Consider the following 272415-nt stretch of genomic DNA (forward strand, 5'->3'; position numbering starts at 1 on the left):
CCAGGGCAAGCCTAGTATGATGGGAAAATGTGCTGCCTTGATCAAATCAAAAGGTAAGGATTTCCTTATGAGAAGCTATTAAACATGTTAAGGGTTTAGTTTGCTCCCAAATAGGGCCAGAGCTTAAAGGGCTCCCATCCACTCCTTGAATGGGCGTAATGCAAGTCTTAGCGATCCGGGCAATTCCTTTGCTTTCTGCCCATTTATCGTCAATGAAATTTCCTGCAGCTCCGCAATCCACTAAAGCCGGAACCTTCTGAATTACTTGGTCTTGGAACATCAGAGTCAGTGACACCACCACCATGGTAAGATCCTGTGATTGGGACGCATGTGATACGTCTATCTGGGTCGAGGAACCTCTTTCATTTTTCCCAGCCGTGGTTGCTCCTACGACTGGGATCTGGAGTTTCCCGAGGCTTGTGTTCCTGTTCTGCGGGGCGGTACAGTCGGACAATCTCGTAACACATGGGTGGAGGAACCGCAATACATGCATAGGCCTAGTGTTTTACGTCGTTCCTTTTCATTCAAAGATAGTGGACCTCGGGCTGTCCCAATCTGTAAAGGCTCTTCTGTCTGTGGGGTCTTGCTAGGTGTTTGGTAGTGCTCGGATCGCGGATGAAAACCCTTTCCTTTCTTGCTTTCAGCTAATCTCTCTTGGAGACGATAGTCCATCTGCATGGTGATGGTGATCATGTCAGCTAAGTTGGCTGGACAGGTGTCAGGAATCAGGGTTGGCACAGGCGTGGAGTGCTAAAATACGCCTATTGAGACATTATGTGCTGGAAGGATAAGGAAACTTCAGTTCCCAGCATCCTTTGTGTTATTTTGTAGTTTGGCCCGTGCGCGCCTTGCCAGCTGTACTGCATCAAGAATCAAGGCAGGCAACGGCGGTGGGCAGGTGTGGCTTATTGTTGATTGGGAGCAGGTGTCAGGCTGCCGCGTTCGGCAACAGGAGGAAGGCGTCCACGTGCGACGAAACGAGATGCAGAGGAGAAACGCTTGATCGCACGCGTTCACAGTGCGGTAGGAGCAGGAGGGGCGCTGAGTAGTCGGCAGAGACAACGCTTGCTGTTCTTCGTCTGGGAAGTCCCACGGGGCTCCCAGACTCAAGATAAGTACTCGTGAGGGCAATATATTTCCTGAACTGCTTGGAATGATTTACCGCTGTTTCATTATTTGTCTGGGAAGTCCCACGGGCTCCCCAGACCTGAGATAAGCAACGCCCTAATCACTTTGAATTCAATCCGTATGAGAAACGAAAGTGTGTTTGTTACTCGTATAGTTCAAGAACTTTGCCAATCTCGTATGGGTTAATGCAGGAAGTACTGCATATGGACAACGACATTTCACTAGTGCCAGGAACTAAAGGAAATGCATTTATGTTGTATGTTGCTAACGCTGCCCAAAGTGCCATGTGTATTGTCTAATCATTTTGGGAAGCTTTCCCTTATGTGTGGTCATAATGCTTGCTTATGTGTTGTATGGGAATGATATTTCAGAGTAGGATACAGTACACGTATTAAGGTGTGCTATTCAGGAATCAAGTATATGTTAATTGTGCAGGTGATTGTTCTGTTCATTCTATGTGAGTTAGAGTAGGGTTTTTTCCTGTGTTTCCCCAGTCCCATCCACCTTAGGAGTTTCCTTATCCTCTTTCCGGTGTTCCTAATTTCCCCTCCCTATCCACAACCTCTCCCTAACCCCTCTTCCCCCCATTGGCTGCCACGTGGCAACCTGTTTACTAACTCAGGCGCCTGTGCCAACCACGGTGGGAGGGTCGAGTTCATTCGGCTTCCGTGGTTCGGGGGAGAGTGTCGATCTCTCTTCCTTCCAGTTAGTGTGATTGTGACAACAGGGAACTCTGAACACTTCATCCTTTAGCTCTTTAGTGAGTCCTCTTCGGAATAACGTAAGAAGAGAGTCGTCCGTCCAATTAGTTTCAGAGGATAACTGTTTAAACAAGGTAATGTAAGCCAGGAGATCCTTTTTCCCTTGCCCAAGATCGAGGAGTTTCTCCTGGGAGGCCACTGATATCTCTTGTCTGTTAAACATGGACTTAAGGCTGTTAGTAAAGGCTGGATACGAATCCAGGATCGCATTTCCCGATGTAACTAATGGGGTTGCCCATGCTAATGCAGGGCCGGAAAGGTGGGAAATCAAAAAACCCACTTTGTCCTTATCAGTAGGTAAATAGCTTGGCTTGAATGTAAATTGTACTGTGCAACTATCCAATAACTCTTTTAATTTATGAGGGTTTCCATCAATTTTGCCCGAAGGCAGAGAGGACGGAGAGTTCTCAGGGGCTACTCGAGCTATTTGTAGACGGAGCTGCGCATTATCCTGCTTGACATTTTGCAGTTCCATAGACATGGACTGCATGGCAGCCATGAGTTGTTGCATTTGCTGTTCCATGGTTACTTGCCAGATGTACCGAAAAGAAATTTCTTTTGGGCGTCGCTATCTGTCATCTGAATAGCGATTAGCTCAGTTAGAGATATAAGAAATAACGCACTAACCTGTACATCCAGCCGTAACCGGGAAGGGCAAAGGTACCGACGACTGCGAAGGCTTCCCTATAAGCCCAATCACTCCCTTCCCGGATAGAACAACCAGGAGAAGAGAGGACTGTGCCCCCAGGGAAACCCTCTATGGGAAAAAAAACCTGTGCGGCACTGAAGACACTGGTTCTGGGCTGGATCCAATGTCCTGGAATCTTGCGGGAACTGTGATGCTGAAGTACGAGTTCGGTTGGGAAGAGTTCTGTAAAATGAGAAAGGTCTGATGAGAGAGGTGAAGGTCGGAAGAGGAGAGTCCCACAGAAACCCTGCACCTACCTATGTCTGCCTCGGATGTTCTCATGCAGACAAATTACGCTCCATGTATCAAGGAACTCGGAAGGCTGAAGGGATGGAAGGAACACTCCTGGAAGGTACGGAAGAGGAGGATGGTTAGTAGAATAGTAGCAAGTAGCAGAATGGAGGGTCTAGGAAGAGAAAAGAGGAAATGACCGGAAAGTAAGTACAATAGAATGAAAACAACTGCCGGGCACAAGTATTGGATTCGGACAGAAGTCCGGAGATACGCTGCAGGGGGTCTCGGCGGGTGGAGTCAAAGAATCACTGAAATCTGGAAGATTCAATGCTAAAGCACACAAGAGAGAAAAGGGTAAGCAATCGAAAACAAGTCAGAGAGTAAAGATCCCTAGGAGGCGATCACTTACGAAGCGGCTGGACTAAGGGAGTAGCAACGCGCGGAGGCAAAGCAATCGGTTCCTTATATCCGGTCACATGACCCGCTGGCAGCATCTGAGAAGTACGTGAAACAACTATGCCGGCCCTCAAGGAATAGCAAGAAAGATACGCCACCATGTTGGGGGGATTCACAAATGCGGAACGGCACGTCCTGCCGCGATGCCACAAGGACCAACGTTTATAGCAGGATGTAACACATCCTTGATTCAAGTTGTCGTAATTTGTGGACCCTACCTCCCCATCATTCTTGTAGATGTTCTATTGCAGAGAATGAAATGTTCCCCGGATCACCTGCTCGATAACTGATAACTTGTTATCAGCACTTCTTTTATTTTACTACTTTTGCCTTTTCTGCCACCCATTTTTGTAGTCCAATCTATTTCCTGTCCTTGGCCTCTCTAGCCACTCCCTGTCCTTAACTCCATCTTTTATTTTGTGGCTCTTCAGCAAGATAAGTGCATATCTTTATTGTAGAGTGCTAAGTAGAGCAAATTTGAACCGTTTATATCATGTACAGCATTTATAGTAAATGATGTATTTAAACTGCTCAGAACGCGCTCAGCAATGATTTCGGTCGGTTGCCATAACATACGTCACGTGCGTGCTTAGAGCTTTGGTGCAACATCAATCAGCTCAAATTCTGAGATTCTACATCACAATACATCACTTGTCTTAGCACTTCACTTCTTTGGGGAGATACTGGAAAAATGGGAGGACTGCAGAGAGCTGCACTGTATTGTGTGATGTCTTTTTGTTCCCTTTTCCCAGGTATTTTGTGGGATGTTTTTGTATGATGTTGTTCGGATCATGTTTTATGAGGTTTTAGGATGTATTATATGCATGTATAATTGGTTGTTTTTGCTGTGATCTTTTTTTTATTAACTTTCTTTGTGAAAGACTTGCTCTGTGCTTTATACAGAGACAAGTCGTAACACAATAAATAAATAAATAAAATTCAGAGCATTAGAGTTTCTGGTGTGTCTCCATACGGAAAGCGGTCCTTGACTTTGCCATTGACAGCTGCTCGCAGCTCCAAGCTGAGCGTGTCCCGTGCTTCACTTTAAGCACACCCAGACCTGCTCGACCTCAGGCACATGCGACGCAGCTTTATTATACACTGGCGAACGTGCCGAATGGCGGGCGAACGCGCCAGCGAAGGTGGCATGGCGGGCGCCACCCCTTAGTGGGGGTTGCCCAGCCTACCTCCTCCCCCCCACGACTCAAACAAATCAGGGGGCGGGGATGGTGGGGGGGGACACGTTAGCCCGCCCCCGGAAGAGGACGGGAGCGCGTGAAACGTGAGGGGCAGGGAACCGACAGAGAAGCAGGCCCCATAAAGACACGGTTTTTTCTAGACCCCATCACATTCTCCCTCGGTTTCCTGCCTCACCGATCGTGTTTTTGTTTTGTTGCAGGAGTGCAAGGAGGAAAGTTTCCAGTGGGTGGCCTATTCTTTTGCAGAGTGGATATCGTGGTGTGGCGTTTCCAAGGAGTCTGGAGGAGAGTTTCCGGTGTGCAGGGGCAGTTTCTTTGTTCCGGAAAGAGGGCCCCGTTCCAGCCGGAGGGTTTTGTGTCGCGGAACAGTGGAAGAAAAGGTACGGCCTTGGATGGAGATAGGAAGGTATGGGGGTTCGCGGGTGTTTGTTGTGCGGCTGGACGCCGGGTATTTAAAGAAGTCGGCGGTGGGTCGAGTAGTAGGGTCGGTGAGGGTACTGCCTTAGGGAACAGCCTTGCAGGCGGCAGTAATGAATATGGGGAATAGGTGCATGTGATGCAGAGGATATGTAGTTGATGCATGGGGGCGGACTTAGGCCTCGGGCTACTAACGTTGTGCCGGTAGATGCAGGTGGTGAGGTTAGCGAATGCAAGGTTAAAAAAAAACATGCAGGGGACAAGGCCAAGGGTGATTTGTGGTCTGGATTGTGGACGGTCGCGGGCGGAGTGGGGGGTTCCACTGCAGGAAGCTCTATTTACACGGTGCATGGGGGATGCCACTGCCGGGCGGTTATTTCAGCGTCGGTCGGGGGAGTAGATCACCACGGTGCCGGGGGGCAGTCTGACCCAATGGTTATGGGGGCGCAGAGTGGCTGGGAGCAGGGGCGGGTTGAGGGGTGGGGGGCACAGGGATTGCAGGATGGTGAGGTTGGGGGGCACAGGCAGGGGAGGCACCCCTCCCCCTTCTTGCCCCGTAGCACAGGTTCCGGCCGGATCCGGAGGAAGGTGACCAGTCGGTGCAAGGAAGGTTGCTCCAAGAGTTCCATGGCAGCTGTTGTCGGTTCCGGTCGGGGGTGATAAGGTAACGCATAGGAATTTTAGCTTCGCGTTAGCCCTGTCGGCCGTTAGGACGGACTGCAGCGCGTCGTGGGTGGCGGGGAGAGCTGGCTAATGTGCAAGGTAGTAAGGCGGCTGCGAAGCAAGGAGAGGGAGGGGTATCGGTGGGGGCATCACAGTGTAAAGGCGTGGACAAGGGGACAGTTTAACCCAGTGACCAGAGGGGCCAGTATGTGAAAGGGATTATGGCATTTGCAGTACAGTGGGTCGGATTGCATAAAGGCTGTGGGGGGATCAAATAGAAGGGTACTGGGTAGAACAGAGGGCGGCATTGGTAATACCAAGATAGGCGAGTGTGTGGGTAAGCATTAACGTGTTGTGGAGGGTACGGGTACCGCAGTCGCATCGGGCGTATCGGATGGCCGGAGGATCAAAGTCGGTCGTTGTACATGGAGGGCGGTATCGGCAGGGCAGGACATTCAGCGGTGAAGGCGGCTGCTTTGCTGCTTGCTATTGTGTAAGCATAAGTGACTGGACATACACGGGGGCTATGGGCAGACCAGGATAGTGGGGAGCTATTGTTTAGGCAGTCTTGTTCCATGGTCGCTCACCGGGGTAACAAAGTTGTGGCAACAATATGTTACGTGCGTCAGACTCACATGGCCTAGGCTATACTCGGCCACCCCCCCCCCCCGTCAGGAATATGTTTCATAGTCCGTGCGTACGGGCGGGCCCCCTTGTAGGCGGTAACTTTAACTATGCGTTGGAGGTATGTGATATGTTGTTGTTATTGCGAGGGCCGTCGTGCCACGTGCTACTAAGCCAAAGCATGGTGTTCCGGTGGTGGATGAATGCAGCAGGTTGTTTCCAATTTCTATGGCCACCGCGCCATGTGTTTAAAGCAAAGCCAGTATGTTCGTGCAGAGGTAGTGCAACACGTTCTTTTCAATGGCGATGGCTGGCCGCCGCGCCACGTGTTTTAATTGTGTGTTGGAGGGAAGTTACTGGGGGGATCTAGCATGTTGTTTTTTTCACGAGCCCAAACCAATGGCCGCCGCGCCACGGGTACTAAAGTCGAGTAGGGGCGGCATGTTTTCACGGTTTTAGGCTGCCGCGCCACGTTTTCGTAGGTTCGAATAAATGCAGCATTTAAGTATGATATTATGGGCGTACAATAGTTGTATTAAAGATTAGGATGCGCCATTCTTTAATTTAGGAATGTCAGGATACCAGTTATTCCCAATTTGAGTAGAGGTATAGGTCAAATGGCGGGTACAAGACGTTGATGCGGCGCTAGCAGAGGGCCCAAAGAAGGAATGGAGAATAGAGGGGCGGGCTTTATCGCATTTGGGGTGAAATGTGGGGGGGAAGGGGGATTGCAAAACATGGGGGGGGGAACCTTGTTGGAGTGGCTACAAGGATCTTGTGGCTTTGGACGCATAGGCTGAGGAAGGCGCGGGTAGTTGCATGCAAGGACAGAAGGGGGTCCTCAAGGCAGCATCAAGGCCCGGTTTAGCGGCCAGAGGGAGTACGAGAATTCAAATTTTCAAACTCGGCGCGGCGCAGGGCTTGTGGTGAATTACTTGTCATGGAGCTCATTCAGGGGGCGCGTGGCGTTGTAGGATAGGAAAATGTTATGTCATGGGGGAAGACGAGGGTAAGAGGTGGGGGGACAAAGAGCTTGCAATGCCTTGTGGGTAAGTGTTACGACTGAATTAGGTTGACCTCCAACCAAAGGAAATGTACAAAATAATATTTTAAAACAGCGCAATTTCTTTATATATGAATTCAACTTTAAACCACTTCCATGGCACTGATGACGAGTTACTTCACTGTGCGGCTAATAGTTTTGACCAGTGTTGGGAGTAAGACCACACGGAGCACCACACATTCGCTTCGAGCCCCCTCACCCCGTGCAGAGAGTGGCTGGGGATTGGGGTGCTCGGTCCGGCGAAACAGGGAGTAAGGGGGGCACAATATTAAGGGATACAGAACTGGACACTGCAAATTGGGGGGGGGGGGGCAAGGGTAGAGCACCAATAACACATCCAAGCATGATCTGTTGGGCAAGACAGTTCAAATAAACCAACAAGTAAGTATCACAAAGTAACGTGCCGCAGGGGCAAAGTGCGGATTAATGGAGAGGCATCGCCTGAAGATGACAGTAGAGAATTCACTGGAACTAATTTCCAATCAACTATAAATCCACATGGTAAGGAAGCTAATCAATGTGCAAACAAACTATATGCAAGGGCATCGCGTATTTATTTGTGGCATCTATGGTTAATAGATCTTTGATCATTCGCTAATGTAACTTCTATAAAGTCGTTCATCATGAAGAAATCGTACTTCAAAGGAAGGTCCCGCGCGAGCGCCTGCGACCCGGCAGTATCGTATTCTCCTCCTATTGGTCCTCTGGGACTAAGATACGTTTATTTAAGTAAATACTGGGGGGGGCGGCAGGGACCAGGGTGTTAGATTAGGTTTGCAAGGAGGTGCGGGGAACATCAAAATGCTAAGGCCCAATGCTGATGGTTACGTTATGGCAACAGTACGTTGCGGTGTGGGCCTCACATGGCCCCCCAGAGTCAGGAACACGCTGCACAGGCTGTACGTGCGGGCGGGCCTTTATATGCAGTTATATTAATTATGAGTGGAGGAATGCAGCATGTGGTTTCTATTGCGATGGCCGCCGCGCCACGTGTTGTTTAAGCAAAGGTGCCAAAGAAAGATTTGACAATGCGCCCAGTATTGGACTTATGGCCTGCCAACAAGTATGTCAAGCCCCAAAAATGTTGTATGACCACGCTACAAGAGGTAATCCCCTTCCTAAAAAAGGGGGACTCTTGGCACAGTATTTATTCTTCCTATTGCTAACATATTGATTTCGTGTCCGGCACGGGTGGTGTATGGAATGGCATTATAAACTGCGCCAACTAAAACTACTTGGCAGGCGGCACATCCAACAGGGGAAGACAAGACTGGGCAGCACTTGCTTACTGCAGCCTTTCCAAATCGGATTGAAAAGCTCACTTAACGGTATGAACGGTATAACGGTATAATCAACGGGACGGTTATTATTGTTCAATTAAGGGGTTCACGGTATGTTAGACGTCATACCGTTACATCCCTACGAGGGACCTGGGCAGCAGGCCCCGGATGGTAACACGAAGCATCACACATTCGCTTTGAGCCCCCACACCCTGAGCAGAGAGTTGCTGGGGAGTGGGGTGCTCGGTCCGGTGCAACGGGGAGCAAGGGAGGCAGTACCGGACACTGCGAATTGGGGGTTGCAAGGGTTAGAGCGCAGATGATGCACGTGAGGGGGTACTGATCGAAAGGGCGTGGGTGGGGGGTAGGGGGTAAAGGGGAGGCAATTCCTCCTCTTACCGCCCCCCATCTCCCAAACATCCACACGAATGAGCAGAGGTGGAGGCGCGGCGGCATGCTAAAGCAAAACGAATACTAGGAGGGGAGTGCCCTGTGCAGGCTGGGGGGGAACTCTCCGCCGCCGGCAGCCAGCAGAGAGTCTTGGAGGTGTCACAGGTCAATCCCTTTAACGAAGCACTGGCAGACCCATAGGGGAATGACCAGCCAACAGATTAGATTTACGGCGCCCCAAGAGTAATAGGCTCGGGGGAGGCCCTGGGAAAAAAGGGGAGGGATGTAGGGGACTTGGGAGCCAATTCCAAGCCCAAAATTGCGGGGGGGGGGGTGGGGGAACGAATAACAAACTCACAAACAAGGCCATCAAGGGAAGTCGGTCGGGGGGGGAACATGAGGAGACTACGGGGGGTCAGGTAACGGTGACAAAATAACAGCAAGGGGAAGTCTTCACGGAAGGAGGGGGGCATGAGGGGGAGGGAGGTGGGGGATCCAAGACAGGGCGGCAAGGCGAATAGAGGGAACAGAGGGGAGGAAGCCAGTCCCAAGGAAAGGAAGGAAAGGGGGGGGGGCAAGGACCAAAAGCTGGAGGGACAGGAGACGGGGTACGGAAGAACAGGGCTGGGAAGTCTGCCTCTGGGGGGGAAATGGAGCTAGGATATGGAGGGGCAGAAACGACAGGGAGGGGGGTTTGGCGGGACCCAAAAAACTGGAGACCTGGTGAGTCGAGGAGCAAGCTTGGGAAAGGAAGGAAGGAGAAGGGATAGGGTACCCGGAAGAGATATTACTATGGCAGGGGGGCACTGGGTCAGGCTTCACAGGGAGGCCTTGTGGGAGAGGGACTGGGAAGTTCTCAGGGGCTCGGCAAGACGGAAGGGAGACATGGGGGGCAGCATAGATAGGATTGGGCTTCCAGTACAAGCGGCAATCGGGGGACGAAGGGGGGGACAGAGTAGAGTAGAAACGACTCAAAATAGACGGGCATCGCAAAGCGATGACTATATAGGCAGGCAGAAAGGTGTGGGCCGGCACCGGAGGGCGGTGTCGGCCTTAACAACGGATGTGGGATATGTGTAACGTTGGGGCACTTGTGGTGGTGACGTTATAGGAACCTGAATACTAGCGAGGCACCGCGTGGCTGCCGGTTTTAATTAGACCCAGACCCAGGACACGGGGTAAGTGTCAGGGTAGGTGGGGGGGCAGGGCATTCCCAACAAAGACCTAGAGCAAAAGGGGGGGGCATATGGAAAAACTCGGCCGGGGGTAGAGAGAGGTTATTAGCAAGGGCCGGGCTCAACCTGAGGCGTCCACCGGACGAGGACGGTAAGGGAGAGGGGGGAGGGCAAGGGATACCTAGGTAGCCGCACACAGAGTAGTATACCTGTGGTGGTGAATTACGGATCGCCTGTAAGATAACTCCAAGACTTTATGCAAAATAAAGCTGCTGAGGCATTTTAATCTTCCAACTTTACAAAGTGTCTGAGTTGTTTTTTCCAACATGTGATGTATGACATATGCCGGGTTGCATGAGGGGAGGAGAGGTGGGGGGAGTGAGGGTGCCAGGCATGGAGGAGGGGGGAGGACAAGGCACTGGGATGCCCATGCTAAGCAGTGTGTGTGAGCGGTGGCCCGTCCACATGTCTCGAAAGAAAATAAGGTAAAGCCCTCACTTGCCAGCCACGCCAGAGTGCACACGGCAGATAATAAAGCAGCCGAGCTGCCCAACGAGACGCGGGCGCACGCTGAGAAAAAGAAAGTCAATTTCACAATTGGAATACTGTTTACCCAAGGAAGTGCAGGAGGCACACAAGTGGGGAGCGATTGGAATAAACAGATGAGCATATGAGCTCAGTGAAGAATGCCTGGAGATTCACTGAGTGGCTATAATAAGCATAATATTTTACTGGTATTTTCATATACTTCCAATAAAACAACCAGCCAAGTGTGGATGTTCATTTCAGCCTGCGCTGTTCAGGCACTGTCCCAAAGCCCCAATAAATAGACCCTCACTCAACATGTCGGACGATGAGTGGAGTGAAGAGGAGCTTTCAACAAGTGCTAGAGAGGCTAGCCACGCTGGAATCGATCCTGGGCCAGAAACATAAAAGCACCAAATTGAATGAAGAGAGCATGTCCACGAAAGCGGAGCGTGACTGCTTGCAGGGGAGTGACATGACCTGAAAGAGGAAACCCTCTATGAATCCCCTAGGTCCTGAGTATGGGATAGGACAACAAGCCCCAGAGCTAGCCGACGCCTTTGGCAAGCTAAAAAATTCTTTTCTCCAAAGGGCAGCAGTGCCATTCTTCCTGACCCCGACCTCCGCGGAAGAGAATATGGGAGATAACGATTCAGGCTCAGATAACGAATCGCAAGAAGCCCCAGCTTCCTCTCAAGGGGAGGAGAATAAGTCTAAAGAAGATTGGGCCAGACCCAAGAGAGGCAAGGGAACCCTAAAAAAGAAGCATCTGGTGGTGGCGGAGGTAGAGATGCCGGATACGACATCAGGAACCCCAGATCCTCCGACTGGCAGCCATCGCGTTGAGTGGCAAAGTATATGCATTAGAAAGAGACCAGGCTGCGTATGAGGGCAGAATGCCCGTGACCGGATCTAGCGAGCAAAGAGCCAAAGCATCTGAGCTTGATCCTAAAATGATCATATTTGATACAAAGACTTTGAAAGACTTCAGGAAAGGTATGGACAGGTCCTGGTAGAACTGCCAGTAGAAGGTGCTCGACCTCACCGGGCCCCTGGTGGCAATAATGGACGTGGCGGATGAAGACAGGGACACCGGGGAGCAAGTAGACCCCAGCACTTTAGCAAATTGGGCCCAGCGTGCCGTTTGTCTGCTAGGTAACACAAATTGTGTGATCTCCTCGGAGCGAGGAGATGTCTTCTTCTGAAGATCGATGCTAAACTAAGTGACCTCACTACATATGAGGCATGAGAGGCAGTACAAGGACTTCTCTTCTTGGAAGCCTTTGCTAAGCCCACACCTCCCTGGAGAAGGCTCAAGCTTCCATAAAGAAGATCTTCACAAGCAGAGTTTTTGCAGGGACCAGCCGCTACAGATGTCGAGCAGCTGGTCGTTTTGCATCTTCCCGTAGACCTCAAGGTGCCAGAGCCCATTACTGGGAATCAAGACAGCAAGATTACTTCTTCCCGCCAGAGGAAGAGGAGCAGGGAGAACGCAGACAGGCACAAGTGGCAGATATAAACTACCCTCCATTGGGGGGGGGAGAACATTGTGATTCGGGCAGAACTGGTGCACAATTTCCAGTGATGAATGGGTGCTGCAGACAACCCAAGAACTGCAGCTAGAATGTATGCAAGACCCACTCCAAGCAGCAAGCCCGCTATCTGAGAAGACTGTGAGAACCACCCACAATGAGCTTGGTGGTAACAGATTCAGTAGAATGCCACAAGTCGTAAAACTTCTAGACAATGCAACTTCCAAGAGAACAAAGAACTAATTGGAAGGGGAATCGCCTAGAGTATTCTATACTTCAGAACTTAGTAAACGTGATATTTGAAGATAAAGTAGATCCAAAACATGTACTCACGTAAAGCAAGCCAAGCAACGTGAAGGACCAGGAAAACCAGGAGAGCTGATTCGATGTTGATTCGATGTTGGACGGTTAAATGCTTTCTTAATAGAAGTCCGTCTGATGATGCCAGTTCCAGGGTAAGGACAATCCAACCTAAACCTATACCCGACGGCACGAGGACGCCTAATAGAGGTCCAAAAATAACAATCCCAATTCCTTATGGCAAGTTCCAAAGAAAAAGTTCTCCGAGTAGAAAGTCCAAAGCAAAGTTCAAAGTGCAGAAAGAATCCAATACGCCAAATCCAGAAATGTTAGACAAGAATCCAGGTCGTTCGTTCCGAGTTCAAGGGAATATTCAATAACAATCCGAGGGACAAAACAGGGTACAAGATAGGTAATACGAGGACAAGGTGGTGAGCTCCAAAAATCGTAAATTCAGAAGCCGCGTTCCGACTACCGGGTGGAGATTTAAAGCAATCACGTGACCCTGTGTGAAACGTAGTCACGCCGCAATCGTGCGCGAGCGTGCTCAGGCAACCAACGTCTCCACGGCAATCCCCAACGTTGTTTGATCCGCTGGAAGTGCTTCGGCTCCGTATGTTTTGGGATTGTGGAACGTGTAGTTCTGCCACAACGCTTGAGGGGACGTGAAGCAGAGGCTGATTTCTTGACAGTATCCTCCCCCAAAGATGTCTTCACCCCCTGAGAGGCCAGGAAACGAGCCAAGAGTATCGGAGCATGTACATTGGACTCAGGCTCCCAGGTACGATCCTCTGGACCATAACCCTTCCAGTCAATAAGGAAATACCGAACACCTCGGGAAACCTTAGAATCTAGAATCGCCTTCACCTCATACTCCTCTTCCCCCTGTACCTTGACCGGAGGTGGACGAACGGGGAGCCTGGTTCCCTCCGAACAGGGTTTCAGAAGAGAAACGTGAAAAACTGGATGGATCCTCCAATTATACGGCAGTTCGAGTCTTACAGCAGACTGATTGATTATATTCTTGATAGGATACGGACCAACGTATTTAGGTTTTAAACAACTCCTCATGGGAATACGGAGATGTTTGGTGGAAAGCCAGACCAACATACCAGTACGGTAATAGGGCGCTGGAGACCTATGCCGATCGGCGTATTCCTTAATACGGTCTTGAGCTTCCTTTAGTCGGGAATGCACCTGTTGATGTAGAGAAGCAATATCTCTGAGACTGTTTTGTACCGCAGGATTGTCTGAGAAGACTGGAGGATCCAATGGCAAAGAACGGGGATGATAACCATATAAGGCAAAGAAAGGAGAAACACCAGTAGAAGTGTGGACTGAATTGTTATACGCAAATTCAGCAGTAGCTAACGCCGACAACCATGATTCTTGAAGCTGCATGGTAATGCAACGTAAATACTGCTCCAATGTAGCATTCAAGCGTTCCGTCTGACCGTCCGTTTCCGGATGATAAGCAGAAGAATACCTTGCGTCAACACCCAGAGAAGTAGTAAGATGTTTCCAGAACCGCGAGGTAAACTGTGAGCCTCTGTCAGATATAACAATATCCGGAAGACCAAAACGACGGAAAACATGGCGAAGAAATAGATCCGCCAAAACCGGAGCCGTGGGCAAACCTTGACAAGGAACAAACACAGCCAGTTTGGAAAAGTAATCAATGACCACCCATATGGTGTCAAACCCCTGAACGGGCGGGAGTTCTGTGATGAAATCCATAGACACCATGGACCAAGGTTTGCTTGGAACCGGAAGAGGACACAATAAACCCACTGGTTTTGTGGTTGAGGACTTACACTGGGCACAATCGGCGCAGGTAGAGATATAATTCAAAACATCCTTCTGCATTGACGGCCACCAGCACCATCTCTTGAGTTGTTCCACAGTCTTGCGTACACCAGAATGAGCTGAAACCAATGAATCATGACTCCAATGTAAGGCAGTTTGTCTGGAATCAACATCTGGAAGATAAAGACGATCTTTGACATAAGGCAAAGAGTTGATTATTGTCATATTCAGTTTCTCAATCTCTGAAGGATTCTCCGAAACCCATTCTCTAATGGATTCCTGTAGTGATGGATTCAAGGTACAAGAACATATTACCTGATTAGGCAATAATAGACCACCAAATTCCCTGGAGGATGAGTCATTCCCATCCCTCCTTGAGAGAGCGTCTGCCTTAGAATGTAGAGCCCCAGGACAGAATGTGATCTGGAAATTGAATTGCGAAAAGAATTCGTGCCACCTGGCATGCCTGGCCGTGGTACATTTCACTGACTGCAAGGCCAGCAGATTACGATGATCAGTGTAGACCTGTACTGGAACAGCAGTACCCAGAAGATGATGTCGCCATACCTTAAAAGCGTCACGTATGGACAATAATTCACGCTCGGTGATGGTATAGTTAGCTTCATATTTGGTAAGTTTCCTGGAGTGAAACGCCACAGGATGAAGGAAACCTGTATCTTTGCAAAACTGAGACAAAACTGCCCCAACCGCTTGATCAGAAGCGTCGGCCTCCACATAGAATGGCAATGAAGGGTTAGGATGTTGGAGGACTGGTGCGGTGGTGAACGCTGTCTTGAGACTTTCAAAGGATACTTGTGCTTCAGCCGTCCACTTGAAACCCTTCTTAGGACTAGTAAGGGCAGTCAAAGGAGCCACTATAGCAGAAAATGAGCGTATAAAACGTCTGTAAAAGTTCGCAAACCCTAAAAAGGACTGCAAGGATTTAACAGACGTAGGAGCTGGCCAGTCCAATACAGCCCTTACTTTGATATCACTCATGCCGACTCCCTGATTCGTGATGTCGTATCCTAGGAATTCCACACGCTGGGCATGGAAAATGCACTTTTCTAGTTTAGCATAGAGATGATGGTCTCTGAGCCTTTGTAATACCGTAGAAACATGTTGTACATGAGTCTCATAGTCTGGAGAGTAGATCAGGATATCATCGAGATATACGATGACATATTGGTCGAGTAAATCACTGAAGACATCATTAATGAAAAACTGGAATGTAGCTGGTGCATTGCACAACCCAAAGGGCATAACTAAGTACTCATACAGGCCATATTTGGTTTTAAACGCCGTCTTCCACTCATCCCCCTTCCGTATTCTGACCAAATTATAAGCGCCCCGCAAATCCAGTTTGGTGAAGATGGTAGAAGAGCCCAACTGGTCCAGAAGAACCGAGATGAGTGGTATTGGATATTGATTACGGATGGTGACAGCGTTCAATGCACGGTAATCAATACATGGGCGCAACTCGCCTTCTTTCTTTGGAACAAAAAAAAGAGGCGATGCCGCTGGAGAACGTGATGGTCTGATGAAGCCTGAAGCCAGTGACTTGTCCAGATACTCCTTGAGCACTACATCCTCCTTGTGGGTCAATGAATAGATGCGACCAGATGGTATATCGGCATTTGGAACCAGATCAATAGGACAGTCATACTGACGATGTGGTGGGAGGGTCTCTGCACCTCGCTTGTCAAATACATCTTTGAAGTCTCGGTACTCCCCAGGTAACACTGTATTCATGACTGCTCCAATAACCAGAGCGGAATCCAAGAGATGAGTACTGGGTCCCGAAGACAGGGATCCTGCTGTCCCACAAGAATTAGCACAGTATTGAGACCAAAAAGAAACCGTCCCTTTAGCCCAATCCACTAACGGATTATGCCTTCTTAGCCAGGGTAGTCCAAGGATTAACTTGAACTGAGGTGCTGAAATAACGTCGAAGGCTATGGTCTCAGTATGCCCAGAAGAAGTAGTCATGATGAGATCTACCGTTTGTTCGGTGACCAGACCAGATAACAAGGTTGTGCCATCAACAGCATTGACCAGTTCCGGCGAAGACTTGGGAATAAGAGGAATACCAAGACTCTTAACAAACTGGCTGTCAGCATAATTCCCAGTAGCCCCTGAATCCAATATAGCATCCGCCATACAAGAAACCATGGAAGAGGCACAGACTTCAACAGATATGGGAAACAAAACCATGGTATTAGAGCCCGTATTTGTGGGACTCGACAACGGGGCTCTCTCTATTGCCGAGCTTTGGAGTTTCCCTGTTTTCGTGGTTTTTTAGAACACTGTCTCAGGAAATGTTCCGAGGAGCCGCAGTAATAACACAAATTGTTCTTTCTACGATGCTCTCTTTCTTCAGACGAGAGTGGAGCTCTAAGAGTACCTATCTGCATAGGCTCGGGCGAAGTATGACTCTGCTCCGTGGCTACTGGTGTAGGATAGGGAACCAGACTCTTTCCCCCTTTGCGTTCTGCCCTCCGTGCGTCTATTTGCAGGACTAGATCTACCAATTCTGAGAAAGCAGTAGGAATCACTGGGACAGAGGACAAAACATCCTTGAGAGAGTCTGAAAGCCCTTTGTAAAACAGAGCCCCTTTCTTTGCCTCAGGCCAATCCGTCTCTGCGACCAATTGGTTGAACTTGGCTAGATAGGACAGCAAGGGCAAATCCTTTTGTTGTAAAGAGAGCAGTTCCAAATCTGAAGCTTGGGATTTATACCGAGTGTCAAAGACACGAGACATAGCTGATATGAGAGCATCACAATCATACAAAAGATGACTCCCTTGTTCCAGTAATGGGTTAGCCCAGACCGCTGCGGTACCCCCAAGGTAGGACAAGACAAAAGCCGCCTTGGTAGTGGCATCAGGGAAAGATGTAGGACGGCACAAGAAATGCAGTCTACATTGATTGATGAAGGTGCGGAACGTCTTAGGATCCCCCACAAAACGTTCCGGAGGGGCCAATGGGAACTGGGCCGTCATGTACACGGGCGCATTCCCCTGTCGAGGAACGCCTGCTCCAAAGGCAGAACCAGAAGGAATAGCACCAGCACCATCACCCGCCTGCAATCCGGCCTGAAGGGCGTTGATCCGGCGCTGGGTGGCATCATGAGCCGCAGTCATGTCTGCGCGTAGACCGGCAACCAACTGAACCAAAGCTGCCAACGGATCATCGGCAGTTTCCATATTATGGATATAAGGCTTCTGAATATGTGAGAACCACCCACAATGAGCTTGGTGGTAACAGATTCAGTAGAATGCCACAAGTCGTAAAACTTCTAGACAATGCAACTTCCAAGAGAACAAAGAACTAATTGGAAGGGGAATCGCCTAGAGTATTCTATACTTCAGAACTTAGTAAACGTGATATTTGAAGATAAAGTAGATCCAAAACATGTACTCACGTAAAGCAAGCCAAGCAACGTGAAGGACCAGGAAAACCAGGAGAGCTGATTCGATGTTGATTCGATGTTGGACGGTTAAATGCTTTCTTAATAGAAGTCCGTCTGCTGATGCCAGTTCCAGGGTAAGGACAATCCAACCTAAACCTATACCCGACGGCACGAGGACGCCTAATAGAGGTCCAAAAATAACAATCCCAATTCCTTATGGCAAGTTCCAAAGAAAGAGTTCTCCGAGTAGAAAGTCCAAAGCAAAGTTCAAAGTGCAGAAAGAATCCAATACGCCAAATCCAGAAATGTTAGACAAGAATCCAGGTCGTTCGTTCCGAGTTCAAGGGAATATTCAATAACAATCCGAGGGACAAAACAGGGTACAAGATAGGTAATACGAGGACAAGGTGGTGAGCTCCAAAAATCGTAAATTCAGAAGCCGCATTCCGACTACCGGATGGAGATTTAAAGCAATCACGTGACCCTGCGTGAAACGTAGTCACGCCGCAATCGTGCGCGAGCGTGCTCAGGCAACCAACGTCTCCACGGCAATCCCCAACGTTGTTTGATCCGCTGGAAGTGCTTCGGCTCCGTATGTTTTGGGATTGTGGAACGTGTAGTTCTGCCACAACGCTTGAGGGGACGTGAAGCAGACGCTGATTTCTTGACAAAGACGCAGGTGCAATATTGAAGCCTTGAGAATGACCTCAGGTGGAAACACGTGTCAGCTTAGTGCTACTATTAAAGAAAACATTACTACACCAATTAGGAACCGACTTGCCCAATTTGTGTTTTGATATTCAATAATAATTTTTGGGAAAAGGGCAGAAGTGCTGCTGGGTGGCAACCTACATTATTCACTGTGACTCAGGGGACAGGGGCAGAATCCCCACCACCCATATACTGCAGCTATCCTACATCTATATTGTAGATTTTTTTTTTTCACTATAAACCGAGCGCACGCTGGTTTCAGGCGAGCCCCAGATTATGCACTATGCATTCCCGTCATTTATGATGATGAGCAGAGTACTAGCGACGGTACTCAGGGAGAGAACGACGGTAGTGGTCGTGGAACCTATATGGAAGTTGTGATGGAACTTTCCTCAGATTTCCTGCAGATTCTCCCATCAGGAGCGCACCTGCTCACAGACCCAGATGGGTCATTTCATCCTCAGAGTGAAGGGTACACTCCCGCTGATGGTGTGCAAGGTCAGGGGAAGATGGGCCTTGCCAGGCATTTCGGCCCACATTGCTCAGCTCATCTTCGATCCTTGGGTCCCCTCCACACGCAGGAGCTATGACGCTGCATGGAGCAAGTGGGAGAGCTGGTGCAAAGGACAAGGTATTCCTCCCATTTCAGCCCCTATAGTGGCGATCCTTATTTTTAGCATCCCTCCTGCAGAGGTAGATCCTTCAGGACAGTAGGAGTGCGCCGATCAGCGATATCAGCGGGATATGCGCCGGTAGAGGGAGCACAAGTAAGGGACCACCCAGCGGTGGTTAGGCTCATGAAAGGTGCCCGATTCCAAGCACCCCAGGTCCCAAATATACCTATCCATGACTCAATTGTCTGGGAAGCTGGCAGTGCTACTGTGCCTAGTGTCGTGCCTGCGGGTGTCAAACGTTAGGGCCTTGAAAACAGAAGGTCTATGGGCCGGAAGGAGTTACCTTCAAGCTCGCAAAGAGGACAAAAACAAACTCGTCCTCAATACCTGACAAATCAGCCACGGTTGTGTGTAGAGTTATGCATTCGGGACTCGGAGCACAGGACAGCAGAGCTCCGCCCAGCAGGAGTGTCACAACTGTTGATTGCGCACAGGAAGCAGTTTAAAGTGGTAGCAACAGCTACTGTCACCAGATGGGTGCGTGAGATTATGCAGCAGGCTGGTATCGACCTAGCGCAATTTGGGGCACACTCGACGAGAGGAGCCATGGCATCTAAGGCTTTTCACAGTAGGCGTAGCATTGGTAGCTATCCTGCCGCAGCGGACTGGTCCAGTGAGTTTGTTTGGTTCCATGTCATTTCGTCGTGGGATGTTTTTCCGTGGGGTTTTTTTACTCCAGATTTTTTTATGAAAAAACTAAAATTTTCTATTTTTTTCATTTTTGGGGGGTTCCCCCTCCAATCCCCACACCCCCTTTAATGTGTTATATATTCCCAAACATCCACACCCAATTTATATATTTTTCTAACCTCACCCCCGAAAAAATGTTATTTGTTTTTTCGGCAAAACATTTGCAGCAAAAACCGAGCAAAAACATATCCCGCGATGAAAGGACGTTGTACCATTTGTTTAAGGCATTTTACTTCAAGCTGGTAGCGTCAGTGGCAGACGCAGTAATGCAAAGCTTTGAACAAGCATACTGCACGCCTCTGGTCTTAGAATGAAGATTACCCCTGCTTACTCTGCAGGCTTGATTCATTAAAAACACAGAGGCGAGCATTACTATCCCGCCCGGCGCATGCACTGTGTGTGGATTCTGTACTAACATTGTGGTCCACAATGATACGTTTAGGGCAGTGCATTCTCCACCCTAACATTGTTTATTTAGTTATTTTATTAATTTACAATGCGCACTAAACCCAGAGGCATCAAGGCGCTGTTGTAACCAGTTACGCATATACAAGAGGAGGGGACAAAGCCAGGGGATGGGGGGCGCAGGTTCTTTCTGATTTAACAGGAGACGGCCAGAAGAAAAATTGACAGAATAGCTTTGCGGAGCAGAGCCGGGGAAGCGTTGATGAGTCCATGCAGGACTAGCCCGTAGAGAGAAGATTGTTGCCTCTAAGGATATCAGGGACGAAGTTGACTTTTACGTGTGATGTGGAGTTACAGTTTCAGTGGTTACAGAGACGTTCAGACCATCAGAACAGGTGGAGTTAAGGACAGAAAGTGGCTAGAGGCCAAGGAAAGGAAATAGAAATGGGACATTTTGTTTTTAAAAAACTTTAAAAAAAGAAAATGAAGTGTTGATAAAATGTTCAGTTTATTTGTTGAAACTGCTGAAGAGTAGATGAAGCATAATGCTCGTAAATGTGTCTGTAATAGAATCAAGACTCCCTGCGCAGTAAGCCGGGGTAATCTTCATTCTCAAAAATTCACCATTCCCCATTAGAGCTGCTATTTTTCAAAAAGGTAGGATGGTGGTTTTTTGCATGAAGAAAATACTTTGAACATGCAGATTTTCTATACAATGTGCTGTGTAGATTTTCATCTAGTATGTTTAATTGCACATTCAAGAAGTCTTTACATTTAGTGCTAGCTTTAAATGTAAAATGTAACTTCATTAGTATTTAATATATTAATATAATTCTGACTCAGAACCATTCCATATCATCAATGTATTGTGGCGGATCAGAAGAAGGGCGCAGACTCTGAGAACATTTGCAAGGTGTATTTATTAAATAATAATGTGTGTGGTTTGCAGTCAAGGACACTTCGTTTTTGTAAAAAATTGGACCTAAAGTGATTCCCAGCACCTCGAGTCACTCGGGACTCTTACCGCCCGCAGCTTCGTTCCCAGGAGGGGGCGGTGCTTGGCGAAGCATCACGTGACCAGATCAGCCATTAAAACCCACCTGCAATCACCCTCGCGGCGTTGAGCCCGGCAGGGGTAGAGGGCGTCGGCTGTTGTGTGGCTGTTTGGCGCTGACGGCGTGAACGGGACACTGCGGAGGTATCCCCTCTTTGATCCCGTTACTGAGACTAAGGTAAGCCTCAGCAACACTGTCTGCCCGAAGGTCTAGGGTAAGGTCTAGGGAAGAGTCCCGGTGAGTCCCGCTTTGTCGCTTCGCTGCGGGTCCCGTGGCTCTGGAGGTGCTCTATTTCACTGCTCTTATCATTATATGTTAACTCAATTGCTACAGCTTGAGTGACCAGCACACATTGTTTGTTTGGCTAGAACTAAGGAGAAATCCCTTCGCGTGACTTATGACTTCGAAGGGCATCTATCGTTTAACAACTGCGATGCCGGTAAACATTCGGCAGCAAATTATGTCGGAATCTCAACAAATATATGAAGAGTAGCCAGCAACTAAGGCAGGCACGAACGTCTGCTCAACTCCAATTTTGCGAACTCCCCGACGTAAAACAACAAACGATAAGAAAAAAGGGTGAGTGCAAGATAACATTGATATTCGCAAATATGGTTTTGGTAATGTTGCTGTGTCTCTGCCGTCCATGAAAGATGTTTCAACAGCTCCTTTACCAGTTCCAAATATTGGCTCAGGTGACACGAATTCCAACATGGGAATGTCTACCCAAGGTCCAGCAGGTTCCAAGGACAGTACACAGGTGGAAGTCCAGCCTAATTCTGATGGCACTAATACTTCCCTTACGGATAGCATGATCCTACGCAATGCACTGTGAGGAGCTACGGCTCAGGTCATTTTGAACTCATCCAACTCTAGCCAAGAAGCTGTGATTGAATTAGACTCTAAAAAATCCTGTTCTTTGGCTAGCTCAGAGGATGCAAATCTTTCTCAATCTCCTGATTTGTTCCGGAAATCTGGCTGCAACATATCAGGAATAGACGCATCCTATAGAGCACCTACACCTCGGAGATCCAATGGGGACTTGCCAATGTCGGCAAAAAATATTGAGCCCTCAAAGACCTCACATTTGACCTTAGAGATAATGAACATTGCCTTAATGGCACTTGCCAAATTATTTGAATCTGTGGATAACAACTTGAAAGATCTTTCTGAAAATGTCAACATTATGAGAGATGATCAGTTAATTATGACCACAGTGTTTGATCATTTACAGAATAGTCTAAATGAGAAACTAGACAAGGCAATTAAAGCATCCAAAGAGTGTTCTCAGATGCTGGTTGAGAAACAGAAAGGTCCTTTAAATGCTATGAAAGTTTATACTACTGGTGACACACAAACAACCAAAATTACTGAGTGCCATTCTGTTATAACTGTTTCGGATTCTATTGCTTGTGAAAATATCATGCCTTTGAAAACTGCGACATTGACAACATCATTGCCTTATGTTAAAGGAATAATTAGAGAAAAATGTGTAGCATCTGATTCTCCATCTATTCCACTTGACACACAACACTCGAGTCACCCTAATAATCCTATGAGTGGCTCGCATGATTTGAAATCCCCATACCCTGTTTTTGATGTAAGGACCTCCAACATCTCGCTCCCAAAGAATTTAAACCCCAAAAAAACCCAGGCGCAAAAGAAAACGAAAAATGTGAAAACTGCGAAACTAGTTGCGACCTCTGCCACAAAACAGTTTATTAACAACTTAACGCGTGCAAATAGCAGAACTCTTGCTGTATCCAATAATATAACAAAAAAATATACAGCGCTGGTCAATTTAAAGAAAAACAAGTTCATTGAATGAGGTGTTTTCCCCAGAAAAATTATTGACCATCCTCCATTAGATGAACTGATTACATTAGCAGTAACCCAGCAGACATCCCAATCAACAATCACTGAGAATCAATCGCGTCCTTCTGAAACTGTTCTTGCCAGTTGCACCTCTAAAATACAAAATGGGTCTCTCAAAAACCCTACTGATGCGAGAACAGCATTAAGGCGAGAAATTGATTTGTACTTAGAACAGCGCACATTTGGTCCCCCTGTCATTTCTATCATTACAAATGGACTTGCTAAATGCACTTCTGTTCTCCCAATTTCAACTGCACTGTCAATGATCCCTAATGAGAATAAGAGTCTCCTGTCTAAAAAAGTATCATTTGCAGAATTGGAGTCTCAGGCAACCGAGTGCACCTTGTCTAAGAACACAAACTATGCACATTCTTCCCCAAATGAACTTCAGGAGATAAGAGACTCAATTGCTCAGTTATGGCAATTGAATGAGAGACATGGCTCAATGTCCCAATCAGGTAATCCAGTAGAACGCAAAGGCCAAAAATCTCAAACAATGTATAGGCAGGATTCTAGCACTATGCCGGGGTCATCTCAAAAGCGTCCATTACCCCCTAGCAAAAAAACAAGTTCAATGCCAGAAACGAAATATTCTATGTTGTTATCATGTCGTCCTGAAGTCTCTTCTGTGTACATTTTGAATCGTCAGAGTATATTAAAAATGTTCTCTGATACTTTTGAGCTACAAGAAATTCGATCAGAGGACTTAGATCAGATTGAATTCCCCATCCAAAATAATTTGGGTTCAGCTCTAATATGGACTTGCTCCTTAATAATACATAATATCATTTGTGCTGCAGAGGTTGCCCTGTTTAACTTGGGATTCTTGGTTACATCCAATTATAATGGTAAAAGTCCTTTAAAATCTTGTCTTAAGAATCCGCGGAATCCTGTCTCTTACATTCCTAGACAAAATGTCCCAGAACACAAAGAATTTAATCACACCACCAGAGTGTAACTAGATTCCGTTACTGACAAAGTGAGCTTAACAGTAATCAGTTGGAATACCCGAGGTTTTAGCCATTGTATTAATAACCCTCGTTCTATCCTGGGAAATTACGATCTTATTCTCCTCCAAGAACCCTGGCTGACTAGTTCTCCGGTTTGGAACAACTATGATATTAATCTGGTACCTGCTATACGTGCAACCAAGGGTAGACCAATGTCAGGATTGCTAACTGCCTCTAAATCTACATCTAACTTGCATCTGCATTCCTTGCCCTCTGTTAATCCCTTTATACAATGCTCCTTTTTTGTTATTAATCACATCAAAATAGCATGTATTAACATATACTGGAACCCTGTGGGCATATCGACTAACCTGTTTTTTAAAAATCTGACATCCTCAATGGAGCATATCATGTTGGAAAGTGGCATCATTTATGTCATTATTGCAGGTGATCTGAACATCCATCTTGTAAATAAGCCCGTATCAGGAAACCAGGACCGAGTTAAATCATGGAACACTTTTGCCAAGGCTTGGAATCTGGTAATGTTGAATGGAACTAGTGTGGATGATTCTCCCCCAAAACCAACTTGGGCCAGCCGCAACCAGAGTGCGATTATTGATTACATTTTTGTCACCAGAAATCTGCTTGCTCACACTTTAGAATTTGAGGTAATATCATCTGAATATAGCGATCACAAACCGCTAACTTTCAAACTGGTTATATCATCCCCCATTTGTCCACAAAGACAATGGTTTCAAGGTGTGGTGAATACAAATAACTCCCAGAACCGATTAAAATGGTCAGAAAAATCCCTTGTTAAATATAGAGATCACCTGAAAAGATTTGATCAGACGGGTATGAGTGACACAGATGAGGACTATGTAGCGCCCTTTGATTTAATGCAGTTGTATGCTACATGTCAGAACGCAAAATAAAAAACACCTTGCCTTAATGATAACACTGTTCCCATTAGGAAACCATTATTAAGGAAGCAGAAACCCAAACCTTGTTTGGTACCTGCGGCTTTTAGAGATGCAGCCTTGAAATCCATTAAAACAGCTTATAAAAATTGGATGATTGAATACAGACGATTCTTACAACAAAAAGAGGGTGAGAGCATGATAATGCATATTCAAAATAAGAACACTGCTCAGATCTGGCAGTTGCTTTATGCAACCAACAAGGCCCCACCATTAACATCAGAGCTAAATGGAGTCAAGGAAAATGACTGGATAGACCACTTCTCGGCCATTTATGCTTCTCCTGTTCAACAGGATGTTGTAAGCCCTATGCCTACAGTTTTCGATCTACAATTTGACAAAGATGACATTCGTCTTTATATTAACAAGGCTAGCATGTCTAAAGTCCCGGGTCACGATGGACTTTCAAATGTAACATTGAAAAATAATGTTTACCTATGGGTACCAATTTTGCACACTTTATTCAAACTGATCATATGTAACCAAGAGCTGCCTAAATCCTGGACTCATTCAATTATTGTGCCATTATACGAAAAGGGCGATCGACAAAATCCTTTGAGCTATCGGCCTATTGCACTCTTAGATGTGCCAGGAAATTCTTTTTGAAGATTAATTCTACGTGATTTAAATGCTTGGTCGTTGGAGCATCAGTACAGGGACCCGTTTCAAACGGGTTTCGTTTCAGGTTTAGGTACCTCGATCAACCTCACATTACTTAACATTATCAAATCCTCATGCACCACACGGAAACAACCCATATACATGGCTTTTGTGGACTTTCGCATGGCATTCGATTCTGTTGACAGAAATCTTCTCATAAAAAAATTGATGAAATACAAATGCCCTGAGTCTTTGATAAAATTGGTGAATCTTTTGCACACAAAAACGTCCATACAAATAAAGCTGAATATGGAAGGCCTCTTATCTAGGACTATACCCACTGCCAGAGGCTTGAAGCAAGGCTGTATTCTTGCTTCAACATTGTTTAATCTTTTTCTGTTGGACATTGCAGTTGACTTGCCTCTAGCTGTTTCAGACTCTCCAAAGATAGAAAACCAAATTATATCTTGGCTGCTATACGCAGACGATTTGGTTTTAATCTCACAAACTCCAGCAGGTCTACACACTCTCCTTGATATACTGGAGCGCTATGTATGTGCCAATAATTTAACGGTGAATGAAGACAAAACACAAATAATGATATTGAACAAACCAAAATCCTCCTTCTCAAACAAGCATGAGTGGTCAATTTCTGGGTCAAAGCTACAGATAGTCTCAGAGTACAAATATTTGGGGATGATGTTTAACAACTGAAATTCGGATAAATCGATTGAAGTAATAATATCTTCAAAACTTACTATGTTAACATCACAAGCAAAAATAATCTTGGCGAAATATTGTAAGTTTACATGTAATCCAATTATGTCCTACTACCAACAAAAGGTCATACCCGTGATTACTCATGGAATGGAATCCATGCTGCCCAATACCCCACTATTTTGGAACCGAATAGAGGCTAAAATTTGGAAATCTGTGCTTAATCTTCCAAAAAGCACTCCTATTATGCTATTAAGGTTTGAACTAGGGCTTTCGTCTATACATTCGCAAATTACTTGGAAAATGTGCACACTGTTGAGAAAATGTATGCTGGGTATATCTAACAAAAATAGTCTAGCCATCTTAGCGAACCACTTATTGACTTCAAATCAGCTATTTCCATCCAAATGGCGAAATTATGTATTAAATGCACTTGCCAATGCAGAAATCTCAATTGAATTATTGCTCACAAATCCGTCTAGAGCTAAGAACAAATTATATCAGTTCGATTGGATACTCACTCAAGATCAATGCATGAATCTGAAAGATTTTGATAGGACTGTCTTTGGTCATAAGAGATTTCGCTTGATGGCTGATTATCTTGTGAAATGCCCGTCTGCTGTCCTCAGACAGAAAATTCTAAGATTTCGATTGAACCTATGGCCGGTAAATGAGATTTTGTTTAGAAGACGGTTAGTGGAAAAAGATCTAATCTATTGTCGATTCTGTAAGAATTTATCTCATATAGAAACTCTTTGTCATATTGTCACAGAATGTGAAGCTTTTGTGGAAAACTGAATCAAATTGGACAAATGCATGCAACATAAGCTTAATACAAGATCTGCAAATGAAATTTGGGCCGAATTTTCAGTACTAAAAAGATCTCTGTTAGAATTGCAACCATTAACATACTTGATGCTGCATTTCCATTTGATCAAAAGAAATAACACAATGGTCATGTGATAAGGAAAAATGTAACTGTGCTGATAACATTTGACGTCTTTGGAAGATAACTGCTTTATCTCTGTAACGCTCACCTGATTCCCGCAGAGGCGCCGGTCTTGACTGGGTGAATGCCGTATCTTCAAAGGTGATGTGTAACACACGGTTGGCTCTTTGGGTTGGACCTCTGTGCACTGTATGTCTGACTCGAAGAGTAAGATGTCTGCAGATAGAAAATATGGGATTAATGAACTGGGTTTATTGGGTGCCTCTCTCCTCTTCCCTTTCTCTTCTCCTGTAGAACCCCAAAGGTTAACGCCCTCACCTTAGGTAAGTGAACGCCGAGCTCTCCATCTGCCTCGGGGCAGGGTGCCGTAACCAGTTTCTTCACTGGATAAGGGTGCAGGCCTCTTGACCTCAGAGGACTGCTGTCCGTCGTTAACTGCACGAACGGTAAGTTCTGGGCACTTCAAATGTCTTAAAAGTCTTTTGTAATGATATCTCTTGTTTTGCAGGGTTCCGGCAATGGCGGATGGCGGGCTGATGAGAGTTGAGGATCGAACCCGCGTGAGGAATAGAAGCGCCTGGAAGCACGTAAGTAAGCGCTTGTAGCCTGCTTCACGATGCGCACTAACTGTCCCTTTTATCTTGCAGGTACAAGTTCGGAGCTTTATAGAAGCTGAAGGGTGCTGGAATACCCACTGGATTCGGCGTGGGAAGGAGTAATGGCACGTGAGTAATAAAGTTGCCCAATGTCTTTAAACGCACCTTCTTTTGTCTTTCAGATGCGGGATGCAGCGCCGAAGGCCTCCGTAGCTTGCGAAGAGCTGGTAAGCTTTTGTCTTTCAGATGCCGGAATGCAGTGCGAAGACCTCCGGAGCATGTGAAGAGTAGGTAAGCCTTTGTCTTTCAGATGCCAGAATGCAGCGCGAGGCGTTGGTGACAGCCGATGGACCAGGTAAGAGATGCGCTGCCACTGAAGACCGTAGTGCTAACCTGTTCTTTCTTTGTCTTTACAGGTGCTGCTGAAGACTGGATTCCAGGATGGTAAGCCTTTGTTCCCTTAGGTCCAGGATCAGAAGCAGAAGACACGATGAGCGTTCTGCTGCAGAGAATGCAGAATAACGCAAAGCAAGATTCATCCATCGGGTGTGGTTTAAATAGCCTCCTGTAGTGCTTAGGTGTCTCCTTCCACAGCCACGCCTAGGTAAGAAAAGAGTTCCTGCTTTCCAGAAGAGTTCCAGTGTTCTGAACCTAGGGAGTGGCTCCTGCCCCACCCAACAGGAAAAGTAGTCCCAAAGAGAAGAGGATCAGGGGTTCAACTGGCAGGTAAGTAAGCAGCATGGTCTGCTGCAGGTAAGTCCACCCAAGCATTATGAGCCCGGCGCTTCCAGCGCTGGAACTGGGCATCTTTATGAGCCTGGTGCCACTGGCGCCAGGACAGGGTCCAAAAGGTCCCAATTGGGACTGGCTGGCACTCGGAACCGGGGTTATGGGTCTGCTTCCAAGGGAGTCGGGCAAGTACTGATCTTTTGGAAGCAGAGATCATGACAGCACCCCCCCTCAAGGCCCCTCCCAAACCGGGCTTCTCCGGGGGTTTGGGCTTGTTAGGAAATGTTCGATGAAATCTTTTGATTAGACGAGGCGCGTGGACATATCCTGCAGGTTCCCAGGATCTTTCTTGGGGACCGTAGCCTTTCCAGTCAATCAGGTAAAATAGTTTAGATTTGGAGATCTTGGAATCCAGGATGCTTTTGACTTCAAACTCGAGTTCTCCATCAACTAGAATAGGTTTTGGAGATGTAGTTAGTCGGGTTTGAGGTTGCACGGGTTTTAATAGAGAGACGTGGAAGACCGGATGTATCTTCATGTGAGGGGGCAAGTCCAACTTGACCGCTACTGGATTTACTATGGTAGTGATGGAATAGGGACCAAGGTATCTTGGGTTGAATGTGCGTGGTCCTTTTAGAGGTAGATATTTGGTGGATAACCAGACTTCATCTCCTACTTGATATTGGGGGGCTTCCTTCCGATGTTGGTCTGCTCCTCTCTTGTATTGTTCTTTAGCCCTTTGAAGGTGAGAAACGGCTTCCTTAAAGGCTTGGGTGATTGTAGAATGCAGGTGGTCTACTGCTGGTGTTCCAAGATCTTGGAGTGGATCCAACTCCGAGGTTCGAGGGTGACTACCGTATAAAAGAAAAAACGGGGTCTTCACAGTTCCCGAGTGGACAGAGTTATTGTAGGCATATTCGGCTATCCAAAGGATATCTTTCCAAGTTTTTTTCAGTTTGTTGTAGCATGCAGCGCAAATACTGTTCCAGAGTTTGATTGGTCCTCTCGGTTTGTCCGTCGGTTTGAGGGTGGTGGCTGGTCGAAAGTCTCACATCAATTTGAGCCGACCGACAGCAACTTCGCCAAAAATGAGAAATAAATTGACTACCTTGATCCGAAATTAGAACTGAAGGAAAACCGTGCAGTCGGACGATGTTTTCGAGAAATTCTCGGGCCAGAGTTGCTGCTGTTGGTAAGCCTTTGAGTGGAATGAAATGCGCCATCTTGGAGAATAGGTCCACGATTACTAGGATCGTATTGTATGGAGGTAGATCGGTGATGAAGTCCATAGAAAGTGTATGCCAAGGGCGAGGCGGGATGTCAATAGGGCGTAAGAGGCCGGCTGGTTTTTCCTTTTGACTCTTGTTTTGGGCGATACTCCACAGGACATTATAAAGTCTCTGATATCTTTTTTCCAAGACGGCCACCAGAAGTAGCGCTTAATCTTTTCCGAGGTCTTGGTCATACCGGGATGTCCTTCCATTAAAGAATCGTGATAACAAGAGATTACCTTTTTCTGTAAATCTGTGCTGGGCAGGTATAACCGTTCTTGGAAATATAATAGGTTGTCCTTCACCGTAAAGTCCTTTCCCTGCAGATGCCAATTCTGTATGTCTGCTGGAGTTACCAGTAGCCTGGCTTTATCCTTAACTTCCTCTATGGATTGTGTGGTGATTACACCTAGAATTCTTTGTTCTGGAATGATAGGTACAGGTTTAGGATTGATCAAATGTTCTTCCAATCCCATCCGAGAAAGGGCATCAGCTTTACCATTTTTTGTACCAGGTCGATAGGTAATTATGAAGTCAAACTCGGCAAAGAATAGTGCCCAACGGAGTTGCCTAGAGGATTGAGCTTTTGCGGTTTTCAAATATTGCAGGTTTCGGTGATCTGTAATCACAGTAACGGTGTGTCGGGCCCCCAGAATATAATGCCGCCAAGCCTTAAAGGCGGACTTGATAGCTAGAAGTTCCTTTTCAGTAATAGTGTAATTGATTTCAGGAGGCGAGAATTTGCGGGACCAAAATGCCACGGGATGCAACTGATTGGTTACTGGGTCCTTTTGTGATAGAACTGCCCCCATGGCAAGGCTCGAAGCATCAGTTTCAACGATGTAGGGGAGTTCTGGGCGAGGATGTTTTAAGATTGGTGCAGAGATAAATCTAGTCTTCAAATTCTGGAAAGCTTAATCCGCCTCGGTAGACCATTCAAAACGTTTGTTTTTCTTTAACAAGGCGGTGATGGGCTGGACTATTCGAGAGAATTCGGGGATAAACCTGCGGTAAAAGTTAGCGAAGCCTAACATGCTTTGAACACCTTTTACGGAGGATGGCGATGGCCATTTGAGAATTGCATCGACCTTCTTTGAATCCATACGCACTCCGCTAGGTGATAATATGAATCCCAAGAATTCAACTTCAGTCACGTTGAAAACGTATTTTTCCAACTTAGCGAAAAGTTTGTGTTGACGCAATCTCTCGAGGACCATTTTCACGTGTTTCCGATGTTCAGTTTCCGATGAAGAATAAACGAGGATGTCGTCAATGTAAACAACAACACACACATCTATGAGCTCTCTGAGGACATCGTTCATAAAATATTGAAAGGCGGCCGGAGCATTGCAAAGTCCGAAGGGCATGACCTGATATTCAAATAGCCCATACTTGGTGCGGAAGGCCGTCTTCCATTCATCGCCCTCTTTTACTAGTACCAAGTGGTAGGCTCCTCTAAGATCCAGCTTTGTATATATGCATGCTTTTCTGACTTGGTCCAGGAGTTCAGGGATCAAAGGTAACGGATATCTATTCTTAACGGTGATCTGGTTCAGGGCGTGATAATCTATACAAGTCCTAAGGTCCCCTTCTTTTTTTGGAACGAAGAACAAAGCTGAGGAAGCAGGGGACTTGGAAGGACGAATAAACCCATTCGCTAGGTATTGATCCAGGTATTGTCGGAGGTGAAGATTCTCAGGCTCGGTGAGGGCATAAATTCTACTACAAGGAGGAGTAGATCCAGGTATCAGGTCTATCTGGCAGTCATAAGACCTATGAGGAGGTAGAGAGTTAGCCTGATCCTTCCGGAAAACATCTTGGAATTCTAGGTATTCAGGAGGTAACTGGGGAGCCTCCGAGGAAATTGCTGCCAGTGCAACACCAGGTCGAGGGTGACAAGTAGAGACACATTCTGGAAACTGAACCGTTCTTGCTCGCCAATCGATCTGAGGATTGTGCTTCTCTAACCAAGGAATTCCTAGAATAATCTGGAACTGAGGGGCCTTGATCATGTCGAACACGATCTTCTCATGGTGTCCATCTTGACTCACTAGCGTCACTTCTTGGGTGGTATGCGTTACTGGTCCGGAGGCTATCTCCGTACCATCCACCGTAGTAATGACGTCCTTTACAGCCTTTGGACAAAGAGTCAGATTCATCCTCAAAACCATTTCATGATCCACATAATTGCCGATGGCACCGCTGTCGACGTAAGCTTCAATCGCATGTAATCGATCCGGATGTTCAGGACTAATGAGGACCATAGGTATCACGAAATGCGAGGTCACGGAACTGGTTTTAACGCTCGGCAAGAGGACCTCTATTCTTGTCGGGCGAGGTTGTTTCCCTGCTCAGAGTTTGTGACCCTGGTAACTGCAGCTCCTACTGCCTTCTTGGCTGGTTTCACCGGACAGTCTCGAAGAAAGTGCCCCGAGTTTCCGCAATAGAGGCATAATTGCAGCTGTTTTCTCCTTTCCCGCTCCTTTTGTGTTAGTGGTCCTTTCAGGCCCCCTATTTGCATGGGTTCCCCGGAGTCTACTCCTTTGGTAGAAGTTGGTGGTTTGGAAAATACTCGATCAAACTTGGAACGATCGGCCTTCCTGTTCTGCAGTCTGTGGTCAATTTGAACGACTAAGTCAATATAGTCCGAACAGTCTTGCGGGGGATTCACTACTTGGGCTAACACATCTTTGAGCTCTCCACGTAGACCTCTATAAAACAGCGTAATCCTTTTGTCCTCAGGCCATCGAGTTTCCACTATCAGTCTGTTGAAAGACGCAATATAAGCCAAAAGGTCTTGATTACCCTGTCGCAATGAAAGGAGCTCATTGTCCAAGGCCTGCCCCTGTGAATGTCTTGCAAACAGTTTTTCCATACTGAGCTGAAAAGCTTGAAAATCATGGAGAACCGGATCATCTTGATTAACTAGAGGGATCGACCAGTCTGCCGCATTGCCACTAAGGTACGAAAGCACGAAAGCTACCTTAGCTTGATCAGTTGGAAAGGCTGCTGGCCAGCATAAGAAGTGCAAGCGGCACTGATTAATAAATACTGCAAACCTCTTTGGGTCACCAGAAAATCGTTCGGGCAGAGCCAGAGGTACATTCCCAGGTAGGTTGATCTGCACTGGGTTCGTAGAGGATGTTGAAGGAAGATTTGCCCCTGATGCGGGTAACAGAGTTTGTCCGGCTTGTGACTGTAGCAATTGTCTAGCAAGATCGTCTGTTCGCTCCTTGGAAATAATCAGTTCCCTTCTTAGAGCATTCGTTTCCTGACGGGCTGCATGCACTTCTGCTCTTAGTGCCCCAAGTAACTGGGCTAGCTGGTCGGTGTCCGAGGTTTCCATAGCGCCTGGGTGGGAGTTTTGCGGTAGGCTTTGCGTTCTGTAACGCTCACCTGATACCCGCAGAGGCGCCGGTCTTGACTGGGTGAATGCCGTATCATCAAAGGTGATGTGTAACACACGGTTGGCTCTTTGGGCTGGACCTCTGTGCACTGTATGTCTGACTCGAAGAGTAAGATGTCTGCAGATAGAAAATATGGGATTAATGAACTGGGTTTATTGGGTGCCTCTCTCCTCTTCCCTTTCTCTTCTCCTGTAGAACCCCAAAGGTTAACGCCCTCACCTTAGGTAAGTGAACGCCGAGCTCTCCATCTGCCTCGGGGCAGGGTGCCGTAACCAGTTTCCTCACTGGATAAGGGTGCAGGCCTCTTGACCTCAGAGGACTGCTGTCCGTCGTTAACTGCACGAACGGTAAGTTCTGGGCACTTCAAATGTCTTAAAAGTCTTTTGTAATGATATCTCTTGTTTTGCAGGGTTCCGGCGATGGCGGATGGCGGGCTGATGAGAGTTGAGGATCGAACCCGCGTGAGGAATAGAAGCGCCTGGAAGCACGTAAGTAAGCGCTTGTAGCCTGCTTCACGATGCGCACTAACTGTCCCTTTTATCTTGCAGGTACAAGTTTGGAGCTTTAGAGAAGCTGAAGGGTCCTGGAATACCCACTGGATTCGGCGTGGGAAGGAGTAATGGCACGTGAGTAATAAAGTTGCCCAATGTCTTTAAACGCACCTTCTTTTGTCTTTCAGATGCGGGATGCAGCGCCGAAGGCCTCCGGAGCGTGCGAAGAGCTGGTAAGCTTTTGTCTTTCAGATGCCGGAATGCAGTGCGAAGACCTCCGGAGCATGTGAAGAGTAGGTAAGCCTTTGTCTTTCAGCTGCCAGAATGCAGCGCGAGGCGTTGGTGACAGCTGATGGACCAGGTAAGAGATGCGCTGCCACTGAAGACCGTAGTGCTAACCTGTTCTTTCTTTGTCTTTACAGGTGCTGCTGAAGACTGGATTCCAGGATGGTAAGCCTTTGTTCCCTTAGGCCCAGGATCAGAAGCAGAAGACACGATGAGCGTTCTGCTGCAGAGAATGCGGAATAACGCAAAGCAAGATTCATCCATCGGGTGTGGTTTAAATAGCCTCCTGTAGTGCTTGGGTGTCTCCTTCCACAGCCACGCCTAGGTAAGAAAAGAGTTCCTGCTTTCCAGAAGAGTTCCTGTTTTCTGAACCTAGGGAGTGGCTCCTGCCCCACCCAACAGGAAAAGTAGTCCCAAACAGAAGAGGATCAGGGGTTCAACTGGCAGGTAAGTAAGCAGCATGGTCTGCTGCAGGTAAGTCCACCCAAGCATTATGAGCCCGGCGCTTCCAGCGCTGGGGCTGGGCATCTTTATGAGCCTGGTGCAACTGGCGCCAGGACAGGGTCCAAAAGGTCCCAATTGGGACTGGCTGGCACTCGGAACCGGGGTTATGGGTCTGCTTCCAAGGGAGTCGGGCAAGTCCTGATCTTTTGGAAGCAGAGATCATGACAATCTCTTAAGTTATATCCATTATGTGCTTTTCCTTTTTCCTTTTATTGTGTAACTTGAATGATGTAAATTAATTGATTATATTGTAACAATGATGAATATTTTATATATTTGTAAAGTTGATATTCAACTAAATCAAATAAAAAAATGTTTTAAAAAAATAATAATGTGAAGGCCTACCTATCACTATTGCTATGGGGTATTCCTTATCTATAGGAATAACTAAGGTGCTCATCAGTCGTCTGTGAATGTCCAAAAGGAACATGTCCGCTGTCCAAAAGCTGGGGCTAACTGACCCTACCACTAATTTAACAAACTAATGGCACGAGAATGACTCGCTTCTCCTGATGAATGCTTCACGCACTTCTGTTCCTAGTCTTTAGTCTTCTTGTAAATATACAATTTTTAAATAGTCTTTCGTGACTTTTCTTATCAGGTTGTGTAGCTCATTCATGAGATTATGGACTTTAGTTTCGCCTTTAGAAATGGCTTTCCTCGACTCTTGTCGAATCGTTGGATCAATCATAATGTGTTTTGCATAAACTGGTGCAGTCAGGTTTCCTGTATACACTTATAGTTCACCTTTTTCATGGTCTCTCTTGTGGTTTATTTTTCATAGAGGATTCTTTGGCCTTCAGTTGATCATATTTTTTCTTGGTTATATTCCACTCTTTTGATTCTTGACTCAGGGTTAACTTATTGATCTTCCCCTCAGGGATGTCTATTAAGCTCTTTCTTTCATTAAGACAGTTCATGTTTCTTAACTTTGGTTTCAAGCTTTTCTCACTTGTACTGGGATGAGTTTCTTGGAGTATATAATGAGTCCCATTTGGCCTCCTGTTCCTCCAGGGTTCCCTGTTACCTTTTGTACTGTTTGGGAATGTCTGCAGAATTCTTACAGACCTGGGATCTTCTCCTGTTCTCCATCTCACATTTAGCTCGTTCTCGCCAGCGTCCTCACAGTACGACTCTCGCTCTTTCTCTGCTTCTCGCTATCTCAACAGGGAGCTGTGGCTACCCCGGGGTGGTGGTGTTGTATGGGCAGCTTGCCCAACACGACAACCTCGTTGTCACACCATCACCGAATCTCAAACTGCAATCATCTCTGCTTTCTGTCTCTCGTGCATGTCTGACTTCCCCTGTTTCGGTATGTGTTCTTCACTCTTCTCCCTCTTAATTATCGAGCATTCCCTTTAACCTACTTGTCGAAGTGAATTGGTGATTTCAATTTAAAAGGGACAACTTTTCCTTCTTCCAGATGAACGCAAAATGTTACCTTTCTCTTCAGTCAAGTATCTTTATTTGGAAGTATTTGATATGTTAGATAGTCCCAAGTATGACATCAAGTGAATTGGTTAAGGGATTTCCTCACAGGAACGGGAGTCCTTGTCCCCTAAGGGGGAGTCACTCCTGGTGAGGACCCACTTGCCTCAACTCCTAGGGAGGGTGCTGCAGAGTGGACTCACCTCCATAACCTCACGGGGGGCAGCGACCCCCCCTTGGAGAGAAGGGACGAATTCCCTTAATTTTTCCTAGTATCTAAATCCATATACTTTACATTCAATATATTTCTTGTAGCACACTGCTCATGTTTTTTGTGTCTTCCCACCTCCCCATATAGAGGCTAGCCTATATAGGAGCATCTATCGACCCTGTCACTGTTCTGCCCAATTGTATGTAGTACACACCATAAAAGATAAATATATTGTAAAACAAAAGTGAAGCACAGATATAACCATCTCACTTTCTTGTACATCACTGAAAGATCTCACGTCCAAGAAAAATGTACAGGCCCCTGTCATTTTCTTTTGCATAACAATTGTGTAATAAGGGTCACGTCTAGTGACAGTAGGATATATTTTAGATCCCAAACAAATCCTTGTAGCTGTGTAATAAATCCTGTACATCTCTTCCATAGGCATATAATCCTAGAACAAATGGTTGAGGAAACTGGTCTCAAAATTGCAAAGCTGTTTTCCAAACAGACCAATCGAAGACAAAACTGGGGGTTTTGAGGTACTACTGACACGTTGTGAGGGGACTAGATTACTGGAATGCATGGATTCTCACATTTAAGAAATCAGAAGTCTTCATGATCCACCAGTACTTTGTTTATGCATATATTTAATAGTGTGTAATACTATTGTTTAATCTTTTCAATCGGATTCTCGGGTTCAATCACATAACTTGTGGTATCTTGCTGTTGCCGGGATGCTTGTTCCAGATAGAATAAGTAATCCCAAATAACCTGCTCCCCTTTATCAGCTGGACTGATGACAACCGTTTGTCCATTTGCAGATTATTCAATACATGTCTCTGTCATTTATTAGACTATGGACCTCATCACGAGTGAGCCAGTCTGGAATGAAGGCACCCTTTCCAGACCGGCTCACTCGGAGTCTGCCGGTAAGGGCTGTGAACAACAGGCAGGATAATCACAGAAGCACTGGCCACGTTAACAAATGGTGGCAGTGCTTCATTGTTTTCATTCCCACGGAGTTCCATGTGACTCCATGGGAATGGGAACTTACCGTTCCGTTATTACTGGGATATCGGGTGGCGGAAACTGTATGCTAATGTTTATTTGTAAAGCGCCTATACACAAGACACGTGTTTCAAAACGCTCAAGGCGAGAGGGAACAAGTGGAAAAAACAACAGTCATTCAGAGCTCTTGACTTTCTGAACGATACAAGTCTGCCCAGGCAGAGTAAGTGCATATAATACAATTAACCGTGTAGATAACAGCAAATAGGTCTGGCGATGATTCTTCAGTTTTTCCAAGAGCATACAGGCGCCACCATGCAACGAGGGGAGATAGGGAAGTAGAGACAAACCATCTTCAAGGCATGACACATTCAGATTGTGCAAGTGCACAGATGGTACGGGAGAGGAAGGGGATTGGAGGGGGGGCAGTGAGGATAAGTGCCAGGTGTTAGTAGGGGAATCTAAGTTTGCCCAGTTAGTCAGAAACTGAGTAAGTGCTGAGAGATGCCATTCTCAGGTGTCATTGACCAAGTGCGGTAGCAATGAGGCAAATGCTGAAGGACTGGCGAGCGTGCCTGGGACCTGTGAGACTCTGAGGTGCGCCCGGCGGCCAGTCGGCATGCTGTGTGGAAAAAGGCGGAAGAGAGGGATAGATCGGAGAGAGAGAGAGAGAGGTTAGCAGGGTAGAGGGAGAGAGAAGGAAGAGAAGAGGAAAGCCTTAAAGAGTTTCCGGAACTTATGGAGATCAGGCTCAAGACGGAGGGTGGCAGGGAGGCTATTCCAGAGGGAGGACACTGCTGAGGATAAGGATCTCCCTCCAAATATCTGTTAAGAGAACCGGCTCACTTGCAGAAGGTTGGAGGTAGATGAGTGGAGGGATCGGGAGGGACAGTATTTAGGAAGGCATTGAAGTAGATAGGTGGATCCCAGGCCCCAGAAAGCCTTTTGGACAATGCAGAGGGTTTTGAACTTGATCCTTGCAGCCACGGGGAGCCAGCGGATGGATTTCAGGCCAGAGATGCAGTCCCTGGGCTTGAGGCCAAGGATAAGTCTTACGGTTCTGTTCTAGATCAGTTGCAGAGGACACAAAGCAGAGGCAGGGAGGTTGAGAAAGAGGCTGTTGCTGTAGTCCAGCCTTGAGACAAACAGGGCTCTGGAGATAGTGAGCCTCTGGGGGAAGGTGAGGAAAGGAAGAGTACCTCTGAGGAGGTGCAGCTGGTAGTTGGACTTTTTAGAGATGTCCTAAATGTGAGTGGAGAAGGAGAGAGTGGAGTCGAAGATGACCCCATGGTTTTTTGCCTCACAGGTGGGTGCGGGCACAGGTCCAAGGGAGGTGGCCAGAGTGAGAGTGGGAAAGCAGGAACAGGAGTCCCAAGGCGAACAATTTCAGTCTTACTGGAATTGAGGCAGAGGTCGTTTGCAGCACACCATGACTGAATTGCGGACAGTGATGATTTGAGCAAGGTTAAGAAGGTGGCTGAGGGTAGCCTGAAGGAGAGTTGCATGTCATCACCATAACACTGGATGTCAGAGGAGAAACTGGCAATCACACGTGCCAGGGTAGCCATGTAGGTGTTGAAGAACCAGAGGGATAGGTTAGAACCCTGGAGGACGCTACAGGTTGAAAGAGTGATATTATAGAGAAAGGACTCAAGTTCCACCTGGGGTGGGCGGTGGGAAATGAAGAGATTAACCACGCCAGAGCCTGACGTGTGATCCCGAGGGAGTCACGGAGACGTTCAATGAGGATGTTGTGGGTTAGCGTGTCAAAGGCAGAGGAGAGGTCAAGAAGAATGAGGACAGAGGGAGTGTTAGTGTCATGATTTGATAGCAGGTCTTCATGGGTGTTCAGAAGAGCAGTTTCCGTGCCTCTGGATGCTCTAAAGCCAGACTGATGGTCGTGGAGGCAACCAGCAGATTCAGTGTGGAGGGGAAGCTGAGAGATAGCCAGAGAGATAGCCAGTTTCTCGAGGAGTTTGACCAGGAAAGGGGTGATAGAGATGGGGCGGTAGTTTGTCAGAATGGAGGGGTCAGCGGAGGGTTTCTTAAGCAGAGGATGCACAAGGGAGTGCTTAAGAGATGTTGGAAAACTCAAGTGGTAAAAGATTACAGAGATCAGCCAGGGCTGGAGCGAGAGAGTCAATGTTGTCCTTAATGGTTTTGGAGGGGTAGGGGCGCACCTGTTTGGATGAGGTCTTCATAGACCAGACTTGTCTGGTGACCTCATCAGGTGTGATGGGAGTGAGAGAAGAGAGGAAAAGTGACGGCGGGGTCAAGGGAGGCTCCAAATTTGTTGGTGTAAGATGTGGTGTGGAAGTGAGAGAGGAAAGGATGTCATGGGGTTTTGCAGTGAAGTGTGAAGCCAGGGCCGAGCAAAGGTGACAGAAGAGGAGGCTGCAGTTCCTTACAGACTTAAAAAGTGTGGCTGTGTTGTTTGATGCTGCAGAGATGTAGGCTTGAATAAAGACTCTTTTCTTGGTGTGGATGCAGAGTCGTTATTGCCTTTGAAGGAGGCGGCAGGCCAGTTTGTCAGAGGGTCCGCCTGACGCATTTAATTTCCGCTCAGCCACCCTACAAATTCGTTTAAGGGCAGCCAGATCAGAGTCGTACCAAGAGTTGCACTTTTTGGACGGCTTCAGTCGGACCCTCATGACAGGGGCAATAGATTCAAGGGTGTTGGAGATAGAGAGATTGAAGTTAGCAAGGGCTGAGTCAGGGTGGGAGTCAGCCACTGTCACTCTTTTCATGGGTCCGGTGACTTTGAATCCGAGTGGCCACCCTGGGTGTGCTGATGCAATAGGGGAGCTTCAAGTGTGAAGAGAGAAGAGTGGACCGTCCAAGAAAGGGAGGTGGTGAGAGGCATAGAGAGAGGGACGTCAGTAGAGATGAGAGCATCCAAGGTGTGGGCCGATGTGTCCGTGGAGCCAGAAGGTAAGATGGAGAGGGAGACGGAAACGCATAGGTTGCGGAAAGGTCCTGAGGAGTCAGGAGGAGGAGGAGAGCAGAGAGGAGGCCAGGTCAGTCTATTCCGAGAGGAAGAGAGTGGATTGTCCTGGTGGCCGATAGTAGGTGGCCATAAGGAGAGAAGATTTAAGAGAGAGCGAGAGCCTGCAGAATAGGCATTCAAAGGGGGATGATCGAAGGGGGATGATGGACACAGGTATCCATTCTGGGAAGCTCAATGCCACTCCCGCTCCTCACCCCTTGGGCCTTGGTACAGAGAGGATCATGTATCCTTCAGGGAGGAGTGTGTCAAAGCTTGTGACAGAGCTGTCATTGAACCATGTCACCGTGATGACAAGCACATCAAGAGTCATGCGTTCAAGGTGGTTGCAGATGTCGGATGAGTGTTTGATAGCAGAGCGAGTGTCAAGTGTGGCAATATGGAGCAGCTTGTCATCTTTGAAGGTCTTCCACAGGGGTGCGCACCCCCAAACCCTGCCCCCCCCCCCGAGGGTGGCAAGAGAGCCAGAGGCATAGTGGAGGATGGCGGAGGAGCCAAGGCTGCCAAGGGAGTTGGGACAGTAAGGCAAGGCCTGGGTGCCTGTGCGGAGGAAGGCACAGTAGGCAAGGGAGATTGTGCATGGGAGGAGGAAGGCACATCAGGGAAGGGAGCCTGTTCAGGGGGAGAGATAAAGTTTGAGAGGCGAGGTAGGAGCATGTCAAAGAGAAGAAGGTTGGGTTGAGGACCCTGAACCATGACTGTTGCGTTCAGATAGACATTAATCATGGCCCTGGAAATGGTGAAGAGGTCATGGAGGACCTCCCAGCGGGTGCCACCATTAATGGTAGAAGAGGCGATATGAGAGAGAAAGGCGACCATGTACTGGGTCCATAGGTCGGGTGAAGGATCGACAAAGAGGATGTCTGTGAGAGTCTCTCTTGCGGAAGCCGTGACATAGGTGTATGCAATAGGAAGGCCTTGGTTGGAGCCCAGTATGTCCTTCCTAAGTTTCTTCCGGATAGATTTAGCCATAGGAGAGGGATAGGAAATAGAGAAGCAGTTAGAGAAGATAGGAGAGATAGAAAGCGGGGCAAAACACAGGGTGTGGGGGACAGAGTACCGGGGGGGTTTCATACAAACAGGCACGGCAAAAAACGATTTTCAGGCAATCAGTCACTTTCTATGCAGCAAGGGGGCACAGCTAAGAAATATATTCAGGCAAACAGGCCCTTTCTATGCAGCAAGGCGGCACAGCTAAAAACGATTTTCAATCAAGCAAAAAACTTTGAAGGGTACAGGAAGGGCAGCACAGCAATCAGTAGATTGTGGAGTGAGTCACATGAGTGAAGGCAGACAACAGAGTCACCGCAGAGTATGGGGCATTTTCATTTGAAGACTTGGACGGCAGAGAACAAGAGGTTCTATGGGGATGAGGAAGCCACTGAACTCACTTGATGGCGCGGGTTGGGAAGAAACAGGTGGAGCGCTGAGTGTGAATATGCTTTTTAAAAGCATATTGACTGATGAGGCCGGGAAGTTGGGCCAGGGGCACGTCCAGGCAGTGACAGGGCCTTAGATGTGGTGGCCAGCTCCCGCCTACCAGTGCCACCAATTGGGTGAAGAGAGAAAGGAAGCCCAATGGGAGCATGGGGGTAGCAACCATGAAAGAAAGGCTCCACAGTGCTAGGGGCGGTTGGCTATCTTGGAGGGGTAGTCTCTAACATCATGAGACAAAGAGCCCCCAAAAAATATATTTTGCTTTCAAGAGAAAGTGCTCACAAACAGAAAGTTGTGAGTGGAAATAGCAGTTAAATCTGCGCTGGCCGCAAATTTCCTGCTTTTCGTTTTGTTTTCTTGTTGCAATTCCGAGTTCAGATGCTTCAAAAAAGATGGTAGTGCCCGCAGGGTAAGCTGAGGTTGCCGGTAGGCCGCCGGTACTACCGCCAGCCTACCGGCAAACCTTGTAATGAGGCCCAATCTTTTCTTTTTACACATCGACTCTCCAGCTCTTTTAGATATTTTATCATCAATTCTAGTATCCATTACTGCGGGACAAAATTAAAATGTGTTCTTTAGTGAACTCACACTAGTAAAGTTGGTAGGAATTTCAAATATGTCTGTGATTCCACTAGCAGCCATCTCCAATTTCACATTCCCTTCTTCTTCATATGTTAATTTATCTAAACAGTAATGATGGTTTATATCATTTTCCTTTGATCTTATTTGTTTTATCAATTGTTCCATCTTTAGTTGAGTGACATTTAGTCATTTTTCATTTGGGCTATTAGGTGTCGCTTGCGATGTGGTTTGGGTTGTTTATTATCATTTATTAAGCTTTCTTTTCAGTTTTGTCAATTTTCCTGAAATTTAGGGAATTACTACTGTGTCCTAGCAATCAAGTATTGCCAATGTTAAATTATACCATAGATCTCCCAGCCTCTGATCTTCACCAGCTTTATGTCACAGACCTTCCTTTTGGATACAAGCTCAGAATGGGGGAGGGGGAAGAGAGGGCATGTGCCACCCAAATCCAGAATGCAAAGAAATCAGAACAAGAGGGGATAGTTGGAGGCATTCAGAACCAAAAGTTTAGTGTGTTCTGGGAAGCCAACCTTGGTGGATCTGCAAAGCTTTACCAAGGACACACAATTAGGCCGGGACACGGACACACACAGGGACACACACATACTCCCTATAAGGCAACACTCAGTTCGAATCTTAATGATTCAAAGTCCTAGCCTAAGAACAAAGTTCACCAATGTTCACGGCAAGTAAGGGTTTGGCTACTTGGGGTAGTTTGTAAAGTTATTTCCAGTTCTCCGATAAGAAGTAATGAGGCTCAATGCTGCAGTAATACTTCAGTCAGTGTAATATGTTGTATGATTACCAAGACAGGATTCCTGTGGAGAGAAGCAGCTACGTATCCCCACCATCCAAGACAAACCCAGAATAGATGCCTATGCTAAGTTTCTGCCAACAAAAGCAAGGTAGAGGTAGCTGCAAGGAAGGACTTTATGCATTTTAGAAATAATGGGGAACAGGGAGGTGTCAAAACTGGTAAGCAACGAAGCTCCTCAAACCCCAATCAAAACAATCAACAACCCTAGGTATTTTAAGGCCATTAGGGACAACTGCTCTACCAGTGTTGGTAGTGCAGGGGTTGCAGGTGCAGACTGGATTTCGGATGATACGAGTGCCTGGTGATTCAGCCGTTTCCGGTCTTTGCTAGCCACCTTTCGGAAACGGATCCACTCCTGTCTGGACGTGAAACAAATTACAGGAAGTGCTCAGCAAGGACTCCCACGATGGTAGTGAACTCCCAGAACACTCCAGTCATGAGCTATGGAGGTGACCCAGCACAGGGTCTGCCAGCAAAGGTATGGAGGACCAAATGATACAGGCTTCACCAGGACAGGGCTCACCTTCTTGGTAAAGGGCAGAAGCAGAGCAGTTAGTTTCCAGGTTCACAAAGAGGGTATACTGCACTATTTACAGAAGCAGTCTTCACGAGATCTGAGAAACAGGAAAATTCCCTACTTCAGCACCTTTTCTCCATATACAGGACAAAGGATCCTCAGACCTCCAATCAGATGACCTCGGTGATGAAAGACTAGAAGTGTTTAGGCCCAATATTTCAAGGGAAGGAGTCACAGTGGAAGATCTCACCTGTCGACTGAAGAGAAGAGCTTCGCCTTGTGTGGGATAGCTTGGCCAATGGCGGTCGAAGCATCGGTTCTCTGGCATCTCTCTATAACCTCTTGATCTTACAATACTTGGTCGACTGAAGAGTGGCTTCAGATCCTCTTGTAATATGCAATATTTCTAGGTTATGGACGGGGACCACAGCCCAACTATCAGGGGCCTACTACCTTCAAAAGTCTTCACAGCTAAACAATCGGACAGCCAACTCATGAAAAGCCAGAACTCACACAACGTTTTGAACATGTATAGGGTAGTCTGGAGCTTCTACCCAATCAAAATCAGCTACATTCAAACAAAGCGTCAAATTCATGGGCTCTGTCCAGAGCTTGCGAAGTGGATGCCCATATATGGCACTCGCCAAATCCTACCCTTGCATGGGAATAGGGTGGCAAAAAGGAAAGCAGAGAACAAACAAAGCCAGGAAATCAAACCGTACGTTCCACCATGTTAGGCACTATAGCTCACAATATGTTGCCATGCAGTGATAATAAAGATGTGCAGAGTAGTGTATCCGTGAATATAAACAATAAAAAGGTACCAATGCCATCAGCCCTCCAGATAAGAGGCGTACTGGGGCCTTTTGCTAAATTAAATTCTGTACATAAGCAACATTAAATGTTTCCTTGCATATAATTTATGCATGCGGCACACAGCAGTTGCTTTTGAAGTTCTTCTCGTCCAGTAGGTGGCACTACGTTTGAACAAGAAACAGACATAATCCTTGTGTGCAAACAGAAGTTGAGTGATCTGGGAAGTTGGGGGACTAAACAGAAGGGGGCAGTATGTGACTACAGTATGCTATCTCACAAGTCTGCCTTCAAAAGGTAATAGGTTTTAGCAGGTGCCACTGTTACAACCCTCCTTTTTCCCCCCACTGCAGTCCCACCTAGCCCTGCACACAGTGATAATAGCATCAGCAGTGTTTTGGTCATTTCCCCCAGGTACATGAAAGCGCTTTTCGGTTCAGTGGCCTCCTGGGATCTGTTCTTGAGTTGTAAGTGGAAAGGCATGCCAGAGAGCAATGACACCAAATTGCTGCAGCTCCAACTGGCAGGAGAAGCTTTGCACGTGGCTTCTCAGTAGCCAGTGCCGTTTATAGGGCTGGGCAGAGGATATGCACGTTTGCCAGATACCAGAGCATTTGGAAAGTCCCTTTAGGCTCCATTGACTATCAGAAAAGGCATAGAAAACAATGCACTTCTTGTAGCTGCCAAGAGTCAAACCCATGTTGTAATGCCCCCCATGAGCACAGAAGGAAACACCATCATTTGGCATCCAACAAATCGCTAGCTGGTTAAATCATTAAAAACCAAGCAGGTTTTCTATGGATCAGAGTTCTGGGATCCAGAGTGGGTTTGAGGTAGATATGAAGGGGAGTGTCTGAGAATATCGGATCATAGTACTGCAGACAGGTGAAACAAATGTGCCATTTATGATAGAACCATGAATGTTGGCATGCTTTTAGACCACACGCTAATTAACATTTTTGGCTATGAGGACATCTCAGATTTTTAGTGTACCAAAGTTGGCAGCCCTTTTTAAAAAATATCGACTAGTTATTTAGGTATCTTAATATTTTTAGATATTCATTTTTCAAACATGTACGTGTGATCATGCAATGCCTATTGTACACTTTAGAAGTAAAAATGAAGCCTAATAGTAAATGTTTTTTTTCTTATAATTTATTGCAGAATATATAAATTCATTGATTTAGTCAAGGGAAGAAAAACAAACCATTAACAATTATTGATTAATGTTTATGTAATGCAAATACAGCGTCTTATATTACTGATGTTTAGGTTATTGTTCATTATTGAATGAATATTGATACTATTCCTGAAACAGATTATTGGTAATAACGTCCTCCCCCGCCCCCCATCATTTCAGTCAGTACAAAGAGCAGTACACTATATGTCAGCCTTCCTACACTAGCACAGTTGTGTGAAGCCTTTCTAGGCATGCACTGTAGGGCAGCCTTCCTACACTAGCATTGTAGTGTGCAGCCTTTCTTGCTGCCATGTCGGGAGTTGCCTGCAAGCTTGCGCTGCCTCTGGTAAGGCTGTCTAGGATATTTCCCATCCGTGCTCATCCTTCTTCTTCCACCCCCAATCACTTGGCGATGGAAGCTGTGGTGTTGCAACCATTGTTTGGGCCCAGCGGTAGCCAGCCTAGTAGACAGCATTTTTTTGTATGCTGAATGGGCACACTCTGCGTGGGAGGTGGATTGTCAATTTCTCTACCTTTTTGAGTCAATAGGTGTTTTCTTGACTCATTAACATGTTTGTCGCTGCTAGTATAGTCATATAGCAAAACTACAAATCTCTCCAACGGCTTCAGCATTTCTTCTACTGTCTAGGCCTGCCAGCCAATCCACAAAAAGCTGAGGTGACATCTGTATGCATTCCAGGTGTCCTATTCAGTCCTGTTGCCTATTCCTCCAAAAAAGGACACAATGTCACATCCAGTTATTGTGTCAAACATCGGTTAGGCAGTAGGACCCTAAGCTCTTGTTAATGTATGAGCGGCAAAGTACCTGAAGTTCTTCTCAACTCCTAATCGAACCCATAGTTCCTCAATGTACAGACTTTGTGTAGATGTGATGGCGAGAACTACAAAGTCTGTGTCCACAGAGCGTATTTCAGCTTTGTTATATCCTTGCTGCAAAGCATCATATAAATTGAATAGTGTGCAAGTGTCTGCTTCTTCGTGCGAGCATGGAGCCAGTCCCAATATATCTTGGCGATTTATAGAAAGAACATTGGTACTGTTTGTGGTAATTACTTGCTTGTTTGTGTCAATAGCTGTTAAGGTTTTTGACAAGAAACAGAGCAATTCGTTTTCATCAACCAGCAGAAAATCCTGCCAAATTACTAGGAAGTGCATTAGTTGGTTCAAGATTTTTCCGAAAATCTTTTCTCCTTTTACTCTGTGTGTCGCTCTTTAAGCTGTTGGGCCTGCACACATCCCAGATGATATCTAGCCTTGTAACATATTGAAACTGAGATTTGATGTAGGTAATGAACACAGTACTGGATTAATATTCTAATGTTTACGCAAATCCTGGTTGCAGCAGGTTGCCAATTTCAGGGCTGTCAACGATGGTTATTTGGACTGTTTGTTTGGAAGTAATGATTGTTTCATTGTAATATTGGTTGTATAAAACAACCTTATACACAATGAACGAAAAACATCACAGTGTAGAATATAATAAAATCCATTCATAAAATACACCTTTAATAACACACTTCATGTATTAACACATTTTCTAATTTCATCAAGACATGAAATACAATAATTCACAGTAATTCAAATTCATCAGAGCCAAAAATAACTAATAATTCTTTTTTAAAAGTATCACAGTCTAATATAGTCAGATGCACTACTTCTCCAGCATTGGATCTTTCTTAGATTCACATGCTTGAATATTCCCTGTCGTCCGTGACTCCTCAGTAATTTAAAATTAATTTACATAAAATCTTCCATCTGAAAATGACATACAGATAGCCCGATAGGCCTGCAAAGCCATTCAATAGTGTAGTCCCTCCACCTCCTTTGGTCCTTTTGGATCCTAACCAATGAGGTGGCAGGGCCTAAGCTCCACCCCAGGCAGCCATCTTCAGATTTTTCACTGTAGTGTTTTGACAGGGGAATCCTTTCAAGCTCACTGAACTAATTTCGAATTGTTGCCTTTTATAGTGTTCTTTTTAGAAAGGGTTTCGCTGCTGGAGTTTAAAGCCTGGAAGTTTTCCTGGGCTAAGAGCATCATTTCTTCATCTCAAAATCGTTGAGTTATTGTGCCCTCAAGGCACCTCATGCCAGATCAGCCAGGAGAACCAGCCGTGCAAACGTCAAAGGAGAAGACTTCCCTCTTCAGGGACTGCAATAAATGTGGGAAGGGGGTGATTTTCATCAGTGATCCACACAAGTACTGAAATTAATGTCTGTATCCCAATGATATTCAGGCTTGTAAGACTTGCCAGACCTTTTCCAAAAAAACACTAGTAGAGAGGCATAGGAGACTTCTGCTGCACCTAAGAAAAAGACTTATGTCTTCCGATGAAGAATCCTCTAAAATTGTGCCTTCATACAGAAGTCTTCATCATCTCGGGCAGCAGGACCCGACGGGCTAACTAATTCTATGCTAAAGGAACATCCTAAACAATGGGCCACTGTCCTAAATAACATCTTTCACTATATCTTACGAATACAACATTACCTGTCTCGTGGTGTTCATCTTTGATTGTCCCAATATTCAAAAAGGGTGATTGTGGTAACCTGAAAAAGTATCGCCCCATAGCGATGCTTGACGCTCCCAGAAAAATAATTCACAGCTTGTCCTTAGAAACTTCAATCTATGGGCTAAAACAGTTAAACAGTGTGATCCCAACCAAACTGGCTTTGTGGAAGGATTGGGTACATCAATAAATCTATTAACCTTGAATGCTCTCAAAGCTCAAGACCATGTCACTAAGACCCCTCTTTATTTTGCTTCTATTGATTTACATGCTGCGTTCGATTCAGTGTCAAGAGTAATCCTAATGCAGAAATTAATAAATGCCAACTGCCCGACATCTATATGTGATATAATATTTGCACTCCATTCCACTACATCAGTGAAGATAACACTCCCTTATGGGATTGTTGTCAAGGGCTGTGCAAACAGCAAGAGGGTTGAAGCAGGATGCATCCTTGCTTCAGCCATCTTTAATTTTTTCATTCATGAAGTCAGAGAGGTGTTTGTTAACATCTGTGCAAGTTGACCAAAGATGGATGTTATTGCAATCAAAGCACTTTGGTATGCAGATGATCTAGTGCTTATTTCTAGAACTCCAATAGGATTGCAGAAATTATTATTAGCACTCAATGTATACTTTGATAGCAATGAATTGATCATTAATTTAAAAAACATCACAGATAGTCATGTATGCGCCAAAGGTAACTCACAGAACCACAATGGAATGGGAAATCAAAACTGTAAAGCTGGACATTGTTCCAAATCATGTTTATTTGGGATTGGTGTTTGATGGTTCTCCCACTATGGAGTCACAATTGAACTTCATTAAAACTAAAGTGTCAACAGCCATATCGCAGACAAAGCTCTTCATTTATAAATTTGGCAAATTCACAATTAATCCAGCCATTAAGTTTTGGCAACAAAAAGCCACCCCAATAATATTATATGGCCTAGGAACAAAAGAAATCATTCCAACGCTCTTTTCTGAGAAATTAGAGGCCACATTTTGGAGGCAAATTTTAAATCTACCTCAATGTACCCCTGGAGCATTGCTGCGGTATGAACTGGGTCTCACTTCTTTAGTAGGCAAATACCATTGGCATTTATGTGCGCTATTACGGAAATGCCTACTGTATACAAAAGATGACACTGTCTTTACCATCCTGTCAAAATATATGCCAACCTCTAAACATGAGTTTGTACAAAAATGGACTAAATATATCTTTGAAATCTTAGCTACGGCGGATGTAACAGGTGACACCTTACTTTCAAATCCAGATAGAGCTAAACTCAAAATATATTTGCAGGATTGGATTGAGAGAAGAACATTATGTCTCAAATATAAACATTTTAATAACTTGTGTTTTGGGGAAGAAAAACGTGGAGTTGTTGAACCAGACCTGCTTAAAGCACCCTCGCCCCAGATAAGATGTGCCATATTGCGACTCTGGATGAATCTGTGGCTAACTCGGGATGTCTTGGGTCAGCGTAAACAGATAAAAGCTGGAGATAATTTTTGTCGGTTTTGTTTAAATGTGGCAATTAGGAAACCTTGGAACATTTAATTTTGGAGTGTTCAGAACTTATGGGCTTGAGAAAAAAACCTTTTCGTCATCTCAGTCCACGAGTTGGAAACATTTTGCCTGAACAAAGGTGGGCCTTTAGCTTGTCAACTCCAAATATGAGCATTCGTATTACCACACTAAATGCCTTAAACTTGTCTGAGATGGAGAAAGTGATGAACCGCGAAATAACGGGACTGAAATAGTAGTTAATGGTAAAATGATTAATTTGTGTTTTTAATTGTATAGGACAACCTTTGATATACCATAGTAGAATGATGATCATTAATTTGCTTTGCAGTTGTGTCGTTATCTTTTTTTTTTTAAATGTGTAAAAGATGTGAAGTATGTATTATGGTCAACACTGGTTGTAAAATTTGTTTTTTTCTTCTTGTGTGTTTTTTTTCCTCTTCTCTTGTGTTTTAAAATATTGAAAAGTTGAGTAAAATCAGCTAAATCAATTTAAAAAAAAAGCAAAAAAACCTGGCTTCAACTTCTCAAAGACACACTGAGAAGCAAGTGAGGAGAGCTTCCTCCGTAGAGAGAGCAGACTTCCCACCTCTAAATACGAAGAGGAGGAGTGACAGGGGTGCCTTCACATCTGAGAAGAGGTCCAAAGACCATCACAGAGATGACAAGATAAAAAACGGTAAAGCATCAATTTCTAAACCATTGTCGATGAAACGGTCGTCCACAGGAACACTGTCCACGAGAGCAGGTTATCCCCAGTCTACGAGCGGGCACATTCCTCCTAAGGCACCCAACCCATCGACACCCATTGCATCCATGTAGAGGCACTCGTCGACGAAGATATCAATGTCATCGAGGACCAAAACTCGTTGTCGAAGGACTCGTCGACGGCAGCATCGCAGTCGACGAAACACTTGTCCATGAAGCACCACAGCCCAGTTCCAGATCAACTTTAAAATTCTTCAGGCTCTTCCAGATAGGGTATCCTCGGTCTAGGCACAGTTGTCGGACCACACGGTCCACTCATTACAGGTCGCACAACTGATCAACCTAGGATTTCCTGCCCACCCATGTGTCTCTCTCACTACACCTGTGCTTTGCTTTACTTGCAATTTAATTCTCCTGGACAGCCTCTTTGACTTTGCCAAATTGTGTTCTTCCACACAACTCACTCTGTGGTACTCACTCTCTTCCATCTCCTTGTTTTCACAATCCTCATAAGTGCTCATCACTTGTTTTCACTTTATTCATAAAGCCTCTGCTTTTGGCTTTAAACATTCATTGCTTGTACGTCACACTTGCTTTCATTACTTTCGTTGGTTTTTCAAAGTTTTCCTTTAGTTCGGTATTCAATAATGCTTGCTTTATACTCAGTTTGTTTACTTATAGTTCACGGTTTGCTCAATGTTCAAAACCCCTCACTTTGGGTTCACCATAAATCATATATCTGGCTCAGTTCATCCGACATCGCCGTTTGCCCAATTGTAGCCCCATGAGCGCCCCGATACGCGTGTTCCTCGCCATACAATCACTGGTCCACGGCGGCTCCCCCGGGTGTCCTCTCTGTCCACACTTTCCCGGAAGCTCTGAGAGTACCACTCGCCTCCTGCGAACCTCACTGTGTTGATGTTCGCTCCGCTCTTCACACGCGGACGGCAGGGCTGGACTGGGAACTAAAAGAGGCCCTGGAAATAATTACTGGGGACCGAAAGAGGCCCTGGAAATAAAGTTCAAAGTGGCCCTATATGACACATTTTCAGCAAGCCCAATGCTTTTCCTATGAGAAAATTTGGAAATACCACAGAAAAGAGGCCCAGGGTGCAGAGGCCCACCGGGAAATCTCCAGAGTTCCCTAAAGGCCAGTCCACCCCTGGCGGACGGTACCAGTGGCCTGCAGCACTTGGGAGTCTCGTGCCCCACAGCTCTGGCTGTGGGTACATTGCAGAGAAGAATCTGGCTGCTTGGCTCCTCTCACGGCACGCTAAGCCCCAGCCTCTCGCTCTCACCTCTACAATTGCCGGTATCCTGCTTCCAGGCAGCCCTCTTCTGGGCAGGAATTCTCCCCTATTACGCCCGTCTCTCCCAGCCCGGCTTCTCTCCTGCTGGTTCTCCTTCCTTGCGGATGGCTCCACCTTCATGCACTTGTGACCTGAAGCGATGGCCTTTCTCCGACCAACTGAGAAGAGGATCCAAGGGAAGTAGGTGTGGAGATGCCCTCAGGTTTCTCACAGCAGGTGAGGTGATCCAGCTGTCACCGCCGGATAAGATTGTAGGAGTGCTACTCCGCAGTCCATTCCTTCTGGCGCACCACTCATTTCCTTGGAGTGTTTAAGATACGAGTGCAGAGCTTCAGTCCGTTCCTCGAGGTGCAGGGCTTCCATGTGTGAAGGTTTGTGTTCCAGCAGCAAGACAAGTTGAGTGGCTAAAGGTTATTTTACCCCCTTATGAAAGGCTGAGGTTCACCCCAGTCTCTAATCACACACCCAGCTACATTCAGCAATTCGATGAGCAGTGGATGGCTTGGTAATAACTCCCGAATCACCTAGGGAGCGGTACCACACAAAAGAGTTCATACATATTCTCCGTACATGACCATTTACATGACAGTCTGCACTAGTCCAAGCTCAGAGATAGGCATATACATCGTCTGCAGCCACAGCCACAGCCACAGCCACACACACACACACACACACACACACACACACACACACCCCCCCCCCCCCCCCCCTCAGGAATTTGATTAGAACAAAGACAACTTCCATTTTAGAAATCTGGAGGAACGGGTTGAAAAAGACACCCGCCTAGACAAAATGGTTTCAATGGTGGAAAACTTCCCCCAACCTAGCCACACAATGAACAGGGAGGATAAATCCATCCTTGGAGGCCCCTGCCTTAGAAGTCTTGTACTCTTAAAGCAGAGTATAAAGGTACAGAACCACTCTTCCACAGAGGCTTTAGATTAAGCTGGACCTGGAAGAAATAGGGAGTCCAACGAAGGAATCCAATAAAAAAGGTGAGAGATACCTCAAAGTTAAGTGAAAGAGCCCCACAAATTGAAACCTCCCCTTACGTGCCTAAAGGATCTTTTCCACATGCCTTTGATTTGTAAAGAACAATTAATCAAGTCAATTCATAGAAATCAGTGCATAAGTAGCGCACACGCCTGGCGCAGAGAGGGAGCGTGCACCACGCGTGCGCCAGACGCAGCGCAAAACAGCATTATGGCGCACCGTGTATTCATGGATTACCTGCGCCATTTGCAGCCGTGGTGCAGCGAAAATCCAGCAGCGCCAGTAACGGCCCCAAGAACGCCCCTTGTTCCAGAAAAAGCCATTGAAATCCCCAATGCGGCACAAAGGGACGCGCTAACCCTGGAACAGCATACAGCTCCCCTACACCGTATTTGTGTGAAAAACAGCGCTTACCCCGCTCGCGGCAGCCAAAATTGCGCGAAAGGCCTTGCGAAACCCAGCAAAATTTTGTTCCAGGTTTGCGCCAGCAAAATCGCGTGAAAATCACCTGCGCACCCCCTTGAATACGCATACCCCGTTCTCACCAGCCAAAACGCGTGAAAATGTACCCACGCACCCCCTTGATTACGCATACCCTGCTTGCGCAAGCCAAATCATGTGAAAAGGGCCTTCTGTAACCCCGCAAATACGTGTACCCCGCTCACGCCAGCCAAATCGCATGGAAAGGGCTGCGCATGCGGTGATAGGTGTTGGGGGGGGTGTCCCATGTGGTGTGGGCTGCCTGTGGGGCATGGCAGGTGTGGAGGGGGGTCCCCTGTGGTGTGGGCTGCTTGTGGGGCATGGTCAGGGGCGTAGGGTGCATGGTCAGGGGTGTAGGGCTGCCTGCGGGGCATGGTCAGGGGTGTTGGGCTGCCTGTCGGGCATGTTCAGGGGTGTAGGGCTGCCTGTTGGGCATGTTCAGGGGTGTAGGGGTGCCTGCTGGACATGGCAGGGGTGTAGGGGGTCCCCTGTGGTGTGGGCTGCCTGTGGGGCATGGTCAGGGGTATTGGGCTGCCTGCGGGGCAAGGCAGGGGTGTAGGGGGAGCCCCTGTGGTGTGGGCTGCCTGTGGGGCATGGCAGGGGTGTAGGGGGAGCCCCTGTGGTGTTGGCCTGCCTGCGGGGCATGGTCAGGGGGTCCCCTTTGGTGTGGGCTGCCTGCAGGGCGTGGTCAGGGGTGTAGTGGTGCCCCCTGTGGTGTGGGCTGTCTGCTGGGGGTGGGCGCGGCTGATGGCAGCACGCGAGGGCCTTACCAAGTGGGTATGTGATTTCTGGGTGTACGCGGGTGCGCTATACACACGATTTGGCCGGCACGAGCGGGGTACGTGATTGCGCTATACACGCGATTTGGCCGGCGTGAGCGGGGTATGTGTATTCTGGGGTACGCAAGTGCGCTTTACATGTGATTTGGCCAATGCGAGCGGGGTACATGTATTCAGGGGTACGCGAGTGTGCTTTACACGCGATTTGGCCGGCGTGAGCGGGATACATGTATTCAGGGGCATGCTAGTGCACTTTACACAGGATTTGGCTGGCGCGAGCGGGGTACGTGTATTCCGGTGTACACAAGTGCACTTTACACGCAATTTAGCCGGTGCAAGCGGGGTACGTGTATTCCGGGGTATGCGAGTGCGCTTAACACGATTTTTCTGTGGGGTGGCCCCTCCCCATGGCCCGCAGGTAGCCCACAACACAGGGGACCCCCCTACACCCCTGCCATACCCCACAGGCAGCCCTACACCCCGGACAATGCCCCGCAGCCCAACACCCCTGACCATGCCCCACAGGCAGCCCACATGGCAGCAAACACTACATGCAGGCCCTGACTCATGACCCCCCACCAGTGACGGTAACCTGCAAGCAGGCCCAGACTCATGACGCCCCACCCACACCACTGACGGCAACCTGCAGGCACGCCCGACTCATGACCCCCCCCCACCCCTACCAGTGACGGCAACCTGCAGGCAGGCCCGACTCATGACCCCCCCCACCAGTGACGGCAACCTGCAAGTAGGCCCGACTCATGACCCCCCCACCCACACCAGTAACGCAAAACCTGCAGGTAGGCCCAGACTCATGACCCCCCTCAACCCCACCAGTGACGGCAACATGCAGGCAGGCCCCGACTCATGACCCCCCCCCCCCCACCAGTAACGGCAACCTGCAGGCAGGCCCCGACTCATGACCCTCCACCCCTACCAGTGACGGCAACCTGCAGGTAGGCCCAGACTTATGACCCCCCCACCCACACCAGTGACGCAACCTGCAGGTAGGCCCAGACTCATGACCCCCCCCCCACCCACACCAGTAACGGCAACTTGCAGGCAGGCCCCGACTCATGACCCTCCACCCCCACCAGTAACGCAACCTGCAGGTAGCCCCAGACTCATGACCCCCCCCAACCCCACCAGTGACGGCAACCTGCAGGTAGGCCCAGACTTATGACACCCCCACACCCACCAGTGACGGCAACCTGCAAGCAGGCCCCGACTCATGGCGCCCCAACCAACACATTGTCATAACATACATTCATGTAGCAAATGTACACCCAAATGCCACCCCACGCTGCACCCCCACAGTGCAACTCCACACCCATCCATTGTCCCCACTTCCCAGCACAGGCCCCATGGCATGTCATTCACAGAAGCACACATGCATGCACTCAAAGACATGCCCAACATGGCCACACAGCAGTGACACATGACTGAGGCAATGACGACTGACACATACACCAAACAAATGAGAGCAGACAACACAAACATATGATTTCTTTGAAATGTATTAAAAAAATGAAATTGACCAAAGGAAAAGCAAACATGACAATGAAAAAGAAATGAATGTAAATTGAAATGAAATGCAAAATCCAAAGATACAAGAAATCCAAAAAAAATAAACTAATCCTTAAACTGGTCCTTGTCCTAAGTAAATAAAATACACATCCAAACGGTAAACCAAAAAAAAAAAAACATTCCTCCATGGGTAAAAAGAACTTTGACAAAATCCACAATACTCCAACTATGTACAAGGAAAGTTTGAAGGGTCCATGATCCCAAAACAAAGTGAAACTTTAAAAAAAAACTATAAAAATACAACTATATACAAAAAGTGGAGCAATGTCTATGGACTCCAAAGAAAAAAGAAAAAGAAAGGAAACCTAACCCTAAAGAACTATTTACAATGGCGGCGGGCTAGTTTTAGCCTGTGCATCATCAAACTATGAGTCCTTTGCCCGAAGGCGGGACTGTACTCTGTCAAGGGCTCACAGAGATGCCGCCATGCTCTCCATCAACTTCCTGCGAATCTCCTCGAGGAACTCTGCCCGCCTCAATGCTCGCCGCATTGAGTTTTCTGCCCTGACCATGGCGAGCCGTGCCCTCTCTGCCTGCTGCCGCTCTGCAACTATTTGCTGGCCCATCCGCTGCCACACAGAAGACACACGTTGTCCTGGGTCCTCCTGCCCTTTGGCCGATGGCTGCTCCTGTGATGTTGTTGGCCCCGAGTCCTGGCGCCTCCTACGTCGTGCCTGTTGCTGCCGCCGCCTTGATGCCATCTGCCTGTGCCACCACGACTGCCTCCAGGAAGATACCAACCACTGGGGCCGTCGTGCATGTGCCCTGCTTGGAGGTGCCTGCACAACCTCCGTTGCCAGGGGTCCTGTTGCTATGGTGACCACCTCTGCTGAACCTCCAACTCCCGACTGTGGCAGGGATTGGATCTCAACCAGCCTGGCCACGGTGGTTGGGGCAGGTCCACAGGGGGCCCTGGTGGCATCTGGTCCGGAAGACAGATCAGGGACAGGATCGGCCACAGGCCCCTCCGCAGTGACTTGTGCTGCCTCCTGGCCCAGGCCCTGGACTGCACCACTTGCACTAGTGGCATCACCACCTCCAGGCCCCATGTGCGGGTCTGATGCGGCCTCGTCCTCCTGATCAACCACCACCATCCTGGATGCCTCCGCACTGTCTTCTGCATTGTCCTGCCCCTGTGGGGGCTCACCTGCCCCTTCCGCTGGCGAGGAGCCCACGTCCAACCTTGCCTTCTTGGGCATCCGCTGAGCAGCTGCGGCTGTAGTGGCGGACGCGGCACCAGTCCCCTCGCTCTCTGAAGATGTCGTACCCTGGGAGGGTGACTGGGCCTTGCGTCTATGCCTGGTGGAGGCATCCCCGCTGCTAAGCTCCACAGCGCCGTTTCCGCCCTCTTCCTCCATCAGCGCTATAGAAAGGGAGACATTGAACACAAGCATCAGGGTACCGAACAAATGTCTGCCAGACACAAAGCAAATGCACATGAGTGGCACTGTGAAACGTCATAACCATCATCATCTACCAGAACACACGGGTCAGTGCAAGCAACACACATGCACAAACAAGCATGGCATTTTGTGGGCTACTTTGACCCATCAACAGAAAGCAAAATGGCTGCACTGGCTCCTGTGCGTAACACTGCCTCACATCAAAACTGAGTTTTGCAGCGACAAAAAGGGGGCTGCACCATCTTGCCAAGCACATATTGGGAAGGATGGAACCAGGGGGAACACTGAGGAAGCCTGTCAGTGTGTTCTTACATATACAAAAGAAAGAGTGCAAAAGCAGCACTGCTTTGCTGCCAGCTCAAAGTCCCCATTGAAAAGGAGGTATTTTACCTAAAAATGATGCCGCTCTGATGCCCTTTTTCCCCCCGATTCCTTATCACAATATTTTATTAATAAAGCCCTGCCATGCCCATTCATATCCCCATTGTGCTTCAGCAAGAACAAGCATGACCCCTGAATGACAGGCTCTGTCAAACCAGATCTGAGTAAAATCAACTAAGAAACTTCACTTTTACCCGCACGGGAAACACGTTCATTTTTTAGTTATGAAGTGTCAAAGATCAGCAGTTCAAAGAAACTCCAGCTACCTGGGCTATGTCAATTTCAGTGCCGCTGTATTTCAAATAAACGACTGCTTACAAGAAAATAACTGTGGCTGCAGAACAGTGTGGAAATCCAGATGGAAAGTCAAAACCGAATTTGAAAGCAAAGTGCTAGCAGCTTGCACTACATGTGTAAAAATGGGCTTTGCAAACTTAAGAAGGAAAATGCTTGTTTGAGTATTATGTTAAGCAAAACCTTCTTCTGGCCTAGCAATGTGAATGGGGATTGTGCTGTGAAAATACAATGTATGAAATGGTTCCATTTAGCAGGTTGTCTTCCAATTCTGAACCTAAATAAATACATAAATAAATAAATACATAAACCAAACTGTAGTGGCTGCATGGGGGGAGGTCAGCCCAAAAGCAGGTTCCTGCTGAGAGGATGACAGAACCCAAAGGGCACTCTCAGTAGATACTAATACTAACACTCCAGTGATAATTACTAGGTTGGACAGAATCTAGTCTGGGCTGAGCCCTCTACAATGGAATTTCCAGGACATGGTTGACCGAAGTGGAGAAGGAGCAATACACTTTCAATCAAACTGGGAAACCCCCACCTTCCTCTGGAGGAAATGACAGTTGGTAGCTGAAGAGGAAAAAAAAATGGTCCAGTGCAGGACAACGGATGCCCATTTGCTTCCAAAGACTATGTTATTAATAAAACTTTGAAGGCTTTTATCTCTGCAGCACGACTTTGCAAAAATGTGAAAATGTCACTGTTTAAATGTGATTTTGTGGGTTATAATTTAAGACATTGTAGCATCCTCTGACCCCTTGGGAATAGAAATGGCAGAGAATTGGGTATTGTAAGGAAAGTATCCATGATGCCATTGCGAATTGTAATACAAACATGCCTAATGATAATCCACACCCATGTATAAAGTTATAGAAATTTAAGTAATAGAATTCCCACTGAAAAGCGCGGAAAAACTGGTGGAAGTACAAAACAATGCCTCACAGATTGCAGAGTTGGACTGCAATGATCTGCATAAAATATGTTTATATAACTTGTTTAGATGTTTCCACTGTATAAATGTGCCATTTAGGGCGAAACTGGATTTTAGCTGGAGTAACTGTGGGAGGTTTTGGACATTGTAAAACTCACATCATAAATCTGACATAATTCTCTTGAAATCCAACCAGCTGAGAGCGAGGCGGGGACTAGCACCCCTGACCAATTCAGTGGGTTAGAGGTGTGTTTAGCTAAGCCTGCCCAGCCATAAACTTCTATGATGTCACTATGCATTATAAATAAGAGTCCCTAACAGGACTCTTGACACACACACCCGCTCCTGAATTCCTGTGCTGCGTTCCTGATCTTCTACCTTCACCTTACCGGACTCCAGATCCAACTTCAAGGCCAAAGCATTGCTGACCCTACTCCAGAACCCACTGTAAACCCAAGCATTGCTGATCCTATTCCAGCAAGGCCTCAATTCTGAAATCCCACTAAAATCCCAAATAACAAAAGTGAAAGAGCTGTGGTATTTTTTTTGGGCAGCATCCTGAACAAGCCTGGCTTTCTGCCCACTAACTTCATTCAGTGGGACCTGTGCCCTCCAGTGACCAGAATTGCTCCGCTGTTCGCTACCCGATGACCGGACCCAGCCCAGATGACTTGCCAGGCGCGCCGCTGTGTGGTGACCAGACCCTGTTGACTGTCCAAAAATCCCAAAACCAAAAAGTGGCCTGCAAGTATAACCCCCACCCCTACCCCTAGAAACACAGCCTATCTTGTCTTGCCTTTGTCCTTATCCCACTCTCTAAGTAGTCATATGTATACACTGGTAACTTGTTGTAATTGTTAGAATTATCCTCATATCCTGTCCTTAATGTTTAAGTGATAGTGCCATCTCTTTTGTCTGGTGTAAATTATAAGCCCATACTTATATTTGGAGTAATCAAACTAATTTCCATATATTTTATTATTAGGGGTTGAGCACTGGAGGGACAAGGTTGGCCTTGCGAATCAACCTTGGAGCTTACTGTGTTCCTCTTTAACAATATAGCCTAGATAATTTAGTGTAAGTAACATTTTCCTTTCTTGCAAAACCGAAGTTTTAACTGCTCTATTTTCCTAAAAACGAACCTCACTCTACCTTCCATATCTCTCTCAATTCAATATTGTCCCTGGGATATACATCTTTCCCCCAGCCCAAAAACCACACTCCAAATCAGAGTATTTCACCTGTTTTTATTAAAAACCGTTTGGGTAATTTAAAGCGGGAATTGAGTATTGAGAAAATTGCAACTTTTCAACGTGTCATTTGGCTGCAGCTTTTTTAACTTTCCACTCATTTTCGAATTGCATGCTCCTTGTTGACCCATTGCATTGTGGTTGCTAGTGTTTATGCATTCCTGTTGTGGTGAGAAATCATATTTGCCTCACACATTTAACCGCACATTAATTATTATTCGTCCATTTCGAGTGTCATTTCATAACATTGCAAAGGGTTCAAAATCCGTTTTCCCCTCTTCTTTTGTGAGGGAAGGTCGGATTCTGCCTCTTATTCCTGACTACCTGCTGCTTCTTTCTATCCACTCAGAATTGTATCAATTGTGGGTCGAGGGACCAGTGCAGGGGGAAACCTCAACTTGGGTGCTATCTTTCCTAAATCAAAAAGTGCTCCTATTCAATTGTTCGGTGTATATGTTCTAGGAGAAGGGTAACCAAGTGCATTGCTTACATTTCTATTGTAATTATCACCCCATTGGTGATTGCTGCCCCATATTAAAAATGGTAGGATTTCTTTTGAATTTTAAAAATAAATAAAATATTGTATTTTCACCAACCGGCCTAGTTCATGGTCCATTGTGACCCGGGGTATTTGAAAAAGGGGTGCGATATGAGTTGTGTACCATCTCAAATTGAATTTGCATAAAATAAGGAGAAAGGCATCTCAGTTGTGCGCTACCTACTAAGCTGAGACCAAGGTGTGTGCCGCCTGATTGAAATCCTTAACAAACTTGGGGGCTCGTTAGCCGGGATTTGAGTTTGTTTGCCACCCGTGGCAGTCTAACACAGCAGACTAACCTGCAGGGTAGTGATACTTTGTGTGGTTGGAATACTGGGTTACCTGTACAAGCGCCTCCCAAAAGCAAATACTCCAAGTACCAGGCCTGGATCTAAAAGTAAAACTAAAATCAACCCAAAAATAGACAGAAAAGCAACAGAATACAGGTTACCATTACATAAATAAATACATTAATAAAGAAATAACATTTCCAAAATGACTGTTTCAGTAGAAATCAATATGGCTAGGGAGCATCTTCTGTACAAGCTATTTGTCAGAGGTGAATGGCCAGAACAGGATGAAAAAGTCTGGCTACAAGAAATAACAACCCGTCACCGCCATGAACCTGGACACATGGCAGGATGGTGGCCTATTACATCAAGCTTTGAGAGAATTATATATGACCCCAAAAATTAAAGAGGAGCAAATTAAAATTGTCAGAATCGCGGCCTACATGTATCTCCACATGGGAGTGATGCAGGAAAAGCATGAGGAAAACACAGCTCTAGCGCAGAATCAATCTGAACTATTAAATCAAAAAAGCCACAAGTTGGAGGTAGAATCTGGAAATTACATAAAACAATTAAGAGGACTTGGTCCTCCAACAACAGAATAATGTAGACTAAGAGGCCCAATTAGACGCATTAAGACTAGAGCATCAGGAAAAGGTTGACTCCCTGGAAGAGAGTCAACAGAAGCTGACTCAACAATAGTTCTATAACAGTCTGTCAGGACAAATAACCATGTTGCAAGATCAGGTCGAAAGAGGAAAATAATAAATTAATTATGAGAGACCTCCACTCTCAAGCAGAATTTGATCAGGAGCGCCAAATATTAAATACCATCAAGCAACAAAGGGATGACCTGGCTGAACAGAGAGGCACCCTAAATTAGGAGAAAGACGCCCTATGCCAGGAAGTAAGCATGTTAAAAACAGAGTTACAGGGAAGTGAGTTAGGCTCCAAAAACTAAATGAACTCAAAATAGAATATGGGAATCTACTGGAGCACGCCAGACAGACGGGTAGAAGGTACTCTGGAAGAGAGCACCCAAACCAAAGATGCACAAACTCAGGAGGTGAGTCTCCTACAACAAAAATTGGCTCAGGGTGCCGTAACTCTACAGGCAGCACATAGAGATAACAAGGCACTCTGTGAAGAGAATGATGGGCTCCACAAACAAGTGGCAGCGCAAGAGCGGGTCATAGAGGCCAGTAGAACCCCGATTGCCGAACAAAGCAGATCTTTGCCTATTATCAAGAGATAGGGGCTGGAAAAGAAAAACTAGCGAGGTTGGAGAAAGATGGCGCTAGATTTAATACAAACTGGAGGGACCCGAACAGGTAGAGGGGGACAGGGCAACCCCTGATCATAGTATGATGACCTCTATACTAAGGGACTCACACACAATCCTGTACGCACTGCTGACTTCATGGCTACAGGTTCACATGAGCCGGAAACCATGAGGCTATCAGAATTTAACAGGAACAAAGTTATGGCAGAAAAAGTCACGAGTCCACAGCGCTTATACAGTGATTAAGAAAATAAACATCAAGGCTGCGGGTATCTGGGCGGTGTGGGTGTACTGCCAATACACATCCACAGGAATAGTTGAGGAAAAACAAAGATGTTCTCAGTCTCACTGCGCCAAGAAATTATAATTAGTTGTTTGTGCAAAGAAAAGCCTTTATTGTGCAATGGTAACACGAGTAGACTGAAACAAGCGGTCATTGAGCTTTCTGCAACTGCGAGGCATTTTGAGAACTGTATCTGGCATTGTCCTGCTCTAAATGTGGAGTTCTTATTGCTGCAACCTAAGCCTCTGATGAAAAGCTGTACACAGCTTGAAACACCTGTCAGGCTTCTCTTCGCACAAACAATAAAGGCTTTTCTTTGCACAAACAACTAATTATAATTTCTTGGCGCAGTGAGACTGGGAACATCTTTGTTTTTCCTCAGAATTTAACAGGCCAAGCATAATAGAGCGGATAGGTCAGGGCCCCCCAGAAATTGATAGGAAGGCATCCCTATGCAGGTACAAAAATATAAAGCCTGATGTCTCTGACCAGGAAACCTCCTAAGAGGAGAGAGTCAGAGAATCAGACATACAGGAGCACTACCTCCAAAGGGGCCAGTTGGTTCAATTTGCAAAAGAACAACAGGAAAAGAGGCTCCACAAGAGCATCCTGAAGATCACCACCTCATCAGGGCAGTGGGGGGGGGGATACTCTCCTGTGCACCGCAGGAGTGAAGAAACTATGCCCCACCATTCTGCGAGCCACTCTCAAGCGCACAAAATCAGGGAGCGCCTAGATGATCATGAGGGGACCTCAAGTAGCAGCGCCTCTGAGTCTAAGGGTGAGTGGACTTGGGTGACTAAGCAAAAGAAGGCAAATAAACTCAAGAGAGTTATGACAAAAGACCCCATTAGGAGTTTCATAACCCCATACCACAGAAACGCAAAATATTCTGTCTGGGAAAACCTGTAACTCTATGAGCAAATGATGGACACTTCATCTGAAAGACAACCAGAACTGCATAGAGTATGTTAAATGGACCTTCTCTCCCGAGTACTCCAGCTTCCTAGCTGGAATGGAAGACCAGAACCATTCAAGATGGTCCACCTACAGGACGGCCTTCTTGAAACACTTTCTGCCCACAGAAACCCCCAAGAGGCTCGCAAAGCGGCCTACAATCTGCAGTGCCGGGAAGATCAGGCCCCACCAGAATTTGTGCAGGAGCTAAAACGCGCCGTTGCACAAACCACTGGCAGGGCGCGCACGGATAGCAGGGAGTTTATAACCACCTTCTTTCATGCGCTCCCAAAGTATATTAGGACCCAGCTGGTGAGGGACTTCACGATAAAAGATCTCTGGACTGGGTCATAGAGCAGGCGACCCGTATTTATGAAGTCCAAAAACCTGGCGAAAATAAAAATCTGGCCAAAAACCCCAAACCAGCCAACACCCCTGCTGCTGCTAAGGCAGCAGAGGTGAAGCGGATGTGAAGGTTGCCCCCATTCTAGACCTAGAGATGGGGGAGTCTAAAAATGTACCTACACAAAATCAGCAAAATCAAAGACCCAGAAGGCCTTCGGGCCGATCATAAACAGGCGGTCAGGGAGGTAATCCCACCAAAGGGACCCCCCAACTCCACTGATTATATAACTCCCAGGTACAAGGGCAACCAGCCTATCTTGGGGTATGTATGGACTCCCCTAGCCCAAGGGGGGATCAAATCAGGTAAGTACTGCCCCAGGAAAGTTCCGTCCTAACTTCCCTCAGGGGGGCAGTAATCCCCCAAATGCTGGGTTAAGTTTCTTCCCACCATATTCACAAAACCCCAACCCGCAGGACAACCCTCCTTTCTTTGCCCGCTTTCAGGAAACCAGACAACCCAATCCTGGAGAGGGGAGGCCAAGGGTGGAGGGTTACCAAAATCCACAATATCCAGGGCACTACGGGAAAAGGGATAGTTACCCTTCCCGTGACTCACCTAGATTTTAACAGAGACCCCCGTACCAGCCGGAACGGGTGTCCCAACTGGAGCACCAGGTCCAGAACCTTACCCAGGATCTGGGTCGCATGTTGAGAGCTCAACAGAACCCTGAGACAAACATGGCAGCTCAGTACCCCACAAACCAAGGGTCTGGCACCCCAGAACAATAACGGGAAGAGGACCCTGATAACTCACTGGTTCCAGAGGAGGCGGCACGGGGGAAGGAGGGTGTAAAGCCCTAGAGGAAATTTCCTTCCCCACTCGTGAAAAGCCCCTCAACACCCAGGAACCGGAGAAAGAAAATCTCCTGCCCCTGAAAATCTGCAACACAGGGAACAGAGGGTGGGTAGGAGAAATAAACAGCTCAAAAAGGCCCATTTTGGGGAGGAAGTTGGTGTCCTCTAGTTTGAGGGGAAAGAATCCTTACAGGATTCTGGGGAAAAAATCTTCTCCTTCAGGGACGGGGGGAACTCCTCCCAAAGAAAAATGGGTCCCAAGAGATCTAAATGAATACTGGGTGGACGTGGGAACCGATTCAGAGTCGCCCATCCTGGAACCCCAGAATGAGCATCCAGGGAATCAAGCATTAAAAGAGGGTTCCCAAACTTCCCGAATCAATTCTGGTGACGGCCTCCAAAAAAGGGGGAGGGGGCAGCCCAGAATCAGAAAAAGGGGAGCCTAAAACTCCCCAAATATCAGAATATCAAGTTTTCTTTCAGATTCCCAAACTCCAACACAGGATTATGCCCAAACTACCCCTGTGTCGGAGTCTAAAATAAAGAAATTGACCACCCAGCTTGCCCGGAATGCACATTACCTTTGCCCATTGGAGGAGAAAGAGGGTAGATGTTATGCCCCGGTCCAAGTGCAATGTACATTTGCAGCGCTGGTGGACACTGGATCCCAAACTACTCTTCTGTCAAAAAGGGCCATTGATCAGCTAAATTCCTGGACGACTCCAAAACTTCGACGGGAATTAAATTCCTGTCGAGGGGAGAGCGGATTTGGAAATAGAAATTGGGCGACAGAAAGTGAAACACCCCGTCATAGTCGTGATTCCAGAGGGCACACCCTGTCTACTAGGGAATGACATCCTGCGCAGGCTGTCCCCCCTAATACACTGTGTGAATAAGGTCCTCTGGACTAACAGGCCAATAAAATTGAAACAGTGTCAACCATGTTAGTTTAAATGGCACATGCAACATGGTTGAAAAAGCAGAGTATCACGTCGGAAGGCGGCCAGTAATGTGTGCGTGAGATTCTCACTTCCACTTTCTCTGGTGCGGTTTGACGTGCTAATGTCCTTTTTTCGAATTTCCCTTCGGGAGTGTGCGAGCGAGCGAATCACTGGAGCCAGTGCTGGGAGCCGGGAGCTGAGAGCCGGAAAGTTTGGACATCCCCAGCACTACCAAGGCTGCAACCGTCCATTTGGCTGAACGCCTTACTGAGCCCTTGCTGCCAGTAGTGAGGAGGTGAGAGCGGGCGGCTGTTGCTTGCAGCCGTCGGCCGATATCTTTGCAGTCGATAAAAGCGGCAGGTTCCTCTGGCGGCGCCGGTGCAGGTTTGATAGGTGAATGCATGGAGGGAAGAGTGGCGAGCAGTGAAGGAATAAGATAGGGAGAGGGGGGGTGAGCTGCACTACGAGTGTGATCAGCTATCAGCTGTCTTTTTGACTTCACCCCCATTGATCGATGGCTTCATAACGGCCGTTTCCTTTTTGTGAACCTTCTCCCAGACTTGATAACGCTATTCGACCACTATCTCGGATTGGAGACTGGGAGCAGGAGCGCTTTGGGGGTGACACTTGGAGATAGTAAGGGTGCAGCATTGGGATCCATCTGACCGATCATTCAATACTGGATTTGGGCGGTGGCTGCTGTAAATTGGTCTATAACCAAGAGCACAAGCAACGTGAACAGGAGACTGCAGACCTTTGATCCTGTACAGGCAGGTGAAATCCACCTAAGACTAATTGCTGCTGCCGTATAAGTAAATTGTAATTTGTGTGCGGAGCAAAACAAGTAGGTGGCCTGCAGGAGACCGTGGGGTATTTTTCTCTGAGAGCCTGCACTAAATCGGATCATTAGCCTTGTTTTTCAGTAGCTGCTGAGCTAGTCACAACAATAACAGGTGGAAAGTATTATACTAAAGAATAGAAGAGGATTAGCTGGATACGGCATCTATTGCTCATACTGAAATGCCCCACGGGAAAAGGGCTACACAATCTAAATACAACTTGCGTAAAACAAAGAAACAACCCAGCAAGGATAACGCGGAGATGCAAACGATGGAGAATAAATCTAAATCCAAAAAGAAAGCTAAGAACTCCATTTCTGCTGAACAAGGTGTAATTACTGGGTTTTTTCCTGTGAATCCACACCCTGAAATTAACTCAACAACAATTGAGGAAACAGTAGTCCCAGCCCCCAGTGGCAGTACTCTAATGAATTCAACTAATTTCGATGATATTGACAATAACTCCCTATTAGAATTGTGTTTAAACATTCAGAGAGGGAGGTCATCGCAAATACCGTTGACGGTGGGAAGCGACACCCTGCCTCATAATGAAAGTAATACAAGTGTTCCGCCTGGTCTACTTAACCCTATTGGGAGCAATAGACAAATGTCAGCCACCCCTAACTTAGAAATGACTTCCATGGAGGATGTATATGATAAAGAGGCAGAAGAGCCTGACTGTCTGTACCCTGGGGCAAATGAGATTGCCGAGTTACAGTCCTCTGTTGCTTAGCTACAATTTGCACTTAAGGTCCTCCTGCAAATGTCTGGACGTATCTTGGCAAATACTAATACTCTTACCATGGCCCAGGAACAGAAGGGCTTAGAACGAGAGGAGGCCGAAGTTAATCCCTCCGAAGCAATTCACATTGTGGGAGGAAGCGAAGATCAGCAAGACATTGAGGAGGCCGAAGTTAATCCCTCTGAAACTACCCATATTGTGGAAGGAAGCGATGATCAACAAGGCAACGAGATCAACTCAGATCTAGAACAAAGTCCTCAAGTATTCTTCTCACGGAAGCAGCGTAGATTGGCGAGGAAGGTATTAACGAGTAAAAAAACTAAGCACTCCGCCCTCCCCAGCGGGAGCCTTGACAACATTTGATACATGCTCTAAAAAAGCATGTCTATATCTCCTAAATTGGGAGAAGATCGTAAGGATCCGTCAGATAATCGTGTTTGCCTGATAAACAATCTATACCAGAGTGGCAAAAACAGCTGGCTAGGGCGATCTGAATTATTAATCAGATTCAACTCTGTGCCACAACTTCGAGTTTTGAAATCTGATAACTTATTTGTTGAGCCGCTGAAAGCCCGCAACCCCAATGTCTCTGCTCAACATTGTACTTTTTTATCCACAGCGCAGTTGATCAGAAAGTATAAAGATGAATTGATGGCAGTAGACGTTGACATTGATGTGGACTTAAACAAGATTGACCCTAGCTCTTCACAAGAGGATATGGCAACCCCAGTTTTGGAATCAGTATGCCTTAAATCGACTGAAGGAAAGAATTTGGAACTTGCTGAAGTACAAGTGTTGGAATCTCTTCCGGGGTTTTAGCTAATCATTGAGCTCTTAAGTTTCTTACATGGAATTGCAGAGGCTTCGCCCATTTGTTGAGAAGAGGGCTCTGTTGATTTCTTAGCAAAACAGGTGCATTTGTTTACAAGAGACTTGGGCAATGGACTCTTTGATACTAGATGGTTTTGTTGTGTAGCAATCATATGCAAAAAGGGGAGAAAGAGGTTGTCCCTATGGGGGATTACTTATGGGGGTGGCAAGCACATTGGTCTCCAGAAGGGTAAACTAATCAAGAAGACAATCCTATTGCAGTTGAGGTGGACTGTGGAGAGGAATGTAGTTTCCAAAGATTCCTCCTGGTAAGTCTGTATAATCCTTCAGGAGCAGTATTAAGGGAACAAATACAAGATGCGCTCCATGACTTATTGATATCTTGGATGATAAAATCTGGCAACACAGCGGTAGTAGTAATGGAGGATTTCAATTGTCATATGACAGGCGAGGGGGGATCCTCTCAGAACCCTGAGCTAAATGAGATTGGATGTGGAGGGCCTAGGATAGATCCAACTGTTTGATTCCTGGGAACTAGAAATGATTAATGGCCGCACCCTTAGTGACTGTCCTGGGAAACATACTTGGAACAACGCGGCAGTTTCTTGTACCTTAGACTATATATTTATGTGCCCCATAATACAGCTTCAAGTCGCAGACATGGAAGTGATTTTTAATAATTGGAGCGACCATGCGATACTCCGGTGTTCCCTCAACATTCCTAGGGGAGCCCCTGTACAAACAAATATTGGTAGAATAAATGTTAATAATGCAGGGACTAGAATTAGCTGGTCGGAAAAGAATATAAGGTCGGCAATTGAAGCCTTAGACACCAAGGATACATCTAGTTCCCCTGTTTTCAATGCCATGTCCATTAATGCAATCGAAGAGTGGATTTTGACATTTTCTAGTAAACATGCAGTTGCCAATATGGGATTAATGGTAAGAACAGAAGGAAACATGCTGCCCTTCAACAAAGAGATAAGAGATGCTATGAGGGGTCTTAGAACTGAACTATGCAGAGTCAAGTACTTACTAGTGTCACAGTATTGTGATATGGTGAGGAAAATTAAAAAACAGATATAGAGCTACCATAAAGAACATAAAAAGGTTGAAAGAAATTGCGCATACCAAAGGGTAGTGCAGATTATCTGCTCTAAAAATGTGCGCAGTATTTGGTCACTCCTGAGTGAGGCAAGGGGTAACGTTAAAGGTCAATTAGTTAATCTGATTAGCGGGGCGGAAAGGGTAAAATTTCTTGAAGGACATAATTCAGGGGACGATGTAGTTGAGAGCATGTAATTGAGAAAAGCTCTGATACGTCCTCCCTTTGATGTTTCTTATGGGGCAATCCTAAATAAAATAAAAGAACTGAAGTCCTCAAGACCTCCGGGACAAAATGGGTTGGCTAATGTTGTAATTAAGAACTACCCAGAATTATGGGCCAGTTTACTAACCATACAGTTTGAGATGATTTTGGCTCAGGGAAGGGTACACTGTTCTTGGCAAACAGCAATCCTCATCCCAATTTTTAAAAAGGGAAACCGATTAGATCCTAACAATTATAGACTATTATCTATGTTGGATACAAAAGGAAAGCTGTTTGCCTCACTATGGCTAAGTGAAATATAGAAATGGGTGGACGAAGCGAACATCCTATGTAAATTCCAGAGTGGGTTCCGGCGGGACTACTCTGCCACTCACAATCTCATGGCGCTGGACATCTTACGCACTAGATCGATTAGTAGGGGGCAGCCTCCGCTTTATGCTCTTTACATCGATTTTAAGGCTGCGCTTGATTCCATTCCTAGAGATTGGTTGTGGCTAAAACTAGAAGCCATGGGTTGCCCGGGGGGACTCCTGTATTAACTCAGACTTTTGCACCAGAACACTACGGTCAGACTTAAATTAGATCAGGAGGGCAATATGACTGAAATGGTGCTACAAAATAGGGGGGTATAAAGCAGAGGTGTGTCACGGCACCACTTATCAATAACTTGTATGTGTATGACATACCAGCGGCAATAGCAGTAGTTCATAACTGTCCACCTAAAATCAGTGAGGCCCCCTGCGCTGTGCTAGCGTACGCTGATGATCTGGTAATATTGGTTAACACCATAAGTGGGCTCTGACGATCACACTATGGGAATATGCTAGCACAAATGGCTTGACCATAAATTTAGAGAAGACAAAAAAGGGTTGAGATTCACTGGTAAAATAGTTTCCCGTGTTAACCTTATGGTGGGTAAAATAAACATATCATATGCACCTTCTTTTCGCTATCTGGGAGTTGAGAATGAGCCCAACGGGGACTATTGCGCATGCAGACAATCACGCATAATTAGAGCAGCGCAAGTCACTGCCCTGATTTCCAGCTTTACGAGCAAGCAGGGTGGTTTTACACTTCTGGGGGACAAGGCACCTCTACATTCAAGTCCTTATCCCAATGATTACATATGGCCTTGAGGCCCTTTTTTCTTTCGCCCTAGCTTGGCTTCAGATGATTGAAGGGAAATTCTGGCGCCGGATTTTGGGTTTACCTCCAGGGGTCCCGAGGGCCCTAATAAGGCTAGAATTAGGACTTCCATCTCTAAAAGCGACAGTATTAAAAAAGAGGGCTGGGTTCTTTTTGAGGATGATCAGCGGAAGTACTAACCCGCTATTGATGGTGGTCCATCAGGAATTGGTCAAAAATCATACCACCTGTCCATTATATGAATCGATGACAAAGTACTTAGCAGATATAGGCTGGATTCAGAGGAGTCAGCTACTCGAAGGAAGTCCAAAACGCGCTTGGGAAACTTTATGGGACTGGTTAGAGAACTTCGCCCATTTGGGTATGCTAAAGAGCTACCAGTTTGTCAAATACAGACAATCCACCTTCATGAAGCCACAGGCGTATTTGAACATCTGCCCTGCTAAAAGGCTCAGACGCTTTATCATCCTATTCAGAATGGAACAATTACCAACTAGGATGATTTTGGGGAGCAGAGAAAACATTCCCATTAAAGAGCGAGTGTGTCGCCTGTGCAATTTAGCCGAAACATTGGAGACAGCCAAACATCTACTAACTGAATGTCAAACAATGACCAGTACAATCCAGTTGTGTATAGGTAAATATGTACACAACTTAGAAACCATTAGAGAATTGTCCTTTTGGCTATATTGTACGAATACCTGGAATATGCGTTTGTTTATTGCTCTTTACAATATATGGTTAAAAATTGAATCCACGTTGGGCCCCATGATATGAGAAACAGGAAAGAAGCTGATCTCACGTGCAATGCTAACCTGACAAGACCTTGCTTCGGGGGAAATAATTATCATAGTCAACACCTGCAACTATTTTATGAACCTTGGGAGGAAAGCTCGATAATGAATGTATTGTATGAAGTACATAATGGGATTAATGATCCTTATATCAAGAGTCAAGGAGGAAAGAGATCTTGAGAAGGTACTATCGTATGTTTTAGGTACGTTTGATTTTATTTATTTTATTATTGTAATTTTATATGCAACAATGGTGAAGGTTTTATGAATGTTATATCATTGTATTTTCTTTTCTTCTTATATTTGATTGTATGATATGTGTAAAGTTTGAGTTTCTTAAACTAAGTCACATTAAAGAATAAATAAAATAAAAAGCAGATCATATTGAGTTTCATTTCCAGAACAATCAAATACCTGACGTGACAGTAATTGCTGTAGGACAACAAACTGGTGACGGGATTCCTCTCCATTCCTGAAAATCAACCTTCCTTCCAGTCTCAAGTGGCATTCCACACTGGAAATGTTATACTGATTCACAATCTGAAAACCCCACTTCTATAGTCAGAAGTGATGAGAAACCAGCTCAAAGTTTAGCTGATATTCAGAAAATTAGAGAACAGTTGTTCCTCCCTATTCAGTTAAATGAGGGGAAGGAGTTTGTTCTCGCCCGAGTATGCGTGAACAATGGTAAGAGCTTCTTCAGCGAAGCCACGTTCAGACAGCTCTCAAAAGATCCAGCCATTCCCACATTTAAATTGATCGACAAGTGGGAAATGGGCCTGGAAACTCCCAATTCCAAACATCTCCTGCCTAGCAGGTGTATGCTCAAAATTTCTATAGGAAACAAAAGCATAGAACAGAATTGTTGGGTTGTGTGAGATGTCCATGCTGCATTCCATTTAGGCAGTGACATTCTCAATCGTTTTGCCATTAATTTGGACCTGATAAACTATGTCTGGTCCCGACTACGGGGTAATCCTATGGACTTTGATGATTCAGAAAAAGAATTTTGGTCTGCCCAATTGCTGCTGTATGCAGTTGAAGTTCAAATTGGAGAGATTGTCGCCATCCCAGGACCGACCCGACTATTCCCACTTGAATTAAAATTAAAAGAGGACAGAAACTGCAAAATCCTGACGCATATGTACACCTCAACACCCATCTCCAACAGCAGGGGTTGGGGTTAAGCCCAACAAATTTAGTCAATGTAGAACACAACACCATTCCAATATTGATGGATAACAGCGACCCTAGGACTATCACTCTGGGCGCAGGCACCATTATTGCAATGGCGGTTGATGACCGACATTTTTCCATGGATCTAGGAAATGAACTGATAGGACCAATCCCCAATGACTGTTTTGACGATGATAGTGACAATGTCCTACCACCAGACAGGATCTTCACCCGGCAAGGGGGGAATTTCCTGGTGTACTCTTTCTACCCTTACGGTGAGAAGAGGTGACCTGTGACATAAGGCAGGATGAGGTGATCTTCCAGGTCCACAATGACAGCCCCTCCTACCCGAAACCCTCTGTCCAGGTCAATACTCTAACTAGGGACCTCCCCACCCAGATAGAGGAAGCCGCTGAGATAGCAAAACCGGAAGTCTTTCCAGGCTTCAGGCAAATGGTTGCAGAGCGAGTCAACCTAGCTGATGCCTGTGAGACTCTGGAGCAAAAGCAAAACTTGAAACAAGTGTTCTTAGATTTTCAAGATATCTTTGCGGTGGACTCGTATGACTGTGGTTGCACCGAAATCCACACTACAATTCCCACAGACCCTGGAATTACTCCAGTGTTTGTAAAGCAATACTGCTTGCCTCTCGCATCCATGGAGTCCCTGACGGAAATCATCAAAAACCTCCCGTGGGATAATTTGTCCAGTCCACAACACCTTTAATAATCTGGTGCTGGAGATTTTAAAACCGAATGGCCAGTGGAGAGTCTGTGCCGACCTTAGGGAGCTAAATAAACGGGTCCACATGTTCCAATGGCCCCTCCCCTACATTGACCAGTGGCTGGCCCATATCCAGGGGTCAAAAGGGTGTACACTGCATTGACCTGATCAATGGGTACTTGACCGTGCCCGTCAGTAGGGAGGACCAATACAAGCTGGCCTTTACCTTTGGGGGGCAGCAGTACACCTGGACCCGGACTCCCTTCTGATACATCAACTCTGGCAACAACAAATTCAACATCTTCCTACATAAGGCCATGCCCGACTTGGGTGAAAGGGGTAACCTGACCTATGAGGACGATGTCCTGATAAAAAGCGCAACTGTGGAGGAACACACAGCGGAAATCCATTATGTTGTGACACAGTTGAGGGTTGCCAGAACAAAACTATCCTTCCAAAAGGCACAGTGGTGCAGAACCTGTGTCAACTTCTTGGGACATGAAATAACTCCTGAGGGTCTCTGTCCCCAGGAGAAGAAAGTGGAAGCACTCCTAAAACTTAAAGAAGTTCATTGAGGATTATGCAGAGATCACAAGACCCCTGATCCATCTGTTGAAGCGGGGGTCAAGTGGGAGTGGGGTCCAGAACAAGCCGAGGCAGTAAAGCAACTCAAAAGAAGCCTCTCACAAGCGCCTTGTCTAGTTTACCCTGTCAAAAACAAGGAGTTCTTCTTGGAGATAGGGTTCTCGAATACATGCTTGACAGCAGTATTATATCAAAAGCATGACACAGTAAATAATGTCATCTCCTATGCAAGCACGACTTTAACCTCTGTGGAGGAACAATTCAACGATTGTGAGAAGGCACTCCTGGCAACGGTGTGGGCGTTGAAGAATTACCGCCCGTTTATCCAGGGGGAACACATCATAGTGGAGACTCCACACCAGCCTTTGGAATACCTCCAAAGTAACAGAATTCGGGCCGGAAATGTGAGTAATTCCAGAATTAGTTCCTGGATTCTGTCAATGCAAGGCTTTCCTGTGGAGGTCAGATATGGCCAAAACAAGAAGAGTTGCTTCGCGCAATGTCTGGCTGACTTGCATGATTGTGCCAGAGAAAACTGTCTGGAGGATGAAAGTCTTAAAACCCAGGACAACATGGAGGCGTGCCTGAATTCTCTGCACAAAGTCTATGAAGAAGACAAGTGCCAGGGAATGCCCACAGTTTATGTGGACGGGTGCTCCTACCATGTTGACAACAACAGGGAGAAGGAACTGGTGGCCGGCATTGGGAACGCCTGGGTGAATGATGCCCCTGAACCCTCTGCTGGGTACAAAATCGGTCCCCGTAGTAGTCAGGTGGCAGAGTTGATGGCGGTTCATCAGGCCATCCTCACTGCCATCCAACACCAACTTCACAAACTGGTCATAATCACCAATTCAGTTTATGTCCGGAACGGGTTCGTGGAGCACCAGGTTAATTGGAAAACCAGAGGCATGCTATGTGCTAATAACAAACCACTGAAACATGGCAAGCTAATCCAAAATATTGGGATGACCATCAATTGGAAGAAGATTATGGGTCATTGCCGAATAGAGGGGCCAGACAAAACTGGAAACAACCTAGTTGATCAGCTGGCCAAAACCAGAGCCATCCAGGGAGGGGGGGGGGATCTCCTCGAGATCGAGTCCCTGTTGGGGGAAATCGAGGTCACTGAGATCACTAGGTCCCAGACAAATGCTCACAATGAACTCTCAAATGCCCAGTGGAGTAAGGAGACCCCAGATGCTGATTTAATCACAGCACAAAAAGGGTATCCGATTATTGGTAAAGTTTATCAACACATTGAGGACCCTGAGAACTTTCCCCTGACGGATACCGATTACATTGAGAAAGAGGACCTCAGAGTGTTGATGAAATGTCCAAAAATTTTCCGAATCCAAGACGGTTTGTTTGTAAGGAGATCCATATCTGGCTGTGACCAGTGGGTGGTCCCTACCTCATTCTGAAGCCTGGTGCCAAGTCACACCCATGATGCGCCACAGCGGTCATCAGGGGTTTCACACTACTTTAGAAATCTTGCGAGAGGTTGCATACTGGTCACACATGGGGCAGGACCTTGACCAATACTTGAAGGGGTGTCTGGTGTGTGCACAATTTCAGCCAACTTCACTCACTCACCGAGCTCCCCGCCAGAATAGGGGGATGACACTGCCATGGTCAGCTTTACAAGTAGATTTCATCGGGCCCGTGTTTCGCTCCTCTAGGGGGAACAAGTACATGTTAACAGTAACATGCTTTTTTTACCAAATGGGTGGAATGTCTCCCGGCCCCAAATTGCAAGGCAGAAACAGCAGCTGCCCTGATGATCAACCACATCTTTTCGCGTTTTGGCCTACCCCAAAGGATTGAGTCAGACCGAGGTAGTCACTTCACCAGCAAAGTGATGACAAAGATGTGGGAGATACTTGGGGTAAAAAGGAAACTTCACATTGCATACCACAGTCCTCTAGTGGTTGAGTTGAGAGGTACAATAAAACCATTGTAAGCATTCTAAAAAAGTTTGTGGCAGATTCTGGGCCAAGTTGGGACATCTGATTACAGCTTGTCCTGATGGCCATCAGATCTACACCTTCTTCTGCAACTAAGATGTCTCCATTTGAGCTGATGACTGGACAAAGGATGGTGCTACCTCAGCACCTGCTCTATAATACACAAGAGCAGACACTGATAAACTCCTCCACAACTCACGAGTATGTTGAGAATCTAAGAAAACACCTTCAACATGCTTTTGCGTACGCTGAGCGGAATCTGGAAAGATCTGCAGAGGGTATGAACACTCAATATGATTTAAAAACAATCAAAAAGGAATACCAAGTAGGAGACAGGGTCTACTTGTACAATTTCCAAAGGAACCAGACCAAAGAGCCAAGCTGGCAAGGTCCTTTTGAAATTGTAGATACATTTTCACCTGTCGCCTACAGAATCCGCACCCCCAAAGGAGAACTGACGGAAGAGAAATGGGTCCATATTAATCAGCTAAAGAGTTGTCACCCTATGCACATTTTCTAACAAATTCAGGAGCCCAGAGAAAATCAAAGAGGAGATATCTGAAGCATGAAAATAAGAAAAAGAAGAACCAGAAGGGAACCGTTTAGATTTATAGGTATAATTATGTAACAGGGAGTATTTTTCTTCATTGTCAAGCATTATTATTGAGTGCATGCCTGTCCCGCTGCTGTCAACCCTATTGGAAGGCAGCTAGGGTAACCAGTTCTTATATATTTAATAGATTCACACTGGTTGTGCCTCACTACCAAGGAGGACCTCCTTGGGGACCGGGAAAGGAAATATCTAAGAAAATCTGGGGGCAATATTCTTTTTTATTTCTAGTTAGGGTGGACGGGCGGTTGGTATCATGGTGGGGAGAGGTCTGATTTTATTAAGCGCCAAGGACACCAATGAGTGGTCTGTCCAGGTTAGTGGGGAGATCAAGGTGATGTTGGCATGGCAGTTAAAGTCTGCCACCTAGTCTAGTATTCTTCTTTTATTATGAGTGGGTGAGAAGACTTTTTGGATTAGGCCACGTTCGGTCAGGATAGTGGCAATATTAATAGCTGGTTTGTCAAGCAGGTCATTGAAACCTAAATTGAGATCACCTAGGAGTAGGACTTGCGATGTATCTTTAAGATTATTTGAGAGTATAGTAGATATATGCTCTTCAAATGTTCCGATGGGACCTGGTGGTCTGTAGATCAAATGAAGGGTTAAAGTGTTTGAGTTGACCAATGGGAGTTTGACTGTGAGCATTTCACATGACTTGATGCTTTGGGATGGGTCAAGTATTATGACAGAAGTCGAAGGTTCGAAAGAGAGGTGGACGAAGGAGATGATTTTATACTAAACAGATATAGTGTGGTCAGACCAGCCCTACAGAGAAGGTGTTTATCGGCCACTTTTACTCTTAAAAAAAAATTGGCATATACAACCAAAAAATACAAATAGAGAGTAAAAATACTCACAACAAAAAACAGGAAAAAGACCTGTAGAATCTTGCGCCCCTGCTTTCACCCTCACAGCTTCATGGATATGTTTGGACCAGTAATGCACGTAGTACCACAGGAAGAAACTATTTTAACTGCCCGACTGGAAGAAAGAAACATGTATCTTTTAATGTGCATGAATAACTTGGTATAAATAAATATTACAAAAACATTTCCTTTTCTCAGTTAAAATATTTGACTCCCTTATAAAATACTTTCATTGGGAATTGCACTTACATTTTTACTCTCTAAAAAATAATTTTACTCCCAACTTTAAAAAAACAGGGAGTAAAATACTCTCACTTCCAAATCTTATCTGGAGTACTGGGTCAGACTGTCACTGCATCCCTCAACTAAGCCAAATGAACACAGAAGACTTAACTTTGCCATAAGTGAATTTAGACAGGCGAATAGGGCGGATCTGGTCCATTTCCATCTTCGATCCATAGTGGTGAAAACTCTAATGCTCTCCTGTGCGTCAAGCTTCTTAATGCTGGGCTTTGACCTCACAGATCTAGCGACAAGGCTGGTGGAGAAATGCTGTGGAGAAGGAGCACTCATACCCCAAAAATCAGTGGAGAGCCTAGGAGAACGCAAGATACCATCTAGCGGAGGAATAAGGGCAGAGACAATCGACCTAGAACACGATCATAAAAACTCTACAGAGGGAAGGAAGAATCTTGAATACGAAGTGGTCTGGCCATCAGGTGAGCAGATACGGAACTTAACTGACTATCAATTGTGAATAAGGAAAAGTGCAGACAAGGAAAAGGGAATATAAACAAGTACATAAAGACTCCTAGGCGTGGCTTCCAGCTGCTTTGGTGACCAAACATACCAAATAGCAGGGACCTCGCCCAGACAACCCAAAAAACACGTACGACTCGCCTCCTGGAACACCAGAGGTTTTTCACATTTACTGCGGGCTGGAGATCTACACTGGGGCTATTTTGATTTTGTATGCCTCCAAGGAACATGGTTAAGATCGTAGCCTTCCTTAGAATGATTCACTACCTTGGGCAACCTGGCAATCATAGGGGAGGCTGGTAGACCTAGGGCAGGCCTCCTGACTATGATTAATACTGAAGATGGCTACAAAATAATTAACTATACGAACAGGAGGACCATACATACAACAGACCACTTTGCGAAACAAAAACAAGAGTCTCAAACAAGGAGAGCCCTTGGAACATCATTTGACATTAATCAATATCTACTGGAGTCTGCCCATTACAAACAACAAAAACTTACTGGACCCAATGGCTGAAACAATTGATGAAGCTTATTCCATGGAGAAGCCATCTATTATTGTATGTAGAGACTTCAATTTACCATATCCGCCTTGGATCAGACACATGGAGAAAGGGAATTTGAAATTAAGAAATCAGCATGAACAAAAAGGTCTTGAGTGGGAAGAACTGATGAAAAGCTGTGACATCCATGTTATGAATGGTTATTTTGAAAAGACTAATGTCAGCCATCAAACCTGGCAAAGAGTTCTCAGTAATAGACTATTGGGCCTCATTACAAGTCCGGCGGTAACTGAGCCGAAAAAAACATCAGGTTACTGCCGGACTCGTATTACCATTCTGCCTCCGTGATTCCCGGAATTACCATTGCATTACAACCCCGGTGACCCAGGAATTCCGGAGGCGGAATTCTGTAAGTCCCCATCCCCCATGGAGTCCCACAGGACTCCATGGAGATGGGGACCATGGAAACACTGGCTCCGTCTATGACAGAGCCCGTGTTTCCATGTCCGCCCGCAGGCGGGTGGTGTTAAACCCGCCAGATCAGACCTGACGGGAGTGACACTTCCCACGTGCAGAACCCAAGATCAGCCGGTCCGGAAACAACGGTGGCGGCGGGTTTACCGCCACCATTATTTTCGGGCCGGCTGACTCGTAATGAGGCCCTATGTCTTTGTGACCAGGAATTTAATAGAAGACAGTCTCCCTCGAGGTATTCAACTGGTTAAAACTGACATGGACTCAAGATTTAAAGTGACATATTCTGAGACAGCTGTTGGAGGGTGAAGTGACAAACAATGGAGGTAGGCTGAGGATGAATAAATCAGCAATAGAACAAACTATTGCAATTTATTCTGGGAGTCTGTAAAAGGAAAAAATAGGTGGGCCCTCTGAAATGGTGGACTACACTCCTATCATTGCCCTTTTCTGCACTCAACCCTAATCAAAAAACCCATGAACATATAAGACAAAATGCTGGTTAAAAAAAGAATGGCGATGAGGCAAACAATCCGAGCCTTAAAGAAACTCCTTCAAGGAAGTATAAGGAATATGATCAAACGAGCTAAAAACAAATACAGACATTGGCTCACTAATCAATCACAAACATGCTCTTATTCAACAAGACACGGAAAGGATGCCAAGAGCATTGTCCAAGAAATCAACAACGGACATTTGGGCTAGGATTAGATCACTGAACCAGCGCCAACAGTGCCATCAATTAACAGGGTGACTAAGGCGAGCTGGGGCTCCTTCTTTGGATCATTATTTAAAGACCTGGCCCCATTTGGAAGCCTCCCAAAAGAATCAATACAAATTGGGTATTGCCATATGACCGGGAAGACTTATTGAACAAGATTAAACGCTAAAGCCATCGCGTGCTCTGGGTTCCTGATGATCCAATGTGTCTTTGAAGGAAAATCCAGAGTAATGGGCGAGTCTGCTGGACATGGTATTAAAGAATGTGTTGGCATCTAAATCAATACCACCGTCGTGGAAAACATAACACATAATTCCAATTTTTAAAAACTGAAATAGGAGTGATCCTAAAGACTACCGCCTAAATGCCCTGATGGACGTGATGGGAAATCTATATGCATCATTGCTTCTTAAAAGATTGAATGAATGGTCTGTATCGAATGGCCAAACAGACCTATTTCAGGCAGGTTTTGTAAAGGGGCCTTGGCAAATACATGGATAATATCAGAAGCTTTCCACCAAAAGTTGGTAAAACTAAGAACACTCACTTGCTACATGCAGATGATTTGGTCTTAATGGACTTTACTGCAATCGATCTACAACGGCAACTGAACAATTTGGCGGAATACGCAGCAGAGAAAATCTGGAAATCATTACCAATAAAACAAAGATACTTACCCTAAAAAGGGGCCTGATGCCAAGAAAGAGAAATTTAAATGGCGATTAAACCAAACGGAAATCGAACCAGTTGATTCATTTAAATACCTTTCCTTGGCCATTTTGACAGCATGATCAGGAGAAGTTTGTCAATTAATAAGAAGTACTTTCTGTACTTCCATTGCTCAAATAATGCTAGAAAATGTCTCTCTGAATCAGGCTATTACAGTGCTTTATTATCTACAGAAACGTCTATCTGCAGAAGAAGGTACCACCAGACACTGGTTTGCTGGATGGTCTCTGAACTTGCCTGAATGGGCTTTCTCACTACTGAAAATACTTTTGCCATTCATTGTTGTTATTTTGCTTTTTTATATTTTTGTATATGTTTTAATGAAGTGTATTAGGAAATTCTCCTCCTTTGCCGTTTCAATGCTTCCTACCTGTGATGAGGTCTTAGTTAATGGCTCTTAAAGTAATTATAAAAATCTGGAAACAAGTGCCTTAGTACCATGAATCCCTTAGTATCATGCTGTGTTTATGTTTACAAAACAAGAAGAAGCTCATGAGGTGCTTTTTTTTTTAATATGTGGGCTGCTTGGTCTTGGTTGCTAGGTGACCACCAAGGAACAAGAAGAAACGCAGAGTGACGGTTACGTGTGGGCGTATTGAAGAGGGAGAGAGAAAAAAATGTTAATGTCATGTTGCTGAACTCGTTGCGCTATGAAAAAGTTTAGATCCAGTTGATATGGCGAATGTTCGTCGCCGTATGAGGTGTTAATTGAAGAATTCGATGCTCGGCGAGATACGAGCTCCGCTGTTGGAGAAGTTACGGCAGCAGTGGCGTGTCTATCGTTTCCAGTCCTAAGAAGGGAACCTCCTTTTATAATCAGCTGACTCCCAGCTGAAGCCTCGTCGAGACGAGGTCGCATACGAGGTGAAGAGCAGGAGTTCAAGGAGGTGGAGTCAACGAGACATTGGTTAAAGGAATACAGCTGATCCGAAGATCAGGAAAAGATACGGTGAGCGCGTCGAAGGTCAGTAAGCAAGGTAGCTGAAAAGGGGTGTCACAAAAAAGGTACGTGAATCCAGTGCGGTTAAAGCGAATGAGAGGCCATAGTTTTGGGTTGCCAGCAGCAGATGAAAGGCTGATTAGTGGAAAAGGAATCTGCACTACAATTACCGAGCGACTCTCTGCAGTCATTTGCAACCGTTGTTAGTACAATGGACGATCCCTCATAAAAACAAGACAGGATTTGTTATTGTCAGAACGTTATTTTTTAAAATTACAGTCTCCAGAAAGAACAAGGAGTAGAGTAAAGGGGAAAGAGACATTGTAGAATGGAAAGAAAAGAAAGCAACTAAATCAAAGCCTGTACTAAAGAAACAGAAACAGAGAAGTAAAAGAGAAAGAGAAAAGAGACAAAGTAACAATGTGAAAGGAAAGAAAGCAACTTAATAGAACTTGTTGTAAAGAGACAAACAGAGAAGTAAAATGAAAGAGTAGCGGGACAGTGAGAATCTTCAAGCTCACTTACCTAAATATCTTCTCTGGGAAAGAAGTCCTTGGAAGATAAATTTTGAAGAAATCGAAACAAAGATGTATCCTTTTCCTAAAAGAAAGAAAGAGAAAAGTTAATGTTAATAAAAGTGTTGGGTAACAAACATCTCCCATAAAACTACTCTCTGACTCAGTGTCTTTACTCTAATATACAAGAGATATTGTTACACTACCCGAGTCTAGATCATTGGCTCCTATTCTGCCCTCACATCCGCCTTTACCTTTGTGTCCGTGTGCAGAGATGGCGCATGACCATTAAGGGTATGGTGATTGGTATCACCAAAAGGGGGAATGAAGGTTAAAAAACGAAATAAGGAAATTAAGTTTCTGTTTGCGACAATGGATTTTAGCAGTCATCTTGGTTAAATGGGTTCCATTTTTACTTCGTCTAGTGTCTGTTCTAATATGGAAGGTAGAGGATCGGGTTAATGTTTGTGGTTTGGGGAAGAGCGACATATGGTCTAGGTTTCGTGGCTCCCCTGTGTTTGGTTTAGTTACTAATTCAAGGGAAGTCCTTCCTGACAAGGACATGTACACGGAAAAGTGTACACAAGATGGCTCTGTTAGATTTTACTGATCATAAACCACTGTAAAGTATGTGCACTCCTATGTAATGAAGTACTAACCAGTCCTCTTTTTCTGTATATATGTGCTGCTGCCTTTGACAGCAACTTTCATTTGTGTTAACCATAATTAAACAAATCCTCCCCGAGTAAATGCAATAAAAAGGGAACTTCCTTTGACGCAAAGGCGTCTGTCTCTGGGACACATAAGGATGGGCTTATTAGGGAAGTTTGTTAATGTAGAATTAACAAAAGGGGGGAATGTTGGGAAAGGGACACAATCTTCCCACACCCCCAAGGTTAAGGCAAAGGCTGCTGCAGGTACTGTGAGAGATCGAGGGCACAAGGGGGTGCCCTTAAGGTTTCTGCACGATTACATTATTGCATGCTTTATAGGTGCCACAAAAATGTGAGAATAGCAGCCATCTTAGATATTAGCAGCCATAGCGCGACAGTCAGCACCCCAGGCCTAGGCCGCGAACATAAGTAAAGGAATAGGTTGCATCCCAGGCCCTGATGAGAAAGGCCGGAGCTACAAAAATCCATAAACCTTTCATTCACATAAAATGTTGCAAACGTTCAGCCCCTGGGAAGAATGTGCCCTGCAAGGCCACTGGAAGGGGGCTGAGTGTCTGTGAACAATGGGATCCCATGAGAAGGATGGCAAGACCTCTCTAACAGGCTAAAGACCAGAGGATATCCAGTATCTACACTCAAACAAGCAGCCAAACAAGCTCTACACACCAACAGAGACACACTATTGGAACATGATAACACAACACGACAAACCGCAGGAGTAGAAGACCGGCTGACATGTGTGATCACACATGGACTTCACACAACGCAAATGAAGAAAAGCATAAGGAAACACTGGCATTTAGCCAAATTAAATCTACCAGAGGATCCACCACCGCGTTTTACCTCCAAAAGAGGGAAGAACCTCAAGGAGTCCCTGGTCCACTCTCTGTTCCAGCCTGACCTGAGACATCAATCTCAAAGGGTTTTACGACCACTACAAGGTCATTACCCATGTGGAAACTGTGCTGCATGCAGATTCACGGGTAAAATGAAATCATTCCAAATAGGGCAACGTGAATGGCATCTCCGAGACCACACAAACTGTAAAAGCGAGTGTGTGGTATACTGCATTCAGTGCCCGTGTGGCATGAAGTATGTGGGCCAGACCATGAGAGCAGTCAACCTACGCATCTCAGAACATCGCTCAAGGATACAGTGCAAGAATATAACCGCCCCTCTGGTGACTCATTTCATCGCAGCCAAACACACACCCAACGATCTTCTCTGGTGGGTGCTGGAGAAAGTGAAGGGAGGCCCCAACCCCTCGAAAAGCCTTCTACATCGGGAGTCCAGATGGATACATCGACTGGACACATATCACCACAGGCTTAATGAGTCATTTCAACCAAGCATATTCTGAACATAGATGCTTGCAGCAACATACGTAGTTTCGCTACCAACTAGAGGGACAGACAACACATTCACGTCCTGCAGATTTGTCTACCCCCCTTTTCCACGCAGATTAGGTCCACCATGCACACTACCGGCCACTAAAAGGGATTTTTGGTGGCACACTCCCTCTAAGACAGACCCTAAACCTCGTACTTACATGCCAGACGGGACATAGTGGTAATAGACACCATCCTCTGGCCATTTTAATCTAGGAAATGTATTTACTTACCCTATCGCTGCAGGCATGCAGCCCATACTAGTTACTCACCACTCTGTGGCGCAGCCCCGAGATAGACTCCTACGCCCTCACCGACAGGAGCACAACACACACTGAGGTACGCCCACACTCGCGCTACACCCAGATGCTCTCCATTGCCAGTGACACATGTAGCAGCCTATCAGAAGCCACGCCATGCAACAAGCCCATAACCCACCGGCGGGAGCTCAACACTCGGAGGGACGTCCCTCCTTTTCGCGTCACCCCTAGGAGTTCTCCAATCCCAGTGGAGCACGCAACCACCAATCAGGAGGCACGCCACGCTACGACTCGTAACGTGGCACCGATGTAATTCCTCCCTGCTCCGCACGGTCACCATAACGACCCGGCGGCATCCGAGCGCACAGAACCCTTGTGCAGTGCTCGGATAGACACAGACAGCAGATGCGAGCGAAGCAGCAGGAAGCAGATGCCCAGGTGCTCTCTCCACTTCGGTAAGACGAGGCAACCTCTGACACATTCCACGCCTCTGCGCACGTCCTGAACCGGGAGAATATGGGAGACACGCACATGTTCTCTCACCCTTTCACCACTGTATGCATAGCAGTAATAGGCTTTTCCTTTGATCCCAGATATTTTCGGCACACACTGAAGAAAGTAGACCAGGGGCACGGCCACAATTCGTCAATTAAACAGAAACCGCTGAAACTTGGGGCACACCTGACACGCAGACAGTTACCAAGACACCAGGACCAGGTAATCTGTCAATATTGCCCGGCTCTCTACCATCACACGCTCTACCTTAAGGGGCTATGGCAAGAATTGACTTATGTTTTTGCTCTCTTCCCTCCCCTGTCGCCCCCCTTTTTCTACCTCTACAGACCGTGAGGAATAATCCTGGAAGTCCCACACTGCCCACCAGCAAAAGCCATTTGCCATAGGTCCTATGTGAATGCATGACCCTACCTGGAATCCCCAGGACACTTGGGATTGTGATACCGACAACGCCATGAGCATAGCCAGTACAAAGAGCGTATCTAATTAATTTATATAAGCTGCACTAACAGCTACCCAAACCTGAGGTAACCCCACCTTTCTCTGCTCCCCCACACAGGGTCTACCAACTGGACGCCCTGAAGAAGGTGCCTTGTACTGGACAAGTACTTTCAAGCACCGAAACGTGCACCCCTTTAAAAACATGCAGATGGAGATTAAGGACAGACTGTGTACCCCTTTTTTCTAACTCCTAGTGTGCTAAATGAATGTTTAAAGAGCATGTTGGCCTGAACACAGAGATATCCTTCAAGTCCAAAAAATCCAGACCCTAGAAAGTCAACCCTGAGCACTGAAGTTGTGTGAACTATTATGAACACTTTGCTCAATGTACCAACCTTTGAGGCAACTGAGCCTTAGTTTCTTGTGATAACTCATACATGTCCAGTAATTGTTCTGTTTGATGATATGTCACATAAAACATACTGCAAGAAGAATCTAGGCCGGATTTAGGCTTAGCGTTTTACTGCACACTAAATGTTTAGCACTGAGGATTTAAAGTGCAACATGGTTATATGTCATTTTACTTTTGTTTTACCCTTGTATATATGTCACTGTGAACTGTTCAACACACATTTGTATTATATAATTTGGTTTTTGTTACATAAATTAATCTTGTTTCATCAGAACTGTTCGCATATGGTCTTTCATCCTTCCGGCATATATAGAGCCCCCCCCCTTTTTTTTTGGAATAATGACCTCTAAAGGGAATACAGGTTAAGATACTGACCACCACAACGTGCAGAGCTATGTGATGAGTTCCTCAGTAGTCCCCTTGTCTGATAACTAATGGTTACTTAACACGTGACAAGGTAGGAACAAGTTTATGCCCCCTTTAGAACAGGAGGGCTTCTAATAATCGGCTACATGGGAGAGGGGAGAACCTTTTCTTGTTGACTACAGCCTCCTACCCCACCGTTGTTGTTTAGTTTGCAAATAAATTGCTAATTGCACAGCTTGTGACCGATGATGACACGTGGAAGACGATGGAAGGACGGGGGTTGGGACCAAAGGCCTGGCATCCCCTACGGCGCAGGCGGCCTATGTATAGGGTCTCACCAACCAGCCGCGCAGGTTTCTACTGCATGTAATGATGTCACTGATGACACTATGTACCTTTATAATGTGCTTCCCATGCAGAACGTTCAGCCGCATAAGTGTTCTTTCTCTGCGCTTTTCCCTTTTGTACGGGAATAAACCTTGTTGTCCTTGCAAGAGGTGTAGTGGGCCTTTTCCCCATTGGGTTGTAGTTCTTCTGGTGTGACCATGTGGGGGGCTTTCCAACATCATATTATTGTGTTTTCTTTAACATTCCAGTGCGGGACCCGTAGTGTAAAAGATAAAAATGTAAAAGAAGTGGATGTTCTCTCTGCCCGCCCCCTTTTCTGCTTCCCCATACCCACCATCACTCCCCCAAGTCAAACCCCATTCCCGGGTTCTTCCTTTCCTCCACTACACCCCATAGTTGTAGCAAAACAGTCAAAGAACATGTATTTAAATAGCCACCATTAGTGGGTCATTGTGCTCCTCGGTTTGCAGGTTTATGCAGCCTGCCCTTGCAATCTCCCACCATTCACACCATTTAAGGGCCATGCCCATGTTTATAGCCACACACAGGCCTCCCATCACCTGCAAACACTGCTCCGCTTACAGCAATTTCCAGATCACTGCAGAGCTGGGCTTTTTGACTGCTTGGGAATGGGCTTTGTCCCAAGATGACTATTGAAATAAAAAAGGCCACTCCAGCACCTGTGAAATAGCGCAATTAGATGCATAGCTCTCAACCATTTGTGTCACAAAGGCGGGTGTAATCTCCAGATTTTGTTTTTGGCGGGTGAGGCGCCCATTGGAATGTATGGGCTTGCAGGAGGCTTGGCGGATGAGTCAGCCCTTCACAAGGCAGGTGACTGTTAAGAAGCCTGATGGAATACATATATCTCGATACTGTGTAGTTATAATTTCATGGAGTTTTTTGGGAGAAGCCCCCAGGGGGCCAACCTTTCTCAATCAGACATCTTCGTGTACGATTCCCTATGACATTCAGGAATCATACACGAAGGTGTATTCAAGGTTACAGAACGCATATGCATGAGCATGTATGACTATGTACAAGATACATGTTGTATACACATCACAACAGTGACACCCGCCAAAAGCGTGTGAGCTGAGAGCTATGCAGATGTGACACTGGATTGTTAGCAGTGGGCCCAGATTTGAATCCCCAGCAGGGGAGAAGCTACAAAATATTTTAAAAAAAGGATGCTTTGACTTTAAAAAAAATAATTAAAATATAGGTGGTCCTTTCTAACGCCCTGAAACGGTACTCCATGTCACATAAAGGAAACCTCGTACCCTTTAGTTCCAGCCCACTGCAAGTACAGGTAACGGAGTGTGGTGTTGACGCTTGTGCCTGCTCTGCTTGTGGGTATGATGGTTATTACCGTTTGTCGTGGAACAAAGGGAAGCGTTGGGGTGCTGCCAAGAAGTGGCGACTCACCTCGGCACTAGGCGGCACTTGCGTTCCTCGAGCAGTGACGTCACACCACACTTCAACACTAAAGACCGAACAGGAAGTGACGAAAAGGAAGTAATGCATCAAGCATATCCGCCGCACAAGAGGCAGCGATGAGTTTCTACTCCTCTTCCAGGTCACCAAAGGCAGCGTCAACACAGGACCTGGAACAAAACATAACCAACCGGCCCGGGGATCTGAGTCGACTTGCAGAGAAACCCAGAGCGGATCAGCGAGAGGACATGGCCGGGCAGGGTTCAGATGAGGCGAGTTGTCTCGGGTGTTATTTTTATGAGCAGAGCTCACGTTGTGAGGCCGCTTCAGCTTCGTGTTCCCAGCGCTCATTTCTGGAGGTAGTCGCTTGAAACGGTTGCATTTACTCTGGGGCGGGAAGGTGCGCCATTCCCAACATATTCAGTGCCGTTGACATATATATATATATATATATATATATATAATATATATTTTTTACAACAGCACTGTCTGAAGATGACCTAGAAGACGGGAGTGACGTCGTGACACTTGATATTGTATCTATGCCTTACATAGGCCCCAAGTGCTGCTGTCAATAGAACCTCTTTGGTCAGCGGGGAAGGGCCAGCTCGCGCGCCTAAGTGATCTGTATTACACCCCCCTTGGTCTGCGTCCAGACTAGCGTCGCAAAGTTACATGAGCTGAACGTCCCTTCAAAACAAGCCCAAAACTACTGACCACCATCCACAAAACAAGCACGCGCCTGAAACACTGTGGATATGTTACACAAGTAAGAAACTTAACGTAATAACAAACTTCCATTGAGGAAGCACAGGTTTTTTGTGTTTAGAAAAAGAAAAAACGAGTGTCTCGTTTAATGTCTTGTATTGGTTGAATTTTGAAAAGCACGTTGTTGGCTTTTCCATTCTTTTGGCTATTCTGGTGCCGTCAGGACTTTTTTTGTTCTTCTGATTAGATGCCGGGGTATACAAATACCAGCATGCAAAGTGAAAACCCAAGGCTGGCTCATGGTGCCACCCATAACATGGGCCCACTTAGCAACTATAACCATGTGAATTGCTCCTCTGTTCTGTCGCTCCTTGGCTCCCTGGTGTTTCATGCTCCCCTGGTCAGTCAACTTCTGGTCTTTGGCTCCCTGATGAATCCCTCAGCTCATCTGGTCCATCAATAAGGTCATTGGCTCATTTGTCAGTTGCTCCTCTGGTATCTCATGTCTCTGGCGCTTGGCATGCAGTGTCTGGTTGGCTTTGTCAATAATTGATTGTGCATGTACGGCTGCATTGTACTGTAATCCCACAGAAGAGTGAGCACTGCTTCAGTTGGAGTGTCTTCAAGGAGTCGCGAGGGCGGTGGGTGACAGTCATGAGGGAGATCCTGGTAAATTGACTAGAAGCCATGGGCCCTATATTTTTGTAATGACATAGTGTCACCTCATGTAGCAACGCTGAGCCTAACATTACAGAATATCAGCGTTCGAAATTGCTGGGAACTATTTTCTTTCGATCCGCTGCAGTGGGAGAGCAGGAGCACTTCCGCACCACGGCAGCTGCAGAAGAAGTTCGTCGTTCTGCAACGCCTTGCCGACGGAGCATAGGGTAAGCCCAGAGCCTGTCTGCATATCAGCACTGCTGGTGCATCAACAGATCGTGGCATTAGTCCCTCCGCCTGACTTAAAGCCTATAGGCGCAAGCCGGCACCTCCCTCAGAACCTCAAAAGGCCGGCGCCTGTCTGTGAAAGTCTGTGCCGTGGCCACCGCTCTAACATATTTTATCGAGAGAGAAGTGCCCCCCGCCAGGATTGCCTCACATTTCATTACCAACTCTATTCCCTTCTGGAGACGAGAGCCGACTGAGGCGTACATTCCATAACAAATGTCCGCCATTTGCTAAACTTGCACACCCTCACCCAATTCATGCCTATGGGACTACCGCTACTCCTCAAAGAATCTAAGGTATGTTTGTTTATTATTTGATAATGCGCACAAAACCCAGGGGTAGCCGGGCGCAGCAGGTACAAGGTTACTTAAGCTTAGGTTGCATACAGAGTATATAAAAAAACATAGCAATGCAGTACATACATGTCAAAGCAAGCAGTTGGAATGAAAAGCTAACATGCTACAGTATTGAGAGAAAGTACTACAAGGTAAAGGTGTGAGAGCAGAATCATCTTAGATTAGGTTGCAAGGGTATCGTGGCCGTTGGGAGCCATGAGAGTTAGTTGTCGTTGGACCAGAGCCAGTTTTTTACCTTGCATCTGAAGTTAGAATAGGGTATGTTAGCTCTCAGTGCAATGGGCAATGCGTTCCAGGCCTGGGCAGCTCTGACAGGGAAGCTTGCTCCGCCCGCTTTAGATCGTCTGAATCTAGGAGTTTCGAGCAGGTCATGGTTGGAAGCCCTAGTGTGGTGACTGGATGATTTTCTGGTCAGTCTGGCCTAGATGTAAGCGGGTGCTGTGTTGTTGAGCCCTTTGTGGGTTAGCGATAATGTCTTCAGCAGGACTCTATCGCTGATTTTAAGCCAGTGGTGGTCTTACCTAATGTTAGAAATATGTGCCCTGCGTGGTATGTCAAGGGCTGCTCTAAGAGCGTTATTTTGGAGGATTTGCAATTTCTTTATAATGGTTTTGTTGGCACCTGCATAGAGGGCATTGCAATAGTCCAATGTGGACATTACTAATGCGTTAGCTACCATGATGCAGTTCGTTTTAGAAAGGTAAGGTCTACAGGTCCTGATTAATTTACAGGTGTACGCTGTAGATGATGCCAGGGTGTTAACTTGTTTTTTAAGAGATAAAGTGGAATCAAGGTAAAAGCCTAGGGTTTTTACCTCAGTAGCCACCTTGATAGTGTTACCAGCTATATTGAAATCGCGATAGTTGGGACTCAATTTTTTTAGATTGGAGTCGGAACCCAAGATCAATATCTCAGTTTTGTCGTCATTTAGGCAGAGGCCATGGGAGGCCATCCAAGCCTGAATGAGGAGGTACATTTTGTTTACTAGAGCGGTGTCTTCGACAAAGTTGCCTGATAGAGGTATAAGAATCTGCATATCGTCCGCATAGTTGGTATAGGTTACCACTAGTTTGTCGAAGAGAGGCTTAGTAAAGATGTTATACATTGTAGGGGAGACACATGAGCCTTGTGGGACACCACAAGTGATCTGGATTGGGTCCGCTGCTGCTACAGGGGAGAATACTCTCATCGTACGGTTAGCTAGGAAGGATTGTTCCCATGCTATAGCTTCGCTTGAGAAATGAGCGGCGGACGCTAGGTGGTTGCATAATACTGCATGATCCACTAGATCAAAGGCCGCTGATGGGTCAAGGAGGAGGAGCATAGCTGTGGTGCCATTATCCTTCAACTCGTTGATTTGTGTTTTGAGGTCAATGAGGGCCGTTTCAGTACCGTGCAGTGGTCTGAAGCCCGATTGCAGTGAACCTAATAGTTGGTGTGTCTCCAAATAATTTTGGATTTGGAGGTAGGCTACTCTATCGATAATTTTAAGGAGAAATGGGACCGTAGTAATAGGCCTGTCATTAGTGGGGATTGCTGGGTCGAGTGTCTGTTTTTTGAGTAGGGGCAGAACCCAGGATTCTTTAAGGTTAATGGGTACAGTACTCGTGTTAAAGGAGGCATTGATGAGTTTCGAGATGAAGGGTGCTAGATCTCTGGCTGCATCCTTGATGATTTGCGCAGGGCAGCTGTCACCTTGGCAGTTCGATGGTTTGAGGGATAGAATGACCTTTTCAGTTTCCAATATGGAAATATTGGTAAACTTGAAGGGTTTGCAGTTATTTTGGGTGGATGTGCTGGATATCTCCTTCAGTGGGGTGGTGTGAGTTCCATTAGGGGTCAGGGAGGCTTTTTTCTTAGCAATTTTAGATTGAAGGGTGGCGATTTTATTTGCTAGGGCATTTTGGTTGCTGGTGCACCAAGATTTGTCCTTAGGGACATTGTCTGTAGGGGCAATGGGATTTTCCAATTCACGGAGAATGGTGAAGAGCTCTTTTGAATTTGAGTTCGCTTTACTGATTCTATCATTGGAAGAATCTTTTTTAGTTTGAATTATTTCCTTTTTGTATTTTTTGGCGAACTTGGCAAGTGTGGTTTTATTGTCAATAGAAGGAGTATGCCTCCAAATAGCTTGGAGTTTGCGTTTTTGAATGCACATTTCTTTGAGATGGGGGGTGAACCAGGAGTTAAGGTGAGTTTCACGTTTACTTTTATGGAGTTTGATAGGGGCGATCAAGTCTAGAGCTTTGGTCATGGAGTTGTTAAATGACTCAACTAGCTCACTAGGGTTGGATTCATTGGAGCTAGCTGTGAGAGTAGGTAGGAGAAGTGGAAGGAGTTTTTCAGCTGTGATTTCTTTTTTACTTCTTGTAGGCAGGGGGGGTGATATTTTATTCTTGTTAGGTTTGGGGGGCTCGATGTTGGCTGTGAAGCATATAAGATAATGGTCCGTCCATATTTGAGGTAGGATACTAGAGATGGTAATGTTGCAGTTGTGGTTGGCTATCCCGTCTAATGTGCGTCCTTTTGTGTGTGTAGGAGCTAGGACATTTTTGGTAATGCCGTGATTATCTAGAATGGATTGGATAGGTTGGGCTTGTTTGTCTTCAGCGTCATTAAAGCCAAGGTTAAAGTCACCTAGTAGAAGGAGCTGAGTGGAGTCTTTGATGCTGTTAGTGAGGAGGCTAGATGGGTCTTCCTCGAAGTTGCCTAGTGGGCCTGGTGGTCTGTACACTAGAAGTACCGTTAGTGTGCTGTTATTTGAGATGGGTATTTTAGCTGAGAGAAGTTTGCACGATGTGATTGCTAGGTGTGGGGTGAGTCTGGCAGCTAGCTGCGTTTTGGTTATGATGCCCAGACTGCCTCCTTCGGTATTAGGCCGGTCGACTCTTAGGATATTGTAATTATCCGGTATGGCAGTCATGAGAGCAGGACCGGCTGCATCATGGAGCCAGGTTTCCGTGACAGCAAGGAAATCTAAATTGTCCAAAGCCAGTATGTCAGCTATTTCAGTGTTGTGTGCTATAAGGGACCTAGCATTGATAAGGGCTCCTGATAATGTCGGAGTAGTAGTGTTCTCTTTGGCAGATCTGGGATTAGGGTGGATGGGACTCCTCTGTTTGTATTGTAGGTCCTTAAGTGGTTCAGGACGATTTATCGTCGCTAAGTCTAGGAGGTTAGGATTATTGGCTGTAGAGGTGTGTGTGGGTACTGGTGGGCTGGTTCTTTTATTTTTGATGTCATAGAGTCATGGCAGCCTAGCTCTAAGTCGCAAGTTTCTCTCTTGCAGGTTGCACAGTGTAGGATAGTGTAAGGGCCATTGTTATGGCGATGGTTAGGAGAGTCCAGGCTAGGGACCCGTGCGTGTGTGAGAAGCAGGTCTTAGTATCGTGCATGTTGTGAGAATGGCAGGATAACACCTGTATTTGGGAAATCCGGTAGGGATTGGGGTGCAGATGTACTATCACAGAGGCACCTAGATTGGGCAAACCTGTTAGTGTCTAATGGGTAGGTGTGCTGCAGCAGGGCTTCTGACTTGGAAAGTCCTAATCATGGCTAAAAATGCATACATATTGCAGCATAGCTTCTAGTATTGACATAAGACATCAGGCACAACACAGTTTAAAGTGGTCTGAAGCGACCATAAGGCACCATGGACAACAGACATTAACTTGAAACTATATATTTGCGATTCATTTAATTATTTGTTTATCCCTCCTGGGACGCAGGTAAGCCTGTGGACCAATACAGAGGCATTTGCTGCCAAAATTCTGCGAGTTACGATCCCTCTCTCTTTAATTTGCATCTGCGTTGCATGATTTGCATGATTTGCCACAACCTATCTGCCCGTCTATCTAGCTTTGTAGTCATTGAACTTTTTGAATCTCGGGATCACCCCGCACTTGCAAACAATGAAGTTTGCATCTGTAAGATGGCCGCCGCTATGAACACCAAGATTCTAAAGTGAGGAAGCTGCTGTCGCTCCGGATCGGTCAGCTGTTCCCCACTTAGTCTATCACAGGAGACCGGCAGACATACCGAGCCGCGGTGCGTCTGCAAGGACCCGTCAACTCGCCTCTCCTTCCTATGAGCACTGCTCTCCCAACCCTTGGATTGCATCTACGCTACCTCTAACATGGTAAGCTCCTCTGACAATTTTGAAAAGTACACTGCTGCTCCGTATAATCAACAAAACCCCATTTGTGGGGTCACGCTATATATCACTATGGCATTGCCCCATGACGCCTAGCATATTATTGTCTTTAGTTTGAAAAACTTTTACAACATACAAAGAAATTAATATAAACAATGTAGCTTCAATTCACAGGTAATAGTGCCATACAATTAAAATTGAAAACAAATTCTAGATGTTAATTTCTATGCATCGATATCTCCATAAAGATAACCCACACATAAAATCAAGCTCTTACATATGAAACAGTTCATTTGTACACATTAATAGATAACCACCAATAATATATAATTCAATCGATCAGGAACATAAACACATGTTAAAACTAAAATAAATCAACCATTACTTTGTTCCAATTCATACATATCAGCTCTGACCAGGTCGAAATACATCCCAGACAGTGCAAAAAAAAAAAAGCAATGGATTACAATAATTAAGATACACCGAACTATATTCTTACAGGGTCATCCAAAAACATCTTTGCTAGATGGACATTGAATTCAAATAGTTCCAATACATCCCAAGTGTCGAGATTAAGCTGCTTAAAGAGGGTAACCTATAAACAGGACATCATCAAGATTACATGAGAGGATGTCACTAACAAACCATTTCTTTTGCCCTCATTAGGGCTTCGATTTTATTTAGCATTCTCGTTAAGGTCACAATGAAACTGATGCTATTCCCCCGAAAGGCATCTTTCCCAAAAGGTAATTCTTGCAAGATCCATTTCCTGTGGGTAGTAGATGCCTAGGCATTTACGTCTGTCAGATTCAAAATGGGGACAGTATACAACTAGGTGTTTTAAGGTTTCCCACTGAACAGTATTTGTGCAAAATCGACAATTCATTTTCCAAATGCCCAGGGAGGATTGACTATCTACTAGTACGTTTCAATGTGTGATATTAATTCAGCTTGAATCTGAGATACGTTAATCTTGCCTTTTCACAGGGAAATTTTATGATGTAAGACGATAGTAAAGTTCTCTTTCTGGGGAACAGTGCATACTCCGAATATGTTGTATAGAAGTTATTGGTTTCAATGGTTCGTATCCAATTGTACTCATGTCATTTGCTTTTGATGTTTGCTAGGCACCTGGCCAGATCATGCATAGAAGAATTGATTTCAGCCAAGTTTTATTTATACAGGCAATGAATGTTACCATCGATGGCAACTTTCCCTCTCTCATGATCTCATTGAGGTCCTGAAAGGGTTAGTTGCGAGGTGGAACCAGTATTTCAGCGCATCCAGCTAGTTTACGCCAAGACCATCTAGATGCAAGCGAAGAGAGACCCAAATCATGCAAAATTATTGTGTTAGGTTCCACTTCTGGGCCTGGATGGTGTTTAAAATATCATCCACCTGTAGTAGGTAAGAATCCATCCCATACAATAATATAGGTTCTACCTTTTAGCATATAGAACTCAATGACTGGAAGCATTGAGAACTTGCAGTGTTTCCTAAATATTATTCTCATCATAGACGTCAGAGGACAAGCTTTTGCTTTTAAGCCAATGGCCCATTATCTTTTTGAATTGGCGTCAGATAATATAGAGCCAAGATATCACAGGCTATTTAGACGTTCGATTCTTGCGCCCACAATATGCTAGTTATCAGATTTGATTTTTTTTTTTTATGAGTCCTAAATACAGTATCTTTGATTTCGCAGAGTTAGCTTTCAAATTGTGAATGGTAGCACATTCATAAAATGTATTCAACCTATTTTGAAGGCCGTAGGGTGTTCTGTCCAGCAATATGATGTCATCAGCGAAACATAGCCAATGAAGCATGGCACTTCCAAGTCTCACAGGATACATAAAAAGCTCATTCCAATGTTTATCCATATCGCAGATGTAAAGATTAAACATCGGTTGCGGCAAGGTTACACCCTTGTTTTACTCCAGTGCTGGTCGAGATGGGAGGAGTCAACGGAACTTCTTGGGGGACCCTGACTTGTAACGTTGTTTTGTGGCAAACAATTGCACAAGCCTTTGTGAAAAACACATAGACGGTAATTTTGAACAAAGTAGTTCACATATTATGGAGTCGAAAGCGCAAGGGAGATCTAAGGCCGCTAAATGTATCTGGCCATAATTGGATTGTTCGGATTTAGCGAGTATGTGGGCGACCATGGTGACATTTAAGGAGGTCCCAATGTGTTTACAAAATCCTACTTGATGCCTGGAGTAGAGGTTCTGTTCGAGAATAAAAGAATAAAGATGTTTCAGCAGCAAGATGGCGAATACCTTGGCAGAGGTGTCCATTGAGGCAATGGGCCGAAGTTTTGAAGGATTTTGAGTCCCCTTTTAAAAAAAAAATGGGAATAATGATTGCGTTCCAAGAGCCTGGGATCGTGTTAGAACATAATAGGTTCTCAAATTTCGTAATCTCCTCTAACGAAAACGAGAATTGCTCAGAAAATCTCTGAAACCGAATCCCAGAGTCGTGCGTCAAAAAGGTGGTAGATTGAATTTAGCACTGATGTACTGTTGCCAACATGAGGATAAAATGGAGGCTGCTAGATTTCCTTGGGCGGAGACATTTTTCCCATGTGGCCCAGATGTTACGGGTATCATGCTTTGCGAGAAGGCACACCATATTTTTGTATACATTTGTGTACTCCGCTGTTGTAATGAATGTACCTCGTTTTATGATTGTATGTAACTAAGCTTCACAAGTTCTTGTAACTGTTACACCCTAATACCTTTGGGTCTGGTGTGCCTTATAAATAATAAAACCAACAAACATCTGTTGATTTGCCTTCAGGTGGATATGATGTTTGTGCTTTGATTTGAGTCCGATATTTTAGGCAGATCTTGTGTTTGGCTTCACGATATGTCTGTTCACCTAATTTCTTTTGGGTAAGGGATCTCAATCTGCATTTTATTTTCTCTTTTGAGACTCGCAATTAAATTCAAGGGGAACCGATGAAACTTCGGTAAGGCTTGGCTGCGATGCATTATTTTGTGGATATGCTTTTGAATCACCATGGAATTCCATTCCTCCCTCAGTGAAGGATTACAAGACATAATATTTGCTTTATACACTCTCCAAGCATCCCTGTTTACTGTGTAGGTCAATTACCTACACAGGCGAGGATGCCATTTCACCGAGGTGCGAATACGATCAGATTGGACTAAACCCAAAGTGGGGTCGCAAACCAAAGGATTGCTCTTCAGGTACACCTCAAGGAGAATCGGTGCGTGAGATCACTGAGGGAGGATTTCAAGATGGTTATCGAGTGCACCATTTTTAGGAGTCCTATCGAAACAAAAAAATAGTCGATAAAAGAAGCCGTACCCAAGTGGCCGTACCCAAGTGGTGGGCAATCTTAAACTTCACATAATGAATATTCCATTCCAACAAATAGCAAAGCCAATGTGCGCCCCTCTTTACAGATGGTGTATGATAGTTGTGATTCAAACTACCCATAAGACTTGAAATGGCACTTGAACACACAGAGTTCAGGTCACCGCCAATAATTATGTGGAGAGCAGGGTTATTAATATACACATCTTCAAGGACCACATCTAGAAGATTAAAGAAGGCCTCCAAGGTTAGATTTGCTGGGTTGTAATAAATGCAAACCAATAGAAAAGCGCATGCAGGCTCGTCTGTGGGATTACATTCAATCACTAAGATCTGGTGGGAGTATGAGATCACCCGGGACTGATGATTAAAAGAATTAAGATGGAAACTCCTTTTGAAGGAAGACCAGCTGGACCCTGCACAGCTGGGGTGCAAAAGGTAGTAAATCCATCAGCAACAAAGTGCTTCGAGCACATGGTTTCCTGCAGAAAAGACATTAATCATCATGAGGAGTTAAGCCTAGCCAAGTCGTAAAGTTTTTGAGGCCACAACAATTCCAAGAAATAATATTAAATTGCGATGGGCTAGGGTTGTTTTGTCACTTTAGCCATTTCTATAATAGAAGATAAGAATGGGGCTTAACATGTAATATTGGATGTAGCTCCTTCTAATGAGGAAATCTGTGTTATTAGGTCAATATTCTGAGAAGGGACATTTAGACTGTTGGTGTCTCCATATAGGCGTAATAGATGGCAATTGTTCTTCTAGAAATTCCGTACCCTCTTCAACTGTACGAAATGGCTCAAGCAATAGCCCACCCATTTCAAAATCTTTTCTATGTTCCCACAACAGTTTTTAAATGATCACAGATTGCGACGCACAAATCGTGCGGTAGTCGTTATGGTTGGTGTTATGGAGAATTCTCATAAATGTGCTTATTCCCTTCACCTTAGAGACCCAGATCAACTTTGCTGGATTTTGAGGACTTGATTTTTTTTCCTGGAGAGAGTGCGAGTCTTTTTTCCCCACTCTCTCATGTATTTTGATGTGTGTTTTACTCTTGTGTTCTTTGATTATGGAGTTTTAGATAACTCCATAGGCATCATCTTTGCATTTTTGTGTCACACAGCACCTTCAGTGCAGTGGCACAGGGATGTCCCTTGGACTTCCCAAGGTTTAAATACCTTCTCTGGGATGAACTACTGTTCCCAGGAGAATGTAAAGTTAAATTGACTGACTTTACTAGTCTTTTTAAATTCATAGACCCAGCGCATACTATCTTCCTATAGAGTGCTGGAGGGGTTACTTAGTATCACCTGTGTCTAAACTCTCATGTAGCAGTCAAATGCTACCCTTTCCTATTGAAATGGCCGGTGGCAGTGGTTTTATAACAAACTACCATGATTTTTCCAGACCGTGAACACCGGTAGCTGAAAATCGGGGCCGCCATGTTTTTCAATATGGCGCCTGGGACCCCTCTGTAAAAAGTCTGGTCATTTCTTTGTGGAAAGGTCCTTCCAGTATTTCTCTCTGCGTGCCAAACTAGGTTTGGCCCCTTTGTTCGGGAGCCTTTGGCGAACTTCAGGACTGAAGTCCGCCCTTGGCGAGTGTCTGGGGTGGGCAGGAAGTGAGGGAGGTGGCCGGAACTCCCTGTGCTTGGTCTCCTAGGAGACCCAAATGCACTCTGGTGTGATTGGCTGGCTGACTCTCCGGCAAGGACTGCCACCCTGCTGGGTGAGTGACAGCCAGGCTGGAATCAAAGGGAGAGAACTGTTTAAAAGGCGAGTCTCCAGGATTGGAAGGCAGTCGACCACTGGAATGAAAGAACCGAAGACGAGCTGGAAGAGAACGGCTGCTACAACCACTGGACCTTTGGTTTGCCTGGTGAAGCCCTGCTGCAAGTCCGAATTGCCAGAACTCCATTCGACAGAAAAGCTCCTTCAAGGACAGCTTCTCCCTTTTGAGTTGGTGGGACCAATCAACTCGTACCATTCTCAAGGCTGGTTAAGGTTTAACTGGGAGAAGGACACCAGCTTGTGTTCTTGAATCTACAGCTACTCGAACTGTAGTGACTCAATTTTGTTTGCTTTGACGATGATTCTATGCAGTGCAGGAGTCCCCTGACGTCCTCCCTCTTGTCCCCACGACTGAGGCTCAGGAACAGTGAGATCTGCAGGAACTGCCAGGAACCAACGTCTTCAGCTGCATCTTTTTGCTTCACATTAAGGTACTGTGCCATCCGGTCGAGTGATCCTAACTCTCGTGGTGAACGTTCGTGGAACTTTCCCAACTTGCAGGCCTAATCAGCTTGTGACCAAGCATATCGTTCTTTTTTGGTCTAAACTACGTCTGAGAAGAATTTTTCATTTGCTGCCAGAACTGCTCTTTCCTATACAAGAACACTAGACTATTGACTTTGGTCTGGCCTATTGAACTGACTCTTCTGGTACCCTGAACCTTTGCATTGCTTAACAGCAGTGTTTTCTAATCCATTGTACAAACCTATGCCTTTTTATTCCCATTGAAAGTAACTGAAGTGCCATTTTGCTCCTTGTTCGGGAAGCTTAAATTGTCCCTACAGCTTAGTTTAGTACTGTAGTATATTGGTGTTTAATATTAAGTTGATTTCTACTAGTGAATGTTTTCTAAATGATTAAGTGTTTTACCAAGAAACCCTGAGTGTAAGTGTCTACTTGAACCACTGTGATTGTGATGCCTCTGTGTAACTTAATCTACTGCTCACATTCCCTCTTCGGGTAAGCCTGGCAGCTCAGCTCGCTACCAAAAAGTGTGTGGTACAGACTTCTACCAAAGTTGTTTTTTGCGTACACCTGTAGTCCTAATTGTGTGTGGTGTTCCCAGAGGGTACTGCATGCAATTCTGCCTAACAGTTGGCCAACCTGATCCACTCGATGCCATCTAATTGGATTGTTCGTAATTGCGGGCTACCTTTTTAAATAAAGAACGATTCATTCAATCTCTGCTGCGCATTTTGCTTTGGGTCACTAAGCCACCCTAAAATTTACGGAGTATCCCAAGCAAAACCATTGGCCTCAATCCCAGTCTTGACATTATTGGGTGAACTCTCTTCCGGCTCTATGCTCACTAAGTTGGAGTTAGGTTTCTTATCAGGTTGTGGTTCTGGAACTGCCCTCATAGGTACCTTATTCTCATTGCAGTTTGTAGAATTCAAAGGCATGTGTACATGTGCCTTCACTTTGGATTGGGTATTGGGATCAATTTCCACAGAGGGCAATGGCGTGAGGGAGCACGATGGATGTGGTAAATTAGATGACCACCCTGCTGGAGCTGGTGTACCCTTTAAAGGGATTTCTATGGGGAGAGCCATGTTACAACTGTCAAAACTACCCAAATCCTTCCTCCCTTCCTCCTCACCTTTGCTTTCGTGGGCGTCTTCCTGTAGAGTAGCCCTTCTTCTCCTGCGTGTTTCCTTAGGCTCTTTAGTTTTCTTTTTCTCGTGTAAATAAGGTCGGTCTCCACTGGAAGCCACGCTGTTGGGGAGAGAATCCCCCAGAGAGCGAGGCTCCGCAGGGAGACCGTCCTCCAACAGGGAAAAAAGCCTCCCGGCAAAAACCCTGTGCTGAATTGCTGGATTTCTGGATTGCTGGCTTGCTGGCTTGCTGGTTTGCGGGATTGCTGGTTTGCGGGATTGCTGGATTGCGGGATTTGGAAGGAGACCTACTTCCCTCTTTGTGTAGTGCCTGGGTTCCGGACGAGAAGCCTCGAGGAATCAGACGCACTCCTTTGCCGACAACGAGGTAGCAGCCCGGGGATGTAACCAACGGAGTAGTCAGGGGAGGCAAGAAGGTAAGAAGCGAGGAAGCTGGAGCTGAAGAGGAAGTTCCGATACACGGGGTGTACGGACGAAGGAGAGCGGAACAGGAGAAAAACAGGTAAGAACAAGGTAGTAGAAAGTAATGAAGACAGAGCAGCAACCGAAGGAACGGTCGCGGGAGAGAAAGTCAGAAGCAAATAACGCGGAGCGTTAGCTCACAGAATGAAAATACACTAGCGTTGGCAGCACGGAGAAAGAACCGAAGGTGCAACGCGAAGAACGCCAGCACTGTCTCCAGTACAAGGAGTGGGCGGCCATCTTGAAAAAGCACTAGACCGCGCACTGCGGAACGTTGCAAGAACGTAACGACCCATTCAATGGCGTCTCCATGAATGCCACAATTTCCATTGGGGAAGCATGACAACAACATGCAGAAGAATTTGTAGTAATTTTATTCGAGGTCATGGAATAATAGTTGGAAAGTTGCCCTTGTTTGAGAGAAGATGATACTGGATGAGGTGATATTTTCTCACCACTGTCATGTATGTGGGGTGTATCCACTACTGCAGTGTTATTCGGCTGTTCCTTTTCTTTCCTGCATATCTAAGCAGTGCTCTAGATAAGATTTTGAGATGGGAGTATTTTAAGCATGAGTATTCAAATTAGAGAGTAAATGCAATTTCAAGAGTAAAAATGAGTTTTCTCCTCTGCAAGAGAGTAAAACCTATCCAACACATACACCCAATGCATATGTAAAAACAGACCCGTCGACCGTCGTAGATCAAAGTTCTCTGGCTTGCGCAGAGCCCTTCACTCCACATGCAAATGGCACATCCCGTCTGAGCACTTAGTAACAGCACATCTTGATAATGGCATGTATCCTCCCTGAACATGCTAGCTACACATCTCCTCTTGACACATACTAACGAGTACGACACATACTCTGTGCACGTGCTAAAGGCACATCTACTTTCAGCATTTTCAGAGATGTGCTATTAGCATTTGAAGAGCAAATTTGTGTCATTTACATGTGTAAATTGCACCGTTACACTGTGCGCATGCTAACAGCACATCTCTATGCCTATGCTAATGGCAGACATTGTTTTCACGTATTGATAGAACACGTTCTGTTTAGCAAGCCTGATATTTGCACACGCTGACAGGACATATCTCTACCCATAGTGACCTCAGATCTCTACTCTGCGCGTGCTATTGGCACACCTCTTCTCGTCTGCTATTGGCGCATCTTCTCTGCGCACATACTAGTGGGACATCTCTCTGTACATGCGTTCTAACTGCGTGCATGTGCACAGAGGAGATGTGCATGCTAACGGCACACCTTCTCAACGTACCTTCTTATGGGACATACCCTCTCTGCACATGCTAATTGCACATCCCGTCCCTGCACAAACTAACTGCACATTATGTGCAGCGACGGGATGTGCAGTTATTATGTGCAAACTCCACATTGTGTCTCTGCACGTGCTAACGGCACACCTCGGCTCTGCATGCCAATTGCACTTCTGTTCATACTAATGGCGCATCTCTTCTTGGCACGTGCAAATGACACATCTTTACTAAGTACGTACTATGGGGATATTTCTTCTCTGCGAGTGCTAACATAGCATCTCCTCTGCCCATGCTATAATGGCACATTTCCTCTCTGCCAGTCTTAACGGCAGGGCTCCCTTCTGCACAGGCTAATGTTGCATCCAAAGAAAGGGTGGAAAGCTACCGGGCAGGAGGGCGGCTTGCACTTCCCAAGTTCCAATTACGCAGAGGGCTGACTCAGCCTTATGGGTGTGGCACAGAGGGAAGACCGCAGAAGAGTCGCTTCTTTCTTACAAGAAATGCAATAATGAAGAATGACCGTTCACACAAGTTGTCAAATGTCCCCCTCCCCTTTCCTTATTCATCATGACTCAAACACGTCCTCGCCAGCCCCCACCACAATGCCCAACAGTGCTCCCCTGGCATCATGTTCAGTTTGTTGTAATAAATAAGTACCATTCGAAATGGGATAATAACTGTTACCACGCTGCTTAAACGATGAAGGAATTTGGCTAAAAGCACTATGTAATAAAAAAATCACTTTCCACATGTTATTGGCATAGCCTCCGCACACATGCAGCAGCACATCTCCTCTCTGCACATACTAACTGAGCATCTCTTTCCTGCGTGTGCCAGTGGCACATGGCCTCCCTGCATGTGCTAATGGCAAATATATTCAGTTTACGGGGTGACCTATATCTCTTGTGCAGGCTAATGGAACCATTCATCCCTGCATGGGGTAACGGCCCATCCCTCGTGGTATAGCCCAACATCAAGCGCATGTCTTACTACAGCCAGCATAACTTTATAAATTCTACATTACAGAGCAGGTTTGCAAAGGGCCATGGTGCAGCAAGTAAAGGAATAATTGCAGATGTGCTGGCTCCTGCCCCTTTATTGCAGCACTGTGAGGGGAGAGGTTGGGGTGTGCTGGTGGTTTGTGAGAGTGACCCGACCTACCTGACCCCGCCTCCCATGCAGGGGGACAAAAAAACCTACATTTCAGGGAGGGCGGGGGAGGAATTAAGTTGTGATGGGATGGGCCACTTCAGAAAATAGGCAGTGCAAACTTGGAGGCTCTGCCCCCACTGTTCTACTCACCTCCCCTCAACTCTCTGCCTAACAAAATACAAGTGCACACATCCAGGGGTGCACCTATGGGCTAAATTTTAGGCAGGGGCTAACTCTTCAAATGTTGGGAGAGGCACTAACTTCAGAGACGGCAGGAGTGGCCAACCTACTTGTGTAGGGGCATCTAACTTCATTACTCATTGTAATTGGACTATTCTAGTGCAGCTTCAATGTTACAATCAGTTAACTGCTCTCTCGTTTGAATCTGAAATACCCACATCTTGCAGATCCTTAAGGTCCTAGAAAGTGTGAAAATGGCAGATGGTGTGCAATGAAAGATTCGCTATGGTAGCATAACATGACATTGCAGAGTGTGGGACAGTACTCTGGACAGCCCAAGCAACCTCAGTGGCTGGGAGCAACAGGGGAGAAAAAGTAATGTTGGTTCTACCACAGTCCGCTATACTAGAATCTCTGGTGCACTGACTGGCTGGTGAGGCTATGTCTGCCTGTCAAATCCAGTGTTTCAAGACTGAGGGAATGCCAGTGCAGCAATAATGCAGTTCTATGCCCAAGTATTGGAGCCACTAGCAGGGGAGCACCATGGTACACCAATGTGTCCCTACACTTATTAAAACTGTCCTATTGTAAGGGGGTAAATGTAATCATTTACAAGCACTCCAATGTTTGCAATTGAAGTCTGGGTAAGATTAAATTATTTGCCTAGGATCACACACGTAAGCTAAACAGTGAAGCTGGGATTTTAAACCACTCTTTCAAATTGGGCACAGCCACCCTCTTCGTGCTTTCTTGGAACAGAAATGTAAGTTTTGGGTGTCAAGACCTATATACTGTCCTATACAGTTTACTTGAAAAATAAACAAATTGCATAGTAAAGCATCATGACAACATGTAAATCCTTACAGCCCTTTGTTGGGCCAAAATAATATCACTGTACTTTTATTCTCCACATCCTGAATGGAAAACTATTATGCAAAAGGCCAAACATCCTGATTTACCCACTTTTTATTTTCAGCGCTTTTAAAAACACACACAAAAATAAAGTTGTGCCATAAACGCACTTAGGTTTGGAGATTCATCACAAACCTCCAGCGTGTTATGTATGGTTAAAGAACATTCAACTAAGGACATCAAAGCAAACTTTACTTTTTAGCATATCAAGCTATTAGACATAATGGGTATTAAAGGGTGCATGCTTTATTGTGTTGCTCGCTTTAACTGTCAGATTTGCAAGGGGACTTGTGGTCTTTCAGTTGGAAATTCACCATCATGCATAAGAAAGGCTATGTTGCTGATGACAAAAGAAGTGTTTTTTTAAAATGAATAAATACAGCGTACATGGTGCACAGTAAAAATGAAAATATCCGTATTGGCTTTAATTACATGCGTAAAAAGTCACTATACGCACCTTATCTGGAGGGCTGTATCTAAGTTAAGAACTTTTTTCGATTTGTCCAATTGATTTAGCTTTATGATTGCATTGTTACTAAATCTATTTGCAAGATTTGTCGCAGTGGAATTGGGGGCACGACTTTTCCCAGATGATTTTATTTTTTATTAATATCTTGAGAAGCAGATCTTTTTTCATGTTGTTGTTTCTTTTAAGCGCTTTTGCATGGGCACGTCTCATTTTGCGTGAATATAGTTGCGTAGTTGCGAATTAGTTATTGGATCGCTTGCCAGTACATGGTTCATTTAGTTCCATGACATTTCATTCGGTGACCGCCAACTGGTCACATGAATCAACAGATAAAGCGACTTTCTGGGTGGCCACTTGCTCAATAACTTGAATTAATGGAGTAGGACTGTTGGGAAAGTCCTCATAAGTGCCGCTGTCAGAATCCCCTAAGGCAACTAAAGGAAAGCGGGCTTCTCTAACATTTTGAGAGCTCGAGCGTTGAGTAATTACATAGTCTAGTTTTATGGAATTTAGCTGAATAGCTTTCAATAATATGGCAGAGCCTGCTTCAGGAATTGGGGTGATAGGTACGATAATAATAATAATTTGGCATTTATATAGCGCTACGAACGAACCCTCAGGTATCTGAGTGCTGCTTATTATTACCCACGGTGTGTGGTGCTCATTTTATCGACCTTGGAAGGATGAAAGGCTGAGTTTGGCCCTGCCAGGATTCGAACCTGCATTAGCAAGCTCTGCACAGATGTCAAAGCGAGCGCTCTACTCGCTGTGCCACTTGACCGGCTTACAACGTCAGCTGAAAACATTTGCATAAGACCGCCCAGTGTGCACATCAGGAACACTGTTACCCAAAGTTTGGGTACATTTCAGGATACCTTGGGTACAACAGGAGCGAGATGTTTTGTAATGAGGGAGTCAAGAATGTCCATTTTCTCAGAGGGATTCGAAGTATGGGCTAACGTGAGACCCTCTAATTTATGAAATTTGCAAGATAACTCTGCAATCATAGATCCAAGATTGTCAAGGTGGACATGTGTCAAATAGTGTCCTTTGTCAAGCAAGTTAAGGATGCTAGTTATGACTGGATATGAGAAGGCATCTACTTCGGGTGGAATGCAGGGAACAGATTTGTTAGAATGCGGAAGAGATCCATGACTATCGTTTCGTTTGTCTTAGTGATCCATGCCATCACTCTGAGGAGTCATATAGTTGTTTGGGCACAATGGAGGCAGGACATGGGTGAGTCATTTGCTTATGGGATGTTGGTAAACTCATAGAGGGCCATCTTGATAAAGAAATGTAATGGCTTCGAAGACCATGGATGGGGTTCAAGGTGTTATCCGCCTGAAGGTTATGTAGACCAATGCTTTTGACCTCCGAAGGTAAGAACACCATTGGCGAGGCAGGATCTAAATCGATTCTGCACAGTTTGCCCCATTCTTTTTGAAGGGTGGGTACCAAAATTGAAACATAAGATATGCCATTATTAAAGGTTTGTCCCGGGCTTAAGTTAGCATGATCAACAGTTATGCCAGTCCTCGGCATACTACTCGCGTATGTCAGTTGCTGATTGGCACTAATCTCAGTGGTAGTTCTCAGAGCATATCTGCATGAGGAGGAAATATAATTGCGCGCATTCAGGCTGTCGTTGGGTTCAACAGCCAGTGATTGCTGGCTGTATGGGACAGTGTTTGTGTCCATAGCGTGATCGTTAAATAGTACATCAGGTGAGACTTGCATAACACACTCTTGGCTAGAATCATGAGATCGAATTGGAGCGGTAAGGTTTAAGCTTGAAAGCGACTTTACTATAGAAAGCGGCTTTCCGCTTTGTAAGCTTCCAACCATGGTCACACAACCACCTTCACAATACCATATGTCTACTTAGCAAATGGAAGGACGCTTGTAGACACAAAGGTAGCCAGCAAGCGGTAACCAGACTAAAAGGATGTTGCGATCACATCATTACAAAAAACATGTCACTTAAGGTGCAATGAAACAAATATGTCAGCGTTGGTGCAACTACAGAAACGTGGCAACGTTGAGCGTTTCGGTACGTTGTTCAAATACTGTGGGAAAGTACAAAAGAATGACACAATTGCACATAGATGCAACACCCCCCCATCACCTCACAGCCCAACAGCCAGGCACTTCCCAGGCACTTCGGATGCGTGTGCAAAATGCGCATGCACCAGATGTTTTATGGGTTGGCTGACAGTTGGCTGGGAAACAGTGGGCGGAGCAAAGAGGAATTTTCAGTCGAAGTAGATACTCGTGTCAGTATTTCCACAAAGCGCAGGGTTCATCTTGAGGACTGCCAGGGCACAACACAGCAAAAGTTGAATAGGAGTCAGGAGTGCAGCGTTGCACAGCCAGGCACTTCCCAGGCACTTCCGGATGCGCTATTACTATTGTTTACTGCTCATTGCCTACTGTCCTGTATGATGCTCATCGCCAGCTCGCAAACCATGCTCTGCCGTCCTGTCATTTTCCAACACAAATAAACATTGTGTGTGCACTAGCGTGCGTTGCATTTATGCCTTGGCACCCCACGGCTCATATCCTCCAGTCTCGTACTAGTAATTTGTTTCTGCTCCTCCTAGTACATCCGCTATTATCAGTTACTCTGCTTGCATACAGGTCACCAATACTGCTTGCCTGTACGATATGATACGCATGATGGAATGATGATGTCACTATTGCGCCCACTACCGTCTACCATATCCTGCTTTACTCCGTCCGCGCCCCCTACATGCCTATCACAAACTTGAGCTTGCACTGCTATAGTCCATGCCATAAATCCCAGAGGGGACGACCTGCCGCTTGTAAAGAGCTGCAGCCTGTATTGCTTTATACTGTGCTAATCTATGCTAGTGACCTAGCTTGTTGTATAGACCCTGCTAGTTTGTACTGCCATAGACCGCGCTTAACAATGCTACAAACCTTGCGTATTGTATAGACACTTAGCCTGTACCGCTAGAAAACACTTATTCAGCACCCAGACATGTTCCAATACTGGCCCAACCACCTCTGCTATACTATCAAACTTGTTTTGGCTCACGCTTCTCAGCATGGCAGACCTGTCCTACAGCACTACTACAATGTTGCCACGAAAAGCCCCACCATGGCACACTCAAACCCTATTTAACAAAAGGGAGCCGCTCCCTTTCTATGGCTACAGTATTGCCTTGCTCAGACAGCATGAAACCTACCTCCTTCCAACCTGACTTTGCTCAACAAACTACCATCTTGACGACACCTACGACACTTGGACCCATCCCAGACCTTCCTCTACTCTCTGACCTATGGTTAAAACCCTACTACACCAAACCCACACCTAACTTACCGTGCCTAATTGCAACCAAAAACCACAAACCTGGCCATGGACTCCCTCAAGAACTTTGCACACCAACCAACAGCCTTCATTTAACCACTCTCAAACCTATACCCAAATTACCTTGCCCCACTACAACCACAAATCGTAGACGTGACCACAAATTCCCTAAGGGCTGTCATACAGTAACTAATAGCCCTCATAAAACTATCACTAACCCAGTATCTGACCAGAAAAACGCAACGAGCAAGTCACCTCTCAAAACGAATAATATCAGAGATATTAAACTGGCCTCGGAAAATATCACCACCACTATCGAAGGAGGACTTATTGATGCTAGGTCTCCAACAGCCCACGCTATCCATGACCTCATACTAATAAACGACTATGACCTCCTAGCTATCACAGAGACTTGGCTCCAACCCACATGTGGCCCACTGCTCTCACTAGCCGTCCCAGACCAGTACACAATAATCGGGCAAGATGGAAACCTAGCCAAAGGCAGTGGCGTTGCCATCATTGCAAAAATCTCCTTAGGCAGGTCCTGGTCCATCTTTCCTTCAGGAGAACTCCTCTCAAACTACCTTTATCTCCAACACAAACCATAATAACGCACTTGATCTATAGACCTCCCGGCCCTCTTTCCTCATTCGAGGAAGACCTATTGTTACTGCTAACATCCAACTCTAATCCTGGGTCTCAAATCTTGCTCCTAGGAGACTTTAACCTAGGACTCTGTTGGGCAGAATTGCATGCAGTACCATATGGGACCACCACACACAATTAAGAGTACAGGTGTAAGCAAGACCAACTTTTGGTGTAAGTCTGTACCGCACAGTTGTTGGTAGCGAGCTGAGCAGCCAGGCTCATTTTAAGAGGGAATGTGAGCAGTAAAATGGTGTTACACAGAGGACTTACAATCACAGTAGTTCAAATAGACACTTACTTTCAAGTTTTCTTGGTACACTTTTAGATTTATTACACAGTCCTTTAGAAAACGTTCACTAGAAGGAGGCAACTTAATAATATATACCAATACACTACAATACAAAACTATATGTTTCTGATACGGTTTGGGTTTCCTTGAAGTGGAAGCAAAATGGCAGTTCAGTACTTTAAAGTGAGCATAAAGGCATAAGACAAAGAGGAATAGACCACAAATACTTGTTCAATGTTAATGTTAAAGGACATTTGTACTGCGCACTGTCACCACCGGAGTGGTCCCCTGGCGCTCTGGCTGCTCTGAAAGAGGGAGGTGTTGGTGGTTGAGTTAGTGGGAATAGGTTGGGAAAGTGCAAGAGAGCAGTGATTTGCTGTTGGCAGCCTCAGCCCGGTGGGTCTGTTGGCTGGGCTTGGGGTGTTTTATGATCGGTAGTCGTTGTGAGTGTATGTGCGGTTTGTTTTGTTGTTGCAGTGTAGTAAAGTTTGTGCGGATTGTTGCGTTTTAGGCTTGTGGTTGTGTTTGGTTAGAGTTTGAGCTGTGTAAGCAGAGGGGTGAAATTGTTAGTGGATGGTTAGTTGGCCTTTCTCTCCTTGCAGTTATGCCTAGGTGTGATGCTTGCTATCATTTATTATTCCACCTGGGTGTGTGGTGCTTGTTAATTCAAAATTCTGTCTATACGTGAGGAGGCTAGTGATCATGATTCCATCCGGGTGTTGCCCTTGTCATCATTACGGTTTCATCTAAGTGTGGCATGTGCTAACATTCACAAACCTGTATAGATGTGGCACAGGCTAAATTGAGAATTCCGTCTAAGTGTGGTATATGCTAGCATTCATAATCCTGTCCAGATGTGACGCATGCCAAAATTGTGAATTCAATCCAAGTGTGGTACATGCCAACGTTCATATTTCTATCTAGATGCGGCGCAGGCTAAATTGAGAGTTCCAGCTGATAGTGGTACATGCTCATGCTAACATTCACATTTCTAACTAGATGTGGCGCAGGCTAAATTGAGAATTCCAGCTGAGTGTGGTACATGCTCATGCTAACATTCACATTTCTATCTAGATCAGGCGCAGGCTAAATTGAAAATTCCAGCAAAGTGTGGTACATGCTAGCATTCATAATCCTGTCCAGATGTGACGCATGCCAAAATTGTGAATTCAATCCAAGTGTGGTACATGCCAACATTCACATTTCTATCTAGATCAGGCGCAGGCTAAATTGAGAATTCCAGCAAAGTGTGGTACCTGCTAACATTCATAATCCTGTCTAGATGTGACGCAAGCCAAAATTGCGAATTCAATCCAAGTGTGGTACATGCTAACATTCAGATTTCTATCTAGATGCGGCGCAGGCTAAATTGAGAACTCCAGCTAAGTGTGGTACTTGCTAACATTATTACACCTGTCTAAAAGTGATGCAGGCTAATCATGACATTTCTCTACCGATATGATGCTAATTAACATTGGCTAGTGTGTTAGTGCGTAATGCATTACAACATTTACAGTCAGGCCAATAATGGAGTTAGGCTGGAGATGACAAATCTCTCTAGGTATGCATGGTGTGATTCTATGGCAGTATGCGTTCAGGAGAGGTAAGGTAGACTGATGAGGGCTTTCTGGATTTGAGTAATTGCTCTACTCTCCACCAGTGCCACACTTACAGTTTAGTTGGTGTCAGTTTGCTTCTTTTGCTCCCCCTGCGGATACCTGCAGACACATTGTGTATCTGTCCTTCGCCTCAGGGTCCTTAGCTGTAGGGACTGCCGGGCAGGGGCTGCCCTGGGAAGGTGGTTTAAGAGCCTTGATGGACCAATAGGGGTGAGTGGGGTGGACAGGGAGGAGGGAGGGAAGGGGAGCCACAGGAGAGGGACGCTTTGGGGCATGGCGTGGGCTTGCCGGGGCCACTGCTGGCCAAAATGGAGGCAGCCCATGCCCAGCCTTATCTGGAGTGCCGCGCTCGCCTGCAACGCCGAGATGGATAGGTGTGTTGGGTCTAAGAATTTAAAAAGTCTAGCAAAGTCAATTTAACTTTACATTCACCGGGGAACAGTAGTTCACCCCAGAGAAGGCATTTAGACCTTGGGAAGTCCAAGGAACATCCCTGTGTCACTGCACTGAAGGTGCTGTGTGACACAAAAAAGAAAAGATGATGCCTATGGAGTTATCTAAAACGCCATAATCAAAGAACACAAGGGTAAAACACACATCAAAATACATGAGAGAGTGGGGGGAAAAAAAGGCTCACACTCTTTCCAGGTAAAGAAATCAAGTCCTCAAAATCCAGCAAAGTTGCTGGGGGTCTCTAAGGTGGAGGGAATTAACGCACCGAGAATTCTCCCTAACAGACTCCACAACACTAAAGACCTAAATGCATTAGCCATTAGCAATAGCATCACCAAATTAGGCTTCATAAAACGGGTCTCACAACCTACCAATAGCAAAGGCAGACAATTAGACAGGATCGCAGACACTAACTGCAATATCAACATATTGTCTAACCGGCTTTGCCCATGGACCGATCACCATGCTATTCTCTTCACCTTTACAAAAGAGCATAAACCCCAACCCTTGATAAACCATTGGCACCGCCAAAAATAGCCAGAAACATGCGCAAGGTAACATCGCTCAAACTACTCCCGCTTCTTCAACCCATCACAAACTCCTCCATTGCCAACGATCCCATTGATGACCCCACTCATCTTGTAGACCTTTACAATGTGACTATAATTGAGGCCATTAATAAGATTGCACCACAAAAACTGCGCAAAGCCAAATATTACACCCAAATGAACACTTGATTCACCCCTCACCCAAGAACCTTGAGAAAAAATAAAAGCCGAAACAATTTGGAAAAACCTCCCCTCTACGGCTAGCAAAGAAAACTTCACAACAGCTTGCTCCACCTATAAAACTGCTATTTTCCTAGCAAAAAGTGATTCCTACGATGAAAGGATTTATAATGCGACATCCAATACCAAAGAATTATTTAATATACTTGGAGAGCTAGAAACTCCCACAGCACCTCCTGCATCTTGTGCCAAAGACGCTACCTGGTGTCACAACATTAAAAAAGCGCTGACAAAATCGAGCTACTTCAAAAGAAAATTGAAACTAAAAAAGATAGCCTAGCCAACAACCTACTACCCAAACTCCTCCACCAGAGCAATCTGACTCATTCAAATTCTCTCCCCTTAGCACTAGAGAAGTCGAGGAGATCATCCTAAGCCTAAAACCTTGCAGATGTATGGGCGACATCTGGCCTGCACCTATTATAAAAGAAACTGCAAATGAACTTGCACCTTTTATTACCTTGTTGATAAATGTCTCATTTACAACTAACAGTACCTACCAACCTTAAGGACACCTGCGTTATGCCTCTTCTCAAGAAACCCTCCCAGGACCCCAATACGCAGACTAACTACAGACCGATCACAACAGTACCATTCCTTCTCAAGGTTAACAGAGCGGCCTACTTACAGATCCAGCATCACCTAGAAAGTAAAAACGTACTGGGGCTACGACAATCAGGCTTCCATCCCCGGCATGGCACTGAAACTGCACTGATGGATCTAGTAACCCAAATAGAAGCAATAAAAGATTAAGGCAACCTTGCCCATCTTCTACTACTAGACCTATCAGCTGCCTTCGACTTAGTGGACCACAAAACCCTCTGCAGCTATCTTTCCTCTGCAGCCCACTACTCCATGACGCCACTACCTGGATCCAATTGTTCCTCAGCAATTGAACTACCAGAGTGAATGCCCCGACTGCAACTGCCCCACCTGCTGCCGTCACATGCGGGGTCCCTCAACGCTCGTGTGTCTCCCCTACGCTTTATAATTTACGAAGCCCCTATTTGACGACTTAGAGTAAATGGGTATCTCATATACAAACTATGCTGACGACACCCACATTCATATCCCCATCACAGGCAACTACATAACAGACTCCAAATGACTTAACGACATATACCTTGTCATCCAAGCATGGATGGCGACACATGGACTCTGCCTAAATGACGGCAAGACAGAGCTACTCCCGATAGGCACCCAAGCCAGACTGAACAAACTGGACAACCAGTTTAACACCTTTGAATATTTATGGCAATGACATCAAGGTCTCGAAGGACGTCAAAACCTTAGGCAGGTACATCGGCTCAACCCTCTCTCTGGCTAGACAAATCAAAGCCACTGCCTCCACCACTGCTTACACCTGCAAGCTCATCAATGCTTGCAGACCTTTTCTAACCGCTGACAATTGCCTTACCTTAGCCAGAGCATTAGTACTAACAAAAAGAGACTATTGCAATGCCTTATACTTGGGCACTAACTGACACAACCTAAATAAACTGCAAACAAAACAATGCGCTTAGAGCAGCAACAAACCTCCCTAGAACACTCCATATCTCAGAGTTTAGAGTGTTTGATGGCTCTCAATAAACAAAAGAATCAAATTCAAGACCCTTTCACTTACCTACAAATGTTATAATAATTAAGCACCTATATACCTGTGCGATAAATTCAAACTCTTCACAACAGACAGACGGATTTTGGAATGCCCTACTCTCCAGTATCAGATTGGAACATTCTTGCAACAAATTCCAAAAGAGCCTCAAACACTGGCTTATCATGAACGAAGCCTAGCTGCCCACACATTACTAAACACGTCTATGTATATATGTCCTGCTGTGTAAATACCTACCTTTTGTATCTGTAAAATGTATCTTGCAACCTTTGTATATGTATATAATGTCTATGTAACTGTATAATTCCTGTAACCATAAGAAATGTGCCCAGATGGCCAAGGGCTTGGCACACTAGCGCCTGCTTTTAGCCTAGGAGAGCGTAGTTAGCTCGAAACCAGCAGCTACCAGGGGCTACTTTGGCTCCCCATGTCAACTGGGGCCTTATACACCTGCATATGTCACATTAACTTTGAGTAGTTGAGAATATTATTAACGAAGAATTAGGCACATTGGAAAATGATGGATTTTACATAATAGGCATCAAGTTAGTGTAACTCTCCTGTGGGTGTTAGATTTGCGGTGCGTTGAATACTCGCTCCTCGCTCTCTAGTCGTAGCTCCTACTTACTGGGTGATGCCTGACACCCAGAAGCTGGTTTTGGCTCCTGCTCATAGATTTTAATTTCAGAAATTGCAATATGGCATAACGAGGCATGGAAGATGGAGAATGGTTTCCCTTAATATATGCAAATAAATGTGACCACTATGATGTTTCCAAAGTAAAAAATGTTTCTCCCAGTTTTTCATATGGTCTGTTGAACAATATAATATAACACTAACTCTCTGAAAATCATTCTCTGCCTCTAACAAGCAACACATCTTCACACACAACTCCCCACTGAATCAATACGGATTACTACCACGTGAAGAAATGTCTACGCTAAACCACCCTAAATGGGATGCTGGCCCACCACAAATATATCAGTACAGCTCCCCACACCACAGCGACAGACGCCAAAATCACAATTTACGTTACCAACCTGGAGCGCACATTTTATAATTTATTGTTGATTATTTAACCACTGCTCCAGGCAACTCAAAAAATACTTAAACTCTACACATCACATAGAACCCTACGTTTTCAGATCATGCACACATCAATATTGCAACAAAGCAACCTTACCCATGCTTCTACATTATTCTCATACCCTACCTCTTGAAGGTCCTGAAAACCAAGAAACCTTGAAAATGGTAGACTCTCTGCTGTACAGGACTCAATAAATACACCTGTGGGGTCATGCTATGGATGTCCCATGCCACCTTAGTGACTGGCACGAACAGAGGGGCAAATTATTGTTGGCTCTGCTGAGGTCCGTCCTCTATACCTGAAGAGATTACATTGTGATAGCCTTATTTAACCCCATCTACAGTTTATACACTTTAACACAACTTCCATGCTCAACCTGGTACAAATATGTAAATGTTGGATTTCAAAGCCTCTAATAATACTACCTTTAAATAGGAGAGTGCTCAGATTTCCAGTGGCCATGAGTGAGAACACGAACCAGTCCTTTCTTTTTATGCTTTTAACTCTGGGACTTGTATTTTCCTTACTTTCAAATGGAAAATAAAAAATAAAAGTCCCAAAATACAAAAAGGCGAGAGAACCAGCCTGGGTGGGCTTATCACACCTGGCCAAGTGAATCTACATTCTGAAGTTTACTTGCATAGTGCATATATTGCAATTCTAGGCAACCAAGTAACTCCTTAGTGAAACCTGTTAAGACGGAAGACTATTGTAGTTTTATTTTCCACTTCCTGAAATGGAAAGTGAAGCTGCAGAATGTAAAATATTTCAAGCCTGAAAAATGTCTACCTTTTACACCACTGTACTTGATCACTTTAGGAATCACTACGAAAGTGTTGTAGTAAAGGCACTAGAATAAATATTACATCTAAACATTCCAGCTTGTTGTTGTTCATCCTGTTAAGAACATTTGACTATCTGTCATGCGCCCAGGGTATTGGCACATGTGGCACCGGTGGCTGGTGCATGTGGCACTGGTTGCTGTTATACCGCCATTAATAGTTCCACTTTGCTTTCTGTTCCGGTTGTGGCAGTCTAGCGTTTTCCAACATGGCTACCTATGGGAGGTACTTATTCTCTGTACTCCCAATTGACAATGCGTTCCAACTGCTATGTTAGTTTCTCTCCTTTTTGGTTTACGTGCTACCAGTTATTTCCACTTTGAGTTCTGGTTCGGAACGCCTATGCTTTGACACTTTGACTTCTTTCCGGTTCTCCTTCCTCCGCAGGGGCTCGCTCCCTTTTCTCTCCCTCCTCTCATTACGGCCTCGGAAGTTGCCCCTTAGGAAAGAAGAAATAGAAGTGGGAGGTTCCAATCAGCCTGTATTTACTTGCTGGCTCCACGGTCCTTCTCTCTTCCTCGTTTTTTCACCGCCCTGCAGTGCTCTCCCTGTGTGGCGAGTTCTGTCACGAGCCGCTTTCTTTGTGTTATTCTTCCTACAACCGGGGTCGGGGTTTCCCTGCCTGCACCTTGCCTGCACCTGCTGTCTGCTGTGGTTTGCATCCTCTTGCCTGCTATTGCCCTTGCTTCCGGACGGTATTCTATTGGGCTCCTACTGTGACACAGGATGTGGTGGAAGCATTATCTTGTTCAGAGGCACGACCGACACGGCGACTAGAAGGACTCCTCCATACCCTTGTTTGTCTGGGCATTGTTTTTTTTCTGCCTCTCAGGCTTTTCCCCCCATTTCTCTCCTTCCCCGGGTGAGGGGTCCCCGGGCTGCAAATTACAGGCGGCCACTGTGACTTCCTTTCCAAGGCAGGTCTGTTCCTCATAAAAAAGAGAAGTACTACCTTTCCCGGCAACGCCTGCCTCAGAATACTTCAGAGTCAAGTAAATAAGGTGAGGAAGAAGTGGAAGACCATGGGTTGGGAGAAGACAAACAGGAAATTGACAGTTTGCAACGCCTGGAAATTAGAATGGTTTCTGCCAAGCGGGTCCAAGAGCTCTTAGCAGCCGTTCAGGGGTTATCCCAAGAAGTACAAACACTGAAGACCGAAAATGCTATGCTGCACCAGCTTGTTACAGCATGTGGGCATAGCCCTGCAGAACTCCCCCTCCCCATCCCCCCCAACAACATTGTGAAAATGAATTTAGTCGAAGTGTCCTGTAGATATACATATTGGCCTAACAACATGTGCATCGCATTACAAACCTATTGCCACACTAATGGTGGCCACGCTGCCATTTTTGTTTTATTCGACCTCTTGGATGCAATGTTCAGTTCCTTGCTCATTTTGCTTTTCTCGCTCCGAACACGGTGTAAGACCGCAGCATGAACCTTTAGCTAATTACTAGGCAGGAATGCACATTCTGCTGAGCGTTTTTTTGTCGTACACTGTAGAACCTTGAAGTGTCTGCAGAAGCATTCCTAAACTTTGAGTTGGGTGCCTGCCTGTCTCAATCATGTTTTCTACATTGAACCATCTATTGTAATAAACGTGCAGCTGCTACGTACTCCTCTAGAGAAAACCCTATTCCCAAGCTTTAGAGCAGACTGACCTTATGCTCCAAGAGCAATACAGATTAATGTTACCTTCTACCAGGGAACACAATATGCCCCCACGCACTGTTTGGCCCTGCTCCCAGGCAGTAAATTGTCAATAGGCGGACAGGGAAAAATGCATTCTCGTTGCTTTAGTAACACTACCTACATGGAAAGGTCATGAACTGTAAGGACCATATTGCATGAGGGGGCTGGACAAGAGTATTGTATGCTATTTCTGTATTGTATATCTGCAAGAGACTTTGATTGTTTGGAGCTCTCTCCCGCCACAGTGCATGTACGCATGCATCGTGGGGCGCTGAGACCCCAGTCCGGGGTGTGAATAAATGCATATTTGAACCTCGTGACTGGCTATTTCCATTTCTTTATAGAAGCCTCATTTTGTGGTCTTTCAGCATTACCATCTGGCAAATTGGATGGCAGACCTAAAAAGGTAATGGAATATCTGGATGCATGCATGGTGTATTTTACTTTTAGATCGCATGCATTCACAACTGACACGGGTCGGGTTTTTGATATCCAACATGACAAGCAATGCCTTGGCCTGGGCCACGCCTCTAGTTACTAGCACTAACCCAATACTAAACGATTTTGGGGACTTCCAGACCCTTCTCAAAAAGACATTAGAACGCCCTGAGATCACATACACTGCTGTTGAGGATCTACTCTATATCCGCCAAGGCTCGTCAGATCTACTCTCCTACATTACTACATTTAAAACACTGGCGACAGAGGCCGGTTGGCCAGAACGGGCCCAGTACGCCATATTCAGACACAGATTAAAAGAAGAAATAAGACGAGCTTGCTCACTCACCCAGGCTGACTTCCTTTGCAGACTTGTCATCCGTTTTTCAGATTGAGTATCGGTTCCAAGAGAGAAGAACAGAAAGGAGAAGACACAGGGATGGTTTCCTCTTCGGCGAGTCTCATCCCGCTCCCACTTCCATTCCTTCAACTTCCCGAGACGAACCTATGCAAATAGGAGCAACAATAGCACCCCCTACTCCGGAGGAAAGAAGACGTCACAGGTAGAAGGAGCTTTGCGCTTACTCTGAATCCGAAAAACATCTTCTCAAAGATTGCCCCGAAGTCTCACCTTTTTTTGCCATTTCTTTGTGGAAAGGTCCTTCTTGAGATTTACTCTGCGCGCCAAACCAGGTTTGGTCCCTTTGTTCGCTTTGCCTTTGGCGGGATTCACAAATGAAACCCGCCTCTGGCTCCAGGATGTCTGGTGGGGGCAGGAAGTGAGGGAGGTGCCCGAAACTCCCTGTGCTTAGTCTCGTAGGAAACCCAAATGCACCTCTGTCCGGCAAGGACAGTCACTGTGCTGGGTGATGACAGCTAGGCTGCAATGAATGGGAGAGAATTGAATGAAAGGCGAGGCTTTTGGCTTGGAAGGCAGAGTCGACCACTGGATGAAGGAACCAAAGAAGAGCTTGAAGAGGACGCCTGCTGCAACTCCTGGACCATTGTTTTGCCCGGGGAAGCCCTGCTGCTGTGCTGAAACTCCAAATTCGTATCGACGGAGAAGCCCTGCAAGGACGACGTCTCCCTTACCAATCAACTCCAAAGTAAGCAACCTGGACATTCCCTCTGAGCTGGTTGCATTTCCACAGAGTTGCTGCTGGAAACCGATTAGCCAGGGAGAGGAACACCAGATTGTTTGCGTTGCTTTAAAGTTGGCCTCTGGGCTCCCAGGAAGCAGGACTGACCGAGCCTGAGCCCCCTCAACAGAGTGCAGGCCCAGGAACAGTTAGAGCTGCACAGGAACAGGAGTCAACTGCTGCACTTTTTCTTCAATCCAAAGGTACTGTAAAGTCTGACAGAACTTGCCTCTTATTGTAGAGTTCTTGCATCTTCTACTACTCGCAAGTCTAAACATCTTGTGGTCCGGCATTGATTCTTCTTTTCTTCAAAGACTTCTAAAATATTGTGCAAAGACCTTTCTATTCTACTTGCCTACCAGAAGTGCTTCAGCCCATATAAGACTTTTGCCCTTTGACTTTGGCTTAACCTGTTATACTGAATGACTCTGCTTAGGGGAATCCAAAAGTGTTTGCCTGCTTAAGAATATTTGTGGTCTCTTGTTTGTTCTAATAACCTTTTCCTTTGACCAAGCTCTAAGAGTATTCTCAATATAAACAGTAAGATATTAATGTCCCCAGCACCCTAGTTATTGAAGTCACCCGAGGGTGTAGATTGTGACTGTGGGCTGTCCCAAAAGGGTCTTTACTGATTTGGAAACTGAGAGTGTGTTGTTTTGAAGTGCATTTGTGTGTTGCTTTTATATTGCTCCCTTCTGAAGAAGGCTTATTCTAATTGACTGATAAATTAATAATTGTTTATTGAAGGAACTTTGTGTGTAAGTGTTTATTTGAATACTAGTCACTGTGAATCGCTGTGTAACTCCCCTACAGCTCACATTGACCCCTCTTGAGATGAGCCTAGCTGCTCAACACGCTACCAACCTGTGTTGTACAGGTTTGGTTCCTATTGCCAGGAGGTCAGGGTTGTTGTAGTGCACCCAAAGGGTACTGCATACAATCCTGCCTAACAGGGGTGGGTTTGAGAACAACCAGCACCCCTCCTAGTCGTCACCGGTAAGATCTGCCTTTGACACGGTCAACATGCCATCCTGCTCAACCGTCTCTGTGATAACCTGGGTCTCAACGGTCAGGCCCTGGAGTGGCTGACTTCTTTCCTCTCTGATCGACCCTCCGAGGCCCAACTTGGGTCCTTCCTCTCCTCTATCTGTGGTGTTCCCTAGGCGTCCAACCCCTCTCCCTGGCTGTTCAACCAATACCTGGCATTCTTGCCCACCGCATTGCTGCTCTGCCCCAACTTCCAGTGCTATGCGGATGACGCTCGGCTCATTTTCAGGCTACCTTCAGCCACCTCTTCTCCTTCACTCATCTCTGACTGTCTGTCTGCTATCCAGGAGTGGTGTGCTGCCAATGATCTCTGCCTTGACGCCAGTAAGACTGAGATTCTCCTCATCGGCACACCCGCTCCCTCCTTTCCTGTCACTCTAGCCGGCCTCTCTTGGCCCTCTTCCTGCTCCCGCCTGCGAGGCTAAAAACCTCAGGGTCATCTTCGACTCCACATACTCCTTCTCTCCTCACATCTCTGACATCTCTAAGAAGTCAACTACCAGCTGCACCACCTCAGAGGTATTCTTCCTTTCCTCTCCTCCCCCCAGACGCTCACTGTCTCCAGAGCTCTGGTTCTCTCTAGGCTGGACTATTGCAACAGCCTCTTTCTAAATCTGCCTGCTTCTACTCTCTGCAACTCATCCAGAACAGGACTGCGAGACTTGTCCTTGGCCTCAAGCCCAGGGATCGTATCTCTCCAGGACTGAAATATCTGCACTGGCTCCCTGTGGCTGCAAGGATTAAGTTTGAAACCCTCTGCATTGTCCACAAGGCCTTCTGGGGTCTCTATACCCTCAACTCTCTCTCCTTAAATATCTTCCTTCTCAAGCTCTTCGCTCAGCCGCCTCCAACTCTCTCAGGGTCAGTCGCTTCTCCAAGCAACGAGTTGGTGGTAGATCTTTCTTCGGCTGGGGCCTCCCTCTGGAACAGTCTCCCTGCCTCCCTGAAACTTGAGGAGAAACATCTCCAGTTCCGGAAGCACCTCAAAACCTTCCTCTTAGCCTCTGCCTTCTCTCTCCCTCCAGGGGAATTCCTGGCTGAAACTGCACTGGTTACCTGGCCATCCTCTGATCTTGGGCCCAGGTCACCTCCCCTGCCAGTTGCACACCTGCACTGCCTCCCTGGCAACCCCTGCACTTGGGGAGTGTTTTCTGTATCCCTACAGTCCCCTACCAGCACTTACACCTGATGTCTGTACAGGCAGCTGGTGGCAAGTGCATTTTTTATTTATTGTTTTATTTATTCTATGTATCCCATGTACTGCACTGTCCCTAGCCCCTCACCCCCGCACTTTTCCCCTTCCCCCTTCCCATGCACTTGCGTGATCTGAATGACACATGGCCTAATAAGATCATAAGTCTGTCTCCCGCTGCTCCCCCTCGCCTCTTTGCGCCTTGAAACACTTGTGTATAGGCGCGTTATAAATGCCATATCATATATCATATCCCACAGTATAAACGACCCCTTTCCAGCGCTGTATACAGGTGACGATTGGTCCACATCTAGCTTTACAATTAACAAAATTCCAATGCAGTGATAGCCTATTAGCAGACGTCCAGTTTATCTTGCAGCCAGTCACTTATCATTTTATAGGAAACCAGACGTGATTGCTTGAAAATTATGGGGTTCAGTTATCAAAAATGAGGGATGAAAGACGGTACAAACTGGACATTTCCTCTATTTTATATAGACAATTCTGATATACTTTATTTCACTGACCAGAATCAGTAAATATTTGGTATTGCATCTTCTGTTCCAGGTGCAGGTTGCCTTCCTTGATGCTCCTGCCTGTTTCCCTGAAGAGGAGTGGAAGATTTTGAAGGAATGGCAGAAGGATCTTTACAGGAATTTGATGCAGGAAGTTCACCAAGCTCTGCTCGCTCTAGGTAAAGATCCACCACTGATCTCTAAGAATAGGTTTAGAACCCAGGATATGTATTTGTGGATTTATATAGTGGCAACTGTGAACATAGTTGGTACGTAGTGCTCCAATGGATGCATCAATGGTAGGGATTAAGGGGTCCGATATTCACATCCTTGGTAACTTCAAACTCCTTTAAGTGCAAAGGCAAAGAGAAGAAGTGCCGCAGGTAGCCACGACATGGAATGCAACAACAAATGCATGTACACGGTCCATGAGTAAGTGCTAAAGAATACAGGGAAACATTCTCTGACAGCTTCTGGAAAAAGAGCAGGTTAGGGGTGGTAGAACTTCCTGAGCAGGTGGGTTCAACCCGAGGCGTTCTTCATTTCTCAGTGCGCTAGGTAAATTGTTCCATAGCTCAGCACATGTAGTGTTCAGCATTCTACCCCAAATATCTTCTGGACCTTCCTATGATAATTGTAGAGCTCAAGGAACTTAGCATCCTAGTTGAGCAGTATTCCCTGCTTTTGTGTTGTCTTGTCAGACACAAAGGGACCACGTTGCAGTATTCCAACTGGATGAAGCACAGCGTCTACAGATTGTGAAAGATTGTGAAAGTTTCCACTGGCAACCAGTCAACCATTTTTAGCGCTGGTGTAATGTGAAACAGGATCGGTCTAGCTCCCTTGTTTTGAATGAAGCATTAAGGCGACCTAAATGGAGACGGTTGGTTGCGTGTGGTACTCTAAACTTGACAAGACTAAGGCCCTTGTGACTTCTACTTTGTGCACAGTGGTAAGTAGGGTGAGGATGCACTGGAGGGTGTGCCAATGAAAATTGGATGTATTAGTTGGGTCTAGGATTGGAGGGCAGAAACAGAGAAGGCTTTGGAAGCAAACTTCCATGTTTTTGACTTGTGTGACCTGTGCTCCTGGGGCAGGGAAAGGGACGCTGAGTAGGTTCAGTGGCTCCTAGTGACTGGAGTGGGAGTGTGACCTGTACTCCTGGGCCAGGGAAAGGGACGCTGAGTAGGTTCAGTGGCTCCTAGTGACTGGAGTGGGAGTGTGACCTGTACTCCTGGGCCAGGGAAAGGGACGCTGAGTAGGTGCAGTGGCTCCTAGTGACTAGAGCCGGAGTGGGACCTGTGCTCCTGGGCCAGGGAAAGGGATGCAGAGTAGGTGCAGTGGTTCCTAGTGAAATCTGAATGTTTTCAGCATTGAGGCAGAAACTGTTGTTGATCATCCACCCCTGAATGCGAGTGAGGCAGGCACACATTGGCAGTTATCTGGACCAGAGCCATCCAAACTGAAGGCAATTTGATGATCTGCATCCATTTGAAAGGCGAGAAATGTAAGATGTCAGCTATCGGTACACGTTATGTATGGAGAAGCCCAGGAGAGAGGACAGAGCATTGCAGGATTCCACAGTTGTAAGTGCAAGTATTGGGGAGGTAAGAACCAGGCCTCATCTGTGCTTCAGTCATGCAGGAAGAATACACGCAAGTGCACTTTTTTATTATTAGTTTATATGGTTTACAATTAAACCCCTGTAGTACCATTCATTAAAATCCATTCATCACAACATATTATGAAATAGCCAAAATTTTTATATTAAGTGCACTTCTTTGATACTCCCAAGATCTTTCCAACCCACCCAAGAGAGCAGTGAAGTTGTTGTTATCCAAAAAATTAGAGCAGTCCAGTTGGGAAACAACAAAGTGGATTCAGTCGCTCTGGTTAAGTGGAACCCAGATTTGTCGCCATGAAGATAACTAGAGTCACAAAAGTATGCAAGGGTGTGTGGCTCTTTATTTCATTTTCGAGACTGGCCAGCTAAAGGTGTTCTTGCAGTCAGTTGGTAGTTGACCAGATTTACACTATCATCTGAGAGTTTCTTTGATAGCAGAGGGGTCCACTTCCTTTTTTTAATATATATTTTTAAATATATATATAGTGAAAGAGGAAAACTGGCATGTTGAGTAGGAGCTATTTGCCATGTCTGCAAGTGAAGGAGCCGGCACTGATGTTGGTTTTAGTTGTTGAAGCAGGGCGGAGAGGGCCTGCTCTGAAGATGGACTCATTTTGGAGACTTAACAATTTCTTCAGGTGTAATGTCTCTGAAAGCTGAGAAGCGACTGAAGGATACAGGCTCGGTGGGCCGAAGTGCTAAGGGCCTAGCCTGGGCTGCGGTTATAGTTTTTACGGCTTTAAGTTTCTCAATAGAGAAGGCAGCCAGATTGTTAGCCATGACTTGGGAGCCTATGGAAGCAACTTAGTATCAGCTGGGGGCTTTCAGCTCCTTGCAATGCTGGAGCACTCAGTGGACGTGTTTCTGTCAAGAATGAAGGCTTTTGAGTGCATCCAACGGTTGCATGGCATCTACATTAGTTTCTTGTGCACATTCATTTGACCATTAGGGCTCAAACTCTTTATTTAGAGAACCGCAAGTTCTGAAGCAATTGTGCTTGTGAGGCCAGATGGCATAATGTTCTTACTAGTTTATTTTCTAGGGTGGCCAGTCAGGAGAACCATGCTAGGTGGGGCATCGGGTGAGCTATTTCAGTGGCCTGCTGTTACTCTGCATGCTAGGTGGGAATTGGTGAGCCGTTTCAGTGAAGCACTCAGCTGTTACTCTCCATGCTAGGTGTGGACAGGTGAAGCACTTAGCCGTTACTCTCTACATGGAACAGCCTTGAATATAATTTTCTGTTGGTTTAGGGTGCTGGTTTCTGATGTCTTTGATCCATCGGACCTATAGATGGTGGTAGTCAAGAGTCTACAGGGATAACCAGGATGTTCAAGAGAGATTGGTGGAGAGCAGAACGTTAAGAATGCATCTAAATGGGGGGAGAGATGGATAGAAATAGAAAGTTGCAGTAGCTGAGGAAAAGGTAGGTAGGTTGGATGGATGGCTTTCAAAATGGGTTTGGCTCCTTTGCCTTTGATATGTGTAAAGTATTGAAGACCTTATGATTCATATACAATCTCACCATTTTCTCCACTCCGCTCTTCTTCTCCTCCTAGTTCCCCCTCCAACCTACCTCCCTCAGCATCTCGCCCTGGCCACCTCTGTTGCCCCCTGTGCAATCCATAATGTATAGACTTCTATTACTTTATAGGTAGGTGTGAGCTCTATAAATCACATGCATACATACGAGATAGTCCCATACTCCTGATGTGATATGTGCAGGTGAGTTGAGGAGTGTCACGTAATAGCAGCAATGGGGGGCATAAGGAGCAAACGCCTGAATGTCTCACAGCTGTAGCAAGCAGGCAAAAGAGAAACTTTCTGGAAAAAAGGACAACCCCATCAGGATTGTGCCTGAGAGAGCAGTGAGCATGCCTTGGGACAGGTGGACGGAAGCGAGAAGCAAACTGCAAGGAATCCCCCTGCCACTCCCCATGATTATGATGCCCATCAAACTGCACTGGGTAAAATCTGCAGTGCTTATGTGTTGGATATAATTGGCATTGCTGCCCAGTCTGCTTCTTGTAGGACCAGAGGTGGTTTGGTGTGGATATGGCTGTTCCTCTCTTGTAATAGTGAAGCAAAGCTAAACAAGTATTTAACTTGTGGCCCTGTGTATATCGCATATTGCTAGCAAAGTTGTAAGTATCCCTATCACATGTCATAGCACAGTGAGTAGAGTGCTTGCTTTGTCATCCGTGCAGAGCCTGCTGACGCAGGTTCGTATCCTGGCAGGGCCAAACTCAGCCTTTCACCACACACCTTGGTTAATAATAAGCAGCGCTCAGCTACCTTAGGGTTTGTAGCGCTATATTCTCTTCTCAACCGAAGCAGCAATTTCATCAACTTATATCCGCACTATATATATCTTCAACACCTTCCCAAAATGCGGTGGATGTAGCTGCAGCCAATCTTTTCACTCCTAGGTGTCCCCTTGCAATTCAACAGAGTCGATGTCTGCCTGTGCCTGCCATGTCCACAGGGGCACTGACCTCGAGCACGTATGTCAGAGCACTGGTGGACTTGAGGTTGCAGATGGAAGTGAGCAGCGATGGATTAAAGCGGCATCACTGATGCTTTTCTTTATTTTAGCCCTTTGAGGGGTTACAACATAAGGACTTGTTGGAATGACCTACCTAAGAATATACGGAATACAACAAACCACCTAGCATTCAGGAAACTCCTCAAATCATGGCTCTTCAAAGCATAACCACACCGGAGACGCACTAGAATGCCCAGACATTAAAACAATGACGCAAATAACTCCAACCTCGACCACTCTCAAATTGGACAAACACTCAAACCAAAGAACCAACCACTCGACAGAGCATAAGACATCATGGAAAATAGCCACAAAGGAAGGCTGCAGAGACTGACCACGTACCTAGACCCACACGAAAGCCCAATTTACTCTCCGACTCGCACGTACCGGATGAACATATCCAGACCGGCAGACGCATCTAGATAGACGCTGGCCTGCCTTGCATCTGGATAGGATCGATTGAAGGACAACATGCCCGCACCTAGAAAAACTTGAATGCTAACATGGGCCACACCTAGAGTTGTGAACACCAGCCTCTGTGGCGCTCAGATGGAGTTGTGAATGTTAGCATGCCCACACCTGGACGGGTCTCCAGACACTAGCCTGCGCCGCATCTGGGTGTGAGTGTTGGCATGACCACACCTGGATGGAGTCCTCAGCGTTGGCCTGCGCCGCGTCTGGATGGGAATGTGAGGGCCGGCAAGTGCCACACTCGGACAGAACTGTGAATGTTAGCATGGTAAAGGTCAGGTAACCCACTAACCAATATAAGCTCAAACTCTGCATACTTATCTCACTCAAAAAACTCACACAACCATCTCTCGCACAACAAGCCGCATGCACTTCACAACACTACAACAACACATAATCCGGAACAACAGCACACGCGGACTGACTCCGATCTGATACCCGCACCAAAGCTCAGCACCCGGTGTATACCGAGTTGAAGCTGCCAACAGAACACCACTCCTCTCACTATCCTACTCCCTTCTTCACCTTACTAACCCATCCCACCTTTATCGTTTACAGATCTGCATGGGGACCAATTCCGTTGGTGACGGTGCGCGGTACAAATACCTTTTAACATTTAACAGCAAAGCACTATACGCTAGATACTTATTTTGAGTATAAATTGACTCCCTGAACAGTGTTCATTGTAGTTCATGTCTGCACCAACTGCACATCTGTAGCAATATGGATCAATTAGCATTAGCTCGTGTGAATGCATTACGGTACTTAGCAGGGCTCAGACTCCCCTTTTGTACCACAATCTGTCCTCTGGTGACTCGCGGTTCGGCTTGACCCATTGCAGGACCACTTTGATTTGACAGTTTACACTCTCAGGTGGATACCTAGCAGAGACCTTTCAAATGAGCACCCATGTGGCGCCGGACCACTCTGTATATGGCATTCACTTTGCTTTCAAAATTTCAGTCACTCCTTGGATATTCAATTATATTCACGTCTCACATTACATACGCCTTAAACTCTGTTCTTTGCAGATTTCGTCATACAATGTTGCTGCTTGCAACCTTGGTTCTAACACAGAACGGTCTGCTATCTGTATCCCTAACTCACCGCCTGTGCTGACTTTACTGGAGGGGCTTTGTTGTTGGAGCCAAGGACAGTACCACAGCGGCAATCGCTCCTCCCCGGCCGTTGATGCGGGAAACCCCAGAGACACAATGCACCTTCCTTCAGCGTTTGTTCTCGGTCTTCTGTTTTCTTCCTCTGAAAAGGCAAAGGGCAATTACCTCTTTGCAGCCCTTTTATGGTCTTTCTGTTTTTCTCCTCGTATTAAACTTCCATCTCGGAACTACTGCTTACTCGTGTGTTTTACCTCACTCAGAATGTGCTTTCATGCTCTGCATTTTATCCATGAGGGAAGTGTGGTGGAAATCAGGTGTGTGTAATTATCAGTAATTGCCTGACCCTTGTGTTGGGACATGCAAAGAGAAATGTGAACAGTAGAAGCACACCCTATTGTCAGAGATTTGCAGTACTGGAAAGTGTTTGGCTAATAGGTTACTAATTGCAGAATAGATTTGAGGTCCAGAGGAGAGAGATGCAACCTTGACACCTAGGTTTAACTAAATACAGAAAAGAAACAAGTTCCCAAGCCGGGAACTCGCGTCCCCTGCACACTTTTTAGTTCTGTAGAGACGAATCCTCCACCCAAATTACTTGGTCATTTGATGGCTAGAACGGCTGAAAAAAGTATATCAGGAGGAGGAGCCTAATTGGTGACTATGTTGTGGATAGTGTGTCCATGTCGGATTAGAAAGTAGAAAACCAGTAGCAATTAAGGTAGTCTTACCTTGTGCCTTTTTCCTAAAATATTGTTCAGGGTGCTTCTGTATTCAGACTGCTGTGTAGTCATAATATACTGTAACATTGCCACCATGAGATTATGACAATCTGTTGTCTCGGAATTGATTATTTGTAGAATGTTTCTTTAATCTATGACGTTAGAATATAAAGTTTGATTTGTAAATTCTTATCTTTTGATACTGAATGTAATTACTGTACATAATCCTTTTCTAGAAATTGAATTGCCCCTGAAGAAGTGTGTGATACACTCGAAACGCGTTGGGCCCTCATCGACTACATCATCATGAATAAAATGAAGATTGGTTTTTGTGACCTAATTTGACTGAAAGATCATTATTTCTAAACTGTTTCCTTTCCAAACATATGTGATATAACTATTTACCTGAAATATCGTGAATTTAAAAGATTAATTATTGCTCTGGTATTCCAGACATACGATAGTGTGCAGGGGACGTGAGTTCCCGACTTTGGAACTTGTTTGTCTTTCCTCCCTTGTGTTGGGACATGCCAGGTATACGGCTCAGGTATTAGTCCGTTGTCGCTCACAGTGAGCCGTCTGTGAAAGTGTTTGTTGCGAAAGTGGGTAGAGGGGCTGAGTTCCATAAGGGTATATCGCGTCACATCTCCGGTGACCCACTTCCACTCCCTAAGGACCCCTCATCCAGGTGATCCTCCCGCACTGGGCCACCCCCAGGAACTGGATCCAAAAGCGATGGCCATGCCCTTGCCACCTGGTTGACAGATCCCTGGGTACTGGCGGGTGAGACTGTTAATTCTGTAGACCCACTGTTTTAGGCCTGAGAAAGTAATTGTTAATTTAAATGTGAACGGTTAGACCACCCTAGACTACCAATGCTGTCTTCCTTTTTTTATGGTATACAGTATTTTCACGGGTCGAATATAGGCTCCAACAATGCTCTTAAAATCATTTTTCCGTGGTCATTATTAATTATCTTAATATACAGCCATTCCACATGTTCTTTCCTGAGATGATCTCACTTAAATATTCATCTGCCCAACTGCCTTGTTCAGCCTGATAAAGTAATTTATCCGTAAATATGTACTATTCAGGGGATACTTGAAACCTTGTGCACATATATGGACTGTGCACTTTCCCTAAATAGTATTGGCTCTTGTGCAACTGGGCCACACACTCTCCTTAAGTAGAAGCATTTTTTTTACTTCAACTCTGCTCAATAGTACTAATATTCTTCATGCGTAAAGTTTAATAAAAAAAATGACGATATTGGTCCAGTTAATGGCGGGCAAATAGTTCTCATGCAGTTTAGTTTCATTTTTTTAATTGTTTTTTCTCGTTTAAACGCGATAGTTTGTCAGCATGAGTACTACACTTTTCCACATGTCATCCAACATCTAGGATTAAGTTACACAAATAAATTCAACTAAAATGTGTCCTAAAATCTTTTTGCCTCTCCTAAGGCTTCAGAGTTATCTTCAACTAAAACCTTTCTCTAATTATCTTCATTAGCTGGTGGCATGTTAACCGGTCTTTCTTTTTCCACCCGTAGAGTGTCCTTTTTATTTCCCAATTTCTGCTGCAGACTATCCAAAAAAATGAAAGTGCAAATATCAATTTGTTGCTTTCGCCCTCTTGCATTTTGGCCCACCAATCTTCTACTGATACAGTTGAGCATTTAGCTGTCTCTTGTATAAAGCAACGCATTCTTTGGTCTCTCATCATGGGGCACATTAGCACCAGGTGTTTCGAATCATTACATAGTCTGCATACTTGCTCTTGCTTTTCATTAATATTTTTGTTATGGCTGTTTTCTTTTGTTTCCCAAACATTTAATCTGAATTTGAGGAAACTTGCTCTTCCCTTTTTGCAAGGGAATTTCAACATTTATTTAGGCATTTCATTAAGTTTTTTAGCCTCAACTAGCACGTTCTTCATTCTGTTATGTTGCATCCTTTTGTCATATGTTTCGATCCAATCTTGCTCTAGTAATAATCTTTTTTACTGCATTCGGATTGGTCTTTAGCACAATCACGTCTGTGTTCAATTGCCTTTAAAATACTTTCACAAGATTAGCGCCAGTTTCCCAGCACATCTTCTATTTTTACTGCTCTAGATTGATTCATAATATTAAATTGTACTATATTATCAACCCTAATTACTTTCCCATATAGGGTTAGTGTGTTCCAGAGCACAATTGCATTGATGGATATCAGGTTCATGTCATACCTTATACATGCTGTTGGATAACCTTTGGGGAGTTGAAGAATCCTCTTGCAGATCAGATGTTTGCAGCGTGGCCATACGCATCCAAACAGGGCTTCAGTGCCATAGGTAAGTACAGGGATAATTTTATTTCTATAGCAATGCACCACTGGCAAAAGGAATATTTCTGATATTTTGTGTGCACCCTGTCTGCTTGGGACACCAGTTGTTTACATTTGGCCGCAATCTTTTTTACCATTGGCAGGTCATTAATTCTAGAGTTCATAGTGATTCCCAAGTATTTTGCTTCAGTAACAACTTTCAGGATATTCTTTCCCCGGTCTCCATTGGAATTTTTTGCGTCTTGTTTGCCTGCTGCAACCTTTTAGGTTCTTGAGTATCAAAATTTCAGTTTACTCTCCGTTGATCTGAAGACCGTTTTTTTTCTATATATTTCTCCAAAGCTATGATTTTTCCTCTGCAGACCTCTAGGCGTCGTATCTAAGATTGCTATATCGTCCGCATATGAAATCATATTAATGATTTTCGCTAATCTTCTGTGGGAAAGACTGGACGCTTTCTAGGGCCCCGCCTACATCAGAGATAAAAAAAAAGTAAACAAAGTTTCACCCAAGGGGCAGCCCTGCTTAACCCCACATGTTGTTTTTATAGGCGCTGTTAAATGACCAGTCGGGTCCAAGCGTATTTGAATTGATGTTTCTGAGTATAGTTCTATAATCGCTGTAATAAGACTTGTCGGACAGCCCTTTGGAGCCATTTTTGCCCATAGCAGCTCTCAATCGACTCCATCGAATGCATGAGCTAAATCGAAGAAAGCTATGCAAACGGGCATCTTCTTCCTGATTGCTTCCATTTTCAGAATGTTTAAGATTAACAAGTTTAGACTACAGCCAACACCCTTGAGGAAGCCTGTTTGTTTCACATCCGCCACTCCAGCTTCTTTGATCCAGCTTGTTAGCTGAGTCAAGAGTTGGGTGGCAAAGATGTTTCCCAATACGTCTGATAGTGCAATAGGTCTGTAGTTTGTCGGGGCCAATCTTGATTCTTTTTTGAAAATGTGTACCATTACATCCTTTTTCCAAGTACTCGGTATTCTTCGTTCTAATATGATAATTTCCGAAAGTTTGTGGCAAGTCAGCCCATTCCTCTGGGTTCTTTAACATAAAATTTGTCAAGACCATCCGGTCACGGTGCTCGCGATGCCCTCAAGTTCTTAATGTTGTCACATATCTCTTCTCGTGATAATTCTATCCCATGGTGTTCTTTCAAGGTCTTCATTAAATCTAAAAAATAAATTGTTTGCTGAATAGTTCACTATAATGGTTTATCCATTTTTCTTCGCTAATTACGTTACATAAACTAGCGTTCTGAGGATTTTCATTTATTGTTGCCCAGAAGTCTCTAGAGTTTCTTTGTGCAAGACAGAGCAGCATGTGCTCAGCATCATTTTGTTCCTTTGTGGATTTATACCACTTTAACCACTTTAACCTTTCCTTTTCTCTTGCCCTGTTCTTGCAAATTCAGGGATTACTTGTCTAGATCTCTGAGAGCCTTCCTTACTTCTCTTTTCCTAGCAACCACCTTACTAGCATAGACATGTCTCGTTGGCATGGCCCTTGAATTTTTGTAAGGCTGAGTTTTGTAAATTTGCAAAAGGTTTTGATATTCTATATTCCATACACCATGTGGGGAAGCTTGATCACCCAGTGCTGCAGTCAGATTGTCTATTTTGGAACAGTTCAAGCGCAATCGATTCCTGCCAGGCTCCACAGTGATTATTTGCTTCCACATATCTTTTCGAAACAGATTTTTACTAAATTATGATCGCTTTGATCATTTTTATTGACCTTAATTTTCAAGATCTTATTAGTCATGTTTTTCGAGGTCTCAAAGTTGTCCAGTATAGAGCTTTCTATTCCTCTTTCCCATGTAATGCCAGGAGGTGTATCACCTGCCATGTTTCCATTCAGAATGTCCATACTTCTGACATCCAATTCCTCGAACACAATTTTTCAGAATTCATCTTCGTCTCTTGTTTTGCTTTTTGGTTTGTAAAGATGAAATCCATGTTAAAATCTCCACATTAATGCATCACCTTTGCTGCCTCTTATCTTGTCAGATTCATGACTTGATCTATGAAATCCATGGTCCCTGCAGCTTTGTGTTGCCAATATATATTTATTTATGATGTACAATTTCAAGGGAGCTCTTACTTCTAATTCATTCTTTACGACTGTAGTCAGTTGAATATATGCTGATATATTGGTAGCACACCCGATTCTAAAGTCGCTATTTTGTTTAACCATCATGATCAGGCCTGACATTGGACATCCTTTCACTTGCAATATGGCTGGATTGAAGGCTAACTCGTAGCCTTCCACCACCGGTGGCGTCCTCAGCCAGGTCTTCTGAAGACATATTATATGTAGAGATTTTAGCAGCTTGTATGATATCTGTATTAAGTGTTGGAAGCCTTGTGTGTTCCATGAGCACATATCAAGGACTTCATTTAGCTTTGGTTTCTCATGTTAACTCTCGTTCCTAGGATTTATCACTCCTGGTAGCCAACTCCAGGCCACTTCTCTTTTCTTCTGTTTTACGTGCTTGAATATCTCCTTTCTTTATCTTATTCTCACACTCTAATGTAAAATGTTTTTCCTGTTTTGTCAGATCTATCGTCTCCTCCAACTCTTCTTCACAGCCTTCGTTTTCCAATTGGCTTATATTGCAATCTTTTCTTTGGCCAATCGCTTCTCTAATGGGCAAACTAGCAGTTTTCTTTATATAATTTCTTTTATGCGTTGGCTTTTCTAATAGCCTTTCCGAGGAGTCTGCTGTTTCGATCTCCTTCACCATGAAGCCTAACTTCCATAAAGCACCAGCATTGTCCATTATCAGATCCCGGACAATTCTTGAGTGGATATGTAGCAAGACTCTATCCAAACTTATTTCTGAGATAAATTCCACCGTCTTAATATCAGTGGTAGGAATCTATTTCATTGCAGGTGCATGATTCAATAGTTATAGCACATTATTTCGATTTAAAGTCAAATTGTCTTCTTCAGGAGTATTCCTTTCCAGTAATACTGGCATTACAATATAATTTTGACAACCTTTCTTTCCAGCTTTTCCCTCATATATAACTCTCATACTGTTGTCAATTTGCCAAGGTTCTTGTTCTTCTTCCCACGACACAGATTTTTTGCCTGTGGTCATTAGGTTCTGAGCCTTCCAGTCAAGCAACTTTTCCATAGTCACAAATTTATGTGAGGTTTTTTTTCCTGGCCTTTATGCCTGTGCCCTTACTTAAAAATGTCTAATTTTAATGAGGGCCATTTTTCTCCTCTTTAATTGTAACAAATTCTTCCCCATCCTGATTCTCTTCCTTGTCTGACTCATTGGCTTGCGATTTTTCTTTTTCAGGTGAGGGATTATGAACGACTTTTTCAAACCTCCACTCCTGGCTGGCAGTTCAGGCTCCTCTTCTGCCTCAGATAGTGATATTGCACTCTCATTTAGATCTCCCACGGGGGCCACTCCCTCCTGTTGAATCTTCCATGGTCACCTTATCTCCACATTTTTCTTCTGGTTTTCTGGCTTCTCTGCTGTGCTGTTACCATCACTAAGAGGATTTTCATCCAAAATTTCTGTCATCTTATCTTAATCTTTGATACTTTTCGGACTCACAGACCTTGTTTGAATCATCACTTTCAATGCCTTAAGATTTCGCAAGAATTTGCACGAATTTCTAGTGTTTGTGTTTCTTGCTTTAGCCATGTTTTTGGGTTTTTTCAGCATTTGAGAGCATTATTAGTGTTTTTTATTTTATTTTTTCCCAGTTACAGGTTTTATTATTTTCTCAGGTATCCTTTTATCTTTTTCAAAGATTGCATAGCTATGTTTGGTCAGCTTTTTATTTGTTTCCTTTTCTGCGGGACCTGCTTTTTTTGGTGAGTCTGGCGCCACATTTTCTTCAGAGCTATGGGGACGAATAACCTCTTCGCTATTGAACTCCTGTAGACGGAGGACCATCAACACCCTTTGGCATCAGTACCTTTGAGGGGTCGAAAGGAAGGCCCCCTGCCGCTTTAGATGTGGAAGGTAGGTAAACCTCCATATAAATCAACCCTTAACCTCCACTGCAGTTCCTGTTGGTCGTCTTCTGGTTTATCCAGTTGAGTCTTATCTAGAACAGACATTGTTCCACTTTTTGTTTCCGAATTCCATCTTTACTGGCAGCTGCAATGCCCGGTCTCATTGTTCTCTTCTTGCCATAAGGCACTGTTGCATGGCATTGCTGCACTTCTGTGTGTTGTAGGCCTAATCTCTTGACTATATGACGCAACGATAGCCAATCTCTTCACCTGCCCTCCATGGACCTTGGCATTCTGAATGCTCGCTGGGGGAAAGCAAGAATAACATCTAATTAAATTAACAAACAGGAAGCTCCAAGATGCGCCCAAATGTTCTAGCTAACAGAATCTGTATTCTATAACGGGGCCTAATCCAAAATGGCAACACAGCCGATAGCCCTTATGTTACTGAACATCAAAATCTATCCTACTAAATGCTTATACTATGTGACACTCCAGTCACCCTTTTACCAACCAGCAAAAGCTTTCCCTAATACAATAGCAACATTTTGTATGTTCTCCTAAATGCAATAAAAACACAATTTGACTCACTAATCGTTGGATACAAAAAGACCTTAAAATATCCTGGGCCTAAACTCTAAATATATTGAGCAATATTGTTGCTGCCCCTCTTTTCGTCGTATAATGCTCTTTAAAGAGTGTTAAATCTGGCTACAAATATGTGGGCAAAAATGCTAAACTAAATGATAAACACTACTGACACTAAATTACTGGCTCTCCTTGCTAATAGAATCTGAACCTCCTTCCACAGTTGGGACGTTGCACTTGCATCCCAACATGGATGATATCCAGTACCCGGGGGCACCTTAAATGTCTTGCTCATCACATTTTTATTTTGGTCCCGCTTCTTCTATTGGAAAATGCTGTAATAATGTTTGGAAGCCCCCGCATGCCAGCTCTATCCTAGACACATTATCCTTGGGATCGCCAATAGGAAAGGCGATAGACTAACCAGAGGCAAAGCTAAGATGACATTGTAAGTAGTACACCCGACTCATTCTGGCTGTCCGTACCAGTTAAGCTACCATGGTGCCATGATCAGATTGGCATTTTGGGTGTTAGCAATCAATACCAATGCTGGAACAATTCTGACTAGAGACTTGCGTGACCCTTGGGTATGGAAGTTGTTTCAGGAATTGAATCTATTCCAAGAGGGCTGCCATGTAGACTTTTCCCTTCTTTCAAACAACTGTTACATGTTCTTGGAGCATTTTAGGAGGTGTGCCACAGTGCATCAAGCATCTGAGGTTGCTGCCGGACTCATCGCTTGACTGCTTGTTTGCTAGTCTTTGAAGCTCAAGTCCGCTATAGTCTGCAGTTTTGGGAATGTATGCTTCTCGCCAAGTGGAAGTCTGTGCAGGTAAGCTTTCTACCTACTTCCTTTCTACCACAGGTTCAGTAGGTTGCAGCAAGGACATTTCTTTCCTCGAAGGATAAAGTGAGGCCAGCGAGTGGCATTCATTACACCTCCTGAGATATCTCGAGAGGGTATTGGACACCTTGCAGAAATCTCTGTGCAATTCATCATCATAGGTATATATACTAGTAAAATAGCCTCTAGGGTTAATGTGCCCACTGCCGTGTCCTGTGACTAGCCTGAAGCTTAGATTCCGTTGGCAGTAATATCTCAGTGGGTCATTATCTAGACAGTCTCTATAGCCCCATCTCTCCCATGCTGCGGCTAACCTCTCTGCATGGCCTTTTCCTTCAGCCTGCCCTTGTTGCTCCACTCAGCTACAGTACTGCCCTCTTTCTACCCACCTTGCAGTTGCCCACTTCAGACCAAGCTCAAGCTTCCTATGGTGTGCCCTCCCTGGCCCTCTGCCAACAGCTGCAAGGGCCTTGCTGTCACTTCTCTTAGCAGCAGGGTCACCCTCGGCAGCAACAGTGTCCCTTTTCCAGCAGCGGAAGAGTTTATAGGAAGATTATTTTCCCTCATAATCGGGTCCATAAGATACTTTGTAAATGAACTCACTTCTGTCTGCAGCAAACCCCACATGATAAATCAAACTATTGTCTTAATTATAGAGGGGCAAGTAGAAGAATTAATAACCAGTGTGTTTGCTTTCTTTCTTTTATTTTCCAGGTCCACTTATTGTCAAGACTGTCTTTTCATTAAGAACCAAAGAAAAGCAAGAGCTGCGTCTCGCAGACAGTCACGAGGCGGAGAGAATTCAAGGTATGCATTGTTGGCTAGCTGTGAATGGACAGTGCAATGAATGCGTATCTCCCAAAACGAAGACCTGTTAGTGGGGACATCTTTCCACCCTGCATCATCATCATCATCATCTCCAACCACCCTAAAGGGAGAGAATGGAAAGGGGAATATGGGCGATGTATGAGAGGCATGGTATCACAAGTATGACACTGACACAAAAGGTGCATTTTGTAAAGCTTTTAATGACTTCTCTGGGTTTGGAAAAGTGATACTTTGCCCTATAGCTAAGATGGTAGTCTCTACCATCAAATAATAAAGAAAAAACAGTCCTAGTCTGTCGAATCAAAATGGCATATACTACAAAACCTAATGCCTGCCCTACCTCTTACACAAAAAGTCTGTAAAGGGGAATATGTATGCAAAGAAAATCTGTGGAAAAATACGAAGAATCAAAGTGGCTGAGTCAGCTCTTCTCCCCACGTTGGACAGCACAGACAAAGGCGGTCCCCTTAGACAGGATGACACACTCTGCCTCCAGTTTCTCAAAACAAAGCAGTTTATGTCCTTCCACGGGGAGTAGATTATGAGAATGCGGTACCTTGTGTGAGACTGCACCAGCCTTTTCCTCTTGGCAATAGTTAACCCAACCATAGGTATAAGCATGTACTACACACGTTGGTAGAGTGACTGAGCAGCCAGGCTTATCTCAAGAGGGGCCAATGTGAGCTGTAGGGTTATTACACAGATTCACAGTGACAAGTATCCAAATGAACACTTACACTGAAGGTATCTTGATTAAACAATTATTTTATAAATTTAACAGTCAGTTGAATAAGCCTTTTTTAGAAGGCAGCAAAATATGTAACACAATAATATACTTCAAAACTACACACTCCCATTTGGGATGGCACACAGACACTTCCTACACCCTGAGGTGACTTAAATAACTAGGACACTGATATATCGCTGGCACATTTATAGCAATACTGAGATTAGTGTCAAAAGGAAAAGATGAGGGAATAAAACAATGGTTAACAAATCTTCTTCAGCCGGTAAGTGCTTTTTTAACCCTCCAATGCAAAGTACATTTTCATAAAGTCCTTAAAAGCCTTTGGATTAATCAGTCTCATCTCCTCTGCATTAATGCAAATACATGGTGCCTCTTTTCCAGCCTTTCTATATTTACTTATTATTCTGAGGGCTACTTCACCTGGACCTTTGCTCTATTGGCTTCTCTTTTTACTGTTGATTTAATGTAATTTCTCTTTTTATCATTGGCCTTTATGCCACAGTCGCCACACACCCTGGCCCTGCACTCTGTGTTATTGCATGTTCAAAAAGAAAGTACAGACCAGGAGACCATAGGAAACAGAAGAAAAAGAAGGCAAAAGGGACTGTGCAGGGTAAGTGGGGAGGGTCAGAGAAGTAGCAAGAGAGACTGGGGCGGCGAGATGAGGGAACCTGCAGACTTCCTAGGAGAGAGTGAAATGGGGTGGTTCTCTAGGGACAGTGACATACCTTATTTTTCTGTCTAGCCCCAAGGTTGAAACGACAACTTTTAATTTTCAGTATAATAGGGGCACATATATTGGTCTGCAGTGCAGTCTTAGCATTTTGCCAACACAATATCATTGGCGATTCAGTCAGAATGACAGCTGTTAAAACACCAAAAGGTAGTTGACTGAGAGCTGAAATGCTGTATGGTCTCTAATCTGAGAAATGTATTCATTTGCTGAGGGTGGATATTTTTCTTTATTCAACAGATGACCTAGTTTCTGATCCCGAAGACCTCTTTAGCGTAAAGCGAGAGGACCCCCTACCCATCATCCACCCTCTGGACACAGAAGCAGGCATCTCCGGGGAAGGTATGGGATCTGTGCTATTGAAACTCGGAATATGCCACTAGTCCCCCCTGCTCTCCCTTGTCTTTGCCTATCAACTGCCCACGCAAGATTTTGCATAAGAAATATTGCACATAAACCGTGCAGTTGAAACACTGCAAACTAGAAAGTCAATGCGTTGTCTTCTATTACCAGTGGTTCTCTGACCTGTTAACTCACGGGAAGGGATTGCAATACTTTGATCTCAAACTTTGATGCACTTATTTCTGTACATTTTTGTTTTTTTAATACAATTGTATTGTTTCATTCAGTAATTGTAATTGGTTATTTATAACGCTCTTAATACCTAGAGGCTTCTAATCGCTGACCTGGGGATTGAACCTGTGTTGCTCCACGTCATCTTGCTTCCAAGGCGAGCACGTTGCTCCTGAGCTATCCTCCAAAGACAAGTTCAGCACACCTAAACGTACACTAAACCGCATGCCCCATAACCCTCTGCTGGATACAGCCACCCCCCCCCTCCCCCCCTTTCATCAGTCATCAGTCATCAGTCTCATCTTAATTCACTTTTGCCTCTCAATCATGTCCAGCTATCCAACGGTTTAGTCTCTGAAAGCTGTCTCAGTCCAGTCCTATCAATTTTCCCCATATCGTTTGGTGTTTTGTCAGACCCCATTATTGCACATAGATGCAAATTTACAATACATAACTCCATTTATATAAAATTATTAAATAACTCCATTTGTACAAAAACATTCTAAAAAGTTATAGTTAAAATCTGTTAATAGCGACAATTTTCAATTCGCACCATTACCAATAGACTCATAAAACTTAAAAAGAGTAAAAACGTAAGCCCAAAACTAATAATTACCATCTAATCTCATTGGATTTTACTTGAGCCATACTCTACACACCTATAAATTACATTAATTTGATCTAATTAATTGCATGTAATCTCTTCACTGCTATTGTTAAAGAAACTTCATTTCCTGTGAGTATTCTATTCCAAAAATACTCTGTATCCACCCAATCTGAAGAATACACATACTTTGCAAATAACCTGGAACTAATTACACCCAAATCAGTGCAGACTACCATCAAGTGTTTCCTTCTTGCCCACAGACTTCCAGAAACAATTCCTCCAAACATTCTGATCAGAACAATTTCTTCTTAGTTGCCATTGGGTTAACTAGCACGTTTTCGAGTCGATCTGTTCCAATAACAAGTTGCAATCGTTTTTAAAATGGGAAAGGGGACCCCTTGTGTCTTTATTCAGAATTTTTTTTAAATCCTCATAGGGGTTCCTTTCCCGAATTAATATTTCTGTACAGTTGTCATTTCTTCCAACTATACCATATTTTTAGGGAAACCAGTACCAGTTTGTATCTTACAACACTGATTGGGATACTAATTGGAAGTGTTTTCTTTGTTAAAATACTCCTAAAAAATGGGAGATCCCTTCAATGCAGTGTTACCTAGGCCTTTTGGTCCAGGTGCTCTGCCCGGTTGACCTATATAGCCGCTCTTACAGCGCACAACAATGTTCCATTACTTCCCTCCATATTGAAATACACGGGTACCCAACCCCCTCCACCCTTTCCCCCCTACTCCTTGGCTTATACGTCTCTTTTAGCCACCATCAATGCCGTTGAGAGCAACTTATTATCTCATGTTGTAATGTCACACTTGGCCCATTTGTGTGGTAAAGCCAATCTCTTGCACCTTTGGTTTGGGGATCCAATTGCCCTTGACACAGTGGCTAGAACTTTTGTAAGATTTGTTTCTTCAGGCAGTCCTAAATCGTATGTAGGAATATCCATAGTTCTGTTTTGAAATTAAGACATTTTGGCTCTCCCCATGCGGTGTAGTCTATTCTATGCAGCATCTTGTACTGCACTAAGTGCAGCTTACTGGATATGTTCGCTTCTCTCGTTGCCAGCTGGGCCTCTATCCAATCTTCCTACTCCACAGTGCCCAGATCTGCCTCCCATTTACCTTTCAGCTTGGTCAGTGGCGGGGAGTTGAAGTTATTTATGACTTGATAAAGTATGGGGATTGCTTTCTGGTTGAATTCTTCTAAGAGTAGCGATTGTTCGGGGATGCTTCTCTACATTGGTATGATCTTCTTATCATGAAGTTTACTGCCATTCGAGATGCATTCATAGATTATACTGGAAGTGTGTCTGCTGGCAACGAAAGCTGATGTTCCGAGGTGTGGTTACAGGCGGTTGCCAGTTTCGAACTACACAGATGCTGTGCTCCTGGCAACAATTCCAAAATCACTTCAAGTACTGGCAATGTCAGCTATAGGTCTTAAGTTCAACCACAATACATGCTTTACCATGTGTTTGACAGGACAATAAAGGATTCATGTGAAAGTCTGCTTGGATGGGCATTGACTCTAGCACTGTGACCACTTTGACTACTTGGGTCTCAGATTTAATAACAAATTTACATGCAGCACACAAGTAGGCAAAATCAGCTTTAAGGCTGCAACAGGTCTCCGGTGGTATCTTCAGATTTGCTAAAAATATACAGCATCATTCGGTCAATCATATGCTGTCTGTATATAGAGGAAAAGCAGTTCCAGCAGGGATGCATGGGAGCAAGATCTGGGGATATGGGAATGTGGACAGTCTACAGACAGCTGAGAAGCAATTTCTAACCTGTTACTGTCGGTTCCTCAGTCAACCACGGTTTATATGACCCACTTTGAGATGGATTCAATTTACACTCCAGACCAATCTTCTTCTGGTATGCCCTATGGACAGAAGATGGACAGAGGATGGACAGAACCTGATCAACCTGTTGGAGTAAAGTTGGATGGCTTGCTTTCATTCGATCTTATTTGCATAAGCTGGGCATGGGAGCCTGTTTCGAAGATACTTAGTTGCTGTCCAAACAGACTTATGAAAATCCCTAGCGTGGTAGCATGGTGGGTGTGTGGGGTCAGCATTTGTGTCCAAGTGTGGAGCCTCATGGCAGGAGTCTGGGTTTTCTGATCTGTGTTGTCCTCTCCCTTTTCATAGTTCAGCTGCGACCACGATCATGTTTCACCGGCTGAAGAAGTGTTTTCACTCGATATCTGAAGCTGGCCACCTATGACTAACACGACTTAATGCTTGAAGTCTGGGTCTGCGATTTTGTTACCCTGCAGCAGTCTTTACGGAGCACACCTATTATGACACCTGTTTTGTTCAAGCTCCCAAGCCATATTTCAGGATGTCTCCTATAGAGTGGAAAGTGTCTGTGAAATGTTTGAGCAAAGAAGTCGCTTACACAGGAATGCATTTTGTAGGCCAAATCGAACTTCAGCGGCAGCCTGAATGGTGGAGTTGGTCTATCGACTCTCTGATGAAAAGCACAGTGGGGGGTCTAAATAAGGATTTGTTGAGCAGGAGCTAAAAGCTCATCCTGGCATCACCCAGTATGCAGAGGTTACTGCTGAGGAACAAGGAGTTGGGACCCAGCAAATTACAAATCTAGCTTCCACTTGAGAGGCACACTATATAATCTTTTGGGCAGTATATGTGACCAATACAATTTAAATGGCATCTAGAAGTCCTAATGTTCTTTTATATGCATTCAGAAAGAGAGAGATAACGTAATTGTTAGGGAGAATTCTCAGAAATGTGCCAATTCCCTTCTACCTTCGAGACCCCCAGCTTTTTTGCTGGACTTTAGGACTTTTGATCTCTCATGTAATTTTAATGTGATTTAATTTGTGTTCTTTTTAAATTTGGAGTCTGACAAACTCCATATGCATCATCTTTACATTGTGTCACACAGCACTTTCAGTGCAGTGGCACAGGGAAGTCTTAGATTTCCCAAAGGTTTAAATACCTTCTCTTGGTGAAAAAACTACTGTTTCCAAGAGCAGTGAAGTGAAATTGACTTTACTTACATTTTGTGACTTTCTAGACCCAGCGCACACTATCTTACCATACGGTGCTGGAGGGGTTACTTAGTATCCCCTTTGTCTAGTTTCTCATGTAACATTGTTACCTTTCCTACAATTAAAGGCTGATGGCAGTGGTTTACTTTTTACTAGTATTGTGTGTTTTTACCGCAGACTACGTTCGCGCATTATCAAAATGACCCTGTTCGTAATTTTTTTCACCATTTCTTGTCGGGAAGGTTCTTCTTGAGATTTACTCTGCGGGCAAACCAGTTTTGTTCTCTTTGTTTGTATTGTCTATTCGGCCGGATTCACAAGTGAAGCCCACCTCTGGCTCCAGGGTGTCTGGCAGGGGCAGGAAGTGAGGGAGGTGTCTGAAACTCCCTGTGCTTAATCCTCTTGGTTACAGGAATGCACCGAAAGGTCATTGGCCGGGTGGCTGTCCAGCAAGGACAGCCACACCTGCTGTGTGATTGACAGCTAGGCTGGAATGAATGGGAGAAACCAGCATAAAAGGCAAGCCTTTTTGGCTTGAAAGGCAGAGTCCACCACTGGACGAAAGAATCCAAAGAATAACTTGGAAGAGACGCCTGATGCAACTCCTGGACCGTTGGTTTGCCCGTGCTGCTGTGTTGAAGCTCCGAATTTGCCTCGACTAGAGAAGCCCTGCAAGGACGACTTCTCCCTTTTGAGTTTGTGGGACCAATCAACTCCAAAGTAAGCCCGTCTGGACATCCTCTCGAAGCTAGTTGCATTTCCACTGCAGTTGCTGCTGGAACCGAAGAGCCAGGGAGAAAAACACCAGATTGTGTGCGTTGCTTTTAAGTCAGACACGAGAGCTAGGAAGATTCTGATGCAGGACTGACCAAGCCTGAGCCACCTCAACAGAGTGCTGGACCCTTGAAGCAAGGAAAGTCTGAAGTGGTATCCGAGAACTGCGGTGTTACTTTTTGCTGTCAGACGCGAAGAGCTGAAACACTGAAGAACCACTGAACTGAAGTTTGCCCATTGCTGCCGCTGACCTTCCCATTGCAGAGCAGGAGTCCCCAGACGTCCCCATGACTGAGGCTCACAAACAGGATCTGCAGAGCTGCACAGGAACGGAAGCCAGCTGGAACCATTTCTTCTAACCAGAGGTACTGTGATGTCTAAGAACTTGCCTCTTGTGTAGCCTTGCTCTCAGTTGAGACCTGTCTTCGTCACCTTACAGAGTTGCTAAAGCTTTGCCCCTCACAGGCCTCTCAGCTTGTGGCCCTTCAAGTGTTCTGTTTTCTACAAACATTGTGCAAGACTTTTTCATACCTGCAAAGAAGATCTTTAGCTCCCCATGACATTAGCATGGGCTGTCCTGGCACCCTGAGAGACTCCTCTCTACCTCTGACTTTGTGCTTTGGAAGGTGTACTTGCCTGTTTACAAGTTATTTGTTAACCTTATTTTATTCCTCTAGTCGATCTTTATCACCTAACTCAGTATTGCTCTAAATGTACCAGTGATAAATCAATGTCCACAGTGTCCTAGCTATTTAAGTCACCCGAGGGTGTAGGAAGTGTCCCTGTCATCCCCAATGGGTGTCATCTGATTTAGAGAAATTGAGTGTGTTTTGAAGTATATTTAAGTGTTACATGTTTGGCCCCCTTTTTGAAGAAGGGTTATATAACTGACTGTGAAGAACAAGTTGCTTACCAACTGGTAACGTTCTTTCGACTGGATGTTCCTCCAACGTATTCCATCCAGCTTCAGCTGCTTCAGAAATGATTTTCCCCTCGACAGAGGGCGCCATATGTCTGTCATCGAGTCAAGGTCCCTCTGAGGCCTCCATCGAGGGTGACATCATCGGGTATACAAGTAGCACACGCAGCGCCTGTTGGCCTCAGTTCTGTTTTTTCCTCCTCTTGCTTTGTTTTATGGATAGTGTAGGTCATAATGAGAGCCATGCGAGAGTTGAAGTGACAATAACCCAGAAAATCTACAGAGGGGTAGGATGGGAGGGTGATGAGGAATACGTTGGAGGAACATCCAGTCGAAAGAACGTTACCAGTTGGTGAGTAACTTGTTCTTCGAATGGATTGTGTCCTCCAACGTATTCCTCATCTTAGATAGACTCCCAAAGCAGTGTAGAAAGCTCTCTGGAGGAGGGAGTAGATTTTTGATATTATTATTATATGGCCGAATATAGCACTGCTTTACCGAAAGCAAGCTCTTTAGACTGGGAAGCATCCAGACTATAGAATTTAGAAAAAGTGTGCAGCGATGACCAAGTTGCTGCTTCACAAATAGATTTTATGGGAACACCTCTTTGAAGGGCTGTGGAAGAGGCAATGCCTCTGGTGGAATGGTCCCTTAAGCCTTCTGATGGGTCTTGGCCCGCCAATCTGTAGCATTCTGAAATGCAAAGCACAATCCAACGTGATATGGTTTGTTTTGATACCGATTGACCCAATTTCCTTCCGTGTAGTCAATGAAAAGTTGCTTATCCACACTAAGTTTGGAGAGCCTAGAAATGTAAAAGCTTAGAGCTCTTCTCGGATCCAGTCTATGTAATCTTTCCTCCTTACTAGGATGAGGTGGAGGGTAGAATGCGGGCAGCATAATTTTCTGATTTAAAATGGAAATCAGACGCAACTTTAGGCAAAAATGAGGGTTTAACCCTCAATACCACTCTGTCCCTGTGGAACACAGTATAGGGTGGCCCAGAAGACAGTGCCTGCAATTCGCTCACTCTTCTTGCAGATGTTAAAGCAACCAGGAAAGCTTTTTCAATGTTAACAACCTTAATGGACAATTGTGCAAGGGTTCAAAAGGGGCACACGTTAAAAACATTAAAACCAGGTTAAGGTACCAAACCTGGACTTGGAAAGGGTAAGGAGGGAACACATTACTGAGTCCCTTTTTAAGAATTGTGTTATCAAAGGAATTTAAAATAGTAACATTCTTCTGAAGAGCGCTTGAAAATGGAAAGCGCTGCAAGATAACCTTTAATGGTCCCAACATTTAGGCTACTATGTACCAGGGACAAGAGAAAGGACAAGACTTCCGGGATAGAACATAGAAAATATCAACATTCTTTTCTTCTTTTTTTTTTTTTATTTTTTTTTATTTGTTTTGGCTTAAGCCTTTACAAAAAGAAAAACATTACAAAACAGTTTGCATTAAGTATAAACAGGACCAACTTGTGTTGAAATTTCTTATAGTCCACCAACCCTGCCAAATTTTCTAGTCCTATGAATACCATGTTTAGGTACATTTATCCTTTTGGATCGTTGTGTTAGATTGTCACACCACTTTCTATTAGCACCTGGATTGCTGCAAACGTAAGTGCAGCATTCTTTCCTGAGATAATTCTGTCCCAGAGGAAGTCTGTTGCTATGTCTTCCTCCCTCCGTACCAGATCTCTAAAGAATCTTAATCGCTGTGGCCAGGTGCCTTCGCAATCCATTAGAATATGCTTTAACGTTTGTTTGGCAGGGTTTGAGCAGATTGAGCATAATTTTATTGCCATGTGACCTTGATTACGTTTTACCAGAACAGCCCCACAGTGGACGAGATTCAGTCTCATTCTGAGGAAGACTGAACGCAACTTTCTATTTGGAGATTTCAGTAGATAGCATGAGAGAGATCCTAGTTTCTTATCTACCCTCAAAAATGTGTTTTGATTTGGGTCCTCTTTTACTTTCTCCACTGTTTCAATCCAGTCCCATTCTTCTAGTCTGCATTTTACTTTAAGTGGATTTAGAGCCAGAGTCTCTTCATTTAAATCCAGTTTCTTTAGCATTTCCAACGTTTTCCTTTCCAGTGAAATGAGAATAGCAGATTTTTTCAATAATGCTTCGTGTTTAAGGTCTCCATACAACGTCGAGTCCTTGCTTAATGTTATTTCCCTGAACAGTGAAATGAGCTTCCAGTCGGCCATACAATTTAGAGATTTTAGGCCTAGTTCGAATCTTAGGCTTTTTAAGGTTGCACAATTTGGGAGACCCAGAACTCTTTTCCAGAGGCGACCCTCATAGTTGTCCCAGTTTATGAACCAAAGATCCGGTTTTGCTTCCAGTCCGTATAGAACAACTGGAACCACTTTGGCGAGATAGAGCTTTACCAAGGGCAAAATGGAGAACTTACAAAATTTATAATTTAACTTAATCATCTGTGATGTAAATTGTGTTATTTTAGCTGACACTTCATTTTCTACTTTGTATGTTGCTGGATGGGCATAGATGTTATATCCCAGATATTTTATGGTTTCTACTGTTTTAATCCGTTCTCCTCCCATATTCCAGTTTATATATTTTGCTTTTGACAATGGGTGTTTGAAAATCAAAATGTTCGATTTAGATGGATTAACTGTCAATTTATTTAATCCTACGTATTCATCCAGTTTGTCAAGTAGGTGTTGTAGCCCAATTTGTGTTCTGTCGAGGAGAACTATGTCATCTGCATACGCCAACCAGCAGATTTCCCTCCCATTTAGTATTGGGCTTATCAAAGCAGACGTTTCTAAAAAATGGCCCATATCCGCCAGGAACAAGTTGAAGAACAGAGGCGCCCCCAAACACCCTTGTCTTACACCTCTATTAACTTCAACTAGTCTGGACAGATGACCCATCGCGTCGAGCCGTATTCTTAGATTGGTGTTTTTATGAAGTTCCACTAAAATTGATAGAAGAGATTCTGGCATTCCCCAGTTCCGGAGTTTGTCCCACAGTAGGACTCGTTCAACCTGATCGAAAGCTTTAGATAGATCTATCCAGGCTCCGTACAGCATTTGTTTTTTCCCCCCTCTTTTTTGCTCATTCAAGATGTTTAAAATCAGGCCATTAATAGATGTTGAGTGGCCTTTGCGGAATCCTGTTTGAAAGCGTGATAGAATGTTAGTCTTCGACCCATTTCGAGACATGAGTTAGTAATAGTCTCATGAAGACTTTGCTTTCAATGTCCAGCAATGCTATCGGTCTGTAGTTCATTGGGATACGACGATCCCCAGATTTAAAGAAGGGTATTATAAGGGCCGTTTTCCAGGAAGCTGGAAAGGTTTGTTGCTTTAGTATTTCTTTAAAGAGAGCGGATAGTAATTTTGACCACAATGTTGGTTCACTTTTCAGTGCCTGATAGGTCAAGCCGTTTAGACCCGAGGCTTTTGATGTTGAGGAGTTGGCTATAATTTCCCGTATGTCTTCTTCACAGAAATTGAGTTGCCAATGGGTATCTGGTTTGGGTATAAATTCACGGGTCTCGTCGCTCTTAAATGTCTCTGTCAGGTAGCTCACCCAGCCATCTTCTGAAACTAAGTTACATAATGATTGTGCATGATCCCCTTCAAACTGGTTCATTACTTCCCAGAAGTTCTTGCTATTTTTTTCTCTGAGTGTTTTAAGTATGTGCTTGCCATCTGTTTGCATCCGAAGAGCATTATGAGAGATCGACCATGATTTGTAGTTTGCTTTTTTGGGTTCTTATTTCAGTTTTCATACCCTCCGCTGAAAGTCCTGCCTTTTTGATGACTCTTAACGTTTTCCTGTACTCTCTTTTTCTTCTTTGTATGGATTCGTCAAAGGCATGCAGATGTTTCTGTTTGGCTTCTCCCGCTAAATATTTGGGTGCTAAGGTTGCCCATAGGAAGTTGGTAAATCGGTGTGGATCACAATGTGATTTCCATATGTGATCAGGGATCGTTTTGAGTTTTCCATTTAGATTGGTTCCCCCATCTTTATATTTTACGACTCTAGGTTTTCCTTTCTTCCCCTCAAGCAACTGTAGTTCTCGTTCAGCTTCTGTCATTAAAATATTTTCGAGTGACAACTCCAATCTACTGTGGTCACTGCCAGGCTCCTGTTTTATTTTTAATGTGTATGGCAAGGCATGCAGAGTTTTTGAAACAAGGATATAGTCTAAAGCTGAAGATGAGTTCCCTCTTCTCCAGGTTATGTATGGTTCTTTTACACCCTCCTGTGAACCCACTACCATGTGGAGGTCCCATTGTTCCATAAAATCCTGCCATTGTTTTCCCAGAGTAGTTTTCCTATGGGTTTCTCGGTCTCCTTTTAGGGGATATAGGCAATTCGTGTTGAAGTCTCCAGCTACCACGATCTTACTAGAAACTAGGGTTGTTTTTAATAGTTCGAATAGAGATGCTAAGTTCTCTAGAAAACAGTCTAGTTTCGATGTTGCAGGGTTCCAGTAAATGTTTACAAAGACCCAAGTTGTCGTAGTTTCTTGTGTAGATACTTCGGCTCTGCATGCCTGAATGCCCTGTGGATTTTTCCATAATTCCTTTACATTTTTAAAGACTTGGTTTTTTAGTGCTATTAGTAAGCCTCCTGAGGGGCGGCCCAACGGTTTTTGTACGGCTGACAGACAGTGAACTATATACCCTTCAATGTTTAGCGGATTGACCAACCAGGTTTCTTGTAAAAGAATCGCATCCCCCTGATTGAATAAGTGTGACCTTGTTTCTTTATCTCTGACACTAGAGCCTCTTGTGTTCCAACTAAAGACGTTGACATGGTTCTTTCTAAAGTCGTTGTGTGCCCAGGCCCGACTTCTTCAGAACTTCTGAAAATATGTCTGATAGGAACATGAGGGTGTTTTCTTTTGTTTTGAGGTCTTTTTCTAAATTTCCTTGCTTTGTAAGGATTGCATCATTTTGATATATTGTTTCTTTGTTTGGGCGTGGGAGAAAGCAGTGTTTGGCCATAGTGTTGTTTTTCTTATCATTGCATGAAACTTCCAGTCCATAGGATTCCAACTCAATTGAGTTTCGCAAGACATCCTTTTTTGCGTTTGCTGAGGTCATAATGAGTTCAACCAGGAATGGATCACTTGATAGCGGGAATTTCACGCTTTCGATGTCATTGGATTTAAAAGAGTGGAGGTCTCCTATTTTTTGTATTATATTCAGAATCACTCCCCGATTTAAGGATTTATAGTGGCCGTGGTTTGAGCGCAGTCTCAACCAAATCCTTTCATTGGCATTTCCCACTGATGTATTTTCTGTTGGTTTGTCGCATATTTCGGAGAGTAAATGGATACCTGCAGCATTCTCCTCACAATGCATCTGGGTATCAAGTTTGACGAATTTCCCTTCTCCGTTTTTGGTTTGGTTGTCATTTATTTCAGGTGTGTTTTTCCCCAGCATGTTTGCTGGAGCAGTTACACCTGGAAGGGTTGTGCTTGGGTCCTTGAAAGCCAACGGCTTCTTTGTTAGAAAAATGGGGGCAATTTTCCAATTTTCCTGTTGGTTTATGGCAGTGACATTCCCATAAGGTCTTTTTGCTGCTGACTGCCTTCTTTTCTGTGTCCCATTTGACTACTTTGGCTATATTCTCTTTTTGAGGTTGAGCTTGTTTCCTCTAGATTTATCTGTTTTTTCAGATCCTTTCCGATCTCTGTGCTTTTCTTTTTTAGATTGTTTTTTTGTCCTATCAACTCCTCTGTTTGTAAGCCAATGCTTGCTTTTGTTATTGGAACTATATCGTCCAATTGTTTGTCTTTAGTAAAATTGGCCTTTGTCGGGATGTCAATTTTGACCTTCTGGATTCCTTTTCCTATTTTGGATTTATTTTCTTTTATGCCAATACGAGGGTTTTTAGAGTCGCCCACAATAGTGTCCTGCTCCTCACTAATCCCAACGGATTGTTTTTTTTCTTGGATCTTACCTTTTTCTTTTTCAATTTTGTTTTGCTTCAACCCTTTGTTATGTTTACTTTTGTTTTTAGACTGTAAAGATTTAGAACTCTTTCTCTTTGCCAAACGATTTCTCCTTTTTCTTCTGCCTCTTGATGTTTGTTCCCCTTGCTCTTGCCATTCCTGAGGTTTTTCCGCCTGACTGGCTTTTGGGTTATCAGATTTAGTATCTTTTATATTTTTTCCGGTATCTGCCTCTTCCTCTAGTACTGTAGCTAGTCTTAAGAATTCTTCCATTATTGAATCTGAAAGTGGGGTGTCCTCCAGTGAGTATTCCTGAATTTTTTCTGGGGTTTCTTCTGTTTGAGCTGGGGGCAGTTGTCCCTTTAAGGCTGAAAAAATCTCTTTCAAAAGTGTGTTGTTTTGGTTTTCAATTTGATTTTTTTCTTTCAGTGATTGCTGAATCGAGGAGATGTCGAGTCCTTGTTTTACAATCTCAATATTCAGTGCCTGAATTGGGGTGCTCAGTTTTGTATTCATGGCATTTGCCAGGCCCACTAGAGTAGAGTCACAAAGAGAAATTTCTTTAGTCATTTCTAGCAATGTCCCGTTTTGCGATTGGACCTCTCCTTTTAGCATCTCAAAAACTGAAACCAATGAACTAAGAACAAAGTTCAGTGCTTTCAATGTGTCTGTATTTGGATTCGTTGTTGTTTCTTCGTCATCTTTTCTTTCTAAGTCCCTTTGTTCCAGCATTAGCTGTGCAACAGTTGATGAGGATTGTAGATTTTGTGGGGTTGGGATGAATACATTATCTTCCTCAGGTGAGGTACATATTTCTTTTTCCAGATGTGCTGCAACAATATGTATTTCTGTACTAGAGGTCGGGGATTGGGAGTGTCTTGGGTCTTCCCAGAGAATAAAAGATTCGCCTTCGATGTCACTGTGGCTTTTATGTCGTTTATTCCCGAAGTGGTTTTCTATTTTACTTTGTATTTTTCTTGTTGAAATAGTGTATTCTAACCCTTTTTTCCAGTTATTCATTATAGCGATATTTGGATTTTTCTTTGTCTGACTTTTTGTTGGAGTACTATGTTTTTCACCAGCATGTACCAGAGCTTGAGTTTTTTTGTCCATTCATCAGATTAGCGTTCTCCTGAGCGAGTTGAGCAGTTGGTATGATCATTTCACTGCTTTGGTTTAAATACGATCCATTCCCTGCCCCTTCCATGTCTTTAGTGCTGCGAAGTTTCATCAAGTTTGGTTTAATCAACAATCTGTGATGTCTACACCGTTTGTTGGTAGAAAGTTGGTAGAAAGTGATAAGCGATGTGTCTACAAATTAAAATAAGTCTGGGGGTAGTTAGTCACTTTGCCTCAGAAGTGCTTACTACCGAGGATGAGGATGTGGTGCTAGGTAGTCGCTTTAGATATTTCAGGTCTGAGGGAAAAAGGCTTTTATCAAGTCGTACTTAGAGAAAACAGCGTGATCAAAGGATATAATTTCCCGCAGTCTCACGTTGCGTGAACAAGTATTGTAACGATGTAGACCTTACCTCAGGTTCACCTCGGCTATTAATGGCTGCTGTTGATTCTCATGCAGGTCACATGTAGTTTTTTGTGCCAAACAGCCGCACAACAGCCAGAGGGCTTGTCTCCTACGGGCTTAACGCCGCGAGGGTGGATGGCTCGGCGTTTTGTTGGTAACAAGGTCACGTGATACGTCACGTGACTCGCAGAAGCCCGCCTCCTCCAGGAAGCACAGGCACCGGCAAGAGCCTCCTCACGGCTCGCAGTGCTGGGTTCTCAAAAAGCAAAAACGTTTGTCCTGCAAAGCACAACTGAGTTCACCAAGTGCTGCAGTATTCGCCCCTCGGGCGGATGGCTCGGCGTTTTGTGGTTAACAAGGTCACGTGATACGTCACCTGACTCGCAGAAGCCCACCTCCTCCAGGAAGCACAGGCACCGGCAAGAGCCTCCTCACGGCTCGCAGTGCTGGGTTCTCAAAAAGCAAAAACGTTTGTCCTGCAAAGCACAACTGAGTTCACCAAGTGCTGCAGTATTCGCCCCTCGGGCGGATGGCTCGGCGTTTTGTTGGTAACAAGGTCACGTGATACGTCACGTGACTCGCAGAAGCCCGCCTCCTCCAGGAAGCACAGGCACCGGCAAGAGCCTCCTCACGGCTCGCAGTGCTGGGTTCTCAAAAAGCAAAAACGTTTGTCCTGCAAAGCACAACTGAGTTCACCAAGTGCTGCAGTATTCTTTTCTCTACACCAGTTGCAAAACGTTTTCCAACGTTATAGAGATTTTGTTGCTGGCCTTCTTGCCGAAATAACACCTCCATGACGTCATCTGGAAGGTCCCAATCCTTGTTTCGAGGGGATTGGGTCCTCCGACGTATTCCATATCTGACAGTAATCACCGCAGCTGTGGAAAATCTTTGTGTCGATACTGTCCTTGAGGGCCTCCGTTGAGCCGATGTCACCGGATGTTATAAGTAGGACGCACGATGCCCGTAGCCTCAGTTCCGTTTTTTTCTTCGAACGTGTTCGCTTCGGAGATCTCGGCGCGCCTCGGTTCTTCTGAGTTCTGTTCTTTCGGTTCCTCGAAACTGTTAGTTTGTGAAGATCCATGATGTCTTCGTCTTCTACCCCGCGGCCGGGTTTTAAGAAGTGTCGGGACTGCGGGTCCAAGATGTCGTTGACTGACTCGCACAATGCCTTCCTCTGGTGCCTCGGTGAGGACCACGACACAGATGATTGTGTAGACTGCCAGTTGCTTACGTCCAAGGCTTGCGGGAGCGTAAATAGAAGCTTTCTGTTGGTAAGGTGGTCAAGACTCGGAAGTCTAGATCCACTGGGCTTTCAACTGACGATTCGAGGGGCGACTCTGCATTGTCGTCGGTCCGGAGGGGGTCTCGGAGTAGGTCCCGCCATTCCTCTGCCTCTTCAAGGCACTTGCGGAAGCGCCGTCACTGGTCGCCTTCCCCGAGGACTCCGCCCATCGGCGGGTTGCTTGTCCCAACAAGCATTCCACTCCTGCAGAATGGGATTAATTTCGGCAGGAGATGGAGATTTTTGCAGGGCTCCTGTCCGTCCATGCCGTCCAAAGACGCCGGCCGTGACCGTTTTAGAGACTCACTCGTACGCCTTTGGGCTTGAGCGGTCGTCGCGATCCCCGGTCGCCTTAGAGGTCCCGGTGGGACAAGGATGGTCGCTCTAGACATGCCCGTTCCAGGTCCCGGTCCTCGACGCTCTCGAGACCGTCAGAGCCTGTGAGGTCTTTGAAGAAGACATCGACGCCTTTGGCGCCGAGGTCGTTGAGGGACTCTCTCGAGGCTCCGCCTCTGAGGAAGCCGTCGATGCCATCAGCACCCAGGCTGTCAAAGGACACGCTCGGGGCTCCACCCTCGGACTTTCGTCGGCGCCACGCCCGACATCGTCGCCGATTCCATCGACGCCTTTAGGATGTTTTGTCGGAGGTACCCCGTGGCACTGTGGAACCCCCTAGAAAGGCTCTGGCCAAGGCTAAAAATGTCTTTGTCCCTTTTTCTGTGCCCTCATTCCAGCCTCTGGATTATATTTCTCAGGTGGATGAAGGATCTGAGGAAGGGATGGTTCCTGATGCGGTTCCAGACGAGATTGTCTGGTCATAGCCAGATTGAAGACCTGCATCAGTCGTTGCACGACGCCAGTGGTCTGGACACCTCTCCGGAGGTGGAGTTCTATAGGCCTGAGCCTGGCACTCATGCCGAGTCCTCGTACCGGAACCTTATGTCGAGGGTAACGGAATACTTGGGGTGGTCTGCGCCACCAGTGGATTTTCTGCAGGATGACCTGATGGATATCCTCGACCAAGGTCCACCAACTGACCCGGTACTGCCATTCCATATGGCCTTGCAAGGAACGGTGGCAGCGGCTTGGACTGCTCCGAAGAGTCTCCCGGCAGTGAGCAAGTCTTTGCTGCGAAAATACTGCCCAGCCAGTAGCGACCCCTGCTACTTGACCGCGCACCTCATTCAGGAGAGTTTGGTGGTGCAGGCAGCTACGGCCCCAGCAAAGCAGGTGCCGTACCCTACCATCCCTCCTGATGGGGACGACAAGTGTTTTGATGGCTGGGCGAAGAAAGTGTTTTCTTCAGGGGGGTATGGCTTTTCAGGCAGCCAACTCCGTGTGTGCCTTGTCACATTTCACGCACACTCTGGAACTGTATTTCGTTAGCGGCTGATCATATTCCCAAAGGGGAGGAACGGGATGGTTTTCTTGCTATTGTGCAAGATGGCAAGGATGCCATGTGAGACTCCGTTCAGTCGGGTCTGGACATGGCAGATTATGTCAGCGGGTCCATGGCGGCGAGCACCGTAATAAGCAGGTTTGCGTGGTTGCGGAAGTCGGGGTTTGCTCCTGATGTGCAAGCCCGGCTCCTCAACATGCCCTTTCATGGTGAACATCTTTTTGGAAGCAAGGCTGACGAGAGCCTTGAGAGGTTGCAGACCTCCAAAGCTGCAGCAAAGTCGTTGAGCGCTGCAGTTCGCCAACCTCTGCCTTTTCGTCCTAGGGGACAGCAATGGAGGGGAGGTTCCTTTCGATATTACTCATCCTTTGGTAGATCCAGAGGAGCTGCAAGTCAAAGGGGCTACCGTAGGAGTACCAGAGGTGGAAAACAGGGTACTCTAGGTGCCAAGGCCGCTCGGGCAGTTGCCTATTTGCCCTCAGGTACTGCCGCAGCCGCTTCAGCTCAGTCATGAGGCCATGTCCCATGGATCGCCGGTTGGGAGGAAGGTTGGCGCAGCATCTTGTAGAGTGGCGTGCCATTACTTAAGACAGCACTTGGCTGATTCAAAAGAGATTGCTCCCAAGAAGTTAGCTAAGGCTGCTGACTTGTGGGTTGCCAACAGGGCTACTCACAAGGATTCTGGGGATGAGGGGAAGCAGCACAAGAAAGATGACAAAGATAATTCTAAATCCAACCACCCAAAAGAGGGCCAAAAACATAAGACTAGACATCCCCTTTGTCTAGTTTCTCATGTAACATTTTTATGTTACCCTTTATACAATTAATGGCTGGTGGCAGTGGTTTACTTCTTACTACCATTGTGTGTTTTTACTGTGGGCTGCGTTGGCAGCTACAGTAAAGCACCCATGGGTGGCCATTTTGTCAAAATGGCCCGGTCTTCTTTTTTCGCCATTTCTTGTTGAAAAGGTCCTTGAGACTTACTCTGCGCGCCAAACTACGTTTGGTCCCTTTGTTTGTTTTGTCTTTGGCGGGATTCACGAGTGAAGCCTGCCTCTGGCTGCAGTATGGGTTATAGGTCAAAGGATCGACTGCAAAGGGTCGAATGACAAAAGGCTCGAGTCAATAGTCTCAAACAAAAGGTTCGAAAACATATATATATATATATATATATATATATATATTTTGGGGGGGGGGTCCCCCCCCAACCCCTGATTTTGTGGTAAAAAACACTTTACCTACACGGAAACCCAAAAATAAATATATAATTTAAAAAAAATGTGAACCTTTTGGTTTTCGTCCCTATTGACTCTCGCCTTTTGTAATCGATCCTTTGACTGTAATCGATCACCTGCAGTATGTCTGGCAGGGGCAGGAAGTGAGGGAGGTGCCTGAAAATCCCTGTGCTTAATCACCTTGGTTACAGGAATGCATGCAAAGGTGATTGGCCGGCTGGCTATCCGGCAATGACAGCCACCCTGCTGTGCGATTGACAGCTAGGCTGGAATGAATGGGAGAAATCTGCATAAAAGGTGAGGTTTTTTGGCTTGGAAGGCGGAGTCGAGCACTGGAGGAAGGAATCCGAAGGAGAACTTGAAAGAGACACCTGCTGCAACTCCTGGACTGTTGGTTGGCCCGGTGAAGCCCTGCTGCTGTGCTGGAGCTCCGAATTCGCCTTGACTAGAGAAGCCCTGCAACGACGACTTCTCCCCATAAATTGGTGGGACCGATCAACTTCAAAGTAAGCCGGTCTGGACATCCTCTCGGAGCTGGCTGTCTTTCCACTGCTGCTGCTGCTGGAACCGAAGTGCCAGGGAGAGGAACACCAGATTGTGTGCGCTGCTTTTAAGTCAGTCGCGAGCGCTAGGAAGATTCTCCGGACTTCCCTGATGCAGGACCGACCATGCCTGAGCCACCTCAACAGAGTGCTGAACCCCAGAAGCAAGGTCTGAAGTGGTATCTGAGAACCACTGTGTTGTTTGCTGTCAGACGTGAAGAGCTGAAAAACTGAAGGACCGCTGAATTGAAGTTTTCCCATTGCTGCCACTAACCTTCCCATTGCAGAGCAGGTGTCCAAAGTTTACCTTGCAGAGTTGCTGCCCCTCACAAGCCTCCCAGCCTGTGGCCCTTTAAGTGTTCTACTTTCTACAAACATTTCTAAAAACATTGTGCAATACTTTTTACCTACCGGCAAAGAAGATATTCAGCTCCCCTTGACCTTGTGCAATCAAAAATGGCTGTCCTGGCTCCCTGAGAGACTCCTCTTTTACCTCTGCCTTTGTGCTTTGGACTTTCCCCCAGGAAAGGGTTAATTTAATCTGCATTGGAAGGTTTGGAAAGTACTTGCCAGTTTATGAATTATTTGTTAACCTTTGTTTTATTCCCCCATCTAACCTATGCACTCAGAATGTACCAGTGATAAATCAATGTCCACAGTGTCCTAGCTATTTAAATCACCTGAGGGTTTTGACAATGAGACAAAATAGGCGGTTAAAGGGAAAGAAAAATGTTGGTCTTTATTCAAATTTAACCAAATAATGCTGGTTAGCAAAATTAAATTTCTTTTCCCAGCGTCCTTCTGTGTGTTCGTTTTGTGGGGCAAATGTTTTCCTCTGTTTTCTTGTAGGGCATGCTATAAGGACCTCTGACAATCTTCTTCCACTTAGTCCTCATACGCCCAGGTGCTTCCTGTCGTTCCGGAATCCACGACTGATCGGCTCTGCAAGGAGAACAAGAATGAGCACCCCTCTTCCAACTATCTGGCTCTTTATATAGGCAGGTAAGAATGGGCCAATCAGGGTCTACTTCCTGTCTTGGAGCATAAAAACCCCTGTAGGCCCCGCCCCCTTTTTCTGGTGAGCATCCCTCCATGTTCTTCCCTGACCCTGTTCCCCTGAATGTCCTGCTGCCGCCCAGGTAAGTGTCTGCTGTTTTGGCTGCCCCCATGTTCGGGCTATGTATCCCCGGTAATAGGACTCCCCCTGTGGGTCTGTGTCTTTGCTGAAGCAGATCGGCTTCCTCCAGTCCGCGGGACATGTGGTTGGTGTCCTGCTCGTGGTTGCAATACACGCGGACCGCGTCTCCATGCGGAGACTGGGCTTCTTCTATCCGGCGGCCGGTTATAGTCCGCTCTTCATCGCGGCTACAGTTTCCTTCCTCCCTCCTGCTGGTCGTCAGTGCCGCTCTGACAAGGCGAGTCTTCCCCGGCTGGACTCGGCGTTCTGCTTCTCACTCCGAGAACTTGAGGGCTTCGTTCCAGTGGGGACGGCTATCCTTCCGACTTGCCGTCAGTGTCGCTCTGGCGAGGCGGGACCTTTCCGGCTGGACACAGCTCTCTGTCTCTCGGCCCGTATAGTCAGAGTTTTCGTCCTCGCGAGGACGTTTCGGTAACCTCGTCTCTGCGGGCTGACCCATGGTCAGCTGTTCGGAGTTCTTACCAAGCACTGTTGTTGTGTTCTCCCACTCATTTAGATCCTCTGTTCAGGGTACATTGGGTTTACCTGTGTGTTCCCACCACTCGCCTATCATACAGGTCGCGTTTGATTCTTTTTCCGGCCCGTATGTCTCCCTTCCATATTCCTGGGTTGTGTGGTTCCCCATGTCTGGGTCCTTACAAGGGTGTTGGAAGTGTCTTATGTGCCATCCACAATGGGTATCATCTGATTTAGAGAAACTAAGTGTGTTTTGAAGTATATTTTAATTTTTACATATATTGCTCCCTTCTGAAGGCGGCTTAAACAACTGACTGTGAAATAAATTAATTATTTTATCAAGAAACCTTGAGTGTAAGAGTTTATTTGAATAACCGTTACTGTGAAACTCTGTCACATTACTGCTCACATTGACCCCTCTTGAGATGGCCTGGCTGCTCAGCCACACTACCAACCTGTGTAGTTCAGACTTAAACCAAAGATTGGGTCCCTATTACCAGGAGCTCAAGGTTAGTGTAGTGCACCCAAAGAGTACTGCATACAATCTTGCCTAACTCTACGATAGTAATTTGTGTTTTTTTACAATGAAGTCCACATGGCATCAGCATTCATGGCCTCCATGTATGTACTACGATTCTTCACTTTGGTAGCTACTACAATCTGGCTACCCTCAATCAGGCAACTGGCAAAAGCCTCATCAAGGCCCTACCTTTTGCAGCGTTTAAACATTTGTCGACATCCAATTCTTTAACGCAATAGAGGCTATTAAGTTTTTCCTGATCCTTTGCATGGCTCCCAATAATCTCCAACAGCTGAAAATCGTCGGCATAATTAGTGAAAAAAATACCCCATCTCTCTAACTCCAAACACAGAGGTTGAATATATATGTGATGGGGGCAAACATGCCCCCTGGGGAACTCCACAGACAATGAGTTCCGCCTCTGGTGAGCTGTCTCCCCAGTACACCCACGATCTACAACCTTCCAGGGACAATCTCATCCATCTGGCCGCCTCCACGGAAAAACCCCTAGTAACCACCAATCTCTCTAACAAGATCTTGTGGTCCAGTAGATCGAAGGCTGATGATAAATCGGGCAAAATCAGCAGCCCTGATCTACTTTCATCCAGCACCGTCAGCATCTGGATCTGTAAGTCTATCAATCCGCTTTCTGTGCCGTGGGAGCATCGTAAACCGGACTGCTTCTAATGTAGAGTACCAGCAGCTTCCATATATCGTTGGAGCTGCGTGGTGGCCACCTTGTCGACCAGCTTTAGGAAAAACAGTGTTGGAAATAGGTCGTAGGTTTGCTGCATGGTTAAGATCCAGGCCCTGTTTCTTCAACAGTGGGGTCACCACCACACCTTTAATAGATTGTGGGATAAAACCATGTTTAAAAGAAGCATTAACAAATCTGCACAGATAAGGGGCAAAGATGTCATAGTGTTCCAAAATGACCTTGTAAGAAAAGATCCCCTGGGCAGTTGGTAGGGTGCATAGCCTTAAGGATGACTTCAATTTCCGTGATTGATGTTGTAGAAAACTGAACAGGGTGGGGGATGCCTCTTGATTCTGTTCCCCAGCCAGGGGGGCGGGGGAGGTCTTATGGGGGGCGGTTGGAGGGGAGTAAGGTCAACCACCTTATCTTGTAACCCATTACCGGTGTCAACCACCGCTGTAGCGGGCCTCAGCCTGTTCAGCTCTTCCCTGATCTTATTTTTGGCATGCAGAAGTTTATCAGAAAAGGCCCTTTGGACTCTTTCACAGTCTTCCTTAGATGGATTAATGTTCTGGTTAAGAACTGTGGGTTTTTCCCATGTTCTAAAAAGTATGAAGAGTTCCTTTGTTTGGTTCCCTGCCCTATTTATTTGGTTATGATGATTGCGCTTAGCTTTGAGAATCCTATCTTTGTACTCTTTCTCCTTATATTTCTTTGCAGCTTTATTTATGAGATTTTTATCTTTGAGCCAGGCGTGCTCAGCCTGTCTCCTATTGGCTTTTAGCTGGGCCAATTCTGGGGAGGACCATTTTTGATGATTAGGAGCATCCCTTACACTTCTTGACCTAATCGAGGCTAGCCTGTCGAGCAGAGTCATCCTGTTTCTATTGTAGTTATCTGTAAGAGTATCCCGGTGATCCGTATCATTAGAGTTTGTCATCAGGGCATCCATACAACCTGCCAGATCGGCAGATGTAATGGCCAGATAGTTCCAGGCTAATACCTTACGTGGCAGCTCATGTTGTTGCATAAACGGCAAGGGGAGTTGCATCTGACAATTAATGGAGGCGTGGTCTGACCACACACTAGGGGTAGCCACCCAATCTAAGGTATTTCATTTTATATGCATGGGTTCGGAATTATGGATGACAATGTTCTTATTGTTTAAAAATGTCTAATTCCAAGGCTTTTCTGTCTTTCGGATCCCCTCTCCAGAGATTTAAATCTCCCAAAAGAATTACAGTGGTGTTCGTTGTTCGACAACAGATGAATACCGTCTTCATTGAACCTGGGGGATTCCCCAGCAGGCCTTTAAAGTACTAAAAAAATTAATACTAAAATTATGGTTGTGAATAATCTTAGTGTGCAGTATATCGCACCCATCACATTCCACTTTGACCTCATACATCCCAAGATTCTTTTTGCACAGAATCGCAACTCCTCCACCCAGGCACTTGTCACAATGTTTCCCAAAAAAGACATAATCAGGCGGCCGGGGGGGGGGCCACTTGCTCTATAACGGGCCATGGGCATCTGAGAGCCATGTCTCTGTAATGCACATCATATCCATGTCATGCTTTTAAATGAAGTGGTGGACATCCAGGGTGTGTTTTACTAGTGACCTGGTATTGAGCAAAGCGAGATTCAGGGGTTTAGCAGAGGGCATTCCAGGGATGACGATATCATCCCATCGGGCACACTTTGCTCCCTGATTGAGGTAGATTCGGGAAAGTCACCGGAAATCGTTTGTTCAATGATTTGTTTGCCTTAAGTGACTTTGTAAGCCATTCACTAAGTCTCAGGGTCTTGCCTCTTGTGGGCTTTATGAACAGCCTCACTAGCATGGGAAACCTCTGTGGTAATCTGAGACGGGCAGTGGGCATTTTCCCCACTTGCGGTCTGCTTTTTAATGATCGGAGTCGTTACACCCATATTGGACCCTACCTCCACCGGTGGCGACACCGCCTATCAATTGTATTGACAGGGGTTCCCTCCCACAGGTCTTAATAGCGACCTTGCAGTATGGCCTAGTCTGTTGATGATCCCTACATTCATTAGTTTTCATAGGGACAAGGTTGGTCTAAAGACGAAACCGGGTTATCTACCAAAGTGGTCAGCGATTTTTATTTATTTATTTTTTTTGATTTTTTTGTTTTTTTCCCCACATGAATGAGGCACCGTTGCTGCCTGTCGGACAGATGTTGGAAAGGCTCTTCACACTTTGGATGTGGCCAGGAAGTTCTACTTGGCGAGAACAAAATAACTGTGTAAGGGCACACAGATGTTTGTGTATTAGAGGCTTTCCTCTGGATGGGTTTGCTTCCAAGGCCTCCATTGCATGTTGGATGGTGTCTACGATTCTGGAGGCATATACTCACAAAAGGGCTTCATGCTCACTTGGTGCGTCGGAAGCTTGCGTCTGTAGCTTACCAGAGGCTTGTACCTCGGCGACTTGGGCTACACCACATGCTTTCTGCAAGCATTATTCACTGGACTATACTTCCAGAGGTGAAGCGGCTTTCGGGCAGGCAGTCCTAAAGAACCTTTTCAGAAATGAAGGTGCCAGTCTCCCATTTTTCAGGTTTGGGGGTGCTTTGTAATCTCCATGCGTATGGAGGAAAGGGGACGGGGATGTAAGAGTACGGAAAAGTTACTCCCCATAGTGACACTGGTACCTTTAGTCCATAGTCCCCTGCCTCCTGTTGAAGAGATTTTTCTATTACAAACCTTTACCTCTCTGTCCTGAGACTCCCATCACTACTGCTGGACTCTCTGGGATCTTTTTCTGACTCCAGAGGTGAGTTAGGCCTTTTTGTCTCACCCACCTCCTGCATGTCATTTGGTTTGGGCTTCACTGGACCATCTAGTGAAGAGGGGAACCTCCCCCCCCCCCCGATTCCCCCTCTAGTCTTTTTAATCCTCATGCTTTCCTATGGCAGCACCCCCACCATATGCTGCTAGGGGCCATTAGCATCCCTATTGCAATGTCATTTTAGGTACATCGGGGTGTCCTCAGACCTCCAGAGTGTAGGAGTAGAAACCACTGCATTGCGCACCTCAACCTTCTAATTGACAGGGAAGAATTGCCTTCCTCCCTGGGACAAGTAAGACCAACCAGTCACCCATCCTGCTTGAGGCTGATTGCCAGTTTTCCACCACTGGAGCCTGCCCCGCTGTGTTTGTTTTGCAAAGCCCGAAACTAGCCAGGTTCCGTTGTATGGTCTTGGGCTGCCCAAACGGCTGGAACTCGACATGGGTGTCTCCAAGCCTCTGCTGGGGCTAATCTGCTGCGTTACCCTCCACCTCGAGACCTGCCTGCAGAATGTCTGGAGTTCAACCGCTAAATTGCCGAGTGTCCCCTGGCCCTGTCTGTGGTCAATGCAAGAAGTGCATCTGTGAAGATCTCCTCGAGGGTCCCTTCTTTGTCGTGGAACCGAATCCCATGTATCCTGCCTACAATCTGAGGTCACCAGAAGCTTCCAAAAATGACCTGGGGTTACCAACTTTGAACCCGTGACCAGGTGTCACGGCTCGCTCCCTTCACTCCCGTTCCCGTCACTTGGGGGCATGTTTTGGGGTTTTTTCCCTACTGGACATTTCCTCCGAACCTTATGCTACAGTGCTGTGATGAATTGGGAGCGCTAAAACCTTATTTTCCAAGTTACTTCCCTTCCGGATCCATTCCAGGTTTTTGGCAGCCAGCATGCTACGTTAATCTAATGACTATGCTTCCCAGAATGCCTGGCTCACTGCCTCACCTCCTCCCTTGCAGGACAAGGTTGGGTGGAGGATAGGCAACACCTGTGGCTGCAGGTGCAGCAGGCGGCACACCTGAGGGGTGTGCTCGTTAAGGAGCTTTAAAAGCCTCAGTTTACTTCAGTCCAGCGCTGGTCATTGTTGCAGTGTTCCTGTTGTGACTGGTCCCTTGTTCCTGGTTCCTAGTTTTTGTGCCTGGTTCCTAGTTCCTGTTTCTTGTTCCTCTGCCCTGGATTTCGAATTTATGTGCTCAATTGATTTCTGCTTTCTGGATTTCCCTTTCTGTCTTCCTCTGTCTGCAGGCAGCCTTTCTCTGTGCTTTACCCTTTGATGCTGCCCAATTTGCCTGTGTTATCTGTTTCTTTGAAGCTGTCCTTAGCTACTGAAAAACTTGATGCATTAGTCTTTCCCTTTATAGATTTAGCTTCCTGCCTTTTCTCCTTGGATGGGTGGTAAAGGTTTCCTTTTGTGATATCATTTTCCCTGCTCCTGATCCTTACTTTCTATTGGGATCCATTCCATGTTTTCCATTGCACTTCTGCATTTATTTCCCATTGATTATTAGGTGTGGGGTGCTGTTGTACTAGTCCCAGTGTGAATGCCCTTTGTTTTCCTCACTATTCTATAAATCACTATTCCTACTTGCCCCTTGACTAGGGTTTTATGTATTTAGTTTCCTCCACCCATTGCTGTTATAGCCTTCAGGGTCCCTGTTTGATCAACTGGGTTCGTGGGTTTACTGACATTCAAGTTGTCTTTCTGGTCCTTGTGAGTACTGTTTCTAAGTTCCTTATTCAGTATCACCCAGAGTGTCAGCTCACAGATCCTGTCCTTGCTTGCCCTTACGTGGGCTTAGCGCTGTCAGTATCTGTAATAGCATAGTTTGCCGACTTTCCTTTCAGTCATAAGGAGGTTCTAAGTGCTTACCCCACATCCCTTTTCATATATTGGTATTATAGTTTCACTCTATTTGCACTCTTGGGTTTTAGTATACACTAGTCTTGGGTATTGTATGCACGTTGTTAGATTCAAAGTAGTTCACTGTGTGATTCCGTGCACATTTCCCTTGCCATATTCATTGCCTTCTTCCTTTCTTAACACCAGGCGAGCTTGCCTGATGACTTTGACGGTGATCCTTGCTTTCCCCAGTGATTTGCTGTCGCCTGTACCTGTTTCAAACTTTTGAGGGGTTTGGGGTCTGAGCCATCGACCAGCCCCCCCACCCCCCCTCCCCATAAGGTTTGCATTGGGTGCGAAGTCCTACTTACCGTGACGCTATCTGAGGCTGTCCCAGCGCAGTGGTGTCCGAGGTCAGTACTTCTGTGGGTCCTCCTGAAGACGCTAAGATCTACAGACACTTGGGCTAGACTTCTAAAGTGTATTATATGCCATCGGACCTACAGGTGAGATAACATCACTTGCTCCCTACTTTGGAAGTTTACATTAACTGTCTGTTCTATTTACTTTATAAGTAGTGTGTAACCCATGTGGGTGACCAACTGTGAGTTGTATATATGTTCTACAGTATTTGACCTACCTATGATATTTAAAGTGTGCCTCAGTGTAGTGTTGTAATAGGAGTGTTATTTTGTATAACTTACCTGTGTGGTCTTGCCTGTTCTGCTAAATGTTAACTGCACTGCATGCCCACTTCCTCCTTAGTTCAGCCTTGCTGCTTGGTAATGCAACTACAGTAAGTGGCTTTGCTCAACGGGGGTTGTAATAAACCTTGCTAACCATGGGGTGGCCTTACAAGTTTTATCCTGTATAGAGACTTTGAAAAACCCTCCAAACACCTCCATATGCCACCACCTTCCCCCCACACTGGTTAAAGGGACTGACGGTTGGGTAGGGTGCACGGAGGATGTGCTGTGCAGGGCTTGCCATGCGCCAAATTCAAAAGACTGCGTTGCAACACGCTCCGGTCCCGTCGACCGTTCCGATGGACATCACATGAATATGGAGGAAAGGGGAGTATGCACAGAGTACCAGTGTCACTACGGTGAGTAGCTTTTCTGAGTTCCACAAGGCTTCCCCCTGCCCCCTGCCGTAGTCCACCACTATATGGAACCTTGACATCAAAATGCACAATATACAGATGACACGCAGCTTGAGCTAAATCCATTTGTTTATTTATTGGTCATTTATATAGCACCCATAAACTTAACCGAACGCTTCAAAGCGTTGCCATTCAAGATTGGTGTGCCGCCAATGATCTTTGTCTGAATGCCAGCAAGATGGAGATCCTCCTCAGCACACCTTCACCATCCTTTCCCCTCACTCTCTGGCCGGCCTCCCTTGGCCCTCCTCCTACCCCCACCTGCGAGGCTAAGAACCTTGGGGTCATCTTTGACTCCACCCTTTCCTTCTCCGCCCACATCTCTGAGGTCTCTAAAAAGTCAAATCTCTGACTGCACCTCCTCAGAGGTACTCTGCCTTTCCTCTCCTTCCGCCCAGAAGCTCATGGTATCTCAAGTTCTGGTTCTCTCTAGCTTGGACTACTGTAACAGCCTCTTTCTAAATCTACCTGCCTCTACTCTCTGCCCTCTGCAACTAATCCAGAACAGGACTGCACGACTTGTCCTTGGCCTCAAGCCCTGGGATCGTAGCTCTCAGCTCTGAAATCTCTCCACTGGCTCCCAGTGGATGCAAGGATTAAATTCAAAACCCTCTGCATTGTCCACAAGGCTTTCTGGGGCCTGGGTCCAAAATACCTTCAGCTGTCCCTCCGCAAATACCTCCCCTCTCGAGCTCTTTGCCCCTCTACCTCCAACTCACTCGGGGACAGTCGTTTTTCTAAGAAACAAGCTGGGGGTAGATCTGTCTTCTGCTGGGGCTTCCCTCTGGAACAGCCTCCCTGCCACTCTAAAACTTGAGGAAAACCATCTCCGGCTCCAGAAGCACCTCAAGACATTACTCTTTTCTTCTGCCTTCGCTCCCCCTCTCCCCTGCTGATCTGTTCTCTCTTGGCACCGTGCACCTGGCCACCCTGTCTTTTGTGCCCAGGTACCTGCTCATCCTGCCACCCTCCCGCACTGCCTCCGGGCCACCCCTTGCACTGGGGTCTGTATCTGTACCCATACAGCCCCCCCCCTTTTTCTTCCTCCACTTATCAGACCTACCCTGTCTGCTGCCTTAATCCTAGCACTTGCAAATTGCTGGCTGCATTACCACTGTTTGCCATTGTTATTTATTTGTTATTTACCTGTTTCTCCTCTGCTTTGCACTTTCCACCTCTCCACCCCTTCCATGCACTTTTCCCCTCCCCCCTCTCGCATGCACTTGCGTATCTCAATGTCACTGGGCCTAGTAAGATCGCCGTTTTGTTCTCCCCTGTTCCCCTCCCTTGCTTTGTCGCGCTCTGAAACACTTGTGTACGAGCGCAATAGAAATAAAATATCAATCAGTCAAAAGTGCTCCAACTCAGGGAGGTTGAGGCTACAAGGATTAACATTCTTACTAAACATTGGGACAGTCAGAATGTTATGTTATCAGTATTTGTAGAGCACACGTTCGCCAAACAGGCACCATGGCGCTAGCAGCAATAGCATGTAATTGAGGGCTCAGAACAGATATGTCTTCAAAAGGCGACGGAAGACAAGATGGTCCACAGTAGTCTGCAGACCGGAAGGAAGAGCATTCCAAGCCTTGGCCGCGGCTACAGAAAAAGGCACGACCGCCAACGCGAGGAACTGCCACCACGAAAGCCGACTGTGATCAAAGGCAGCGGGATTGAACATACTGTGAGAATTTTAGTGGAAGATATTCAGCCCCTAAGCCAAAAAACACACAGTGAACGATGTATAGGGACTTAAAAAACCAATCTGCTTTTCGACCTGCAGCCAATGGAGCTGTCTGAGCAGGGGGGACATGTGCGCCCCATAAGGAGGGTGAAGAATGGCCCTGGCGGCGGCATTTTGCAGAAGTTTAAGGCGCTTTATAAGAACGTGGCTGAGCCAAATATAGTGAGTTGCAGTAATCCACTGCGCTCTGCACAAGAGCCGCCACAACGGGAGCCTGGAATCTTTCCGGTATGTAAGTAAGCACCTTCCGAAGAATGTGTAATTTAAAGTGGCCAGCTTTACAGATCGCTGCCACCTGTTCATGCATCAAGAGGGAAGAAGTCATCTGTACCCCCAGATTCTGAAAGGTGGGGGGGGGGGGGTGCAGGGCGAAAGGGCCCATGGACATCGGCCAAAAATCAGTGGTCCAAAACAGGGGAGTTCTTGTACCAACAACCAGGACCTCAGTTTGTTCAGCTTTAACCAGTTAGCTGTCTCCTCCAGGTGACTGGGGGTTTGCAGGTTCAAGGTAGTTGATCTGCAGGCTCTATGAGGGTTACAATCTTCCAACCATTGGGCGAGGAACTCTGAGCCTTTTTGATAACTTAGATTTGTAAAGCACACCTAGCACTGAGGGGTAGGAAGGACTAAAACCAAGATATCCGTTACTGAACATAATCGGGAGTTGTTGGGTTTAGGAAATATGTAGAATTTTCCTTCCTCATCTATTAAACGGCTATAGCTGTCTAAAGCTGTTTTCTAAACCGTACTCTGTGGAACCTGAGGTTTTGAGCAGCCATAAATCAATGCATCACTTACCTTATCATGTGCGGGACAATGGAAGGATCCTAATCTTGGGAGCCAGTGATCACTCAACAATGATTCTGGGTATATTAATGTAATGCCATTTAAATGCGCTGCTTCTTATGCCATTTGAAAGGGCTGCACACTTTATGCAATTGTACATGTGAACACTTTGTAACGAGCAACTATAGAGCATGTCTATATACAACCTATTTATTGACTTTGGCAAACAGCATTGGCAGATTTGTAATGCCGTATTGCTACAGTCATTCTTTGCTGATAATACATGCCAGTATGTTGTTTCTATGCTAGTTATCGTTGGAATGATACCCTTCCATTTGATTACAGGACATTGTACTATGGCATCAATCAACACTTGGGTAAAAGAAGAGGCTGTCCCAATGTCTATGGAGCCCCATGAATCTGAACTTGGAGACATCGGAAATCCAGCAGGTGGGTATAACGGTGGGTGGAATATTTTTGGAATCATCGGTTGTCTTATCGGGGATATTAAGTGTCTTCTATGCTTTGAATGGCCATAACTCAACTGTGGCTGCTGCCTGTAGACCCCACCTTAACATGTGCCAATGACAACCATGTGTTGGATCAGAAAATGGCACACAATTGCAATGGAGGGCATTGTGGCCTTGTTAATTAATCGGCTCCTCAACCTCTACACAGGCCCTCACAATGGTGCCTGCCATGCAGAAAGACTGATCTTTTTAAGCTGCCTAATGGAAGAAGCTGGGGCGAAGAGGAAAATTGGCATGGAGACATCTGGGGGCTGAGAGGCTATAAGACAATACCTCCAGAGAATAAACACTCCTCTAAGGAAAAAGGCTTGGTGTGCTGCTTTGCAAGAAGCTTTATTTTGTATGCAAAAATGAAAAAGGTGACAAGGTCCCGTAGAACCAAACTGTCATGGAGCTCTGTTTGTTCAAAGCAGATACGTGGATTTTAAGTCAAGAGATTGTCACTCATGGTTTGAATAATATACAGTGTTAACCCACCACCCTCATTGGATACCACTTATATATACATAATAAAACACCCATAGTCCCTTGACCGATTGGCCACATCCTAATTTACCCCTACCCTCTAACATGTGGTCCCCCTAGTCCATCACTTGGATTCCAAGCTACTGGATTGGTGAGTTACCCGAGAGGTTACCCTCCCTATCGTCCTAGTCACGTAGTGTGCACTGGGTCGTTGGCATGAGCTCAGTGGACAACTGTCAGGTCAAATTGGCCCTTTGAAATAATAGCGTGCTCTTCTTGATATCGGACTCGTAGGCGCCCCTGCAATGCCTCCCCATCACTGATCTAGATTTGTTGGCATCACCTATCGCTCTTCGTATCACAAATGGTGGGATGTTCTGATCCGTGCACCCCCCCCCCACCTCCCCAAACTCCACCCCTCCCTTATCCGTTGCCCACCCGTGGTACATCCCATGCTTTCCCGAGGGCCAGCCTACTTTTTATGAATGTATGTACTCTATTCCCCAGCCGCCTGGCAGTTCAAATAGGATGGCTATTTTCTCGGGGGCGCTAGTGTCCTAAATCTAACCTAACCTGTTGGCAGCTCAAAACCTGTAACCTGACTTCCATGGATTTGTCTTTCGGGAAGGCTGCATCCCAAACCTCACTCTGCCGTTCGCATTCCCATCTTGGTCCGTCAACGGCCTGCTGCAGGATACACCTAAACCGTTATCTATTCGGCATGAATGCCACTGTTGTCTGCTTCACTACTGGGGCTCGGGAAAGGGAAATAATAAATCTTCATTATGCCACACTGCTACACTTCCAACATGGAATACTAACATGGAATACTTCAGATATGGCGCTGCTTCAGTATTTCTGTCACCCCGGCCGTATCTGCACCACCATTGTCCCACATCACCTCTACTATAAATTTAATTTTACTACTGGTACACTACCACCTGGGCCTACCTAAGCCTCTATAACTACCTTAAAGATACATCCTTATTTTAATACGCAAACCTGTCATATGGCCAGCTCCCCACTGCAATCCATGCACGCCTGCTGCCGCAGACCTTCAATTTTTCATGCGTTTCCTTAATCTCAATATTTTGACCATGCTGGGACGCCTCATGTGCATCCCAACAAGGCTCTGACTCCAGCTCGGCCCCGGAATGGAATCTGTAAATGTGGGCTGGCATGGAGGGAGTGGTATCACTGAGCGAGGTATATAGAGTGTGGGTCACTCAGCAAGTTAGCAGAAGCGATCCACCTAGAAGTGGGACCAGAGTTAACCGAGGTCTGCTTGCTTGCTGGGGGTTGGTCCTACACATACATTGCAGAAGAACAGAGTAGTCTCTTCGCTGGCACCGAGACACCCAGAATCGTTAACCTTCTGGGTGTTGGTGTCTCATTGGGGGCCTATAGCTGTGGTCAGCAGAGATGGCGGGGAGGTGAAGATCTTGCTTTATCTACTAGTTTAATCCCTGAGGAAGTTACTTCTTTAAGGAAAAGAGTAAACGCCTAAGCCATGTAATCTTGTTCTATCCCCTTCCCCCAAAGTACAACTTTTGGGTGGGAGTGTCCAAAAGGTTCAATCTGGTACTGGAGGTGTACGTCCCAGAGAAGGCCTCTATCATTATTCTTTGATATGGCAAAGGAATACACCAATTTAATCATGCAAGACCCGACTATACAGGAGCACCCTGCTAGCCCAAAGAGCCATTCTACATGTTGTGGCGGGTCAGAAGATGGACAGAGGGTGGTTCGACCATTTCCAGGATTTTATTCAATCAAAAGGGGAACATAAATGACTCCTATGGGTTTTCCCTACCTAACATAAGCTAACTCGGGTGGTCGTCGTCGTTGAGTCTCAAAGGAAGAACTGTTCTGTTCAACTCATCTGCTCTGTCTCTACCACTGTTCAAAATAACCAAGGTACAGGATAATGACTCCCTTCTCATGTATTCTGCTTCTAGGCAAGAGTAATATCAATAGTCAATTCTTCTTGGCCACGATCAGTTCACACAGTTCAGAAATGGGATTGTCCAACTTTTCAAAGGTGTTCTTAACCCTTTGCTTTTCCTTTCTCTTGACTCAATATCCTCTTTATTTCCTCTTGGCACAATGTCCACTTTCTTTCCTGGCTGGACCAGTTACTAACACCTTTGGCAGACTTCCCAATCTCTTGACACTATCTGAGAAATATGTAATTCTTCCAACAATGATTATCGCTTGGATTATTCTCTTCACTGTCACTGGGACAAGCATGTTTATACCAATAATGATTCTCACTTAATTGTTCCTTTTTAAAATTACGGGAACGAGTATGATGGGACCTGTAATGATTCATACTTGATTTTACCTTCTTATTATTACTGGGACGAGTATGATTAGGCCAGTACGATTCTCTTATTTTTCCTCACGTCGGTATTACTGGAACTAATTTGTACCAGTAATTATTTGACTTCCACTCTTTACAATCCCTGCGAAACGTATGATTCAGGTACTCGTTATATTCGTTGTCCCTCTTAGGTCTCCTGCTGTCCCCATTACCTTCTCTCCTTGGGGTTAGCATCACCAGTCTGCTTGCAAGATGGGGGGGGGGGAGGGGGGAGGGAAACTCCTCTTTCTGTCAGGACGCCTTCTGCCTTCTCTCCGGTTCTCGGTTCCTCAGCATCCGCTCTGCAGTGTCAGCATTGTAGTGGTCTCGGTGTAGTTGCTAGACGCTTTCAGTTGAGTGCTCTCCATCCCTCCCTGCTTCGTCTTCACAGTATTGTCAGTTTCTGGTACATGAGTGTTGTGTATCAATCGCTCACTCTTCTTCATAGTATTTATAAAATATATTTCCTCAGGTTGAACCATTTTTTTATGGCACAGTAACAAACAGTGGTTCGATCTTCTTGCCCTTTCTGAAGCCTTGGTGTTATTAATGGTTGTAGAGTGAGTAACTTGGGGAGCGCCTTGGTGAACAAGAGTCTTTTTCCCCAATGGGTGGTCTCTCCCAGTGAGGTCCCGCTTGCCTCTACCCCTAGAGAGGGTGTCGCATCACAGGCTCACCTCCCTAGCCTCACAGGGAACACTGGCCTCCCCAGGGAGAAGTGACTGAATCCTGCGATTCCTCAGTGCTTGAGTCACCTGTGAGCCTAAACATTGAGGACGGGATTAACAAACACTTGTCCCTCTCAAGAACAAAAAGAGCCATCATCAAGAGAGCAGAGGGTACTTGGAGACGTTCAGAGCAATCTGGGAGTCCTTCTTAGAATTGTATGGCTGCATCTGAAGTAGACTTGCTACGTATGGCTGCCCTTGTGCACCTTTTCTTGTCTGCAGGATCTTCTCTTGAACCCTCTTCTATCTTCTCATTGGGTGCCCTTAAGATCGAGGAGGGCTGCTTTCAAGCCTGATGCCTGAATTCCTGTGCCATCCTGCGTAGTGATGCTGTAAAATCCACTCTGTGTTGCTCTCCCTAGTGCTGCTGGAAGCCTGAACCCTTGCGCCACTCTCCCTCTTGGGATATCTGAATGCCTGTGCCACTTTCCTGCATATTGCAGAATTACTGCCTGTCCTTTCTCTTTAGTATTCTTTATGGATGAGCCCCTCTTCCCTTCTTGTCTAATTTCCCAACTTCCAGTCACTCTTCCAGACCTAGAAGAACCGCCCATGTCTGTTTTGGGTAAATCATTTAGAATCGCTATCCCCTTCAAGCAAGGGGGAATGCCCAGCTAACTTGACAGTGAATTCCCTACTTTCCTTGTTGTCTACAAAAATGCGTGTTGCTTCTAAAGGTGCGGCGCCTTCGGACCCAAACAATAAGAAGGTTCAAACCGCAGTGAAGCGTGCAAATGGACCAACTAACTTCCCGATTAGACCTTCAGCAGATGCTACATATATGACAGTTGCTGCTGCAGGATCCTTTCATGCTTTGGGTTGTGTGAAGGTATCATGCAGCAAGACACAGGCAACCAATTCAATTCTTGAACAAAAGGATTTTTATTTATGTCTGGATGGACTAAGGCCTATCTTGCCCTATGCTAAGGTGGGATTTCCCTACCTAAAGAAACTAAGGATTGTCTGTGAGTTCATCTTAAGTCTGTCTGTGTCCAAAACCTATACTTGCCCTCACACTTGGAAACATACACTGTGTAGGGATGGCAGCTCCAATAGAAAGTGTTCAAAATAAAGTTTGGAGCTTCTTCCAGTTTGGGCTTGGGCCAGCTTACCCTTCCCCAAGTTCAAATAGTTCCACAAAGAAAACAGGACTCGTGGTTCCCTTCCCCAAGTGTAACACAATTCCACAATATCTCAGGGTTCCCTTCCCCCAAGATCAACACAGTTCCAGTATCTTGGTTTTCAGAAATATTGTCAATCTCCACTGGAACTCCTTTCCTTTCAACTTGGACCAAACAAAAATGCTCTTTTCCACTTCAGCAATTATATCGGACATCCTTTGTCTTCAGGCTTTTCTTTGCTCTTTCCCAGCTTGGGGCTAATCGGTCTAGGCGCAGTTGTCAAGACAACACAGTCCACCCATTACAAGTCACGCAACCAATAACCCTTTTCACTTTGTGATACTCTTTAGGCCTTCTTGATTAACAATGGTTTTCCACCAAACACCACTATTGGCGTTCAACATCTGTTGTGGTTTCTTTTCCTCTCTCTGGCAATTTAGGGCTTCATCACTATTTGTATATTGCCAGTCTTTTTGGCTTTGCCACAAGTTGCATTCAACTTGATTGATGGTGTATGTCCTCTTCCACCAACTTGCGTTGACTTTGACCTTTCTAAGTTCCACAACTTGCCTTTTACACGTGCCTCTCATTCAGTTCATAACATCCTTCAATTTGTTCCTTATTCATTGCAACACATTTCAACTCCTTGTAACAAAGCACGTATTTGTTTTCCAGGTGTGCCACACTTTTCTGTAGTTCGATAGTCCAATATTGACTACTTGGCACCTTTTTCATGCTTCCTTCTCATTTCCAAATCACTTGGTAATTTGTTCAGTTCCTTTACTCGGGTTCCAAATCCTCTTGTAATGCGCCTTTCACCTGTGCAGCAACATAAAATATCTTTAATGTGCCCCAGAGCCCCGAGTATTCGCTCTCTCTCGTACTCCCCAGAGCTGCTCTACTTCATCGCACGGCTTCATACTGCTCTTCATTCACCTCTGCTCCTGGATAGGCGCCAGGATTTGTAGCGAGTGGCGCTCGCCACCCAAAAACCTTCGGGCAGCGTCCCACGGCATTCAGGAGTTCTGTTCCCCAGCTCCAACTGGGAACATATAACACTGGCCAGTGTTGGGGTTGTGGTCCTCTCGTGGCCCATTCGGGTTGCAGCACCTCCTTCCTCCCTTGGGAACACACAGCATTCTCTCTGCCCGTCCTGCTGCAGCCTACTCCTCACCGCACGTCTGCCACCTTCTCTCCCGGCAGGTTCTCCCTGAACTGGTGCTTGGGCCTGCCTTTAAGCGCCTGTAGCCTCCTAATAGGGTGTGAATAGTTGGCCTGACCCTCATTACAGCAATTAACGGGACATGACTGACCCTTTCCAGGCATCTTCCTCGTCTAGGAGTGTGCATTACGCCTAGTCGCCTCTTCCTTATCCCAGTCTGAAAGGAGCCTGAACGGGAAACAGTTGGAGTTAATGTCAGTGGGGAAGTCACAATAACCTATGAATGTTGGGGAAGAGTGGGATGTATTTGGACAAGGAAAGGGGGGCTATCATGTCTCGCCTGTGGGCAGCCACTCCCTGTTAGGGAGAATTCTCAGAAATGTGCTAATTCCCTACTACGTTAGAGACCCCCAGCCCTTTTGCTGGACTTTAGGACTTTAATTTTTTTCCTGGAGAGTGTGAAACATTTTTCCCACTTTCATGTATTTTTCATTGATTTGAACACTACATTTCTTTTGGTTTTGGAGTCTGACAAACTCCATAGGCATCATCTTTTTACATTGTGACACACAGCACCTTCAGTGCAGTGGCGCAGGGAAGTCTTCCAGATTTCTGATAGGTTTAAATACCTTCTCTTGGTTAAACTACTGTTTCCAAGAGAAGTGAAGTGAAATTGACTTTACTTACATTTGTAACGTTCTACACCCAGCACACAGAAACTTACAATTTGCGCCTTGACAAACGCGGTTCCATGAGGCCTCTGGTCCATCCCTGGTACTTGCCACTCCCAATGGCTATACTGTTCTATGCATCAATAGTGTCAATAAGGCTGGAGGTGGGGTGGCAATCATTTACAAAAATTCCTTGGAGATATGGAAACATGATTATACAAGGTCTTGAAGGATGTGAATCTTTGTGCTTTAAAATCAGAACAGACCCAACTACTATGGTGAATGTTATATTGCTTTATCTTCCTCCTAATACTATGCCAGATTCCATCTCAACTAAAAGGAATGGCTAAATGGCTTATAATGGGAGATCTGAATCTCCGGAGGGATGACCCTAAAGACCTAGCAGCTAAGGAGCTAGACAGATTCACAAAGGTTATGGGCTTCATACAACATATAAATAAACCAACTCGCTCCAAGGGCCATATACTGGATTGGGTTTTTTCAGCCAATTTGAAAATCAGTACCTCCGACATGCTGTCCAGACAAGCGGTCGACTGTAAATTGGTCGAAAACCAAATGGTCGAATTTTTTATTTTTATTTATATATGTATTTTTTTGGTTTTCGTTTAGGGAAAAAAGTTTTTTTTTTAGACCCCCCCCCCCCCCCAAAAAAAAGGGGTGAAAAAAAAAAATGACCATTTGGCTTTCAACCAAATTGGTTTGACCATTTGTCCAGTCGACCAAATTTTTTCGACCAAATGTCTGGCAACACCCCCCTGACATCTCTATATCCCCTTGGTCGGATCATACTTTTATAGGATTTGGGGCTGACATTCTGACTCAGACTAAATCTGGCGCTAATAAACAAAAGTGGATTACATCAAGAAATCTGAAGAGGGTGGCCCAGGAGTCCCTGAAGGAGTGGATAGTTCCCCTAACACAAGAAGATTCACTGCCCACAGCAAATGTGGACGAACTGACTGATACCCTCCTGAACACTTTAGCCAAAGCTATTGATGTCACAGCTCCCATTAAAAAAAATAAATAGGAAGGTCTCGAACCATACTAAAAATATCTGGTTCTCTGAGGATCTAAAACAACTAAGCATAACAAAAAGGAAACCATTTTATAAGTGTAAAAATACCAAGCAGGAAGGGGACAGAATAATTTGTATGGCAGCGGCCAATAGCTTCAAACAGGCAGTTATAAAAGCAAAAAAAGAATCATACGAAGCACGCATTCATAATGCTCAACATGATTCTAAAGAAATCTTCACAATTCTTAGTGAATTGGAGAAGCCTGATGTTGGTCATCAACAAGCTATAGTTAAAAATCATTAGTGGTGTACTTGGATACAAGAGGCTATGATCGATAAAAATCAAAATTGGTATTGAACAAACTATGAATTCACTTATGACAGATCCCCCTTGAGTCTGTTCTGGAACAAAAGGTTATGACGCCGCAGTTTACACTTAAGTTTAGTTTTAGGAATATATTGGAAGAACTCTGGACTAGCTAAACTTAAGCCATCCTCCTGGAAAAGAGATTGTTTCCAGCCATAGCTATTAAGGCCTGTTCGGGGCATCTCATTGGCTCTTCAACCAAGATTGTTAATGCGTCGTACAAAGACTGAAGGGTTCCTGGATCACCCCTCTGCTGAAAAAGCATGATCTTGACCCAAATAATGTAACCAATTATAGGCCAATTTCCAACTCGCCATTTATTTTGAAAATTATGGACAGAGTTGCGTACCAACTACTGTCTTGTTACATTAAGGATCACCCGATTTTGAACAATGGGCAGTTGGGTTTTTGGCCAGGCTTCAGTACTGAGTCAGTGCTGCTGGAATTAAAGTCCACCATGATGACTAATATCAACGAGGGCACAACTCTGTTGTTGATGTCCTTGGATCTTTCAGCAGCATTTGATTTGGTGGAACACCCTCTCCCTTTGTATAGGTTGCAGAATGTAGCTAATTTTAGCGATTCTGCAAAAAACTGGATTCAGTCCTTTTTAGGGATGAGGCCCATGCGGGTTAGCAGTAAGCGAGCTGAAGCTGATCCCGTCTGTTAGTTATGGCGTCCCACAAGGGACTGCACTCTCTCCCGTCCTATATAATCATTTTACAGCCCCCTTCTTTCATGCACTAGAAAAAAAGGATCTGTGTCTCAAATTACATGGATAATTCAGTGTCTTATTCCTCTAACAGGTGATTATGAGCAGGACGTTATAGTGGTGTCAGATATATATGAATTCATACGCCAATGGATGGATACGAGTGGTATGGCACTGAACCATGGTAAAACCGAGCTCATGATAGTTGGTTCTAGACATAGACTTTCTAAATTCGTGCCAGAATACCAATCCTTTCGAATTGCGGATCATGATATTCCGACAAAGGAAAAAATAAAAATTCTAGGAGCAACATTTGATCAGACACGGAGTATGACTGCTCATGTAAATAGTCTGGTTGTCAGCATCAGCTTATTATATTAGGCTGCCCTCGCACACGAGTCCTGTTTTATCCCAAAAAGGCTGCTAAACCATTTCTAGAACTATTGTTTCTGCAAAAATTGATTATTGCGGTTTACTTCTCATAGGAGTGAATAAAGCTGAATTGACAAAACTCCCAAGTTGTGCAGAATAGCACGATAGAGCCATCATGGGTTTACGAAAGTTTGCGCATGTGTCTGAGATATGAAGAAAGCTATACTGGCTACCAATTGCGGAAAGGATTGAGTTTTGGTTGCTTACCATTACCCTCAAATCCCTTATTGGCGCTTGTAGTATGAAGGGAAGCTGCATTTTCGCAGTTGCATTAGCCTGCTGCGCTAACCACATTACATATTAGGTCCCTAGTGGGCTGCATTAATAGCTAATATTAATAGCTAAGACTAATAGCTTATTCGAAGTGTGTACTAAATGCTGAAACAGAACTTCATAGATGGCTTAGTAATGCTTTAGTAGCGCATACATATCAAGCATAGGGAGTTACATTGCGTGTGCAGGCCTCTACGGGGTGGAATGCTATGCTGTGCACAAGTGCATAGCTTGCAGAAGACCGAGTATAGTAGCTAATAGAGGCATGTAATTGTGTACTTAAAGCATTATAGCGCCTGTCTTGTAGTATTATGGCACTAGCTAGCAGAGTGCAGGCCCAGTAAAGATTGCTCACTACGGGTTAATTGCAATGCATATTCCATCAGCTTCCCCAGCCTCCGTAAACCGGCCCTTTTTCGCATGAGGAGGAACGGCACAACCTTGCATGCGCTGATAAGAGACATTCCAGAATTTTACAGATGGGCTCAGAGTTGGGAGGAGGGAGCACCTTGGAGAGTTAGCGAGTTTCCACCAGTACACGTTTTGCACTGAGAAAGTTGTAGAATATTGTGTCACGCTGATTGACAGCGCGAGGGTACAAGAGTGCATGCACATATGACTCGGGCGGGGGGGTTGCGGGGGAGTACATGCACATGACTCGGGCGGGGGGGATTCTTCCATGGGCTGGCATCGAGCAAGTCCCCGGAGCTTGATGTGCCCCTGCGGTTCCTTATAACGCTCTCACTTAAGAACTGGCTGAAGGATATGAGGGGAGGCACCTTGTGATGAGTAGTAGTTCACTTAAGATGAGCAATGGTCCCCAGTGTTGGATACAAGCAACATGACCCCCCTTGTTAATTTGCATATTCAAGTAACTTTGGGTCTCACCCTAAGTTACTAGGGGAATCCAGACATGGACTCCTTGCTCACTATTCTTAGAGAGGCACAGATCCACCCTACTGATGAGGTCCAACCAGACCGAAACACGTGTCTGGGGTTTCTGTTGGTACTCTTGTTCAGAGGAGAATTGCCTAGCATTTCAGTGCTGGACTGCCCCAGGGCAGGACAAAGACTGCTATGTTTGGGATATTTCTTCTCTGTGAAAGATAGTGAGCTAAAGGCTCTGGGTAAGTCTCTCATAACCAGGACTAATGTCTGGCAGAGGGACTCCCAGGACCCCCCTTGTTAATTTACAAGCAACATGAGACTGTGTTCTAATTATCTGTGATTTTCTTAACTTGCATTTTCTTCCCATTTGCTGCTAAATTACTGTGTCTTTATATTTTGTCTGTCAAATAAATGCTAAGTTTATGCTAAAAGTGTTATCTCTCCAGTCGTGAGTTCATGGCCGCAGCGCAGAGTCGAACCTGGTAGTGGGGAGTGTCGGGTGTATTCTAGTAAGCGGGCTGGCCCCAAATTGTGCTTACACCCTGTGAAGGATCCATCTCGAAAGAGGGCTCTAACAATAAAAGGCTAAACAGCAATGGTTGCTATTATATGGGCGGTGCTTGGGGAAGTGATGGACAGTTTCTTCTGCCAATAAAATACAGATCTGAAGAGGTAGGGTTCTTTTCTTTAATCTGATCTATAAGTTTTGGTTGCCAGGAGACAAAAGGAGAGGAAGGTGAAAACGTCTGTTATGAGTGGGCATACTAGAAGTGATTCGTCGTACATGTAACCCTGAAATCATTACTTGTATCCGGAGGAAGAGTTATGTAATAAGCAGAGGAAAACGTAGCGCCTAAAAAGTGTTATGGAGAAATAATCCATCTTTTGTTTATGAGGAAAACACAAAAAAGACAGTCAGAACAGCCTTTCTGCGGCGGCTCTAAAGAGGTGTGGCCAGCCTCCCTGTTTTGCCAAAGGGGAAGCTGTGTCAGCTGGTGACAAGCGAGCCGTACGGAGACCAATCTGGGTGTAGTCGACGCCCATAAGGGGAGGAGTCTGTTATCGGAGACGGAGCCTCCTAGAAGGTACGGCCCTAAGTGTTAAAGAAATGACAGTGAATCCTACGAGCCATAACGTATAACCTTCAAAGGTACGTGCGTTACCTCGACTGACAACACGGCGTGTGGTAACTAGAAGAAGAGGCCGTAGACCAAAGTCTACGTTAAGGAAACAAACGTGGCATCGTTTTCATTCAGGAACTGACACGAAGGCTGCAGACGGAATAACGTTTGCTTGAAATAATAAAAGGTTCATATTGGAGACTCTTGAGAACGAATCAACCAGCAAGTGTGAAATTATTAACAAGCATAGTGGAGAGAATGCTGAAAAGCTAAGACTTATGCAATAAACGTTCTGATAAGGAAGTGACTGTTTAGAGAGTCACGGACAGTGAATAAAAGAGCGAAAGGAGAAAGAAGGAAATTGAGAGTATAAGCGTCCTGTAATACTTACCAGAACAGAGAAGAGTCTCCTACTGGGTCTCGAAGAGTCTTCAGTGACACATATCCTTTAACAAACAAAAGAAAGAGAAAACCAAAATTAATAAAGTTATTGTTGATCTCCTACTCCTGTGTCTGTGTTTACTCTTATCCCCACAAGTGAAGATTTGACACACCCCTTCACAAGACAGCGCCTTCCCGGCATTTATTGCCAATAGACTAAAAATGAAACAGGTTGCATGCACCCTTCACTCTAATGGTGACAAAAACGTACAAGTTCCAAAAACTTCACTGGAGCTAGTTAGAAGGGACGCTTTTTGGACTGCTGCTCTGACTAAATGGAATGCTTTACCCTCGGCTCTAAGAAACAGTTGGGTGCTTGAGGAGTTAAAAAACTCAAAACGCACCTATTTAAGTAAAGTTATTGTTTAGCCCCCTTTAATCGGTTGGTCTGCCATTGATAGTATTCGTCGCCGGTATGCCTGCGGGCCCCTTTGGATGTGTCTAATAAATAATTTAAAGTAAAATAGGGTGCCGTCTCATGTAACATTTTTATGTTACCCTTTCTACAATTAATGGCTGGTTTACTTTTTTCTACCAGTGTGTGTTTCTACTGCAGGCTGCAATTGCAGCTGCAGTAAAAAGCACCCATGGGTGCCGATTTTGTCAAAATGGCCCTGGTGGTCTTTTTTCGCCATTTCTTGTTGGAAAGGTCCATCTTGAGATTTACTCTGCACGCCAATCCAGGTTTGGTGTCTGTTAGTTTTGTCTTTGGCGGGATTCACCCGTGAAACATGCCTCTGACTCCAGCGTGTCTGGCAGGGCAGGAAGTGAGGGAGGTGCCCAAAAACTCCCTATGCGTAATCCCCTTGGTTACAGGAATGCAACCAAAGGTGTGAGTATAGCCACCCTGCTGTGTGAGTGACAGCTAGGCTGCGAATGAATGGGAGAAACCTGCATAAAAGGGGAGGGCTTTTGCTTGGAAGGCAGAGTCGACCACTGGACGAAGAAATCCAAAGAAGAACTTGCAACTCCTGGACCGTTGGTTTGCCCAGTGATGCCCTGCTGAAGTTCTGAATTCGCCTCGACTAGAGAAGCCCTGCAAAGGACGACTTCTTCCCTTTGGTTGGTGGGACCAATCGACCCCAAGACGAACTCATCAAGAAATCCTCTTGGAGCTGCCTGTACTTCCATTGCTGCTGCAGGAACCGATTGCCAGGAAGAGGAACACCAGAATCGAGAATTGTCTTTAAGTCGGACCCGAGCTCCAGGAAGATCCTTCAGACTCCCATGAAGCAGGACTGACCAAGCCTGAGCCACCTCAACAGTGCTGGACCCCCGAAGAAAGCCCATTAGGTATCCGAGAACCACAGTGGCACTATTCATGAGATGCTGAAACCGCAAAGTGCTGCTGATCTGAAGTTTGCCCATTGCTGCGGCTGACCTTCGAATCGTAGTGCATGAGTCCCCAGACATCCTCCCTCTTGTCCCCACGGCTGAGGCCCAGGAACAAGGTCTGCCATACTACAACAGGAACAGAAGCCAGCTGGAACCAATTTCTTCAGACCTAAGGTACTGGAAACTAAGGGGTACTTACCTCTTGTCGTGTAGCATTTCATTTTCTACAAAGATTTCTAAAACATTTTGCAAGACTTTTTACTTACCTTCAAGAAGTGCTTCAGTTCCCCTAGACTTTTGCTCAATTGACATTGGCTGTCCTGGCTCCCTGAAAGACTATTCTAACCTCTGACTTTGTGCTTTAACTGTCCCTCCAAAAAGTCACACATTCACTTGTGTAGCTAGGAAAGATTTAATCTGCGTTGCATTAAGGGAGGGTGGGGTGTTTAGTACTTGCCTGCTTAAGACATCTTTTTAACCATTGTTCTATTCTCTAACCTTTTCCTTTTGACACCAAACTCAGTATTGCTCTAAATGTACCAGTGCTATATCAATGTCCACTGGTTCCTAGTAATAAGTCTCCTCCAGGTATAGGAAGTGGCTGTGTGCCATCCCAAAGGGGCATCTACTGATTTATTGCAACTGTGAGTGTGTATTTTTAAAGTATATTTTTGTTTTACATATTTGCTCTCTTCTAAAGAAGGCGTATTCAACTGACTGTTAAATTAATAAATATTTGTTTAATCAAGAAACCTTGAGTGTAAATGTTTATTTGGATAAGCCTGGCTGCTCAGTCACTCTACCAACGTGTGTAGTACATGCTTATACCAAAGGTTGGGTTCCTATTGTCAAGAGGACAAGGTTGGTGCAGTCTCCCACAGGGTACTGCATGCAATCTTGCCTAATGCTCCCCAGACATCCTCCTCCCTCGCATCTCAACCCCAGGGTCAGGATTAAAAAACAATGGCCTTTCCCTGGCCACCTGAGAAGAGGATCCAAGGGGAGTAGGTGTGAGGGATACCCTCAGGTTTCTCACAGTTGCCGCTGAAGGGTCCGACTGCAGAGAAAAACTATTACCCCCCCCATGGAAAAGTAGGTTCAACTTCTGGCTGACATTGCTTTTGATTTCATAATGGCAGCAGTGCTCGCATCATGATCAACTGTCGGAGCCAGGGCACCATTCTGGCTTTACCTCAAAGAGGACGCATCACAGAAAGCCGCTCTATGGTGGATCACTGTATGCCTACTTCAGCCAAACCACAGTCAAGACTAGCACTGTTCTCCACTGGGGCCTTGCACTTTTTCCCAGATGGAGAATGACATTGGGTTTCTGAAGTGTTTGAAAGGAAGCCATCACCAGTTAATGGGTCATGGGCTTTGTGCACCAAGGATAGTCCACTGGATTTACGTGCATCATTTGGAATGCATAAATCAGTATACCCTTTAATCGAAGAACAAAGATGGCCCCTGTTAGTAAGATTTTCATATCGGTTATAAATCTTCTTGACCCGTGTCAACCCCAGAACATTTTGCTTGGACTTGGTGATTATTTTCCCTTGTCCCTAAGTGAAGGGGGATCTTTTTCCCCCTCTCGCCTAGTCTTTTACTATTTTTATGGGTGACCCTTTTTATGTCTCTCCAAAGTGTATGGTTGGAGTTAGTTTCCTATAACTTTTGGGCTTAGGCTGGGTTGCCCCTTTTGGCTTCCCTGTTAAGTTCTCGTTAATGTTCTTGGGTATATCCCCTTTACTGTTCAAGGGGTAAAGTGGGTTGTCCGCCCCTTTTCCATTTGATGTAGTGAGCCAGCACACCCCACCTTCTGTTGAGTGCTGGAGGATACAACATATCCCCTTTCTCACTTACCTGTAGCAATTGTGTTACAATTGCAAGTTTACTTGAATGGCTGGTGGCATAGGTTTTACCTTAGTGACGTTTTAGTCATATTACTCGAAGGCTGTTAAATAAGCCTCAGTAATTTCCAGAAGAGCCACCATTTTGTTAAAATGGTGGGCTCCTTCTTTTTTGGCATTTCTCGTTTGCTTGTACTTTGAGGTCTTCCCCTGCCATTCTAGGCGGGAACGACCTCAGTGGAAGTTTTCTCTGGAGGAATCCTTTGTATTCCCAACCCAAGGTCCAGAGTGTCTGAGAAGGCAGGAAGCGAGGGAGGAGTCCAAAATTCTTTCACCTTGCCTAAAAGGAACCAACTCCCAGTGGGCGGGCGGGGGGGGGCTCGCTGTCCTAATTGGAAAGCCAGGCTGCCCCTTTCTGTAAACTGCAGGGAGAGATTGCAGAAGTTGTGCTGTAGTTCCTGATAAATACTCCGAACCTGGAAGCTGCTGACAAGTTGACCACTGGCGCTGCAACCGAAGAGGAACAGGAAGAAAGGACATATGTATCGATTTCCAGCTACCAGAGAGCCCACTCTGTAACAAGAGCCTGATGTAACCCTTCCAATCCAATCAACCCGAACACAATGACTCCTACTCAGAGGCTGTTGAGATCCACCAATCTCAAGAAGACCTGCATTTTGAGCCATCCTGTGACATGCTGGGCTGCAAACTGGCAATACCCTGGGACCTCGGGTAGGAGTGCGGTGCATGGTCTTCCGAAGTCCGAAACTTTGGACTACTGCTGGATCTCCAGAGACATGATTTGAATCCTTGAAGTCCCCTTACCAGAGTGCATGACCAGATTAGTAAAGAGAATCCGACCACCGATATTCGTTATTCATCTGGCTAGTGTGAAAATGCGCTAAATCCACAGAGTTCTTTCGTCTCCAGACTAAGAATACAGGGACTGGGTACTGTGCTGCTACATCCTGAAGGCATCCTGAAGGCAGAAGCGCTTTGTTTCTCCTAAAATAGTGTGTGGGCTTGGGTAATACTTAACGCAAGTCTGGTGTGCATACTGTGAGGCTCAGCGGGTGATTTGTGTGGTTGGGAGTTCCCCATACCACTTGCCCAGGCCTAATGCTGGAACACACAGAGAGAGCCTTCTCAGAAGTCCCTGAACACTTTAACTCTACTTGTTAAAGAAGATCGCCTAAAGAACTCCGACTTTCCTGCAACTATCTCAACCTGGCTCCTAGACCATTAGGGTTCCTCTTCTGCCTCTGAGAAAACGCATGCAATAGACTAGGGAAGGGCTGGATAAGGAAAGGCTTCTGTCTTGAAAAGTATAACAAGTCTACAGTACTTACTTGCTGAAAGAATTAGTGTGGTAGCTGTTATAAAGTGTTCTTAAGTTATACTTAACATTGAGTCGCATTGTGCCCTCTAAAAGTATATACGTTTCTTTACTTTGAATGGCGTTTCTGATCTCTGACAAGTAATACGTGTTGGTACTGTTTTAATCATTGCTTAACTGAATGAGTGTAAAAGATTACCAATAGGGTTTAATCTACTTTGAATAACATTGTGTTTAAGTGTAATTGGGGTTTGCTCCCCCTGATCTGCTTTATACAGACCTAAAACAGTCTAAAAGTTAATACTTGTCTTAAGAGTTGCTTCAAGCCTAAAGTATATGACTAATTACCTTGAATAGCTGCTGCTCTTAACTTGTAACGCTGGTTTGTGCCTCCCATGAAACTGCTTAGAGCATTTCCAAAATAGTCATCGGGTCAAACCGTGAATAATATTGTATTCTTCTTAAAGTGTGATAGGGTTTTGCTTTCCCTGATTTGCTTAGTGCATGCTAAAAAAAAAAAGTTACTATGTGTTCATACTTGTCATTGTGCAGCTTAAGGCCTCTCCAGAAAGTATAAGAATTGTTTTACTAGCTACTAAAGAGTTCTAAAAAGCAATGTTGCAAGGTGTATACTTGTAACAGGGTGGTTTTATTAAGCAATTTCATAACTGAGTGTCAGTGCATGACTGACAGGGTCAACTACCCTTGAACCACTGATTGTATTCCAAGAGTATATCTGACCTGGTCTTATTCCCTAAGAATAGAACATTACTATCCTGAATCTATAACCTTAGGTTTGACTCATCTTGACCAGCTTCTTGCTCCTCTAAATAAGGTTATACTTTGGTTTTCATATGAAAGGTATTGAGCTGGTTTTTATGATTGTGTCGATATGATGTTATAGTACTTGGCCAAGATGCATCTTTGCCTACTTAGCGTTTCAGTTGGCCAATATGTATGCTGCAAGTTGTTTGCACCAAGCTATAGCCCTCTCCCCCTCCTAAAATAAGCCTGGCTGCTATGTCCATGTTCCCAAAACATTTGCAGGTAGGTAGTGCCTTCTACTAATAGTCGAGCTTATGCTCTGTCTCAGATGTATGGTTTTATGACGTTTAGTTGGACGTTAGAAAAACTGTCCTAACAAAACCATAAACTACAAAAATACAACTTGATGTTGGAATTTAATTGGGGGATCATTTGATCACCTTCAGAGTAGGATTTTTCAATGCCATAGAGAGCACATAAATTGAAAATGGAAGAAAAGATTGAAGGCTCTTCAGGGGCCCCTTCTTGTCAGACCGCTCAACAGGCGTTACAGTTTTAAGCTGAAAGCGCATCCTGTGCAGGGTTCAAAATTAAGATTGGATAAGCAGGAACTAAAAGCAGGTCCTGGGTATCCTGCATTAACCAGTGACCAGGCGCTACCACTGGGTAACGAGGAGCTAGTACATGGCATTACTGAAATCTAACTTGCACATAAGATACAAACTCCTAATTTCGTCCATTACTTATTGCCCTTTACATATTAAATGTCAGATAGGTAATGTTTATTTATAGTTTGACCCAAGCGCACGAGTGGCCTGTGGAGCCAAAAGTAGTTTCTGGTAGCAGTTGGTGTCAAGCTAACCAGGCTCTTAAAGGCTGAAAGCAGGAGCTACAAAGCTTCCAGCGCCCCTCAATTTAGAACCCTGCTGTGTGTTGGCCACCTGCACCTGAAACCATTACTAAATCATGTACCGGCCCCCAGACAGTTACATATATGATGTTCCAATGTATTCTTGTATACATTTGCTTTTTTTGCCGCTTGTGTTTTATAGGCATATGCTTGTATATATTCTTACATATACTTGCTCTTTCTGCCGTTGTGTTGTATATACTCATGCCAAACACTGTAACAAGCTTAAGTCTTCATTTAATCTGTTGCGCCCGGCTACCCATGGGTTTGGCGCGCATTACCAAATAAATAAACAAACAAAGCACGTATGTCAGACCTAGCTAAAAGCTAGTCCTGCAACATGATCATTGAGAGACGACATGATCCTTCGGCGTCTGTTGGGTGGTGGCCCCCCCTCAGTCCAGTGTCTCTGGACAACAATGGAATCCAACAGTTCATATATTCAGAGGCCCAGTCATTCTCCATTCTCCTGGATGGTCTACCAATGCATGTCCACACGAAGAACAAGGTAGTAAAATGCTACATAAACTGCCAGGAAGAACCACTTTGCAAGTTCTTCTCAGAAGTGGCCCAGGACACTGCACACGGGCAGAACATGGCCATTCCTTATTGGGCTTTTACGTTTTGGGAACAGTAAAGGTAGAAGCAGACACTGTAAGCAAAACCTTCTCTTCATCTCACGGACTTGTATTGGCATCTCTACTCTTCTCCAAGATATACGGGAAGATGGGTCGCGCATGGAAGAACTTAATGGCAGCTTCCTGCAACTCCTGAGACTTTGCTTCTGCTACAGTGACATACTGGCTTGTGGTTGGGATACCCTCTTCTTGGGATGTTAGAGGATGCTGCTTTATTGTTCTGCCAGCCCCCCAATCTCGCAAGTATTGGCAATGATTGTATGTCTGTGTCCAGGTTATCTTGATTGTCCCTTTATGTAAACTTTAACCTTGCCTTCCACTATTTCTAGATGTAGCTCAGCAGGAAATTGAAATCCTTCCTTTGGGCCCATCTCCTCTCAGTAGCCCCCCCCCCCTAGAATGTCCAGCTCTGCAGCGCTTTGTCCACTGGCCTTGCTGCTGAGCATAGAGGCCTAATAAGGAAGGGAACGTCAACCAAAGTGGTTTTGACTAGTGCAAAATCTCTTACAATAAGCATCGGCTGTCATTCATGCAGTGGTGTAGGGAGTACCCCTACAACATCCTTTTGAGATCCATTCCTGATATTTCATTCTTACGGGATGGTTTTTAAATTGAGTTTGTCAGTCTTCTCCTTAAGGGCAGCAGTTACAGCGTTTTGTGTACCCTGGAATGATATTTCACAGATTGAGTTGTGCGTCTCAGATTCACCCTCTGGTTAAGAGCACTTTGCCTTCTTGGGATTTGCCCTTTTTCCTAGACTCCTTGCCAAATGTTCCTTTATTCCCCACGTCTGACTTTCTGCTTCAACAGCTTGTAGGTAAAAACCCAAAACCCGATTGATAAAGGCGAAACTCCACAGGGTCAAATAAGCAGTGCACCGTTTTGCAATGGAAACAAAGTTTTATTAAATGCAAAGATGGCCGGAGCTTCTGTCCCGTAGAACTGAAAATGAAACTAGAACTCTGCTTGTCTATCTCAGACTACATCTTTTATAGGGGAAAACCCACAATTAACTTGGTTTCACAATATAATCCCACATTCCCCATTGGCTAACACCTACACACACACACACATTTTAAACATCCCCTATAGTTCAATACCCTATTGCTCACACTTATCTAAATACAACCTGACTAATTGTGCAATCATAAAACAATACTGTAATATTATTGGTCCATTATACTCAAGTACTTTGTTGCAATAATGAACTTTCCTCATTGGTTAACCTTACATTGACCATTGCGTGATGTGCATCCCCCTGACAGCACCCAATCGGAGAACAGATGGGAATAATGAGGTCCCCCCTGCTCTAATACAATGGCACGCACATATCCTTTGACCGTGCAGCAGAACTTCTTGGCAACACCTCTTGCTACTCCCATCGCAGAGCGTTGGTAATCTCTGGCACGTCTCCTACCTGATCTCTCTGGGAACACAGGCGCTTATGTTGTGGTGTTCTCCAGTGTGTTCATTGATATGGGAGTAACATTAACGTTGGCTTTCAAAATATTTCACACAGCACAATTAAAAAGTCATTTGTGATCTGTGGGTCAAAGCCAGAGGCTTGCTATAGCCAGCATGTGCATGTTGTTAGGACGAGGATGGAATACCCATGATGTATTGTAATCTTCACTGCTCCTAGGCCCTAATCTTCCTCATCACAGTTCTCATCCATTCCATGTTCAAGATTGGTATTTGAACTCTTTGCAGTAAGTTTGATATGGAGAAGTGGATCCAGGGATGGAGAAGCAAATTACAGCCCTTTCCTAGGAATATTACAAAATGGCGAATTTCCATTGTGTTATTGCCCCCAAGAAACTGAAAACAGAATCACCAACAAATGGTTCAGTCATAAACTGGCTTCCCTTAAAAGGACATCCTGCAATCTAAAACACAAATGAAGGAAATTAAAGTCAAACAGGCATGCAAAATTCATATCTGGGGCAATCATATCAGAGCTTGCAAAATCCATTATTCCACTTGAATTAGCGAGTAGATTTTATGAAGGGCAAGTAGCAAGTACTATTTGCATGGTACTGTACCTTGCTGGTGAGTTTGGGGATATTTGAAACTTTTGACATTTACTGCGAACAAACTTTGTGGTAAATGTCAAATAAAAGTTTCCCTGTGCATCGATGGCAGCATTGTACCAACTAAAGTGTGCCTATGGTGACATGCACCGTTTTACAGAAAGCACTGGAAAATATTTTGTCATCCATTACCATGGGGCAAGTGCATTTCTCTTAAGTGGAGTATGCAGGTGTTCCTGCAGGTGTAGTGGAATTATTAAGAATCTGTGAGACCTGCGTAGGAACATTGTAAGAAAAAAAATACACTACCAAAAGTGTATTTCTTCTGCACAAGGAAAAACTCTAAGTGCTTGAAATGTACAATGAACTAACCCACCCACCCACAACAAACTATCAACCCAAACCCTCAGAGGTATCTGGCCAACTATCCTGCAAGGACCATGAAGAATAAAATATCCACACTTCAAGTCAACATTAAACACAAGAAACAATCTGATGGAGCAGTCAATGTGAACAAGGCCCATCCCTAGTTTATAGAATTGGACTCCTTTACAACTGAAGACCTGATTTAATATTACTATCACTACCTCAGCTGAATAATCTGACCCATGCTTCGCCACTGGTAGCAAGGAAAACATAGCTATCTAGGTGGAACGCCTGACTGAATTCTGTAATGCATCTCTATTGAGCAGTATACAGACATCACCATAATGCATATTCAAAAAGAGTGCAGACTGTAGCGATCCAGAAGGAGTCGGACAAGTTACTGACATGTCAAAGGTTATATTTAAATTAAAATAAAAACGCTTAGCTCTCCCTATCGCTATGAGGGAAGTTCCCTACCTAATAAACTGAAGCTAAGGGTACACGTTGAAGTCCAAATTAAAAAGTCTGAATCCTAATTACTGGCCCTACCACTTTAGAAATCCAAACAAAAGGAGGAAGCCAGGCCTTGGACTTCTGTCTGGCCCAATCCTTGGATTCTTTCTCAAAGTAGGTTTTTAGAAAGTTCATAAATACTGGAGTCTTTCTTCCCAGGAAACGGATTCTTAACAGTTTAACAAAGTTCCAAAAGAGTTGTTGGGAAAGATCACAATTTCCTTAAAGTTACATTTTTCTGTATAATACATTTTCAAGCCTCGCCATAGGCTATATATGTCAGCTTTTCAAGTCTTGACATAAGGTTTCCTTCTTTTCACACACAACAAGGTTTCTTTTATATGACTACACAATTTTCCCTTTGTTGACTGACCGTAACCTTGTCTTACTCTTACAGGTTTGAAACCTCCAGGATCACTCTCCACTCAGTTCTGCGTCTTAAAATGTCAGGCTTCTTAGGGGGCTATCAGGGTTAGTCACCAACCAGTCTAAATCCGTTATTTATGCGTTACCTGTGGAGGTGGGGAATAGGCTGGAGGGTTTTGGTATGGAAATCCCAGTACAGTGTTTCCATTACCTGGGTTTAATGGTCAGTGCCGACTGGTACTGGATGTGTATAAGTGTAATGTGGAAAGACGGGAAGTTGCCTTTGGAAAGCTGACAATTTGGTCCCGGTTCCCCATCTCATTGATGGCCTTGGCGAAGACGATCATGCTACCCAGGTTGCTTTAAGCATTTTTAGGTGCTGGTCCTGAAGGCTATGTGTTTTGGGGTTTTGCATGGGACGCTGACTAGATTGCTGTTGGAAGGGTTGGGGGGGAATCCCCCTGAGGATTGTGTTACGCACACTACAGTTGCCTGCTGGTCAGGGTGGAATTGGAGCTCCAGATTTCATAGTATATTTCTTGGCGTTGGTTATAAACACATGGTGGACTGGTTTGTTACACCGTACAAGGATTGAACAATGAAGTGGATTATGGCTGAAGCTATGCCTCGTCAAGTACTAGAGTTGCTGTGGGGAGGGGGGGAGAAGATGGAGAAGGAACTGGCACAACTATTTTCCCTGATTAGTACCAATATTCGAATTTGTTGAATGGCAAACAGAACCCTGGGGCAGAAACTGCCATTCCTTTCGGTTATGCCACTGAGTAGTAGTAGACTAGGTGGTGACCCTTTTCGGAGGGTGAAATCAAAACAGGTGGTGAGGGGGTAGTGGACGATATTTGCAAGGAGGATAGAGTGTTATGTTCTTGGAATTCAAGGAGGCGCACCTTTGTACCTGTCAACTTTTTGCTGTATTACTTCACTAATAGCGAGGGTGAGGATAGTGTGGGAGAAGTTTCCAATATAAGGCCGCGCACACACGGGATGAATCTGGTGTTAGTACAACTGAGAGACGGAGAGAGAAAGGTGTCGGAATTGATTGCAGCAGAGAGCGTAAAGAGATAGCAAGGCAAGGGCACTGATGCTTAAATGGGAAAGGGACAACTCTCGGATGGAGAATGGGTTAGGGATATTCATGCATGCAAAAAAAAGTGTCCAGGAACTTTAGAGTCCAACGGATATAGTATATGATTGTAAGGCACATTACGCCCGGCAGGGTGGCCAAAATGGCTCCGGAAGCAGACCTGGACTGTTGGTGATGTAAGAAGGAAGTAGGACCATTTTTACATATGTGGTGGAGATGTGACCAAGTACAAGGATTTTGGAAAAGGGTGTGCGAGGAACTGTCCTATTTAGTCAAGATTGGGATACAAATGTTGGTACAGCATTGTGTACTTGGTCTGTTACCTGTGAAGAAAGGTAAACAGATCATGGACATTTGTAAAGTAATTGCGCTGGGATTGGCACTGGCCAAAAGATCAACAGCCATTGCATGGAAGGCTCAAAGTGGGCCCAAACTGGGCGACTGGTGCAGGGCAGTGCACAGATGGTTGAGGGCGGAAATGGATCTGGTAGAGCGGTCTAGAACTCAGGAGGTTGTGGGACCAAAATATGAAATCTTGCATTACGTGTGGGAATAAAATCAATGCACGGTGAGACTCGTGACCTCCCTAGGGAGAGAAGGAATGGGGGAGAAGTCAGAAGGGCTGGAAGGATGTATGAAGCAGGGGAGAGGATCAGAGATTGAAGCATTTTCTTAGCCAAGCGATGGTGTCACGATACATGGGTAGAACGGTGGGATGATTGTGGGATAGGAAACAACGTTCACTGCTGATTGTTCTAAAATACAGGATGTGCACAAGATTATACTGTAGAGGAAACCAAGCTGTACTGAAGGCTTTTATTGTATTTTTTAAATGCAAAATATAGTGGTGGAGGAGGGTGGAGTTCAGGCTTCTTGACTTTCTCAGTTTCCTATGGTCTCTGAAACCCTCTGGCTCTATATGTCACTGTTCGGGTATTATCTGACTCTTGTCACCAGTGTGGCTTTTCCAGCCAGCCTTGGATATTGTGTGTTCTCAATTTCTTAGGGCTCTCTGGTAGCCTCGCTTTATCACTGTTTAGGTTTTATCTGGGTCCTGTAACCCTTGGGGCTTTTCCGGCCTTGCATATCGAAGTTTCTCCTTTTCGTAGGACTCTCTGGTAGCCCTATGGCTCTCCGATAGGCTCACTTTCTCTCTGCTCGAGTTTATCAGGCTTCCGTAACCCTGTTGGCTTTCCCCAGTCTTGACTACCAATGTTCGTAACCTCTCATTGTGTTCTCTCCTTGGGAGCTTTCGCTTCCCTTCTGCTGCTTGTCTCAGCTGCAAATGCACTTCTTGTGTAGAGCTCAAGGATCTGGGCTCTCCTCTGCAGTCTGGTCTCGGTGTCGGTTGTCAGGCCCCAGACCCACCACGGCTTCCTTGTGGTTGCCCTACCAGGTGAGACTGTTGCTTCTCCATCTCTATTCCAACCGTGTCTTCTCAGTCGGTCAGGACGCCAGCCTTCCAGCATATTATGAGCATTTCATTCGCTCTCCACGCTACGGGTGACTATGCGGTTTAGCGTGGCTCTGCCCTTTCAGAACATCTTCACGTCAGAGTATTGCCTCTGCGTAAGATTTTCTCCTACAGCATAGGAGTTTCTCTTCAATTCAAAGTTCCTCTTGGTTTTATATAGGTCCTCACAAACAAAAGGGTTGTGTACTTCATTGACTGTGGTGTTCAGGCGAGATTCAGCATTACCTGAATCCAAAGAGATTGAAGAAATGTCAGTGTTCGGTGGATTCAAAACACTTAGTTCTTATGTCAGTGGCTATTGTATGCTGGACTGGGAGTTCCTTTTCCCCCTAGAGGATAGTCTCTTCCACTGAGGTCGAACTTGCCCAGACTCCTAGGGAAGGGTCTTGCCGAGCAGGCTCACCTCCATAGCCTCAAAGGGTGCAGGGGGATCGGGGGAGGCTCTCCTCTGGGGGAGAAGGGACAAATGGTCCAGATTCATCACAAGACCCGAAGATGCCTAAAAACGACACACTCGGATCTAAAATTCATTTAGTTGCTAATACGCTGGAAAATGTGACTACCACCCAACTGGTCATCCACAGCGAAGAGAACCTCCTACTACATGAAAACGAATCTGGTTTTCCCTCAAACAGGAGTACAGAAACATGTCTCCTTTTCATAAGAGGGAACGATGACCGCATTTGACAATACACTTACAGCATTGGTACTCCTTGATCTATCTGTTGCCTATCATCCGATACTGATATAAAGGTAAAGTGTAGATGGGACTAGATGCTACTGCCTTGCATTTGAGACTACATCTCAATTTTTCCCCCTTAAAGTGTTGTGCTCCAGGGCTTCATCGTATCCCCATGGATATTTGTTTACATTAAACCCCTAGCAGATATTATAGAATGTTGGTCAGTATTTCTAATTATATGCAGCTGATTCTCTGGTGCTTCTGAACGTGCTAATCACAATCAGTCTATAACTGACCTCCTCCAGAGAATCCAGTATTGGACCATAAGTAGTAATCTCTTCCTGAACGCCTCTAAAATGGAGATCCCAACCAAGGCAGCACTTTAGTGGCCACCCTTCTTGGTTATGGCACCCACGTTGTTGGACATGTAAAGAATGTAAGTATACTTGTTGCTTCTATGTGAAAAGCCCTAATTTGAAAGATCTCAAGAGAAAAAGACTGATTTCCAATGCTCGATTTTATATTGATCGGAAAACCATCATTGTAAAGGTATTTTTCAAACTAACCAACTAAACCACCAACCACTTTTCCGAAACCAAGCAACTAGACCTATTTTCGCACTTAAGCCCTGGGACAATATCTCACCAGACCTGAAAAACCTTGTGCCTTCAAGTTGCAAAGAGAATAATCCACAAATCCTACTATATTATTTTTTAAATGCTCCATATCATTGCTCCTACATGCTGGAACTTTCACATCAATAGATATGTACCAATGCGACTGCAAAGCAATATGGACGAGATCCTCCCTGCGTCCTTACTCAAGACCCTTGTGAATAAAGTACTCCTCCCTTACCTGACAATCGGCCTCTCCCTGATTCAAGGCACCTTCCCCTCAACCCTCAAGACCAGACAAATTCTCCCGCTTCTTAAGAAACCAACACCGGACCCTGACTATCTCGGAAACTACTGTCCCATTACCCATCTTCCTTTTCTAGGTAAGATACTTAAGAAAGCACTAACACATCAAAGCCAATAATCACCTCCACTCCGCTTCAGACCCAGATGTAGCACAGAAATGGCTTCCATCAAGGTGATAGATGCCCTTAAAATCCTTGATAATTATGATCCTTTCCTCCTAGTTCTTCTTGATTTCTCAGCAGCATTCAACACAGTAGACTATTAGACACTCACTGACAATCTACATCGCTGCATGGGGATCACCAAGATCATCCTCAGCTTGTTCAAATCCTACCTTGCGAGCTGCCAACAGTTAGTACAAATTGATTATTTCAGATCACCAACTCTACCCATCACATGCAGAGTCCTGCAAGAATCCACCCTGTTCCCTGTGATCTTCAATCTTTACATGGAACTGCTCAGAACCATCCTCTCTCCACACAACATCCACCAATATGTGGATGACACGCATATCTATCGCAAGATATCATCCATCTAAGACCTCCACTGGCGCAAGGACTGCCTCACATTGAGCCTGTCCTAGATGTCCAGAGCTTTCCTTAAACTCAACCCTTCCAAGACTGAATTCCGACTGCTGACCAAAAACACTGTACCCCCAAACCTGGATCTCTGCCATTAACCTCGACAGATTCACACCACAGCTGGCCCCCTGTGCCAAGACCCTTGGGTTCAATAGCGACAAACACCTCATGTTCAAACAGCGCATAGCATGGAAGAGCCAAACAGTCTGGTACCAACTTTCTCCCCTGCGTGAAATCAAGCCCTTCATCCCAGAAAACAGCTTCAGATCTGCTGTGCAAGACCTGGTCCTCCCCCACTTTGATGGTGGTCGTGCCCTTCTGGAAGGCCTTCCTGAAACTACCCTGGCATGTGTCCTGTATTCTGCAGCAAGGCTCATTAAAGGACTCTGCAAATTCAACATCAGCCCAAACCTCATTGAACTGCACTGGCTCCCACTGCAAACGTGTATAGTCTTCATAGCCTGTTGCATCATCTACACGGCTGTCATCCTGAAGTCCCCAAGCTACCTCACGCAGATTTGCATGGTTGAGAAAGTCGGGGTTTGCACCAGATGTACAGACCAGGCTTCTCAACATGCCCTTTGATGGCTCGAGGCTGTTTGGTAGTAAGGCTGATGAGAGCCCGGAAAAACTATAGACTTCGAAAGCGGTAGCAAAATCCCTTAGTGCCTCTATGCGACAGCCTCAGAAACCCTATTCAGGCTCCTCTTCCTGTAGGGGTTGTTCTTTTCGATACTACTCCTCTGTGGGTAGAGGAAGAGGACAGGTTTTTCAAAGGGGCAGAATAAATGTCACTCGTGGTGGACGAGCAAAGACTACAAAGCCATCTTCAGGAACGGCATCTATGCTCTCAGCCGCCTCCAAATCACTCTGAGGTCTTATCATACAAAGCACCAGTGGGAGGCAGAATCTCTCAGCATCTGAAAGAATGGAGAGGCATTACTTCAGATGCGTGGGCACTGGAAATAGTAGCCCAAGGTTACTGCCTTCCCTTTCTAAAAAGACCTCCTGATCATCCACCGGGAGCCAGCTCTACCAAGATTCCAGACCCGCTCCTTTGGCAGGAAGTTATAACCCTACTAGGGAAAGGTGCAATAGAGCATGTACCTGTAGCAGAGAGGAACAAAGATTGGTACTCCCCCCCCCCCCCCCCCCCCTACCTCCCTTCCCCCCCCCCCCCTATTTTCTCATCCCCAAAAAGGACGGAGGATTGAGACCAATCTTGGACTTGAGAAATTTAAACTAATTCCTCAGGAAGGACAAGTTCAAGATGGTAACGCTTTCTCAGATCCGTCAGGCTCTCCAGCTTCAAGACTGGTTGGTATCATTGGACCTTCAGGATGCTTTTTTTCATGTGCCGATCCATCCCAAGCACAGAAAATACCCGAGGTTTGCAGTTGGCGGTTCTCACTATCAATTTTGAGTTCTGCCCCGAGGGTTTTCACCAAGCTGATGGCGGTTGTGGCAGCGAGTCTCAGGAGAAGGGTGATTCACGTATACCCCTATCTAGACGATTGGCTAATCAGAGCACATTCCCCAGAACAAGCTCAGGAACACCTGTCGATCACCTGCCACTTCCTCCTCAACCTGGGCTTCTCCCTCCATTTCAAGAAGTCCCACATGGTACCATCCCAACAACTCCAATTTATCGGAGCAGTCTTTGACACTTCCTCGGGGAAAGGCTCGCCGCCCGAGGTGAGAGCTCTCCACATCCAGCAGATGGTAACAAAATTCCCTAAAGCCCACCATCTACCGGCCTTCAATTTCCTGAGGTTGCTCGGCCTCATTGCATTTTTCTTGTGCCAGAGGCCAAATTGAGAATGAGATCCCTCCAATGGGCCCTCAGAACTCAGTGGTCCCAATTCTCTGGGAATATGTCGGATCTTCTGCAAGTCCTGAGAGCAATTGCTCAGGATCTATCATGGTGGGCTTGTAAGGGAGAATCCTTTTGGCAACCATGGCTGGAGATGACAGTAGTGACGGATGCCTCACTCACGGGGTGGGGAGCACACACACCAACGATCTGACCATCGGCGGATGTTGGTCTCCATCGGAGTCCAGACTACACATCAACCTTTTGGAGCTGAGGTCAATCAGACTAGCTCTGAAGGCCTTCCTGCCCTCTGTACAGAGAAAGAATGTCCTGATAATGACAGACAACACAGTGGCCATGTACTACCTCAACAAAAGAGGAGGCGTAGGATCCCTACCTCTGTGCAGAGAGGCGATGCAGCTCTGGTTCTGGGCAATACAAGAGGGAATCTCTCCATCGGCAGTTCACCTAGCCGGAGAGCAGAACACGGTGGCAGATGCTCTGAGCAGGTACAGCACAGTCTCCCACAAGTGGGAGTTAGCTCAGGAAGTCCTTCTGGAGATCTTCACCCTTTGGGGAACCCCCTCAAGTGGATCTGTTTGCAACCTCGGTAAGCCGGAAGTGCTATCAGTATTGCTCAAGGGAATTTCCTCCGAGAGGAGCTCTAGGAGACGCGTTCGTAGTGGATTGGGATTTTCCCCTGCTGTACGTGTTTCCTCCAGTCCCCGTGTTTCCTCAAGTAATCAGCAGGTTGGGAAAGTTCAGGAAAACCATGATCCTAATTGCCCCGGATTGGGCCAGGAGAACATGGTACCGGACCTTCTGAACATGTCCATCTGCCCACAGTACGTCTTCCACAAAGAGAGGATCTTCTCTTTCAAGAGGAAGGTCGAGTTCTCCATCCAGAGGTCAACACGCTCAACCTTCATGCATGGTTTCTGAGATGTTGAGATACCAGGATTGGGATCTTCCGGGTGACTTAATTGAGATTTTGCTTTCGGCCAGGAGGCCAGCAACAAAATCCTTGTACTGGCGTTGGAATAAATTCAGTAACTGGTGCAAGGAAAGATATGTGGACCCTTTTCAATGTGGCACACCAATGGTGCTTTCTTTCCTGTTACATGAGCCAATCTGGGGCTCCAGATCGGAACAATTAAAGGATACCTTGCTGCGCTGTACATTTTTAAGCGCTCCTCGGAAGAGGTTTCCTACTTCAAAATACCATTAATAATACAGTTCCTGAAAGTACTTACAAATGTATATCCACCAATACCATTTCATGTTCCAACTTGGGATTTGAATTCAGTTCTTAAATTCTTAACATGTATTCCATTTGAGCCTCTGCACTCATGTCCATTGAGGCTTTTAACACTAAAAACTGTCCTTGTGGCATTAACATCAGCCCGCAGGGTTAGTGAACTACAGGCTCTTATGTAAACCTCCATGCACCACATTTTACAAAGTCAAAGTAGTTCTGAAAGTTAAACCATCTTTCTTACCGAAAGTAGTTTCCGACTTCCATTTGTCGCAGAAAATTGTTTTATCAACATTTTATCCTCCTCCTCATTTGGGAAAAGAAGAGGAGAGATAACAGGCTAGACCCCAAAAGGGCTCTCAGCTTTTACATTGCAAGAATGGCAAAATTGCATAAAGAGGACCAACTTTTTGTGGGCTACACAGGTCATAAATTGGGGTTAGCGGTGACAAAACAAACCATATCCCGCTGGATTATTCTGGCTATATTGGAATGTTGCAGATTGGCAGGAAAAGATCCACCGGATGGGCTACGTGGTCACTCCACAAGGGGAATGGCCACTTCTCATGCTTTGAAGAGGGGAGTCCCGGCAAAAGATATTTGCTCAGCTGCAACATTGGCATAATGACATACTTTTATCAAGCATTACTGTTTAGATACCTCATCCTCAAATGAGGGACTATTTGCCAGAGCGGTACTTCACTCTGTACATGAAAACAAAAACGAATACTCCCACCTCCAAATTGATCACTGCTATGGGAGTATATCACAAAATGAGGAATACGTGGGAGGACACAGTCCATTCGAAGAACAAGTTACTTACCAACTGTAACGTTCTTTCGACTGGATGTTCCTCCCATGTATTCCTCATCGACCCTCCCAACCTACCCTGCAGTATAGTTTATACTTTCTTACAATTTCCTCTCACGATAGGCCTATCAGTCACAGCATACGCCTAGCTGTTCCATGAGTATTTCCTTGAAAAAAACAGAACTGAAGCCAACGGGCGCGGCTCGAGCCATTTATACCATCGGTGACGTCGACGCGGTACGGAGCCTGTCGAGGGATATTTGATGCCACGACCTCGAGCACAGCGCCCTCTGCCGAAATTTTCTTTCCGATGCAGCAAAGCTGGCGAAACGAATTATCACAAGATGAGGAATACGTGGGAGGAACATCCAGTCGAAAGAACATTACAGTTAAGTAACTTGTTCTTCTTTCTTCCCCTCACTGTGTTCTCCCTCTATGATTGTAAAGCGCTCAGTTGCTTTCCAAAGCCAGCTCCACGCTCAATGAATACCCTAATAATAATATTAAAAGCCCATCGCAGGTTAATAACCCCACTACACCCAGGATCAAAAGACAAACACAGGGATATCCTTAACTCTATTGGGTCAGAAATTCTGGAATAAACTCCCCACAACCCTGAAAACAGAATACACCCTTGATAGGGTCAAAAGGAATATGAAAACCTAGCTCCATGAAAGGAGATCTAACTCCAATATGCCTGCGTTCATTAACCAAATAACCTTCCCTCCCCCAATGAGTCCTACGCTTGCCTATATCGTAGTTATACCTTATGACTAGCAATTACACCCCACGTCGAGCCATTACCAGATAACCTTGATCCTGCTGAAGATTACCCGGCTTGTGTTTGTGTCTACTTATTTCATGTTTGTTGAAATGTGAATAACCTACAACCACCAGAATATAAATTCTGCAACTACTGGTACCTTGACCAAAGCACTGTGTAACCCATTTGCCAGCTCAGATCTCTGATACCGTCTGCAACTAAGCAGACTACCTCGGCGGGTAACCTCTTCCCATGCTTCCTATTCCTTTTTATTGTTCTGGTGTCCTGCCTTCTTTTTCCTATGAGCTTAGACGTGGCACATGAGTTACATTTTGCTCAGGTTCCAATAACCTGCATTTTATACCTTTATGATGAGGAACCAATGCATTGCTCCCAGGATCACCCAATATGATGATGGCAAACTGGAACAAAATTCAGAGCTCTATAATGGTTCTATTGTTTTATTTTTTGTTTATTTATTAAGGGTTAGACTAGAAACACATGGAACAGTACAAACAGTATTCTGTGTCATCCTGCAGCAGGTTCCTAACATTGGAGGGAAAGGGACTGTACAACTGACCAGTGGAGGACGTTGGACATCACATGATGCATAGACCGGGGACAGGGCAAGATGCATGATAGTTGCTGTTCCAAGGGGACTGTATATATGTGCAGTGTCCTCTCTACACTGGAGCATGGGAAGTTGGTATTACAGAATGCATAGACCAGGGACGGGGCAAGATGCACAACTGTATATGTGCAGGGTCCTCCATAGACCAGGGACCGGACGCAAACGCGCACAATAGGGTGGTCTAAATGAACTAGATATGCACAGGGTCCTATATGAAATGGAGCTAGAGACTGAGTAGTTGGAGAAAGTATTGATGTGATGGAAGGTGAGGGTGCTCTGCCATGGCTCAGAAGGTGGAGCTTCAGAGTAGATTTATAGAAGTGGATGGTAGGGGTGTTGTGACAAGGCAGAATAGTGCTTTCTAGTGGTGAGGGAGAAGCAGCGATAGGGACAGGCTGCATAGGTTCACCCAGGGAACACAGACATTATGGACTGTGTTAGAGCTGTAGTCGTGCAGACGTAAGGGATGGATTGGAAGACTCGCAGTAGGACTTTGAAAAGGGGCTGTTTTTTTCTCAGAGGGAGCTAAGCAGTCTGGATGACTAGTTGGAAAACAGTAGTAGACCGGAGGGTGCAGGGGGGGCAGGGGGGGATTATAGAGTAAGTATGTGGCGAAGATCTGTGTTTTCTAGGCTGTGGGATAGCAGAAACTAATTCCTGAAATCTCTTCTTTTGTTTAACAGAAAAAGGAGTTGCAAGCCTGCAAAAGAGCCCTAGAAGATGCCCACACTGCGATCAGAGCTTTACTGAGCACTCCCAACTCCTAGTGCATATGCAGATCCACACAATAAAGGACGTGTTTACATGCAGCCTCTGCGGGGAGTGCTTCAGTAACCAGCCCAGTCTAATCCTACACAAAAGCTTACACATGGACACAAAACGCTATAACTGTACAGAGTGCGAGAAAAGCTTCACCTGTAGCTCAAATCTGTACCGGCACCAGAACTTTCATACTGGGGAGCCACCATACCAGTGTACAGAGTGTGAGAAAAGCTTCCCTCACAAGTCGGTTCTCCACCAACATCTGAGGACCCATACAGGGGAGAAGCTCTATGAATGCAAGCAGTGCAAGAAAGGCTTCAGGGCCTCATCAACTCTCAGCCAACACTGGAGGATCCATACCGGAGAGAAGCCCTATGAATGCGCGGACTGCAAGAAAAGCTTTAGTTTCCCCTCTGCACTAAGGGTCCATCGAAAGATCCATACAGGCGAAAAGCCCCATGAATGCACAAATTGCAAGAAGAGATTCATTACGTCTGATGCACTGACCAGGCATCGAAGGACCCATACAGGAGAGAAGCCCTATGAATGCACAGAATGCAAGAAACGCTTCAGTGACCCCTCAACTCTTGTCATTCATCGAAGGACCCACACAGGGGAGAGGCCCTATGGATGTATGCAATGTGGTAAGCATTTTACTCAGCATTCAAGCCTTAGACTTCATCAGAAAACTCACATAGCAGCAAGACTGTAACCTTGTACGGAGTGCGAGTAAAAGCTACGTTTTGAAATCGGGTCTGTACCAGCATCGGAGAATCCAGAGAGGAAAAGCCCTACGAAGGCTTAGATTGCAGGAAAATATTAATTCTGGCTCACGTTTAGTAACTATCATATATTACATACTGGGAAGAAGCCCTACGCATGCACAAAGTGCCACAATGGTCCAGTCACTCATCTTCTCAGAAGACCCAAACTGGGCAAACGCCCTCTAAATGCACAGTGTGCAAGAAAAGCTTTAATGTCTCTTCATCCCCAAGCAGGTATCAAAGTACCCATACTGGAGGAAAGACCCCTGGGTGGATGGAATGTGATAAAACTTTAATAAGAGATCAAATGTGAAGGTACAATAGAGTTTCCACATACAGGATACACTCTACCAACGTACACAGTGTGATAAAAGGTTCACGCGGAGGTTGTGTCTTACAGCCATTATGAGATCTATTCTGGGAAGAAGCACTAGGAGTGAGTAAAGATTGTGGTGAACACTTTAATCTGGCCTCAAACCTGCAAGGACTGAGGTGGCTCTGGAGTGGCGGGAACTGTACTGAATCTTCAAAAATGTATAGTCCTCTGTAAACTCTGCTTAAACATTTGTATGGTGCTTGTATCTGCTTAGATTCACATACTTTGCATAGGCTGACATCTAGTGGTTGGTGCAGAGTATTACATGATTTATTTTCGATTTCGAAAAGGGATGTCGACTGTGTTCCTGTAATACTATCCCTACTGTGATGTGAACTGTACCCATGATCCCTCAGGCGTCAAGGTCCTCAAATTATCTTTCTGATATGAGGTTGCGTGGAGTGTATAACGAAGCGTGAATGTGAAGAATTGTTTGAAAAAACCTCACATAAAAAAACTGTCTATGGTGCGTCTACTCCAAACGAGGAGAGGATGGGGGGGGGGGGCTCATTTGAATCTAAGCAGATAACAAGCATCCGAAAGACGATTACAGGTATGTAATGTTTGTCTTCTGAGGCTTGTGGGTCTGCTTAGAATCCCATGCTTTGCATAGATTTAACAAGCAATACCAGAAGAAGGTGTGGGTTAATATAAGGAACTGAGACAAACAAATGTTTTAGCACTGCTTGTCCTACGAGTCATTCCTGGCCTGAGTGTTAACACAATAATGAGGTGTGATAGTGTGTACTGAACTCCATGTGCAGCCTTGCAGCTTCTGGTGGCACGTTGGCAATGAATGCTAACGTAGTCCCTGTACCACGTGTGGAGTGTGCTTTAGGCATAAATGGCAGTGTCTTGTTTGACAATGTATAACAGTGCTGGATGCATCTTACAATCTATCTAGAGAGAGTAGTCTTTGAGACAGGGTCCATGTCTCTCCCAGCTGCTAAGGAAACCAAGAACTGTTCTGTTTTCCAGAGTGGTTTTTCCTTGTTGAGCAGGGGTGCACTTGCAAGGGAGGCAAATGGGCTATTGCCCCCTAAACTGGCTGGGCCGTTGCACTGTGGGCCAGAACTCCAATATGTTGAGACACAATTGAAAAAGACAAAATCCTTCAGGATCTAATCTGCCACAAAAGAACTGAGTGCTGCAAATCTTGCTCAGATTCTGTGTAAATTGGGTGAGGCATTAGTCTTGATTTCAGAAATGATATAGATGTGCCTGGGTGGTCCCCACACATGGCTTTCACAGTAAGGGAGATGAGAGTCTAGGCTGCAAGGGCATGGTCATACCACCAATTGGCAATATACGTATTTAAATAACCAATTCTGTGACCAGACTACTCCCCATACACCATTGGTTTGTTACAATCCACAGCAGCATATTAATGACGTCTACTTTCCGAGGAAGTAAGGGTCATATTTTATTAGAGTATATTGATGACCAATGTGTTCATAGAGTTTGATGGCACCCATGTATGTTAGTTATATAATGGGTATAGACATGGTGGTTGGACTGTGTGTGGTACTTACTTTTGGACACAGTTGAAAAAAACAAAGATGTAATATTCAAGAATTAATTACTACAAGGCTACTAACTAAGGGGGTCATTCAGAGTTGGGCAGATTTTCTTTTAATACCGCTGCAGAATGTTACCAGCTTTGCTGGTGGTATTTCTGAAAAATCCACCCTACTCAGTTTCCCACCAGCAGAGGTGGTATTTCTGGAATATCTCAATGCTATTTCAGAAATACCAACACTGTGATGGTGGTAATGTAAAAAAGGTTTTATCATTTTCTTTCAGCTGTTTTCAGCATCAATAAGAAGGGAGAACTGGATTATGTACAATAGTGGCTCATATGACTACTGTTTTTCTTTAGACACAAAGGGGTGAATTCTGGCTCTTTTATCTGTTATATGGGTAAGGGGCGAGGAGGAGGCAATTGGAGATGCCCACTCTATTCGAGGGAAGCATCTATGTTCCCATTCTGTACAGTAAACTATGCTGTTCAGGGCAGTTAATATAGTGGCCCCAGAAAAAATGTGGCTTGTTAAGAAAAAAGAATACAAAAATGTGGTACTCATCTGAAATTCAAGAATTAAAAGTTGTGAAACTTAAAGCCATTGCCATTGACTCAGAGGAAAACTGGACCAAATGCAATCAAGCAGCTAAGGCCGATAAATTTGCCATTATTCTGGCAAACAAATGCTCCTATGACCAGAGGATTGCAAATGCTAGCTCCGAGTCTAAAGAACTCTAAGATTCTTAAAAAGCTGGAAGACCCCTGTCCATCTGTTCCTTCAGTCAACAAAGATAAAGGCTTGCGCATGTCCATTCGGGACACTATGGTCAATAAGATCCAGAATATTCAGGAAGGCATTGTTAATAAATGTGCTGTACTTGTAAGGCCAAGAGGTAAGCTCGACCTTCTCTGACCTGAGAGTACCATTCCTGCATTTGAATTTAGATTGGTTACAATTGAAACCCACTCATTGCAAGGGGGACGTATGCTCCGCTTTGGTTGTAAAGGCATGTGCTGTGCAGTGTATCCATTTAATTGCTACATTCATTAATACTTCCTTTAGTGAAAGCTTTTTTCCACCATACATCAAGCAGGCATGGATTTCAAATTACTCGAGAAACCACCCCTTGACCCTAATGCACCACCAAACTCTAGGCCTATTACCAACATCCCTTTCCTGCTCAAGATCTTGGATCAGGCTGCCTATATTCAAGTACAGCACTTTCTGTCTAAATATAACATCTTGGGCCAGCGACAGTTGAGATTTCGAAGCGCACATGGCACAGAATCAGCCCTACTTGGCTTGAAGGCCAACATTCTTGAAGTCCTTGAGAAGGGTGGTACAGCTCTCCTTATGCTCCGAGCTCTGTCTGTCGCTTTTGACTTAGTTGACCATGTTATGCTGGTCTGTAGGAATTAACACTCTGCCTCTTTTTCACCAGCCAACTGGGTTGGACCCTTCCTGGCAGACTGCTCAGCTAGGGTTTTTACATGGGGACGTGAAGGCTGATGACTTAGTGGTGACAGTGCAGTCCCTTGTGGCTTTTGCTTGTCCCCTCATTTTAGAACATATTCACCAAGCCTATGCTGATGACACTCAGTCCGGGCGATCATACCAGATACACGGAAACCATCAACTCAGTTTACTCTCTCATACAGACTTGGATGGTTGCCAATGGTCTAGCCCTAAATGAAACCAAAACTACAGCTTTTAACTGGTCGGCAGCCCGGTTGAGAAAGTGGAGTCCTGACTTTCGTGAATTTAGATAGCGGGCTGTAGCATTGCTACTCTTCCCAAAGTAACAGCTTTGGGTATAATCCTAGATCAAGAACTTAACATGAAGACACATGTTAATAGCCTTGTCTCTTTTATCTCTTAGTATCTTAAACTGTTAGCTCAGTTAAGACCTTTTTTCATCTGCAAAAAGTGTGTCACCATTGCCTGCGCTATAATTGGCACCAATTGGGACTATTGTTCCAGCCTACTGCAAGGTATTGGCAAAGGAGACCTTGGGCCTCATTACGAGGAGGGTGGTAAGGGATTACTGGCAACGGTAAGGGCACCGGTGCCGACCATCCCTTACCGCCCTACTACGAGTTCCCTTTGTGGGTCCTCCCTTAACGCCTGGTTTTTCCAGGCGTTAAGGACGGGACCCACAAAGTAACTCTGGAGCTAATAACGGTATCGCAATTTGCGGTACCGTTATTAGCGCCTTCCCCATTCCCATTGAGCCCTACGGGGGCTCAAATGGGAATGGGGAAGGGCCCTGGTGAATGGGGAATTACTGGTCCCGCCAACCTTGGAATGGACCGGTAATTGCTCCATTCACCAGGGCGGAGTCGGTAGGGTTTTGGAGGCAGCCATGGAGCTGGAGCCAATAGCTCCATGGCTGCCTCCAACCTCGTAATGAGGCCCCTTGTCTGGTTATAGACGAAAAAGAATACACTGAAGGGCCGTGAAGGGCTTACGTAGAAGAGATCATATCTGAGTCTAGGAAGGCTCTACATTGGCTTCCCATTGCCAATAGAATTACCTTCCGTTTGCTTTGTATCACATGCAGGTGCCTTGCCTTCCTCACCGACCGACCCTCTCGGGTCCAACTGGGGTCCTTCCTCTCTTCCATCTCCCTCTCTACCATCTCCCTCTCTTCTTGTGGTGTTCCCCGGGGGTCTAACCTTTCTCCCTGGCTTTTCAACCACTACCTGGCACCTTTTGCCAACTGCTTCGCTACTTTCTGCTCCACTTTTCAGTGTGATGCGGATGACACCCAGTTCTCTTTCAGGCTCCCCTCAGTCACCTCTGCTCCTGTCATAGCAGACTGTTTGGCTGCAATTCAGGAATGGTGTGCTTCCACTGATCTCTGCCGTAATGCGAGTAAGACTGAGATCCTCCGCATCGTTACACCCGCACCCTCCTTTCTTCTCTCCCTCTGTGGCTGCCCACTCTGGGCCCTCTTCCTGCTCCGTCCTGTGAGGATAAGAACCTTGGTGTCATATTTGACTCCACCCTCTCTTTCTCTCTTCACATTTCCAACGTCTCTAAGAATTCTTTTCTCACTTCCACCAGAAGCTCACTATCTCCAGAGCTTTGGTCCCCTCTAGGCTGGACTACTGCAACAGCCCCTTTCTAAATCTGCCTGTATCTACTCTTCGACCTTTTTAACTTATCCAGAACAGGACTGCAAGACTTGTCCTTAAGCCCAGGGATCGCATAACTCCAGTTCTGAAATCTCTTCACTGACTCCCTGTGGCTGGAACGATCAAGTTCAAGACTCTTTGTATTGCCCAAAAGGCTTTCTGGGGCCTTGGACCACATTACCTCCAACTTCTCTTCCTTAACATCTTCCTTCTCGAGCTCTCTGCTCATCCACCTCCAACTCTCTTGGGGTCAGATGCTTCTGCAAGCAGAGAGTGGGGGGGCAGATCTTCTCCTCGGCTGGGGCCTCCCTCTAGAACAGCCTCCCTTCTCTCAAACTTGCACAGAACCACCTCTGGTTCTGGAAGCAACTCAAGACTTCATTTTAGCTTCCGCCTTCTCTCTTTCTCTCCCCTGCTGATGTCCCTGACTGCTCCGTGCACTGGTCACCTGGAAACCCTCTGAACTTGTGCCAGGCTCCTGCATGTCAAATTGCCCTTGCACTGCATCCGGGCTTCCCCTGCACTTAAGCATCTGTAGCTGCAACCCTACAGTCCCTTCTCTCTGCACCTATTGAGTTACCTGCACCACTCCCCTTCCTATCCCCCCCGCATTTGCGTCATCTGAATGACACAAGGCCTAGTAAGATTGTTTTGTCCTCCCTTTGTTTTCCCTTCCTTGCCGTGCCTAGAAACACTTTTGTACAGGCGTGCTATAAATGTCATGTCATATATGGCAGTAGTCCTGTGTATTTATCTAGCAGACTCTGCTGGGTGCCTGCTCGCATGATGTTGAGATCTAATAACTCTCTCCTTCTACATGTGTCCAGGGTCAAGCTGATTATGGTCGCCCAGGGATCCTTTCCTTATGTGGCCCTGAGACTCTGGAACACCCTCCGCCCTGAACTGAGGGCTTTTGACAGTTTTAAACGTGGGTTCAAGATGGCTCTGTTCTGCTTACTGGTCCTCATTGTGGTTTACGCCCCCTGATGCCTCGCCTTCAGTTTCTTTTTGGTCTGTGATGTTAACACTCTCATGCCTGCGGCCTCTGCGCTATATAAATAGACATAAAGAAAGGTCTCCATAAAATACCACAGCTGGTATGGCATTTGATCAGACCCTCAATTGGGTGGTCGGTAAAATCAATGGTATTTACGGACCATTTACTTTTACGGCTGAACTCTGTGATTGTTTTCCTTGGTCTTGTCCAAAACACCCTTCAATTATGTGACCAATCATGTGACCAACAATAGACAAGCATTCAAATCAACACCAGATTCAGATAAATAGTTACAAAGTCACATAAACACAGATACATCCTTCCACCTATACTTTACACTGTCACAAATACACTCTAACACATGACCACAGTCACATAACCACACATACCCATAAATATAATGGGCCACTCTTCCTCCCTCCATCACCAGGTCCAATGTGCATTTCCCTTGCAGTTCTCTCGGCTTCGGTGACTTTCCAAGAAAGTGCAACTTGGCTGCACACAAAATGCCACGTCCCCTTGATGCCTTTCGCTCTACGCTGTCCAAGTGCAGACCCCATAACCACAATCCATTACCAACAAGATTCCGGCCTTGGCTGAGGGGCAAGGTGGTGAGGGGCAAGGAATGGGCTTGGTGTGATGGGCAATTAAAGGGTGTGAGTGGCAAGGAATTAGTGAGCGAGCAAGGTGGGCAAGGGAAGGAGGTGCGTGCAAGGTAAGGAAAGGGATTCAGTTAGTAAAGTATGGAGCAAAAGGGGAACAAAAGGTCTGAAAGTTATTTATAAGAAACAGGGCGACATTGCGAATGTGGTGCAAGGGAAGATTACCAGAGGATGATGGGTAAGGTCATAGGGTAAATGAGACTGAGCTACACATCTGAAAGAGTAGGGCAGCAGGTTAACTGTTCCTGAGATCTGTCTGACCTGCATGTCACTGCACCCGATTGGAGACTGACTTGACCCCCTAAAGTACCCTGAGGTAATTCAAAAATGGAGTGCTCAAATTGAAAGAAAAAGCAGCTTTTTCTGCGGCTGGGAGAATCGGACAGCTCTGTGGAACTGAACTGAGGACCATCTGAACACGCCCACTCCAGGCTACAATATTTAAAGCAAAGAACCACAAATGTCACATATTTGTAAAATGCAAAATTAATTCCAATTCTAAAATTTTCATTGGCTACGCGTCACTAGGACCTTAAAGAACATTGTACATTAAATTATGTAATTGGATGTTTCCTTTCTCGTGACCTTCAAAACACCACCCCTTGAACAGGACATAATTTCTGATGTTTGTTAATCTGCTTAGAATCACATACTGTGCATATAGTCCGACATTTAGTGGTAATTGCAGAGTATTGCATCTTGTCTTTCGAGGATCGAAAGGGGACGTGGACGTGCCTGTAACACTATCCCTAACGTGTTGTCTACCCAAAATCCCCCACGCGTAGAAGTCCCTCAGATTGTTTTTTTCGACCCAGCTAGCTGGTCGCCTGATGCAGAGCTCCTACTTGTTGCAAAATTCTAAATTGTTATATTTCCCTACCTCAGGTCATTTATTTATTATTCATCCCCTCTTCGACGACTACTTCCTAACTACCGCCGAAGACAGCAAAGAACAGACTTCGATGGCTGGTGTGCTGGCCGGCGCTGCTGACCGCGTGGCAGGGCCTTCTGGCCGGCGGATACAGTAGGGAGAGTGGGGTCTGGGGGTTTCTATTCTTTTCAAGAATGACTTCCTTCTCCCCTCTCTTTGCCCTTTTGCTCTTGCTATCGCTTTCACATACCTGAGCTATGGACAGGACACCATTTCAATGTTGCCCTTCCTGTAAGGGAAAATACCCCGGGAAAGACAAGCAACGGCGGTACAATAAGTGTCTTCCCCTCAATCACGATGATGTGTCCTCTAAGTACTGCCAACTCCTGCGTCCTAAAATGATCAAGGAGCGTCGAGTGAAGCGGTGGGTGGCCTACGCCATGTCGCAGGCCGAGTGTAGCTCCCCTGCTGCAGCAGCCGCCGAAAGTGATGAGGAGCTAAGCGATGGCCATGGCTCCGATCCGGCTGCTATTGACCTCACATCAGAGTGCTTGCGCTCCATGACGTCCGTCCCTGGCCCCACCAGGCACGACACCCCGGCGATAGGGACGCACAGGATACCCATATAACCAAACACACAACCCCCGGTACCGCCAAAGCAGATTAGTTGTAGCGGACCAAGGTGCCAACGGGTACGGTGAGTTCCTCGACAACACCCGCCATGTCGCATGAGTGGCAGCCCTCCCTGCAACCGTGTCAGTGGCATGCGTACGGGCATTCTACGAGTAAGGGCGCCAGCACTAAATCTCACAAGGCCGTTGAGACGCCTCCTAAGAGCGCGCCGACGCTTAAAGCTCCGGTTGTGTCAAAGTCTATAGTGTAACCATCTAAACAGCCTTAACCCCTCCCGGTAACACCGAACATCAGCGAGAGTCTCGCTAAGATAGTTTCGGTGACCAGTAAACAAAAGGACAGGTCTAAAGACACATCTAAACACCCGGAAGGGCGGGAGGATTATTCTGAGAGTCCCCAGTCCTTATCGAAAACTCTCCTTTACAAATCTCTGTGTTCTAGACAAGGGGATCCCGAGGAGGAGCCCTTTTCCCCCTCATCTCCATGGACCAGAGAAAAATGTGAAGGGTGTATGGACAGGTTGGCTACATTTGTGGACTTCTCTAAGAGGTTCACCCCTAAGAGGCCTAGTGAAGAAGACCTTTATCCTGCAGTGACCAAATTTCAGAAGACATGCTGCCCTCTTCATGAGGACGTCTTTGACCTTACGGATCAAGAAGAGCCCCTCAACCCTTATTTGGAGGAGGATGGTCCCTTTGTGGATGCCACTGACCAGACCCAGGATTGGAGGGATGACCAGCAGGGGATCTCCCACCTTGGCTGTCCCCTACCGATACCCCGGACCCTGATACCATATCTATGGACCCTCCCCTCATGCTTCACCTGTGGATGTCCAGATGGCGTTTACCGCCATTCTGAAAAAGGCAGCAGAACACTTCCAAAGAGCCACGCAAGAGTGGTGTAAGATTCAGATTTCGTGGAAGGCATATTAAAGGAGAAGCCTCCTGCCAGCCAGGCTATCCCTTTACTAAGTTCCATCAAGAGGTGCATTGCCCCTTCCTTGTTAACACCCTCTCAAACCAGGGCTGTGAACCCTCGGGTGGAGAAATTGTTTTGCCCCTCACCTTCTGACCCCCTATATATTAGGTCATGCCACCCCGGATTCTCTTGTGGTTGCAACTACAAGAAAAAGGGCTGGGGCCCCCCTACCCACGGGTGAGGCACCACCAGACAAAGAATGTAAAAAGTTGTATGCTCTTGGGAATAGAATCACTACTGCGGCAGCATATTGTACCTGCATAGCCAACAACACCACGCTGTTGGCCAGTTATTCTGACGTTCAATGGAACCTGCTGCTGGAGGGTACCCTTTTAAAACGTCACGCCTGGTTGAAAAACTCAGGTTTCAACCCAGAGACACAGGTGTCGTTAATCAACAAACCTGTGGAAGACTAGAACCTATTTGTCAAGGCTGTTGATGAGGCTCTGGAAACGTCCAAGAAGGAACACAAGATTTTAAAGACTTTGAATTAGATCACTCAAAGACCCTTTCAACAGAGATGGGGAAGTTGTCGCCGCTCCTTTCATGTGCAATCCTACTCTCATTCACCACACAACCAATATGGCTCAGGCAACAATTGGACCTCAGGACAAGGGTATGCCTCCGCAAAGCTGTATCCACCCATAGGACAACGCTGTGGGAAAGGAAGGGGTTGCAACGCCACTCCTAGAGTCTCCCTGGCCACCAGTCAGAAATTACTCAAATCCGGGTACCCTCCCATGCTTCCCCAGTCGGGGGACATATCACATCATTCCTGCACGCATGTGTCATGCCCAGACCCTGGAAAGTATGGAAAAGATAGAAATCATTACATTGTTCCACTAGTTCTGCAATTTACAGGAAGTACAAGGAACAATGTGCTGAACATAGTACAGGTCTAGTCCTCTCCCAAGAGGGCCGCCGCCAGAAAAGGTAACGTGACTATAAGGCGAGCTGAGCAAAGACGCTCTGTGCGTTGTATCCATTTCCTTGGACTCCACTGTTTGGACTCTCTGCGTTCGTTCCCGTTACCTACTACTCAGAGCTTTTTCCCGTTCTTTGTCCCTCATATTTCTGTTCTGTGTTCTCGTACGCTACCCTTTCCTTCTTTGTTTCCTCTTCTGTGCTATTTTCACATGGCGCTCGCCTTCGTTTTACCGCAGCTCCCCATTACGGTAAGCTCTTCCTTTCATTCCGGCTATGGATACCTCGTCTTAACTTTGCTTTCCAGCTTTGGCACCGTCTTTACACATAAGCCGTTCTGACTATACTACAGTGCCTCTGCACGTTGCTTTCCCGAATTTCAGGTCTCACTCTATAGCATTCCCTATACATACCTTCCAAGCTCCTTCCTCTCCCAGTGCTGCTCTTTGCGTTTGGTGCTCCCAAGTTTCTATCCATCTGGTACTGCTTCTTACTCGCCAGAGGAACAGGTTTTATGTGCAAGAACAGTAGACTTCAGTAAGACATCCAACTGATGTATTCACTGGCAAGACCCAACCTGAAGCTGCCACCCAAGAGACTCAAGCAGGGTTTTACCGGACCGGAGTACTCCACAGCGCGATGCCGGTGTCATCGGCAGGGGCCTGCCATGGCCGTCCACACCATTGCCGGTATCGGTGTTCTGGCGCGGCACAGGCATGCCGCAAGTAAGGCCACATTAAGAGGTGCACGGACATACAAATACCAGCATGGAGATGCTGGTAATAAGTGATAAAATGACGCCAGAAACACCAGCATTGTGGACCAAGCAGTAACAGGAATCTGGTGTGTACAAACCTGCCACAGGTGCACACAATCAGTAAAGGTGGAGGCAATGAAGTGTGGCACAGCACAAAAGGAGCACTCACACCACACCCCTTCCAAATCCACAATGCTAGCATTATCATTAGCACTAGCAGTTCTGGAGCTGGAGGACATGCCTGTACAGCTACTCATTGAAGAGGCACTGAGCCAGAGGATGCAGCGGATGCGAAGTAGGGCGATAATGAGCCAGCAGATACCCAATGTGCAGCCAGTTGTACCCCGCAGGCAGCCACCAATCCCTTGCCTAACGGCCAGCCCATTCAATATAACCCCTGCTCAGATCCACACCCTGTACCGGCTGGACAGGGACACCATCAGCACTGTAGTGGACCTCGTACATGAGGACCTGGTGAGCCTAATGAATATCTGGACAGCCACCCCCCGCCCCCTTGCTGAAGGTAGAGAGTGTGCTACACTTCCTTGCCACAGGCACTTAGCACACAGTGGGGCAGCTGCATGGAATCTCCCAACCCTGTTTTTCCTGTGTGCTCACCCAGGTGCTATATGCACTCCTGTCCTACGTACGTGACCACATTAGCCTACCACGGACTGCGGAGGAGGTGAATGCAACCAAAATAGCATTCCATGCCTTGCAGGCATGCTGAATGTAATGGGTGCGCTCGAGTGTACACATGTGGAGCTGGTTGTCCGGCATGCTGTGGAGGTAGTGTACCTCAACAGGAAGCTGTACCATTCCCTTATTGTACAGATAGTGTGTGATGCCCGCAAAATAATCACGCGTTGCTGTGTAAGATTCCCTGGCTCCACACATGACTCCATGGTGCTGTGAAACTCCAGGCTGCCCCGCTACATGACACGACGCGCTGGACATCGTACCTGGATGTTGGGTGAGTGAAACCACAGTGCCATGAGTGGTGTCCACGAATAGTATGCATGAGGAGCACATGTGCACGCTGCATCCATTAATCCATCATCACTCCTGCAAGGTATCTGTAACCAATACCAGGTATCCATTGAAGTGCAGAGAGACTGGGCAAGCCAATAGAAGGCTAAGTAAGAGGATAATTTACACCAAGCAACCTCATCATACCCAACCTGCACAGCACAACACCTTGCACATTGGGCCTCTTTACAATACCGGCGGTAGCCGTGCCGGTATCAATTTTTTGCTGGCGCCCTGGAATGGGCAATTACCGGGTCATTATGGCTCCGCCGGACCCGGTTAATAGCCCATTTCTGGGTCGCCAGAAAGAAATGCTCCCCATTCGAGCCCCATAGTCCTCAATGGGAATGGGGTGGCCGGAAGAACCGGCACCATTGACTATGGTGCCGGTGCATCCGGCATTGACTGCTCGAAAAGGCACCCGCGAGCAGACCTCTTAGTTTGCTGGTGTGGTAACAACGGTACCGGCAAGTTTACCGGTACCGTTGTTACTGCACTGGCAAACTTGGAATGAGGCCCATTGAAGACCAGGCACAGCGTAATGGGTGCCCTGTGCTGTGACTTATGGAAATTCAACAGAATGTGCAACACAGCAAATGCATGCAGAAGTGCACGGCCTTCACAGCTGTGTTGCCATACATTTAACAGACAAAGTGCTCACATCAGCACATGCATTAGGAACATTTCGAAACAAACCACATGTACCACAATGCACCACTCTGTAGTGACAATGCATGAAATACATGCACCCAGCAAAGCAATTCACAACTCATGATGCTCAGCCAGAGGGAAAGCCATCTGCCACACTCCAAAAATACTCACTGCACTCACAGTACACAGGTACACCGCAGGTCAGTATGCCTGTCATATTACCTGAAGGGACACCTTCAAATTGAATGGGTCCAGGATGAAAATGAAGCAAACCACAATTATTGACTACCACCAATATTTGATTGAGAGGTGCAGGACCCATCTAATGTAGCTTCATTCCACCATGCTAACACCCACCCAGCCGTATTCTTGTTACGTAACCCCTCACCTGTGACACATACTACCAATGAATATCTGATTCAGTCATATGTGTGAGTTGCCACTATATACACAGTCCATTCCCATTGCTAACACAATAATGCCAATTGAGTGCATTGTGGTCTGTTGTGGTCGAGTTGTGAGAGTGCAGGTTCACATTGATTGTGCCATGTGACAGCAACTGCACCCATCCCACCTCCCCCATGGATCAGCCCTAGGTTCACTTACCGGGTTCATAGACAATGATGCATGCCATGTACAGTTATGATTTCCTGTGCCTAGTTGCATTTTACAATGAACACTGTACAGCCAGTGCCAACATGGAATGACCAAATCACAGGTACCCTTTCTCTCACTCCCATGCAGGTGATGACGGGTATACCCTGATGAGCTGGCTCATGACCCCCATCAAGCAACCACACAAAAGGCAGAAGAGGGATAAAACCGCACACATCGAGCAGACATTTGGCCTGTTGAAGGCCCGGTTCCGTTGCCTCAGCAGGTCGGGGGAGCCTGTCATGATCTCTGCTTCCAAAAGATCAGGACTTGCCTGACTCCCTTGGAAGCAGACCCATAACCCTGGTTCCGAGTGCCAGCCAGTCCCAATTGGGACCTTTTGGACCCTGTCCTGGCGCCAGTGGCACCAGGCTCATAAAGATGCCCAATCCCAGCGCTGGAAGCGCCGGACTCATAATGCTTGGGTGGACTTACCTGCAGCAGACCATGCTGCTTACTTACCTGCCAGTTGAACCCCTGATCCTCTTCTGTTTGGGACTACTTTTCCTGTTGGGTGGGGCAGGAGCCACTCCCTAGGATCAGAACACTGGAACTCTTCTGGAAAGCAGGAACTCTTTTCTTACCTAGGCGTGGCTGGGGAAGGAGACACCTAAGCACTACAGGAGGCTATTTAAACCACACCCGATGGATGAATCTTGCTTTGCGTTATTCTGCATTCTCTGCAGCAGAACGCTCATCGTGTCTTCTGCTTCTGATCCTGGGCCTAAGGGAACAAAGGCTTACCATCCTGGAATCCAGTCTTCAGCAGCACCTGTAAAGACAAAGAAAGAACAGGTTAGCACTACGGTCTTCAGTGGCAGCGCATCTCTTACCTGGTCCATCGGCTGTCACCAACGCCTCGCGCTGCATTCTGGCATCTGAAAGACAAAAGCTTACCAGCTCTTCGCACGCTCCGGAGGCCTTCGGCGCTGCATCCCGCATCTGAAAGACAAAAGAAGGTGCGTTTAAAGACATTGGGCAACTTTATTACTCACGTGCCATTACTCCTTCCCACGCCGAATCCAGTGGGTATTCCAGCACCCTTCAGCTTCTCTAAAGCTCCGAACCTGTACCTGCAAGATAAAAGGGACAGTTAGTGCGCATTGTGAAGCAGGCTACAAGCGCTTACTTACGCGCTTCTATTCCTCACGCGGGTTCGATCCTCAACTCTCATCAGCCCGCCATCCGCCATCGCCGGAACCCTGCAAAACAAGAGATATCATTACAAAAGACTTTTAAGACATTTGAAGTGCCCAGAACTTACCGTTCGTGCAGTTAACGACGGACAGCAGTCCTCTGAGGTCAAGAGGCCTGCACCCTTATCCAGTGAAGAAACTGGTTATGGCACCCTGCCCTGAGGCAGATGGAGAGCTCGGCGTTCACTTACCTAAGGTGAGGGCGTTAACCTTTGGGGTTCTACAGGAGAAGAGAAAGGGAAGAGGAGAGAGGCACCCAATAACCCCAGTTCATTAATCCCATATTTTCTATCTGCAGACATCTTACTCTTTGAGTCAGGCATACAGTGCACAGAGGTCCAGCCCAAAGAGCCAACCGTGTGTTACACATCACCTTTGAAGATACGGCATTCACCCAGTCAAGACCGGCGCCTCTGCGGGAATCAGGTGAGCGTTACAGAACGCAAAGCCTACCGCAAAACTCCCACACAGGCGCTATGGAAACCTCGGATACCGACCAGCTAGCCCAGTTACTTGGGGAACTAAGAGCAGAAGTGCATGCAGCCCGTCAGGAAACGAATGCTCTAAGAAGGGAACTGATTATTTCCAAGGAGCGAACAGACGATCTCGCTAGACAATTGCTACAGTCACAAGCCGGACAAACTCTGTTACCCGCATCAGGGGCAAATCTTCCTTCAACATCCTCTACGAACCCAGTGCAGATCAACCTACCTGGGAATGTACCTCTGGCTCCGCCCGAACGATTTTCTGGTGACCCAAAGAGGTTTGCAGTATTTATCAATCAGTGCCGGTTGCACTTCTTATGCCGGCCAGCAGCCTTTCCAACTGATCAAGCTAAAGTAGCTTTCGTGCTTTCGTACCTTAGTGGCAATGCGGCAGACTGGTCGATCCCTCTAGTTAATCAAGATGATCCGGTTCTCCATGATTTTCAAGCTTTTCAGCTCAGTATGGAAAAACTGTTTGCAAGACATTCACAGGGGCAGGCCTTGGACAATGAGCTCCTTTCATTGCGACAGGGTAATCAAGACCTTTTGGCTTATATTGCGTCTTTCAACAGACTGATAGTGGAAACTCGATGGCCTGAGGACAAAAGGATTACGCTGTTTTATAGAGGTCTACGTGGAGAGCTCAAAGATGTGTTAGCCCAAGTAGTGAATCCCCCGCAAGACTGTTCGGACTATATTGACTTAGTCGTTCAAATTGACCACAGACTGCAGAACAGGAAGGCCGATCGTTCCAAGTTTGATGCTCGAGTATTTTCCAAACCACCAACTCCTACCAAAGGAGTAGACTCCGGGGAACCCATGCAAATAGTGGGCCTGAAAGGACCACTAACACAAAAGGAGCGGGAAAGGAGAAAACGGCTGCAATTATGCCTCTATTGCGGAAACTCGGGGCACTTTCTTCGAGACTGTCCGGTGAAACCAGCCAAGAAGGCAGTAGGAGCTGCAGTTACCAGGGTCACAAACTCTGAGCAGGGAAACGACCTCGCCCGACAAGAATAGAGGTCCTCTTGCCGAGCGTTAAAACCAGTTCCGTGACCTCGCATTAGCCCTGAACATCCGGATCGATTACATGCGATTGAAGCTTATGTCGACAGCGGTGCCATCGGTAATTATGTGGATCATGAAATGGTTTTGAGGAGGAATCTGACTCTTTGTCCAAAGGCTGTAAAGGACGTCATTACTACGGTGGATGGTACGGAGATAGCCTCCGGACCAGTAACGCATACCACCCAAGAAGTGACGCTAGTAAGTCAAGATGGACACCATGAGAAGATCGTGTTCGATGTGATCAAGGCCCCTCAGTTCCAGATTATTCTAGGAATTCCTTGGTTAGAGAAGCACAATCCTCAGATCGATTGGCGAGCAAGAACGGTTCAGTTTCCAGAATGTGTCTCTACTTGTCGCCCTCAACCTGGTGTTGCACTGGTAGCAATTTCATCGGAGGCTCCCCAGTTACGTCCTGAATACCTAGAATTCCAAGATGTTTTCCGGAAGGATCAGGCTAACTCTCCACCTCCTCATAGGTCTTATGACTGCCAGATAGACCTGATACCTGGATCTACTCCTCCTTGTAGTAGAATTTATGCCCTCACCGAGCCTGAGAATCTTCACCTCCGACAATACCTGGATCAATACCTAGCGAATGGGTTTATTCGTCCTTCCAAGTCCCCTGCTTCCTCAGCTTTGTTCTTCGTTCCAAAAAAAGAAGGGGACCTTAGAACTTGTATAGATTATCGCGCCCTGAACCAGATCACCGTTAAGAATAGATATCCGTTACCTTTGATCCCTGAACTCCTGGACCAAGTCAGAAAAGCATGCATATATACAAAGCTGGATCTTAGAGGAGCCTACCACTTGGTACGAGTAAAAGAGGGCGATGAATGGAAGACGGCCTTCCGCACCAAGTATGGGCTATTTGAATATCAGGTCATGCCCTTCGGACTTTGCAATGCCCCGGCCGCCTTTCAATATTTTATGAACGATGTCCTCAGAGAGCTCATAGATGTGTGTTGTTGTTTACATTGACGACATCCTCGTTTATTCTTCATTGGAATCTGAACATCGGAAACACGTGAAAATGGTCCTCAAGAGATTGCGGCAACACAAACTTTTCGCTAAATTGGAAAAATGTGTTTTCAACGTGACTGAAGTTGAATTCTTGGGATTCATATTATCACCTAGCGGAGTGCGTATGGATTCAAAGAAGGTCGATGCAATTCTCAAATGGCCATCGCCATCCTCCGTAAAAGGTGTTCAAAGCATGTTAGGCTTGGCTAACTTTTACCGCAGGTTTATCCCCGAATTCTCTCGAATAGTCCAGCCCATCACCGCCTTGTTAAAGAAAAACAAACGTTTTGAATGGTCTACCGGGGCGGAACAAGCTTTCCAGAATTTGAAGACTAGATTTATCTCTGCACCGATCTTAAAACATCCTCGCCCAGAACTCCCCTACATTGTTGAAATTGATGCTTCGAGCCTTGCCATGAGGGCAGTTCTATCACAAAAGGACCCAGTAACCAATCAGTTGCATCCCATGGCATTTTGGTCCCGCAAATTCTCGCCTCCTGAAATCAATTACACTATTACTGATAAGGAACTTCTAGCTATCAAGTCCGCCTTTAAGGCTTGGCGGCATTATCTTCTGGGGGCCCGACACACCGTTACTGTGATCACAGATCACCGAAACCTGCAATATTTGAAAACCGCGAAAGCTCAATCCTCTAGGCAACTCCGTTGGGCACTATTCTTTGCCGAGTTTGACGTCATAATTACCATCGACCTGGTACAAAAAACGGTAAAGCTGATGCCCTTTCTCGGATGGGAGTGGAAGAACATTTGATCAATCCTAAACCTGTACGTATCATTCCCGAACAAAGAATTCTAGGTGTAATCACCACACAATCCATAGAGGAAGTTAAGGATAAAGCCAGGCTACTGGTAGCTCCAGCAGACATACAGAATTGGCATCTGCAGGGAAAGGACTTTACGGTGAAGGACAACCTATTATATTTCCAAGAACGGTTATACCTGCCCAGCACAGATTTACAGAAAAAGGTAATCTCTTGTTATCACGATTCTTTAATGGAAGGACATCCTGGTATGACCAAGACCTCGGAAAAGATCAAGCGCTACTTCTGGTGGCCGTCTTGGAAAAAAGATATCAGAGACTTTATAATGTCCTGTGGAGTATGCGCCCAAAACAAGAGTCAAAAGGAAAGACCAGCCGGCCTCTTACGCCCTATTGACATCCAGCCTCGCCCTTGGCATACGCTTTCTATGGACACCCATCTACCTCCATGCTCCGGATACAATACGATCCTAGTAATCGTGGACCTATTCTCCAAGATGGCGCATTTCATTCCACTCAAAGGCTTACCAACAGCAACAACTCTGGCCCGAGAATTTCTCGAAAACATTGTCCGACTGCACGGTTTTCCTTCAGTTCTAATTTCGGATCGAGGTAGTCAATTTATTTCTCATTTTTGGCGAAGTTGCTGTCGGTCGGCTCAAATTGATGTGAGACTTTCGACCAGCCACCACCCTCAAACCGAGAGGACCAATCAAACTCTGGAACAGTATTTGCGCTGCATGCTACAACAAACTGAAAAAACTTGGAAAGATATCCTTTGGATAGCCGAATATGCCTACAATAACTCTGTCCACTCGGGAACTGGGAAGACCCCGTTTTTTCTTTTATATGGTAGTCACCCTCGAACCTCGGAGTTGGATCCACTCCAAGATCTTGGAACACCAGCAGTAGACCACCTGCATTCTACAATCACCCAAGCCTTTAAGGAAGCCGTTTCTCACCTTCAAAGGGCTAAAGAACAATACAAGAAAGGAGCAGACCAACATCGGAAGGAAGCCCCCCAATATCAAGTAGGAGATCAAGTCTGGTTATCCACCAAATATCTACCTCTAAAAGGACCACGCACATTCAACCCAAGATACCTTGGTCCCTATTCCATCACTACCATAGTAAATCCAATAGCGGTCAAGTTGGACTTGCACCCTCACATGAAGATACATCCGGTCTTCCACGTCTCTCTATTAAAACCCGTGCAACCTCAAACCCGACTAACTACATCTCCAAAACCTATTCTAGTTGATGGAGAACTCGAGTTTGAAGTCAAAAGCATCCTGGATTCCAAGATCTCCAAATCTAAACTATTTTACCTGATTGACTGGAAAGGCTACGGTCCCCAAGAAAGATCCTGGGAACCTGCAGAATATGTCCACGCGCCTCGTCTAATCAAAAGATTTAATCGAACATTTTCTAACAAGCCCAAACCCCCGGAGAAGCCCGGTTTGGGAGGGCCCTTGAGGGGGGGGTGCTGTCATGATCTCTGCTTCCAAAAGATCAGGACTTGCCCGACTCCCTTGGAAGCAGACCCATAACCCCGGTTCCGAGTGCCAGCCAGTCCCAATTGGGACCTTTTGGACCCTGTCCTGGCGCCAGTGGCACCAGGCTCATAAAGATGCCCAATCCCAGCGCTGGAAGCGCCAGGCTCATAATGCTTGGGTGGACTTACCTGCAGCAGACCATGCTGCTTACTTACCTGCCAGTTGAACCCCTGATCCTCTTCTGTTTGGGACTACTTTTCCTGTTGGGTGGGGCAGGAGCCACTCCCTAGGTTCAGAACACAGGAACTCTTCTGGAAAGCAGGAACTCTTTTCTTACCTAGGCGTGGCTGGGGAAGGAGACACCCAAGCACTACAGGAGGCTATTTAAACCACACCCGATGGATGAATCTTGCTTTGCGTTATTCTGCATTCTCTGCAGCAGAACGCTCATCGTGTCTTCTGCTTCTGATCCTGGGTGTAAGGGAACAAAGGCTTACCATCCTGGAATCCAGTCTTCAGCAGCACCTGTAAAGACAAAGAAAGAACAGGTTAGCACTACGGTCTTCAGTGGCAGCGCATCTCTTACCTGGTCCATCGGCTGTCACCAACGCCTCGCGCTGCATTCCGGCATCTGAAAGACAAAGGCTTACCTACTCTTCGCATGCTCCGGAGGTCTTCGCACTGCATTCTGGCATCTGAAAGACAAAAGCTTACCAGCTCTTCGCACGCTCCGGAGGCCTTCAGCGCTGCATCCCGCATCTGAAAGACAAAAGAAGGTGCGTTTAAAGACATTGGGCAACTTTATTACTCATGTGCCATTACTCCTTCCCACGCCGAATCCAGTGGGTATTCCAGCACCCTTCAGCTTCTCTAAAGCTCCGAACTTGTACCTGCAAGATAAAAGGGACAGTTAGTGCGCATCGTGAAGCAGGCTACAAGCGCTTACTTACGTGCTTCCAGGCACTTCTATTCCTCACGCGGGTTCGATCCTCAACTCTCATCAGCCCGCCATCCGCCATCGCCGGAACCCTGCAAAACAAGAGATAGCATTACAAAAGACTTTTAAGACATTTGAAGTGCCCAGAACTTGCAGTTCGTGCAGTTAACGACGGACAGCAGTCCTCTGAGGTCAAGAGGCCTGCACCCTTATCCAGTGAAGAAACTGGTTACGGCTCCCTGCCCCGAGGCAGATGGAGAGCTCGGCGTTCACTTACCTAAGGTGAGGGCATTAACCTTTGGGGTTCTACAGGAGAAGAGAAAGGGAAGAGGAGAGAGGCACCCAATAACCCCAGTTCATTAATCCCATATTTTCTATCTGCAGACATCTTACTCTTCGAGTCAGGCATACAGTGCACAGAGGTCCAGCCCAAAGATCCAACCGTGTGTTACACATCACCTTTGAAGATACGGCATTCACCCAGTCAAGACCGGCGCCTCTGCGGGAATCAGGTGAGCGTTACAGAGCCCTCATTTATGGGCCAGAGAAGGTTGGCAAAATTGTGCTGGTATTTGCCATGCTACACAACATGGGCATCCGGCGCAACGTCCCCCTGACATGGACATGATGCCAACAGAGGATGGGGGTGACGAAGAAGATGGGGGTAAACCTCTGCGCCACAATAGCAATGATTGACGTGCAACACAGCAAGAATTAATTTACTTACTTTTGATGGACTGTTAAAGACACGGGACTGGGCATGGGTGGCACTGGACACTGTACATGATTAAATAGACTAACACTGAATAAGCAATGTCCAGTCATGTTTGTTCGGAACACCAGGTTTATTGCATTAAGATGAACTATGTAAAGATGTGATTCATATTGACTAACACTACCATCCCGTTTTATTTACCCCACACACCGTCCCCCACACTCAACAACCCCACACTGTCCTCTACCCTCTCCCCTTCTACTCCCTCCTCCACTACCCCCTCCTACAACAACCCCACAACCACTACCCCATTCCCCATTACCCACACAACCCCTTCCCAACTACTCCCTCCCCACATGCACTAGTAACATGGCCTATTTACGCCCCCTTTTTGGAGTATGGGGGTGAGCCTTTGGTGGGGCGATTGAGTCGCTGTGACTGACGCACAGGGCTACTCTGAATTGAACTGGTTGGTGTTGTGCAGGAGGATGGGTAGAGTGGGGTGGTGATGTGCCGTTGTTCGGCTATAGCATTCACCAACATGTTCATTGACTCAGCCATAGCAGACATCACTCCATTCCCCTCCCGCACACGCCTCGCCAGGTGGTGCACACCCTCTGTGGCTCTGCCGAGCATCTGTGCGGTGTTACGTGATGTGTCCTGCATAGTCTGCCGTGTCAGTTGTTCCTCAGTGAGGTACTGGGTGACCAAGGCATGCATTGCCTGCTGCCGCTCTTCCATTCTACTGGGGCGCCTCTCAATGTCTTGTATGTGCCGCAGTCCAGGTAGTGGTAAGGGAGGTGGGCTCCTAGGGCCTGGGGGAGTAAACACAGCTTCGTCCTCATGGCCACCGTCGCTGTGTGTCAGGCCCACTGACCTCCACAGTGCTGTGTGCTCCAGGGCCTACTGTTGGTGTTGCAGGATCGGGCTTCTGGCTGGGTGGTGGGGATTCAGGCTCATCCTACAGCGTGTGATCTGGGGATTCGGGCTCATCCTGCATCATGTGGTCTGGGGAATTCAGCCTCTTCCTGCTGATGGGCCTGCTTGGCCGCAGGTGTTGTTGCTGGCCGGGGCTGCTTGCCAGCAGGTGTTGGTGGTTGTTGGGCAGCAGGTGTTTCCTGGTGGTGGTGGGGGGGGGGGGTGTTGGGGGAAGGGCTGTGCGGAAGATGTTGTGGCATGCACAGGTCTTGCCGTGGACGTGCTTTGCTCCTGGCTTGAGTGGGTGGATTTGCTGCATCGGCAACGTGCTGCAGTGGAACTGGGTGTGGTGGTATGTTCACCCTTGCTGTCAGATGTTATTTCACTTGTTAAGCGTCAAAGTATGTGGGCATCCAGGTGCTGTACAGATAGACGCACACAATGTCGAGGTGTTTTCATTCGAGTTTTTAGCAATTTTCTAAAAACCAAGAGACCTTGCTCCTTGTGAAGACTCTCTGGTAGGTTGTTCCAGATCTGTGCTGCCCGAAATGGTAATGCTCTGCCATTTCCCCATGCTTTTTTTATTCAGTCAACTTTAAGGTAGGAAGCCTGAGCCGATCAGAGATTTCTGTTTGGCTTGTGGGTACTTAACTTTTCTTTAAGGTATTGGGGGGCAAGGCCAAACATGGATCTATGCCAGACAGTCAAGACTTTAAAAGATATTCGTGCGGAGACCGGGAGCCAATGCAGCTCCCTCCGTGCGGCCGAGGTATGTTCATTTCGGCCTAGTTGATGAACTACTCAGAAGTCCGCATTTTGAACTTTCTGCAATTTCTTACTGTTTTCCTTGTTGGCTCCACTCAGTAGAGCATTGCAATAATCCAATCGAGGAAGTATTATAGCTCTAACTAGTTGAGTCCGATTTTCTTTAGTAACTAGCAGAGCTACTTGCCTTAAAACATTTAATTGATAGGTTGTGCCTGTCGGGGACAGTGAGGCAGGGCATCAGTAATGGGTGTGAATCCATCCGACACACATCAATGCTAGTACATTCAGAGCCATGTGCATTGTCATGGACATGGCATAGTGCTCACATGAATGTGTGGGGGATGCAGTGTTGGAGCATCTTTGTGGTGCAGCCATGGAGTGTGCAGTGTCTGTTGGCTGGGGTACTGGTGTCTAGTGGGTTGGGTGTTGTGGCCATGTCACAGTGGCTGTGTGAGATGTAGAGTTTGATTGTGAAACGGATGCGTTTCACTTGTGGACGTTGCTGTTTTGATGTTGACACTGCAGGAAGGGACATGTGGGGTGTGTCAGTGGGGTTTGCTTCTTGTCTTCCTGCCAGGTACATTGTACTTGTGTGGAAGGAGGTTGTTGGTGGGTGGAACGGCAGCAGGGTTCTGATGACACTTACTTGACATTTGGACTTGACCATTGGCATTGGGGATACAAGGTGTGTGATGTGACTTTGGGATGACTGTTACGGACATTAACCGGCATCATCGGAAGTCGCTGCTCCCGTCTCTGCATCTCCAACTTCCTCTATGCTCTCCACATGAAGGACGGTGCTGCAGGTCTCCCACGCCTGCAGTTTGAAGGGGAATGGCGCGCCACCTCCTGTAGCCAGCCCATGGCTGCGCACTGCAGCAAGGAGGTTGTGGACACAGACAGAGGTTGTCTCACCTCTTCCTGCAATCTCAGACCGTCCGGGGTGTTGTCCCCACCGCCGAGACTTTGCGGGCCCCATCCTCCCAAATGGCCTTTTTTCTAAGTTGTGCTGGGCGCCGCAGATCAGCACAGAACACCACATCAGCATGCTCCACTAGTGTGTCTGCCAGCATGTTAAGTTCCTGTTCGCTGAAGCGTGGCTTGCGGCGACGGATGGCTGCTTGCCTAGCTGACATGTTCCTTAGTGACGTTATGTACTTGGTTTTTGAGTAACACTCCTGTACAATGAGGATTGCAATGGATTGTGTTTTAATGATGGCGGCCGTTGCATTTCCCATTCTGGCGCGATGACGTTTCCGGTGCCAGTAATACCGGTACTGGTAATTACTGCGTTGCCTGAGTCGGTGTCTGCAGCATTGAGGATGCCGGTATCGGGGGTTTACGGGCCGTTTGCGGCATGCCGGTGCTACTGTTTCCAGCATGCCGGAATGCGCGTGCAAGCTGACTCGGAATCTACGGTAGATTCCGACAGCAGTGCTACACAGAAACAGTACCACCGGCATGCCGGCCATTTATTTTTTTTATTGGTAAAATCATATTGAGGCCCATTGTCTCCAACGTTTTTGCAGAATGGGGCTTCCCAGAGATCGACTTGTTTGCAACTCTGGAGAACTCAAAATGCCCAGATAATGCCTCCAGGTAACTTCAGAACCGGTCCAAGGGGAACAGACTCTGGATAACATGGTCAGGGAAATTTGTTTATGCTTTTCACCGGACTCCCCTACTCAACAAGATTGTACACAAGATGCACCAGGAACCAGTCACCATGATATTGGTGCCCCCGATGGGGGCGCGGCAACCCTGGTTCTCCCATCTGATGGAGATGTCTCTCTCTCTCATCCAATGAAACTGCCTGGCCCATACAACATGCTAGCTCAGGAAGAGGGGCAAACACTTCATCCATGCCTGCAGACTCTCAATTTAGCAGACTGGATCCTGAGGTCAGAGTTCAGGCATCTCCAACTTCCACAGAGATGCATGGATATACTTAGGGAAGCAAGAAAGCCCAACACCAGATATTGCTACTCCAATTAATGGAAACGATTCGTCATCTGATGCAATTCCAAGGGCAACAATCCCATTGACTGCTCTCCTACTCATATTGTGTTATACCTGACTCACTTACTAGACTCAGGTCTGGTTTTTAATTCCCTGAAGGTTCACCTAGCTGCACTCTTAGCCTATACCACATCCCAATAAAAAGTGTTGTGGTGGAAGATCCCAGTTATTAAAGCTTTCATGGAAGGGGGTTAAGAGAATTCACCCCCCACCCCCCATTTCTTTTTTTTTTTTAAACTTTATTTTTGGTTGCAAATCACGGCATACTCGCTGTAAGTCTCATATACGTGGTACAAATACATTATTCACTTCCAATATCGTACAATATTTTCCGGACTGATATTATATATCAGGCATACACCATTATGGGCAAAACAGGTAAGATGCAGGTGAAGGGATACAGGGTGCAACATGGGAAACAGTAAAGCATTACATTTCGTTCACACTGTCATTATCAGAATTTTCTGTATCAGAGGAGGTTTCAGTTAAATACGTCCTGAACGGTGCCCAAATGTCTTTCGGTTTACATGCAGAGGGTACCATTCCCACATAACCTTCTTCGCATTCATTCACATATGCCAATGCAGAGAGGAACTGATCCAATGTAGGAGCCTGTGTACTCTTCCATTTCTGGAGGATGGATTTCTTTGCAACGGAACAGGCGACATTGAACAGTCTTCTGATTTTTTCCAGGACCTTTCCAATATCCCCAAACAGGTATTTCGGGGGGTTAAGGTTTGCAGGGATTTGTGTGATCTCCTCTAGGGTATTAGCCACCGTGCGCCAGAATTCCGCTACAAGGGGACAAGCCCAGTACATATGAAAGGAGTTCGCGCCAGGGGCATGGCATTTTAGAGTATCGGATACAGTCACATAGAATTTTGCCATTTTTACCGGGGTGAAGTGTAGTTTGTTCAGGATCTTGAACTGTATTAGTCTCAGGCCTGCATTCAATTATATCTTTTTAGATAGGAGACAGTATCTGGTCCATTCCCCTGCTTCAATAACAGTGCCCATGTCTTTTTCCCATGATGACTTAATAGTGTTTAGAGTTTCCGTGTGTGTCTGGACTATGTTATATAGTTTAGACACCCCCGTGCCCGTCTGGGAATGTAAAGACTGGTAACATGCATGTTCCGGAGGTTCATCCGGAAATGTGGGCCAGCGCTTCTTGAACGCCGCTTTCATACGGTGGAACTGCAGAGTGACCAGTTGGTTCCCACCGACCGATTCTGCGAAATCCTCAGGGGTCACGAATTTACCGTTTGGGAACATGGTTTTCATTGTAAACTCATAGTCTGGGAGCCAACTTTTCTGGATGCCAATGTCGTATGTAGGTGCGATGCCTGGGAAATTCCAAAGAGGGGCTTGAGAATCATAGGGACTATCTATCTGAAGTCGTTTACTGATTGCGGCCCATGCTGCGATTGTACAGGAGGTGGGATCAAATTTACAGTCATCCCTATACCCTTTCGTATATATGATTGAACACAAGTCTGTTGGGCGGACCGAGTGTCGCTCTATGGGTATGTGTGGTGTATTATCGAAGGGGTCTTGCCAAAATTGTGCATAGTGTGCCTGTGCTACTTGATAGTATAGTTTGAAGTCGGGGGCCGCAAACCCTCCCTTTTCATAAGGTTCGACCAACTTGGCCCAACTAATTCTACTTGCCCTGTCATCTTGAGTACCGCTATACGGCCGGCTAGGGATATGGGGAGTTTGGCCCAGATCTGAAGTTTCGAATATATAGTTTGTAGAGTGGCCTCATAGTTGTGTATATATAGGGAGGTGCTGTCACGGGAAACCAGTATTCCCAGATATCTGATGTACTCAGGTGCCCATGCCAGACCATATGTGTTTGTGGGGCAAGTGGTGGCACTAGTCAGTGGGAAAATTTCGGATTTGGCCGTGTTGACCTTGTAGCCTGAGTGTAAAGTGAAGTCGTTTATCACGGCCAGTATGGGGGGGCAGATTCTTCTCAGGTTCACGAACATATAACAGCGTCGTCAGCATATACCGAGATGGCTTGGTACGCCCCAGACATATATATGCCCTCGATACTTGCTCGGCCCCGACTGCGGCCGCCACCGGTTCAATTGTAGAGCGAAAAGTATAGGAGAAAAGGGGCATCCCTGTCTAGTCCCTCTATGTAAAGAGATTTGTTCAGACAGAGTTCGGTTGGTCAGTACCCTGGCTTTGGGTGACGAGTACAAGAGCCTTACGCATCCGGTCAAATAGGGGCCGAATCCGAATTTGCGGAGGACCTCAAACATATATAACCTGAAACTGAATCGAACGCTTTTTCTGCGTCCAAAGATATTGCTGCAGCTTGCGCCTCTGGTTTAATCTGTACCAAAATGCAAAAAAATCTGCGCAAGTTTAAGGCCGTGGATCTAGTGGGTATGAATCCACACTGGTCAGGGTGAACCAGAGTGGTCATTTTAGGGAGCAATCTAGTGGCGAGTACTTTTGCGTAAATTTTGGCATCGGTATTGATCAAGGACAAGGGGCGATATGACGAGCGGTCATGGGCTGGGCGTCTAGGTTTCAGAAGCACAGTAATAACTGCATCTGTCATTGATTCTGGGACTGAACCAGCATCAATGACTTCCTCCCATACCCGAGTGAGTACCGGGGCGAGGATCATGGAAAAAGATTTGTATAGGTCAGCATCCAACCCGTCTGGTCCCGGGGTTTTACCTGACGACAGCGATTTGATTGCCTCAGCTATTTCATCCCACGTTATGGGTTGCTCGAGGGCCCAATTATCCTCCAAGATCAGCTTAGGGAGTTCATTCTTACTCAAGTATGTTCGTATATCATTTTGTGTACTACTATCGTGATTGGCATATAGATCAGTGTAGTAGCGTGAGAATTCGAGTTTTATTTCGTTTTCACCATTAACGACTGTTCCACTCTCAGTTAGAATGCTCATAATTGGGGTATGGGTGCGTTCGTTACGAAGCATGCGGGCTAGGTGGTGGCCTTCTCTATTGCCCTCCCCATATCTGCGTGCTCTTATGGGGATAGCCATGTATTGTTGTTCTTTAGTCGCCAGATCTTTGAAAGATTGGAGATGCGAACTGATCTCAGCCAGAATGCGGTTATCTTGGGTCATACTGTACTCAGTTTCGAGTGTTTGCAGAAGTGATTCTGTATTACCTAGTTCGATTCTAAGGAGGCCAGTCATTTTGGACATCAAGTTACCCCTTACCCATACCTTAAACGTCTCCCATATAATCGCCCAACTGTCTACGGAGCCTTTATTCAATTGGAAGAATTCTTCTATATCGGTATGGAGAGTCTCTGCGACATTCGGGTCTTTTAATATGTTGGGGGGCATCTTCCATCGTTGTATTGGGCGGTTTATGTCAGGGAGCAATATATCCAGGTGACTGGGGAATGGTCTGAGAGCGTTCGAGCAAGGATTTCGCATTGTTCGATACAGTTGACCAGGGGGGGGCGAAATGAGCCAGTATTCTAGATACGGTGTCATGGACTGAGGAGTAGAACGTATATTTCCTATCAGTGGGGTGGGTCCCCCTCCAGGCATCAGAAAGAGTAAGTTCCTCCAGGGCATGTCAGATAATATTTGCCGCCTTTGTGAGATGTCTAGGCCTGCTGGAAGATCTATCCAATGTAATGTTAAGAATAGTGTTAAGGTCTCCTCCCCAAAGGACCCAGGTATTAGTCGTCAGACCTATTGTTGCAAAAAGCTGTATGTAGAACTACGGGTCGTCCAAGTTCGGGCCATATGTGTTGACTAATATGAATTTTACGCCGGCCAAACTGCCCCAGACCACAACATATCTACCCTGTGGATCTATCTTGCATTTTTCAGTGGAGTGTATCAATGTGATTACCCCTCTGTTCTGAGAGGAATATTCCGTGTAATGTCTGTTGCCACCCCATTGCCGAAGGATATTCTCATGTGTGGACTTCAATGCGTGTGTCTCCTGGAGCACTGCAATATGCGGATGGTGCTTATTAATGTATGCCCCCACCCTGCTGGCCTTCGCCCTGTTATTTAACCCCTGAATGTTCCAAATGATTAGTTTCAGTCGTAGCCCCATGGGTGTTCTAGAGTTTTGCGCCATGTTCGTGCGTAGTGATAACATTCGAAGAAGTGGACAATCTTACAGAGAGGGCCAGTGAGTGAGCCAGTGAGTGCAATTTTAACAGTGAGTAACTAGCAACAAACAGAGAGAGACTTTATGCAACGTGCCCAACAGGGGCGTCCTGAGGACTCAACAGTGGTCTCTAAGACTGAGTAACATCCCAGATTACCTGAACCCACCCCCTCCCACACCATCGAGCCCAACTTGATGATGATCCCTTTTCTTTTTACTAACTTGTGGGTGAACCCAGAGAAGAGGGTCGAGTGCAGCAACTCATTCGGCGACATTGCAGGATAGGGACCAGGAGTGCATCTTGGCCCGCCCTCGCCTCAAACCCCGCTGGCGGCCCAAAGACCCCACCTGGAGATAAGGCTAATTCCTAAAGGTGATGGTTCGGACTACACCGGTTGCTGCTGGTCATTCAGGTCGAGTTCCCGCCTCCCCGGCGGAAGGGGTATCGAGGCTTCCATGTAATACAGGGCAGCTACAGGGGATTCAAAGAAATGCGCTCTCCCGCCGTGCTGTATCTGAAGTTTAGCCGGATATAAGAGGGCGTAGGGGACCTGTCGCAGTCGCAGCTGGCGTTTAATAGTTTCGTAGGAGCGTCTTTGAGTCTGGACCCCTGCTGAAAAATCCGGGTAAATATGAATATGATCATTGCCCATTCTCAGGGGTCCTTTCTCCCTTGCCAGCCTTAGGACAGCGTCTTTGTCTCTGTAATTCAACAGTTTGGCAATAACTGTACGGGGTGGAGCCCCAGGCCTGGGTGTTAGAGCAAGGGAGCGGTGGGCCCTCTCGACCAGGAACTGAGATGATAAGGCCTCTTCCCCAAGGAGGGATTTCAGTAGATCTTCGATCCGGAGCGCCATTGGACCCTTACAGAAAGTCTCCGACAGGCCGACTAGACGGATGTTGTTCCGCCTAGAACGGGATTCCAATTCATCGCATTTGCTACAGAGTTTGTCCATTTCTCCTCTCAGGAGAGTAATATCCTGGGTGTTTTGCCTTGTGGAGTCCTCATTCGTACTAATTCTAGCCTCAGCCTCAGTGATCCTGGCACTTTCCTTGTCCACTCGGGTCTTCAGTGAGCCAATTGTGGAGACAATGTCGTCAAGTTTAACATTGATGGCCAGGAACCCGCTCTGTACCCTGGTGAGTAGTTGATCGAATTTCGAGTCTTCCGACGGCAAGGATGTGGGGGGAGGCTGTGTGGCCGGGCTAGCGGGAGGCGTCTGTGAGCTGGTGAACGAATCCATAGGGCCGGTTCTTCTGTTCTTGCCCCCGTTCTTGCTAGGCATTATGGAGAAGCCTGAGTCAGTTAGGACATTAAGGTCGTGCCCCAATGTGTCGCAATAGGAGACTCGAGCAGTGCAGGGTTTGCCTGGGGGTCTCGGCGTGTCCACCCCACCACCCTTGTCGCAGCACTGAGTTGTGCGGGCCAAGCTACGTGAAATTCCTCAGAGCTAGGGCGGCGCGGGGCAGTGGAAAATTCGAGGGTTGATCGGGCGAAGGGCCCAGAGTGGGTTAGCGGTTGCACACCATAGCCACCACGGCCCGTTGGAGGACACGCAGGATTATGTTGATTGTGTTGGGATGGATGGATTGTGTCCCGCTTCAACAGAGAGGATCACGCTTTGTTGCACTGGGGAGTACGATCACTGTACATGCAGGCAGGAGGTAATGCAACTGCTTCCCAATTAATGCTGGTTCTGGTCTCAAGGGAACCCCCCCGGCACCACAAGCAGGGAGGGCAGCGTCTCCCTCACCGAGGGGACCGCAAGGGTCTTATGGTGGTCTCCCTCACGTCCAGGGGCCTCACCCGAAGCCCTCGAGCGTACCTGTTGATGGCTCCAACGTTGGGGCGAAGTGCAAGCAGTGCCCGGGCCTTGCAATGTGTCGACAGTTCGCCGCACCCTGTGGCGTGCTCCCCCTCCGCAAGACCGCAGGGCTGTCCCGGATAGCCCGCCGGGGCGATAGGATCGATGAGATTTGGTCCGCTGGTGCAGCGCCACGACCAGATGCCAGTCACCAGATCATGCCCCTGTAGCACGGTGCGATTCTTCTCCGTCCTCCCGGACGGGTTCTGGAGAGCCGGATGAAAGCTGGCCCAAGGCGATGGGGCATGGGTACGGGTAACCGCCCCACCGCGCGCGGCCTTTCAGCTCCGCGTGCGTCTAGAGGCAGCGGGTCTCGCGTGGCGTCCTGTGGAGCCGAGTAACGGCCCGGGCGCGTAGGATCACAGCCCGCTCCCGTCCGTGGGTCCAATGCGTCCGATTTCGGTCGGGATTTCCTCTACAGACGCCTGGAAGCAGCCCAGTTGTTTTGAGGGCTCGGTGCACTCTGGAACCGGGGGAAAATGTCATAAAGGATTCATGCCGGAGAGGAGCTCCTCAGCTATGCGGCCATCTTGTTGCGCAACAGCGCCCCCTTCACCCCCCCCCCCCATTTCTAACCTGGCTTAATGTGGCATTAACTAGTGTTATGGGGTCTCCCTTTGAACCTATGCATAAGGCAAGTCTCAAAGCTCTTACTTAGACACCGCCTTCCTAGTGGCAGTCACTTCGATAAGGAGAGTCAGTGAACTACAGGCCCTTTCAATTCTAGACCCTTTTGTTACAATTTACAGAGATAAGGTGGTTCTGCGCACTCACCCTCGGTTTGCCCGCACATTTATTTCTAAGTTCCATGTGAACCAGTCAATAGAACTACCAACTTTCTTCCAGAACACCACTAACGTGGCGGAAAGAAGCCTACACACACTGGATGTGCGCAGGCCATTCATGTACTACCTGAACAGAACTAAACCACTAAGGAAGACGAACCAGTTTTTTGTTTCAGTGGCAGCTGGTAGAGAAAGGGGTCCTGTCTCTAAATGAGCCATCTCAAGGTGAATTGTCAATTGCATCACACTCTGCTACACTCTTGCCAAGCGAGATCTGCCCTTCAGGCCTAGAGCACACACTACTCGGGGCACTGGGGCTTCCATAGCATTCATTGCAAATGTCAGTCTCGAGTCCATTTGCAAAGCGGCAACTAAGTTCTGTACACACCTTTACAAAACTACCTGCTTGGATTCACATGTGCCCACTCTTCCTCACCACTCGGATGGAAGGAACATAGACATCTTACTACTACTTCTCTCTTTTCTGTACTCACTCATGATAGCCATAAGACTCTCACGGCAGAAAAAAACAATCGGAGGGACCTCGCTGCATGAGGGATTTTGGGTACACTACACGTCATGTTAGGGATAGTGTTACAGCCACGCCCCTGTCGACGTCCCCTTTCGATCTTCGAAAGACAAGATGCTATACAACACTAGATGTCGGAATATATGCACAACATGTGAATCTAAGCAGATACAATAATCAGAAATGGTATTACGGTAAGTAATGCATGTCTTATAATACAAAATACATCATTTTAATTGGCTCTTCCCTGATTGTACAATAACATTGGAGACAGCTCGGACTACAGCATCCCACTGAAACAAACCAATCATACAATGAGTGGAAAGCAGCATGGTCAAAACTTTGTTGCAGCCGATGGGACACCACGATCCCTTCCCCATTATTGGGTCTCTTGGCTTCCTGTCCCTTCACCTGTTCACTCTGCAACTCCCTTCTCGACATGTTGATAACTCCAAGCATCCTCCTAGTTATCCTGATAAAGAAAATCAAATATTGTGAGGAAAATGCTTTTCTTCACATTAGCTTAGTTGCTCAGAAAACAATCTAAAACTCACTGAAGTGTGGTAAAACTGCTACTCTAAATACAATGTCCCAGCACAGGATGCGACGGCTATGTCACCACTAGGGTTTGACACCTTTGCTAAAAGTGTTCTGTACTTATAGTTTCACACATGTTTGGGAAGGTGCACCTGCATCTTTAAACTCCCCCCCCATCCCCCGCCCCATTGGTTATTTTACTAAGCAATAACTACTTTATCCTATCACAATCATCTTTTGGAACCCATGCTTTGCATACCACACGCATGCTTCCTCCACGCTCAACCTACTCCTCTGGTGTGCATGTCATGAAAGAACAATCGCGGTCTGCCTCACAATCTATCCAGTGTTCAGTGTAATTCTCTGGGTTTGAGAGGACTAAAAAGTATTTTTGGGGGACCAATTATATTCCCTATTCTCTGCATTCAAGGTTCAATCTTGCCATTCCATTAATCTGAGTACAAAACCTATCTCGAGAGATCTGCGGTAGTGTCATTGCAAGTCTTCAGTGTCAGCGACATCCTGGATGTCCCTTTATCCCCAACCGTCATGCAGCAACCCAAAACTATTTGGCAGACACAAAGAACAATGAGAAACACTATGAGGATAGCGACTAGCACTTTTACGACCTTGCTCAACCATGTGAGCACCCAAGACAAAATGGCAGTGTACCAGTCATCTTTGACCACCCTGCTGCTTGCTTTCTGCATAGTAGTGTGCAGCATGTGCAGTGCATGGATTGCTTCAGTCTGCCATTTGCAGTGTCATTTGGAGGCACGTACGTGCAGTATGAACTTCCCATCTTTTCACACACTCCTTCCATGGCTCTTATTAAATTGAGCACATACCTATTTTGAGTAACATGATGGTATTCACTCATGCACTCTCCGGGATCTACCATTCAAGTGGCCATGGAAGGGCGATCCTTTTTGGATTCCGAACCAGCGGGTGCACAAGCAAGTGAGGATCACCGGGGTGGAGGGTCACATGGTATTGGGAGGAGAATACCCAAGGGCGAGGCATGGTATTACCCCTTTCCCAATTATACACCAACTGACTCTCCCTCAGTCTTAATGGGATATTTTCAATCACACTCCATCTCCAACATGTACTGGGACGAGGAAGAGGCGACCAAGAGCAATGAGGATTGCCCATAGAAACAACATAGGGATACAAAGTGAGGCCTAACACCGTTGAATTGTCCCACTAATGGATTTGGCGCATGGTCACACACTTTCCCCAACTGTGCACAGCTGACTCCAATTGACTCACTGGTGGTATAAAAAGGGTGGTTCTGCCAGAATCATTGAGCAACCTGGGGTTGGTGGATGCAACCAGGAGGCCAAAGAGCAGAAGGCTGCAAGCAGATCGAGATCAGAACAACCCACGTTAAAGGGAAAATTAAGGTGCAAGAGAGCACTGTGAGAAATTGAAGGTGCAGGAGAGCACAGTGTAAAGTAAAGAAGTGTGTAAGTGGCATAGAAAAGTGGAAAGAAGGTGTTCAGGAAGCACCTGGCATTAGTCTCCGATACCACCCCCCTGAAAGAACTGTACGTTCCACTCATAAAACATTCCTACATATCCATCTACACAAACTGCTTCCTGCTCTAACACCTCAAAAATAGTAATTACAGGTTTTTTTTTTAATATCTTCCTGGGCATTTTCAGAAAACATTTTTCTCTTCCACTCACTACAGCCACTACATTCTGGTTTGACATTGCTGAATGTATGTTTGGTGGTCTTCCATCTACTGATAGTTTTAGAATAGAAAGTTCCCTACATACCTTTTTTCTATTGTTGAAGCTATTTCTTGCATCAGTGGTGTTATTTGAAACAACATGCAAAAAGGTGCATTTGAATAGCATTCAACCCCCGTTTCATTACTAAATCTACAATGGGAGTATGTCATATTTGATTGACTGTCCAACATTGTTAACTGGTAGGTTGTCTTCTTTCGTAGTCTTTAGAGGAACCTCTTTGTTTGAATGTAGCTTTACATGTTGCTTATTTATTCTTGTTATAAGCTTTGCAGGAATATGAAGAATGTCAAGGTGAGGAGCATATACAGTACACGTAAACTCTTATATTCATTCTTCAATACATTAAGAGGTCGATTCATGGAAATAATGTGCGCTGAAATTATCGGCGCAAGTGTGCGAAAGCGTGCGAATCGCAGTGCCAGTGCGAAAATTGCAGCGAAACCCATGCACAGCGATTCATGGAAGTCTGTGCGCGAGGAAATTCCAGGATGTGCGCCAAAATACTGCGTGGCGCACACGTCTTCAAACCGCGTGCGCTAAGCACACAGCGGAAGCGCACATAGCGTGGCGCACACAACAAAAGTAGGCGTAACACGGGGCGTGACACGCGGAATGGGGAACAACGCGTGAAAATGAGGGCGTTACGGGGGGGAAGTACAGGAGGCAAGTGCGTGGAACGCCCACACGCTTACCTACAACACGCATTCATGGAATCGAATAGGGCAAACCAGCGCACGGGCAAAGACGTGCACAGGCCTAAACACGTCTGCCACACGAAGGCAGGCGGTAGCGTCCCTGCGCATGAAAGAAATGTGCGCCAAAATGTGCGCTAACAAAAAGGACGTATATACAGCCATAATGAATGTCCCATACTGTGGCCCTCTAGGACAAATGACGTGCAAAGGGGTACGCGACAAACACTGACACCCGCTGTGTGAAAAATAGGGTGTGCGTGTATTTCGGGGGTGCGCGGGAAGTTTCACACGCGATAGGCCTTGGCGAGCGGGGTACGTGTAAATCTGGGGTGTGCGGGATTGGCCTGGGTACGTGTATTTCAGGGGTGCACGGGGAGTCCTACACGTGAATTGGCAGTGTGGGTCCCCCCAGGTGTCCCCTCTACGACCCCTGCAGGCAGCCCACACCACAGGGGACTACCATGCACCCCTGGTCATGTCCCGCAGGCAACCCATCCACCATGGGCATGCCCCCCAGCCAAGGCACATGTCACCTTGCAATATGATCAACAACTCATGTCCCCCTGCACCCCCACTGCCCAGCAGTCAGGGGCCCCTGCCAGCAGGCCCCCACTCATGTCCCCTTGCACCCCCACCAGTCAGAGGCCCCTGACAGCAGGCCCCCACTCATGTCCCCCTGCACCCCCACCCCCCAGCAGTGAAATGGCGATTCCATGACACAAACCAAAAGTTTACTATGTACATCAACACATGTCCCCACACGAGGGCAGGCGGTAGCGTCCCTGCGCATTAAAAAAATGTGCGCTATCAAAAAGCACGTATATACAGCTCTGATGAATTTCCCATACGGTGGCCCTCCAGGACAAATGACGTGCAAAGGGGTACGCGACAAACACGGACGCCCACTGTGTCAACAATAGCGTGTATTTCCTGGGTGCGCGGGAAGTTTCACACGCGACTCTGCCTGGGCGAGCGGGGTACGTGTACTTCAGGGGCTCGTGGGAAGTTTTACACGTGATTGGGCCTGTGCGAGTGGGGTACGTGTAAATCTGGGGTGGGCGGGGGAAGTACAGGAGGCAAATGCGCGGAACGCCCACACGCACGCGCCAAAAGACACGCTAATCTGGAAACACGTACGCCAGCAGGAAGCAGGCGTACGTGTACCCGCGCACCATAAAAGTGCGCGCAAACAACAAGCAAGCTCAGACGCCAGGATGAACATACCGTTCCTAGCAGCAGTGGTCGTGGGATACCGCAGGATGAGGATAGTCAGGCCCAGAATGTTCACACCCAGAACAAGCCTTTTTGGCATGCCGGATGACCAGGTGTATGGGAGATACAGGTTTCCACCTCACATAATATTCGACCTGGTCAGTGACCTCACATCACCCACCCTCTGCTCCCAAGCACTCAGCCCCCTGGAGAAGGTCCTCAATGTACTGCACTTTTTGGCCACCGGATCATTTCAGCGGACAAGTGCCATAGTGGGGTGGTGGGGGGGTGTCACAGGCCACACAGTCACGCTGCCTACACCAGGTCTTGGCCATCATGACTGCACGCCCATCAGTGTGCAGGCACATATACCTGCCCAGAACACCTGCAGAAAGGCTGTCGTCCAGGATTTCTACGGGGTGGCACAATTCCCCAAAGTCCTAGGTGCCATTGATTGCACCCATGTGGCCCTACGTCCCCCCAGGGCATGTGAGCACATCTATAGAAACCGCAAACACTGGCATTCCATCAACGTCCAGGTAGTATGTGATGCCAAGGGAATCATCACCTCAGTATATGCCAACTATCCAGGGTCCACCCACGACAGTTTCATTTACAGAATGTCAACCCTAAACCGGGACCTGGAAGCTGGGCGGAATGGCGATACATGGCTGCTTGGTGAGTATAAATGCCACAGCACATGCATGCATGCATGCATGCATGCATGCCAGATACTGAGTAATGTCACAACCCCACTAATGATACCCATCACCACCTCCCGAGGGGACAGTGCCTACCCTCTGAGCACCCACATGATGACGCCAATTCGGAACCCCACCACGCCACCCGAGGTAAGATACAACACAGCCCATATTGCAACCCGGGGCTTAGTGGAGCGCACATTCGGAGTGCTCAAGTCACGCTTTTGCTCCCTTGACCGTTCTGGTGGGCAGCTGTTATACGCTCCCCCAGTAGTGTGCAGGATCATAGTGGCAGCATGTGTCCTTCACAACGTTGCAACACGCCGGGGCCTGCCGGTGGACATGGTGGTGCGCCAGGGCTTTAAGTGGGGTAAGAAATCGAGGGGGGGCCCTCATTTGGGGGCGTGGCTTGCGGGGGCGTGGCCTAAAACTTACGCAAATCGTAAGGTATGCACACACATATATATGCATGTTATATATCTGTGTGCGTACCTTACTATGGTTTGTGTACTTTGCAAGCCATCTTTTCTAAACATAGAAATATGTATTTCTATGTTTAGAAAAGATGGCTTGCAAAGTACACAAACCATAGTAAGGTACGCACACAGATATATAACATGCATATATATGTGTGTGTGCATACCTTACGGTTTGCCTACTTTTCAGGCCATTTTTTTAAAAAACATTTCGGTTTTATAAAAGATGGCTTTGAAAGTACACAATTCAAGCCATCTTTTATAAAGCTTTGACTACGGACAAAATTGTCCGTCGGCAAAGCTTTATAAAAGATGGCTTGAATTGTGTACTTTTCAAGCCTTCTTTCATAAACCTCGAAAAATGTCAAGGAATCCCCAGGTTCGCCGAGGGTTAAAGACGCCTCGGCGACCTGGGGAAACAAAGGGACAGTAACTGCCTCTGGTGACCCCTCGCGCGAGAGGTCACCAGAGGCAGTTACTATGATTTACAGAAGTGGCAGCCAGGCACAGCATCGCTGTGGTTGGCTGCCACTTCTGTCAGATCGCCTGACTTCATGGCAGGCGCATCTCCCGTCGCGGCTGCCGCCGCGACGGGATAATGCATCCCGCCAATGTTGCGTGTGGTGGGACGGGGGCCCCGGCAGGGCCCCGGCTCAGTCCCACTTTTTGGAGACTGCCGGGGCCCGGCCCCGGCAGGCCCCGGCCCACTTAAAGCCCTGTGGTGCGCCCACAACCCCAATGCATGCCTTCTGCGCATGGGAGGGGAAAGGGCACGGGGTGAGGCAGCCCGAACACAGCTGGTGGCTAATTACTTCACTTAGAATCACACCCCTGTGGAGTGCACACAGCCCTGCCACATACCAGCTGACAATCAATGATGATGACATGAGGGACAGTCAACTGTCACAACCATACCATCCTGAGATTGGTCACCTGGAAGTGTCACAATGTGTGCATCCCTACCTACAGAAACACCACCAATGCTGTGTCATCAAAAGACACATATGCTGTTAAATGCATGACCCCCTTGCAAAATACAACATGATAACAGTGCCATGTCACCCAAACCCTCCCCAGCACCGCCACCCAACACACCATGGCATGTCATTCTATGTGAGAGCAAACAAAGCAATCCCAAAAACCTGACGCAAAGTGTCACAAAGTACAGTGTCCCTAATGGAAACTGGCCACACACAATATGCTCCTAGTAATGTTGAACTAACAACACACATGACCAAATACTAACCAACTAAACAATGCATCTAGACAAGTTCAAACATTTCTAAAACATGACAGTACTAAGTTAAAGTAGTCTTAGTCATACAACCTGAAAATGCCACCACATCGCCCCCTTCAAACTGTAGTCTTGCAGTCTTCAAAATTGGTCTGTGTACTGCATACAACATGAACTCCATCTCCAAAGTAGACGGCTTTGTGAAGACATGAGGAATGAACCTGCAAATTCAGAGGGAGACATAGAAGAAAAATCATACATTAATACACCAAGCAGTGTACAATACAACAACAATATACACAAGGAATGTCTACACAGTATTGACTACAGACTGCCCACACAGCTCATGGGAGCCCAACGTCACTGTGTACATCACTCACTTGGTCACACCCTTTGCAAGCCCATGGAAACGGGAAGCAGGAAGGGTGTGTGCCTCATGAACCCAAGCATCTAACCCAAATTCAGGACAGGCCTGCATGTGCCCAGCCGGAATACAGTGGATGCCCACGGGAGCCACACACTGTCAAATTATTATTTTTTTTTAAAACAAAAATGGCCATGTGGGGGCCAGCCAGGAGGTCCGAGGACAGGCAACACCTGATGTGATGCCCGGATCTCCTCCCGAGTTGCCCGCATCTCAGCTGAGAGCGTACTTGTGAGGTGCTCCAGCCGTTGTTCTGCCCTAAAATTAGCAGAAGTCTCAAGCTCAAGAAGAGTCTGCCTGAGGTTATGGAGTTCTTCACTCAGGGCTTCCCTGTGGGCCTGGGACTCTTGAGATGAATTGGCGCAGAGTCTCAAGTGCCGCCCGTCGGTCCCTGTTGGACGCCAACATGTCTTCCCTGTGTGATTGGCAAATGGTGTCTGTTGCCTGCTGTAGTTGCTCCATCTGCCTTTCAGGGGGGATAATGGAAGTGGCCACCCTCTCCATTGCCTGAGCCATCATTTCAACTGATGCTGACTGTTGGATTGCCATAGCATACATGGAGTTCTCCCATACGCTATTGCCTGGTGGCGTACAGCCACCGTGTCGACGGGCACCACACCTGTTTGGGGCAAGGCGATGTGCACCTTGCTGTGCTGGCACCGCCTGAGGCTGCAGGACTGCATTCCCCCTCTGATCTGCTGGCCCAGGAACAGGATCAGATGCTGTGGAGTGTGACCCTGCATCCGTAACTGCCAAAGGCGCCTCTACCAACACTGACATCCCCATAGAGGGATCTACCCCTGGTGCAGGTGGGTTGGCCAGAACTGAATCCCTGCCAGAAACACCTGTGACGGCACATAGGTCTCATCATCCGAATCAGCACCTGAATAGAGGTCTGGGGAGGTGCACCCAGAGACACCCCTGGAAAGTATGGTCTGCAGGAGGATTGGGCTCTCACCCACCACCACAGCACGTCCCCCGCTGGTGCCGGTCGTACCTGGGATTCCTCCTGGGTCTGCACCATCTCCTCAACCTCAACAGCATCAAGTGCGTCATCCCCTGCAAAAACATGAAAGAGAAAAAATGGAAACAGACATTAGCACCATAGCACACAAATAGGCCTGTCAAGCTACAGAACCAGTACATGATCCACACATGTCCCACATGACTATAACCCTCCCATGCCTGCACTGTCACTGAGTAGTAAGGGGAGGCAAACGGCAGACACTGATGACACCAATATGGGAGAGCAACACATTGGCCTGCGAGTGGCATGTCCAATAAACATACATGACACATGGCAGCACACAGATGGCATTTAGCATAGCCATGGTACATTTGACAAGTACAGCCATATGTTAGTGATTGAGTACTGTCACCCATCCATGTTAGATGGACATGATAAATGCTGCATACTGTGACCAAGTACACATGTGCCACTCACTGCAACACATGCAAGGTACAAGAATACAGTAATAGTTGGCTGATCTATTTTTCGTCACATTGACATCGCAGGAAATATCTGTCATTTTCCACATGCAAACAGGCACTCATCTAAACATTTATGCTGGCCAATACTCCATCAGCCTGAATGGTCTCATTGGGTACATAACTAGGTAAAGGATTGCCCCAGTGTGGCCAGTAAACAATGACCGAAGCATATCACATATGTCACAATATGGTTGATAAATGTCTAGCAAAAAAGGGGAGAGTGGAAATTATCCTGAAGGCACACTTACAAATTCTGACCAATGTAGTTGCAAGATGGCAGTACAAGGTCAACTGCACAATTGTGGACCTAATAGGATACTGTGGGCAGAAGGGATGCAGTGCACGTGATCCCATGTGAGGAAGGAAATGGGTGACCCATAACACTCTGGAGTACACACCCTCACCTGGCACTCAATCAGAACCCGTCACCCAAAATACATACACATGCACTACACACACACACACACGCATGGGCACTCACCGGACAATGCTTCGTAATCAAGTAGTTCTCCCACATCTCGGATCTGTTCCTCTGTGACGAAGGTCCCAGCAACAGACTCATGTTCAGTGAGTTAGTTGTCCTCTTGTGGAGACCCACCGCCAGTCACCAGAGTAGCAGCATGATTTGAGGCCAGCTTGTCCTTTGCTCTGCGTTTCAGGTCGTTCCACCGCTTGTAGCAATCAGCTTAGCGCCTCACAAATCCAAGGGCACTTATGTGGTTGGCGATGGTCTGCCAGTGTGCCTTTCGTTGACCAGGTGCGGTCTTGGACCCTGCAGTCACCACCATTTCGTGGCTATGTTGCGACACATGGCTCACAAGTGCATTAAGCTCCGCGTCATTAAAGCGAGGCTTCCTTGACGTGCCGGAGTGTGTAGCCGTGCCTAGGGTCTCAGCCTGTCGTGCCAGAGCACCCTTCTTCCTCTTTTTAGAAGGTGGAGCGGAGCCAGAGTGGCTAACGCCACTCTGGTCAGCAGGGGCAGAATCACCGGTGGACTGGGTTGTTGGAGTGTTTGAATGCACATTGACCATAGGACTTGGTGCAGGCATTGTCTGAAGTGTGATGTTGGCAGGGGGAACATCAGTATGATGGACCATGACCGACACTGTCCTGGCTGGGAGAGTCAGAGCTGGGGCGGATGGAGCTGCAGCTGCCCCTGCCCCTGCAGCCTCACCACCCTGCATTCTTGGGGCAGCAGATGACATAGCTGCCCCAGATCCACGTGCCTTGGTGCCAACTTGCACCGCCACACGTGGCCTAGACTTGCTGACCTGGAAGTCAGCCAGGGAGTCATCCTGTGCCAGTTCAGGTGCCACAATGGGGTGGTCTCAGCCAAGTTTCCCTCAACCATGGTGGGGGGGGGGGGCATGGGTGTCCCCGATTGGTCCTCCACACATGGGGGTCTAGGGGCACCCTGCAAATCCTGGCCACGTCCCCTACCGCGCCCACCACGTCCACCTTTTGAAGGTCGGCCACCTTTGCCTCCCTTACCGCTTGGTCGCCCCCCAACCATGGCACTGATGTTGTTGTGCGTATGGGAGGAGCAGTAAACTATTGCCCTGGGCAATTGGGGGTCAAAGGGGTAGGGTACTAGATGAAATTCGTACCCTAGTGCTCTAACAAGGCTGTCTGTGACCCGTGGGGGAAGATGACACTCACGCAACGCACAGGCAGCCCAAAAACAAATGTGCACGCAACCCCTCGTAGACCACGTGCGTGGAAAAATGAACCTGCACTACGCTGTGGCACCCAGAAACACAAAAATAAGCATACGCGTAATACACACAGCCTACAATGACCTCTGAAGGGGAGTGCGATACACGGGGCAAGCACAGTTGCTAAGTACGTGCGGAACTCACCATCTGCCTGGAATAAGAACATGAAAAATATGCGCGTGTGCACGTTGGCAACACCCCCGCCAAAAGAAGAAATGTACGCTGTCTGAGGAGACAGGACAAAAGGAGAAGTGAACACTGTTTGAGGAAACAGGCCCAAAAAAAGTAGAAAAATGAAAGCTGTCAGAGGTAACAGGGAGTACGAACTTGAAACGCTGTGAAGTAATCGCGTGTGAACCGACAAGAAGTACAGAATTTACCCACTCGCTCTCCACGAAAAGCACGTACAAGAAAATGGCGTTCTACAGGTACCTTTTAAACCGGCCCACACGTCACTTACGCATGTACGCGTCCTTTCCTCCAATTACACGCGGACACTCAGACGTGCAGCTTTTCCACGTGTGCTCTGTCATCACGTGCTATGAGGGAAACACCTGCGCGTGTCACGTCACAGACACGCTTATGCGCTAAGGGCCTTTCCCCGAATTACACGCTGACGTGCAAGATTCTCACGTGCCAAATTACTCCGTATCAAGCTGGCCACGCGTTCACACGCCGAAGACCACGCTCCTGCCCAGAAGGCCGAATTACTGCCCACCCCAGAGCCCCGAGCACGCTCCCACCTGCCATCTGCTGCTGCCTGATTGCCTGCTGCCCACGTGCCCTGCCATTTGCTGCCTGCACGTCAGCCAGGAGGTGCTGTTGCTGTGACCACCCCTGCTGGAACCGAAGACTCCCGACTGCTATTCCATCGCTCCACAGCCCAGCCCCCAGTTGCCCACCCACACCTGCCTCTGGGGTTGCCATCGGGCACTACACGATCTGGCACCACTGGCAACCCCCAGCCAGAGAGGCAGAGGGGCACCAGCTTCACTGCCACCGAAGTTGGTGTCCTGGTGGAGCAAGTCCTGGGGCAGTATGATTCCCTCTTCGGAAGTTCGTGTGCCGACAAGGAAGGACGGACTCGGATCTGGATGGACATCGTGACTGCCATCAACGCGGAGGGGGTGGCAGTCTGCGACTTCCAACATGTCAAGAAGCGCTGGGAGGACTTCAGGTCCAGGACCCTCAACAAGGCCCGGCGCCTCTTGAAGGCAGCGGATGCTAAGGGGCACCGGTGTCACCTGTCGGAACATCAGATGAGGGTCCTGGAACGCATATGCCCAGCGCTCCACGTCCAGGTCCTTGAGAGGCAGACCCGTCTGGAGTTGAGCGGTAAGTGTACATGCATACTGATTGGAAGCTGTGCGTGTGGTGGTGTGCCAGTAGTGTGCAGGTTGTACATGTGGTTTTGTAGGGCCATGTATGGATGTGTATGTACAGGGCTGTGAGGCTGACACATGCAAGTCCTTTCATGTGTGAGACACATGGATGGTGTATGTGTGGGTAAGAATGCAGGCCAAATGCAGATGCTTGAGCACACATGTTTGGATTACTGTGTATGTAAGTTGGCATGGTTGTGGTGTCACACATGGAAGTTGGTTCCAGCTGCATATATCAGCACCGTGTACATGTACATGTGTGTATTTGACATGGGTGCAACAGTGATGCAACATGGTTGCATGTGAGTCTGATATGTAGAAGACTGATTGCTAGATGTGACATGGATGCCAATCTCATCACTGCAACAGTTGGCGGAGGTGTACACATGCATGTAAGTGTGGTGGCGTGTGTGCATGTCTAGTGCACTCCCTGTGTTTCATGTGATGTCTGGCTCACCTTTGACTGCTCATGCTGTCTGAAGTTTGACATTGCCACACATGTATAACTGTCATGTGTGTATGAGTCCATTGTACAGTGCCCTGATGCCTGTCTCCTATCTCTCCCTGTCTGCAGCGTCAACTGATGAAGAGGGCGGAGAAGGTGCTGTGGAGCACAGCGGGAGGGATCGCACCGCCAGCCGGAGACGCAAGGCCCGGCTCCCTTCCCAGGTTGTCATCTCGTCGGGGAGTGAGGAGTCCGGTGCCGCGTCCCAGCTGCCAAGGGGAGGTCCAAGAGGGGGAGGTTGGAGTTGGACTCCTCGGCAGCCGAAGGGGAAGCTGAGACCCCACAGGGCCCGACTAAGGAAGATGGCACGGAGTCATCCAGGTTGGTGGGGGGTTTGGTGGAGGAGGAGGCCGTGCAAGGGACAGAGACTGGAGACAGTGTCTGGAGGTGGGGATTCCACTGGTGCTAGTGGTGCAGTGCAGGGGCTGGGACAGAAGGCAGCACAGGCCGCCGTGGAGGTGCCTGTGTGTAATCCTGTCCCGATCCTGTGACTGCATCATCTTGCACCAGCAGGGATACCTACGTCCAGACCCGTTCACAGGGAGGGGGCTTACACCAACTGTCCTTCCTCTCCCTGCGGATGTGGCTATCCGGCACCGGGTTGAGCCTGTCCTGGGTGGGGTGGCGTTGCGTCAACATGCCATGCGAGCTGATATGCAGTCTTTTCATGAAGAGACTGCACGTCTTCTCGCATGGCTCGTTGACCGCGTTGACCCACTGGGACAGCTCACCAGGGCCGGATTCCTCCGTTTTCTGGACCTTGTTCCGACCTCAACTGAACCCCCTATGCGCCAGTCGTCCTCCATGCCATCTTCCCACCCATGTGCCACCTGGGTGCCCTGTGGAGCTGCCTCTTACCCTGCGGCCAGGCTGGTGGAGGACACATCCCTGCCACAGTCGGGAGTCAGACGTCCAGCAGGGTTGGCCACCTCAACAACTGCACCCCAGCTGGAGGAGGATGTGCAGGCAGCAGGAGCCAGGGCACTGGCAGCGGCACAGCAGCAGCAGCAAGGTGGGAGCCATGATGGCTCGGGGCCTTCATCATCGGAGGGGCAGGCATTGGCCGAAGGGCAGGAGGACCCTGGACGGGAAGTGTCTTCTGTGTGGCAGCGGTTGGGCCATGCAATAGATGCGGAGCGGCAGCGGGTGGAAGAGGCACGGCTCACGATGGTCAGGGCGGAGAACTCCATGCGTAGGGCCCTGAGGTGGGCCGAGTGCCTCGAGGCCATTCGCAGGGACCTGGAGTTCCAGATGTCATCGTCCCTGCGAACCTTCGGGGCCATGGAAGAGGACCGCCTCCGGGACATCGAGCAGGAGTTCGATGATGCCCTGGCCCGGGACATCAACATGTGAGCCGTTGGACTTGCCCGCTGCCCTTGTAAATAGTTAGTGTTAGGTTTCCTTTGGTTTTTTCTTTATTTTGGTTGCGCTTGGACAATGCACCACGCTTCTATATATAGTTTTTCATTATGTCGTTTTTTTGATAGGTTTCATTTCTTCAGTTGGGATCATGGACCCTGGATTGTTCATCTGTATATAGTTCACTATTGGATTCATCTCTTTTTTTTTAATTTCCCCATGGAGCAATGGTTTTCACTTTTCCCTTGGATTTGCTTTGTTGGACTGTGACGGAGACCTTTCCTTTGGATTATGATTTCTTGTTTTTAATTATTTTACGGACATGCAGCTTTTCTTTTTTTATTCCCATTGTTGGTTGTTTGATTTTAATTCCATTCTTGTTGCTTTTAATACATTTTTTTCTTCATACTTCGATGTGTGGTATTATCTCATTGGTTTCATGCATGTCATGATATGGGTTTTGACATTCACTTGCACCCATTGTGTGTGTGTGACGGACATGTGTTCATTTACATACTTGCAATTGGGGTTGTATCATGTAATTGGCATTTCTATGTGGGTGGATGCAATACTTGGGTGGGTCTTTGGCATGTGGAGGCTAGCCATAAGGGCCAGGGATCTAGATTGTGATGACGTGTTGGCTGGGGGGCCATGTGTCAGGGCCTGCTGGCAGATGCCCTGCACTGCTTGGGGGGTAGGTGTGCAAGGGGACATGAGTGGGGGCCTGCTGGCAGGTGCCCTGTACTGCTGGGGGGTGGGGGTGCAAGGGGACATGAGTGGGGGCCTGCTGGCAGGTGCCCTGCACTGGTGGGGGTGCAAGGGGACATGAGTGGGGGCCTGCTGGCAGGTGCCCTGCACTGCTGGGGGGCGGGGGTGCAAGGGGACATGAGTGGGACATGAGTGGGGGCCTGCTGGCAGGTGCCCATGACGCTGGGGGGGTGGGGGTGCAGGGAGACATGAGTTGGTGATCAGTGGTGCAAGCGGACAGGTGGCTTGGCTGGATGGGCTGCCTGCGGGACATGACCAGGGGTGCGGGGTAGTCCCCTGGGGTGTGGTCTGCCTGCAGGGGCCATGGAGGGAACACCTGGGAGGACCCACACTGCCAATTCATGTGTAGGACTCCCCACGCACCCCCGAAATTCACGTACCCCGCTCTGACAGCTAAATCGCGTGTTAAACTTCCCACGCACCCCAGTAATACACGTACCCTGCTGAAATCGCTTGTGGAACTTCCCCGCACCCCAGAAATACACGTTCCCCGCTCGGCGTTTGCTGTTTGGCAGCCCTGTATACTGGTCCAGGGTTAGCGCAGCCCTTTGCGCCGAATTGGGAATTTTGATGGCTTTTCCTTGCGCAAGGGAGTTCTTGGGGCGTAACTGGCGCTGCTGCAGGGTCGCTGCGCCACGGCTGGTTTAGGAGGCTAAAATCCATGAATACGCGGAAATCAATTTTAGCGCACGCGGCTGACGCAGACATTCGCACGTGCACACTGTGCACCAGCCGCGTGCGCCACTTTTGTGCGAAATTCTATGAATTACCCTGTAAATGTCAGCTGTCACTTCAGATTCGTCAAAGTTTGTAAAAAACAAACCTTCAATATTTTTGACACGTGGGTGCCACATATGACATTCCTTCTTTAAACACTGTGGGCCACATCACGGATTCAGTGGAGCGGCAAAAATGCCACAGTAACGCTATTACTGCCGCATTACTGCTCCGCCCACTCCCGATTTCAGGCAGAAAGCTGGAGATTTACTTCCAGCTTTGAGCTGTAGGTAAATCTCCAGATTTCCCTGCTTGTTCGGTGCTATTACCGCCGACACTATTACCGCTAGTGGTAATGTCGCTGAAAAGCCCCATATAGTCCAATGGACTCTTAACAAAATGGGGAATTACAGCCTTACCACAACTCGCAAACCGGCACTAATAGCTCTGGACTGAGTTGCGGTAACATTATTTGCGTTGGTGGTATCCCGGCGCAATTACCGCCAGGATAGCGCCAAGGCTGTGATGAGGGCCTCTGTGTCCAATGTCCATCAGTCCACTGTCAATCAGTGCAGCTTCTAAAGTCAATACTTGTGTGATGTATGCAGAGTATTGCATATGCAGAGCAAAATGGAAGTTTTGCCCTTTTTACAAAGATATCCTTAAAAATCATGAAGTGCGAAGAGGAACGAGAAATCAAATGAGGTTCCTGTACACAATCAAACTTCACGAGAATATGTTCAATACCTGTACTGTGAGGTTAAATGCCACCAATCTTCCCATTGCTCCATTCACTAGACCCATTTCTACATTCATCTTCCGCTTTAACATAACTCGTCCATTGAGGCACAGTCCGAGGAGAAAAAAAAATCATTCTTCACCTGCTGTTTTATAAATAGCTGCGTCAAATTGATCTACTCCTGTTTGTGCTTTTCTATCTAATTCTAGAGGTATAAACTTCCCATCTAAAACATCACATGATTGTATCTCTATAATGTCTTGCTTCTCAGACAGCATCATTATAGAGTTTATCTTGTCACACTCTGGGACAGCACACATCAAAGCAACACAAGAAATGTTCTCTTCTTGAAGGGTCATCAGATCCAGTGCAACCTTCATGTAACAAATTGGAAATGAGTCTCCCTTTTAAGACTGTATTTTCATATTCTCCTTAATAATACCTCTACTTATCTTATTTAACATTTCTGCATACTCTAAATCTGCCTCATATTAATGGTAAGTTTCTTGAATTCAAAATAAATTCAAAATATTGACATTACCAATGCTACTTATATTTTTCTGACTATCTTTAGATTGCAGCATCTTTAAGCCTGGTTGACCTTTCGCTGGAGTTAGCTGTAACAAATCTCCCAAAACAATGAAACAAACATCATAGTCAGGCCCCTAGGCCTCTTGCATTCGCAAGTGAATGAAGGCTAGCATTAAGTTAGACACCATGCTCACTTCATCTACAATAAACACATTTACTTTTCTTTCCACTCTCCTTCCTTCTTGCTCTGCATTTGTTTCAAATGTTGATAATCAAGTTTATTATCATGCTCCACTGGTAGCAGAAACAATCAATGTAAAGTAACACCACCTATGCTGAATGCTGTGGGAGCAGCTACAATACATGGCAGAGAGCAATCAATGCGCTGTTGTATCATTGATCTCAGTGCATGAATTAAAAAGGATTTTCCTGGTCCAGCGAGTCCACTTACAAACATCAATAGAGATTTATATTGGGCACACAACAACAACTTTCTGTTCTTCATTTAGTGTACTTACTAGTGTGCCATAATATGGGCGTGCAACTTTAGTCGGTTGCATTGCAGTCTGTTTCTTCCATGGTGAGCTCAACATGAGTTTGAATAATTTGCTCGCCTTACACATTTTCACTTTCTTCTGCAGAAACGCAGGAGTCTCTTTTGCCAATTCAGCTGCCAAAAGTTCTTTTTTGTGTAGCTATGTTTGCAGTAGCTCTATGTACTGGTCAACTTTGGATATGTAATAATTTATTTTTTTTTATTAAAAAAATGACTGTTCAAATTATTCAAAACTTTCTCTGCATGCCATGGGAAGGACAACCGCAAAAGGCAAAAATAAAAGAATTCCCTTTTCTCTGCAGTTTGGCAAGACAGTTTCATGTGGTTGACGAGACTTGGCTTTTCATGTTTCACTGGACAACTAGTATATCCTTGTACTTTAAACTGTCCTTTGTCATGGTTTGCTTCAATATTTCGATATGAGTAGCGTTCAGCCCCTTCATACAAAGATCTTCCAACTCTTCTGACCTATTCAGATAATAGGTATCAATCAAGTTTTTTTTTCAAGATCTCTGTACTATCAAGTACTATTTCACTCAAAGGCTTTAGTACCTGATTTCTGGGCCAAGACTTAATCATACTACATTGCTATGTCCATACAGAGGCAAACTAGTTAGCCGATCAGCAGCTTCCACACTCTGTGAGAAAGGATCTTCAGACCAAAGCGCAGATGTGTCTGACTAAGGTCCTGATCACGGGTCCGGCGGTAGCCCTTAAATGCGGTGGTAATGGCGTTACTGCTGCATTTAAGGGTCTGCCCAATAAGTGAAAAAGGTAAATTGTACAGTACACTTTCTGTGATACATTAGGCCTCTAATCAATTTTAAAAAACATGCACATCAAATTGCCATTTTCGGCACAATTACTGATGGCAGTATTACCGTGCGGTAATTGCACCAAAAATTCCCCAGTGGGTCCATGAGGAATGGGGATTAACAGCACCCAACCCGTGATCCGGATGTAATACCACCAAACGGGTGGGCACCAATGCTAATAAAGTTGGGTGGTATCTCATTATGAGGCCCTAAAACTTTTCTCAGCTGATAAGTCTGCCCACACCTTGGCTGCATTGCTCTTTTCAGCTTTTGGAAGTATGTGTTATCAATAATGACAGTGTATGTTATAATCTAGTGTTACTTGTAACATTTCCTTGATCATTTCCACTTGTTGATAATACGATGCTGACTCTTCTTTGAACGTATAGTCTATGGTCTTTATTGCCAGGTCATGTTTAATTGACGTATATAGAGCTTTGACGTCCAAGGTGGCCATGAGGTCGTCACTCTTCCATTGCACTGTATTCTTGATCACATTGGTGGTGCTTTAAGATAAGATTTCAGATTACTTGCTCTCGGGCATAAGATATTGTCCAAATATTCCAAAATTCTTTCTGTTGCCCAACCTATCCCACTTAAAAAAGGGACGTGCTTCTGGAATTCTTTCAAACTTTTTGTGTACTTTTGGGAGGAATTACCTGGTGGATATAGTGGGTTCTTTATTCATCATATATGTCCTCTCATTGTCAGAAAATAACCCTTTTCTGTGCCATCCCAAAATATATTCTAGATACTTAGTCATTTCATTTGTAGGGTTCCTCAGTAAGGTCTTGTAGCAATGAGGTGCATGAAGATGATCGTTTGCCATCTCAATGTAATCATGCCTGTTCATTACTACTGTTAATTACAATATGTTCTCCTTTATCTGCCTCTTTGATTACTATTGTTTTGTCACATGTGAAGTCCTTAAATGCTTTTGATTAATCTTGTGTCAAGTTGTTTTTGCCCATCCAATATTTCTTCTTCTATTGTTTTTCAGCTGTTTTGTTGAGGTCATCCGTAACGGTTTTATAAAAAGCATCTATCGTATTGTCCAGTGGCAATTGTGGGACAGATTTTGACTTGCGTTTGCGTCTTTCCATCTCTATGAAGTCCGGTTCAACATGCAGTTACTGTAGCACATTTCTGATGATGTATTTTTCTGGCTCCCCCAATGATCTGATATATAAGCGTTCTCGATGCCTTGAATTGATAGCAAACTTTTGTTCACTTGAGTTAGTTGTCCATGTTGCTTGGGTTGCAAACAAATTTTTAATTTCTGAACAAATTTGAAAAGATCTATTTGGATTTCTACGTTGTCATAGCTTGTTGCCGGTGCAAAGGAAAGTGCTTTGTTCAGAACAATTTTTCCTCTTCCGTTGGTTGTCTACTTCAGAGGTTCATTACTAAATCATTGGGGGTCATTCCGAGTAGGGCGCAAAGGGATACCGGGCACCGTTAAGGACATTGGTGCCGGTAAACCCTTTGTGCCTTACTACGAGGTCCCTTTGCGGGTCCCGCGAGCAAATAACAGTACCGTAATTTACGGTACCGTTATTTGCACCTTCCCCATTCCCATTGAGCCCTATGGGGGCTGAAATGGGAAATGGTATTTTCAATGGGGACTTACCGGTCCTGCAAAGGTCAGACTAGACCGATAAATCCCCATTGAACGAGGGCGGACAGTACTGGTAATGGTGCTAGTCATGGCGCTAATAGCGCCATGACTAGCACCAACCCCGGAATGAGGGCCATTTATTTAGATTCATAGGCCATTCATAGATTATAGAGGCATCATCGAGGACTGCTATCCCATGTCGTTGATAAAGGACATCATTGAAGCCATTCAAGGGTGGACTATATTCACAATCGTAGGGGTGCATATCACCTTCTCCGGATCAAAGAGGGGAAATCAGTGGAAGACTGCTTTCTGGATGCCCTTCGTTCACTTAGAGTAACAGGTGATGCCCTTTGGACTTGTGAACGCACCTGCGGTTTTTCAGAGGTTCATGGACCGAGTGTTCACGGATGTCCTGTTTCATCACATCTTCGTATACTTGACATCCCGGTATTCTCCTCTTACCTCGGTGAACAACATCTCTCTAAGGTGCTGCATAAGCTTCAACAAAACCAACTCATGTTGAAAACAGACGAAGCACACCCTGTACAATAATATTCTTAACTACTCAAAGTTAATGTGACATATGCAGCTGTATAAGGCCCCAGTTGGCATGGGGAGCCAAAGTAGCCCGTGGTAGCTGCTGGTTTCGAGCTAGAAAGCAGGAGCTAAATAGTTCCCAGCAATTTCGAACACTGATATTAGGTAATGTAAGGCTCAGTGTAGCTACATGAGGTGACACTATGGCATTACAAAAACTTAGGGCCCACGGTTTCTAGTCAGTTTGCCAGGATCTCCCTTATGACTGTCCCCCACCGCCCTCTCGACTCCCTGAAGACACTCCAACTGAAGCAGCGCTCAGTCTTCTACGGGATTACGGTACAAAGCAGCTGTACATGCACAATCAACTACTGACAAAGCCAACCACACACCTAATGCCAGGCACCAGAGACATGAGATACCAGAGGAGCAACTGGTAGTGATGGATCAGATGAGCTGAGGGATTCATCAGGGAGCCAAAGACCAGAAGGTGACTGACCAGGGGAGCATGACACACCAGGGAGCGACGGAACAGAGGAGCAATTCACATGGTCATAGCTCCTAAGGGGGCCCATGTTACGTGTAGCATCATGAGCTAGCCTTGGGTTTTCACTTTGCATGCTGGTATGTGTAGGCCCAGTCTTCTAATCAGAAGAACAAAAAAACAATACAAGTCATAAAACGAGACACTCGTTTTTTTCTTTTTCTAAACGCTAAACCTGTGCTCCCTCAATGCAAGTTTATGTTAATACGTTAAGTTTCTTACTTGTGTAACATATCCACAGTGTTACAGGCGCGTGCTTGTTTTGTGGATGGTAGTCAGTAGTTTTGGGCTTGTTTTGAAGGGACGTTCCGCTCATGTAACTTTGCGACGCTAGTCTGGACGCAGACCAAGGGGGGTGTAATACAGATCACTTAGGCGCGCGAGCTGGCCCTTCCCCGCTGACCAAAGAGGTTCTATTGATAGCAGCACTTGGGGCCTATGTAAGGCATAGATACAATATCAAGTGTCACGACGTCACTCCCGTCTTCTAGGTCATCTTCAGACAGTGCTGCTTTGTAACAAAAAATGTCAACAGCACTGAATATGTTGGGAATGGCGCACCTTCCTGCCCCAGAGTAAATGCAACCGTTTCAAGCGACTACCTCGAGAACTGAAAGCGCTGCGAAAACGAAGCGGAAGCGGCCTCACAATGGGGGCCCAGTTCCTGCAACGTGAGCTCTGCTCATGAAAATAACACCCGACACAACTCGCCTCACCTGAACCCTGCCCGGCCACGTCCCCTCGCTGATCCTCGCTCTGGCTTTCTCTGCAGTGCGAGTGCGACTCAGACACCTGTTGGTTATGTTTTCTTCCGGGTCCTGTGTTCACGCTGCCTTTGGTGACCCGGAAGAGTAATAAGAACTCATTGCTGGTTCTTGTGCGGCTGGTATGCTTGATGCATTACTTCCTTTTCGTCACTTCCTGTTCGGTGTTTAGTGTTGAAGTGTGGCGTGACGTCACTGCTCGAGGAACTCAAGTTCCGGCCGCGTGGTTCCCAGGTGAGTCGTCGCCGCCGCCGCTTAGCACAGCAACGCTTCCCTCTGTCCCACAACAAATAGTAATAACCACCACAAGCATACACTCCATTCACTTATACAGTGGTCAAAGTGGCAGGGAACTAAAGGGTACGACGTCCCCTTCATGTGACATGGAGTACCGTTTCAGGGCAGCGTTTTCCAACACAATAACGTTGTATTTATGTTTGCGGTCGCTTCAAAAGTGACTGCAAACATAAATACGTTTTTAAAGCTGCGGTTTTATTTCTAAGTTTTCCGGGCTCCTCCAGCCCGGAAAACTTAGAAAAAAAACCACAGCTAGTGCTTATTTTTTGTAAAAAAAATAAATAGCACTTACTGAGATTCAGCTGCAGCTTTCCTGCTCTGGTCTCCGGTCCGCGTCCTCCGAGTCCCGGCACTAATGAAGGGAAAGCCACCCAGCAGTAGACTTTGTTTACTACAGCTGGCTGGCTTTTCCTTCATTAGTGCCGCAAAAGCAAAAGCCAGCACAGGAGGGCCTCCATTTCACAAAATGGCTGCGCCCCTGTGCTTGCTTTTTCGAATTTTGAGCTTGAATAGCTCAAAATTTTACATAGGAAGTTTTAAAACGGAGGATGCTAGTATATTTTTTTTATGTGGCCTATCTATTTTTTAAATACAAATTTTTACTAGACCATCCCTTTAATGCAAGCTCTCTCCTTATTTGCTGTATTGGAATGGATTTAGGCAGCTGTAGCACTCTTCGCCAAAAAGTGCCCTCCAGGATTGACCATATTCGCGCTTGAAGCGGTTTGGGCGATTCCACCCCGTAGGTCAGTATCGGCACCACTTTCATCCTGTAAAAGGATACAACGGGTAATAGGGTGAATCTGCAAAACCTTTTGCGCAGTATTTTCGCTTCGGCAGCTAGGTTAATAACTCTCTTTTTTAGCCCCGCTACTCCATGCGCGTTGCTTTTTGAGTTATCTATACAAGCTTCAAGTATGTAAATGCTTCCGCTTCCACGATTTTTTTTTCAGGTACCATCCTGGTTTTTTACCTCTACTTTTGTTACCTCCTGGCCCTAACTGCAGGATTCTAGATTTGTCTGGATTTATTACCAAATTATTTGAGTCCACATTTGTTTGTAATGTTGTAAGCTGTCTCTGGAGGCCAATTTGGGTTTGGTCCATCAAGACTATATCGTCTGCATAAAGTAGTCTCCCTATCGGCGTTCCTGCTATCTTGGGAGGAAAGCAGCGTGTGAACTCAAATGAATCCTCGAGGTCCGATGTAAAAAGATTGTACAATTCCGGCGCCAATGGGCACCCTTGTTTCAAGCCTGTTGTTATTTGAATCTCTTCTGTTAACGTTCCCACTTTATCCAATCTGACTCTGATACTTGTGTTGGTATACAGGTCTTTGATGTTCTCTACCAATATCTGTGGGCATTCCCAACTTTCCATTTTCTCCCATAGTTTGGCTCTTTTTATCGTGTCAAACGCTTTTTCTTTTTACACTATGGATCCTCTCCCGGAATATTAAAGAAAACACAATAATATGATGTAGGAAAACCCCCACCTGGTCACACCAGAAATAATACAACCCACTGGGGAAAAAGGCCAAATACACCTCTTTCAAGGATAACAAGGTTTATTTCCATACAAAAGGGAAAAGCACCAACAAAGAACTCTTCTGCCACGGAAAGTTCTGAATGCACAGCATGTTATAAAGGTACATAGTGACATCTTTACATACAGTAGTAACCCGCACCACTTGTTGATGAGACCCTATACATAGACCACCTGCTCCATAGGAGATACCAGGCCATTGGCCCCAGCCCCGTCCATCCATCTTCTTCCACGTGTGTGATGCTGCACTCGGCATCGGTCACAAGCTGTGCCATTAGCATTTTATTTGCAAACTAAACAACACTGGTGGGGTTCGGAGGCTGTGCCATCCTTCTCATGTGATCCTGTTGTTTGCAGGGCACATTCTTCCTAGGGGGCGAAGGTTGGCAACATTTTAGGTCAATGAAGGGTTTATGGATCTTTGTAGCTCTGGCCTTTCTCATCAGTGCCTGGGATGCAACCTATTCCTTTGCTTATGTTCGCGGCCTAGCCAGGGCTGCTGACTGTCACGCTATGGCTGCTAATATCTAAGATGGCTGCTATTCTCCCATTTTTGCTGTGCCTATAAAGCATGCAATAATGTAATCATGCAGAAACCTTAAAGGCACCCCCTTGGTCTCTCACAGTACCTGCATCAGCCTTTGCCTTAACTTTAAGCATTTGGGGCTGTGGGAAGATTGTGTCCTCTTCCCAACATTCCCCCCTTTTGTTAATTCTACATTAACAAACGCCCTAATAAGCCCATCCTTATGTGTCCCAGAGACAGAGGCCTGTACTTCAAAGGAAGTTCCCTTTTATTGCATTTAGTCTGGGAGGATTTGTTTAATCGTATGGTTAACACAAATGATAGTTGTAGTCAAAGGCAGCAGCGCATATATACAGAAAAAAGAGGGCTGGTTAGTACTTCATTACATAGGAGTGCAAGTAGACAGAACCTAATTTACAATGGTTTATGATCAGTAAAAACAAACCAAACAATCTTGGGTACACTTTTCAGTTTACATGTCCTAGTCAGGAAGGACTTCACTTGAATTACTAACTAAACCAAACACAGGTGAGCACACAAAACCTAGACCTTATGTCACTCTTTGCCAACCCACAAACATTAACCTGATCCTCTACCTTCCGCATTAGAACAGACACTAGACGAAGTAAAAATGCCACCATTTAACCAAGATGGCCGAAAGAGACAAGATGGCTGCTAAGATCCATTGTCGCAAACAGAAACTTAATTGCCTTATTTCCTTTTTCACCCTTCATTTCCCCCTTTTGGCGATACCAATCACCTTACCCTTAATGGTCATGCACCATCTCAGCACACGGACACAAAGGTAAAGGCGGATGTGAGGGCAGAACAGGAGCCAATCATATAGACTCGGGTACTCGGGTACTTGGGTACTCGGGTAGGAAGCATTGAAACTGTGCAGGAGGAGCATTTCTACAAAAATATAAAAAAGCAACATAACAACAATGAATGGCAAACATATTTTCAGTAGTGAGAAAGCCCATTCAGGCAAGTTCAGAGACCATCCAGCAAACCAGTATCTGCTGATACCTTCTTCTGCAGATAGACATTTCTGTAGATTATGAAGCACTGTAATAGCCTGAGTCAGAGAGACATCCTCCAGCATTATTTGAGAAATGGAAGTACAGCAAGTACTTCCTATTAATTGACAAACTCCTCCTGATGATGCTGTCAAAATGACCAAGGAAAGGTATTTAAATGAATCAACTGATTTGATTTCCGTTTGGTTTAATCGCCATTTAAATTTCTTCTTTCTTGGCATCAGGCCCCTTTTTAGGGTAAGAATCTTTGTTTGTTTTCTTTGGTAATGATTTCCAGATTGTTCTCTGTTGCATATTCCACCAACCTGTTCAGTTGCCTTTGTAGGTCGATTGCAGTAAAGTCCATTAATAAAGTGTAGCGCAAAAGATGTTAAATGCCACCTTACAGAACAACATGGGGGAAGATAAGTGGGTGGACCATTTTATGGTGCTATACAAAAAACCACTGGGGACATTTCAAATCCAAAACCAACAACTAAGCAGTCCCTGGTCTATCCTGTATGATACAGAGTTGATATTAGTAAAAATCAAGAAGTTATTTTGCTCACGAGCTCCGGGTCCCGACGGGATCACACATTTTGACCTAAAAAAACATCCCGAGGCATGGGCCACATTTATAAGTGAGGTTTTTCAGAACTGCTTTAGAAAGAAAGCGATACCACCCTCTTGGAAGAAGGCACAAAAAGGGGCCAAAGACAACCCACAGCATTATCGACAAATTGCCCTTTTGGACTTAATCGGGAAAATCTTTGTGTCTTTTGCCTTGGACTACTTTCAGGATTGGACCAAACAGGCTGCTTGTTTTGACCCATTTCAAGCAGGTTTTGTTAAAGGCTTGGGGACTACTGCAAATATCTTGCTCCTGAACACTCTGAAGGCCAGGGTCACGGAGGGTAAACCCTGCGTCTTTATGGCCTTCGTTGAACTGGTCCAGGCTTCTGACCAGTGTAACATTTTATGGATTAAGTTGGATAACCTGAAGTGCCCGGGATCTATACTGCACCTGATAAAGGCTCTCTACTCAGGAACCACAATGCGAGTTAGATTGAGCAGATCGGGGCTGTTATCCAAAACAATCAATACGGCATGAGGTGTCAAGCAGGGCTGTCCCTTGGCTCCTGCACTGTACAACTCCTATATATCAGACTTCAAAAAGTTTGAGCAGAGAATAAGAGCTTTCCCCCCTACCCTGGGCAACTGGAAACTGTCAAGACTCTTCTATGCCGACAACATCATCTTATTGGATCAGACGGCCATATGTCTGCAGCGGCAATTAGACAACTTGGTAGTTTACATAAAGGAAAACCAGCTTGAACTGAATAAAGCGAAAACAAAAATAATGTTGTTTGAAAAAACAACGAAATAGTAAGAACATTTAAAATGGAGCATTGATGGAGTACCATTGGAAAAGGTCAAGAGCTTTAGATATTTGGGCATCATCCTGAACAACAGCCCTTCTGAAATTCCAATGCAGGAAAGCGTAGACGCAAAAATAAAAACATCGATAGCTCAGACGAAAGCTATTGATAGGAAACATGGCCGTTTCTCAATCATTCCAGTCCTGAACTTTTACAAGGCAAAGGTGGTCCCAGGTCTAATTTATAGAGCAGAAGCAATGTCTAACATCTCAGAAGGCCTCTGGCAAAATTGAGGTCTGTTCTGGCGGAAGGTTTGGCGTTACCACAGTCGCTACCCGTAGTATTGCTCCGTCGGGAACTGAGCTTAATGTCACTGAGCGCGATGGTCGTATGTAACGACCTAATACCGTATGGAAAGGTCATCCTTCCTTCGCCCCCTCTGATTCTTGAGATCATAAAGAAAGAATTAGATGGAGGAAATTGCAGGATGCTTACAGAATGGTCGGCACAAGCTCTTTCTGGAAACTTTGGGAAGCTCTGAAGACGAGTTGATATTCAACCCATCTAAAGTCAAAAGGTTACTATTAGAGAACGATTGGATTCAAACGTTGGAAGGAGCCGCAAAATCTAAACTCGCCACAAGCATGCCACCCGACATCCAGAAAATAAACCAAACTAGGTCTTATTTGGCAAAATTTCCAGATAAAAAAAGTGCACAAAGTTACTTGCGGATTCGCTTAAATTTGCTACACACAAATGAAATGCTAGCCATAAGAAGCAAATCTAGCCCTAATAATTGCCGGTTCTGTAATCGTACAGACCAAGTGGAAACAATGACATCTCTTATTATCATGTGTGGGGACGGATGAATGGTGGGCCAGGTTAATGAATGGACATAAGCCTTGTTGGGTGATAGCTGTTGTTCGTTTCTTTCAGAAGCTTGGCCTAGAAAGGCTTGCAACGATCCCAGAAAACACATTGGAACCAGCAAAAAAAAGGACCCGAGTGAGTTCTTGCTAGTCACCTCTGGAATTTTCAATATCGGAGGGTTTTTGACTATTCGACCGTGATCTTTTGCTCGGTCCAACAGACCATCGAAACAGACAAGGATCATATGAATTAAAAATCTATATACTTGTAAAAATTGTTTTACAATTAAATCAAGAATAAATAAAGAAATATGATACAAAGAGGGTCAGCGTCCAGAAGAGGGAGACCCGGGGTGAAACCAGCACCCTATCTGAACTGTGGTAATAAACAATCGAGAAGGGTCATTGCCCAGAAGAGGGGGACCCAGGGGTGAAGTTGTCACCAGAGATGAAATTATGGAATACAATTGCGAAGGGCTGGCATCCAAAAGAGGGGGACCCATGGGTGAACCCATCACTCAGCCCATCACATGAATATTGGAAAAGAACTTTCATTTGTCAAAGGAACTGTTGTTTTGAATACGTCAGGTCCTCGCAGGCAAAAGACTTTCAAGTAAAACAAGACGTGATCATCGACGGCCCTGATAACTGAAAGCTTGAAGGTTAAAAGTGGAACTATCATCTCGTGCTAGAAAAGCCTGAGAGTGTGTCCTGAGAGCTGGCATTGGAACTGTGGTCTCGTGCTGGAGAGACCTGATATCATGCTGTGCTCCAAGTCTCGTGCTAGCGAGGCCCTAGGCTGCACTGGGCTCCAAACTCCCATCTTACCCCGTGTCCAAAACGTGGGGAAGGGAGACCCAAGCTAATGCATCCTGACATATTGAGAACACTTTTCTTTTCTTGAGAACTATCCCACACCCCTTTTTGTATTAGTTGTGAGGTTTGTCAATATGGTTTTTAGTACAGGTCCTTTTATTTTTACACAACGCCTCAGGGACTGCCTTGATTTTCATTTGATGGTCGACACACTTGCTCCCATCTTAGATTTAGGTTTAGACAGGCCTCCAGATAAGGTGCGTATGAGGCCTTTTTACGCATGAAACTCTTGTAAATACAACAGCTTTATTACTTTCATGTGTACATTTACACACAAGCGCAGACGACGGGGGGGCGTTGCTACATGGCTGAAGGGTAGGACGCGTTCTCTGTAGGCTCCTACAGATCCTTTATTGATCCATGAAAAATCATGCGTTAATCCTGTCACGCACGACTGGAAACAAGCCCAGGCATGCGTGAACTCCATGGACACAACACAAACTATGAAAAGAGGCGCTTTGCAGATTACCGAACCCACATTGAGCAGCTGCGCTCCCAAGGTGCCGGACCCTGGAAGAAAGGCAAAATGGTGGACAACACAACAAAGGAAGGGGCTCTGTGATATTGCGGCATAACGAGAGGTGCAACGGGAGCGGAGCCCTTGACGAGGACGCGTGATCTTCAGGACTTGCGCCGCACAGCTGATGCGGAGGACTGCGGGACAGAGGAAGAGACCTGCTGGACTGGGCGCACTGCGAACCTGCGTGACCCGCAGCGCCGGCAGGCAGGATGAAGTACGCAGCATAGAGGACTGCAGAAGGGACGGAGGAAGCGCTGCGGGCAATGGTGTGGTGTGGGTATCATCCGACCCCTGCAGCAGCATTTGTACGGAGGAGGAGAAGTGGGGACCTTGTGGCGCTTGGCACACCGGGCCCGGTGGGCACCATGGAGGACGGACCGGGCAGCGTCTCACAGGTACTGCCCTTTTCGTGGCACCCGCCTTGGAAGGGCATCCTGATCGCAGGATACCAAGCGTGTGCCTGCAAGGCCCGCCGGCCCATGCATCAACAGACCGCAGGGGGAGGCCACTGTAAGCACATGAGGTGGTGAGCGGGCGCTTAGTGTGTCGTTTTGTGCCCCCCACCCTTCACTATATCCGGAGCCGGTGATTGAATCCCACCCCATCCTACACCCACGGCGGCCCCAGAGCCCGCAGCGGACTGTGCTGTTCAGAGGGAGCGCGGCCGCAAAGACGGCAGACTGCTGAGAGCCCAAGCAGCAAGGCAGGGAGTGCTGGCTGCAGCACACGGCAGGCCGACTAACAGCCGGTAGGCAAGTGTTAGTAAAGATTTCACATTGAATGTAATTTTCCCTCCATGTGTCAACCCCTAAACTTTTTGCTGCTGTTTTACACCCTGAACTAAACTTTGCCAGAGAAGCACAGCCCTCAGCTGCACTCCTCTGGGCTTTCACTCACTTTTTATGGGGAAACTGACATGCCCTTAAGACAGTCGGTACTGGGAGACTTTGTTTCCCTTAGTCCTTTCCCCATGTTGCAACTTTTGTGGAACATGAAACAAGTGTACAATGTAACTTACCTTATAGTACACCTGGGTCTCTAGTCTTTCCAAAGGCCCTAGTAACTCTCGCTGGACTCTTTATGAACTGTGCAGATGTGTCACGGACAGGACTGGTGGCAGCTATCGTTTTCTTATGGTTTTAACCCTTTCTTGCCCTTTTTAACCGCGCTTACCGCGTTTGGCACCAATAGGTGGTCTGGCTCCAAAATGACCATGCCACAAGGTTCTTTGTCCTGTCCTTTGGCCATCTTGCCCCTTCACCTTCCCCAGGTCGAGCCAACCCGGGTTAGTCCTTATTTGGTCATGCACTTTCCCGCGAAACCCAATGCTTTCGCAGGCTTATGCATGCCTGGTGTGTGTGCCTACAGGATGTTGGCTGGGATGTCTGTTCCCAATACACATCCTGGGTGCCAGAGAGTCTAGAGTGTCCTGAATGCCTGGGACCACTGTGGTCCATGATTGGTCCACGTATGGAGTGAGTGTTTGTGAGCAGATCTCCCATTGGGCCCTTTCCATTTTGGGGCAAAGGGAACTTTGGATAAGAGGAGGCTGGAAACACCACTACCATGTCGATCCCCTGAGTTCACACGAACAAAGGATAAGGAGCCAAGTATCCTGCAACAGGAACCCGAGTCGAGGAACCGCTAGTGACCCGCTGGAAGGTTTGGCACCCTGAGCCTGCTGTCGTCCTGTGGGACCCCTCTGCATCTGATCGTCCTAGAAGGTCTGTGAAGACGCTTCGACCCCTTGGAATAGTGGGACCAACTATTCTCGGTACCTTCAAACCCTGCAAGTAAGCCTCTTCGGAAGAGTCCCTGGGCCAACCTGTGGGCTGACCAGCATACATGGGACGTTTGCTCTGTCACTGCTGTCGTTTCGAGGAGGTCCTCGAAACTTGGCCTACTGCAAACTCTGTGTCCCCGGTACCCTCACACCGAATTTCGTACACTTGGCATTCCCAGGTATGAAGTGAGACGAGTGTACCCAGACCAGAGTAAACACGGTTGCCGTATTGCCCTGCTGTGGCAACGACCCGTGCATGTTCGCTGCATTTGTGACCCCCTTGCCCCTGAAGCCTGCTGCAGTGGAACTGGGCTGATTCCTCTACCATGAGCGGAGAAATCACCACTGTCCCGTTTGGGAATCCTCGCTGCATCTCGGGAACTACACAGTGTCGAGACGTCCTGATTGTCGCATTGGAACCTGCCAGCTAAGTGGACTGTACTGGCGAAGTCTGGGTCTGCCTGCGTCGGGGACTGGTGAGTAATCCTTACCTCAACCGGTGGCCCCTAGCGCAGGAGCTCATTTTTACGCATGAAGTGGCCCCCGAGGACCCCCTTCCTTTCCACAACTATTGTGAAATAGCGACTCCATCCCGAACCCTCCAACTGCCTCTGCCCTCAAGTGGAGGCCCTGTTTGAATAGTGGGAACTTGTTCTTCATCGCCTTATCCACCTTCCTGAGCTGCTAGAGACCCTCGAAGAGACTCTTTTGTCCATTGGCACAAGCGCGTGCATGTACTATTGAGCATAAGGCTCCTCTCTTCGTAGGGCTTGGACTGCCTCTTAGGTTAGGCGTATTCTCGATTTGGAACTGGGTCTAAAGATTACCTGCACTGCCTGTTTTCCTCCCCTTCAATGGTCTGTATATTTTGTACTTTTAACTCCTTAGACCCCCATCGGTCTTGTATATATATTGTATTGATTGAGATGTGTTGGTTTACTTTAGTGTTATTGTGATTCTTTGCTATGGTCTATGTTACAAAGGCCTTGTAATAAATGTGTCTATATTTTTAATATAACACCTGTCTGGAGTAATTTGTAAGTGTCCTTGCCCTGTGTGCTCATTGAGGTCCTTCAGTCACCCTCAGCCCTCTTGAGACTTAGTCTTGACTGCCGCCATAGCTACCCTGATTGGTCTGGCTTGTCCAGAGGTTACCCTGTTCCAAACTAGGCTGGCCTTCTGAACCTCTGCCCCTCCAGGTCAGAGTTCAGAAATCCTTCTTAACAGCAAGCAAGAGGTAAGGAGCTGGTGGAGGGGGGTTGGAGGCCCCATCCAGGACCTGCTACAGTAATTAATAAAATGGGCTTCCACGACCTAACTGCTCGTTAGCACCGTGAGGGACCCCTGGGCCGTTCCTGGCGCACTACGGAGAGAGGCACTGTGCGTAGCTGTGACCTGTTGTAGGGGGACCTAGCTGGCAACATAGAAGGGGCAGCAGTGTGTGGATGAGAGGCACCCACTGTTGACACTGAGTGTGCGCTGAGCCACGCACAGGGGGTGAGAGACTGTGCTCACTATCTGGCAAAGGAGAGGTCACCTGGACAGTGGCCTGTTGGGTGCTCACGTGTGCGGCACAACACGGGGCAAACAGGGGGCCGGGACCACTGGGGCAAGCGATGGGCTGCCATAGGTAGGAGTCTCTGGGCAGACTGATAACAGTGATGCGCCCCCCCCCCACCCCCACCCACAGGAGGTGCAGTACAGCAGCTAACGTGCAAGGCGCCTACAGAGCGGCAACGGAGAGGGAGCAACAGGGATAAGGGCACGCAACATAAAGGACTGCGTGGCGCTGGTGCCGGGAGAGGACCCAGTGGCACTGTAGGCGGAATGTCATCAAAAGGTGCTAAGATGAAGAACAAACAGACGACACTGGAAACATTTGCGGTGAGTCAGGCACCCCGGACACAGGGTGGAGCTGATCGAGTGACAGAGCAGCTCCAGCCCCAGGTCAACTCAGACCCTAGTAACCAGCAAATACTGGACGCGATTGGGGCGCTCCAAACCAAATTGGAGGGAAAGATTGATGCAGTTGCAATCGACTTGGCTCTGCTGTGCCAGGATGTTCGCATAATCGCTGAACGTACGAGTAAGCTAGAGGAACAGGTGAAGGAAAACACAGAAGTATGGGCACAGGCGATGAGAGAAGTGGACATTCTGCTGCAGAGAGTCAAGCTGCTGGAAGACAGAGCAGAGGAGGCGGAAGGGAGGGCCCGCAGAAATAACATACGAATTGTGGGACTGCCGGAAGGCGCTGACAGAGCGGACCCCACCAATTATGTGGAAAACTTACTGTTGCAGGAGATTGGTGCGGGACCACTCTCTCAGGGGTTTACAATGGGAAGAGCCCACCGCTCCCTTGCTAGGAGACCGCCCAGGCAGTGATAGCCAAGGTGCTTAACTACAGGGGCCTTCTCCAGAGCAGGAGGGAGAATCCAAAGGGACTCAGCAAAGGTCGCTGTGTATCCTGACTACACATTTCAAGTCCAGAAGAGGAGGGCTGTCTTCAGCATTACAAAGGCCAGGCTGCAGATAGCGGGTCTCAAGTATATGCTGTTATATTCTCACAGCTGGACAGACAGAAGCAACAGAACCTGGGAAAGTGCTAGAAAATAGGGAGGTTTGCGTGGTGAGCACATATGCCCCTTACCATGACGCCACAGTCTTTTTTAGATCGCTTCATGCAAGACTGGGGCTGTACAGGAGTGGCACTCTGATTTGGGGAGGGGACCTCAATTGTACACTGCAGCCAACCGTAGACAGGTCGGGTTCCAGGCACAAGAGGTGGCCCCCCCTCCCGGCAAAGGTACTGAAATCGTTAGTAGAGCACTTCAATCTGCAAGTCTTGTGGAGGGCAGAGCATGGTGAAACAAGAGGGTTTTCCCATTACTCGGAACCACAGAAGGTGTACTCCAGGATAGATTATATGTTTACATGTAGGGAGAATGGCCTTGATTTTTCAGAAATGGAATTCCTAGATAGGATACTGTCGGACCATTCGCCTGTTGGAGAGTATCAGCTCCAAGACCACTGATCCCCAAGTGGAGACTGCGGTGTGAAGCTCTGAAAGACTCAGCATTTGCTGAGCACGTCCGGAAACAAACCACTGAATACCTGGACGTGAATGAGGGGAGTTGTAGACAAGGTGAGCAGAGTATGGGAAGCATACAAATTGGTGATCAGGGGAGTAATGATATCAGAATCGGGGTGTGCAGAAGGTCCTGGTGAGGGGACTGGAAGCGACAGAGAGAAAATTGAAGGAGAGAGAGGGGGAAGCCTTGGTGGTACAACAGCGACTGGAAGAGATGAAAGTGTTGAGACAAACTGGCCTTTTGCAATGGGAACGACTGGGGAAGTTTAATTATGCTAAATATGTGGAGAGCAGTGTGATGCTGGAAATGCATCGGAGGGACAGGGCCTCCGTATCCTTGTCCTTTACTGTCTTTTATTGTGTGTTCTGTTGTGTTTTCTGCACAGGAGTTCAGATGGGACTCCTGGCAGTGCAGCTCTCTCTTTTGGTTTGGTGAACAGACCCATGGGATACCCTTCTGGAACCCATGGGTGGGGGGTACAACCCTGTGCCCCTAGTGTATATTTTTGTGCTGGTGGCAGCTCCATGCTGAATTTGACAGCTGCGCTGGGTGTCCTCCATTTTGGGATACCCAGGCCCTGCCATTGGGATCAGTTGATTCCTGATAGGAAACAAGATGGCCCCTGTGGCCTCTTGCTTTCTATTGCCTGTTACCTTGTTTTCCCAAAGTCCTGGGAAGCCCTGACTCTGTCCCTTCCCCCTGAGCGGCTGTTGGGTGGAAGTTCCATATATGGTGTGGTTGTGAAGTCCAGGCCAGACTGGCTGGAGCCTTCCCAGTGACTGTATGTTGTGGGTACACCCTGTGGGTGGGACCTGGATGAATGGACTGTGTGACGAATACGCATTCTGTGTTGTGGGTGTCTAGTATCTGGTGGTTGAGACAATGACTGAGACAGCCCTGCCCAAAACTGGTATGAATGCAGTGTGGAGTGTTGAATGGCTGGGTACTTATCCCAATACACATATATTGTTGTGAGTGTCTGGAGAGAAGTGAATGGCCTGAATGCCCTTCTGACCGATTGGTTTCCTGAGTGTGACCCAGCAGAATGAATGGGAGATCAACTAGTATATCTGGGGGCCTCTCGCTGCTAGAATTCGTGTTCAGAAGCTGAAGAGAAACTGGAGTTGAAACTGAAGCTTAACCTTGAAGCCCTACTGGAAGAGAAGTCTTGCTGCTGCTCTACTTCATCAATCTGAAAGCTGCTGTGTCTCCAAGGACTGACCCAGAGAGGACCTAGTAAGGCGCCCTCTTCCCGAGCTACGAGGGACCATCGTGCACCAGCTGATCTTTGCCAAAGCTCCCTGGTAGACAGACCCACGACAGGCTGCCGACCGGAGCCGGGGACTGCCGCGGACTCCCAAAGAGAAGCGCCCGGACTGTTGTCTATCACCGTCGATGACCGCCGTCAACGACCAGAGCCGCCGTTGCCTAAGAACTTCATTTGATCCAAGGGCTCTCTCGCCTGCACCGCCGCCTGCCTTATCCAGCCGTAGAAGGCCAGGCCGTCGACACACCAAGGAGCATCCGCCGGTGGGTTTCCCGCCACCCAAAGACAACGGAGATGCCGACGACTCGTCCCCCTTGCTGGGCCACAGTTCTTCAAACTCTTTGCAGTCCAGAACTATCGACATCTAGGTGCCCCGCACGCCTCTTCCTTGCAGGACGTTTACGCTTCCCCATTGACGAGCACCGCTAGGAACGAAGCTGCCACTTCACCGCCGTAGTTCACCGTGTTCATTGCCTTAAAGGGAGTGCACTCAAGAAGGGCCTACGATTTCTGGACGAGGAACTCCACAACACCAGGTACTTTGGGGTTGCTGAACTATTGGGAAGACTCTTGTGAACAATATATGGACTGGGCTTCTGCTATATCTTTATTCTACAGATTGCCCTGGTGGGGGGATCTCCACACAGAACTGTGTCTAGTGGTAGGGGCCAGTATTCCGCCATTTGTTCCAACCAACTGCTTTCCTCATATCTATTGTTGGTTTCCTTTACAAATTGATTTGTGTGATGATTAACCGTACAGTTGATGCACTTTAATGAGATCTAATAGTAATAGTGGTACCACGTAGAACTATATATTTGCCATTATAGATAACCGAGTACAAAGTGAGTTATCGTGATATTGTACATAACCTTGAATATTAATTATATAAAGACTGTGTTTTAACTAATACAGTGTGTGGACATTCCTTTATGGGTGCTTGGGGACTACACTTAAGATCCAGCCTGCATCACCTCCTGAGAAGCTAGGCCTCGATTGCTCGACCACGTACCAATAATAGAGACTCTTGGCTGGGGCCCTCTGTGCCTCTCCTCTACCATATAGAGAGCAGAGGTACAGACACCCCCCTCCAGTCTTTACAAGCAGTCATGCGCAGGGGGATAAGCCGGGACAGTGGCTGGCATGGTTGTGTAAACGTGAGCGTGCCAGGCTGCCTATTTGCTCAGTCAAAGATACCAAGGGTGAGGAAATAGGGACGCAGGAGGGGATAAATGGTATTCTCTGACTACTATAAAGCACTATAGGCAGCACCACGGGGTGGCACGGTCGAAGACATACAGGATGTACTAGACCAGATTGACGTATCCTGGCTGGATGACTCTCAGGCAGTCATTGGAGGCCCCCGTGATGCCAGAAGAGGTGGCAACCATAATCGGGTCCCTGCCGGGGGGGGGCTCCGGGGACGGATGGTCTCCCGGGAGAGTTTTACAATGCATACGTAGACATACTGGCATCCGATCTTAGCAAAGGTATATAATGAATCGTTTGAGGACAGGATGCTGCCAGCTAGTATGAGAGAGGCCCTGATAGTGCCTATACTCAAACCAGGTAAAGACGGTACGGACTGCGGATCCTACAGTCCACTGTCCTTATTAAATCAGGACAGCAAAATCCTGACAGCCGTCCTGGCAGGCAGACTCCGGAAGGTGATACATGTGCTGGACTACCCGGACCAGATGGGTTATGTGTCGGGTAGGAGCATCTCGGAAAACCTGAGACGGCTCCACCACGTTATTCATAGCACAGCAGATAGACCCATGCAGGGCGTGGTTGCCTCACTAGACACTACAAAGCCATTTGATTCAGTGCACTGGGACTGCTTGTATGCCGCGATGGAGAAAATGGGAATCGGCTCGCAGTACATCGGTTGGGTGCGTCTTGTATACACAGTGCCGATGGCCAGGGTCAAGACAGGCAGGAATTACTAAGTGGCTTAGCAGCTATACAGAGGTACCAGACAGGGGTGTCCACTGTCCCTGATGTTATACATATTGACGGCGGAACCCATGGAGGCATATTTGAGGAAGGAGTATGCTGATGTGGGCATATATACAGACGGATGTAGACACGTGATGTCGATGTATGCCGACAATGTGCTGCTATACGTGCGAGACCCTGAGGTGAATCTGCCGTATATGTTGGAAGTGTTGGATAACTCTGGCAGACTCACAGGGATTAAAGTGAACAAGAAGAAATCGTGTCTGTTCACGATTGCTGCAACCGCTCTCCTGGAGGAGGGAGAGCTGCCGACCCTCTCCCTACCCTGGTGCAGAACTACATTTAGATACCTGGGTATAAACATCCACCGAGACCCTGCCCAGGAGCATGAACTTATCACGTTGCTTGCCAGGGCGAATCTAGCTGCTTCTATGGGATTCTGGAGCAAGCTGCCCTTATCGGTGATGGGGAGGGTGGCACTTCTCAAAATGGTTGCATTACCGCGACTTATGCACTGCTTTGGGAACGTCCCATACGACATACCGGGACGATTCTTCAGGGAGTTGAAGAGGCTGTGCAGAGGGTTTCTGTGGCGGGATGGGAGGCATAGGGTGGCCCTGAGTATTTTGCAGAGGCCATATTAGCAGGGAGGGCTGCGGGTGCCGAATTTCGTGCTTTACTTCTTGGCGTATCAGTTGCGGCATGTTGTGAAATGGATGGCTGACAAACCTACAATATAGATGACATTATTGCAGCCAACACTAAAAGAGGGTCACCTGAGAGATCTTGAATTGGCCCCCACGGGGGGATGGAAGAAGGGCTGCTACCTGGTGGAACTGGGGAAGCGTACATGACGCAGGGTTTGCAGGGTCATGGGGGTGTCGGACCCGTTCTCCTCACAGATACCGATGGGGGCGGTAGTATGGAACAGATCGAGCGACCGTGCTTTGGTGGCGGCGAAATGGGAGACACAGGGCGTGGCAACGGACGGTGACCTGAGGGGAGAAGGGAGGTGGAAGACCTTCGGGGAACTGCGAGAGGACTCCGGGATGCAGGCGGGGCAGTTCTTACTACACATCACGATAATGGGCTACTGCCCATTACTACTATGTAATTAGATAGGTGTTTGTGTTTTCAACATGTAAATATATACAGGAGTGATCAAATGGCCAGACATTAGAGAAATAATGAAAGGTGTATTCTGTCATAATATAGAAAGCTGCTGCATAGTAATAATTTACATAGTTTTTGCACACGTTGGCTGGATGTCTCATACGTTTTACTCTCTTGCAAAGGAGGTAAGTCATTTTTACACTTTTTTAAATCACATTTACTCTCAAAGTTTAAAAATAGGGAATAAAATACTCCCACCTCAAAATATTATCTGGAGCACTGGGTTTAGATTAGGCGTTATTTTCCAACCTGCACACAGCATTCACTGTTCAATAAACACCCTTGAACCGTGGTGTCTGTCTTGTTGTCACTATGAGTTCCTCACACTTCCCACTGATATCTCAAAGACACTCAGTCATGTGTGGGATTATGGTACAGTTCAACTAGATATGCATCATGAAGTACCAATTGACTAATGGAACCACCTGCTGGACCCCAACCAAAGCAATACCATACACCAGGTGCAAGGCATAAAATAAGCGGTATCGCATAGCAATTTGCCTTGCAATTCTGTAGGTGTGCTAATCAAATGGACACTTGTGTAGCAAAGTTAGCTATTTAAGTTGCCCCCTTCAATGAAGGCATAGCTCGCCCTACATTCCTCTCTTACCCTGAGTGCTTTCTTCACCCTCTTTTCTCAGTTCACTGCAAGTGCTAACGGATAGAAAGCGCAGCAGTAATCGTCTCCTCCACTCTTGAGTGCCAAAGGCATGTGTGGGAGTGCTAGGCAGGAATTTCTTTTTCAAATAATTGCAATCCAGAAGTAATCAGGATGATACTTTTATTAAGTTTTCTTTATCCTGTCTGCAAAAAGATGTATGTGTCAACTTTATATTTCTTTAAAAGATAGTCGTCCAATGCCATTCCTAAACTGTAAATTGTTACATAATGCATAATTACAGTATTGATACTGTAAAACACTGTATCATCTCCATGCTTTACAGTAATGTTTAGGTTAATGTATCTATCATAGTGTCAACTATATTTCATTTTGTTGGGAAAGATGCATCATATTGACAAGTGAACACTTTTGAAACTGTACATGATCAAATGCTTTTGATGACTAACCTTGCAACCCATGAGCGAACCCATACTCCTTGACATTCTATATTATCACCCTGTTGCTTTATACAAGGTACCCTAATAGTGAGATCACCACAAACTACAATATTCCACCTAGTTTGCCTAGTTCTCTCTCTGTCTGCTATGCAATCCACTCTGCTTAGTCTTTCTTACCTTTTACATAATGAATACACAATGCAAACTAGATGCTTATGCAAAGTAGTGATCAGTAGTTCCACCCAGCCTGTACATGTACAGATCTACTGCAATACCAAACACTGTAGTTAGCCTCCAGAGCTCTCGCGTTGCTTTATGCTTAAGATTGTATTATATATTACCACCTGTGGGAGACAACTGGCCAAACTGTTTGAGCCTTTTTTTATCATAGCTATTTGTGTCCTTTCATACAGCTAACCTTTTACATTTTACAGACTCATCTATGGCTTGCAAAGTCTTTTCACCCACTCGCATAGCTGAGTAGATTTTTTGAAGGGCGAGTAGCATTTACAAGAGAAGTTTGAAACTTATTTAACATTTACTTTGTTTGCAGTAAAAATCAAATAAAAGTTTCACTGTGCATGGCTGGCGTCTGGGGGGCAGCAGTGTGCCAAACATAAAGTGGGTTTGTAGTAACATGCACCATTTGACAGAAATCGCATTTTAAATTTGTTGTCCTCTGTTCTTATGGATCGAGTGCATTTCTTTTAGGCTGAATAGGTAAACTAATTTACCCGACCTGTAGGTCTAGCTGAAATTTAAAGAATTGGCAAGTCCTGACTCCTCTCACTAATGCCTTATTTCAGCGGTACTCATAACTGATGTACTGTTGCTCATTTCATGTCTTGGGTACAAATAACGTCTCGTGACATTAACAATATCAGTAGAAAATTGCTAATCAAATAGGTCTGTTTGCTAATCAAAAAACATTTAATTAGCAAACTCTGCTAATCAAGTTTTGAAAACTAATGTATGCCTTGCACCACAACACAATCCCAGCACTAACATGCACCACAACCACAGCACTACAACACAACCAAAATCATATTATGCACCACAGCCCAACCACAGCACTGCCATGCACAACAACACGACCACAGCACTACCATGCGCCACAA

General features: G+C 46.2%; 2 protein-coding genes across 6 annotated transcripts; one reads left to right on the forward strand and one right to left on the reverse strand.

Annotated features, from left to right (window-relative positions):
- Positions 1–55373: 55373 nt before the first annotated feature.
- LOC138489347 (uncharacterized) lies at positions 55374–87299 on the reverse strand. The gene is made up of 3 exons (XM_069617065.1): positions 87248–87299; positions 81481–81555; positions 55374–56824 (listed from the first exon to the last, which is right to left on the reverse strand). The coding sequence occupies exon 3, from the start codon at positions 56817–56819 to the stop codon at positions 55872–55874; it is 948 nt and encodes a 315-aa protein (XP_069473166.1). The 5' UTR covers positions 56820–56824; positions 81481–81555; positions 87248–87299; the 3' UTR covers positions 55374–55871.
- A 96-nt stretch (positions 87300–87395) lies between these two features.
- LOC138489346 (zinc finger protein 391-like) lies at positions 87396–203737 on the forward strand. Of its 5 annotated transcripts, none has more exons than XM_069617060.1 (6): positions 87398–87584; positions 121432–121558; positions 136320–136412; positions 138155–138256; positions 167320–167436; positions 200107–203737. In XM_069617060.1, the coding sequence occupies exons 1-6, from the start codon at positions 87432–87434 to the stop codon at positions 200895–200897; spliced, it is 1383 nt and encodes a 460-aa protein (XP_069473161.1). In that variant the 5' UTR covers positions 87398–87431; the 3' UTR covers positions 200898–203737. The 5 variants fall into 5 exon arrangements, with proteins under 5 accessions (XP_069473163.1, XP_069473161.1, XP_069473164.1 ...); XM_069617061.1 differs by having other exon boundaries at positions 87401–87584; positions 167320–167424; XM_069617062.1 differs by lacking the exon at positions 138155–138256 and having other exon boundaries at positions 87396–87584.
- Positions 203738–272415: the final 68678 nt, after the last annotated feature.

Source organism: Ambystoma mexicanum, chromosome 9, assembly GCF_040938575.1.
Source record: "Ambystoma mexicanum isolate Mex_15411 chromosome 9, UKY_AmexF1_1, whole genome shotgun sequence".
NCBI lineage: Eukaryota > Metazoa > Chordata > Amphibia > Caudata > Ambystomatidae > Ambystoma > Ambystoma mexicanum.

Excerpts from the sequence above, each read along its gene's own strand:
- LOC138489347 (XM_069617065.1), bottom strand. The coding sequence starts at position 56,819 with ATGGAGGAAGAGGGCGGAAACGGCGCTGTGGAGCTTAGCAGCGGGGAT.
- LOC138489346 (XM_069617060.1), top strand. The coding sequence starts at position 87,432 with ATGAGTTTCTACTCCTCTTCCAGGTCACCAAAGGCAGCGTCAACACAG. Across the intron at positions 136,413-138,154 it reads CGAGGCGGAGAGAATTCAAG|ATGACCTAGTTTCTGATCCC; the intron begins GTATGCATTGTT and ends TTTATTCAACAG. Across the intron at positions 138,257-167,319 it reads AGCAGGCATCTCCGGGGAAG|GACATTGTACTATGGCATCA; the intron begins GTATGGGATCTG and ends ATTTGATTACAG.